General features: G+C 39.8%; 13 protein-coding genes and 1 long non-coding RNA gene across 23 annotated transcripts in view; 7 read left to right on the forward strand and 7 right to left on the reverse strand.

Moving 5' to 3' along the window:
* Nucleotides 1-3,736: 3,736 nt before the first annotated feature.
* Nucleotides 3,737-14,351, reverse strand: rtkn2 (rhotekin 2). The gene is made up of 12 exons (XM_032552694.1): nucleotides 14,163-14,351; nucleotides 12,060-12,259; nucleotides 11,808-11,854; nucleotides 11,606-11,659; nucleotides 11,393-11,510; nucleotides 10,916-11,116; nucleotides 10,355-10,449; nucleotides 9,279-9,385; nucleotides 9,049-9,180; nucleotides 8,428-8,596; nucleotides 7,732-7,839; nucleotides 3,737-7,407 (listed from the first exon to the last, which is right to left on the reverse strand). Exons 1-12 carry the CDS (start codon nucleotides 14,295-14,297, stop codon nucleotides 6,674-6,676), a joined length of 2,100 nt encoding a protein of 699 aa, XP_032408585.1. The 5' UTR covers nucleotides 14,298-14,351; the 3' UTR covers nucleotides 3,737-6,673.
* A 2,203-nt stretch (nucleotides 14,352-16,554) lies between these two features.
* Nucleotides 16,555-60,089, forward strand: cep170aa (centrosomal protein 170Aa). 8 transcript variants are annotated; one of them, XM_032553744.1, is made up of 23 exons: nucleotides 16,555-16,684; nucleotides 29,539-29,601; nucleotides 30,195-30,334; nucleotides 32,035-32,124; nucleotides 33,107-33,185; nucleotides 33,558-33,616; nucleotides 33,698-33,908; nucleotides 35,473-35,604; nucleotides 38,970-39,149; nucleotides 39,431-39,745; nucleotides 44,519-44,875; nucleotides 45,326-45,615; nucleotides 47,784-47,870; nucleotides 49,124-49,238; nucleotides 49,324-50,877; nucleotides 52,144-52,194; nucleotides 54,251-54,527; nucleotides 54,609-54,840; nucleotides 55,940-56,107; nucleotides 56,205-56,293; nucleotides 56,697-56,790; nucleotides 56,890-56,941; nucleotides 57,547-60,089. In XM_032553744.1, the coding sequence occupies exons 3-23, from the start codon at nucleotides 30,230-30,232 to the stop codon at nucleotides 57,846-57,848; spliced, it is 4,839 nt and encodes a 1,612-aa protein (XP_032409635.1). In that variant the 5' UTR covers nucleotides 16,555-16,684; nucleotides 29,539-29,601; nucleotides 30,195-30,229; the 3' UTR covers nucleotides 57,849-60,089. The 8 variants fall into 8 exon arrangements, with proteins under 8 accessions (XP_032409635.1, XP_032409639.1, XP_032409637.1 ...); XM_032553748.1 differs by having other exon boundaries at nucleotides 54,609-54,789; XM_032553746.1 differs by having other exon boundaries at nucleotides 54,630-54,840.
* A 2,166-nt stretch (nucleotides 60,090-62,255) lies between these two features.
* On the reverse strand, nucleotides 62,256-63,909 carry hint1 (histidine triad nucleotide binding protein 1). Its single transcript, XM_032553756.1, has 3 exons — nucleotides 63,765-63,909; nucleotides 62,953-63,057; nucleotides 62,256-62,546 (listed from the first exon to the last, which is right to left on the reverse strand). The coding sequence occupies exons 1-3, from the start codon at nucleotides 63,873-63,875 to the stop codon at nucleotides 62,382-62,384; spliced, it is 381 nt and encodes a 126-aa protein (XP_032409647.1). The 5' UTR covers nucleotides 63,876-63,909; the 3' UTR covers nucleotides 62,256-62,381.
* A 36-nt stretch (nucleotides 63,910-63,945) lies between these two features.
* Nucleotides 63,946-66,297, forward strand: lyrm7 (LYR motif containing 7). The gene is made up of 5 exons (XM_032553757.1): nucleotides 63,946-64,047; nucleotides 64,243-64,315; nucleotides 64,430-64,500; nucleotides 65,717-65,798; nucleotides 65,900-66,297. The coding sequence occupies exons 1-5, from the start codon at nucleotides 64,030-64,032 to the stop codon at nucleotides 65,968-65,970; spliced, it is 315 nt and encodes a 104-aa protein (XP_032409648.1). The 5' UTR covers nucleotides 63,946-64,029; the 3' UTR covers nucleotides 65,971-66,297.
* Nucleotides 66,298-67,317: 1,020 nt separating this feature from the next.
* On the forward strand, nucleotides 67,318-72,570 carry dync2li1 (dynein, cytoplasmic 2, light intermediate chain 1). The gene is made up of 13 exons (XM_032553755.1): nucleotides 67,318-67,435; nucleotides 67,544-67,667; nucleotides 67,771-67,805; nucleotides 68,374-68,443; nucleotides 69,000-69,088; nucleotides 69,174-69,363; nucleotides 69,477-69,545; nucleotides 69,724-69,801; nucleotides 69,904-69,983; nucleotides 70,319-70,389; nucleotides 70,680-70,777; nucleotides 70,859-70,951; nucleotides 72,448-72,570. The coding sequence occupies exons 1-13, from the start codon at nucleotides 67,422-67,424 to the stop codon at nucleotides 72,508-72,510; spliced, it is 1,074 nt and encodes a 357-aa protein (XP_032409646.1). The 5' UTR covers nucleotides 67,318-67,421; the 3' UTR covers nucleotides 72,511-72,570.
* abcg5 (ATP-binding cassette, sub-family G (WHITE), member 5) lies at nucleotides 72,420-84,464 on the reverse strand. The gene is made up of 14 exons (XM_032553754.1): nucleotides 84,182-84,464; nucleotides 83,808-83,929; nucleotides 82,988-83,124; nucleotides 81,276-81,374; nucleotides 80,848-80,980; nucleotides 78,999-79,138; nucleotides 78,197-78,326; nucleotides 77,880-78,093; nucleotides 77,248-77,453; nucleotides 75,321-75,459; nucleotides 75,156-75,229; nucleotides 73,984-74,095; nucleotides 73,753-73,865; nucleotides 72,420-73,414 (listed from the first exon to the last, which is right to left on the reverse strand). Exons 1-14 carry the CDS (start codon nucleotides 84,349-84,351, stop codon nucleotides 73,230-73,232), a joined length of 1,974 nt encoding a protein of 657 aa, XP_032409645.1. The 5' UTR covers nucleotides 84,352-84,464; the 3' UTR covers nucleotides 72,420-73,229.
* A 256-nt stretch (nucleotides 84,465-84,720) lies between these two features.
* abcg8 (ATP-binding cassette, sub-family G (WHITE), member 8) lies at nucleotides 84,721-95,383 on the forward strand. Its single transcript, XM_032553753.1, has 13 exons — nucleotides 84,721-84,824; nucleotides 85,555-85,656; nucleotides 85,755-85,902; nucleotides 87,039-87,277; nucleotides 87,381-87,513; nucleotides 88,430-88,699; nucleotides 88,837-88,990; nucleotides 89,818-89,916; nucleotides 89,994-90,193; nucleotides 91,436-91,512; nucleotides 91,760-92,027; nucleotides 92,145-92,272; nucleotides 93,107-95,383. Exons 1-13 carry the CDS (start codon nucleotides 84,780-84,782, stop codon nucleotides 93,242-93,244), a joined length of 2,001 nt encoding a protein of 666 aa, XP_032409644.1. The 5' UTR covers nucleotides 84,721-84,779; the 3' UTR covers nucleotides 93,245-95,383.
* On the reverse strand, nucleotides 95,229-162,278 carry lrpprc (leucine-rich pentatricopeptide repeat containing). Its single transcript, XM_032553752.1, has 38 exons — nucleotides 162,063-162,278; nucleotides 160,559-160,761; nucleotides 160,294-160,416; nucleotides 160,003-160,124; nucleotides 159,664-159,722; nucleotides 159,327-159,413; nucleotides 159,107-159,233; nucleotides 158,809-158,953; nucleotides 157,704-157,855; nucleotides 157,474-157,579; nucleotides 157,279-157,386; nucleotides 149,737-149,855; nucleotides 149,553-149,643; nucleotides 148,051-148,120; nucleotides 145,358-145,385; nucleotides 144,607-144,664; nucleotides 143,759-143,865; nucleotides 143,359-143,436; nucleotides 142,931-142,990; nucleotides 142,097-142,210; nucleotides 141,885-142,015; nucleotides 141,492-141,577; nucleotides 134,924-135,131; nucleotides 126,201-126,325; nucleotides 123,016-123,122; nucleotides 116,763-116,831; nucleotides 116,586-116,676; nucleotides 115,933-116,075; nucleotides 114,192-114,318; nucleotides 113,369-113,495; nucleotides 107,411-107,499; nucleotides 107,121-107,325; nucleotides 103,720-103,847; nucleotides 103,508-103,623; nucleotides 98,435-98,509; nucleotides 97,572-97,656; nucleotides 96,656-96,798; nucleotides 95,229-95,486 (listed from the first exon to the last, which is right to left on the reverse strand). The coding sequence occupies exons 1-38, from the start codon at nucleotides 162,239-162,241 to the stop codon at nucleotides 95,430-95,432; spliced, it is 4,248 nt and encodes a 1,415-aa protein (XP_032409643.1). The 5' UTR covers nucleotides 162,242-162,278; the 3' UTR covers nucleotides 95,229-95,429.
* A 260-nt stretch (nucleotides 162,279-162,538) lies between these two features.
* Nucleotides 162,539-165,677, reverse strand: znhit2 (zinc finger, HIT-type containing 2). The gene is made up of 2 exons (XM_032554107.1): nucleotides 165,622-165,677; nucleotides 162,539-165,464 (listed from the first exon to the last, which is right to left on the reverse strand). The coding sequence occupies exon 2, from the start codon at nucleotides 165,402-165,404 to the stop codon at nucleotides 163,761-163,763; it is 1,644 nt and encodes a 547-aa protein (XP_032409998.1). The 5' UTR covers nucleotides 165,405-165,464; nucleotides 165,622-165,677; the 3' UTR covers nucleotides 162,539-163,760.
* A 24,497-nt stretch (nucleotides 165,678-190,174) lies between these two features.
* ppm1ba (protein phosphatase, Mg2+/Mn2+ dependent, 1Ba) lies at nucleotides 190,175-207,400 on the forward strand. Of its 2 annotated transcripts, XM_032552345.1 has the most exons (7): nucleotides 190,175-190,566; nucleotides 197,304-198,224; nucleotides 199,833-199,950; nucleotides 200,898-201,012; nucleotides 202,308-202,365; nucleotides 203,884-203,900; nucleotides 204,548-207,400. In XM_032552345.1, coding segments are annotated over exons 2-7 (1,197 nt in total). In that variant the 5' UTR covers nucleotides 190,175-190,566; nucleotides 197,304-197,336; the 3' UTR covers nucleotides 204,549-207,400. The 2 variants fall into 2 exon arrangements, with proteins under 2 accessions (XP_032408236.1, XP_032408235.1); XM_032552344.1 differs by lacking the exon at nucleotides 203,884-203,900.
* Nucleotides 199,430-215,074, reverse strand: LOC116712545 (uncharacterized). Its single transcript, XR_004337560.1, has 3 exons — nucleotides 214,662-215,074; nucleotides 203,584-203,593; nucleotides 199,430-199,440 (listed from the first exon to the last, which is right to left on the reverse strand). It is a non-coding gene; the product is annotated as an uncharacterized LOC116712545 (long non-coding RNA).
* Nucleotides 208,058-216,208, forward strand: slc3a1 (solute carrier family 3 member 1). Its single transcript, XM_032552343.1, has 10 exons — nucleotides 208,058-209,121; nucleotides 210,174-210,353; nucleotides 210,482-210,627; nucleotides 210,716-210,841; nucleotides 210,987-211,106; nucleotides 213,007-213,131; nucleotides 213,825-214,026; nucleotides 215,069-215,251; nucleotides 215,434-215,559; nucleotides 215,658-216,208. The coding sequence occupies exons 1-10, from the start codon at nucleotides 208,701-208,703 to the stop codon at nucleotides 216,087-216,089; spliced, it is 2,061 nt and encodes a 686-aa protein (XP_032408234.1). The 5' UTR covers nucleotides 208,058-208,700; the 3' UTR covers nucleotides 216,090-216,208.
* Nucleotides 216,189-225,004, reverse strand: prepl (prolyl endopeptidase like). 2 transcript variants are annotated; one of them, XM_032552341.1, is made up of 15 exons: nucleotides 224,640-225,003; nucleotides 223,606-223,734; nucleotides 223,251-223,317; nucleotides 222,992-223,163; nucleotides 222,817-222,905; nucleotides 222,329-222,458; nucleotides 222,025-222,241; nucleotides 220,970-221,161; nucleotides 220,623-220,835; nucleotides 220,330-220,505; nucleotides 219,390-219,606; nucleotides 218,683-218,832; nucleotides 218,313-218,439; nucleotides 217,229-217,317; nucleotides 216,189-216,393 (listed from the first exon to the last, which is right to left on the reverse strand). In XM_032552341.1, the coding sequence occupies exons 1-15, from the start codon at nucleotides 224,790-224,792 to the stop codon at nucleotides 216,316-216,318; spliced, it is 2,199 nt and encodes a 732-aa protein (XP_032408232.1). In that variant the 5' UTR covers nucleotides 224,793-225,003; the 3' UTR covers nucleotides 216,189-216,315. The 2 variants fall into 2 exon arrangements, 1 of the variants encoding a protein (XP_032408232.1); XR_004337558.1 differs by lacking the exon at nucleotides 218,313-218,439 and having other exon boundaries at nucleotides 224,640-225,004.
* Nucleotides 225,005-225,061: 57 nt separating this feature from the next.
* Nucleotides 225,062-288,358, forward strand: part of camkmt (calmodulin-lysine N-methyltransferase) — a 109,591-nt gene continuing 46,294 nt past the window's right edge. Inside the window, exons 1-3 of the mRNA XM_032552346.1 lie at nucleotides 225,062-225,425; nucleotides 226,760-226,938; nucleotides 227,319-227,383. Coding sequence (XP_032408237.1) covers nucleotides 225,267-225,425; nucleotides 226,760-226,938; nucleotides 227,319-227,383 — 403 coding nt within the window. The 5' untranslated portion in view covers nucleotides 225,062-225,266. The remainder of the gene's footprint in view (nucleotides 225,426-226,759; nucleotides 226,939-227,318; nucleotides 227,384-288,358) is intronic.

A 288,358-nucleotide genomic window follows, 5' to 3' on the forward strand; every position in this document is an offset into this window, starting at 1 on the left:
CTTTCAGTGACCCACGAGTCAGGTTTGTTGCTCTGGAACGTGAGAAGTTGAGGGAAGTAGAGAAAAGCCATTTGTTTACTGTGTCTGAGGGCTAAACGTAGTTGCCTAAAAACACTAAAAGTAACATGACAATGAAATACAAACTCTTAACCTCAGTATGTATGTTTTTGCAAACAGGCATGGGTCGGTATGAGATCCTTAGAGGACGGTTAGTTTGAGAACAGTACCACAGTTTCACAGTATTCACATACAAATAAAGCAAACATCTGTACCATTATCTAACTTATTTCATTTAAAACAGAAAAGCATTGTACTTTTCCAACTGCTGCAAAGAATTTTAAGTTCATTGTTACAGTTATAATCAAGCTAGGGCAACACACATTAGCGCCTTCAAACTTGTTCTGGTCATGTCCATCCAACAACATCCCGCGACGACAGTGTCTGATTGGTGGCTGACACTACTGGATTAAATACCCAGAGATCCCTTTAAAACCGTTTCTATTCAGAAGCGACAAAGCTCATTCAAGCCTAGAGTCCGGTGAGCTGTTCTCCCTCTGCACACTTTAGCACATCGTGCCCCATGAGTGTTAAAAAGCATTATTTGACTAGCATTAGATACCTGAAATATTCATTTATCATTTTGATTTTAATACCAAATTAATGAAAATACATAAGAAACACAAAGTTTTTAAGAGCTTACAGTGCATAATACTGATTAATTAGTCAGGCTAACTGCTCCGGTAGAGTTTGCAATCAGTGTCTTAACAGAAATGCAGCTTGTAGCTTGGCAGCTGGGGTTTTGCAAGTGTTAAGTCTTTTTCATAATGGTGAAATATTGTCAAACACCAAAATTTGTCTTACTTTTAACTGAGGGTAAAGTGTAGCAGCCTTCTGTCAACCAGCTAACTGGTAGTGCACAGCATTAGGTGGGGGAGGGACAGAACTGTGTTGATTTACAGGCCTGGAAACAAATTAAGAGACGGCCTAATTTGGCTATATTTTCAGTCACAGCTGTCATATGCCTTGACATATTCTCTACAGCAGGGGTGCCCAAAGTCGGTCCTGGAGGGCCGGCATCCTGCTCGTTTTAGTTCTCTCCCTGCTGGTACCAACAACCTTTTCAGCATGTCAGTGTTCTTCTTAGGCCTTCTAATGAGCCATCATTTGATCCAGGTGCGTTAAATCAGGGAGAGAACTAAAACATGCAGGATGCCGGCCCTCGAGGAGCGACTTTGGGCACCCCTGCTCTACAGTCTTTCATATTACTGTATGTTATTAACTGTGATACATGTAGAAATGCTGTTTTCAGAGCTCTCTCAATTTTTTTCCAGGCCACAAAAGTTAGAGAAAACTGGTCACTCTAGCATCTCATTGAAAAGATTCTCAACTTTAGAAGCAGGAAGACAAAAACGGTTTGCTATTTTGAAGACACAACTTTTTAAAACCAGTAACCAGCCCATGCCTAATTGCTACCAAAATAAAACAGCTGAATCATGTGTTATTTATCTCCAGGCAGCCAGTGTTGTTGTGTCTGTTTACATGTCTCCACGCTGAACTCTGTTCCTTATTTGCGCCGCAGTAAATCCAGCTGGAGTGGACTGATTGGGATAAATGTTAACACCCGCTGTGGCGCTGCTTAACACGAACAGTTTCATCACGACCACATTCAGAGGTGCTGTGTGTAACAGATGTACTGTAGAGTCGCTCTTTTACAAAATTCAGGTTCGTCTGTGTTGCTTCTAAGCGCATCTTCCTATGACGCGTTCGCATCTGTTTGCAAATCATGGATGTTTCGTCTTCGGCCCGTGTGACTTTCACCTTCTGCGATGAAAGTAGTTTGACCTCGGAACATTTTTGTGACTGGTAGACTGTTGTGGCTTGTTTTGCGTCTGCAGGAACAGCGTAATGAAGCAGCCGTCTGCTGTGGAATGCTCACCACAAGGAAGAAGGAAAAAATCTGCATTTCATATTTTCGTTCCTGACTTGAAACGGTTCATTGTCTTGACAAACAGACTCTTTTAATATATGATTTTATAGGAATGTTGTCACTTAGGATATTACTGCTTTGCAAATATCTGTGCCTTTCACAGTCTTGGATTAGAGTTAGCACTACGCTTATTAAGGTATATCTCCTGTAGCAGGGTAGGAATGTCAATTTTACTGTCACTCTCGTGTCCAAATGCAGTATCCAGACATTATCAAACAACTTGGCACACTTCGAGACAACAGACTTAAAAGGTAGGATTTCAAAGTGTAACTGTAGATCAATTTTAGTTCTGTCGCTTTGTTCTTTTAACAACAGCCAGTTTCGGAAAACAGCTGACGAAGACACAGGTTCGCTGTCTGTCATCTGCAGGGCATGTTCTCTAGCCGCGGTGAAAACGGTACCAAACTCCATAAAGAATTCCTACCGTGCTCCGTAGCCCCGAGGTGCAAAGACAACACCTGCGCTGGCTTTTTACAACCACTATAATTGCAATGCAGGAAAGCTGAAATACACAGAGAACATTTCTTTTGCTGTTTAAAGCGAGGAATTTTTTTTTTTTTTTTTTTAAAGCTGTAAACATCTACAATTTTGCTGAACACTTACAGACATTCATTACTGATTCTAGTACTGTAGATTGCTGTGTGTAGGTAAGCTGGCTCCTGTACAGAACATTGACACGGAGGGAACTACTCACGGCAAACTCTCTCTTTTTTTTGTCTTAATATCTGTGTAAATAGCACTGTAGATAGCACTGCGTGGTTGTCCTCATATAAACTGTTGTAATCTGTAAATAGTAAAAAAAGAAAAACAGAAAAGAAAAAAACAGTATAAAAGTTGGTTACACAAACTAGATGTGTTCTTTTTTTTTACTGTTTTATGTTAGGCTCAAACAACACTACAAATTAAGATTTAGGATATGCTTCTTGTTTTTTTTTTATTATTTGTTGTCCTTTCATTTTTTTTTATGTTGTGCATCCTGAAACTGTTTTTTGATACCATAGCCATCTGTTTACCAATCATCCAGCTGGCAGCAAAACGAAAAATAAAGACATTTTGTATGATATGACCTCCTGTATATTTAATTAAAATATTTTACTATCAGTACACGTTTCATCAGTTTCTTACACACACTCACGCCCACACACACATTTTGACAAGTAACAACCACAAATCTTTATCCATTTGGGAAATCTTAGGCTGGATCGAAACATTATGGTGTCCAAATCTTTTATCAGCCAACCGTTTTGCTTCCACTCAACAATTATGCAGTATTTTGTGTTGGTCCATCACACACACAAACCCAATAAAATAACAGAGTAAATGGTTATAAAGCAATAGAATGTGTAAAAGTACAAGCGTATAAATTCTTTTACAAAGCACTATAAAATGCAAGGCTCGTATCAACTGGTATGCAACACCAGTGTGTTAACATTATCCTATTTCTTTTTCCCCCTTAGTAAATGCAGTGTGAATGGCGTTTTATTATTGTGACAGCATTATTTGTCTGAGATTCCACCAGCTTTAATCTTCACAACAGGCCATTTCTGGGCTCACGGCCAGAAAAGCCTCTTCAGCATTTGCTGCATTGAGCAAATGCGCCAGTGCATGTAGCATTTCTATGGCGTGTGTACTGGGGTGCAATAAAAGCTGTGCTTTGACTTTTATTGCCACCCTCTGGTAAACTTTTAACATGAAAAAATATTCTGTAATACTTCCAGAGCTCAGTTTAAAAAAAAAAAGGCAGGCTCATTGGAGTGGAATGTAGGTCGTTTTATTGCAGATCAGCAGTAATTTTTTAAAAAAAAACAAACAAAGTTATAGCTTCCAAGACAACAGCGAGAAGCAATTGCACTTTCTGAGAAACGATATCTATGATCTAAATATAATTTTGTATCGCATGGAAACTATAAACTGCTAATGTAAGATTGATGTGTCTGTATACCTACTGATACAAAAAGAAGTATAAAAATGACATTTGTAAAGACACATTTCAGTCAAACAAGAATAAACTAATATTCACTTTTGTTATTGCAGTCATTATAGTTAAAAACTACTTTTTCAATTAGCTGTACTCCTTTACTACAACTATTTTTGATACAAGTAGCATTCCAGCACTCGCGCTGCCCGTGCAGCAAATTTTGTAAAAATAATGCAGAAATCTATCAGTCTGTCTTTTGTTCCAAAAAGTTTTGATTCTGAAGTAAAGACAAATCAAATAAAATGTTTTTCAAGAATGCACAGTACAGAAACCACCAGGTGATTCACAGTAAACATAAGATACATCTGGCAAATTGCTAAATAATGAACCGCATTCCCTTTTGCCTCCTAAAGCTTTAACCTTTCTGTATTATTTAAATGAATTTGCAGGATAACAGGAGAAAAAAATATAGCTTCTATAGCTTTCCCCCCCGTTCTGCCTCATGTTCTCAGGTAGTTTCAGCCATGTTTTGCACTCCGCATGTAATTACGACGTCCATTCTTCAACACAATGCCATTAAGTGGCTGGAATATTTAGGGGCTTGTAGTACTGGGCATTTTCAAAACAAGTGCACAAGGACATTCATTATTCAGGCCACTCAAAAGGCCCATTCATTCAATTATGTTCAGAGCATTTATTGGCTGCTATGTTAAATTATGTTAGACGTAGCCACTAAAAAACAAGGTTACTCTATTAAAGACCTCGAGGGGGGGGATAGAGAAGTCACATTACTAGCTTACAATTTGCCTTTCCTTAAAGTGAGCTGCAGTGGTCATAAAGTTGTCACAGTAAGTGGAGGACGTCAATAGCTCCAAAGGCACCGGCTTGTCCCCAGTCACCCAGATGGATCAACTTAAATTAAGTGCATTTGTGAAACTTTTCATGTTCTAGAGCTGAGGGAAAGCTTTCTATTTTAGTTCAACCGAAGCATGCCGTCTCACATGTGGGGTTAGCCACAAGAAAGAACAAAGTAAAGCAGTAGATCCATCAGTGCAGCACCTAAATGGCGGTGAGATTTAGGTGGTAATGTTATGACTCAGGACCCATACGGTGTGTTGTATTAGTAGATTGATCATTTGATGGTGTTTATATTAATGTTAGAATTCAGGAGTTTATTAGAAGCAATAATCAGTTATGTTTGACAATTTTTGTAAAGCTTTAACCCCACTGACAAATATCAGGCAGTTCTAGTTTCACTGTAAGAACTATAATATAGTTCCTACAGTGTAACTATACAATAGTCTTATATACTGCTGTATGTAATAACGCAACAGGAGTCACTGTCAATTATAATTTTACAGTTTCTTTTAGAACAAAACAGTTATGAGGTGAATTTTTTTTTAACCTTTTCCATGTTAGTGTTTAGAATAAATAGCCTTATTAAATGCAAGCAGCAATCTCTGCATATTCCTTACATAACGGTATTCTTTTCTTATTGCTGAGCATTTTAAAAGACCAACATCTTGCAAATTAGGCAAAGTTGACAGTTTAAAGTAAAACAAAAAGTGACTTGCGCGACCATCCGACTTTCTAGGAGCACAAATAAACCGCAGACTTGTCACTGAAAATGTAGCTTCATTTTAAATAGCTTCCGACATCTAATCTAGTTCTTCTGACCTCATTTTTAAACACTCCACATGAAACAAAAGTTGCCAAATTTTAGTCTTCTTCTCTGGTAAAAACTTCCTCACAAAAGGGTTTTGATGCTAGCGCCACCTAGTAATGTTCCAACAGTATTCACGCACTGATCGGAAAAAGTTTCAATTCCTGACAGCCACTTCCTGGTTAAACTAAAAAAATCCACCCATAAAAACAAAAAAAAATGCGTCTTTCCCCTTTATGCATCTTAATCTGTAGATTTGAATTCTTCAACAAATTTCAGATGTATACCTAACATTAATGACTACTTTTTTTTTTTTTTTACTCCATCAAACATTTTTATAAAAGTTTATCTGTTAATTCTAGTGAATACGGTATATAGTTTCAACGGTACACATTTAGTTCACCGTTAGTTTATAAAAGATAATCACATCATACGAAATAGTCTTAACTGAGATGCAACAAAAATGTCTGATTTTAATAATGCTACTTGAATCAGATAAAGTGGTTTTATCACAGTTATTTGTGCAAGTGATGAGCTTCAGACACACAATTTAAACAAATACATTTCTACCTGCCAGTTCACAAGCATGAGTCTTCACCTCCTCAGCTTTTCATTTGAACCAACCTTGGTGAAAGTTGATTTTGAAAACAATGTTGAGGTGAACAAGTTTGAATTTGTTGTAGATTTTCTCCAGTCCATCTAAACTCATTTTCACTATTACGTGGTGAAAAGCTGGGCCTTGGTTAGCAGGTAGCAATTTGTGGATCTCTGATAAGAAAACTTATTATATATCCACTCAGAACAGAAATGCGATAATGACAACAGATATTGTGTGGTTTCTTATCAACATGTCAGGATATTTAGTCAAATATTACTGGAGGTGCAGCTATATAATTTAACTCTGCATGTATAATTTTGGCCCTGTGTGAATTAGAGAAAACGTACAGTAAATTCAAAGTTTTGCACCCAATTCTTCCTCGAAAATCATTTCCGTTTTATTAATTTTAAGTCAAAGAACCGCTCGATACGACATTCATGCTGGTGATGAGGGTGTGTAAAACGTCTGGCTGGAAGTGAAAAGATTTTGGGAAAAACAGGGTTGAGATCACAAAGCTTTGAGATTCATCTTCTCTCTGAGCGACTTCCTCAGTTTGCTGCGTGGTGCAGGAATGGGCCCGGAACCGGGACCAGGACCGGGACCACTGTAGGCTCTGACAAACACATCATCAGCTGCATCCTCAGGCATCTGGACACTGTGGTTCTGGATGTCAAACTGCTGGAGCGGTTTGACATCCAGAGGCTGAGGCGGACCCTGCGGCTGCACGTCGAGGACGGCCAGTGGGGCGTTCTTCCGGCTTGGAGCCGCCGCGCCCCCGGCGTTGTTCCGCTGGAGCTGCTGGATGATGGCGGAGAACTTGACATCCAGCGAAGGCCGGCCTGTTTTGGACCTGACGGCTGGGCGGGAAGCGCACGCGCCGGTGTTCTCCTTCTCCTGGTTCGAAGGAAGAGGACGATGAAGCAGAGAGGGGGGCAGAGGGGGTCTGTCCAGACGGGTGGGGTTAGCGAAGGGCTTCACGTCAGAAGGAGGGGGCGGAGCGCGGCGCTTTTTGTTGCCCAGGGGCGTGGAGCCGGTGCTGGGGCTTGAACAGGGGGTGGAGGTTCTGCTCTGGGACAGAAGACTCTTCTCCACCACCACCGAGTGGGACCCATCGAACAGAGAGGACCAGTTAGGGGCCTCCCTCTCCTCCTCTTGCCCAATCAGAAAGCGGCCATCTGTCTCTTCGATTTTACTGTGGATTATGTCTGTGATGCTCTCAAACTTGTTGGGTGAATTTATACCTGCAGGAAATATTAAGTTAACTAACAACAAAGGAAATTTATAGATGAAACAACACTTTTTTTCTCTCTCTCTCTCTCTCCGTGTCTGATGTGCAAACAATATAACTGTCAAAGGATGTAGAAGCACACATTCCACTTTTCTCATTTGCATGTAAAAGGATTTCATTTGCATGCACCATCTTTGGAATGAAAACACATTTTGTGGAGTAATGGCACGTATTATCTTAAATGAAATACTTTTTTTTCTCCCCCCCTAAAAGCTGCAGCCAAATATCAGCTTCCCACCACCTCACTTCAGCGTCTAATTCAAATTATTGTACTCACTGAGGTCGTTGTAAACAGAGTCGGCCTGCTTGGCGAGGAAAAGCGATGGTTTCCGTGGTGATGCGACCTCAATTTTCATTAGGCGGTCGCAGCAGTGGAGCCACTGGCCTGGCCATAAATAAGGGCAGACATGACGGTTTCTATTCATTCAAGTGTCTGCAGTTTGTTCTTGTCCAGACGATCTAATCATGTTACCAACTTCATTCAGGGTTTCACCAACACAATATTTAACTATTTAACACTTTTTAAGACCAGCAACAGTGACATTTAAGACAGAAATGTGCAAAAGATAGCCGCATATTTTACGTAGTAGTAGTGCCGAGCTTTTTAACACAGAATGAACTGCATGGTTTGGTAGCAGAAGTGAGCCAGATAAGACGATAAGAACGTTGTACAGCCAACTGGCTTTACCCACTATAGGTGCAAAAATGCTAGCAGCTAGGTAGCAGTAGCCACAACTGCCTCGAGTCACAGAACACAATGCTTATTAGCATTTACCTGACAGAAAAGTCCCACGAGAAAAATAAAACTATACCAGATTACATAGTCCCGTCACGACAAAATTAAAGACCTGTCATTGGCGTACTAAAAGCCAACTTCCAATTCTGATGAATTTAAGACTTTTTAAGGCTGCGCAGACACCCTGTTATTTAAATACAAGCCCGTAAGTTTTTCCGCTCACATGAGCACACTCACTCTGGTCGTAGAGGTGTTGGTTCAGGCAGTCGATCCATTCCTCCAGCTCCTCCCTGGTGTCTGCTGTGAACACGACACTCTGAGATCCCTCGGGCGAAGGGTTGATGATGGACAAACTCTTGGATTTGCGGTCGCCTGACTGTTTGTCCAGCACACAAATGCGGGTCTCCTGCAGATACGACACATAACTTACAACAGGCTGAACCCCCCTCCCCCCATTTGACCATATGGTGATCAGAAAGAGGTATGAATACAGTACATAAAGAACTTCAAACTCAATACGTTTTCAAAATATGTTGAAGGTGTTTGCTGCATAATTATTCCACCCTAAAAAGGAGCAGTGCAAACGCATCAACGTCCCCCAGATATAATCTGACATTAATGGCTTTGATAAGTGAAGTATATGTAAGCATTTTACTCTGGTGGTAAAAGACAAAGCTGGGATTGCACACCAAGATTAATTCAGGGAAAAAACTGCAAACATGCTAATAGGATCTGAGTAATTAATGTAGGCATTTTACTTGGTTGAGAAATGTTAAGGGAAAAGCTGGAGAGAAGAAAAAAAATTGATTCTTTATCTTCTCTCCTTATATATATCTGTTTTATATTCCGCTCTCTCACATTATTGATTGGCACATTAAGAGTGGGCTGCACTTTAGCATCGATTTCTTCAGGGGTGAAGTAACAGGACAAAAAGCCGGCGCTCAGCAGACAGTAGAGATTGCAGCAGCGGTTCACCCCCTGCACACTTTGCTGGAAATCAACAGAGCAACAAAAACAGAATGATTGCACAATCCAGGCCAGAACTCAACTCCTACTACGTGACGTAACAGTGAAAGTCGTCAACGCACCTTCTGACTCAGATAGCCGCTCATGGCGCTCTGCGTCATGCAGGCCGGCTGCGCCACTAAGCGGCAGCACAGGTTGCCGTACAGAGGAAGCCAGGATGACCACTCGGCTGTGAGGATGAGGGAAAAAAAAAGAAACACAAGAAAATATTAAAGTTCAGAACTGTTGGTCAAAACTTACAGAATAGAAATAACGACACAGATTAGATCTCATTATAATTACTACAATATCATATGATCTGTTCCTGTAATGCCGTCTCATTTAATAACAGGAATTCAAACACTTTTTCAGATTTTATGAAGTTACAAACAGAAATTTTACTATACATCATTAAAAGGTCTCAGTTAGCTTCTGGTGTATGTGACTTCTTCATGATGCACTTTGCTCGATAGTATTCTCTAACAAACCTCTGAGGAATTTGCAGAACATCTCAATTCATAATGACATTACTGTATACTACGCTCAGAAAATTGTATTAATCAGGTGACTTTTGGAGGCAACTGTTTGCACTGGATTTATCTAACATTAAAAGTGTACAAGGATCCAAAGACATATGGTTCTAAATAAGTTTACTTTTTTTACACATCTGAAAAGTGTGGCGTGCGTGCACCATTTTCATTTCGACTGCACAAGACAGCATTGGGTCGGTCAGTTTAATAAATTTCCAATATACCTCAATGTCTGCGGCTGTAAAATGACCAAATTTTCAAGTGTTTTAATACTTTTTCAGGCCTTGGCATGTTTGGTTGTGGAGCCATCACTCTTGAGTGTATCTGCAATACTCATGTGCCTTGAAATTCCCCCTTGGGGGTAAATAAAGTTAGCTGAACTTAACTGACTTGAATTGAAGCAAAATAAAGAAAAATCCTAAGCACTAACTTAACAACTCAAAAGGAAAGAAAAGAAAAAACCTCAACTACATGTTCTTACTTGTACATTAAGTTTTCAGTTCTGCTAGTGTTACTAAAATGATGAATGAATAATCTATCATTATCGTGACATTTATTCAATTTATGAGCTGGAGACAGTAAACTCTTCATAGGCCATAAATAACAAAGTGTGTATCTTTGCTTCTTACCGCCTTGGTAGACAATGAGGGAGTGAGACTGAAAGCTGCTATCAGCATCAGGCAGACCGAGTGTTGTGCAGGCCAGCAGGCTGTATTTGGCTCCCCTGGTTGAGGACAGGCACAAATATAGAGCACTCTTCAAACGTGCTGACCGTTTCTTTTAAAAGAAAAACACTTTATCCTACCAGTCAAGTTCTATAAACAAATTTTAGTAAACTTTTCACCCTCAGATCAACACAAGATTAATGTAGGAACATTCCAGGACAAACATTTGATCCCATTTATTGCCATAAAACAGTCTATGGATATCTGAAGGTTAAATATAGACTACCACACCTATTTATTTAAGCCTTATTTGGATATTTGGAGTGATCTGTTGAAAAATCCCATACAAGGCATTCAGATTTGTACAGAGATGCAGAGTCAAAACAGCCAAAATATATATATATATATATATATATATATATATATATATATATATATATATATATATATATATATATATATATATATATAAAAGAGAAACCCCAAGAGACGGTGCAGGATTTGTTAGATAATACAAACACATACAAAGGTATTGGGTTGTCCAGCAGGAAGGTGTCAGGATCTGGAGTGTCCAGCAGGGAGCAGAGCTTCTTTCCAGAGCTCCTTCCAAAGGAGTTACGCAGCTTCTTTGCAAGTTTCTTTGGTGTGTTTGGTAAAGTGAGCTCTTCCTCCATGGAACAGCTCCACAGCTCCACCTTCAGTTCAAACTGGGGAACTACATCTTTGCTACAAAGAAAGAATCTCAGTCAAATTAAAATATATAAAGTATGTAGATGCACACAACAAACACTGGAAAATGATTAAAAATAGTGTGGTTAGTAATGCCGTCAAATGATATGTCAGTGAATATTAAAAAAAAAAAATTGTATCTGGAAAGAAAAAAAAAATATTGTGTAATATTTTGAAATTCAGTTTCCACAAACATCGTTTAAAACAAAAACAAATAAGTGTTTGTTTTCGGAGTGTATGAATGGGAAAATGAAATATGCAAAACATATTTACAAGACAGTGAGTCCCTCAAAGCAGATGTCAGTGACAGATCTGTCTGCCACGACCATTTCAGTGTCAAACACCTCAGAGCCAATCTGCATCAGGCAGAACACCGCCACCCGACGGGAGCCTACCGAACACAGAGGAGGTGCAGCATGTGTTAGTACAGAAAGTATCTAAGAACAGACAAAATGAAAAGATATTAAACGCAGTGGGTGAACATACTTCCTCTATTACTAAAATGGTCTGAATCCCTCCAAATCAAAGGAAAACGCAGGCCTACATAAAAGAAAAAGGGAAAAAAGTGGAAGTTTACTCTGAAGAGCTCTCAGCTAACATGAAAATGTAAAACAAACGGTAAAAATTGAATATCCGGCTGGACAAATATTCTTTTACGCCACAAATGTTTACAAAAAAATAGTCTTACCAGTAACTGCAACCGTCCCAGGACATGGTGAACGACCCTCTGCGAGTCTGTGAAGCAGAGGCAGCACGTAAATCAACACCTTCTTTTTAGATGTGAAAACGTCACATCTATTTTTGGCGTTAATCATCTTCCTCCAGAATTTGCTTCCTCAAAGTTAAGATCTGTATTTCCTAATAATCTGCATTGGGAGCGTACAACTTATGTTCTTACACATCTCTTACGTGATGGCGTAGCTTTCGCCAAACTCTTTACCTTCTTTCTGCTCCCACCCTGTCCCGCTCCCCTTCTTCCCGCTGCAGCTGGGCGAGGTAGGCCTTGATCCTGGCGTTGCAGGTCAGCAGGTTCTTGGAAGCGTTGAGGACTTGCTCCCTTTTACTGCAAGCCAGCAGCAGCTTGTACGCCCCCTCGCGCATTCTCGTCTCAAACTGAACCTTCTCTTCTATGTTTGTACTCTTGATGGACAGAATGAATTACATTTAAGAAATGCACAATGAGGATGTAACACACGTGGACACGGTGGCTAACGATGAATTAAAGTTGACGACGAATGACCCAGGCTTTGTTAAAGACTTTAACAACCCACATACACTAAAGGTCATATGACATGTTAATCTTTTTGTAGGAAAAAAAGAGCTCTCGAAGTTTGACAAGAAATGACATCAACAGAATAATACAAGCTTTCTTTATGGCTTTGCTTGTCTCTCAGCCACAATTATTAGACTGTTAAAACAATAAAAATCTTATAATGTTAGACTTTTTTGAGAAATCTGAAGAAATCATCTTTTTTTTAGCCAATTTTAAATAAAGCTACCCATTTTTCCCCCCCAATCCTTTTATTTAGGGATGCACGATATTTCGGCATCAATATCAGAATCGGTTAACGTTAATCACTTTTTGACTGATATTGACAACTGATGTTTATTTACATCTTTGAAGCAATTCCCCTGAAAGAAGCAATAATATTTGCAAAAACATAGATGTAAGAGAATGTAAATTAAGACAACATGAAATCTGGACCTACAAAAGACTTCATCTAATAAAAAATGGATTTGATATTGGTTATCTGGCATCAAGCAACTCTTCAGTGCTTCCAAAGATAAAAAATAAAAAGTAGCACTCAAAGCAAACATCTCTCAATTAAGAGCAACTCAATCTACAACTGGCGCATGCAGGAAGAATTAGGTGGTTTCTAAAGATGAGCATATAAACCACACATGGGATTAGTAGAGATAGTGATGAAATATTAGGTCTACCAACAATGGAGTACTGGTGATCTCTGAGAAAAACTCTAGAGGACTCTTGTTAAAATTGAAAACTTATATTTTGTTTTAGTTTGATGACAGGGTGCTTATTGATTATGATTAAGATATAAACACTCAGCTATTGTTTACAAGAACCCAGAAATCATCATTCTCCATGTAGGAACCAGTTTTAAAGTCCCTACACTGGCTCCCTGTAGCTCAAAGAATAGACTTTAAAATACTGTTGTTAGTTTATAAATCACTGAACGGCTTAGCACCACAATACATCAAAGATCTGCTGTTGTTGTATCAACCTTCCAGACCTCTCAGGTCTTCCGGTTCTGGTTCTGCTCTGCATCCCCAGAACCAGAACCAAACGAGGAGAAGCAGCTTTCAGCATCTATGCACCACAAATTTGGAACAAACTTCCAGAAAACTGTAAAACAGCTGAAACACTGACTTCTTTTAAATCTCAACTAAAAACCAACCTGTTTAGAATTGTATTTGAAATGTAATCAATTACAAATTTATTGATGGAACTTGACTTAATGCTGTGTTTTGATTATTGATTCTATGTTGCATTGTGTTTCTGTGTTTGTAATGATGTAAAGCACTTTGAAATGCCTTTGCTGCTGAAATGTGCTATACAAATAAAATTTGATTGATTGATTTGATTGATAGGAAGTGAAATTTGCACCTGTAGCTTCTTGGAAATCTGTCGTATGCGCAACAAATTAACGTCCTCTATTATCTGCAGGGTGTCTTTCAGAAGACTTGGGCGTCGTTTCATGCATTTAGGCTAAAATCAGACCAGTTCGAACTGTATTACAGAGAAATGAAGGCAAAATAGACATAACGCAGAGCACTTGTGGAAGCCAATGCTTCCTTCAAGAACAAAGTTCGAGAAATAAAGAACAATATTGTTTAAAGTTAAACATTTTTTATGAAAAGGGGAATGTTATTAGAATAGTGCAATAGAAACCCGCATATGTCGGCTCCATTGTGCTAGCATTATTGGACTTTGCACCCCTCCGGGCATCGAGTCACTTGTTAATATAATTCACACCCTGACGACATACATAAGACAGCCGTGTCTCTGTCTCTTCAAACTTACCTCTTTTTGTAGGAAGAAAAAGCTTTCACGCATTTTCTTTCGCTTAATCTCCATGGCCATGGCAGAACCAGCAGATAACACCGATTTGGAGCTGCCGTGTCGTCTGGACGTTTGAAAATCCCGCTTGTCCTCCATGTTTTCTGTCTATTCGCTACTCAAAACACGAAACTACGCATTCCTGCTCAGATTCCTAACGCCCCTTTCCAACGGACCTGGGTTGGCTCGATTTATCCTACCTAATCTACCGGACTAAACATAACAAAAAGTCGGGGTGTGAAATTGTAAAAGGTTAATCTCTGAGATTAATCTAAAGAATTTAAAATACTTAGTAAAATAAATTACAGATAATAATTTGAACACTGTTTCAGGTTTAAAATAAAACTCAAATTAAAAACATGTCAATTTTTTCCTACGGCTCGTCCCCATGTAGAAACTTAACACGCTTACGTTGACAAAGAAGAAACGTCATTACGTCAGAGCATCTGACAAAAACAACAGGATTTTGAATTTTTTTAAAACGATATTATCATTTCGGAAATTCCACGTTCATAAAATGAAATGGCAAAGTAAGAAACGAAACTCCACGCCCTAGTTTTCTTTGTAACTGTATTAAGAGAGTGACGGAAATTCAAACTTAAAAGAAAGAAAAAGACAACATTGTGGAATTGTAGAAATATTTTTATGTTACTGTAGGTTTTGTTATCTACTGGTTTGCTTTGATTTCATTTTATTTCCATGTTTTTAAAAGAGAGAAAAAATGGAAAAACAAAAACGTTTGTATTTCTGTTCAGGCACCCAGTTCTGCATCCAATTATTATTATTATTATTATTATTATTATTATTATTATTATTATTATTATTATGTTTTTATATTGCCATTGATTTTAGGTACGTTTTACTGAAATGTGAAAAAGACATCAAACTAAATTTACATTTCTGCCTGTTCTTTCAGACGAAAACTAATAAACCGTAATATTTCAAATTGTATTTTAAAATTTACGTGTTAATTTCTTTTTTTTTTTTTACTGAATTTACATTATATGCGTGGTTCATCTGTGTAATGTTTGAAAAAAAAAAAGAAACCCAACAAAATACATTTTAAAATTTGTTTAAAAGTTGCCATAGTTTATTTGTGTATTAACACAAATCAATAATAAACTCCCATTTTCTTACGGATACGATGATATTTTTTGTCATGCAGCCTGCTCTTGTAGCAATCCTTTTATTTGCAGCAGGGTTCCTCTGCGTACCTATTAAATTGAACAGATTGTGTGGCATGATCAAGAATACAGGACAGATACTGCCAGCTGTGCAGCCAAGGTGGTGCTGCAGTAACAAAAGACCGCTGAAAGTGAGCAGAGCGGCCAGGAAACCCGCCCACCCGGTTCTGGCGGACATTGCTTCTGGTTGAGTTGGAAGCATCCACGGTGTAGACGCAGGCGCTGCTGCTGCTGCTGAGGATGAACTGGATAAAAGCTGAGCATTGACAAATGCACAACAGGAAATGGCGACAGTGGATTTCAAAATAAAAGAAGGATTAGTCTTGATAAATTGAGGGACGCTCTCATATTGTAATCCTCCGTGTCAGCCTGTACAAACAGCGATGTCAGCTGCATTACCATCTGTCCGGCAAATTCTGCACGACTCCTTAGTCATAATCCTTGTTTTACTAAATTCTTAACACTAGGAGCTCAATTTTATATTCCTAAAATATAATATATACATTATATTTATAGTAGTTTAGGTTGAATCACTTTATTGATACTGTACATTTACATTCTGCCTTATCAAAGCCAAAAATGTATTTGAAGTGCAAAACAATGTAAAAACTTAGGGTTAAAAGAGATTTCAGATAAGATACATGTACACCAATGTCATTGGAATGATGAAATGACAAATTACATGTTAAAAATCCTTAATCAACTTTTCTGATGCTTGTTTGCATGTTTATTCGATGAAGATGGAGTCCCCTCCCATCATCTTTTTATGGACAGTGTCAGGAGCATAGTGCTGGATAAATCAGACTGAAGTTGATATCTTGCTTACAAGTTCCAATTCAGCGTTTAATTTAAGGATTACTCTTTCTTCAAGAATCTGGACTGCGTCTAGCTATCCCTGCCTCAAAATATAAAATACTTACACAAATTAAACCCAAAGTAGATTATTATACACGAAACATATTCTTTAAAATTCAGTTGAGCTAAATTTTTAAGTTTTTTTTCTATTTGTGAAAAGAATAAAATTGTATTTCCTCATTTTTGGGTGCAATGGCAAAACCAGATTTAAAAAAACAGGTAAAAGAAAGAGGGCCATTGTGCACAGGAATAATTCTCTGTTTTATTTCCTTTTATTTTGAAAGTAAGGACCGGAAACAGTATTTAGTTTTTCCTGCATTTTGATGCGCCCGCCGTTATTTTCAGGGGAGTAGCTTATTGCTGAGCAACGGAGGAAGAGAAGGCCAGCGCGCTCAGGGCTGGGCTCTATACACACCTTCAACAGCGACTCGCAGCTAAAAGAAAAGGGTAAGTGAAGCGTTGACTTGACTTTTACTGAGAAAACAGCACAATAAGCAGCTTTAAAATGGCTTTTAGCGTTAAAGTTTACCGTCACTCACGTGTAGTTTACGACCGAGAGAAAAAAAAAGGGAGAAAGAGTCGATTTTCAGCTTTTCTTCTGCACATCTCCGGTTTTCAGAGGATTCTCGGTGTCAATTGAAAATTCCCGGAGTTGACACGCTGTAAACTTACTTACTTTAAAGCTTTATGGAAATGGGTGCTCGAATATAATTAGGAAGCTTGAGAAATATCTTTTAAACATGCTGCTGGTCTGACTCCCTGTCGGCTAACTGGCTGGATGGCTCCCTGATCCACCTTTGTTAAGAGACCCAGTCTCCCCCTTCTTAAAAAAAAAACACATTTATTTTCGGTCGTTTCTTTTATTCTGATGAATATTATAATCTTCAACCACTGTTTTCCCGAGTTGCATCCTTCAGAAGGCGCTGGGAGGGTCGCCGAGACAAGATGCACATCAATGAAGGTCGTTCACATTGAATCGCTTTGTTTATGTTTTTGGAACCAAATAGCTGTTTTCGAGTCTGTATGCTTTCAATGTGCATTACGAGGGGAAATCTTATTAGTTCGTTCAATATGAACGAACTAAATCGCAGAATGTGTCCCGATGTCGGACCCCCTCCTCCTCCTCTAATGTAGTGGCTTTGTTTTCGTGGGGCAGATGTTAATGGCCTACATACATCCCTCTCTTTGTGTTCAGTTAGTTGTTTTTTTGTGTGTGTGTGGTTTTTTTTTTTTTTTGCAGCCATCATCACATCTCCAAAAATAAATAAAAACAAACTACTCTGGTAATTAATTATAATAATTGGTTATTCAACTGTAATGCTGTCCTTTTTGCTTCTTAGTTAGTTTCTTTCACATTGTTGTGAATTTAATGCAAATAATAAAACGTGTGTAAAAAAAACAAAATCAGTTAAATGCCAGCCATTAAAGTTAGCTGTTTGCATATTGTGTTCGGAGCTGTATTCATATCAGAGAGTTTGAATACTCCTCACCGCTCTGCTTCAAGAGTTCAGTTGTTTTGGTTGTGAGCCATTGGAGGTGCGGATGAAGTAGAGGCCGCTATCAGATTCTCCAGCAGGATAAAAATACCACTGTTTCAGGATATCAAACTAGAATTCAAACAAAAATCTGTAACATGATCTAAAAGCTATTGCTTAAAAAAAAGAAAGCCAATCCTTTTCATAGAGCTGCTAAACTACTACAACATATTAATTGAGTGACACATTTTAGGTAGACATGCGAAATGCAGTGATATTGGTGAATGTCATGATGACAATGTGATTCACAGTAATTAAATAAGAAATGTAATTCCTCTTAGACTTTGTAGCAAAGATAGGACCTGGATAGTGTGTAGTCTACCCAGCTAGTGGAAAAAAAAATTGTGTTCATTATTTCCATTTCCACAACAAAGTTTTTATTTTTTTGGAAAAAGTTAAGTCTTGGCATTTTCAAACTTTGTGGATATTTATTTAATCTCTTTACATTTTAAAATCTTACAAGTTGCATTAGACAGCAAATGTCACCAAATATCTCAGACATAGGTAGTCTGAAGAATGGTACTTAAATTTACATTTTTTGCTGTCCCAGTTGTTTTTTTTGTGATTTAGCACTTATTTATTATTATGTTTTAATTTAGGTGAAATATGAACTAACATAAAAAAGATAAAAATGTCTAGAACTTCCTGTTTTGCTTTGTTTTAGAACCAACATCAAATTTACCTGATATGCACAGTGGAAACAGTAGAAACTAACATTCACAGTGTTTGTCTTGGTGTTGGGTACAACCAATCAGCAGCAAGGAAATTAATTCCTCTCCTGGATTGGTTGCTTTGCAAACGCCAGCCAATAGTGTGTCAAATATGACCATTACAGAGCTACCCTATGTATATCATCCTCACATGAGGCATTTTTATTTGAATATTTTACACATGCTAAAAAGATTGCACAAATAGACTGGTTTCTCCACAAGTAAGTTTATAGTTGTAGGGAACTTGCTCAAATTTATAAGTTAAATATAGTTTTTAAAGCCATTAAATGTTGTTATTTTGTGGTAGTTCATGCATGTGTTTAAAAAAAACTCTTAAAAAGGTGTAAAAGGTTTAAAAATAATTTACTGAAACTTGTAGGAACCCTGATCCAGTGAGATCTCTCGTCACTTGAACTATAAGCATGGTACGACAGAAAATTTTAATTGTTTTGAAACTACAACTTTTCAAAACCTTCCTGGTGCATATGCTACCATGCAGGCTGCTTCAGCTGCTCTCTCCTTTCAATATTCTCTTTTGCTCTGCCTTTTCCCTCCTCCTGAAAACCCTCTGTGTAAATGTGGCTGCTGGCCGGCCGGTTTGCTCCACAGGCCTCTGCATTTCAAAGGAAAACTGTGTCAGTGTCACAGGACTGTAGTTGCGGTCTCATAGAGGAAGCAGCTAGACCTCAGCCTATGTGGCCATTACCCGGTTACTGAATCCCAGCTAACATACAGAACAAATGTCAATTATTTTCCCTCTGTAAAGCTTCATGTCTCTCGCTTATTTTCCCTGAAAACTGGAAATCTCATGATGACGATGACGATGTGCGGCATAAGATTGTTGAACAAATGTGTCTTTTTACTTGTCCTAACTTGCTTAGATCTGTTGACCACAGAGCTGAGTTTTCATGTACAGTATAGTGCATCTCTTCTCCGGAGTGTAGTTAGAACGTCTTTGGGGACTGTCGTCCGGCCTGCCCATGGCTATTGTGTATAGTAGGAAGTTTAGGAAGTGAATTCATTTTGCTTCAGTGGCAAGGGAAGCATTACTTGTGACTGAAAACAACTTAGCTTGGAACTTAATATGTGACTCTGTTCCATTTGTTTCAAGGCGTTTTTTAAACACGTTCTAGCAGAGTCCTTGGCTAAAAATATCAGTAAATCTCATTTCTGTAATCTGCCAGAGTGGAAACATTAATAAGGTTATGGGAGTCAGGTAGCCTGTTGGTGCTGCTGGATGTGTGCAGACACACTCAAGAGAATAAAGACTGGTCAGTAGACAAGCCTTAAGTTATAAAGTAGTAACGAGTAAATAAGAAAACAAGAAGAGAGTTTATAGTTCTTCATATACATGATGACCAGATTCTCCCTTGTTATTGAACGTCTGGGGTGTGTCAGAGTTTTCTTTTTCGAGATTTAATTATTTAGAAATGGAGAGGGGGAAAAAAAGAATAAAAGCGAACTACTCTTCACATCTGTTTCAGGGTGTAACAGTCTCTACTCCCCTCTGAGTTCCCTTTATTATCTGCTGTGCTTTCCACAGCAGATATCGATCTTCATTTCTGCAGATTCTATTCCCATCTTCCTCTCTGCCAACCCCTGATTGTCTTGTTATGCTAACATTTCTGTTTTATTTTTTATTTTTTCTTCTCCTTCCTCCTAAGTGGCAGTGTGGATTTCAGTATGAGAGAGTTGACTATTTTTATCCGGTGCCAAGGCTATTGCTCTGGGTGGTAAAAATGTAGGAGCCATAATCAACTTTTGGCTGAGGCAGTCAAAGACTAATGTTTCTGTAAAAACGCCACGGGTCAGTCATTATCAACTCAGCAGGAGCACTGCAGAGCCACAAGAGCACCCAGCACAGCAAATCATCTAATGTAGCGTCACAATCCTATTCATAGTATGTTTAAATTTGATTTTATATACAATACAAATGTAATGCAAACCAACAGTTTATTAACAATGAGTTAAGAAAGAGCCTTCTGAATGCACATCAAAGTTAATTTTTTTTACCACACACATTGGAAACGCTCATAAGGATGTGTGTAAAAATGTTATTTAATCCACCACTTGTTGTAGCCATATTTGCTGACATTCTCCAACAGTTTCCACCCTCTGCACTATGTGGTGTCAAGATAAAAATCCACCTATATCTGTTACTGTTCCACTTGGTTTCAAAATTGTAATTATTTCTCTTATTGTAGATTAACTTGTAGTTATTTCCTCTCTTATGATGATCAACGCACATCTGCTTCACTTGAATTACACAAAAAGCGGAACCAGGTTCCCTGTTTGTGTGCGCAAACTTCACAAATACAGCAGAGTCTGATGTTCAATTTTTAATCTTGAAGCATTTCATGTCATATTTATAAAGTATAGGATACAGGATATAGGATAATAGTTAAATATGACACTTTAATCATTTACAAAAATGAAAGTTAAAAAACTGCTAGAGTTAAATGTTTTGGGGGGATCATGTGTTCAGGCTCTCTAACAGCAAATTCTTGGACAAGTTCGGTGAGTAGCAATCTTACCGAAGCCATTTTCTGACCTAGAAAGATTGAAACATCTACCTCTGCTTGACTTTAATGACTTGTTCTCTTGTCTTGCCCATGTTGAAGAGTGGTTTAGAGAAATTGGCATTTGTGTCATGTCCTATTTACATATATTTTAATCTAACAAAGACATCATGGATAACTAATTAACCAATACTGTAAGCTGCTGAAAAAACAAAATATGAAGAAAAACAATGTTTTGATTACCTATAATGTTAGCAGTGTTACTAATTGTGGCACTGGTATTAAAAAAAGAAACTGGATTTGTCTACATTTTTTGTGTCAAAATGGGCAGCCACAACAAAGAGATTGTTCAGGGGTTAAAAATAACTATTGCTTATCACTTTAGTAATTTGAAGGTGTTGTTTTATCCCAAATATTCTTTACGCTTTGTGTGGTTTTAGGAAAGAAATCGTGTCCTTCAGTATGTTTTTCTGAGAATCATTAAGCACACACCCTTCAGAGAAAGAATCACATGAAGAGAAAAAGACTTTGCTGCAGGACATGTGCCTCATTATTCTCATGGAATATTAATAACATAGTTTTTATGAGCGCTTCATCATCACGAGCGCCTGTTTATACGGGTGGCTGTTCCACTAAAAATGTTTAGAAGAAAATTACTTTTTGTTTTTACTTTCATTTTGCCTGAATGTGTATTACATTTTGGATCATATTCCTGTACGATCCTCAGGATCCATGAACTGTAAACTGGCGTATGTTGGTCTGCAGGGCAGTTTGAACACATGGATCTCAGAGCATGTGGCGGGTTTATGTCTTAAGGCAGTGGGAGAGTCAGAAGGGGGTTGCTGGATTGTGTTTGGTATAACAATGGAGCAGGCAGGACTGATGCTGGCTAAATGGAGGTGTTTGCTGATTTGTTTTCACTTGCCAACTGTTCATGTGATACTGCTTTTCTGCACCATATGCTCTGTTTTGCTGCATTAGACTTTTTTTTCTTTTTTTTACTAACATGCTGGATTTAATAGCCACGCTAACACACATAAAGCTATATATACCCTTGTGTAGCCAAGGGTTAAGAGACTCCTGGTTTTATCCTGACAGCATAATGATTTATTAGCTCTCTCCGTAGTAGTTCAGTCCAGTCGCAGGAGATAAATGTTGGTGCATAGTTGTGGTGTGGCTGCAGAAATAAGGATGAATTCTGAATTAAAGGTTCTGTAGAATCAATAATTATCTTCATACTCTTGGTTTTGTTTTGAAGTGTTATGTTTTAGTGGTGACATTTGACCTCCATCCAGATTTAGAAAATCATATCACTTGCAACATGAGCGACTTCAACCGAGTAGGAAGGTGGTCTCTTCCTCATCTGACAGCCTCTTATTATTTGTTGTTATATTTTCACACCAGTGACGTGCGGTGAGGTTCATAGCTGGTGAGGCACTGACTTAATCATAATCAGATTTACAAATATAGACCCCCTGCATGTTATTGTTTACATAAGGAAATTTCACGCATGCGGACAACGATAGAGGGCAAAAAGACTATTCTTCTACATGTGATGCATAGCCGCGCTGCCGCTGTAGAATAATTCAGTTAACTCAATCAAACTTGGACATGTAGATATTATGAATTTCGTGCTGTGCTCCTCATCAAAGGGATAAACCGTTAAAGTACAACTAAAAACCACCTCTTTCTCGCTCTCTTTATCAGCGCAGCAACTGTATGGATAGTTCGCTATTACTGTCTCTTACTCTGCAGTTGTGGAGTCATAATGTCTGGGATCATGAGGTGATAAATAACACCTATTGCCTTCTTTGTTATCACTTTAAGAAAGACCTTCGTAACTTGCAGATTCAGAGTTTCTTAACACTTTTCTTACATATGTTAAAGGGGGAGTATTATGTAAAATCGACTCTTTTGAGCTTTACATTATGATATGTTATTCCCTCATCAAAAATACACCTGGAGTTTTGCTTTGATTCTTTCATGCATGTTTGAGAAATCCTTTAATCTCCCATAGCTTCCGCCTCACAAAGCACCTCTCCTTCCCGACTCCCAACTCATTTCCTTCAGACTAGCCCGCAGCAATTAGCAAACACCTGGTGTAACTGCACATCTGCTGAGCTCATTATATGAGCTACTTCTCAGTGCAGCGCTGGTAAAGACATTGTTAAAGAGTTAATAGAGGAGCGATGTTGTGAGAACTTCCTGAAAGTGGAGTATCAGAAAGAGCATGAAAGAATCACTTTATTGTCATGTATATTATAGGTCTGTATTTCCTGTTGCCTCTGTGAAATTGTTTTTTTAACCCGCAACATAAAAAACTTAATAGGTGAATAAAATATTACTTCATAAGACATTGATGCATCAATACTGGGAACGACCAGCACACTGAATTGAAAAAATGTAGCCTGGTAAGTACCTGGTTCAGATCACTGAAAAGCTCTGGCCAGTATTTCTTTGTCTCATTCAAAGAGGAACAATAGGTGCTGTACACTTTCATGTCTGTAAATCTGTAGAAGAGCCGTGGGGGACTGGAGAAGCCTTTGTCTGTCTGTCTCCCTGCCCAGAGTTCACTGTCTTACTGTAAATCTGTTCTCTTGATTGTACTTTGAAACCCTAAGGGTGTGTAGATGTTCTTGTAAGGTCACAGGATTGGTCCCTTGCCTATTACTTATCGATTTCATTCTGAAAATGCTTGTCTGACTGGCCTAACATCAGTGACGCTGAGGGAAAAGGGCAGACTGAGGGGGAGCTGTTTCACTTTTCAGTAGTGAAGCACCAATCATTTGGCAGATTTCACACAAAAAAGAATCAGTGGCAGCACACAAAAAAGAATCAGTTTTTCCCAGTTCACGAACTGCATCATAACCAGAAACTTTCACTATTATTAGCTCATAAACTCATCAACAAACATATTTTGCACTTTTTGCTTTTGAGCTTAGTAGATATCAGATCAAATTAAGGACATACTCTTTAAAGTATCAACATAAATAAGCTAATAAGGATTGTCTACTGTCACTGAATTGAAATTAAATTGAATTGAATAGTAATAACTTTATGTGGTCACCTCAATCAAAGCACCTGCAACACACCAACAAAATGGACACAAAGTATGTCTTATAGTCCTTTAGGACAAGATGTGAATTGGCAGGTCTGATCTCAATGAAAGACAGAAGTTGGTATCGGTCAGCAAAATGACTTCCACACATTCTTGAAAAGTCTGGAAAACTATTGAATTTGATTTAATCATTTTATATTCTGGATAAATATAGAAATGACATTTAGGATATGGAAACATTTTCCATTTTTCCATATCCATCCCCTCATTTCATTATTTAAAGCTTAGATTGCTTAGCCTTAGACGTCCAAATCGTTTGTTTCTTTAGTAAATGAAGCCAATTCAGATGGGCAATTTGTAAAAAAATGTTCTCTTTTTTAATCAAAAATTTAAATGCATTGTCTTTTTAAGCGGGAAATATTAAGTACAAAGTATTTTCTTGTTGTTCTGTCAACAAATATCAAATATATAGAGATGTACATTTCAAGAAGCCAAGTTTATTTTACCATTAAATGTTCCCAGTGTCCAGAAGCTTTGTGTTGACCACAACATTTTCTACTTCAGTAGGTACAGTAACTACTGCAGTAGTAAAAACAGAAATAATTTCCTTTTGGCATGTATAGTAAGTTCCATTTGAAGAGCCCATTAGACACAAAAATATTAGACACAAAAATATAATTAATTTAAACAAAAGTATTTTCAGTTTGATTCCCACAAAGGTCTATTTTTTGAGTTTGGTAGATATCACCAAGCTCAAATATGTTGTCACAAATATGTTGTCACATATCACAACTCAATGAGTTGTGATATGTGTACTGTAACAGATTACAGTAATTATCCCCGCGAATACGTATTTTAAATTTTGAATTTATCAAGTGGGCTTATTGTCATTACAGTGAGATGTTTCCATGCAGACAGCCAGCCCCACCCTGACTGAGGCTAAGCATGGCTCTCATCATAAGACCAAGTTGAAATGAGTGTGACGAGAGAATGAGCCATGATCCGTCCACTGTCTTTCTCTCTCTCTGCGCTCTGCTAATCATCTGTGTGTCCGTTCGTCCTGGTCTGTGATGTGACTCTCGTTTGAGTCTTGCTGCGGCAACTGGACGGTTAATAGGAAACAGCAGATGAGTGCCTGTGACCGTTACCCAGCTGTTGCATCATGGTGGGATCCCAACGCCCGCCAGATGCTACGTGGAAAGCAGTGTTGCAGTTGATGACTGTAAATATGGACATCACTTCCTGTTTCCCAGTTAGTGGTTGTGATTGGCTGCTTTAGAATGGAGGGAAGAGATTCAAAAAGTAAAAAAAAACAACAAAAGAACAGATGGGTGTTTATATAACTTGACACTAAACAACGGAAATACAGCTGGAAGTGTGATCAGTCAGGGTTGATAAAGGATTATTCCCCTCTGCTTGATAACCCCTCCTTCTCTTCTCACCCTCTTACTTAATAAGTGGTCAAGATTCTTATGCCCTCTTATATTTTAAATTATATTTCTACTCGACATCCAATTTAGTTATGAAAACACAATCTTTCTGTAGTTGTTGCCTTTTTTAAAATAAATGTTTAGCTGTATTTAAGAACAGTTTCTGGTCACAGGCAGTGGATCAAAAGATGAGTGTCCTCAACTAGAAGTGTTTTACATTCTTCCTGTCTCTCTGCTGCTATCTCTTCAGCACAAAGAATTCAGTCATCTTGGAATAATCCTGCTCTTTCATTCCTCATCAGTGAGTGTTTGAGTGTGTGGGGAGATAGTATTAGTGCAGTTCTGGGGGCTGGTAAATTCCTCCCAATAACATGAAGTCACTGTTTCTGTTTATTATCGCCAGCAAGAATCCTGCTGAAGCAGCGTGATGAGTTGCATGTTTTTCGCTTCTTTTTTTCTGTATATAGAGCCCTTCACATCTATTGATGCTCATGATAAAGATGCTTAGCAGCATAATCTCACACAGAAAAATATGCTTTTTTTTCATTTAAATATGTCAGTCTAGTACAAAGTTAAGAAATAGTTTCTTTCATAATCATATTTGACAACCCTAATAATTCAACTGAAACTTTTTACATTTATGTTTCATTTATATTTTTTGGATTGGTGAAACATAATAATTTATAATAATTAGGCCTCATCTACATTCCAATCAGTCTGGGAGGAATGCTAAGAAAAAGCAAGTTTGTAAAAAGCTACTCTGACTTTAACTGGGACCAGACGCTTTGGTGAGGTTTGATGCTGATTTCAGTTTTTCAGGTACGTTTAGTGTAAAGCAAAAAAAAGACTGTGGAAGATGTGATGCTGATATGGGCTTTTCCTCAACCAAATGTGCTTGGAACGTTGTTGATTCTTGAATTTATGTCATCACAAATCTTGACATCTTAGTAAATTGTAAATAAAGTTTGGTGGCCCCCAACCAACAACCAATGGTAGCACAATAAGAAATCAAAGCGTAGGGCCATAGCCACACAAAGGTGGGGTTAATAAAACAATTAGGAGGAATTAAAAACCCAATTTAGCGTTGTGGTTTTGTACATAGTTCAGTGCAATATTGCCACAGTAATAAAGATGAATTTATTTTAAGGCATTTTAAACATCTTTTTTGTGGCGAGTATTGCATTTTTTATTTTCAGTTGTCTTAATATACTGATTTGGGGTCAACGTTTAGTTTTGCATCACAATTTAAGCAATTGTAGAATGAAAGCAAAGCAACATTAATATGTTATTCACAGAGGCCCAATGGCATTTTTGTCATTTTAAAACATTTCTTCTGTATAAATTAAAATATTGCCCAGGGAAAAACTAATAACTAATAATTTTCCATTTTATTTTGTATTCATGTTTTAGGGATTAGCTGTTTTAAAATGAGCTACACTTTAAGAACAGAAAGAGGCATTTTTAAAGTAGATTTCCCCATAGCTGTGTTCCCTTCATCACACCAACCTCTGCCTTTCTCCAAGTGTGCCACATCTTTCATGTGTGATAGTCAGAGGTTGTTTGAATGGCACCAGAAGGCTGGCATGCACCATATTGCAGCTCCTCCGCCGCAGACTGTTAACTTTGCATTCTCCATGTGAGTATGCTGCAGTTATTTAGTCAGTAGGCTCTCTGATGGTTTGCTTACATTTGGGAGGGAAACCACACATAGCTGTGGTGTAATGCCAGTGCTGTTGAGCCTGATGTGTTGTTCCGGCAAAGCTTCTTCTATTTCTGATATAGAAGAATAGAATTGTTTTGCTCCAAAGCAACTGCAGTGTTTCTGTTTGTTTGTGAACATTATTCATTTAATCTGTTAATAAACAGATAATACGCACTGTAACCATGATTTATTGGGCTCGTATTAGAGTGGTACTCCTTTCTTTCTACACCTTGACTCTTTATATTATGCTACAAGAAATTACATAAAAGGATGCACTGATCCACTTTTTTTTGCTTGTGATACCGATACAGATATCTGAGGTATAGTATCGGCCGATATCGATCCGATACAGAAAAATATAGTGCTGAATTGACCTAAAATGTATCTTTTTTTAAAACACAGATATAAATGTACTGAGTTCCAAATATAATTCTGTGTTTGTACAGCACTCTTAAATTGACCAATAGCTTCACAAACTTGGTCAAACACTAAAAACAACCCAACTTTGTTCAGTCAGTGCAATTAGGGGTATAACAGCCAATGCAAAATAAATAATAAAGAAACTAAAACTATCGGTTGACTACCTTGGTCTAACATGTAAAAATAAACAGTAGCAAACCTTCTTTAAAATGGTTCAGAAAGTGCAATTAGCAATTCTAAATATAATGTAAAATAAATCATAAAGTATGATGTCCCTTAGATCCCAAACCATAGAATTAAATTGAATAGATATACCCTTATGGATCAGGAACATTGTCACTGATACGCAGTAATTATTATTTTTTTTCAGTATCTTGACTGATGCAGACATTAATAATTGCTTGGTGCATCTCTATTCACAGACAACTGAATGAGTGAAAGTGTGCAAATAAACATAGTAACCTTCTTTCAGCCATCTGGCTTTGATTGTAGAGCATTATTTCATTGTATCTTTTAAATCTCCGTTTACTTTAATGCCAACAATTGGTTCCTATTTACTATGGGATTTTTCTGGATAACGGTATCTGCCGATGTTCCATTTATCGGCTCTCACCGGTGATCGGTAATAGTGAAAGTGATTTCTTTTTTTTCTGTTCAATAAGTGTTTAAAAGCCAACATCCCCCAGTATGTATTGTCGATTTATGAATCAAAGAACAGTGCACATTTTTATGCAGACTTTTTAAGTTTAAGAACACTCAGGTAAGGGTTAGGGACATAAGCTTTGATTCATGAATGAGAAGAACCTTGTCATTTCTTAATTTTCTTCATACTTCCATCTGAGATGGTGTAGCATTTTTTTCCCTTTATAGGTTAGAGTCTTTAGAAAAAAATCAAAGCGTTATTAGTGTATGTCTAGATATTAACCCTAAGTATTGTCAGGATATTTAGATGTTGTTTTCCATTTTTGTCAGGTGGTATTAAATGCCCGATAGAGTTCCTGTTGAGTAAATTTGCAGGACAACAGGTAACTGGGCTAAAAAGCTGATCCATTTTACATTTGAGACAGCTGTTGATTCAGTTGTAATTTTTTTTTAACCTTGTCATGCAAGGAAGTGAAGTGTGTAGCTGATTAAAATTTTCCTCAGGGGATTACTGAGCTAGTATACTAAGTACTTAAGAGGTCAAGAGATCAAGAGCTTAGCTCAATAATCTTTAATTCTTCCTCTGATGGGCTTTTTCTTGGCACTTTATACTCATAACAGAGTTCCTGTTATTTTAGCGTCACTAGAAAGGATGATAAAGAGCTCTGAAATGATCATTTTAAAATTCATTTTTGTCTAAACCGCTTAAAAGTTCAACATAAAGGCTAAATGCAGAAAGTTTCATAACACATTCTCCATTTTGCTCAGACAGTACTACTTCTGCTGTCCTCTGACAGCATGGAAACTGCAGTTATGACAGGATGCCAGTACTGGTATATTTTACACCCAATTGCTCAGTGAGACAGCAACAGTTACTCTAAGCCACACTTGAAGTTAGTTTGTAAACAGTTCATGTCACTTTGGCAGGAGTTAGTTCTGTTTAATTTAGTCGTTTCAGGCCTGGACAGTTAGAAAGTAACCAAGGCTGGCTCTGACCTCCTTTCCAGCCCGTCTGGAGAGGAGGGAAAATAAACTCGCTGATGGGTAGGCCTGCTAGCATTCCTACATCACTTCCTCCTCAAACATCTGGCAGTCATCAGAGCAGGCAGAGAAAAAGAAAGGATCTACCCAGACCTCCCACTTAACCTACTTCCAGCAACCAGCTGAGAAAATGAAGCCGGAGACAAAGACAACAAAAATAAAATAATAAAAAATCTAGTGTAATGCATGTTCCTTCCTATGGGAATAGATGTCTGACAATTTTGTTTTTGCTTATCTTTTTCAGGATGGCCTAGCTTTGCTGCACGGCCAGTGGTCTCTCAGCTGTGGTCTATCACCTGGACCAGAGGTTTGCACTAAAATGCATGGAAATTTATCCGTCATATAAATCTCTCAAAATGTTCACATTTTGTTGCAGTGTATCTTGAATCTTTAAATTTTTTCTTTCTAGAAGCATTGTTTTTTAACTTTATCTATCTGCAACATAGTCATAAAATTTGAACGTAATCTTTCTGATGTTTCTTACAGCCTACATCTTTACATAGGAAAATATTGCTGTAACATTTAAGTTTACTAAATGATTTTGACTTCTTCTTCTTCTAAGCAGTACATAATATGAATTTCGATTAAGCATGGCCTGTATCATCTGCTAAAAGTCTGTTATACAGTTTGTGCGGTTGTACCAAACTCCTTTTAATAAGATACCAGGGAAAATGTTCACAGTACTTTCTTCACACTGCTTGTCAGCTGGCTAAAATAAGGCTTCCACACTATCTTTTTTAACTGCTTTATAAATAATTGTTGCTTTTTGTTTTAAATCAGGAATTTGAGTATTTTATACTATTTTGTTTAAACACTTTGTGTAAATACTGTGAAATGATGGCATTTTTCCTCAATGCCATCTTATTATTAACCCATGGATTCTGTTCGCCTTCGTCTCAGGAGGTGTGTACTAGAGGCAGCAGCAGGGCGCAGAGATGAGCGTGACCTCCTGGTTCCTGGTAAGCAGCGGGGGAACTCGTCATCGACTCCCCCGGGAAATGATCTTCGTGGGCAGGGATGACTGCGAGCTTATGCTGCAGGTGAGAACGCTTCATAAAGATTTTGTTGGTCTCAAACAGAAAGGAGACGCTTCTTTTTTACCACTTGAGTTTATTAGTGACTTTACACAGTCCTTTCTGTATCTGAATGTTGGACTTTGCGTGTGCATGTGTGTGTGCATGCGGGGGTGTGCAGGCGTGTGTGTGTTATGTGTCGTTGCAGCTGCATACATCCACAGAGACCTCGTGTACACTCATGTGTACCTCTGGTCACTGCACTAATAATAGAAAGTGGGGCAGATACCTCTTGAGTTAGATCTTATCTGACTGAGTCATGTAGAGTGTTTACAACTACTGGGACAATATTATTTGAGCGCAGTTCTTACTGGTCCCACTGTCTATATAAAACGTCTGATCATTGAAACATTCAGGATGCTTTATTATTAAACATTTTTATACACTCTACATGTTTAAAGATAATCACTGATTTAGTTTTTATTTTGTTAAAGTTTTCACTACTGGCTTTATAGTTTCTAGGAGGATTTCAATTTGAAGACTTCCAGCAAATAAAGATCATGAATCTTTTTTATGTTTCATCTCGCTGAAAGTTTTCTCCCCCACTCCGTTATTTTTTGTGTTTTTGTTCTTTTTTTAAATAAATCCCGCCTTGGCGAGGATTTGGTATTAGATTTTTTGACAAAACATTTTCATAGCCTTTTGTGTTTGTGTTTTTTTTTAAGCAGCCTGCAGTTGATACCCATGTGACCGTTTCAGTAAGCCAAGGCTTTATCTCATGGCTAAACATAAAAAGGCTCCTGTGTCATGCACCAAATAAAACACAAACACACACTCACAGTCTAATGCAATATGTCAAATCAAATATAAAAATGTATTGCTTACTCAATGGATCACATGTATTTTTTTAATACGCCCAACAGTGTTTAAACCCGTTAAGTTGATTTATTCATGTAATAAAAAGTAAAGGACTTTAATAAATACAGAGAAAGTTTCTCTTCGAAGAGAAAAATTAAATACACCAAATACACAAAAAACTATTTCCTGTCATACCATCTGGAGCATGCAGAGGTCACAATGTCACGACACTAAACCGAGGTTGGGTGTTACCACCTATTTCTCCACCTCAGAAAATCTGGCTTTTAAGGAACAAACAGAACACACAGTTAAACCAAATCACCCCACAAAACAAAGAGAGAAATGGGAACTGAAGATGAGAAACGGTTCCCAGAATTGGCTTTGACCTACCTTCAAATAAAATGCTGACAAAACTCAAAGCAGATTTGAAAGTAACTGATCTTTCATCGTCCAGTCATTGGATTCCTTTTTGTGTTTTTCATTTCAGTGACATTTGGTTCATGAAACATATTTAGACATTTCTACCTGAGGCTTATAAATACAGAAGGGGAGCCGCTGTGTTTGTTTTAAAAACAGTTTACCCTCTAAACAGCTGATAGGCGTGCTTCTGTTAGCTGCAGAAAAATCAATATTTCACCTCCTGTTTTATTCTCTTGCTATTTTCCTTTGACTTATTGTGAATATCTGTGATGTGAGTGTAAAAATGTCCCATCGGCATCATATTTTTACTTAATGATACAACAGCTAAGATACATTTTGAAATATCTAAATCAGATTTTTCTTTCAATGATTAGGATTAGCTAGATAGGGGTCTTCTTCTAGGGTCCCACCTGGATTAATTCCTCGTTTGTTTACTTTTTTGTTTAAAGTCTCGTAGCGTAGACAAGCAGCACGCAGTCATCAACTATGAGCCGGGGAGTGACGAACACAAAGTGAAAGACCTGGGAAGTCTGAACGGGGTGAGTAACGACATGATGAAGTGCAAAAAAATGGAAAATTAATGAAAACAATCAAAGAAGAAAACGCAAAAAAAGAGAGAACGAGCTCCGACCTCATCTGGAAAGATCTGAAGTTTGATTTAAGTGGAAAATTTAAATTTATTTTATGTCACACTTTTACTTTATACACATCTTTAAGTTTATTGGGTAGCTTAATTTGACTTCTTAATGGTTTCTTTCTCCTCTGACAGTAAAGTTAAGTAAAAGTTGGTCACAGCTGCCCTGTTAGACCCATTCATTGGCATTAGTCATAAATTGTGATTAGAGCTCAGTCAGAGCCCACCAGATGAGACACATCTGCACCGTGTCCCTCACATCCTCTCAGCCTCTCAGACAGGAAGTCAGAGTCACTTCCTCCTGTGCTGTTAGCCATCCAGCTCCTTTGGCTTGAGTCAGAGGAAGTTCTCCCTGCTGAGTCAGTGGGAGTGCTGAGGTTTGCCACACATGGGTTAACCAGTAAAACGTTTGGCCAATTGCTCTCTTTCTCAAACCATTTCACTGCGAAATTCTTAAGATGTAATTTTATTACACTAGAGAAAAGAAAGGAATGTTTTGGTACAAAAAAAAGTTGAAGTATGTGAGAGTTTTATTTGCTGGTCAGTGGTATTTGATCTGCCTGCACAGCATGACGAGGGTGAACGAGTTCTGGAGAAGGAGAGATTGGAGCGAAACCTTAAAACAAAAAGAGAAACATGGCTGATTGTGCAAAGATCTTGAGTCCTCATGACTATAGTTTTTGCTATTAACACAAGAATCATTGATAAATCACAATAAAATTTGTGCTTTTAATTGCGTATTAATTTTAACATATTTCCCATCCTTCTTTTAATATTTAATAAAAGAACTTAACTGACCAAATCATTCTCAAAGAAACACATAGTTTTAAGATTTTTAGTTTAGTTCTTCTGTTTAGTTTCAGGTTTTTTGTCTGCTTTCTCTCCAGACCTTTGTAAACGATGTCCGCATTCAGGAGCAGATGTACATCACGCTGAAATTGGAGGACAAGCTGAGGTTTGGATATGATATCCTTTCATTATTTCACTTTCTACTCTGCGAAGCCTCACATATCCAGTGGACTCATTCTCATCCTCATTCTGATTATTTGTCCCAGAGCTAAGCTCATTCTTACACTAATGCTACAGCTATTGGTTATGTCTGATCAACTGAATTTCTGAAGTATAGCTATGATCATCTAAGCTAACAAAAATGAGCTCTAGAAATATATCGCCATGATTAATATATCTGTACTACGTATTAGTTTTACTCTTTGACGAAATTACTGAAATAAATGAAGTTTGGAATATTGTGATTTACCGTGATCCACATTCAATTTTGCATTTGTATTTCATTGCTATGTTAATGTTATCAGTATTTCCTTAACCTTTTTGTTTCACATACCAACCTGTTCACGGTGGTGAGAGGAGAGCTCACTGTGCCTGAGGAAGCATTAAAGGTGAAAACACCTAACATGTCCCTTTCACATTTTTATGTTATGTTTATACATCACATTTATTAAAACATAATCTCCTTTCAGCATGAAAAGTTCACCAGTGGCCTTCAGCTCAGCAAGAAGCCATCCAGCAGTGAAACCACGGCCAACATGACCAAGAGCCATTCTCCTTCTAAGGCCCCAACGAAAACGCCAAAGTCACCAAGCGGCAGCACTCCAAAGTCTGTGGAGAGCAGAGCAGCAGATGGGATCACTTCCTCCAGAGAACAGTCGACCAAGCCGCTGGACTCTCAAGGTAACTTGTGAATTATTTGTGTTTTCTCTAAATAGGGTAAGTGACAGAAATGGTGATGGAAAATGAGATTCAGTTGAATTGTAACTCAAAAACATTGGCTTCACTTTGACTTTAATGTGCTACAAAGATTGTTTTTAGTACTTTTGGGGTGTCCGAGCATTAAAAAGTCTTAAATAGTCTTTTTAAGGATGGAAAAAAAACAATTGAATACATTTTTATTATTATTTTGGCTTTATATAAATGTATCCCAGGTCTTTTTTTTTCTCACGGGACTTTTCTGTCTAGCAAAAGTTTGAGCCATGCACAGAGATGTTTATCTCATTCTGTGCCTTAAGGCAGTTGAGGCTACTGGTAACTAGCTGCTAATATGCCCTTGCTTGCTAGCTAACTAGCTGTTCTACATCTATCCTGGGTCATTGCAAATTTTCCCGTTGCCTAGAAAACATTTATTTTCGCTCACTTCTGTTGCCAACCATTATGAGGCATTCTATACAAACAAAACTTTTAAGCTTGTCACGACTGGGATGTTTGCGATACTTGATTGTAATACAGCAGGATTCCCCCAACCATCCCTTATATTTACAGAGGATGGACCTGATAGCCACTATAACATGCAGTTACATTGTTAAACCTTAATATTATGTTTACTTTGCCATAGCTTTTATTTGACCAGAACAGATTAAGAAAAAAAAAACTTGTTTACAACGGTGGCCCTCCAAAATTCAGAGCCCTGTAAAAAAAATAAGAGAAGTTTTAATTTGAGGGTCCATCACTGGTCGGGCATGGAGATAGCAGGGATTCGGGTTAATAACCAGTTGTTTAAACAAGGCCACATGGAGCTTATATGTTTATTTGAACAGATTAATCAGCTAGAGGGAATTTAACAAGCAAAACCATCTGTCATCTCAGCTTTTCTGAAGGAAATATAAGAAGCACAATATTTCTACAAGCATTTGCGTCTAAACAAGCAGTATTACACCCATCTGCTAGTGTTACTCTGTCTGCCACTGAAATGTGTAATTTTACTGTTACTGGAAGCCAAACATACATTACTCCTCATGATATACATTCTTTAGCTTTCACACAAAATGATATGTGATTTGGCAACCTGCCTCTGTAATTATGTTTACGACTGTGACTGAAGTCACACCAGCTGAATATAACGGGGTCCTTTAAAGGACCGGAGGCTAAAGGAAGAAAATTAGAAGCAGTGAAGCAAGCTGTGACGTCGTGCACTGACAGTATGTCAGGATCTTTACAAAAACTCTGTGATTTTCTTTGCATTCTTAAATCTGCTTTGAAAAGAGATTTGTTTAGGTTGTTTGATCCCTGTCAGTTTCCATCTTGAAAAAAAAATGTTATTAATGCAGTAACAATACATTTACACTACTTATGCATAACAGAGAAAGAGAGAGGAATAGTGTTTGAAATACAAAATACAAAAATGAGGAAATAAACTTACACGAGAACATTAGTTGGGCTCATTTTTATTCCACAATGGGTTAGAGAAACTTTAAAAAATCAACTGTGCAGTTTTGTTGAAATGTGTGTATGTTCGTCTCAGGGGACAGTACAGCTCTGCCTCGTGGGACTCCACTGTATGGTCAGCCCTCATGGTGGGGGGATGGAGATGCAGACGATGAAAACTCCTTCAAACAAGAAACCAAGTCCAAAAAACACGACGGCTCCATTTCAGGTGGGAGTTTTTAACATTTTCAGATGCTCTCATGTCCACAAGCAGGATTTTAAATATGTCTGCCAAGATGTCAAGATTCAAGTCATTTGGGAAGACTCCCAAACTCAACACTTTTAACATCACATTAAATCAGGTGTTAAATCAATGACCTCATCGGCCAATAAAGTTTCTCGTTTCCTGTTAACATCACTCTAAAGGCTGAAAAGAAAACACTTAAGGTATTGCAACTACCTTAGTTCTCATGGAAGCAGACCAGGATTTTTTTTTTAAATTATTTGTGAGACCTCTGTCCCTATATTGTTTTGAATATCATGGAAAAGTATGAAATTTGGTTTTGTAAATTTGGTCTGAATAAGTAAGAAAAAAGAAATATATTAAAAAATATATTTGGAGATTTCCAAGTTTTTCCTTATTCTGATATGTGAAAGATAGAAGATTTGAATTTCTAAGCAACTTGTTTCTTTTATTGATTTTTTTATATGCGTTTACATTCTTTATCTTTAAATTTTAACCTCCCTAGGTTGATTGGAGCTGTTATTTGACAGTATGTTCACTGTTAGTGGGAATCAACCCCGCAGCCTGATTACTTAGTCAGGATTGTAACTGATGGCTGGGATGTTATTACATTTTTTCTCATTTATTTATTTATTTTTTACCAGATAATCTCTCAGATTATTTCGAAAGGGAAATAATCTGGTGAATAATCGGCCAGATGAATCACTGTGTCGGTGGATTTGCACCAACAGAACACTATTTTATAGATAACAGATACAACATGCACTGCAATGTGCTATATGTTTTTCTTCGGTCGTAAAACAATTGCTTCACCAAAGTCAGGTCAGCTAGTTTTGCTTTTGCTGTTCAGGCAGCGATGGGCAACGAGGGTTTGCTTGTATTAATAATCATTTACATCCACGTGAATACAAAGCCTCTTTTCAGAGTCTGCATGGATGTCTGTTTACTTAACAATATGAGTGTATGTGTGTGTGTGAGAGAGAGAGGGGGGGTCCCCTTAACAGGATTAGTGGCCACACCAGCTCGGTGAATCAAAATCAGTCTGTGCCAGGCTGGGTTAGCGGACCAGTGTGGAATCATAACACAAACACGAGAGCAGACTGAAGCATCCTCCAATCTCTCTGCACATCTGCAGAGCTAGTCTGGCATCATCTTGGCTGCCGTGTAAGGGAAGACTTTGTTCTCCAGCTCCTAAGAGTCTGTTTGTCCTGATTTGTTGTTTTTTTCAAAGTTTTGTCTGTCCATAGGCAGATTAGTTTGCATTTGGACACAAAAATTATTTGAAACCTTGAAGTCTTTCCAAATATCCAGCGTTATGGGTCTGGCTACGTCAGCCTTGGGAGTGGGTGAGTGGAAATTATTTTCCCTTCTAGCAGCATTAAATGTTAGACGAATAACTGTGGTGTAGAAGATGAAATGTTGGAGCACCTCTGTGAAGCAGCGTGTGTCCGGAAAGCTCTGGTGTATTTGGCTTGAGCCTCTGCATTAAAAAGAGATTTTATCTGATATGGGTGTTTCAAAAATAACATGAACGTTCCACAGTCCCTGTAAAATGTAGTGAAGGGGAAGTGAGAGGTTAAGGACAGGAAATGATTCTGTTTCAGTGTGTGTTTTGTTGCTAACATGTGTACGTCAGTTTTATTTTAGTGTTTTTCTCTTTCAGAGTTTAAAAAAAAAGGCTCTGTTGTCACCACTCCCTAACTCCCCCTCCATGTGTATTGTCACTAAACCCGATTGGGTTACACCATCGCAACGACTCTATTTCTTTCTCCTAACTCAAACACACAAACCTATTCTTAACAGACTGCTCTTTACCCTGCAGAAATCATTAGCTAACCCTCCGGTAAGCATTGATCTCAAAACCATATAGCTGCTGAAATACTTTCAGTTTGTAACAACCTCCTGTGGTGTGAAGACACAACTTTTTACTTTGCTGTCGCCTTCCTGCTTTCGGCTATTGGGAGGATTTTTAAGGTATTTAATTTAATCTGCTCTATCTGTTCAGTATTTTGTGAAATAGAAAAATTTAGTCACTGTTGGTTAATGTACTGTACTTTACCCCAACATCATATTTATTAATCAAATGAATGTTCATGTAGTTTAGACGATCAGCTATTTTTACTTTTAGTATGTGGTTAAAGACAATACAGAAACATTGTGTAAAATTAATTTATATCAGGTAACATGATTATATGAAACTAATTTTATATCTGAGTGGTCTGTTTGGGCCAGCAAGCCTAGCTCTGTGTTGTAGCAGCCTCAGTAAAAAGCTGATCCACCTTCTTAGAAAACACTGTTTCCTTATAGAAGATTCCTAACTTCAGTTAAAAACACCTTACTGATACTGAAAATCTGTTTGAATATCTGACTTTTTTCCCCCCACTGTTAACAGTAATTTAAGCACTGTTAGTGCTTGCATATGAAAAAGATCAGATGTTTGTGTTTCTGACCCACTGATCACTGGTTGGGGCCACTCAAATGGTATTGGTCCAATTCTGGGCACTAACCTAGTTCTCGATGCAATTCTGTAATAAATTTTGTAACATGTTTTCAGGTTCACAAAAAAAGTACGGTAGCACAATTTATATCATTAATAATTTTAATTGTTTAATAAATGGACATAAAAAGCAACCAGTGGCAGTTCTAAAAAGGTGCTTGAGTCCCTCTTGTTTTGGTGTCTGCCATGTTGTGGATCTTTCCAGTATTGCCTAACGGTTTATGCTGACTACCAGTAATTATGTCAGAGATATTTTCTTTATTTTTTAGCTAAGCTGATCTGAACTAACAAAAGTGGAAGACGCATTTCCTAATTTAATTCATAATTTAATTTAAGCATCTATAATTTACAATGAATTGCACAGATAAATGATTTACAAATGATTCAATTTAGCACAAAGTTTCTGTCTTTTTGTCTGTATTTGTCAGCTGCCATATGTTCCTGCGTTTTCCTCCAAAACTGAAGCAGATGGCTCCTTTAATTCCTGAAAGTGTCGTTAATCATAATCAGTCCCATCAGAGGCTCTGTTGGTTAATAGGAACTGATGAGAATATAAATGCTCCACTTATTAAAGAGTCTCGCCATCACTTTATGCTTTGAGTGACAGCGAGCGAAAATGAGACAGATGTCCATCCTCCTCCATCCTTCTTTTCCACCCAGAAACAAGCCTCAATTTAATTGGTCCATATGCGGTTTGACTTGACCTTCTCCTTGTATTACCTTAATTTTATACTACTTTATGTAATAAAACATAGTAGCCATCTTTGACGCTACAGTATTTATATGTTATTTGAAAAAAAAATACAACAGTCACAATGCAGTAAGAAAACATTTATTTGTTTTCTAACCACAGAAAGCAAGGAGGCGCGTCGGGGAGAGAAATCTAAGGAGGACGGCCTTCATGCGTCCCCTGCTCTCGATTCCAGTTACTTTGAGGTCCCCACAAAGGAAGGTCACATGGCAAATAATGGCATCCATGAAATTCCCACCAAGGACACAGAGGATGCTCCCAGTCAAAGCCACACCACTGCAGGTGAAAAGAGATCTAGAGGATTGGGTTTATTCATATTTATTCTCACTTAACTTAACAGTTCTAATGTTTTTGCTCCATAAAATCTGCAATATTAATAAAGATTAGTTTGTAACACATTTTATTTTATTGCAGTATTTCCCTGTAACCAAGATGGCATTAGGGAAAGTGTCTTTATGCCACAATTATTCTGCACATCGACAGTTTAAAAGTGCTCGAGTCAGCAGCCTTTACTTTTACTGTCGACGGGACACAAAGTTGAAAGTGCACTGTCTGCTCCACAGCTCAAGGGCACGCCTCCTTCACCATAGAGTTTGACAACACATCTCCAGGGAAAGTCACCATTAAAGACCACGTGTCAAAGTTCACGTCGGACCACCACAGATCCCGCACCAAGAAGAGCACGGCGGGAAGCGGCGGCTCTGGAAGCAAGGACCTCACCACGCTGCAGGCCGCCATGATGGCATCTGAGAGCAAAGTGGCGGATTGGCTGGCTCACAACGACCCCACGTTAGTGCACACCGAGTCCACCGAGGACGACAGCAAGAGCACCAAGAGCATTAAGAGTGACGTCCCGGTCCACCTAAAGAGGCTCAAAGGTACAGGTCCGACTCTTTTTACACGTCTCTGCATTCTGTTTGCACCAAGAAAATGACTCTAACATTGCTGCTTTGTTATCTAACAGGTTTCTATCAGTGATTAGCCAGAAAAGTTATACCATGACCTAAAATAAACATTAATTTTAAGTTTGTAAATTGTTTTGTCTCTGCAAATCAATAAGAAACAACCTCATCCCAACATTTGAAATTTGCCTTTTTGCCATTTCTAAAATTTTTACCCAAAAGTGTTTATAGGGTCTTGCAGTGAGATTGTACGAAGTGTCTTTCTACATAGTTAGCGGAGTTTGAAGCATCATTGGTATTTATATTTTAGGTAAGATTGGAAAATTTTGTTCAAACTGTTTAGATGATTTAGTTTTGTAAACTGTGTGCAGGAGCCATTATTTGGATTAGTTCTACCTGGGACTTTGTTTGACCAAATGCTGCTAGTGTGACGTTTTGAGTCACAGTCCTTTTTCATTTGACAGTGCTGCTGGCCCAATTCTGTTGATTGAAGAACAGTCCACAATAAACTGATTTGATTGTGCCCAGTTTTTAGAGGAAAACCTCTCTCTTTTTTACAGGACGAAGTACAGACTAGCCATCTTATTAAAATCATGAACTCCCTTTCACTCCACTATAAAAAAAATGTTAATCGTTTGGCTTTATACTAATTCCACATGTTTAATATTTTCTGAAGCCCTCCCATTGTGCAGTGGTTAAGTTTTCCCCAATTTCAAGCATTAGTTTTATTACCACTTTATTATGCAGGACTCTCTTTATCGTCTTTTAGCCAGATTTCAACTCATCTGTCAGATCTCCATTTTTAAATACCATTAAGCCTCCTTCAGATAATACTAAAACATGTTTCAAGAACATCCGCTTCAACAAGCTGATAATATAGTTTATTATCTGATGTTATTTAGGGCATTTTAAGGCTTTCTATTTATATTGCTTTCCTAAAAGCTCCACGCCGGTGTTGCTATTTCATTAAACCTAAATCAACAAAGTGTTGAAGCGTCACATAAATAGATACGGACCCAAAGAAATGGTGCATGGTTTGAGTAGAGGACGCAGGGGACTGGAAACTCTGGAAACTCTCCAGCTGAAGGTCCAATTGGAAGGTTTGCTTGTGGTGCAGAGCATGTGATTTATTTCCTTCATCTCCCTGAATCACAGAATCTCCATAACATCCAGCCAACTTTGCTTTTTCTTCCATCATTGTTCCCAATGCTGTACAAGTTTGTGGTTATTATAGTGTACTGCAGAACTATGTTTCATTGCTAGAGTGTCAGCTTCACGCAGATCCAGGTTTATCAATAACAGAACGATGTTAAATGGAAATAAGATTTCCATTTTGCCTATATGAATTTTAATTAAAATAATACCATGGTTATTTTCGGATAGTCTGATATACATTATTATCATCTTATGATCAAAACGAACTGATTTTATCTCCTTAGTCTCCTTTTGTCTCTCCCAGTCATCACCGATATTTATGTTGCTTTCTTTTTTTGCTCAGATGATAAAAGCGCTCCAAATAGCAAAGTCAGAGTTTTACCCATTATGACTGCATGTATATAGAATGTATTAAAAGTCATTATATTTCTTACAGTTTGTAGCTAATTTAAACCAGAGCTGCACTTACTGGTGTAAAACATGTAATTCTGAAGCTTTTAGCTTTGTGTTTCTACCCATAAAATTAAGAATTATGTTCAAGTTGTCCAAAGTTTAAGTTCTTCCATGGAGTGTTATTGAAGGTTGGGTTGTCTATGGCCTCCTTTTAGCCTATTAGATGCATTAGATTAGGGGCGGGGCCTGTGTGAGCTGATGGAAACGGAAATCTGCGAAGCGGTGGGGAACAATGGTGAAGCCAATTTATTAGATGGAGTTAGGATCACTAATGGGCGTGTCACTGGGCTGACAGATCGGCTCACCTGATGGATGCCGTTGTTTTTAGCTGATTAACTGAACGACTTTCTCACTCCTAGACACGGATGAGTTATGGGAAGCTGAGGATAAGATTCAAGTAGGGCAGAGAAGGGGTTGAAAAGAAAGACAGGAGTGAGGGAGAGATGAGGGAGATAACAGAGAGAGATTGATGAAGGAAGGTTTTCTCCAGGTGAGTGGAGGAGATGGGTGGAAAGGAAGCTGACAAAAGCAATGGAAGCAGGATTAGCTGCAAAGGTGAGTGTTCAGAAGGAGAGAAAGAAAGGAAGGGTAGTTGCCTGGGTTGCAGTAGAAGCAGAAAAGGAGGCGATGAGGTAGGAGAGAGAGAGGCAGAGAGAGAGAGATGCCTTTGGTTGAAAGTTGTTATAGTAACAGTGATGCGAACTGCAGGCGCTGTGAGCATCTGTCTGAGTGTGAAGCGGCTTCAGTAGGTCGTGTGAGGAACGCTTTTCACCGTCTTCCAAAGGTGTGAGAGTCATGTGGCGCTAGGCTCCGTGTGCATGTTTGAAACATGCTGAGCAGCGATCTGCAGAGAAGCAGTGCAGCATGCGTTAGTGCGGGCATGCGAGATCTGCTCAGGGTGTGTCGTAGCGGTGCCTGGTAGAATGAGCGGCAGAGTTTCACCAAGGGAACCGTAAGGAGGCGTCTGAGCTATAGCTTTTAATTTCTTACTCGATTGGTAAGTTTAATTTTTCATCTTGGTGTTAAAAAGATCTTTATTCTATTGTGTTCATTATTGCAGCATATTTAAATTAATTAATGCTTTTTTTCATGAGGTTAAAAATGTGGTTTCTAATTAGCAGTGGGTTTTTATGGTTTTAATTTAGGAGTATTTGAGGTAAAAATAATATTTTGTCTTCATAGCCAAAGCAAAAGCTCATAATCCTGCTGCAGATGGTGCTTTAAATGCTTGGGCCCACTACAATACATTGTATGTTTGGGGTTGCATGCTTGCTTGTCTGTCTGTGTTTGTAAAGGAAGTTCTTCCTTGTTTAGCATGTTCTGTATGTGTGTGTGTGGGGGGGCGGCGTGTGTGTGTGGGCAGAGGCAGTGGCCAGCTCCACTGTGAGTCATGGTGGGGCGGCCGGGACGGTGCACTGGACTTTCACAGACTCCTCTGTTCTCCTCCGGTTCTGCTAAGGGCTTCTTTGTCCACAGCACTCTGAATGAAAGACCTTCCTCTCTGTGTATGCTGATCTGCCTACTGTAACACTTTGTGGTTTTCCTTTCTCATTTTTTCTGTACCTTCATCTTCTTTTTTTAATTATTAAGTTTCTACTAAATCATGATCGAAAAGTGATCAAATGAAATACACTGGAAGAGCAAAAAGCTCGATAGATGACAAATCTGATGAAGACGAATGTCTTTTAAACGACTAAAAGTGGACATTGTAGTATTATAATTATTAGTGCCGACTAGAACTTTTGCAGCATAAAATGAGGGGCACAAATTTTAACACAGCAGTTTGTTCAAAAAAATCCAATCCAAGGTTGGAGGCATCAACTAACTCACTCATTCTTTGGTTACCTAGCAACATCCTGCTGAGTGACTTGCACAGCAGCAGTTTTAGGTTTCAGCATTGTGTCTCATAATTGCTTAAAAATAAAAAATAACGGCGTGGAGTGAGGATAAAACAGGAAAGGTCATGTCACCAATTTGACAGTATTTCAGATATTACAACAAACTATTTATGATTATTGATATTGACTGGTATGAAACCGTTGTATTGTGATACATTTTTCAGCCATATCATCCAGCCATTCATCTGGTCAAATATATTAGCGATATGTAAACATATCACGAATATAAAAATATAAAATCCTAGATAATTTTTAATCCAATCAGCCTTTTGCATTTGAGATATTCCACCCTGACATGACGACTGCAGTTTGATAAACAGCATAGCTCTGCTAAAAAAATAAGTGTGACCGATGAACAGATTAGCAATTGCACTCAGTGTGGAGCTATGCATTCAATTACTCAATAAAAAAACTGAAAAAACTCAGATATAAACTCTGTATGACTGAGTGGTTTCATTGTAAGATTTGATGGATATACCCTGAATACATTGAACATTAAACTGTGATAATCTAAGTAGCTACATGCTTAGCCTCCTTCTGGGCCTGTTTGTTGTGTTTTTTTCCCACTTAATTCAGTTACTCTTTCCCATCCGCTCCCATTTCCTTCTAACACATCCCCCAACTGCCCAGCTACTCCTCTACTATTCCTCTTCCCCTTTCGCCTCCCCTCTTACTTCATCCACAACCCTCCACCCCCACTCCTCCATGAGTCCCTTCTCCCCTCCCCCGCTTTTATCTGACTGCCACTGAATTGGTCAGGGCCGGTAGGCGAGTTGTGTGGGTGGCATGTCTGGGTTAGTGTGGCACACCGTCTTGAACCGCACGACACAGAGAGGACTCGCTGAAACAACTGGGACAGAGCAACATGTGAGACTGCAGTGATGTGGTAGGTGAATCAGACATTGTGCTGTTAGGATCCATCTTGACGGTTCAGTGATTTGCCTCAGGCCACAGGGAGAGTTTATTGTTGTCGTTGGCTGTGACGGTTCGCAAACATGTGTTTCTTGTTGTTCAGGTGCAGGCTTTATTTTCTGTTTTTTCCATGATACCTGCAATGAAGTCGGGTTGTATTATATTTCAAAGAATATGTTGTTTCTGTTGCTATAACACTGTTGTTGATATGCCACTGTTTAGGTTTGAAAATCGCCTCCTGTGTTTTAAACTTTGGGGAGCTCAGGTCTGATATTTGTTATTGTTCAAAGACGATCACGGAATTAATTGTCTGGCCTTTTTTGTGTCTCAGTAGGGAGCAAACATGAAGATGGCACCCAAAGTGACTCTGAGAACGGACTCGGCCTGCGTTTCGCCAACCGTAGACACGCCCTCGAGGAGCGCCTGAAGACAGCACACAACCACGTGGCTGGGGGATCCGCAGGGTCGGCCGCAACCGTCAGCGGGACCAGAGCCACCGGCAGCCGAACGGCTTTCATGATCGAATTCTACGACGAGGAAAACCCTCGCAAGCGTCGCTCTTACTCGTTTTCCCAGACTGCTCCACTGCTGGGGGGCGGAGTAGGCGGAGAAGGACTGTGTCCACAGCCTCCATCGCACCCTAAGGTGTTCAGTATTTCAACGTCCGCTGCCTCAGCTGCAGATTCAGGTACGATTCTGGTGTCGTTATATGCTTCTCACTGCACAGATACAATTAAGTGCTCTTACAATGCCCTGCAAAAGTTCTCATATTTCATACACTTTTTTATGTGAGAGATCAACACAAAATATGTTGCGTTCTTTGGTCTTCATAATGGTATTTGTTCACTAATATTCTCTAACAAACCTGTGAGGACTTCACAGAGCTATATGTTTACAATGAGGTGGACTCTATTAAGTAACTACTGCTGAAGGCAATTAGTTGGAGACACTCTATTTCAGGGGGTGTATGCAAATGCATGCCACACTTTTCAGATTTTTAATCATAAAAAGGATGAAAAAGAGTGAATCGCTTTACTTCATTTCATAATTTACACTACTTTGTGTTGTTCTGCCACAAAAAATAAGCTTACCTTAAAGATAGTTCTGCTTAACCAAGTTTTTCTTTTCTTACCTTCAGGTAAAGCTCCAGCTCCAATACCAGCCACAGTAACTGTGGGCGCTCCAACGGCTGCCCGTGTGCTGCTCAAGCAGAGATCAGAGGACCAAAGTATCGGTCGGAGCTCGGCTAGTACTGGACTGGCGACTGGGAGCCCCACGACTCCCAGCGAGGACACTTCGGTCCTCGGCAAGGGAGCTGGAACTGCTGGGGGAGAGGTGGACGAGGACCACAGTGACAAGGGGACTTACACTATTGAACTGGAGAATAAAAATCCAGAAGAAGAAGAGGCCAGGCGCATGATAGACAAGGTGGGAACAGCCTGACGTGTTAGCAGCAGTGAACTTTTTCACAGTATTTGTATAAATCACCCGTAATAATAGTGATTATACAGCATCTTTTGGGGATCCATTTAAACTATATTCTTTTGCATCAGAGGTTTCACAGTTTAAGAATTTGAGTTGAAATTATCAGGAACAGATTAAAATGCTTCAAAGATGGCATTAACTGTTTAAAGATCCGTTCGCTGATGTTAAATACACTTTTTGAATTGCATCCTATAACTAAAGGGCTGAGCAGCTTTTACCACTCCAAATATTTTCTGTTTGTCAACCTCTAAAAAACCATAACCTTTTGTTTAGAGGTGTTCTTAGTTTGGGGTCTTTGCAAAACTGTGACAATAAAGGAGCTACTAAAATGAAAAAATGAAAAGGGCATCTTTAAACGTTACTCTGCAGCAACTATAAAAAGCAGAACTAAAACAAGTCCGAACAGGCTACAACAGCGTTAATAGTTGTTTTTTTTCTTGCTTGGTCTGCAGTCTTTTGCATAGTGAGTCCCTTGAGACAAACTGGAGTTGCCACTAAAACAGCACCGTCATCTCTCTGTGGCCTTGCTTGACCACCTCTCATCCTCTCTGGCACATCAACTCACCTAATGTGTCTGGAATAAGCAGGAGGGATTTGCTCAATGAGGCACTGTCCTGTTTTATTAAGCAACATTTAATTTCCTACTGTTGTCCCATTCTTAAATGCAACAAAGAACATAAACAGTGTTGCAAGAAAAACTGTAAAAATCACAGAAGTCGATATCCGGTCTCATGTTTTTGTGACACTTTGACCTGCAAAGAGAGACTTTAAGGACTTCCAAATATAATACAAGTAAACATGAAAACAGCTTTCAGAATATTTATTTCTAGCCTTCCTTCTTTAAGTGTTCATTTATTTATTCCAAAAACAGAGAAGACATCAGAGCTTTACTAGTTAATAACTAGGGATGCACTGATATGAAAATCTGAGCCAATATTGATATCTGATACAAATATTGCCAATAATCGATATTGCACCCTCCTGACACCACCACTGTTTCTCTGCTTCAGTTAACTCCCCATAATCCTGTGCTGCACCACTATCACTGTCAATGGCCAACAAATGGCAAAAAATTAAAATAAATATTGTTTGCCAATATCAGCACAGTTTTATTTTTCGGAATAATACCAATATGTAAAAAAAAAAGACTAATATTAGTTGATACCAATGTTAGTGTCAAGATATTGTGCATCCCTATTAATAATACAAGATGAATGTTTTTACCATTAAAATTTGAAGGTATTTTAAGCAGTTAGCATAGCTAGCTTCTTTTTTTTTTTTCTCCAAAGAGTTTTTGCGGCGCTAGTGGCTCGTATTTTTTCGACAGTATGCAGACAGGAAGGAGGGTGAGGAGACATGCGGCAAAGGTCGTCGGGACCGGGAGTCAAACCCGCGACGTCCGCGTCGAGGACTAAGGCCTCCAAACGTGGGGTGTGCTAACCCCCTGTGCCACCACAGCACGCCCCAAGCATAGCTAGCTTTAATCACCTATCCTTTTCCTCAATTGTAGCCTTCTTCATTTAAGAACAACATCTATATACCAAAGAGTTTTGTTTCTACTCCAACCTGCTGGAACTTAGAAATGATTTAATCACTAAATTTCTCTGTGAATCTCTAACAGACTATTTTCTGAACCATTTAACCCAAAGTAAATAATATCACATTTCCTTTTAAGCGTTTAATGCAAGAATTATCTTTGGACAAGCAGTCAAATAATTACTACACGATATTCTGAGTCAGTTCAAATCTGCGTGCGTTACATTCTAAACAGGAAGTGTTGTTATGCTAATTCCTGTAATTAGCTGACATACTAATTGGCACAGCGCTCACAGCTGTCCACTCTCCCTCTCATTTGTAAACTGCTGATGTTGTTTTTGTTTGTTTCATTTAAATATTTAGTGAACGGCATTTTGAACAAACAACTCATGATGTTTGTTGGATTCACTGTATCAGAAAGAGGATGTAGTCAGAGTATTGACATTCTCTAAATGACTGTACTATGTGTAAATTACACATAAGTCATACGAAGTTATATAAAAGGTTTGTATAAATTATGATATTCTGCCAGATTGTGTTGATTCATATGATTTCTTTTTAAAAAATATTTGTAGGTGTTCGGGGTGCAGGAGAATACAAGCAGCTTGGTTTTGTCTGACCTAAAAGGAAAAGGAAAGGACTCAGGACACACTGGGAAAGAGGTACAGATCTGCTTTGGACTTCCTAAAAGAAATTAATTTTGGTATTTCTCTGGCCCCCTAGTTATGTTGCAACAGAGCAAAATAAAGTGTAGTGGCGGAGTTTTTATTGTGCAAGTCCGTTACTCCTGTGAGATGACTACTTTACTCCACTGGGCTGTCAGATGGGAGGAGGGTTCATCCTCAGTGAGTGACCTAGATCACGCTGGGATGAGGAAAGACGTTCAGCCCTACAGGCCGTTTCATAAGACGGAGGGGGCAGCGCCTATCTGCACTGACATCCTAAATGTCTGTCTGATCGGTCTTTTATGGCACTTAGATTTCTTTCTTTTCAAGTGATACACGTCTTAATCAGTATTACTGGAAACTTGATTTGACATTTTATTTGGATTTTTTTGTTTTACTGCATAGCAAATAAAGTTCCAGTTATAGATTTATGTCCATCCACCATGGACATCAATGTCGTAGCAGTCAGTTTTGCACAAGGTTGAATGTATTGCAGATTTTCTTTGTTTCTGTCGTGCACATTTGATCTAATCCTCGCAGGTCCCAAATTATAATTTAAGGGACAAATAAGCATACACTGCTAACTAATGTTTGGTTAGCCAGTTGCAAAGAAACCAATACCGTTTTTGTAGCATCGTAATTCTGGTTTTGACCGCTTATGCATAGTTCATTTTAATTGGTTAATTTCATTTAAAAACTAACTCTCAATCTTACAATCATGTTCAATAAATTGGAATAACGTAAACCTGTTAAAAACTAATTTTAACTTGTGCTTGGGATCATTATCCTGTCAACTGTGTTTAAATTTGAGCCATCTGCCGCACACTGAAAACGAAAATAATGTTCAAATGCCCACATGGAGAAACCAAACTTATCAACTTTGCTTAAATGCTTAGTCTTTTGGAACAAATCAGTCAATTTAAATGAGCTTTGCTGTTTATGATATAGGACTAAAACCTTTGCACTTAATTTTTGTTTTGAAAATGTGTTAAAGTTGTATATTAATCATTAGTCCATCCTAGGAAAAGAACTGTTTAATTAGGTTATGTAATGTATCATTAAAAGCCCATAATTATGTCCGTAATGGGTGTTTGTAACCTTCTACCCACCATTCTAATAGAAAAACCAAAATTACATAACTGGATTTTTTTAAGTACATGGCTTGTTTTAGACCTCCATCGTTTGAATGAAGAACTCTTTATTTCAGTTCAGTTTCTTTTTGTTTATCTCTGTTCGTTGTGTTGCCTTAGGCTCTTGGTGACTCAAGCTGGGTCTCTCATTGGGCCAGTTTAGCTGCTAATCAAGCAAGGACTGACCCAGAAGGTTCTGGAGCAGAAGCAGCAACATTCCTGCACAAAGAGAGAGGTAAACTCACCCAAATCAACAAACTGCTTAGATTTAATCAGTATTTCATCCTTTGATTAATTTGGTTTTTGTCCTTTTTGCTCAGGATCTGATGCCTTTGAGTCTGCTGCTCCTCCCCTTGGCAAAGGTGAACCCTCTTCCAGCCTGACCGACCGTAAACGCAGGACCCTCCCCCAGCTCCCAGTGGACGACCCCCGTGCTAAACCCACTCCCAAAGCACTGAGGTCTGAGATAGGGGAGAAACAGGACACTGAGCCCCAGGAAAAAGAGAACAAGGGAGACGGAGAGTCCCCAACCCCCATGGAGGACGGCGAAATGACCAACAAGAGGAAACAAAGCTCGGCCACCTCCTCTCCGTCTAAGGGTCCGGTTCGGGGCACTGAAAGAAGGAAGAGGTCAGAGGAGAGCAACGGAGGAGAAGCAGGAGAAGGAGGGGAGAAATCCGGGAAGGCCCTTGTTCGCCAGGGTAGCTTTACCATCGAGAAGCCCAGTTCAAGCGTCCCTCCAGAGCTTATCCCTCGTATCAACAGAGGCAACAATGAGCGGGAGCGCAGCGACTCCGTGGGCAGCATGGACACCGCTACTCTGCTTAAAGACACGGAGGCTGTCATGGCATTCCTAGAAGCTAAGCTCAGAGACGAGAACAAACTAGACCAGAAAAGTATTAAAACTCCTCCTAGTTCCACCATTGGCCTCCCAGCTCGGACTGACTCCATATCCCCAGAATCAGACTTGGACACAGCCAGCACGGCTAGCCATGCTGCAGCAGAGGCAGGGGGAAAGGCCGCTGCAGGCGGCATGCAAAAGCGGAAGTCTCTCAGCAGCATGCACCGGGAAAAGAGCAATATGAGTACAGTGTCCAAGACGACTTCCGGAAACGGCAGCGCTCGCGAACGCCTGGAGAGGAAGGCTAAAGGTAGAACAGCCGAAGTGACGGGTCGGACTCGCTCCGCTCAACCCGCCGCTTCCTCCAGAGCACGCCAGCCTTCCCTGGATCTCACCGACGATGACCAGACCTCCTCTTTCCCCATCTCTGACATTCTGTCTTCAGACCAGGAAACCTACTCTGGGCCTTTGGGGAACTCGGTTCATAGACGAGGCTCAGAAGACGTCCTCCATTCCAAACTCGACGGCAGATCTTCCAAGACGTCCATGAGCGGTGCCTCCAAAACCAGCCGAAATCTGCAGGCAGCAACGGCCTCCTCACTCAACAAGCAGGCCTCTCTGCCTCAACCACGACCCACTAGAGCCTCCCTCCTCCGCCGGGCCCGACTGGGGGACACGTCTGACACAGATCTAGCCGATGCAGACCGGGTTTCCGTGGCGTCCGAGGTGTCCACGACAAGCTCCACCTCTAAGCCGCCGTCCGGCCGGAAGGGACTGTCGCGGCTGGACATGCTGGCTCAGCCACGGAGGAATCGCGTGGGCTCCGTCTCGGCACGCAGCGACTCGGAGTGCACGGTGAGCCGGCCCTCCACAGCTTCACCACGCCTGTCCGCAGAGACCGCGCTGCGTCTCGGCTTGCGCTCGACAACACCCACAGAGAATCGGCTGTCGCCAAGGATGAGAGCCAACAGTGTGTCGAAACTCAACGAGCCCAAGGCCAAAACCACTACATCTGGATACTGCTCGCCCACAGGTGAGCAAAAAACCCCCCTCCAAAACTACAAAAAACAGCTCAGTGTCTGACATCTGAGGATTTTCAGTAAAAGAAGAGAAAATTAAATCAGTTTATTGATTAAAAATATGCTGTATCATGGTTGATTTTGAGATGCTCGTGGATGATTTCTAGTCTCTGGTTTGTAAAACGTTGACTGGCAGATATCGATTGAAGCTGATTCAGATTTCTGTTGAAGGATTATAAAATGAGAAGATATAAGGACAGTATTATAAATATATTCTAGTATATTTCTTCCTCCTGTGAGTGGTTGTTTCCATAGAAATCTGAGGGAACGTGGTATAGCATGTATAAAAAAGCACATGTTGTGAAACTAGGTTTTATTAATGTTTAGGGCTGAAACGATAAATCGGAGTAAATGTGATGACTTGATTATTAAAATAGTCGTCAAGTAATTTAGTAGTAGACACATTTTTAACTGCACTGAAATAAGGCCATTGGCTGAAAGAACAAAATACTCAGAGCAGTAATTAAGTCAAAACTGTACAAAAATATATATTTTGCATTTATGATGAACACACCTTTATCTGTAAATATGTTCTACCAAGAACCCTCTAGTGGCATAGTTTTAGCTTCACTTAGTTCAGATTTTGTAAATATATATATTTTTATCTCCAACTAAGCACCTTTCATCGTCTTTGGAATCTAATTTGTGGTTTTCATCACTATCGTAGCAAAATCAGCTCTTTTGCATGTATTAGCTGGATAATGCTCAACTTAACTGAAATATCAAAAAGGCTGCTAACGTTTCCGACTCCATCATGTTTCATAGACAAAGATCGAAAGCTCAAAAGTATCAAACTTTACTTTATACTTCATACTTCCTATTATCTTCTGAGAGTCTTGCTCTCTCATGTTCTGAATAAACCACAGATCCAAGGCAAAGTGTTAAAAATAGCTTAAATTTTAAAAGTCTATGGATCTATGCTTCTGTTGACTTCATTTTTAACTCCTGAAAGTAGCTAACTGAGTCTTCTTCACTCAGTTAAGTTAGTCACTTAGTCGACAATGAGGCGTGTTGACAGTGCGCCCCGTTTTCTCAAATTGTGTGTTCACCACCACATTTTACTATAAAATAATTCACATGTTTGAGTTTCTGACCAGGCGATGACCGTTGAGGGCTATAAACCAACAGGTTCTGGTCACCAGCTGAGACTTCGGTGCATTTTCTGTGTAAATATTTCTCAGTAAACACCTGTGTTGTCATGATCTTGTGCATTGGTCCAGAAAGCTCTCAGCCTGAACCTCCAGATGGTGATGCAGAGGAAGAGCTGATGGGTACGGCACCAGAACCATGAAGTCTAATTGGACTGCTGTGTGTAGTGCATGTGTGTATTTTAACACCACCAGACCTGGGTCAAAACAATGCTCAGATGCAAAGGATCCTTCAAGGATGTCAAACAGTTTTTATTTAATACATATGTTTGAATATTGTTTGGAATAAAAGTAATACATTTAAAAAAAAAAAAAAAAGCTATTTAAAGAATAGTCTTTACTGTTAGTTCATTGCTTTAATGCCTTTCAAAAATCTCTCTTATGATGACCTAGCTCTACCAAGCCTTTGATAGTTAACTTCATGTCCTCCTTAAATCCATTTAGTAATGCTGTGTTGATAAGCCAACTGCTTTGCTCACACTGTAACACTTTGCCCCATGTTATCCTGAAGAGACGGACTGAGCAAGGTATAATCTCATTGTGTCAGAGCTGGACTAACAGAACTGCTGTTTGAAAATTTCAAAACAACTTAACATGCAGCTTTATTGCTTCTTCGTTTTGTTGGACGCCTTGAAATGCTTCAAAATATTTTTTGCTGCTTTTTTTTTGTGTGATTTTTTACCATTGCTAAATACGCTGTCAAACACCCAAAACACTTGATGTTGTTTTGGGTCAATTAATTTCCTGAAGAGTGGAGTTCAACCGTGTGATATAAACTGCAGTCAGAAGTTTACATCCACTCCTGATAGTGTTGAATTTCACAAGAATTTTTTGTTTTTAATGGTTTATTTTAACTATTATTTTTCAAGGGGGAAATGATTACACAAAAAATTTTTAATACTTTTGAAAACAATGACTTGGTGCACATGTTTAATTTAATTGTTATCCACACATGGTTAAAATGATACGTACTGGCTGTATTCTACACTTTCTCCACTAATATTTGGTTTAACACCCCTTATCAAGTTGCACTATATTACAGTTCCACAACATTTTGTTGTGGAACTGTGCAACATCAGCAAAGTTTTGCCTTAATTGTGGCTTCAACATTTAACTATTTGTCACGTTGTGAGGTTGGAATACAGAAATCGACAGTGGTGAAAATTAGCAGAGACTTTAATAACCAAAAGGAATAAAACACAACAAGAACTTGGAGGTAAAACATGTGAAGACAGATGATGGAAACTGGGGGAGTGAAACAGAAAATCCAGAGAGGAACAATGAAAAAAACAAGGAGCTTATCTACAGAGGCATGGGTTGGAAAATAACAGGAACCAGGGGAGCTAATCAGAGGGGATGTGGAACAGCTGTGGCAAAATGAGAGCAGGGAGACTAATAAACAGAAAATACAAAGAAGAGCTGAATTAAGACACAATAGGATCTACAAATCGAGAGCAGAAAAAGAAGAAGTGAAGAGAACAAACCAAATCTCTCTGAAGAAAGAACCCAAGAAATGAGTAAGAACCGAAGGAATAAACTCTATAGAAAACACTAACATCCACAGCGACCAACAAATAGAAATGAACTGAATTCGGAAACCTGTTAACAACAGTAAATAAATGATCAAAACACAAATATCCGTAGATCATGTCACCAGTCTGCTTTTTAGAAATAATACAGGGGACCTTGTAAACTGGGGTCGGGGCTTTCCAAAACCTTAATGTTGGCCTTCTTTATTATTGCAAAAAAACTGTTTTGATGTGTGTTTGGGGTCATTACTTTTCAGAAGCACCTAGTTGTGACAAAGTTTGAACCATCTGACCAAAACGGCCACCCTTAGATGAAAGAAAATCGCTTAAGATAATCAGAAACAGTCCATCAAGACTCTGGTCTGCCAGTAATTGAACAAAGAGGATGCTGAGCGAACTGAGGAGCCAGAAGTTGAGCTATTAACAGAATAATAGGAGTTTGTGTTTATATTTGATCTTTAACGTGTAATTTTGATTCGGTGTGGACTGGATCCACAAGAAATCCAAACTCCTGCACCAAATTCTTGTTTTTAAAATAGTAAATAATAGGAAAGCGTTCGTAAACTTCTGAACAACATTCATTTGTATCTTGCTGACAAACGAGTCAACAACCATTGTGACTTTAGTAACGGCTTTTTCTGCCGTTGCAGTGTCCAGCAGCAGCAGGTGGCGGCGCCTGCCGCCGGAGTACGGCTCCACCTCGGAGGAAGAGTTCGGCTCCAGCCGGAACTCGGCAAAGCATGGCGCTCGCCCCCACGTCCGGCCCCACCACCTCGTCCCGCACCGCGGCTCGAGACTCAGCTCCGCCACCAGCTCGGGACCGGCGGGCGTGGCAGCGATCCCCGGCGGAGTGGGCATCAAACACCGCATGAAGGAGCAGGAGGAGTACATCAGGGACTGGACAGCTCACAGCGAAGAGATTGCCAGGTACCGATCATCACTGATCTTCTGATTCATTTGCACTTTAAAGCACCTCCTGAGTCCTAAAGAACCCTGTCTGATTAACAGGTTGTTCCCCTGTGTGCGCAGGATCAGCCAGGACTTGGCCAAGGACTTGGCTATCTTGGCACGTGAGATCCACGACGTGGCCGGTGAGATAGACTCGGTCAGCTCGTCCGGCACAGCGCCAAGCACCACCGTCAGCACCGCCGCCACCACCCCGGGGTCGGCCATCGACACCCGGGAAGAGGTAGGCCCTGCACGCCCCGCGCAGCCGGACATACAGGAGAGCATGAAAAAGGTGCCTGGTCTTCTTCTTCTTCTATTGCCTTAATGTTTGTGCTTTCATTGCAACTTTTCCATTAATTCTTGTGTTTAGTAGGGAGGGAAAAATGAGTGCCTCTCTGCTGCTTCATAGCTTTCAGGTCTTCTCATGCGCTTCTATTTGCTGAACTTTCATTCCTTAGCTCCAGGGTCCATACGGGTGCTTAAAATCCCCCAAATCAATTTTATTAGAGTCAATTTTCAACATTTGGAAAGTGCCTGATCTGTACTTGATATTCAAACTGCACAATTTTGTTATAAATTTCAACCTAACATTTGATTAAAAGCCTACATTTGGAAAACCGCTGAAGCCAGATATTTTCGTATACCTAATAAAAAGGCAGATACATTTTCCCCCAACGTCTGAAGTTGAATCAAACTAAATTTTACTTATTAGGTAAGTTAGAATTGCCAAAATTATTTCTTTTTGCTAAATTCCAGTAAACTTTGCAAGAACAATTTTTGTAACTTTCTCTGTATATGTCATTTATCTTAACATGATTTGTTATTTGTTGTTGATTAATGTTTATTACTCCTATTGGCTCTGTGACTTATTGATCTGTGTAATTGAAATAAGGGTTGACTTACCTTTTGTACATTAAACAAAGTGATTGACATTGGGGTATTTTATTTAGTTAAATTAGTGTTTTGTTTTCGGACCGGTCAGGGGTTGTGTGAAGCAAACATTACAAAATCCTATTATATTTTAGTTTAGCTAGATATTATCACAAGAAATAATTAATAACAGCAACACAATATATAGCAGTGAATTAAAACTATCTTTTTTAAGTTCATTTTTATTATTTCTTTCTCCAGTGTGGCGCTGAAAGGGTTTACCTTGAAAATATTTCAAAGTGCTTGAATTTTACTGTGGGAAGAACTGTACAAACCATGTAATTTGTTACTACTAATTTCATTCTCATGAAAGGCATAACTTTCCTTGATAAAGTGGATAAGCCCACGTTTCACACATCCTAACATCTTTATGCAACTCATTGAAATACAACAGTTGAGCTGAAGGTTTGATTACATTCGCTCCCTTTGTCTCCTCTGCATTTCTCTCTGTTCTGGCCCAGCTGGTGGATCGAGTGTTTGACGAGAGCCTCAAATTTAGAAAGATCCCTCCAGTTATTTCATCCAACAAGCCGCCAGAGATCAACGGAAAGCCCGTTGAGCACCAACCCCGAGCTCCTGACGGCCGGGAGCCTCGGGCCTTGAGGAGGCGCACCTGGAACCGAGAGGAGGTGAGGAGCTGCCTGACGAATCTAAAACACAATGAACAGCATCTTGAGGCTTTCGCTATTAAAAACATGATCTAATTGTGATGTTGTGGGTTTTTAGGCGGTGCTGGACAGCCTCCTGATCCACTCTGTGTCTCAGCTCTCCACCAAGATCAGACACTCTGTTGACAGAACAGCAGGGAAAATCAGGTACTTGTTGCGTGCATTTCCTTGCTTGAATATTTCTGTTCACGGATTTCCCCGAGCTTGAGATATTTTACAAAGTTTTCAGTTAAGGGGTAGGTTTGGTAGAGCACAGTAGCAAAAGATGATTGTATAAACTATAGACTCATGAGGGTTGCATGCATAATAAATCATGTAAAAACTGATTCATTTTTTTTAGCTACTTCTCAGTTGAGCACTTCTTAGTGTTGTTTACTCAATAAACTCCTGTCAAAATACATTCAGGTTTACATTGAGTATGAATTTACTTTCAAGCCACTGTTTATAAGCAGCAAGATCTTAGCACTTGACTTAATTAATATAGTGCTATCTTGTTTTTCTGTCAAGAAATACACACTGTAAATACAGTTTTTTAATTTCTTTGTGCCAGGATCTTGTTCAAGGATAAGGACAGAAACTGGGATGAAATTGAGAGTAAACTGAAATCAGAGAGTGAAGCTCCACTTCTTAAAACCTCCAACAAGGTACAGAAAGCGATCCATCTGTGCAAGAATGTTTAATAAGAACATGAGTAAAATATAAATGGAAGCTATAATTTTGTCTTTTTTTTGTTTGTTTTTTAGGAAATCTCTTCGATTTTGCTCGAACTGAAGAGAGTTGAGAAACAGCTCCAAGGTGAAGCAGAACAGATGCTGCTGGACAAAATAAAAAAAACATATATATATATATATATATATATATATATATATAGATAGATATATAGTTTTTGCATATTTTTGTTAAAATTATGTTGTGACTATAAGGGATACTTTTGCTGCAGAAATGCACCAATCAGAGCGAGGAGGTCTTAGTGTTGTCAGTCATGCTTGTGCGTGTGCTGCTCAGTGTACTAATGGAGAAGAAGCAACTTATCATCTTGTCATCGGTGGCCATGCTGACTAGCCTCAGGATTTATGACGGGCTTTGTTGTGGTGAACCAGCTGTAGCGTAGCAGAGAGCAAGAGGGAGGGTGTGAGCAGCCCATAAACATGGGTGATTGACAGCGCTAAGACCCTCCTCCTGGCTCTGATTGTTGTTTCTCACTAAGTGGTGTATTTTTGCAGTTAGTACTGGATGAAGGCTTTTTTTTTCACAGATTATCAGTCTCATTTTGTACTGTCAGGATATTTTTTAACAATTATGCAAAAAGTCATATTTTTATAAAAGTTAAATACAGCAGTTTTAACTCATCTGTTTAACATGGAAATCAGTCATTTCACAAAGTGCTTCCTATGTCTCAGTGATTAACGTGATGGTGGACCCAGACGGGACTTTGGACGCCTTGGCCAGCCTCAGCCTGTCCAGCCCCACCAAGGTCCCAACCGCCAAAGCCACGCCCCCCTCCGCCGCCAGCCCAGCCAAAGAGTCGCTGCCCGAAATCCTTCCTGGGCCTGACGGTTCGGCCGCCTCCACCAGGGTTCAGTCTTCAGCCGCCAGCACAGAAGGCCGAGAAAACCTCGTGGGCTTGGGCCTGGCGGGCGTCGTTGGGCTGCCCTTCAGTCGCAGGCGGCCGAGCGGAGAAGAGGCCATCGCACAGAAATGAACGGCAGCTCTCCTCAATGAGAAATGAATAAACATGAGCATGGATTAGCGTGTAGGTGGCTGGCAGACGTACAGCCTTCTTTTTACCCAACAGTGATCAGAAATGAAGTGAGATTCTCAACCGCTCCGAAAACCGACTAGCAGAAACTTGACCCAAGGATGTTTCAGATAGCCTGACGGTAACATCCCAGCCACCAGCTGCTGACGCCCAACAACCACCCTGACCAACCTGACATCCACATGGACCGAGGCCTGTTTCACTCCTCTTGCCTTTTTTATGCATCGGGACCCTTCCTGCGCTGAGGACATGCCTTAAAACATAACTCGCCCCCCGTAGCAGCGTCGCACCTCATCCCCTCAAACACTAGTCGACACATTTTTGTGAGCTCATAGAAGACAAACTGAATGTGTTGTAAAGTAACACTTTAACATGTTTTAGTTACAGTCACACAAAGGATATTTCAGCTCAATTATGAGAAACATGGTTTAAACCTAGAAGTATTGAGATTATGCCAGAAATCAAGCAGAATTTTATTCATGTAAAAAGATGATATAAAATAATTACCACTTAATAAGCCTAATAAGTAGAACCAGTTTCTACTTATTAGGCTTCCATTCGTCTTGAGTTTTCCTCTTTACATAAATTTTTCTGTCCCAATCGCTTGAAACACACTTTCTCCCTACAGCATGTTCAAAACACAACTACAAGTCAGATCTGACTTATTTGGATTGGTGGTTTTAGCAGCAGTGTAGCAGCTCCAGTCATTACCTGTTTACTGATGTATCTATTTTCAAATTGTTGTGCCATTTTTAAAGCAATCTCTCCTGGGGAAGCAACAAATTACAATTCATCCTAATGTTGCTGGTTGTGAAGAGCTATTCTCTCCCAGTAAACAGGAAACTGTGTCCTCACCTGCAGAGTACTCAACATTTATTATCGGCCAATAAAAGTAAAAGCCTTAAAATAAATTCATCTTTGATTGCAGCAGCACAATCTCACACTGAAAAATCCTGAAAAATCTAACAATTTCAATTATTAGATTTAATGGTTAGATTTATAAATGAGAACATTTATTCAGCAGCAGCCACAAGAAAACATTAGTGAATAATTTTCTCTTTTTTTTGGGATAATGACCAGTGCTACACTGATTGGTTAATATAACAAGGCCTCTAGGAAAGCAGAGTCAGAACTTTTTGCCACATCAGGTCGATCAAAATCATTTTAATTTCTTTAAAAACTTTTTTAAAAATGTCCGTGCTCAAAAATACTTAAGTGTGCCATGTTTTAATGAAACAAACAAAAGTAATCTGATTTTTGCAATAAGATTATCTTTGACTCATTGTTTTACTGGAATATAAAAAGAAAGGTCTCATGTGATTGTCTTATTAAAAAAACCTTTTCAAGTTCATTGTTTTCTATTTTGCTGGTGTCAAACAAATTTGGTCTAAATTCAGCAACAAGGAGACGCAGTTTACCACAGATAAGAGTGTGAGATTGTGTCACTACAGGGGGAGATAAATTTATTATTTTTAGGCTTTCTACATGTTTTTTAGGGGTGCCAATCTATTTTTGTTCCAATTGGCAGTTTTTTATTTGGTCCTGTCACCTGTGGAAGGATTTCTACTTTACTGAGTCAGTGTTTGAACTAATCACTTTATATTTAAATAGCCTTGTTTAGTTTTGTTTATAATGAGATAATAGTCTTCCTTGCCACTCTACTACAAACATTATCTCCATGGGGAAAAGCTGCTGGAATTTGTTTTTAATAAGGTGCCGTTGAAATAAGACATAATCACTAAAATGCCTTTATTTTGTTTATTTAAAAAAGCAGACATTATCTTGAAATGTGACTCCACATTTCAATCACTGAGGATTTTTTTGTTCTGCATCATCTATGAGGGGAAACTCCAACATACCTGGACTGTTTCAGACTTCTCAACCACTTGGCTGCTTTTGGAGTTAATTTTGGAGACTGAGCATTTTTTCTGACCCTCTCTTCAGCTTATAGTCTGTGTAGACTAGGTTAAAATTTAAAGCAGTGTATTAGTACTTAGACACCTTTAACAATAGTGATTTTTAGGTACCAGAGTACATGTTTGTTTCCCTCCCTCCATACTGTACTGTGCACAGATGCTAAATGCCTCAAAGTGTCCATTTTTAAATGACACAAGGGCATTGCTTAATAAGAAAAAGGTGCGGTTGTCTAAAAAAAAAAGAAGTGATTTTATTTTGCACATCACATCAACAAAGTGACAGATTGCATCTAACTCAGGATATCAGTCTGCCTGATATCAGAAGTGAATGAATTGCTTGTCTGAACCTATTTTGTTGCCCCTTTTCCCTCTCCTGATGTCCAGAAAGTAAAAACCTTAGGGGACTGTGAACGCTAGGTACATTTAGGTATATTTTGTAAATGCTACACGTGTCATTTGATCAGTGTCCTTTGTATTTCTTTTTTCTTATTTTGTAAAGAAAATCATTTTATTTATTTTTGTTTTAATATTATGTGGATGTTTTATGCATTTTATATTTGTTCAACTATCTACATTCTTACTGTTAATAAAAAAAAAAGAGCTATTCACTTGTCGCGTCTTTGCCGCCTCTTATTGGGTACAAACGTGTCCTGATTATCAATGTCACAACACCGAAAAAGCACAAAATCCCAAAGACTAGAAACTAGTTAAAATTAACTTTTTTAATTTTGTCTTAAATACAAAATTAACTTACAAGTAACTTTTAAGTAAAAATATAGAAGCTTGATTTAAGTCAATCATTTCTTAGTATTGTTGAAAAAGTAGTCAATAAGTGAAATAAACTGACATTTTCACATATTATAATAATAATATAATAATTCCTTTGACTTGTGTTTGACATGCTGTGTCAGCTGGGAGATTTTTACATTAAGTAAGTTGCATTACAAATCATGTTCGGTCAATTCAATTTAAGTACACAAGCGTGTATGTACACATATTTTTACTTTGTTATTGTCGATTATTTTTGCATTAATAATAAAACTATTCAAAAGTTTGTGGAGTGCCTTTGTAAATGTGGAAAAGTGAAGGGGTCTGAGTACTTTGCTGTGGGCCTGCATATTCACTTGTTTTTGTACTGAACACTGCTCTATGCTTAAGGCAATTAATCATGTGTCAAATCAAAATGCAAATGGGTCTGCCGGTCCTTTGTGTGGCCTGAATTCTGTTATACATTCGCATCTTTTCACAGGAGACAAACCCACAACAGGAAGGGTCCTCCCTGCTCAGCTCAATAAAGGCGATCTCAGTATGAAAACTTGGAAAACACAAGGCAACACGATAAAGACTCTGCTTCCACACCGAATGCAATTTATACAGTGCATCGAAAAGGTTTTTAAGCTCTCTCGCATTTGGTCACGGCCGCTAACTTCTGCGCATTTTACGGAGATTCTGAGATGTGCCAGCACTAAATAGTGAGTAATTGTGAAGTGGAAGTAAAATAAGAGTTTTGAAAGCATTACTTAGATAAAAATTTACCTGCGACATGCCTTTGTAGTCGGCCCTGGAGTCAACAATTTAAGAACCTCTATTGCCACACTTTCAGTCTTTTGGGATAAGTCCTTGCCAGCTTTGCTTATCTGAAGACGAACATTTTTACCCATTTTTTGGAGGGGGTATGGGGGCAAACAGCGTAAGCTCAGTCAAACTGAATGGAGCATTTCTGCAAATATTTATTTTCAAAGATTCTTAGTTGAGTTTGACTGGGTAATTCTATAACAGATATAAGCTTTGATCTAAACCTCTGGCTAAATGTTTAGGATTACTTTCTTGCTGAAAGGTAAAACCTCTGCCCCAAATCTCAAGCCTCTATAGGACTCTTCCAGGATTGGCCTAGGAAAATTAAGACACTCCGTCCATTTTGTCAACTCTGACCACCTTCCTTATCTGTGCTGAAATAAAGTGTGCCTACAAAATGATGCTCCCAACACCATGTTTCCCTATAGGTACGGTTTATTCAGGATGATGTCTAGTGTCAGTTTTCCTCCACACGTGGCAATTTGCATTTAGGTCACTTGTTGTGAGTCCTGGCCCTCATGGATCGCTCCCGCCATGTTTTAAGATGTCTTTACTGCAGGACACTGCATTCAAAGGACTTCATGACCTTCTCGGTGTACCATGAAGAGCTACAGAAGCCTGATAATCACACATTCATTGAACTTAGGTGTGTGGCAACGGGGAAGCATCAAAAACATGACGAGAAATGGTGGCTGAGGACCAACATTGAAAACCATCGATTTAGGTTGAGGATTCCAGTCTCCTTCGACCAGAGAACTGAAGAAATATAACTTTCCAATTTTTTCCTGCACATCTAGGTTTGCAAAGTTATGACCCGAAATGCAAACGTTTAAAAACCATGACCCCCAACAGACAAGAGTTTCAAGCAACCCTTATGTGTTTTATTAACACCACAGAAATCTCACATTTGTTTCACGATTTCATTTAACAGGACCAATGTCAGACAAGGGACGTTGGTACGACATGGCGAGGAGGAGGAGGAAGGTTAGCCTGGGGGCCATCCCATACAGCGTCCACCCAACACATGGACGTGGATGTGGTAGACAGACTGGCCTCCATCAGGCCCGTCGTTGATGATGATCCGGTAGCCCTTTGACAGGCCTGCATTTTGAGCGACCTTCTTTGAAACGATCAGCAAGTGGCCCAACAACTGCAAGAGCAAAAGACTTGATTAAAAACAGATTCAACACATAGGTTGCCGAGTTAATATTCATTCCCAAGACAGTTTAAATACATCAAATACATAAGAATTAATATATTTATATTAATGTATATACATGTATTATTGTTATTAGACAAATAAATTGGTATAAATTACTACCAAAAACTATTAAATTACTGAAACATTTACATATTTTTTTAATCTACATTATATGCATTTTCATTTACATTGTAAACAATCACAGAGTAAAATATTTAACGACTTATTTACTAAATGATACCACTTTTGGTTCAAAATATTTGTAACGTTTGCAAATGCCTCCCTCTGGTGGTCAATGATATAAATTACTCTAAATTGAATTTTAATCTATGGAGGCGTCCAGAATCGTACGTACTGCAGCGTCGACTTCCTCGGCTTGCGACAGCTGAACAATTGGTTTCTTAGGGACCACCAGGATGTGAGTCGGAGCTTGTGGAGAAATGTCATTGAAGGCAACACACTAAAATTAAAAGAGAGAAGGAACAGAAGGAAAACAAAGAAAAAAATCAAGAAAGTGTAGAAAGCTCTGGACGACTTTATTTTTAGAAAATTTGATGTTGACTGCAAATATGGCTACAGAACATTATAATATTGGGATGTCATGCTATAATGACATCTTTACGCATGTCAGATCAAAACGTTCGTATGGATGTCATAATAACTCGCTGGTTCAGATCTACCTGAACCACTTCAGATATAGCTTGACTAGTTTTTATTCAGATCTGCAGTTATTTTAGGACGATACACGCCCTAGCACACAATGGTACACAGCATAATTTCTGCATTATGGTGTGCTACATGTTTCATAACAAATTATCGTATTATAGGTCTGCAGGCTGCGTGCAGATCTCAAATGCTGGATTGAAAGTACAGCCAACTGGACCCTCATCAATTTGCAGCAAATACAGAACGAAAGTAAAAATCAGAGACGCACAATTCTCTGTTCTCGCGCTGAATTAAACTGATCACTGGCCCTCCGCTTTGTCTCTAAAATATTACACTTTAGCACACTTTCGGGACTTGCAAATCCAACCACCACACTTTGTCTCCGCCTGCTTTCTGCAAAGCTAGCTCAGACTCAACCAAAAAGTGCTGCAGTGAAAGTGAACCGCAGCGGGCTTGAGCTGCAATAAAAATCCGTCATAAGTGAACATTTCAGCTGCATACCTGATCGTCTTCATAAAGCAGGTCGACAGGAATTTCTTTGCGGATGATTTTTCCAAATATTGTGTCTCCACCCGGCTGGGCAACCTGCGCTTTCGCCGTTTCTTCGGCCATGTTGGTGCAACTAAAAGGGGGCGTGGAGCAAATTGCTACTTTCCGCTAGCGAAGAACAGGCTGAACACTTGATTGGCTACAACACTACGTCATCCCAAAACCTTCGCTGATTGGTCAACGTCGTACATACCGGAAGTAGGTAGAAAAATTCAACATGGGGACTCGTTTGAAGGTGAGTAGTGAGCAATGTTTATATTTAAGAAAATACTTTCAGCGAAATAGTATTTTTTTTAAGTCTATTAGACTAAATCACACTAAAGTTTTTTTTTTTTTTAGGAAATATTAAGTCGCCTAAAAGCGTAGGTTACAACTGAATTCACAGCTGCTAAATGTGTGTTAAGTTAACGGTTTAATGTGTGTAAATCAGGTCCTAAGCGTGTTTAAAAAGCTGCACAGAACAAGAATGGATGTATTCAGAGAGGATGAAAGAGCTTTGACAGGTGAGGTCACACAGCAGGATAGCATATCTCTCTGCTGAAGAAAAAAAGCAAGTATATTGCTATTGGACTTTTAATATTGGATGTTTTCGTTCGTTGTTTGTTTTCTTTTTAAAGCTGCAAAGTTAAAGATCAACGAGGAGTTCAAGAAAAACAAAAATGAAACGTCAGAGGAAAACATCGAAAAGGTCTATTAAATTTTTTTAATATATATTATCTTATGACTTTGACTGACAAACGGAAAAGTAAAAGTGCTGCGAAGATAGTTTTACGTTTAAGTTAAACTATTTTCTCTGTAATATTATACAATTATTACTGTTCTAATAATGTTATTCCTTACTTTTATTTGTCATATTGATAAAACAAAAATATAGAATAAAGACTACTGGTGCTGAAAAAGCAATACATTTTGCCCTGAAATTGTAACAAACTCAATGACAAATATCAGTCTGGGAAGGGTTGCAAAGTAATTTCAAAGGATTTTTGGACTCCAGCGAACCAATGTAAGAGCCGTGATCCACAAGTGAAGAAAACATGGAACAGTTTTCCCAGTCGTGGCTGGCCTATCCAAAATAACTCCAATAGCTCATCTATAACTCATCCAAGAGGTCACAAAAATACGACATGTAAAACTTTACAAGCCTCCCTTAAAATAAGAAAGAGAGTTTCAAGGTCAGAACCACATCTCAAAAAGAAGAACACAAAGGTCCGTGTCCGTTTTCCAAATAAACATCTTGATCATTTAAGACTTTTGGAAAAATATTCTATGGACTGACGAGACAAAAGTGAATCTTTCTGGGAGATTTACACCCGTTGCCTCTTGTACACAATTGACTCAGCATTTCAGGAAGAGAAATTAAATGTATGAGGTCTTTTTGCTGGTTCAGGGATTGGGCGACTTGCCGTAGTTGTTAGAACCATAAATTCAGTTCATGGCACCAAGTTCAAACACATGGGTTACACCGGACAATATTCCAAAACACTTCCAACCCACCCTGACTGGCTCAACAAATAACAAAACTGAAGTTTTGGAGTGGCCTTGTCAAAGTTTGGCTCACACAGGATGCTCATGCTTGAAACTCCCCTGTGTGGTTGAATTAAATTCCTCCACATTGATGTAAAAGGCTTATTTTCAGTCAGATAAACATTATTTTACTACAAGGTGGCACAGTCACAGTTAGGTTTAGGGTGTACTGTAATTTCTTTCACATATGGCCAGATTCGTTGGTGTAAGTAGCCTTTTCTTTTAATGAATAAAGTCCTTGTTTGAAAATTTCACCTTGCATTTACTTCGGTTACTGTTTATATTACATTTTGTTTGAACTGACACATTTAAGCATGTAGAGTTCCTTAGTCCGTCATGCATCTATATCTGTTTTTTTTTGTTGTTTTTGCAAATAACAGATGATTAAAATGGGCTCTGATGTGGAAGCTGTTCTTCGTGAGACGGTGCTGCAAGTGGAACACGTTGCAGAAAACAAGCTCTGTATGATTCTCCTCCTTGCACCTTATGCTTGCTGTACAACTTGTGTCTGAATTGTTGAAATGATCCCCTGTTGATTCACTACACCTCTTTTCCTTCCACAGTGCTTCGACCTAGAGAGGGTGTACTGTTGGAAAATGTGCCCTATTGTGATGAACCCAGAAAAAAATCATGACCATCCTTCCTTATTAATTTTGAGCATCAGTCAAGAGACATTCATTCATCACTCCCAGCTGCCGTTTAATGGATATCACTAAACAATGCTTAAAGTTGTGATGATCTCCTCAGCCATTACATTATGGCTATAAAAGGGTGCTGTAAACTTGATGCCATTATTTTATGTACAGTAGTTGTTATAAAATGTGTTCTGCTTTTAGTTGCTTGTAATAAAGGCAAGTTGATCCAAAATTATATTGCTGATACTGGAAGCCTTCAGTTGATGCTTGGACCATGATTGCCTTTTTATTTTTCTAAATAATAAAAAAAAAAAAATCAAATTTGATTGGTTTGTTATTGATAAAGTTTTGAAGGCTTAAAAAAATATAAAATTTCTACTGTAAAATCATAGTTGGAAGATGTTTTAGATATCGAAAGGTGATTAGAGATGCAGCATTATGCAAAGAATAAGGTTTTGGAACAAGTGCCGACATATAGAACAAAACTACTGAATACAGATTAAAATATTAAACAGAGACAGTTTAATTCAGAAGACTAAAACTTGTGTTTTTAGTAAAAGCTATCTGCACTTGACAAAACAATGTTTGTGGAGGTCTTATCTCCAAAAACTAAATTCAGCACAGTTTAAAGCATACAAATGCTTTGTATTGGTTTTGCATTGTTAAGAAACTAATGGATCTGGGTCTCAGGCATAACAATGGCAGCAATATAGCACAAACAATTGATATATTGTGTATTTATTGTGGTTATTAAAACATACTTGGCTTATTATGGCAACAATTAAGAGAGACATAAAGGAACGTACGACAATTATGATTTCATATGTTTACAATTTTCCCTCCTACTTTTTGTTGATTACTTTTGTGTTACAAGTACTCTTGCACATATAGTACAACTTAAAGTCAACATGAAACAGATAACCTTGATTTTCTGTTCAATCGTTTCCTTTTGTGTTTATAAACTTCCTTAATCTCATATAATCTTTAATTGACCTAAACATCCTTACCACTATCTAATATTGGTAATTCAATTGTTTTAAAATATAATATATTGTAAATAAGACAAAGCATTCTGACATATCCACCATATTGCACTGTTGTGCCATTGTAAATGTAGAACACTGTAATCTACCATCTCCAATATTCCACTGATTAGAGCACATTATGAAAGATATTTACATGGAAGGGATCCATTTCATATTGCTGTTTGTTTAAACGAAACACACAAATCACCACGAATTGAATTTTTAGCTAAAACTAGCTTCATATTCTGCAGTGTGTGGATGTTATTAGAATGCTGAAGCCCGCATTTCATGCTCCAGAACGGTAGGTGGCGGTATGCACCTATAGATGGCATCCAAGTCCGCCATTAACGCCCAGAAAAAGGCCGACGTCGACGTTGCTGTAGCAACGCTTGTCGTTTGAGTCCTTTCGCTAACTCTTTGGTTCAATGGCAAAAATGAGGTGATAAACCCCCCAAATAAGGAATTTATTCCTGCCACGAAGCTCTCTTAGAAAGAAGAGACTATTTCTCCGAAACGTCCTGAATTTGTTCGCTCTCATTTTTGTCAGTTCAGACACGCTTTGGGAGCTGGCAGCGGCGGAGGTCCAGAGGCAGGAGAGCGGAGCTGGAGAGGGGGACGGAGGAGAGACGGTCTGTGAAAGGAGTGTGTTTCTGATAGGGAGCAAAACTGGGGTTGGTACAGCCTCGTTACATTGTTTTCATATGTTGAAAGACAAGCTCCAAACCTTAAAACAATCATAGGTTATAACTTATGAAGTCAATTCGTCTTTTTCAGGGTAAAACGTCAATCCTCCTCAGATGTCTGGAGAGGTGAGTAGTTATAGTGTCAACTACCAACTCATAATTCATCATCTGTGAAATGCAGACTTTTTATGGTAGCTACTACCATAAAATGGGCCAGTTAACTTAGGAGAGCCTAACAAAAATACAATTACGGAAGAAATATTCACAACGCAAACAATACGCTGACCTCAGGGAAGTTGTACATTTCATCACGACAAAGTCGAACCCATGACGAGTCATTTACACAACTTGTTCGTGGAAAAGTCTTTATCTTTTTTTTAAATACGTATACATTTATAAATAATATCCGGAGCATCTCTTGCTGCAACTGCAGCTTCTTTGCAAAGTGTCTGAAGCTTAGTCAGGTTGGATTGATGGCACCATTGCCTCCACCGGAGCTACCATAAGATTCCCGGATGCTTCCCTAATCCATCACTTTCCTCCTGATCTTCCTGCTTTTTCCTTGCTCTTTGTGATGCTGTTTGTTCACTAACGTTCTGCAACAAACCTCTGAGTTTTTATTTATTCTGAACAAGTTAGATTGCACACAGCTGAATTCTGCTTACCCTTAAATTCCTTTCTTTTTCTCCGCAAGAGATGAGCCACCAAAGCCAACTCTAGCACTGGAGTATACGTTTGGCAGGCGGGCCAAGGGACACAACACAGTAAGGCGACCCCACATGATCTTTGATGATCTCAGACCTCACCATGAGATTTCTAATAGGCTAAAGAAGCACAAATGTTTTTAAGATTGACAGCTTAAAAAGTATTCCTTATATTATTTAAGTTATGTTACATTTAAAGCAATTCAAACGTATTTATTGGATCTCCTAGTAGTCCAGCACAGTAAGCACTGATCAGGGGTTCGCGGCAGCAGGTGATTGGAGCATGAACAAGGAAGCTGATGTAAAACTGAGTTAGAATCTAACTTCTTTTAAAACTTTTTAAAGGTGAATTTGGAACTATTTCTTTTATTTTTCATTTAAAATGTATTTATGATACAAACTAAATGGAATTGTAGTGAGAAGGCAAAAAAAATATTTCCTCTTGAGCTTTTATGTATCAACCTGTTTTTTTCTCACTCAATGGTGGTGGTTTAGCATTAGCATGGTGTTCTTTCAGTTGTAGTCAGTTCACTTGTAATGCAGAAGTCATGTAAGTCTTTATAAATAGCCAGTTACTTTCCTGCTGTAAAACCGGACCTCCTCTTTCCTCTTTCAGCCCAAAGATATAGCCCACCTGTGGGAACTGGGAGGGGGAACCTCTCTCTCAGACCTCATCCAGATCCCCATCACTCCAGACAGTATAAGGTTGGTCACTTATTGCCTTATTATTGTATTTAAAGCTTCTTGGTAGTAAAGAGGCAGCTGTTCGTGAATGCGTGGTTTTTCTCAGGTCTCTTTCTTTTGTGCTCGTTCTGGACCTGTCCAAACCCAACGCTCTGTGGGGAACCATGGAGAAACTTCTGAATGCAGCTCAAGCTCATGTGGGAAAAGTCTTTTCTGAGGCACAGAAGTCCAAACCTGGAGGCAAACGGCAGAAGGCTGCTCACCCAGCAGCTCGGGTCTTACCAAAAGATTATCCAGTACGTGCAGAGATCATTGTGGTTTTCCATTTTTGTTTACTTGATGTTTGTATATTTAATGCTGGCTTTATTTTCATATGTATTTCTGAAGGTTTAACGTCATCTTTCAACAGGACAGAGAGCTGATCAGTCCTTTTCCCATCCCACTGCTCATCATCGGCAGCAAATATGACCTCTTTCAGGTAAAGCACACAATTTAACTGCTCTACATTGTCTGGACAGTACGTCTATTGTTTACTGCTTTCAGTTAAAATGAGGTGTGTGCATACAATGAAAATGTCATCTCTTGATAAATTACAAGCAGTCTGGTCTACTTGGTGTGACAGATTTAAAGTGAAAGTTTTTTTATTTATGTTGCAGGACTTTGACTCTGACGAGAAGAAAGTTATTAGAAAAACCCTCCGTTTTCTTGCCCACTATTACGCAGCCTCTCTGATTGTAAGTGAACCCCAGCAGGCTATCTGTCCATATGCGGTTTGATTTCCATCTGCTGTTGAGCTGCTTTCATTTCTGTTTTTCTCTGTCTGTTCTTTATATTAGTTCACTAGCATTAAATCAGAGAGCCTCATGTCCAAAACCAAGAGCTTCTTCTCACATCTGGCGTTTGGTCTGGACAGAGGGTGAGGACCAAATGACCAATTAATGCAAAGAGATTTCATTATTTAAGAGGAATTTTTGTATGAAATTGTAGGATATGAAGAACTTAGATGTGACTCTTTTAAGTAACTTTCTAGTCAGAAACTCAGAAGTTCTGAAATGATCAGCATCTACTGCAGCAGTTCATATCCTTTTATGAAAGCTCTCATTTAGTTTTTGTTCAAACTTTTTTTTTGTTGTTGTATATATTAGATTGGTAACTATCTGTCGTCTGTTATATAAATAAAAGCAGAGAACAATCATAACAGCAGCATGTCTTGAGTTCATTTGTTTGTCTTTTTTTTTTATTTACAATCAGGAAAACTGTGTCCTGTGACTCAGGTAAACCTCTCATCATCCCAGCTGGCTCTGACTCTTTCAGCCAAATAGGTGAGCAACAGCACCACCTACTGTCCAAATGACGCAACACATATAAAATAAACCAGGCCTGCTGTGTGCCACAAAAACAAACACTGCATGATGAAACATCCGCGGGTAAACTTTTTCAGATTTGCCACATAAGAACCACAAACTGAGCTGAGCGACTAAATTAAATAATATTTCAATAATATTCTAATTTATTGGTACGCACCTGTACTTTTTTAAAGGAACTGTATAGTTTGTTTGGATGTAGGGGATTGTGAGATATTGCGTTTAAAATAATGTGTCCTGATATTTAGGGTCGCCTCCTTCAACTGACATCGACATAACGTCTCTACATGCCAAAAACCCAAAAGATCTGTGGAAGAAAGTGTACGAGCGAGTCTTTCCCAGTGAGGTAGCAGCACACTTCTCTGTTTCAGCTCACATACAAGAACATAAATGTTTTCAGTACATGGGAACAATCTTGTTTTCCCAGAGCCACAGTGAGCAGAGAGAGCTGAAAGATCCAGCCAAAGACCCACAGTACAGTGAGCCTCAAATTGATGCAATGAGAGCACAAAAAGATCAGGTAACACAATTTTAACACTTACACACTCGGTTCTTTAGAGTTAAATAGTTGTTACAGTTGTCTGATTTTAGACAGACAACTGTAGATAGTGGGCAATGTTTGGTCTCTGTGTCCCTGAACTTTGTAATCCATATCAAGGAAAGCAGGTATTAGCAGACAATAAGTAACAAAATAATTTATATAAAAAATTAGAAGACAGGTATGACTTGATGTTAGTTATAAAGACTATATTGAGAGAAGAAGTTTTTAATAAACTTAACTTTTCTGCTTTTTTGTTTTTCTTTTCCTCCTCATTTTACAATGAGGTTAAGACTTTTAAGCATGATTTCTTCATTTCATGGCACATTCTACTTTATATAAAATATGAGAGGTTAATGCTGAGCTGGAGAATTTATCTTTACTAAAATATCCAGGTTTTGAACATGAATTATTACATGATTACCAATGGAAGAAAGATTACCATCAAGGACAACTGGAAGTAAAGCAAAAGATTCAAGTTCAAACATTTTTATGAAGCATAAATTATAGAGAAAAGCAGCAGTACAAAAATTACCAGCAAAAAAATACCACAACTACTAAGACGCAATCCTGTATTTTAAGAAAGTAGTTTGTTAAAGAAAAACATACACACACATTTTAAATTATACAGTGGGGCCTATTTACTCAATGACTTCACATAATTTTACTCGCTTTGTAGTCTAAAAATGATCTGGAACTGTTTTAATATTTATTTGTTTGTGATAGTACCAACGAACATATATATGTTAGATTATTGATATTGTACTGATATTCCAGAGGTTCTCTCTTTCTCTTGTAGCTGTTTTTTCCCACTAAGTTAACATAAATAAACTCGGATTTATCCTCTTTTCTACACGTCACACCATCTGCCAGTGCTCTAAAGTAACCTTGTGCCCTGCAGTAGCCTGGCCTTTCGATGATTAACATAACTGTAATAATATTCTATAGTTGTAAAAGCTGATACCATCTATCTTCTTGTCAACATGCCATGGTTCCACTGTGGCACTTGAACTCCAGTAACCTGCGTGAATCACACTCTGCTATCTCTTACCTGATAACAGCTCATTATTTTCTGGAACTGAAGCATTCAGGATGTGGCTGATCTGAGCTGCCAGAGCAAAAAAATACACAAAACTTATTTCGCAAGAGCATTAAAACAGAGGGACGGTGTTGCTTTGTCAATGAACTGCACTATGGGAGCATTTTATCCTCATCAAAAGATTTAAAATATAAAAAAAGAATTGATGAAAATAGAGGTAAAACTAAGTCAGATTAATAACATCAGTTTGATATTTTTTTTTATCTTTGCGTTGTTTGCATTTAATTAAGTGAATCACATGTTGCTGGATTGAACAATATGTGTTTATTTTTCATTATAGTCAGAAAATGAGAGAAAAATGCATATTTTTAAATTGACCTCACACCAGGAAACAAAACAATTATGTCTGTATTTTTTTTTGTCTGAATCTGTTTTTCAGGAGTTGGAGCAGTATAAGAGAAATGCAGCGAAGTCATGGAAAGAACTGCAGCTGGAGACATAAGAGATAAATTTGTTACAACACTTTATTGTGTACATATAATAAACATTTTGCTGTATTTAACTTTTTTTACAGGCTCTTTTCTTTCTTTGCAATGTATGCATTATTGGTTAAGAACTGTTCAGTCTACTGCTATTAAAATGAGGTTTTCTAAAAACAAGTTACAACAACTTTCTATTATTTAAAACATTCTTTACAGTAAGTGAAAAAAAAAAGCTATCAATCGTATTTTTCTGACAGCATTAGGTATTTATTATAACTTAAAAATTACAGTGATATTCAACCAGTGCTGTATTTTCTGTCTCCAATGTTTGAAACATTGTTGGGGTTATTAGTGGGCTTGTTTCAAAACTCATTATTGGCAATACAGTCAATTTCAAGAAATATATAGAAAAAATAATAAGTCTAGCTTAAAAAAAAATTAAAGTGCTGGCAGAAATACTAAGATAATGTGCAAGTTTTATGTGAAGACTAACAAGAACATTTAAAATGAGCAAATGCTGGATTCACATGTCTGTAGTTTTATGTTTTTCTAACTACCTTAAAATAAGATAATTTAAACTTATTAGCCATCCTAGTCATGATCTATTGGACAGTTCTTGTACTTTTTAGGACACATTTTTACACAGTTACAGTAAACTATGACAAAATACAAAAACCGAACCACAGAAGAACTGACCGGCATGCCAGAATTAAGGCACGTTAATGGAAAGGTTTTCTTTTTAGTGGCGGATGAGTTTATCCCTGATCCTGAAACTGATAATTCCCATCACAACCAAAGCAGGGAGGAAGGAGTAGAGGAGAACAAAGTCTAGTGTGTACCGCGACAAAGCACCGGGGTAGCCCATGTCAATGATCTGATCCCCTGAAGTGATCACACATTCTCCTGGTAAGGATTTGGTTCCGTCTGGAATAACACAAAACAGAAACGATCAAACTCAGATAGTTTTTTTTTTTTTTTTAACCCAAACAAGCAGACAAGAACCTTGACGTTACCCCGCGCACAACTTAAGAGTCCTTGAACATTGAACTCATTCTTTATCAGTCGCAACATCAAATATCAAAGTTGCAAAGGATCAGCAAAAAAAACAAACAACAATAAGAAAAGCATATACATGTAAAATGTTTGTATGCTTTCAGTTAGGAAAGGGAAGCACATTATCTGTCTACGAAACATTAGGAAACACCAGTAATGTGTTTTAAATCAAATCTGTCAATAAAAAGACCCCACAAAAAAAAACTTACTGCAGCTGAACTCCAGATCGAGGAACTCTGTGACGATGAGAAGTTCGCAGCCGTATTTCTGGAAAGTGAGGTAACTGAGCCACTGAAATACCACCGGCATCTGCTCTGTGCTTCTGTAGATGTGAAGAGTCAACCGCATTTAAAACGTACAAGTCAAATATCTGTTTTTTTTTAAAAAAAGGATTTGACTTCAGATGTATTAAAACGAGGTTCCGGTGTGGTTCGTCTAACCTGAGGAAACCAGATCCCACCAGGATTCCTGCAATGTTAAGTAAAGCCATCCCAGTATTGACCATGTTAGGGTCCTGGACCACTCCTAGCAGAACCACTGTCAACAACTCCCCTGAGGAAAAGGTTGGGGATTTCAATACATACAGGAAAACAAGTCACTTAAAATGGTAAAACATGAGAACATTGTCTTTTTAAACTACAATTTTAAACATCTATGCACTGTTAACAAAACACCAACATTACTAATACACTCTGTCAAGACATAACGTTTTCCTCTCTCATCTGAACCAAGCTGTGTTTCAGTTCCTTATTTCTAATAATTCATATAATTTTTTACAGCTACTATAAACCCAAAATCTTGTTTCTGTGAATATTAGAATAAAATCAGCAAGTAAATGAATACATAAATGTGTTGCTTTAGCATGTACAATCATGTATAAGACTGCTGACTTGACAGTTGTCCAGCAGAAAGTCATTGACATCTTCCATAAGCGGGATAAGTCAAATAAGTAATTGCTGAAGAAACCAGGTGTTCACAGACTGCTGAATTTAGGCACATTGATGGAAAATGTAGTGGAAGGAAAACATGCACAAACAAAACATGGCAAAATACTGTAAGTGCCAAGTTTATGCAAACTTCTGCATTAAACAAAAGCAAAAAATATATTTTTAAACTATCTCCCTTTTTATTTTTTACTTTTAATTATTAATAATTATTTTAGCAAATATTAATAATTTTTAGGTCCTACATTTTTTTCTCTAATTTAATGTCAGAAAGTAAGAAAAAAACAGGCCACATGTCTTTACAAATACCTAGTTTCAACTGTAAACTATTAATTTCACACATTTACTTATGTTATATACATAATAACCTTCATTTTACATACGTCTTAAGTGTATAATTATTATCTTGGGATAATAATTATTTGCACAAAGGTGTAACTCCCAAAAAAAAGTCCCACTCTCCCCACATTGAATTTCACATTTTGAGTAGAATTAACAAAATGCATGAACTGTTCAGCGACATCAAAATTGATTGACTGGCCTCCGTATTTCTGTCTTCCGAGACAGACAGTGCACAGACAGAAGACAGTGGGTCTAAAAACATGTTCTAGAGCAAATATCTACGCAAGACAAAACGTCTAATTATAAGCATCATCTTATCAGCTCACCTGTTATATGGGGAACAAGAACTACAGCAGTAAAACACAAAAAGCGCCACGTCTCCGGGTGCATCCCCACCGTCCTGAGAAGGGGAAAAACAGACAGAATTAAGAGTTGCTGTTTTGCACAACACTCATCGAGCGCTTGATGAGGATTCATTTGCAGCTACCCACCAGTAAATAAAGGAGCTGAAGATGACGACACTCAGGACGCTGAAGGGCAAGATGTGGACGATGTAGGCCAAGAACATTTGCCATTTACTGTACAGGCCGTCCTGACTCTCCTGATCACTGATGGCTCGCAGCGCAGGGACTGTTGGGGAGAAAAAAACAAAGTGACAACTTCATGAGTTCAGAGTTCGGATACTGACCCTCCAAAAAGTCTCAGAAACAAAAATGACATTTGAGTAGAGTTGTCAAGTTAACAAGATTCCTAAAGAAAAAAAAAAGAACATTTATAACCTTTCATTGCCCACTTTTATTGTTGGTCATTTGCTCCATTATTAATAACTAATTATCTGAAACTGCTAAATCCCCTAAATAAATCGAACCGATGAGCCGATTCTGAATTCTTTTCCGAGAACTCAGTGCACCTAACGCAGTAAAGTCATTACTTTACAACATGCAGTTCAGTGTAATATCTTTTCAGCAAATTTCAAGGTCAGTCTGATAAAGCAGGCACTACCTCTGGCTGCGACCCCTGCTCAATTCATTGTTTTATCATACCTCTTATCCTCTTTATCTGATATCTACAGCCCTAAAGCTTATGTTTTAGACTCAGCCGATAAGCAGCAGATACTTAGCTAAAAGAACAGGATCAATTAAATTGAGCTTTTTAGATAACTCTGTATATAATCTAGAAGTGATGTGAAATGTAAGATTAATTGTAGACAAACAAGAAATTGTTAAACTAGAATGTTGTGTACCTTTTATTGAGGAAGTCTTGAACATGTTAACCCCAAAAAGACTCGCATACATGAGTTAAAACATAATCTAGACTAGGCCATACTGACATTGTAGGTTTGTAGGTTAAAGTTCACTGTGCTTCACTGAACCGGTGGTGGAGAAAAGGTTCATTACCCTTTAAGCATGAATAGCTAAACACAATCAGTCAAACAACTGAGATAAATCACCGAGAAAGGGTCCACCTTTTCAGTCTGTCATGCCATCTGGTTCACTCCTGACTTTGAACCGCAGCTGGGAATGACCTCTGAGATTACCCTGTGGCATGAAAACGCAGCGGACACTTCTACCACTGGAAACTGCATGCGTCTAAATTATCTGTCCAGAACGTCCCACGGATGCTCGATCTGTCTGTACTCTGGGGGAAATTTGAGGGATAAATCAGCACTTTGACGTTTTTGACATGTTCTCTGCAGTGTTTTCGAACAATCTGTGCGGTAATAGAAACTGCACTGCTGTGAATGCTGCTGTCAGCACGAAGCGGCAAAGTAATATCGTCAAGCAAGCCACTGCACAACACTTTGTACATCTACCTTCCACCTGGTCTCAGCAACAGATTTAGCTCTACAGCCATTTCGTTTGCAAGTATTGTAACTTGATGTACACATGAGATGATGGCAAGTTGCTGTCTTCTGGTAAAGCTTTCATTGGTCAGCATCGAGTCTGATTTAATCCTCGTTTGGTTTGGGCAACACATTAAAGCTAAATTGGGCACTGTGCCCAACAGCTAGATCAAACAATGACCTGTTTACTTTTTCTATAAAGTGAAAACATGTTGCATCATGTTCGACACAGGTAATAATTTAATTAGGTCCCTGCAGCAAAACTTCAATATATTTTTATGGCGTTTCATATGATAGTCCAACACAAAGTAGTACCCAATTGTGAAATTGGAGGAGAATAACATCATACCCATAATAGCACAGTAGAACTAAATTACTTATCTTTTCATTTTATCATTATGTGCCACTTTATGTTGGTCTGTCAAAGAAAATCCCATTAAAGTCCATTAAAGCTTGTTACACCATGACATAAACTCAAAAATAAGCTTTGTAAAGCTGAATAACAAGTAAAATTGCGGGCTTGCTGACAATACTTAATAAACCATGAGTGTTAGAACAGGTGTTGGTGGACTCACAGAGAGAAACAGCATTGAGCATGCCAGTATAAGGCGAAGCAGCCACACACTGATAGATCATTCCTATTCGGTCCTGCACTGCACCCTTGGTCGCATCCATGTCTAGATGGATGACGAAGAAGGCCACAAAGAAACCGTAGATCAGGTTCTGGGACAGACGCATGATCACACCAATCCTGTCTCTGGAGAGGTTTCGGACTGTTCGCCTAAACGTAAAAAAAAAACCCAAAACACACACATCAAACACAGCCGTTAAGACACAAAACTCGTTGTTGCTATAAAGCAGTGGCTCCCAAAGTGTGGTGCGCGCCGCCTGGGGGGAGTGCAGCGCCATTGCAGGGGGGGCGCGGGAAGCGGTATGGATGAATGAAAAAAAAAAAACAGTTAAAAGTGTTTCACTGTAAAGATGGTTTGTAGTTTTGTTGCAACCTGAAGTGTGAAATAAACTTCAGTGGAGTTTGAAAACAAAATATGTGTATCGGTTTATGTCTGGTTGAACGATGTGTGTGCCCAGTTTATGTATTTTTTTTCTTTTTGGGGGGGATTTTATTGTAATCCATAGGGGAGGCCCAGAAGAAAATCTTTGGGAACCACTGCTATAAAGAGTCCAAGCTGCAGTAAAGACTACAGACCTAACCAGAACTCCAAGCTTGGCAGCGCAGTTGGGTGACTCTTTGTTTTTAAAGGGGATGGCAGGTTTGTCTGAGATCTGCAGGCTCTGCTCCATTTTGTCCAGCATGTTCTGGAAGATGGCAGACCTCTGATAGGACGACGTAATCTCGTGCATCCGACTGAAAGTGGCGGCCTCCCTCTCGCTGCTGCGCGTGTCCACAGAGGTGAAGTCGACTGTTTGACATCACATGGGTTTTTAACGTCTGCTGCTGTACATGTATGGTGTTCTGTTACTGTGCTACATTTGTACTGAAATGTTGCTCTGTGTTATTGATACCATAGATATCAAAAGGGTTGCAGTACTCTGGGCACTCATATCCACACTGGCTGAAGAAATCCACCATTTCCTCCGGCTGACCACAAAACACCAGCTCTCCCCGACTCATTATGGCGATCCTGCTGAACACCTGACAGGTCAACACACATGAGAACAGATTACCTCACAGTTAACATTTATGCAAAAGTATTTCAATCCCTAGATTTTTATCTAATTCTTTTTTTTTACTTCTTGACTTGCGATAGGTCAACACAAACGTTTTTGTCTAAACCTCATGGGAGCAAACATTTCAATGCCCGCTGTCTTCATCAGAGTCAGAAAATAGTGCATCATTTTTAAAAGAGAGACAATGGATTTCTGATTTTCAATATTTTTTGGAAAGAAAAATTGGATAATTGTGGCATGGATTGCTCCTCTAGAGGCAATAGAACCATTTTCCAGATCTAGAAGCTGATATTTTCTGCTCATTTTCTTTTCAAAATAGCTCCATTTCAGAAGTTTCTTTGTCTTCTGAAGGTCACTTATAGTTTATCTTTGGACTTTTTGCTGCTTTCCACCATCCAGAACAGATTCAAACCAGTCCTCTTTGGTTTATTTTAATTTTTTTTACAATGCAATAGATTCCTGTTTTATAACAACCAACAAATCACCCTTGTTTAATTTAACAGAGTTTCTACTTAATTTTGGGGGGATACTCGTCAAATACATTCCTAACAACTTCATCACCACAAAGTTACTTTCATGAACCCATCTGACCCAAGACTTCCAGTAACTCCACTTTGCTTTTCATCCTAAAACTCACCCAGAAGAGCTCCGAGCGTGGCTGATGGATGGTTACTATGACGATGCGGTTCCTCCTAGCCAGCTCTGCCAGCAGCACCACGATCTGATTGGCCGTCATGCTGTCCAGGCCGGTGGTTGGCTCATCCAGCAAGATCACCCCTGCAGGAACACCATCCCAGTGACCTCATCACTGTCACACACTGAAACTCTGGGCACAAGTTAAAGATTGGACAGCGACTCCTCCTCACCCAGGCAGAAAACTTTCAACAGCACTTGCACTTAAAGTGGCACTTGCAGGCCTCTCTGTAGGTCCAACTTAACTTGGGGAGATAAGTGAGTTCACTCTTCTTCTTTTTTTTAGTTAATTACTCTAATTAGAACAATTAAAAGATTGCCTCTTTGCATTATGAAAGCAGGGTGGAATTAGTAGATGCTTTAATTGTGAGATTAATTCATTTCCTGGTTGATTGGAGAGGCAGCGAATGGGAACTTCTCATTACTCTGACTGTGACTCTCTGGGAATGTGTGTGTTCATGGCCAGTTAATCCTGAATGAGGACTAAGACCCTCAGTCCTCCCTGGAGCACTACGGACCTGATAAAGCGCACCTAGGAGGAGCACACACACACACACACACACACGCCAACACACACCCACACACACTCAGAGGTGGGTCTGTGCTCATTCCCCTCATGGTGTGATAACCCGGTCCTTTAATACTCTTCTCAGTCTCCCCATCCCTTTTTCTGTCCTTTCCTTATCTCAGCACCATTTAGATTCTTTTGTTTTATTCAAGGGGGATTTTGAAACTCTTGGGGTGAGACGCGGGTCATTTATTGAACCCCTGTCATTTCACATGAAGGTTCTGCGTTCTGTCTTGTTTGCATTTTGTAGTTTTTGCATTTAGTGTGACTGGAAATTATAAAAGAAATGCCTTAATTAGAACGTTTTGGTGAAATTTTCCAATCTTGTCCTGCTTGCTCGGTTTTCTCTTGTAATTTCCAGATGAATTGTGTCTGTATAGTTCATTTCTAGACACTTTGTAAAAAGATATTTTTATTTTTACTGACTAAGCTTTTCTTTTTTTTAGTTCAGTTAGAATTATTATTTACTTAATGCAAGAATAATGAAAGAAGGAATCTTTAAAGAAGTTATTCTAAAGTCAGACGTTTTTTATAAACTAAGATTATTATACTTTTAAACAATTTGGAAAATCCCAGGTAATTATGTCATGACTATATAAGCTTCCAATAGGTTAATTTACAAAACCTAAGTTAACTAAAGGCCATAACCACAGTCTATGTATTTTAAGATAGTGACTCAATGCTGGTTTGTCATTGTTGGATGCAAGCTTATGTTCTTGCTACAAAAGAGTGTTTTTTCTTTTATAACTCTTAGGACTGTTTTTAAATTTTAATAAGTTAATGTGTTATCAATAATAATGTCCAGATAAACATATCGGCTCTATATTTAGCACAGATAACTGAACTAAAATCTTTATTATCAAAATGTGGCGGAGAATATATTACTGAAACAAACTGGTTAGCCTTGTTATTATTGAATCATTGTTGAACATTACATTTAAAAACAAATGTGTTTCATTAAACTTTAAATAAATTGTATGGCTTATTTTTAAAACCTCCCAAAATTCATTTTTATATATTCCCCCCCCCCCCCCCCCCCCCCCCAGGCCTAGGCATTTTTTTAATGAATCATTTTAATGGATCTGAGATTCACAATTTGAAGAATAATGTCTGTCTGCTGTTTATTTCATAATGACGATTAAATTGGCTGCAGACCTCAGAAGACTTTTTCATGGATAAAATGTCTGTAGCTCATCTCAGCTGTTTCCAGTCAGGAGAAACTTACTTGGATCCTGGAGTAACTGGCTGGCGATGGAGACCCTCCGTCTCTCACCACCAGAGATCCCAGGGAAAATTCGCCCTCCAATAACACTGTGCGCCACGTGACTGAGACTCAACTCAGCCATCACTGCCGACACCTACATGTAGGCCACAGGTCAAGGTCGGTGAGCAGTAATTACCACCAAGGCAGGCTGATTATCAATGTAAGATATCATTTCGTTTATTAAAGGGAAATACGCTTTGCTTTTCGCTGGATCAAAATAAAAGAAATACCAGAATATTAGAGTTGATCTCTAACAGACGCCTACAATCTTGTTTCAAAGATCATTAGCAACACTTCTTTGTTTTGCTCGCCTCACAAATTGTGTGAACATGTTGCTCGAAGCAGAGAAACCCGTAACAGTGGACAGAACGCAGAAAATCCCCTCCAACCTTTTTCTTGATGGCCTCCACTGAGTGTTTCTGCAGGGCCAGCTGGGCAGTGTAAGTCAGGGTCTCCTCCACTGTCAAATAACTCAGCAAGTTATCACTCTGAAAAACAGACAAAAAAAAAAAACCCAACAAAAAAAAACAATTCAATGCTAATTTTAACTTCTGATAACTTTCAGTGGAAAACATCTAGAGAATACAAAATAAATCAATGTGCATCAACTACATGTCAAATTTGATATCCATTTTCACATAGTGAACTCGGATGAACACTTCATGGCTTTTCATGATTTGATTTTGATCTGATTTGTTTATTTCAAACAGTTTTTTTTTAAAAAAAACAAGAAAACAAGCAATCAGTAGCGCAGAGAAAACATGTGCATACATAACCAAGAACAAAATAATTTGTTTACCACCACTTTTCTGTTTGAGAAGGAGTAGGAAGAAGTGAACACTTATTTAGTCCTACCCCTCATCTCAATTTAATGAAATATATTACCGTCTTAATAATTATCAAAAATTTGTAGTTAAAACCATGTTATAATATTCATGTCCCTGTTCAGGTCCCAAAGAAGGACATTTTTATGGAACAGAATAAACATTTCCAAGAAACATTCAATAGATCTGTTCATAATCTTGCACATATATTTTTTTTAAACTTATATTTAAATATTCAAGTTTTCCTATGCAAATAGCCTTGTTATACACACACACACACGCCCACACACCCCCCCCACACACACACACCCCCACCCCCACACACACACACACACACTTCAAGCAGCTGGACCTGCTTCAATTAACACATGGCACGCCACCCGGTCCCAGTCCTCCTTATTGTCTCCTCCGAATGACTTTAATATCAGGAGCTCATATCACCTCCTCATCTGCGGCTTAGCGGAGGAAGTTAATGACGAAGCTTAGAGAGCAGAAAGCTTTGCTATCAGCGAAGGGAGAGAGACGATTTTGAAATGAAGCAAAGCCCGTTTTTAAAACTACTGTTTTTAATTCAAGCTTTGGACACACATGAGCACCTCTCATTGAGAGATTAGGTGTATGAGGAGGCTATCAAGGGTCTTAAGTTAATTTCATAAAGAGGGCAGGGCGGCCTGTTTGGAGATTTTGCCAAAGTGTGAGTGTCTTTGTGTTCGTGATCTAAAGTAGTGGGGCAGTAGAGAATCCTCCTCGGTAAAGTTGAGTAAAAAGTCCTCGAATAAACTCAAGTAACATATGCTCATACTGAACCTTTTATTTGATTACATTTCTGAAAATACTTACGGAAACTCACTAATGCTACAAATATTGGTTCTGCTGGTGATTCTTATTGTACCTTTTAAAGTTATTCAGAGTGTCTGTCAACCATTTTATTGGTAATTCAACATTTCCTATTTCTAATAAGTCTGTGACAGAGAAGTCAATATACACACACCTCTGTTCAAGATCAGAAAGATACGATAACATGCCCTTCAATTAAAGCAGATGTGAGCCAAATACAAAATCAGTTAATGGCAAAAAAAAGGGTTATATTATTGTTATTTTAGTGTAATCCAGACAGATTCGACATGTTGCAGTTTATTCTAGTGAACTAACAAAAGAAAGAAAATGTTTATATTTGAGGTTTCCTCTTCCCCAGGCCTGTTTTGAAAAAATATGCAGGTCCCAGTTTAAATTCAGTAATCCGAAATGGCATGATGTGATTTTTTTTTTTTTTTTACCTGCAAGACATAGGAGAAACAGTCCTGATATTCTTCCCTCTTCAGTTTTCTGCCGTTGATGAAGACCTCACCCAGCAGGGTGCCGGAGCTACCGATCCGGCCAGCAATAGCGTCCAACAGTGTTGTTTTCCCCGAGCCTTCACGATGCAGAATTAAAACACAATCATGGTCAATCACCACATACTGACTCATTTGATGCATGATTCGAGCTTATTGGCACAACCAGAGCTGGAGGAATGAACTGCACCCTGTTCAGTCCCATATTTCTGTTCCTGGTGTCCAGAAAGAAAAGGGAACAAGACTGGGAGAGATTTTTATTTTCCTATGTGTTTTAGCGAAGAGATTCCAACTTCCAGTTATACTCATGTCGTAGGAGTTTCATAAATCTCAAGCTAATTTACTGATTAGTTTGACATTTTCTCATTTTAACACATCTCTGTTTGGGTCCAACTACTTTTGGTAGTTTAGCTTCCTTGGAAAACAGGGAAAACGCATGAAGGCCTCACAACGAGCTGCATGTAAAAGAAGAAGAACAAGAAGAAGAAGAAGAAACAAAGTATCAGTTTGGGGTGTAACTGAAAGACAAATGTAGCTTTTTTCCTTCCTCCAAGTGGTCATGTTGTCTTTTCATGTTATTAAAAATTGAGATGAAACAGAGCAGCACTTCTCTTACATATTAGCGGAATATAAAAATAACACAATTGCAAGATTACGTTGGAAATTGACTTTGAGTTTGTCTCATTTTCGCCAGGTCTGATGGGGTAGTACGGGGAAACCCGGCTATGACTGAACTCTTTACTCTTTCGACCTGCGTACGAACCTGAATTACCCAGAATGCCCATGATCTGCCCGCTGTCTACGTGGAAAGAGACATCATTGAGGATCTGACGGGTCCATCTCTTCCTGCAGGAGGGCAAGTCCCACCATTGTCCAACACGCTCACTAAAACAAACACACAGAGAGACATGCATGAGCCATATTCCAACTGCAATTTTATTTATTCACCCCACACCTGCCAATAAAGCGCTGAAATAATTCTTGCTTTAAAGTCAAACACTACAATTTGTCTGTTGTTTATAAAAATTTGGGAGAATTATTGGTGTGATTTTAATTTGAAAGAACCTGCACATATTCTGTTTTCTTTGTTGTTGTTTTTTTAGTCCAAACGCAAAACAGTTTGCATGCGGCGTTTACCTGACAGTGTAGGAAATGTTTCTGACACCGAGACAACAGGACGGCTCCGACCTCCCCTCTCCGCCTTCCCTCCACACGTCTCTCTTCGCCTCGGACACGAACTTGAACGACCCCGCAGCTTTCGTCTCCTCCCGTGGCTCCGCCGCCTCCAGGGAATAAAATCTGTTCATGTCTCTGATCCGTCTCCAGCTCCAAGATGACAACCGGACATCGATCTGTTAATAGTCCTGACTGCGTTTCTGTGCAGCTGTGTCAGTGGTGTCCCTCGGAACCATAAAAAAAAAAACAAGGTTAATATCTGTTATCTCTGAGAACTTTGATCTGGAGTTGTGCAAAGACAAAGAAAGGGGGAGGAAAAAAAAAAAACTCAGACAGGTTAAGTCCATTCACAGACTCCTAAGTCACTCGACAGACCTCACATTATGAGGCTGCTTTCACGACAGCAATAAGTTGCGGGACACGGCGGCCGAACCACTGACACGACATGAACTTGGATGGCTTGAAAAAGAAGGCACTTTCAGAGGAGATCTTCAGCCGGACTGGAGTCTAACAGGAAAACAAACAAACAAACAAACAAAAAAGCTAAGCTTGCTTCATCATGGACACAGAAACCAGCATCAGACACATAAACAGCTTTTCACAGGTCAGTCAGGACAGAAAAATCCAATCTCTATTCCTAAAATTCAATTTAATCCCAAATTTGATGTTGATTTACTTCCCAATCTTATTCGGTTTGGTTTCCTTCTAACTATTGATCAAAAGCGTTTTTGGGTTTTTTTTTTAAAAAAAGAGCACCTTCAGGGTTATTTCGTGTGAGTTATTAACACTATAATCAACAATCTACTTGAATCCTCTGGGTTGAAGCTCTGGTTGAGTGCAATGAGCTTCGGTCGCATATTGTTCAGAACTTTGCAGTAGTCTATTTACTATTAAACACTTGATAAAAACGGCCAAAATATTGGTAAGTTGACTTCTGGCCCACAGCAGGTCTTTAGCAACTATTTACACAAAGATACAAACAGATGCATGCGAAAAGTACACAGAAAATGTGTACTCAAGCTGAAACACACAACAGACCGAGTCTAGACGACTGTCAGATTTTAATGAAACAACAGCAGCCTGTCTTTGCATGCATAAGTTGAGAAACATTGAGAAGGTGAAATAGGAATCTATTTAGACGATTGAAATTTAGCAGAAATGAACAAGGGAAAATGAAATTTAAAGAGTTGCATCTGCTTCTTTACACACTAGCGACAGATTTAAAAACTGTCTTTTAGTAGTTACACGAGTAATGGATCATTAAAAAATGTATCTACATATATATCTATATCTGTACATCTGATGGTTAATGCGAGTTGCCTGCTTTGTGACAGCACACAGACACAGAGTTGTTCTCGTCTGACGAGGACAGCAGTCTCTACTTCACCTACAGCGGAGAGTGCAATGAGCTGGAAGTCACCAACTTGCACTATGAGGTTCACTTCTTAAACGGTTTTCACCTTTTTATTGACGCATGTCGTCTAGGCTCTTGAACATGTCTAAATCTTTGTTTTTGTTTTTTTTTTTTGTCCAGGTGGACACATCGGCTCAGATTCCCTGGTATGAGAAATTGTCCGAGTTCAAATTGCCGTGGGAGGTGAAAGGGAACAAGCAGATGGCCATCAACAACCTGAGCCTGCGAGTCCGCAGCGGTCAGATGCTGGCGGTCATCGGCAGCTCAGGTGAGACGGCAACACGCTGGGATTTGAAATCACCTTTCTACCAGAGCTGCAAGCTTGAGGCACTATGGAGTGTAACAGTGGCTTCTAACAGATTATTAATGATCTTGTTTGAACTAAATTTTCTGCACCTGGCGTTATCCTGTACTGCATTTCTAAAGTTACTGAATAAACAAAAAAAACATTTAAAAAAAAAAAAAGCCGTCAGTCCATGTAATCTTTAATGTGATTTATTGCTATTTTCCTGTGGGTAGGCTTGCTAAAAATAAATATAATTTGTTTAACTTATATTAGTCAATCACTTTACAAAAACATATTTTTTTTTGTACTTAACAGTGCCATGCATAAGTATTCACATCTCAGGTTTTGCACCCGCCAGTGTGTTTTATTGAGATTTTATGATAGACCAGCACAAAGTACTTCATAATTATGAAATGGAGTATAAATTAGACATGGTTTTGTTTTTTTTCCCGATTGGAGTTAAATATGGGTCAATCCTGGAAGAAAAACGGTAGAAATGGAAGGAATGGTGCAGAGTTTCCGTTGCCCAGTTAGAGTTCAGATATAAATCCATTTGAGAATCTTAAATCTGATGTTCACAAACACTTTCTGTGCAATCTGACTGAGCCTGAACAGGGAAAATGTCAAGTTTTAGACTTTAATTGAAAAAAAACAACAAAAAAACAGAAAAGAAAATATTGTATCTAGTATGTTGTTCAGTTTCTAGATGTGCTTATCAAGTAGGGACGAACCCAAAAATAATTGACAGGATTAATTGTAGCAAAGGTGGTTCTAAAAAGTATTGAATCACGGTAGCTGAGTGCAAATCCATGCCATACTTTTCAGATTTTTAACAGTAAAAAAGTAGAAAGCCACCGCTCCTTTTTCTTTCACTTTACAGTTATGAGCTGCTGTCTGTTGGCCTGTCACATAAAATCCAAATAAAACACAGTAAAGTTTCTTGTGAGATGAAAAAGAAAAAAAAATCAATATTTTGATTGAAAATATTGATTTTTTTCAATCAAAAGTCGAAGATACTTCGGCAACAACTTTTTATCTAGCTTAACCCCAGTTGAAGCTTTTGAGCAGCATATTTCCTGTCTGTGCTCTAACTGTGCCGTATTTTACACACTCCCAAGGCTGTGGGAAGACCTCCCTGCTGGACATCATAACTTGTCGGGACGAGGGCGGCAGAATGACCTCCGGTCACGTCCTGATCAACGGGAAGCCCAACACGCCGCAGCTGGTGAAGAAGAGCATCGCTCACGTTCGCCAGGACGACCGGCTCCTCCCTCACCTCACCGTGCGGGAGACCCTCTGCTTCGTGGCCAAGCTGAGACTCCCCTCCCACTTCTCTCAGGCCCAGAGGGACCAGAGGGTGAGCCGGGCCGCTTCGCATCGTCACGTGAGGTCACTAACAGAGAAGGCGGCCATGTTTAATGAGGAAACTGTGACTCCTGCTGCTGCTGCTGCTGCTGCAGGTGGATGATGTCATTGCAGAGCTGCGGCTGCGGCAGTGTGCGCACACCAGGGTGGGGAACGACTACGTGAGGGGGGTTTCTGGAGGAGAGAGAAGAAGAGTCAGTATAGCTGTTCAGCTTCTCTGGAACCCTGGTGAGAGGAATCAAACCTTTAACATCTTATTAAACCCTCTGATTTTCTGTTTAACATTTATTTAAAGCACAAAAAGGTCTCTTTTTTAAAATTATTATTAAATTTTGCTGAAGTAGACATTGTTTCAGCTCACATTTATTTTTCTGCATGTTTACAGAGGCACTTTACCTCTGTGACTTTACCAAGAAACTTTTACTTTTATGGGTATACTGTACTATGGAAACACTTTCCAAGGATTCAAACTGATGTTAATAGACCAGCGTATATCTTTTTTTCTAAAATCAATTTTTAGTTTCAAGAGCTACATTCAATATTTCAGATATAAGTTACTGCAGTAGTAAGAGTTTTTTTCACAGTCTATGCATATTAAATCTGTTATGATAAATTCAGCCTTTTGCAAACTGGTGAAAGTGCTGCCATGTTTTGACTTCATATGTTTTTACTCTGTTTCACTTTTTAAACTGTTTTTTGCCTTATTAGATCAGCATGTTGAACGTGCTTCAGTGTGAAGGAAGGCTTGAAAAAGTCAGTTTATTAAAAGTAAATGAAGTAAATGTCAATTTATGATGCAGGAGGTGGGGAGTGTAGACTTAAAGGTTCCTGAGGGTTCCCTTAAGGGTCAAGGTTCAGGTTAGGGGCGAGGCTAAGACCTTGTCATAATCAAATAAATGTACATTTGTTATCTACACTAACGGTCACTGCAGAGTGATGCGATCTTAGAAGTTTTCTATGGAAGCTTAAAAAAAGGAAACATCCATTCATGAAAAATATATATATATATTAGCGCCCCCAAAGCTTTTAGCCCTGAGCTTCTGCCTCGTTAAGACCCTTCCTGAAACCCAGGAAAAAAGGGACACAAATCAACAGAGTGGCGTCACTTTTCACAGACGCTGATCACATTTCTTTTTTTGTTCAGGTATTTTAATCCTGGATGAGCCCACCTCGGGTCTGGACAGCTTCACAGCCCACAACCTGGTCATAACCCTGTCCCGCCTCGCCAAGGGGAACCGTCTGATCCTGCTGTCGGTCCACCAGCCTCGGTCAGACATCTTCCAGCTCTTTGACCTCGTCGTCCTGCTTTCTTCTGGCTCGGCTGTTTACTTCGGTGCGGCCCGCGACATGGTTCCTTACTTCACCGCTCTTGGGCACCCCTGCCCCTGGTACTGCAATCCCTCCGACTTCTATGGTTAGTCTTTAGCGTCAAAACTTCACTTATTGGCCTTTTTTAGCGTAACTTGTAATCAGAAATGTAGTGGAAATATTTCCAAAGAATGGCTTTTGAAGCATTATATTTGTTACTAAAAAGGGTCTGTTTTTGTCCAGTTGATCTGATCAGCATCGACCGGCGCAGTCCTGAGCGCGAGGCCGAGTGTTTGGAGCGGTCCAGGCTTTTGTCTGAGCAGTTCAAGGAAAAGGTCCAAGACAGCAACGACCACATGTGGAAACCAGCTGAAACCAGTGCAAAGTACATAGAGAGGTAGGCACGCTCTTATATGGGAAACGTAGGGCCGAAGGAAAACTTGTAGCTTAACAGAACAAAGTCTGGGTCATTCTGCATTTATTATTTTTTTATTTGTCCTCCCCTGTGTTTCGGGTCAGAACCAGCTTTGTGGTTGGAAACTTTAACAGTTCTCTTTGGCAGGGCCGGTCCTAGCTTGATTGGTGCCCTGGGCCTACACGCGCCACCATGACATCATGTAGATAACCATGGAGACACTCCAAATTTACTTCAATATTTCATTTCCAAAAATGTGAGAGAAACAAGAATAATACTTTAGACACACATAGCAAGGCATAAACACACCGTATGCAGTACAATGCAGTTAAAAGTACACAATACAAATACAAACAATAAATACGGTAGAAAATAAATACAAGTCAAATAAATTGCGTTGTTAGTCAAACCTTTACATCATTATTTGTACTACAGTTGAATTTTGACATTTTGATCAAGACAAATTTCACTGCTCAACTGTCAAATAACATCTAATGTGTTTTTAAAGGAGACAGTTTATGCTGCTGTACTTCAACACAAATTAATTTGCACAACCGTTATAAAAAGTTCCGTGCTTTGTAAAAAAATTACTTTTCATACCTTTCAATAAGGTACAGCTTTAACTGCAAAATTGTGTATTAGTGTGGCAGCTGATGGCGCCCTACAGGAGAAGCCGCCCTGGGCGTCTGCCCACTTCGCCCCTATCAGAAACCGCTGGTGATCCCCGGACGTGTTTTCAGGCTTTAAAGGATTGTCGTGGATGTCTTTACAATGTCTTTATAACCCTCCTGCCTTGATGTCCTCTGCAGCGCTCAGCAGCCGAGCAGAAACAGAGAAGAAGTCGTTAATATTTCCAGAGATCGTAACGAGCTGCCCGGTGAGCTGCAGCAGTTCACCACCCTCATCAGGTGAGGCGACGCATCCCAGAATCCCCAGGAGGGGGGGGAAGGGGAACGGCGAGACACTAACCATCGCTCTCCCTCAGGCGCCACATGTACAACGACTTCAGAGACCTGGTGTCCCTGTTGGTCCGAGGCTTCGAGGCCCTGCTCATGTCCCTGCTGGTCGGATGTTTGTACTACGGGGCCGGGGAGGAGCGGCTGAACATCCAGGACACCGTGGCCCTCATCTACATGATCGGGGCCCTCACGCCGTTCGCTGTGGTGCTGGACGTCATAGCTAAATGTAAGCATGTGGATCCCTCACGTAAAACGTAAAGTCACATTTTACTTCTCAAATGATGCGCTAAAAGCAACGGGAAGCTGGGTGGTCTTGGTTTAAACGGTTTCATTTTAGTGTTTTAAAGCACAAAATGCTATGAGAAAAACTTTCACTTTAATAAAGAAAGAGAGAATGTTTATTGCTTTTGCTTTCAGTAGCATTCCTTAATTTTTCTTCGCAATCTACCCAGAAATCTGACTAAAAAAATCTTTGCGTTAAATATTGTTGAAAACAACTTTGTGATTTTAAATTAGCATTTTTTTTTTCCAGCAATGACAAATGAAAACTTAATATGATGAGCTAATTATTAAATTCTGGGGTCAATGTTTAATTTATGTAAATTTTCTGATGTAATAAAATAGATGCATGTGATGCAATTAATCAATAATGCGATTATTATTTCACAGAACTGAAAACTTTTATTCAATGTTTAGAAAATTTATTTGTTTAGACAAACAATGCAGAGGCATCTTTCCAATATAAGCAACATGTTTTCTATTAAAAATATTTTTCTTAAAGCTCAGAAATCAAGTAAAACAATAATATTGATTTTTGAATTGCTTAAAGTAACCATTACCACGTTTTGACAAGAATTTTAAAAGATAAAATTAGTACATTTTTCAAAAGACTCGTCAGTTATTAAAACTTATCCAAGATCGCCTTTATTTCTCAAACTATTACTTTACAATTTTTGCAATGACAGGAATAGAAAAGCTAGGAGGGCAGTTTAAAACTTATTAAGTTTTGGAAAGACTTGGTGGAAATCGTCTCCCTTTGTAGCTCCTGGTGTAATTTAACCATGGTAAAAAAAAAATAAAAAAAAATCTGCTTCCACTTTTGTTCACATCTAATCACTCACGCAGTGACACTGCAGGGCAACCAGACCCGCCATCTCATCTCACTAATCGGCCAGAACAAGAAAGAAAACTGAAGAATAGTAAACAAAAATAAAACATAAACAAAACACACAACTTATAATAAATAAATAAAAAACCAACACATTTGCTTATGTCTTCAGCAGGAGACATAAGCAACATACCAATTATAGCAGTTAAATGGTTAATAGACAAGCTGCATGTATGCATTTCTTACATAATCTTCTCTCCACTTAGTGGTGTTTATTTGAACACAGCCTGTGTGGGATAAATTCATATCTAAAAAACTTGAACTCTGACCTGTAGCCTGACTGAGTGACGTTCCCTGCAGGTCACACGGAGCGGGCCATGCTGTACCACGAGCTGGAGGACGGCATGTACTCCGTGACCTCGTACTTCTTTGCCAAGGTAAATCTCACGCAGTCGTGAAGAGATGCCCTCTCTCTCCTGTAGGGGTCACTGTTGCTCCATGATCGCTTCATGCCGTTTCAGTGCTGGAATGTGAAATGAGAGCTACTGTATGTGAGCCAGGATCCATTTATATATATATATATATATATATATATATATATATATATATATATATATATATATTATCCCCTACCTTTCAGAGTGTTGTATGTATTTACTGAACAGACCATCTGGTGTCCTCCAGGTGCTGGGGGAACTGCCAGAGCACTGTGTGTTCACCCTGGTCTACGGTTTGCCCATCTACTGGTTAGCGGGTCTTAACCAGGCTCCGGACCGCTTCCTGCTCTTCTTTCTGCTGGTGTGGCTGATGGTCTATGGCAGCCGAGCCATGGCTCTGTTTGTGGCCGCCGCGTTGCCCACCCTGCAGACGTCCGCCTTCATGGGCAACGCCTTGTTCACCGTCTTCTACCTGACTGGAGGCTTTGTCATCAGCCTGGAGAACATGTGGCTGGGTGAGGAGGAGGCGACAGAATCGTCGTCGTCGGCACGTCGGGATGTTGACGTGATGAAATGCTTCCATTTCATCATCGCCAAAATATGTGATGACGACGTTTGTTTCTTCTCGCCAGTGGCCTCGTGGCTCTCGTACGCCTCGTTCATGCGTTGGGGCTTCGATGGGATGCTGCAGGTGCAGTTCAGGGGCAATAAGTACCCGGTCACCATAAAGAACTTCACCTTCAACATTGACGGCATACATGTGAGTAGGAACGCCGCCGCATTCAAACTGTGCGCTTAAGATGACGACGCAAAGAAGGGCTCTTCTGACAGTCAAGAAAATTATGGACAACCCCCACTATGCTTTTTGTGAGACTGTCTTGGGAAAACAATGTCTTCAGTCAGAGGCTTTTTCATGTTCACTGTAATACAGACCGCTACAGGAGATATTTCCTGCCAACAACCATCGCTGTCTACAATAAATCTTTGAGAAATTTGAATTAATATGAGTTACAACAACCTTTTATTTCCCTTTGGGATCAATAAAGTATTTTTGAATTTGAATGTACAGCTTTGGAGCAAAACTGCTGACTCAGACTCACAAGGCTGGCCAATACAACTTAAAGTTTTAACACGGTATTTTGTGGAAATATTGAAATAGCAATAAAAGTGACAATAAGAACTATTTATTACTTCTATTTATTACTTTTCTTTTAGGTAGCTGTATGGCAGTGATGGCACGACGCAGCATTCGACGCCCCACAAATACTGCTCTTTAAAAACACTCCTATTGTAAAACGCTTCTTTAGGACACCAGTCGCATAAAGGAGTGATCTGAGTCACTAAACTGCTCACAGTAACTGCATTTAATCATATTTACAAATTAATTAATATTTATTTATACTTTTATTGAGCAGAGGAGAAAACTCATAAAATAAAAAAATTCAGGTTTATCACAATAAATCAAAATTTGTCATGGTAATGATAAATGATAAACAATACGATAAGTGCCCACCGCTACATTTACGATTAAAGCCTCTTAATTAGCAGATGACGAGCTTTGAAAGGTTAGAATAAGTGTGTGTTTGTCCTGCAGGTGGTGGAGGCCATGAAACTGAACCAGTACCCCCTGTTCTCCTGCTACCTGGTGCTGGTGGCCGTGTGCTTCGGCTTCATGGTGCTCTATTACATCTGCCTGAAATTCATCAAGCAGAAGTCCAGCCAGGACTGGTGAAAACAAAGACCTCACATGTCCGCACACTTTTATTTTATTTCATTTACTCCACATAGGATTTTTTTCTTTCTTTTTTTTTTTTTTGTGAAAGTAGACGGACGTTCGACTGGTTCGACAGAACATTCAGGGTTATGGTGTTATTTTTCATGTGTGGGTGCTAAAGTTGAGAGGAAAAAGTTCTGCTTTGAAATTTTCAGAACAGTGATTGAAATCTTGAATGTAATTCTGCACAGTTATTTGAGTAGCTTGTTTTTGCTTCTTGCTGCGAGTTAAATGAGTTGTTTCTGTACCACTGTGTGCTGCTGGATGGCAGCAGAGTACCGCAACAATATCCAGATTTATTTTTTGCTTTTCCTTCCCTCTTGGAGCGCTACCTTGGCAGATGTCCCATCTGTAGCTTTTACTTGTTCCATTTTCTAAAACAGCTTTATTTGTTGTTGTTTTTTTTGTTTATGGGAGATTTTTAAGCTTACTGTAACAATGTGTGTCGGTATGTAGAGCAGTAAAAACTAGTCTAGTGCAGATTTTCTCAGTCACCCTAAAAACTTGTATGTTTTGTGTAGCTGTTATGTAAGATGTACACTTTTGCACTGGTGCAAAGGCTAAAAAGTTGAATGTTAAACCAACAACTGCAGTTTGAGTCCAAATTAAGAATTAAATCAAATTGCTCAATTGAAGTGTGTGTACATTTGTGTGGGGAAACATCTGCATCATCGATCCTCTTAAAAGATGTCCTGGCTGACATTAGATAACATTTTTTTTATTTTTTTATTTACTCTTAATGACCTCAAGCAGCCCCAGATCTTCTTTGGAAACAGCAGGTCGTGTTATCTAACGCTTGCCCTTTGATAGAGCCAACAACTTATATGACACGAAACTAAAACATGTGAGGGCGGAGCAAAGAATACTGAGCAGAGAAGAGGGGTCAGAGTGTAAGGAGGCTTAAGTTAGTCCGGCAAAGAGAGGTGAAGAAAGATCATCGATAGCAGGACACGTTTTCCAAAATTTTAGAAACTCTGAGAATAATAAAAACAACAATATACAAGATAATTTGTTTATGAATTTGTAAGGAATTTCCTGATGCAGACAATCCTGTGATCTCTTGCAGCAGACAGCGTCCCAAAACGGCGCTAACTTTTTGTTAGTTTGAGCTAAAACGGATCGGCCACTTCAAAAATGTTCAGTTAAATAATGAATTTAGAATCGACAGGGACTTTGTGTTTCTGATGTCAGACAAAAGCTGAGGTGTTACTGGGTGATGTGTCAAAATCAGCCGTTTCTGACACCTAGTAACACATCAGACGAAGATGGAACATGTCAGCTGTGTTTATAGAAAACAACAAAAAAATGTGTCTAATAATAAAAGAACGTAAAAGACTCTAAGCTCTTGAGTACGGAAAAAGTACCAACATCCATCATTAATTAATTTTTGGTCTAATCTGACCAAACTATATTCTCACAGTATTTTCAAATTCTTGTTTAACAGTTTAGGAAACTTAAAATGGTGTTTCCTTCAACAGTGGAGTCTTGTGGTGAGTGAGAACACGGTCGGCATGAGTCCAGATCTTCATGAAGATTTCCACAAGTTCTTCTCTCTTGGATAAATAATTTTCTTCACTCTCACAACACGTTTCATATTTTTCTCCAGTTATTCCATTTAATTTTTTTAAATATAATTTATGGAGGGAAATAGTTTCATTTCTTTGTCACAGACGCATGCTGAGAATTTCATGCTAGCTGCAACTATAGAAATATATTTACTCAGAAAATGCTCAAAGTTTATTTTACCAAGTGTATATTCTTAGATACAAATCTTTATATTTACGTCAGATCATATTTTAAAAAGGTTTTGCAAGTTTTGTGACCTCAACTTCAGTTTGTGAGTTAAATAAACAAAAATGTGTAAAAATCTTCAGTGTTTTCCACTGAGCTGGACGAAAAACAACAAACATGATAAAATAAAAAAACCCATTCCAGAACAGACTCAATTCACCCCTCGTCATTTATTAGCATAAATACTTCTGTACATTCAACATTTTCATGAACCTTATAGTCATTACAGCGGGCAGAGGCTAAAACAGTTACAACGCATTTTTCCACAGTTTTGTTTCAACAACTTATAAAAAAGAAAAAAAAGAACTAAACGGTGGGATTGGTACGGCGGTACGGGGAGACGGTCATGACTCTACTCCTTGACGGTGGCTTTCTTTCTCAACTTCTCTGCGTAAAACCTAAAGGTCTCCTGGAAAAGGTAAAAGAGAAATAAAGTCAGACAAATGAATAATCAAAAAATAAATAAATACATTGTGTGTTTTTGTTTCAATTATTTGCATCTTTGATAAAGGAGGCGGTGCGGCCCTCCTGGGTCGGTCTGAACAGCCTCCAGCCTCCAACCAGGTTGTCTCGTTTCATCTTTAAATCCCCATTAATACACAAATCAGGGATTTGTAGCTTGCTCCCCAAACGCACACTTCCGTTCTTTTGCCTCTTGGATAATTAATCAGTGTTTCGATAAAAACAGAGTGTTGTGTTTTCATACAGCAGTCGGGGGAACGAAGGTGAGAGTTTTTCTGCAGATTATGGCTGCTCCTAACAAAGGCGCGTTCGCCCGCTAATGCGGTAATTAATGCCGATAAACGGCTGCGCTGGACGTAAACAGAGAGAGTGATCTTGGCAGAATTTCAGAAACTTACTTTTCTAGCAATCATTGTTTGCTTTTGGTCAGGTTTTTCCACAACAGAAAACAAGTCACTCAAACCTTGATATGGAGAAGTTACAGAGAAGGGTTGTTGTTTTTTTTTTTTTTTTTTTACCTTTTTTTACCTATTTGTAGAAACTTCTAAAGAGTATAAATATTCACCTTTCCCTCTCCTTGCCACTCTCCCCATCTCCTCTGCTTATACAGCCTGGCCTCTCTTAGCTACGCTGACACTCTGAATTATGCAGCAGCTCCTCCACCTTCATCTCTTTCTCCTTCTATCTTGGTCCTGCAGGTGAGTGATGGGGAGGTAAGAGTCGGCGGCTCTTGGGTCCACATATCAAATGCTGCTGATACGTCTATTTCTGTGGCAGGGTGACCGCCGGCTGCAGGTCTGCTTCTTCACATTACAGCTGCAAGGCGTGCGTCAGGACAACGAGGGGACAAGGACGGGCCCCGCTTGAAGCTATTCGAGGCGTGTTTCCGAAAATGTTCACACGAATCAGCGGTTTAACAGAAATAAAAGGGAGCTGCAAAGCTCCCTTTTCTATCCCTCTATTTTATCCCCATAACTCCACATCTGCAGATTATTTCCCCCCCACAAAGGAAATCAGAGGCAATTCATGCAAACAGTTTGATCTTTTTCTTTTGTTTGAACCAAACATGTCCCATGTTTTGCTGTTCTGGTTTGGATCAGCTCTTCGTTCACTCACAGGGGGCTCAGGGAAGGGTGCGGTCTCTCCCGCCTCGCGGTAAAGCACAGCTAGCCGTTTAAGAAACAGGTTGTCGGCGACGACGCCCTCTCTCTGCATCTGTTCGTACAGAGCCTTGCCCGACGGCAGGTCCTTATCCAGAGCTGCCAAATGAAAGAGAGAGAGAGAGGCGGGCGGAGGAACAGATAGATGAGTAGGAAGTTGGCTAAGAGAAGTAAAACATGACAAAATCTGCTTTGAAGTGAATATTTGGAGAAGGAAATAGATGTAAGCAAATGGAAACTTTTAGTTTTTGTTTCACCCAGAGATGACAACCCTTAACATTAAAGGCATTTGAATGGCCTAGTCAAAGTTCAGGCCTCAATTAAGAATAAGTGGCAAGACATAACTTTTGCAAGAAAGCAAAACTATTAGTTTAAACATAAACTGGAACGGATTCCGCAGCAGACGAGCAACGAATAGTGGCTCTATGAAATATCGACTCAGGGAGATGAACAGAAATTAATGCCACTACTTTTCCATTTTTTGTTGGTCAAAATTAAAATTAAAACCATATTTCCTTTATTTGTAATGTGGCAAAATGTGAAAAGACTCAGGCGACAGAACTACCGCTGGACGCCTCACATGAATTTGCTGCACATCACCGATTCCTCCAAGATGTGGAAGATGCTATCGGGAACTTTCCTCCAAAATGAGGAATATTTTGTCATAACACACATGACCAAATTCATCTAAAAGTATACATATTACATATATATACATTTGTAAAGTATTGGAAATAACAGAGGAAAAGAAAATATGTGGAATAAGAGGCTAGCACATGTTTTAAGTAGCATGCTAATCTAGCCAGAGGGCTAACTGATTAGCTGCGTTTTAACCTGTGAACTTGTGCCTGACCCACATCACCTGGTCTTACCGTGACACTTCATCAGGTACGAGTACACAATCTCCTTCTCTGCAACATCCGGAACCAGGCTCAGCAGGTTCTTGATCTTTCTGACCTGCAAATGTAAAATTGCATTTAGAAATGAGCCAAGACTCGTTCATGCCACTGTTTCTGCTTCCAACAGTAAAAAAGAAAAAAGAATATTTATATCAACCAAAATTTGCTTTTCCAAGTTAAATTACTGTGTTTTCATTCTATATCTCAAATTTCACTTTTATAAACACTTGTACCCTGGAAGAGCTGGATGTGAAAATCCTACTTTAAATAGCAATTATAAGATTTATGCCTAAGATTTTGCTCAGAATGACAGATGTGAGTCTGAGATGTTCAAAGTCTCTTTGAACCATCTGATCAGTTTAGTATCTCTTAAGTATCCTTGGAAAAAAGAAAAGGATTTTAGGAGAATTTCTTTGCTTTTTAAGGCTGAAAATACTTTGAAAAGTATGAACACTCAAAATCACGTGTTATGGAATATTATGGAAACTGGGATTTGGGAATGACGGGGATTTACTGAACAAAATGCAGGGTTCCTTCACAATTATTACTTTTCCAGATTCAGTTTTTTGTGCAGTTTTTTTACGACATGGTTGACACCTGAACAGTGTTATATAGTATCCATATTTTCACTCATATGGGTAATATGTGAGTGATACTCACTCATACTGCATTATTATCCACATGAAGCCTAGTTTTTATTTATTTTTAGCTTCGATATCCATGTTGTTTTATAAAGAAAATCCCCAAATGAGCAGTTTTAATGCATTGCTTGGTAGAAGTAAAACAAAAATACGCGAAAGCTAACATCCATGAGGAACGCCATCATCAGACTGTACCTGTCCTGGACTCTGGGCCGACTGGGCCACGAAGGACAGCAACATCTCCTTCTGTTCGGCCAGAACGTTGAAGCGCTGCGAGGAGAAAAGACAGGAAATGAGACGAGAGTTTGATCCGTTTCCACTCACGGAGGTCAAGACGACTCTCCAGTCTGTGATCTTCACTTTGATTCAGAGCGTAAACTCTGATGCACTCCTGCATATTCATACCAGCACTGATGGTAACGCTCAGGTTAAAGGATAACGACGGCTCTGGTAACTCCTCGTTTCTTTGTGAATGTACATGTTCTCATCAGAAAGCGTCATTATCACCACTTAGTTCGATTTAAAGCCATTTCAAACTAATTGGAAATGTGGGATCATGACGGGCTGTTCATCCCAGGATTGTCTCCTGCTCAGCTTTAAAACTTGAAAGTAAAAAGCTAATGAGAGAAAGCGATTTAGCGTACTTCATCGTAGCAATCTTGACCTCTTTAAGCTTCAGTGGGAATTTGTTTAGGGGGGGAAAAAAACTACTTCAACGTATTTAGGCAACTATTATAAAAGTAATGATCAAAAGCTGTAAGAGAGGCAAATAAAAACAACGAAAGTGTAAAACACAAGTAAGACTATTCTGAGAGATTTCAGATCAGGCGTGAGACTTTAACACATTAATTTCACTTCATTTATTGCATTGAAAATTGTAGTGTTTAAAAATCTATTTAAGTAATCAGAGTTTTTTTTCTTCTTCTGTGTTTACATACAGAAGTCCCAAGTTGGAAATCTTGTAGTGTGTTTCTCCCATACGGCAACAAAGTCTGTTACCAAACATGTATAATACTTAACGGTGATCTATTATGTTTCCTTGAACAGGTCAATGGACTACGCAAAACATGTTCATTACATTTTTTGCACTAAATCATTCTTAGCTAATGAGATTTCGGGCTGCTCAGTTCTGCCATTTTTAAGCTCCTTTCTGAATGGGATGTTTTAGGGTCTCCTGTCATTTTAAATCCAAATAAGCTGCTGCTGGCCATGCCCCCCCCCCTGCCTCCCTCCAACTCAACGTTTACACTCGCACATGAAAATGGCTGTAAACAGATGCGGAATTATACAGCCATACATAATTGAAAAGCAGAAGTGGAACCTCCTCCACAACCAACAAGATTGCAGTACAGTGAACCCCAATAACGTTACGATATTTAAATATACGTAATGCAGCTTGGCAAATTTTGGCAAATATTTTTGCCCGGAAAAAAGAAGAGCGACAACAACTACCGATAACTATGTTCTTCTCTCAAAAAATCACACCTGCACCACAGGCTTCAGAAGAAAAAGGCACTAGAGAGAGGAGTCAGGCCGCAGCGTCACAGTCAGAGGAGCAGTGAAATACGCGAGTCACAATTTGTCCCACTGTACTTCGTATTGATGATTAAAATGATTATTTTACTGTAGTTATTTGTAAGAATGCGTTATATTTGTTTAAAAAAATGCTTGGGCCTGAAAACAGATTTTGTTCTTTGGATTCAATGTAGAGTATTTAATTATGTTGTATAATAATTGTAAATCAATCAATCAATCAAATTTTATTTGTATAGCACATTTCAGCAGCAAGGCATTTCAAAGTGCTTTACATCATTACAAACACAGAATCCGTAAAAAAAACCTACTTCACGGATTTCGCCTATCATGGGTTCTTTCGGAACGCCACCCCCGCGAAAAACGAGGGTTCACTGTAAATGGTTTCTGGATTGTAAGTCAACAACAAAACTCTTGTCTTTTCCAGCAGCCATTGTGCATACAGTGGTAAAACCAGCAGACCAAACGTGCTGGAGCTCCACTAGGGTTGCTAGGTAACGGCATGTGAGTTCTGAAACTGCTCATTTTCCAGACACCAAACAACATGTACTTATATTTCTTCTTTAAAGCGCTTGTGTCGTTTTTAGAATCAGTAGAGAACCAAATGGAAGTATTAAAATGCACATCCATAACAGGTCCCCTTTAGCGTCGCACAGCTCACATATTACATACTTATAACAGTCTGAAGCTAAAAACATGCCTCATAAGGTAGGACAACGGAGAGTTGGATGTTTGAGTCCTTCAGTCTTTAATGTGTTAGGAGGAGATGCATTAACATCGCCAGCTGAGCGTAGGAGAGGTCTGATTACAAGCCAGTCGTAAACTAACGCGTTTCACTCCTCCGATTCGTACAGAATTAAAAGCGAGTGGCCTGCAAGGCTTTTAGCAGCACAGCACACACCAACACACACACACACCCAGCAACAGTCTTCAGGAGTCACTAAAGTGGCAGAACAGCTTTGGTACAATCAGGCAATTAGACCAAGACTGCATCTGAACACATTGCTTCTGCCTCTCCCTCCCCTCCAGTCATTTTTTCTCTCCCTTGTCACGTCTCTCTCTCTTACTTTCTCTCTCAGCAGCGACTCTTTAACAGAACGGACCCCGCTCCGCTCACATGCTGCCTAAAAGCCCGGTGTATCCTGGGAATCCTCCCTTCCTCCTGCTAAACGACCCATTCCAGCACATGCAGGCGCGCGAGCCGCCGCAGACGGGTTCGTTAAGCGCCGCGTCGCCGCCTAATGACCGACTCCATCCCCCACCGACCTCACCTCCTTCTCTCCTGATAGCCTCGGCGTCATTACGGGCCGCTCGCCTACTTAAAAGCTTTTCGGAGTTTTGCTCCTGCTTCACTTGAGATGGGATGGAGGAATTGAGCGGCTACCCTCCAGTGACCCGGGAGGAGCGGCTTGGAGAATAAGGGAAGGCGGAGAGTGGGGAGGGGGCAGGAAGGCAAAATGCGGCGCACAGGCTTATTTCGGGTCTCGACGGCAAAGTTTAAACTCAAACTTTAACTGCAGACACGAGCCGGAGGATGTGTTCTACATCAGTCTTTACAGGGCGGTTTGTCCCGGAAACACGAAGTTCATGTTTTAATCAGTAACTTAAATGCAAACTGAAATGTTAACATCCACAGATGGTCCGTCACTTAATATTTACAACAAAAACTTATCAAAAGCTACTGCTGACTCACGGGTAGCTCACATTGGAGTGTTGGCGCCACACTAAAAAGAGCCAGGTGTAGATTTTCCTCATTTTACCCAGAAAATAACTAATTTAACTGGAAATACTGACATATAGAGATGAAAATATATGCGTTAAATATGTAATATTTCCGGCCCATAGTTTAAGCTATTAGTAGTTGGTATAAATGTTCTAAGTCAAGAGTGAACAACCTCAGGTAGGGCTACTTAGCTTTAAGGAAGGTGCCAGGAAAATACCAGGATGTTTTTACAGGTATTAAAAATATTAGAGCACTAAGATGATCAAAGGGGAAAAGAAAACTTTAAGTTGTTAAAAAATAAAAATAAAAAAGCTAGACTTTCTTTCCAGAACAAGCTTAAGCTACCTCTATTTAGACTACAATAATTAGCTTAGTGGATATTTATGTTGTGGATTCTCACTGAGTTTTCTCTGTAAGTTTATTAAACGCACCACAAAAACCCGAGCCAGACCGTACCCGACCATCAAGTAAATCGTTTTGGTCTGACCCGGCCAAACTTTGGGTTGGGTTCAGCCCATAAACCTGAACCCAACCCAAAGGTCGCTCATCTTTACACTCCAAACTTCCATTTTTTCCACATTGAAAATGATCCTTTTAATCATAATAAATAGAACAAAATCATCAACATATACAGGTGATTTTCATGGTGGCACTTGTCACTGCTTTTCTCAATTGTCGACTGTATGTTGTTCTACTTTTGTGCTTTTATAATTTAAAGCACTTTGAACTACATTTTTGCTGAAATGTGCGATACAAATAAACTTGATTGATTTTAAAGTCACACAACCTTAGCTGGTATTAATTCATTAACATGTTAGTCAAACATCCCTGTTTAAAGATTGAAGAGGATCATTTCTCAGTGAGGCGTGAGGAACAGACATGTCTGATTTCTGTGTTTTCCTCTTTAATTTTCTTTATATTGTGAAAATGAGACGTTATTGACCCAATTTTCCAAACGCTGACCAGTCTGACACTAGATTAACTGTTTAACTCCATATTACAATAAAATGCTGGAAGAAAATGCTGTTAATTTACTCTGTAGGACAGCAGTAAACAATATTTGTTGGGTTTGTTGTTTATTTCTGGGGTAGACCAGAGGAAATAAACACTAGTCTCCATGACAACTGTTCCTTTCCCTCCAACCTTTCATCCATATAGGTGCTGTATATTCATATATCTTCATGTCCCCGACTACAGCGAGAAGTCACTGAGCTGTTAATGTGGTGACAGCTGTGGTAAATAAGTAAAATGGACCAATTTAAGACCACTGGTGTCAGTGGGGGGAAAGTGGGCAAAGGTTTTCCTCACAGAAATGTGAATCAGGACAAATAACAACTCGGTGATCTTTTCATCTATTTGATGTCATAATTTAAACGTATCCATAAACAGGGCGGTCAAATGGAGGACAGGGCTTGCAGATTCTAAAAAATAAAAAATAAAAAAAACGCTATCTGATTCAAACAGGAAACAAACAGTATCTACGCTGACCATCTGAAACCGGGAATTAAAGTGGAATAACGTGACACCGGATGATTTTTCCTCGCCTTTGAGGAGGTTTTTGGGTAAATATTTCACATTAATTCACAAGCAGCCTATGGTTTATCCTCTTTAAAAATGTCTTCCTTTTTTCCAAAGCGGCCTATCTCCACTTTACACAAAGACAAAATGGAGATTAATAAATGAATGCATGATAAGAAACACAATCTGAGCAGAAAGCATATGTTTCGCTCATATTATGTTTAAACTGTGTACAGGACCTTCAGTAAAGGGCAGCAGAGGAGCAGTTCTGATTTCTATGAAAGCTAAATAATATCCTGTTATTATCTCAGTTGCAGCTCTATCTGAGTATGTCACACACACATCCACTGACACTGTAGATTAGCTACAACCTCTGACAAGTGAGAAAAATAAATATGAAAATTCAAATTCAGACGTCATTCGGGGGGGGGGAATCTAAATTATGCTGAAACGCGCTCAAACGTCTTGGCTCTGTTTTACACAGCGAAACTCACAGCCAGAAGGAATTTGGCATCTTCCACTTTGTCCATATCCAGCAGCAGCAGGAAGAGATCTGAAACTGGTCTGTAGCAGGCGAAGTGGTTGGCCAGCCGCTCTGCCATCGCGCTCACTGCAGCAGCACAAAAACACGCAGAACGTGGTTTTATTTCAACGTAGATCTGTTTGGAAAGGAACTGCTCACGCTTCTGTTACTGCAGCTCCTTACGTTTGTCCAGAGCTTTATCGTTCCCAGACTCCAGCACCTTCCTGAAGACGAAGGACATGCTGGGGTTGGAGCTGTCTGGACTCATGTAGATTCCTTCGAGCAACTCGATGGCCGACTCCACATCACCTCTGCAGAGAAATAAGGAGGTAACTTCACTCACTGTTTTACTAAAACTCTCAATTTACATCAACAGGCTGTTTGGGTTGGATAAAGATGACAGTTCTAGCCTGCTTTAATCTTTAGTTCCTCAGTCTAAGATATGTGTTGAAACAAAAACCATAAATCTGTTGAGTTTAAGAGCTTTGCCTCCGTTAAATTTAATTAATTGATCAGCATAAAGTGAAATATCAAAAAAATAAAAATCTGAAAATTACGATTGAAATCAAGTGCTGTTCACTCAATCAGCACCAACAGTTTATTTGCAGGTGAAATACTGAGAAAACTCATTTTTCCTGTTTAATTAATGCATCAGAGATTAAAAACTCAAGATTTTCAGCCTTTAAATGCATCAATAAACAACTTTGACATTTGATGAACCTGGTCGCGTTCAGATAAACAGATAAAGGTCATGACCATACGCTTTCATGCATAAATTGGGTTAATCTCGTAATCCCTTCAATTTAGACGAGATTTAGGCTGAATCCCATTCCCTACATTTAGACTTACCCCAATCCCCTGGGACTCAATTTAGGTAGCGTTTAAAGTGCTCAAAGAAATGGGACGCTCCTTCAAAGCAGCTGACAGATGTGAGGTGGTTTCACTCCCGATACAATACCAATACCGCAGCTTTGAGCGTTGGCCGATACCGATGTTGACCCAATACGATATCAGCATAAATCAGATATACTTTTATTACTTATTCTACCATTGCTAAAACGATAGACTTCACTGAGCAACCCAGTCTTTCACAAGCGTTTGTAGAAGCATTCTGATTGGCCAGCTGCTGGATTTTACACACCTGAAGTCATTGAGGTGATTGGCACACATGAATCAAATGGTCCAGATGGGTAAGTGAATACATTTAGATGAAAAGAGTTAATTTTCATAAACATCTGACATAAAAATAGATCAAACATAATATCACCACATTTTTCCTGTTTAAGATAATATATGTTTTGTATAGAAACTGTATGCATTTTTCTTTTTTGCTCTTGGTAACTGAAATAGCTGTCACTGCTATGGAGAAATATCTTAAAACTTTTATTATGGACATATTTTGGTCATTTGTTGTCTATGTTTAATTTGATCTATTATTCAATTTGTTTATATTTTTAAATGAACATGTCACATTTTCATAGTTTTGAATGAAATGTTTGTGGTCTATCCTTCTCTCAAAAGTCAATTCGCTATAAAATAAACAACTAAGCATAAACTATTTCACACCAACCAGTTTGTGTCTCAACTTTTAGAAAGAACATCAGTGGACTAGTTAAGAGATGCTAAATGTTTTTCTATAAACAAAATGTTTAACATGACTGGATATTTTTTTAAATAAAACAACAAAGACAATAAAGGTGCTCCATATTGCTTATTTTGGACTTAAAACATGAACGTAAACTTCCTGCTGTGCCCATTTTGCCTTCCCTTTGGGACTAATTCCTCAGACATTCCTGTGATTTTTATTGCTTAGTTTTTTTTATGCTGAGGTTGCCACAACCAAAACACAACAAATCTAATCCAACTCAATCTGGCAACCTGAGCTCAAACACTTTACGCTGCCCGCGCTCTGCCTGCCCCTCGCCAGCTGTGATGAATATTTAACCAACGGTGTGTGTGTGTGTAGAAACATGGAAACATATCTGCGCTGATTGTTGCGACTGGGACCGTCTGAATAATTCAGCGAGGGGCCCCCTCTAAATGTGGCACCAGGCTTCCCGGACCGGCCTGGTTCTCCGCTGCGGCTCTTAACCAGTCAGCTCCACTCAGATGCGGCGGCGGAGCGCGTGTCACTGGCGCTCAGAGCCGCCGCTCGCAGGGGTCAGGGTTCAAGCTGACAGGCCGGCACTGCGATGTCCAACCGGGCGTAACATCACTGCGCCTTTTTGCACTTCCTGTTATCCCTCCGAGTTGGCACCGGCGGCCGGGAGGGGGGAGCGCGCGCGCTAATGCGACATGTGGCACGATAAAACTTTGATGTGCAGCGCGTTTTATTATTTTGTTCTCTTTTGTTTGAGACGCAGCAGAGGAGGACGGGCCCATGAATAAAGCCATTATGCTTGTGTTTCCTTTTTGTCCTCGACGCCTCGCTCTCCCTGCAAGCTTTTACTGTAAGAGTGTGTCATCCTCAATCCTCTCACACTGCCGCTGCGCTATTAAATTATTATGTTTGTTTAAACAAAGGAAGGACTGAGTTGAAATTGTATTCGCTCAGTTGGTCTCACAGTCATTCAGAGTTTACGTTCACTCATTGTTCCATTAATTTGGGGTGGAGATTGTCCAAAGAGGAATTGAAAATGCAAACTAACAAGTACTGGGCGCTTAAGATTGAATGAAATGCAGATCTTCTCCAATTCAAGAAGGGCCAAAATTATATATACTGGCTCAGACATGAACATGCAACTGTGCTGATCAGTGGTTAAATGTCTGTTAGCTTTTTGTAGCCATCAACAAGCTTCCTGAGTAAATCTAGCAGGATATTTGATTAATCTTCTAGGCGGAAAAGGCAGAGTTTATGTTATGTTTTGTTGTAGATCTGACTTCTAAAATTTTATTTACACAACATAAACAAAAAGATCTTTTCACATTTTACAAACTACAATCCACTCAAGAAGATAAACAAACATGACTTTTAAGCATATTTCACACATTTTCAAATCTAGAAGCTTAAAATGGGCCTACATTATGAAACCTAAACTATATTGATGAGTTGTTGGGGATCATGTCCAATTATGTCCACGTTTTAAATATCTGACTTGATGGACTGAAAAGAATCTGGCGAAGACAGCAGAGAACAATCCAGAAGGATCATCATAACCTGAAGCGTCCCGAAGGCACTAATGTCAGAGTCTACAGTGAAATGTGTTCAACAAAAATACGGAGGACTGTGAGAGAGTACCGGCCAAGAAAGGAGAGAGACGCTCTCACAGAAACTCACAGCTGTTCACAGGCCTGGAGAAAAGTTTTATAGTCTAACAAAGAAGATTGAGCCCCAAAGTCTTACTAGAAGACAAATCATACAAGTTGTACCACCAAGAAAAAAAGGATTGTCCAACAATTAAAAGTTCAAAATTACTGCCATTCACACTAATGATGTTGGAAATCCATCCTCATGCTTGGTACATTTCTGGACTAAATGTGACTCACTACGCTGGAGTTAGTCCTACGGGACAAACCGCCACCAAAGACGTTGGTTAAAATGTAAACAAAATTGGGCGAAACAAGAAATGACTCCAAAGCCTTACTTTGCGATGTGCGCCAGAGCTGTGTTATTGACGAACACCATGCTGGACAGGTTGACGTTCGTGCCGAGGGTCTTGACTACAGATTCCACTTCCTGAATTCCTGCCATGTCGCCTTGGTTACCGAGGGCCTGAACCAGTCTGGTGATGGCCAGGTGTGAGGGCAGGTGATCCAGCTGAAGCATGGACTTCAGCTTCTCCAGAGCCTCTGCAAACAACCACAGAAAGGTAGAGGAAACATGATATGCGTGTGTGCGAAACACTTCTGCACCTAGCATAAAGACCTTCCTTACCTCTGGGCTGGCCTCTTTTGCTGTATGAGATGATGAGCAAGTTGTTGGCAATCTCACTCAGCTTGAAGCCCGGCAGATGAGACTGAGCCCTGAAGACAAAACACAGATTTGTTTCTTAAATTAATGTGTTTGATGGATTTTTCCACACTTAGACATGTCCGTTAGAAATAAGTACAGGGCTCCTGCACATTTATTCACATAAAAACATCTTCTCTGGCTAAGCTTTCCAGCATCCACTTTCCTTTATGTTAATTTAAAAAAACAAAACATAAATGATTAAAGTTCACAGTGACTGGGAAGCAGATGTTTCTACAGTGGACAAGGTTTAAATTTGAAAATTACAAGGAAACATGGAAAGAAGGATATAAGAAAGGATAGAAGGAAGGAAGGAGAACTAAGGGAACAAAAAAAGGCAAAATGTGGAAGGAAGGGAGAAAGGATACAAGGAAGAATGAGGAACAAAGGAAGTAAAGAATGGAGGACACTTTAAATTAAGCTAAGAAAAAGGAAGGAAGGGAAGAAAAAGCAAGGAAGGACAACAAAGAGAAGATGGCGAAGAGTAAAGAAAGAACAACCGGTGAAAGTGGATCTTAATGTAAGAAAGAACCTCTTCCCCTTTAATTAAGTATGATGGAGGATCTGTGACGCTGCGGGCCTGTCTCTCTCCCACAAGCTTTAGGAATCTTGTTAGAATGAAAATCTTCATGAACGCTTCAGAGTACTAAAACATGTTTAAATAAAATCTATGCCAGCAACCTCAAAAGAGTTGCTTTAAGTGCTATTCTATTAGCAACCGGAGATGTTTTTCTCTTTGCTGAATAAATGCGCTCACAGGTCAGATTGCTCAAATTGTTTCAGTGTGAGGTTATATTACTACAACAAAAGGTAAGCTATTATCTTCAGCATGGCAGCCAATAAGTGTGATAAATGCTGTGGGACAGGAATAACGGTTATTGATTGCGACTGGATTGGGTGTTTGTTGGCTCAGCAGGTAATCCCTGTGTAGAAATCTTTCATGTTCGGATTACCTGCAGACAATTCCTGCATCAATATCTCACATCGCTACACAGTTTTTGTTTTTCTTCAGGTGTTTCATTTGGCAAATCGAATCAAAAACACAAAGCCGTGTAGCAATTTTTCTTTCCGTGTTTCAGCGTGGAGAAAATCCGCCACTTCGCCATCAGATCATCTTTACAAGTGATGTAAATTAAAACAAAGGCAAGTCCGCAACGCGTTTCTGCGCATGTAGCGTGCCGGAAGCCGCCAGAGTGGCCACGGGTTTTCATTTCTGAATCATTTAATCCCGCGAAGGGCGAGTTGTACCTATGAAAATGAAAAGGACTCATCTTTTTTTTTTTTCCTTGATATTAGATCATGTACATTTTGATCCATGTTTGACTGACTCTACAAGGAAGTCCATTATTTTCAGCTCTAAAACCTGATAGTGCAGTGTTTCATTAGGGTCAAATCTTTGTCAAATTCTGCGATGGGTGAACTATATACGTGTCGTCTTAGGCTTTAGATTGTGCGTCATTGTGAGGCATCAGAAAAAAAACGGGACAGAGGGGATAAACACACGATCTTAAGACAACAGGGACAAATCTGATTGGTGGAAAGTCTGAACCTCTCATACGGCGCCTGCTGTGACCCCAATCTAACACACACATCAAAGACTTGAATGATGTCATCATAAATAGGAAGATCCTTAAGAACTGGTTTATACAGATCTTCACGAAAGTATTCATAACTTAAAAAAAAAAAAAAAAATTCCACATGAAAGCCTCAACCCTTAATGCACAAAGCATTATAAAGCAGAGAATAGTTGGTAAGAGAAAAGAAAATGTATGGTTTTCAAGTTTTTCATGCATTTTCACTCAGGCACCTCTGATACCCCTTACTAAAATTTAATGCAACCTATTGCTTTCAGAAGGCACCAACATTTGTGAAAAAGGTCGGCCTGTGTGCAATTTTAATCTCAGCCACAATGAGATGATTCAGATTAAAGCATATTCCTGTGTTTAGAATGGCTCAGTCAAAGTCCAGACCTAAAAATGATGTTCAGGTGCACTTCAGAGCAATTTCCTAAACCACAGTGAGCAAAGTACAGACTCCAGATTACATTAAACATAAAAATGCTTTATTTATCGCAGAGGGGATAAGTGTCTGTAACAGTCAGTCTTACAATGAATCTGAAAAGGCCTCTGACTGAAGACTGTTGTGGTATGACAGTCTCATGACTGTCTTGGCCTGGTAACCGATCGATTTCCGGCAATACCTTGTTGCCACGGTTATGCTTCATAACAGTAGGAGCAAAAATCTGCACAGCATTCAAAGCCAGAGGGAATAATTGTCCAAAAATGCAACCACTAGAACAATGATGAGCAAACGTCTAGAAAAAGAAATCAAAAAACAAAACAGAGCTATTCAAACATGCTGCCACCATGAGAGAGATTAGATTAGATTTTTTTTAAATTATCTTATTTTAAAAGTTTCACCACAATATTACGCCCCACAGGAGTGTCAAACGGCACACATCCACATCAACAATGTCTTTAAAGGGCCAGTTGTGGCAGAAAGCATTGATAAAACAATACATCAACAATATTCATAAATAGCTGCCTCTGTATTAGTTAGTCTGAATTAGTTTCTTTTGAATTCAAATAATATTAAATATGTTTTCATATTAGTGTAATCTGGTATTATACAGACAAAACTGCTGATTTGATTGATAAAATATTTACAGACAGCTGTAATCTTTAAGGTTTTCATTTTTAGAGTCTAGAGGGTAACATGAAAACTTCTGGCGGGCCGGATTTGGCCAGTGGGCCTCGAGTTTGACCCACATTTAATAAAATGAATTATAGCTATCTTCCTCTCCGTCCGTTTCTAAGGAGAGGCACCTCTTCCTTTCTTTCGTTTTTTGTTTTTTTTTTGTCAGCCACTAAAACCTCAATCAAACTTGCCTCCTGCTTCTTTTTTTAAATTTATTTATCATTATAGCCCCACAACCAGATTAATCCTCGCGCTCAAATGAGCATCAGGCTGGCAATCCTTATCGCCACGGCGACACCAGGCCAAGCGGCATCCGGCAGCTGCTGCGGCGGGGTCAAGCCGAAGATTGGAGCGGTAACAGGGTCGCTGACTGATTGCCGGGGGGGGGACGAGCCGAGCGGACCGGAGAGGGGGCAGAATTATTCTTATCGAGCGGGAGAAGGAAAAAAAATCTCTTGAGGGTGTTCGTGTCTCACCTTCCTCCAACACACACACACACACACCCACCTTCACTCTCACCTTCTCCTGCCTTTTAGCCAATGAATTCCTTTCTTGCTTCTTCCTCTATCTCTCAATCCCTTAATCTCACCATAAGGATCCAACTGCTCAATTCTACACAGATTACCCTAAAACACACACACACACACACAATCTGAATTAAAGCCTGTAGCGTCTTCATTATCCTCACACATGATTAAATCTAGCCATCATTCACTCCACCTTTCCCATTTAGCCTCTGTTTTTATTTATATACACATTTCCATCTTTCCCTCGACTCTCCTCTCAGCTCATTTCACTTCTCATTAAGAGCGCAGATAAACTCTGCTTTTATCCAGGCGGGGATGCCATAAACCAATTCAAGCAGAGGCTGGAGATGGGTTATCACTCATGTTTCCTCGTGCTCGTAGAAACGCGGCTCGAAAATTGATATGATTATATTTGTAATAAAAGAGACCGAATCACGTAGAGAGCTGAGAAAACAGAGTGGGGAAGAGGCTGATAGTGTAATGGATGTTTTTACATGTTTTTTTTTCTTCTCTTTTCCTCTTTCTGTACCAATTTAGTCACCGCGGCTCCCCTCTCGGTGTGTGTCATTACGTGATTATCTCCTTTGCTTCTGTGTTTTCTTCTGCGGAAAGAAAGCGCTGAAAGGGGAGACCAGGAGATAAAGGAAATGCAGGGAGATTACCCCCAAAAAACGTCCAAACAGGAGATCTGCTCTGCTTTAAGCTCGGATCTTTTTGTCCGTTTGTCTTCAGCCGTGGAGCCCTGATATGACCCCGCCTCTCCGCACAGTAACAGCGCAACACATGATACATCTCTAATTGGAAGAAGATTTGACGTTCCAGGATGGAGCTTCTCAGAAAACCCTCCCCAGAAAATAATCTGGACATCCAAGTGTTTCTGTATCCTCCGGCTTAGAGCGAACTATTGTCCGTTTCCAGCAGTATTGAGTGCGTTAACAGACAATCCGCGTATAATCCTCGTGTCTGCTGAGGAGCAGCGGTTTGAACATCATGTGTCCTCAGCGGCCACCGGCGGAGGATGAGCAAGAAAGGAGCAGAGAATTAAATACGGTGCATGTTCGGTTTGGTGTTATTCTGTTTTCAGAGGCACAACACAGAGATGAGCCATCTGTCCTTAAAGAGAGGGGAATATTTACTCAAATAGTCGAGCAAAACATTTTAAACCTCAACAACTTTCTGGTAATATTATTTTTCTGATCACAGATTTTCCGAAGGCCTTTCAAACTTTGGTTGCTTCAGCTTGGTTTCGGCAGTTTTTCAGCAAGTCAAATGTAAGATTTTTTAAGACTTTTAATGAAATTTAAGACAGAAAAATTTATAAATATAGGGTATGATTATGAGTTGTTGCTCTTATGCAACTAAGCATGGCAAAAATAGTGAAATTTCTGGGGTCTCTTTGTGGCTCTTAGCAGCCGCTGTGTCATATGCCTCTCCACAGCCTTCACCTCCATGGTGCCAAGCTTAAAAGTTGGGGTTTTTTGTTGCACAGAATGCACCTAACCTTGTGTGGGTTGGCAACATTAGTGAGCCAGTGGTGAAAATGAACGTCGTCCCACCAACTGCCAATTCAGGGTGGGCATTTATCGTATTGTTTATCATTTATTGCGATAAATTTCTTGTCACTATAAGAATTTCGATTTATCGTCAACAAATTCCAATTTATGATGTCTAAAACCCAAAACATTGCCCGTATTTTTGGGATTGTTTTACTATTTTCTCCACTGTTTGTTCAGTGACTGTTACTTTTTTTTATTACCATCATTATAATAGTACAGCAAAGTATTGTGATAAGTCCAGGGTTCGACACATGGGAGACAACGCTGCTCCCTCTCCAGTCATTTCCTGTCGAAGTTGCACGATGAGGCAACAATCGCTTGCCCTCCTCCAGCCAAGTTCATGTGAAAATTTGCGCTCATAATACGACAAAAGAAAATTAAACTTTTGCCGCTGTGGTGTCCTGGGTTGGGTACTGTTTGCCTGACACTCTGTTTTGTTTCTCCCCGTCTGTCGAGCCCATCACTAATGACAAGTAGAAAAACTAGCTGGCTAGCAAGAGTAAATTAGCAGCTAGTTACCAGTAGCCTCATATCAAGTAATAAAGATGTCTATCTGACTCAAACTTTTGCCTAATAAAAAGTCCTGAGAGAATGAATAAACAACATATAGGAGAATGTATGAAATCAAATAGCCCTGTCATGACAAAATATAAGACCTGTTATTACCATATTTAAGGCCAACGTACATTTTGTTTAATGAAGACATTTTAAGGCCTCAATTTTAGAAACATGTATTTAAGACTTTCTAAGAGTGTGCAGACACCCTGTTAGGTGTCGAGGACTAAAACCTCAGTGCATATTCTCTACCAACTGAGCCACACAATGCCCAACACCTCATTGCTCAGAGCGTCACTTAAGGAATCAAGAGAAGTTAGAAGACTCATTGTGATGATGATGGACAAGAAAGAAAAGAGGGAAAGTTTGGAAATTATTTAACAACAAAATACCAGCTGAAGTTTTGCTAATTCTGTGCAGCCCTCGTCATGTACCGCAGAACATCACCAGTAGTTCTTTGGTCCGAAAATTAATTCCTCACCATCTGCGTTTGTGTTTCTTTGACTACACCTGAAATGAGTTACAGGATCAGTGGCTGGGACACCTACAGTTGCTTGACCACCATGGCGTCCTCGATGTGCCCCTGCGCCAGCAGAGCTCGGATCACGTGGTCGTATGAAAGACCGCCGAGGACCACGCCCCTTTCATCCACCTCCTTCACAACACCCAATGCTTCTGCAATAGAAAATAAAATAAAAAAAACATTCAATAAAGGGAGAATTTCAAAATATTCTTTAAGAACCACCCACCCCCCAAAAACTAAGGTGTATGAAAACCTTACAAAAATCTTAAAGAGTATTTTTGTTTAGTTTCCAGTCCAAATATCTCAGTACACTTGAAGTAAGACAAAAATATCTTAAAAATAACTTTCCAGCAAGACATAAGAGCTTGTTTTAAGTCAATAATTACTTAACATTGATGAAAAAGTACTTGTTCCACCGACAGGATATTATGGAATTACTGACTTAAAACAAGCTCCCATTTCTTGCTAAGAATTTACTTGTAAGTTAGTTTTGTCTTACTACAAGTGTACTAAGATATCCACAATAGAAACTAGATTATAAATACTGCAGAAGATTTTGTGTTTTTGCAGTTTAAATGCCTTAAATGTAGTTGTTTAGTTCTTTCTTAATAGAAATCTGTAAATTTGTCCACTAATCAAGAACCATGTCAGAAATGTATGTCTCTGACATGTTGCTACAAAATATGACTTGTGCACAAGAAGAAACTTTGAGAAGGAGCCAAGTGGAAGTTTTGGGGAAAAGTTATTACCTAGTAATTAAATATCTGGTGCGTTTTACCAATTTTAAATGTGACATCTCGTGTTTTCTATGTCATGCAACTACATCACTCCAACCTCCTGCTGCTTACCTTTGGCTTTGCCCTTCTTACAGAGCGTCAGCAGACGGTTCTGGTAACGATCACTCCTTTCAGCTTCCAGAGGGGGCGGCTGTGACTCGACCTGCTGTGTGGGGGAGGCGGCTTGTTCGTACCACGTCTGCAAATGAAACACACGGGATCAAAGAGCTAAAATAGAGAGTGAAGTTTCCGTCAAAACACAGCTACGGCCGTCCTGAGAACACCGCCAAACGGCCGTGTGCGTGTGTACATAGCAGCGCGGCAGCGCCGGCCGGGGTCCCCTGATGCTCGCTCACCCGTGCCGCTGCGAGGGGAGGGGGTTAAGCTGTATTGGCTGGGGGCAAATTAGGTCTGGCACCCCAAGGGCAAAAGAAGAGCGTGTGCGTTAGAGAGTTTGTGTGTCGGAGCGGGAAGTGTGAACCGAAGAGGCCCGGGGGTCGCAAAGTTCATCGCTTCAGGCAACAGCAATCACTTCCTGTCTCATCACACTTTACTGCTGCTGGAGTATGCAAAGCGAAGATAGGGGGGAAAAAAAACCCCCACAAATCTGAGGAGGAATAAAGCAGCAGCAGCAAATTTTAAAGCAACAGTCCAGCTTCTTTTAACTCCAAATTAAAATTCAGTTTCTCTCTTAATTTCAGTCCAGCTGAGCATCGAGCCGCAGCCATATGGCGGCATTTAGCTGCGGGCTAAATTAGTCGGGCATTACAGATTTACAGACAGATCAATCTGTAATTCCTCTCACCAGCCAGCTCGTCTGATTGACTACACATCAGATCAGAGCTTCAATCCTGTTTGCTCTGCATGTAATGAACAGAAGCTCAAAGTGGAGCAAAGTGGGAGGCGGTTTGGAGAACAGCTGATAAGAGTTGGAGGATTATTTATTTTTTGGCAGCTTCAACAATTAGAGGCCAGGGTCAACTTCCTCTCTGGATAATCTATTCAGTTAGCTTTATTAAAAAATAAAAGACAAACTTGTAGTATCATCAGTTTGAAAATATTAGGATATATTGAAGACATTTAGATTTTCCATCTTAATGCAGCTACTTTTAACATTTTTGCTTATTCAGGGTTTCACCAACTCAAATGTAAAACTTTTTAATACCATTATGAATGAACAATTATCTATATCTCCACAACTTTGTTCAGCCAAATGGCGATAAATTTAGACTTACCAATGATAGAATCAAAAAGCTAGCTGGCTAGCTAGCTAGCTAGCAGGGATATATTAGGACCGCCTCAAGTTTGAGTGGGACTGAAACATTTACCTGACAGAAAAATCCCACGAGAAAAAAAACAACCCCAATATAAAATACGAGATTAAATAGTTCTGTCAAGACAATGTGATTTACATAAAGGCCAACTTCTTAAAGTGAATTTAAGGCATTTTAAGTCTGTTATTTTGATTAATTTAAATTTAATTGTTTGCCACTGCAGCAAATATTTCCTTCAGGGAAACAAATTTCAACATTAATACAAGAGTGATAAATAATTGAGAGCTCTCTTTTTTTAATAAGTAGATTTTAATTTTAATGGTTTGTATCTTAAACACCAAGGAGTTCTTGGGTGAAACAGTTATTTTGGGGAGTGATGGAGATCAGATAGACAGATGGTACAGAACGGATGCAGGACTCATAGCAGATTTCTAAAGTGGTCAGAATATAAATACGGATATGTAAAGACCATATATTGGATGGATTATCTAACTGTGTCTAACAAGACATTTTAGAACCATTTGAGCCTGGAGTTTTACCTCAGGCACCTCGAAGGGCACCTCCTGGTGGTTACTCTTCAGGATGTCCGCCAGCAAACGCAGGGTACTCTCCCTGGGAATCACGTTCTCTTCCTGCATCTTGGTCCATGTGGCTTCTGCCTTCTGCCAGTCGTTGGTTTCCTCTGAAAACAACCAGAACCCAATCAGTGAAAGGTTTATTTATCGGTTAAGTGCGTGACACGGCGACCTGTGAGGCCGAGCGGTCGGCCCGCGTCCCGTTCTTTCCCCGGAGGCCAATTTGTGACATAGCGCTTCATGCTGGGAGAAGGCAATCAGGGCTCTAATCTGATCAACTGACTCACCCTCAACTACGCTGTAATTTATCAAACACGCTAAATACGACGCGCGTGTGTGTGGAGAGGAGTGGGGGCAACGGGACAAGGACAATCAGCTTTAGCACTCCAATCGCAATTGTTATCAGCTCGGCTCGGGCCTGCGGCAATCACGCCGCGCCTCGACTGATCCCACTCAGTCGCCCGCTGAGGAGAGAGCCTGGCACGCCGGAGAGCACGGCAGATACGGGAGGTCAAAGGAGCAGGGCACACAGAGGAGCGGTAGGGGCAAACCCATCAAAACACAAACGGAGACGGACAGAAAGGCACAAACGGGCCAAATGAAGGACGAAGACTCACTGCAGAGCTTCAGGATGTAACTGTACATCTCATCTCTGTCGCACTCAAACAGCTTGGATGTCATTTCCACCATCTGCTCCAAGGCCCCCATCTACAAGAAACACATGAACCCAATCAGCACAAAAGACTTTCCCCATACTTTATGTAATGTTGTGTATGCATTCATGTGTGTGTTACCTGATTAGAAGCGATGCATTTCTCTCCGAACCACTGCAGGCGTCCAGGCTTCGCCCTCAAACCAGGGGTCTAACAAAACAAACAAGACAAAACTCAATATGCATGTGTCGGTTGGATGTTGCACATTGTGTTGAAAAACATCAGCAGTTAAGCTTTTTATAAATTACTTTTTACCAATTAGGTTGAAGCTAAAATGTGCAAATCTCTCTACATAAGCAGGAAATTTCTAAATTCTTAAAAAAAACGACATGAGAAACACAAAAAAAAAACAAACAAAGAAGAGTAATCATGATTCAGACAGAATCAAAACAAAGATTGAAAAAGCTTAGGGATGCTTTAGGAGTATTTTCAGGGTAAAATGAATAGTTTAATATTTTCACTTGTTTTGAAAATGTGTTTACAAAAATAGCTTTTTGCTGTGCCTGGATTATGAGCCGACAGGCCTCTGGACAGCTTCCACTTGTAACATGAAGGACCAAGACACGCAGATTAAAATGAAGCCAAAACAATATGATTTATGGCAATATTGTGCCCTCGTACATGCAGCTTGTTGATGTTTTGGAAAACGTATTTTATGTGGTTATTTTTTTTGGTTTTATTGGGTCGCACTTAGCATTTGGTTCAGGTATTTTACTCAAAATTGTGTTTTGGTTTTTTTTATTATTTATATTTCTTCTTAATTTTTTTATTATTTATATTTCTTCTTAATTTTATCTCTTTAAAACCCGTCATCAATAAGGATACAGTTCCAGGATACATAAATAAAAAAAACAGACTTAGGAACGGCAGGAAACGCATAACAAATAAATATTTATTTGAACTAGGGCTGGGCGATTGATTGATTTTATCGATTAATTGAATTTGTAGTTTTTGAAGATTTCATTTCTGGAAAATCAGGATTTTCTTTTTTAAAACCAATGCACTCATCGTGTTTCCATATTTCAGTGTGACATCAGAATGCCCAAGGCTGCCATCTTGAGTTTTCTCATTAAAACGACTTTTATTCTATTAATTTTAAGACATTCTTGTTGTCTTTATTCTGCTAATTATATGACAATATATTCTCATTATTAAAAATTCTTGCAGACTGGCCCTAATAGTCCGCCGTCCAACTAACAGAGAGGGATTGAAACAAAAAAACACTTTTGGGAAATTTTTTCTGCCATTTGCAATTTCGATTTTTTTATTGGAAAAATTTATTAAAATTGGATTTGATGTGAAAAAAAAATAATCTGAGATCTTATTTTTAAGCCGTATTGCCCTAATTTTAATCTTTTGTTTCAAGAAGGACTGACAGCACAAAGTACAGCTTCAATAACTTTTAAAAGCAAGAATTAAATTCCATTGTTGCTTCTCTCTGATCTGCTGAGGGTTTAGAGTCATGGATACCAGGTTTAGAAGCAACCCAAAACTAACACACAATTTCAATAATAGCATTATGCAGTTTTAAGTGAATTCCTAGTACCAGATAGAACATTTTAAGTGATGCCACAGAATAAAACAGACAAAAGCTGAAGTTAAACATGCATGTGGGGGCGGGGGGAACAAAAAAACAAAAGGGGATTAAAATGCTGTCCCTGGCATCTGTCGTCCTCCATTTTCCAGAGATTTGTTTTTACTTTTCAAACACCAATGATACGCAGATAAGCAGAGCATTTTTGCTGTCAATAAGGTCTGACATAGATTGATCTGCAGGCTCATGTAGCAGCGATTTAGCCTGATATGTCCAGAGCCTACATGATTATTATCTTGGAATAAGAGCGATCAGAATTTCATCTGTACCCTGCGGGGCTTTGATACAATCTGAATAAGACTGGGATTGAGAAATTTCACTCTCCCTCTCTCTTCTTGGTAATCTGGGAGCAGAGAACACAGAACGATCTGGCTGGGACGTTAATCTGACAGCGGATCAACGACCCTCAATCCCCGCTGGCCTCTTTGATGGGCACCCGTCACGCTTTAAGAGGGAGGGAAACGTAAAGGAAAGATGAGCTTCATCTCTTTCTACGAGCAGCCCTCTCTGTCGTCATCCCTTCCAGATTTCTACCTCGTCTTCCAAATCTCTTGTCCTCCCGTTCCCCTCCATCCCTCTAGCCGTCCCAGTCAAAGGCATTATGTTCTTACCCAAGCAGCCAAAGGGACAAATTAAAATGTGTAGCACTCACTCATTCTCTCTCTCTTTCAGTCTGTCTAATCTTCTTAGAGACTAAGGCTCAGCGCAAGCGCTCCATCTTTTTTGTCTGAGATTCATTTTACTTGGAAGAGTCTTGAGGGCTCAAAGCAGCCGGAGAACACACACACACGCAAACACAGAAATGTTTGGGATTCTGAATCAGTCAGGCCCTAATCTGGGCCCGGAAACCTCAGAAGTAAGAAACCGCGGTGTCGACATATGCAGATGCCGATCAAAAGAATCCAAAGCGGGAGAAGAAAACAACGCCCTATCAAAGGAAGGGGAAAAAAAGAGAAAAAAATGTCAAGCAATTCAGATTCCCAGGACGACCAAATGTGACGCAGTTTTCTGCATTTTTAATAGTTTTCTTTGACTCTCATGGTATTGGAACTTCTCTCCAAAATAAAACAAAAAAAAAAAGTCAAAAGATGACCTCGTCTTACCTCCACTTAACAAACCCTCGCCATCTCAGTTCCTAATGTCCCCATTGCACTAATCACCACTTATCCCACACACACAATCCAAGCCCTCTCCCTAACATAAAAACACATAATAGCTCACCACTCTTTAGCAATACTACCTAACCTTGACCATCACACACATGCACACACTTCCTGCAGCAATAATAGGACCTGGCCACCTGACAGTCCCCTCCCTACCCAACCGTGACCATTTAGCACAAAATTGGCCACCTTTCTCTATCATTACACTTAATTAGCTGTGATTAATCAGCTGCCAATTATACCAAACAGAGCCTAAAGAGAGACACCACACTGGACGGCCACTTGACGCTCTCAAAGGGATAAAAAAAAAAAGTATTTGTGCGTCTGAGTGTGTAAGTGTTAATATTTGAGCGGTGAGAGATATGATTCTGTTGTCACCTGAGTGTCGCCTTCATCGCAATGTAAGCATAACGGATGAAAGTGAACTTTTAATTAAGAGACTTTGTTCTGCAATCAAAGCAGCACTAGTTGAAACGGCGACTGTGAAATTCTCCTTCCTTTCCCTCCTTTTTACGCTCAATAAAACAAAACCACTTTAATGAAAACTATAGCAGAATGAGTTGATATGACTCACTGTGTTTTTAACCACAACAGATAAGTTAATGTATTCATCACTGGCAAAATTAAGTGAAAACCAATACATAATTAGGCAAACCTTAGTGGGGTTTTTTACATTAGGAATGCACTGAGAAATCATCTTATGATCAAAATAAGATGATTTTCAGCTCAAGTAGAAACTCAGAAATCAGATTTTTTGATCTTTAAACCTTTGTCAGTTACAAAGCATGCAAGATTTGGAAATGTTTTCAGTCTTTAGGAAATCTAAGCATGGTAGTAAAGCTAAGTACTAGCATGCTAGTACTAGTACTAGTACTAATACTAGTACCCCAATTCAATTATTTAGGATTATAGGTTTATGATATGAACTCAGCCTTCAGTTTTATGGACTGCGGTCACTCATCCAATTGTCGACCAGAAAAGATTGATTGTTGGTTTTTTAAATATGTCTTGTTTACAATGTTGGGATGAATCGGGAAACGGACAGCCGAATCGGAGCTTTGTCTGCAGTAATAGAGGTGCTGCTGTTGTGAAAAATAAAAAAGCTCTCAACTTAGAGGCCCATCTACATTCTGACCCATTGTCATGAAATACTGTATGGATCATGAATGAGATTACCCTCTTGGACCCGTTACCCTGGCATTACCCAGGCGATTGGGCGTGGCATCACTCCCACTCTTAACTTGAACATCTTTTGACTGGGAGCAGTGCTGATTTGTATTTTTTAAAGGTTTCTTTGGCTTTGGTGGCCTTTATTTGAAAGTGCTATCACAGGAAAGTAAGTTAATGAGAGAGAGAAGACATGTGGCAAGGGTCACCAGGCCGGGAATCAAACCTGTGACGCCCGCATTAGTCCTCGACTAATGCATCGATGGAGCAGGGGTGATGCTTAAAAAACCCAATGCCACAACAGCACCCCCAGTGCCTTTCTATCCATCCTCTGATTTGGATTTCTTAGAAAGAAATGAGAAATGCCAGCTACAGGTTAAAGCATCAAAAAAAAGGAAAAAAAAGATGCGAAATCTCCCACATATTTCTATAATTAATTAAATATCATTTTGTTCAACTGTATAGATGCTTGTGTAGACTAACCTGCTTTCGCTTTCACTCTCCAAGCTGCTCAGCTTCCTGTTTGGGGAGCTACTGAGCAGAAAACTTAATACATTTTTCCACCATTGCCGAGGCAAGTGACCATGTTCAAATTAAAGTTACCCTCAATGCTTAGTAAAGCAAAAAAAAAAAAGAAACTCACCACTTCTTGTCTCTGTAAAAACATGGCACACACTATAAAGAAGCTACTAGGCCTCTAATTGTTAAAGTACTGTGTTAGAAAGCAAAAACTAAAGTAGTAGTATTTTATGACAATTCTACAGTCAATCAATTTTCTACATTTTTCCTGTCAGTTTTGGAACTCTGTTTTTCCTTTTCCTTTAGGCATTTATCCAGATTTAGAAAGTGATCAAATCAAATTTAATACTTTTTCAAATTTTCCCACTCCAACATATTGTCTACAGAAGTTATTGATGGCAAACAGAAAAGTGTCACCAATTCATGTCCCCACTATTACTGTAAAATGGCTAAAAATATACAATGTTTTATGGTTTTAACATATAAGCAGAACACTTTGCACCAAACTTTTTTCTAAATAAACACCCTTGAAATTGATGAATATTTTAAATGAGAAAATTGCTAGTCAATTATGCTAATTATGCTTTTTCATATCTATCCATGAGTAAACATCAACTAAAATGTTTTTCCACTAAACATGCAGTTCAGAGGGTTTAATCTCAGCAGCATTTCAACAGGATTCGAATCACAGCCTTCCGGTCCTCGACTAGGTCACCTAGCCATCAACAATCTCCCACATCATTGGCATGTAGTTGATATTAGACGCAGGATAGCAGTCACATAATCCAGCATGAGGGGAATGAGAGCTGCGGCAACAACATGTTGATAACATCTAAGAGGGTTTGAATCCTCAAGAGGCACAAATCCGTCTTTTAGAGCGCACCACGACAAGAGATCAAGAGGTCAGATATGCCTTCCTCCGCTTTGTTCTCATCCTGATCACAACGTTAATGGCCTTGTCTTCTTTTTTCCCCTCTAATGTCAGGCTCATCCCTCTTTTCATCTGTTCATCAATCTCTGTGTGTGGCTGCTCTCCGTTCCATGACCTCTGGTTTTATCCATGTGAAAAATCACTTCTTATCTGCTCGCTGTGCCTCTCGCTTTTTCCTCACACTAATCTAGGGGGCTTATAGCAGGACTTGAGAGGACAAAGATATAAATATTCATGTCATAATTCAGGTCAGATGACTCAATTCCAAAACAAAAGGATGCCAACTCCATTTTGGCCATAACTGTTCTGAAGATGGTAAAATTAGTGTTTTTTAACTTATATAGATCATCAATGGCAGATTTGGGGCCATGATATATGACTTTCAAACTTTTACAATCTTCAGTGCAACGTGTCTAGCTTTATATGTGTTTAAACCCTAGTATAAACACATATAAAGCTAGGATATGTATTTATACTAGGGTTTAGATTCATGGCCTGAACCTGACCCGAAACGAAACTCGAGCCGGTTTTGGCTGGAATTATTTCCTTGATGGTCGGGTCGGGCTTCTGTGGCATGTTTAATGAGCCTGCAATACGTCCACAGAGAAAGCCAAATAAGAATGCACGATATAAAGTTGCGTTAATCTACTTACTGTAGTGTAAATAGAGGAGCAAACAGTTTAACATGTTGAGGAAATAAAGGAAGTGAGTAGGGTGCAGTAACAAGCAACAAAATGGAGCTGGAAGACGTTAAAAACTAAAAACGGGAGAAGTTACACTGCTTTCTAAAATAACACATTGGATTTACTTTGGACTCGTGGATTGGGTTTGGACACGAGGCTTATTGGCCGATGTAAACTCTAGTTTCCACCCTGGAACTAAAAGCTTTTTTGAAGTTCATTTCAAACCCAGCAGTCTGGCTCTGATCATCACCATCAGTCTGTAGAGATGTGTGCTCACCTCAATGATCTTACGAGCTTCCCGGTAGCGGCCGGTCTGAAGGAAGGCGAAGAACAGATCATAAAGCATCATCATCTCTCCTCGCTCCTGGCTGACAAAGTCCGTCACTAACGAAAAATTGAAAAGAGAGAGAGGAGGACAAGGAGGGGGAACATTAAAGAACTGCTGTGAATTAAAAAAAAGCCTCCAAAGGGTCTTCAAACGGACCAAAAAACCACCTGAGTGAAGTTGTCCCCAAACACCTTCTTCAAATTACATGAAATTTCTGTCAATTTTTGTTTGTGTCACTGTCATTTTAACGATATTAATGTTGCCAGAGGTCAACCAGCCAGTCCACATTTGCAAAATCAAACAAAATATGCTATCAACTGTGCCATGTTTCTCCTGGTTTGTACAGCAAAAGTTAAATTGTGCTGTTATAATTTTTAAGATTTAGAAGGAAAAATAAAAACTTTACAAAGGTCACCAGGATAAATCTTGAAAATCAAAAATATTTGTAGCATACTACAGTTGATAGACACCAAATGTAACTGCTTTGGTAAATGCTGGAGGCTGGTTGACCTTTAATGACCTCTGAAAAGTAAAATGATAGCATAACAAACAATCATTTTTGCTGAAAGACATAGCACAAACGTTTGTTTAATTTGATGAAGGTGGGTGACATCTCAGGTCAAAAAAGTTTCAACAACTTCTTCAGATTCCAATCTTCTGGCACAAAAGAACTGCTTGTAGTTTTTTTCTGGATCAAGCGCAAACATTCCCAAACGTAAACCTAAGCTCCCCTCTTGTGAACTTGCTAAGGTCTTGTGCTCAATGCTACAGGCTATCTCTGTTTAGCAGCTTCAAGACAGGCACCCTCACACACACACACACACGCCTACACAAGCACACGCCCCCGCACACGCACGTTTTTAGTTATCCAAATGGAGCTGCACATTCAGCAGGTAATCACTGCTCATTTTTCCCTCTGTCCATAAGGCAGAATAATGTGGTGCTTTGGGAGCTAAATCATGCAGAAGTGTAAATCAAACACTGACAAGTTTGCACACAAGTTTCTGACTGCATTTAATTTCCAAGTGATTTTCTATTTAAAATTGAAGAAATGTTTTACATCCTTCACTCACACTCTACCTAAAGCCTGAAATTCAACCAAAAATGTTGTTAAAGGTCATAGTAGGCCATTCTGCTTGACCTCTGTGTGTAAATAAAATCTGTTTTATTTACTATAAAACCACAGAATGGGGGAAAGGCACTCAGTTTGGACTCTGTGTTTAGTGTCGTAGAGTTTGGAGTGGGAATGAATTTAGCATTGAAGAGTCAAGAGTTTAGCAGCGAGTTGTAATTCTGTTCTAGGTGTTGTAAAAGTTACTTTGTTTTTAAGGGTGAGATGACCGCATTCATCACAAAAGTAAAAACGTGAAGAGGTGCTCCACCGCGCGGCCTCAACCTTTACACACTCAGAGCCACTTGGACCCCAACGGCACGTTGGACTTGACATTTTTCACCTCGCCGCCGTGGAGGTATAAAGAGGCTGCTCTACATATGATTGGTTGAGTAGCTTCATCTTTGACTCTGGGCTAAATCTTTCTGACCTTCGGGGCCACTTATGCTCTGTTGGATTCCCTAGCACCTGTTAACACATGTTCAATGCTACAGCTGAAAGAGCACTTTGGGCGCAAACACAACAGCAATATAACAGGTTAGATCTAGGAAACTAAAGGAAGTGGCACACACTCCAACTCCATATGGGTTTTTTATTTACTCAGGTCATGTGTCAGGTTTTGTTGAATAATATAGTTTAAAGTATTAAGGGAGAGGAAGTGTCCCTCATTCATGAATATCCTGCCTCTTTTTTAGTTAAACTCATTCAGTAGAAACTTAACCTTAGCTTAAGAAATGGGTTGTGTTGCAGCTTTTCTCGTTTTTCTCATGTTTAATGTTTAAACATGAGGAAGGGCTACACTTATTTCCTGTGCACTCCTCATAGCGGATCATGTGCTCAGCATACTTGGTGGGGAAGAGGATCTTGGATATATGAAGGAGAAAAGAAGAGGGAAGCTCAAGCACAAATACTAAAAAAAGAAAAAGATTGGGATGAGAAGAGAGACGAGAAAGCATGGATAAATCAGGGCTGTGCAACCACTATAAACCAAAGAACCGTTTTTGTTCCAAGACCAGCTACATAAAACTCATTTAAAACCAGAAATGGTGCATAATCTTTTGTGAAAAGACAACTTAAAATTTTTTTTATGAATATCTACTATAGGAAATTTGAGGTCTTTTCTTTTAAACACCATTTTATTTCTGTTTTTAGGTTTTAAAACAAAGAAAAACATAAAACATTTACAAAATTAGGATTGATACATTTTCTTCTATGCGATGTTGATGTTTGTGAAAAACTATTAAAACAAATAAAAAGCAATACTACTAATACTTGTGTCTTTCTGTTGTGGAAATTTAATGCAGGATTTATATTATGCAAACCCCTCATTCCCATCTAAAAGCTGCTAAGATAATTTTTTTATACCTAAATTTTAAGATTTGTTGGATCCGCACTTTTTAGTCAAATATCAAGAGCCATCGTGGAAGGTCCAAAGAGCCACTTTGGGCTCCGGAGCCGCAGGTTGCGGACCCGTTTTCTAGACACATGATGTGATTATTCAGCAGCACTGAGAGACTGAAACAGAGATTGTACCCAAGGATGAACCAGACGTATGGAGGTCCACAGTTCTTCTTCGGTCATATTAGCTGATTTTTTTTTAGATTTTTCCTTATAATAGCATTATGTTTGAGATGTTCCATTAAAATCCATCAACAACTGTGCATCCATTAAATGTAAATTTAGTTTACAAAACTATATTCTCAGCTCACAAAATAGTCTAAAGGCAAAGGAGTGTTAAGGTATATAAACCTTTGAATTTGAAGAAAATTCAAAGGTTTAAAATCGAAATAATCCTAAATGACCTAAAACAGAAACATTTGTCTGATTTAATGTCAAACTGTATAAATATCTCATAATAATTGTAATTACTGACTTAAAGTCAAACAAAATGGAGAAATTTAAAGTAAAAAAAAAAAGAAAAGTCAAACAAACTAGTTTGGTTTCATTGATGTTTTTGTGCCATTTCCAAAACGGATGAGCCGTCTTCTACTGTATAGCTAAAGATCAGAAGTCGGCGTTTTACCTTTTTGCAATAAATCTGTATCTCCTTTCTCCACCAGAGCAACGATGATGTCATGAATACGCGGCAGCTGGTTGTAGAGTTTGTAACACTCCAGCAACGCATCGAGAGCTCCGGACGCATCTTTGCTGCAGGCATGAAGACAAACACACAGAGAGAGAGAAAAAGAAAAATGTGAGAATGAGTTCATCCAATCATTCATGTACAGAGCGGTGTCAGTGGAGAATAAAGAGCGTATCATGGGGCGTTAACCCCGTGCCCTCCCATTCAAGCACAATGACCCGCCTCAACAATACAGGCTCTTTGAATTCATGACAGCACAACTGCGGGGCGATGAGGCCTTTTGGCCTCAATACATCATTCCCACACAACCACGCGTGCTCTCACACACACCTGTTCTGGTGGGGCTAATGACTCTACGGACAGGCTTTTAGAGGTGAAGCAATACAGCAGATAAAAGGACTCCGCTGATCTTTACCCTCTCCGCACGGCCTCCAACTTTCCCTTCTTTGTCCAACCCAAAACCTCCTCAACCTTCCCTCATCCCTTATTTCCCTTTTCCCTCCCAACCTTCACACTTCCTTTCTGACTTCTCTTTCTCGCCATCGTCTTTCTGATTTCACGCTGTCAGCTCTCAGCACCGACTCTGACCTGAACCCCCCCCACACCCCCTCACTCGAGCAATTTAGCTCAAATATGGCAACAACATTAGAGACCCCCACTCTGCCTTTCACAGCTCGCGCCCTTCTTCTCATGACATCCTCTCTCGTAGCCGGTCTTCCTCGCAGCAAACAAAGGCGGCTCGCCGAGGGGAGGACTCGCTCCTGATGGAGGGATAACGAGAGAAGAAGAGAGGAAGTGCGCGAGAGACCACTTCAATCCCCTCTATTGTGACAGCGCTGCCATCAATCTGCTGATTGGGTAATTACCATGTCAATCACGCAGAGGTCAAAGCAGATAGGGCACTCGTAGAGAGAGAGGGAGGCAGAGGGGAGGACTGACTGAGCAGAAACACAAGAGTGAGTGTTGGGCTGAGAGCAAACAGGTGTAATTTCTGAAGTGTTTTCTTCTCTAATCAATCAGAGAAGCGGAGATGCAAAAACACGCCCTGAAACGAGCAACAACACCGGAGGGGGGCAAAAAAGAAACATTTGACCTTGGAACTGGCTTCTGTGCGGCGGGAGTGGATGGAGGTGGTGAGGCGGGCGGGGGCGATGATTGGGATGGGAAGGCAAAGAGGAGCGCTAATTGAAATGAAGAGGCACAACATTATTCAGCTGCGCCAGTCAAGGGGTTGTTTAACCGCACAACAGTCTGATTGAACGGCGCAGAAGAGGGACAAAGAGATTTTGGGAAAAGGAGAGGAGGAGCGGGCGAGAGGGAGCAAAACCGGCGAGGGGGACGAGAGTCAAAGATCTTAAGGTTTGTTCTGTGAGGATCTAATGGGGTCGTTTCATACCTGCACACTCGACTGTACACCAATACGAAAGATGTGTTAAATATCTAAAAAAAAATAAATCTTTTATTTCCCTTAGCCATATGTACCCATGTAAATACTTAATAACGAAGCATTTCTGTAGAGCTTTAGTGTTTCTCCTAATAATCGATATGAACCGACTGATTCAGATTTCTTTAACCACTGGGTATTTTAACTACTTCTCATTATACAATAGAAGTATGCAGTGGTAGAAATAAAATCTCCAATGCTCAGTTTTAGGGAACTGAAATTATGTTCGTGTTGGTGACGCCATGTCTTCATAAGTATCATTTGAGGACAAAAAACAAGTCTTTTTCTATCCTATTATAAGCGTAACCATGTAAAGTTTTGATAAAAATCAACCAGAACTTTAATTGAAACTCTGTGCTTCGGTCAGACGTGAATAAGATTGAGTGTTTCAGCAATAAATACTCTTTGTAGGTTTTGCATGAAGCAAAAGAGGAATGTATGTTAAAGTACTGATGCTCACTGTTGGGTACGGTGGAGGATCTGTTTCTCTTCCATCAGTCACAGGAACCCCGTTAGTCCTAATTCAAACTTCCCAGTTCCCTTTACTGATCACTTAATTGTGACGCGATTAGAAGTTAATGTCATGTCTTGTTCCAATGCCATTTGTTTTACAGCCCAGAAAATAATTGGAGCAGGACCAAAGAAAAGAATGGCACACTACAGGTCTTCAGGTGTTTATCTTGGAAGTATTGGGATAATTTGCATACTTCATCTCTCAGACACTCTAAGGACACCAAACCTGATGTACCGATGGGAAAAATCACTCTTTTCTTTTTCAGTTCTTCTTCTCTTTTGAGTAAACTGCATGCAAACCTGAACATCATTGCCTCTATAAATCAGTATCTCAGTGAAATAGTGCAGTTCAACTGAACTAAACATACTGTAGCACAAAGAAAAATGTCTGCTCTTCAAGAAGGCCAAAGAAACTCAAGTTCACCGACATGCACAGGAAGATTAAGAACTTCAGAGAACATGGTAGCATTGACTCTTTGAAATGGCACGCAATCTAATAAATAAATCTGGTGGCCTCAGCCGGTAAAATGAATCACAAGTGGGTTTTTCAACAAGGTAATCCAGAATATATGCTGAAATGAAAACAGAAATCAAATTCATTGTGTAAGCAGGAATGGTCAATTTTATCTACAAGCTTACATAATATTACAGAAGATAAGTCCTTTTCTGCTGGCAAAACCAGTTTGTATAATTGTAATACTGGCAATTTTATTAAGACATTTATGTATGTGAATTTCTTTTCTCAAACCAAGTAAATGTTCATAAATTAAAGGTAATCTGAAATAAGATGAATTTAAGGATTTTTACACAAGAGTGCTAATAGGCATGTCCAATCAATCCATCCCATCTTTTATACATTAAACACTTTCTCATAATCCCCTCTTCCTAATGAGGGATTTAAAAAAAAAAAATCTTTTGGCAAAAAAAAAAAAAAAAAAAAAGGGGGCCTGGTGTTGCAATTACACCCCATCTCTCCGCCCGCTGATCCACCCCCTAAAAAGAGCTAAAGATGTCGAAAGATGGATAATTTCCTTCTAGGTACAATTTAACTGTCACTTTGCGTTGCCATTTACTGTGGCACAGAGCCCTGTTAATGTCCCCAACTTTGCATGTCAGACACTTTCCAGCCAATTAAGCCCTGAAAAAAATAACGAGCGCTTTGCTCAGTGGAAACCTGAAGGATGAGACAAGGAGGCTCATTTTGACTTATTTTACCTCCCTCCCCTTCCCTCTTTTTCTTTGCCTCCGTCCCGTTCCTTTGTTTAGGGGAGATGGGCAGGCCTGTTATCAAGCCACTGTCCTCCAGAACGAGGTGTCTGTGTCTCGAGACGCAAATGAGAGTGCGATCATGACACGACTAGCCTGCAGTTAAATGTGGGCTAGAATGGCACTTACTTATTACTGACATTATTCCCATCCTTAACAGGTGATTTTGTGTAAAAAGGGTGAAAGCCGTGGTCACACAAAGGCAGGTGAACATTTTTCAAAGTTGATGTGGCAACATGGTATTTAGCGGTCCAGTCAATTCCACATCCAGCCGACAAACAAGAACATTAGGTGTCAGCCTAAAATGAAAGTTATTTCATTTTAACCAACCGTAACCTGTTATTTCAGAGCATTTCTGATCTCTGCCTTTATACAGGGAGGGAGCCAGTTTCCAGAAATCCCCAATCATGAGATGGATTTACACTTAAATCTAAACAAATGACTAGCTCTATTGTAAGTGACACAGATACCAGTGTATAGGCAATCATGTTTAGGTTTGCACTTTGACACGAAAGTACAGCAAGTATAAAATAAAGAGTAGAAAGACAAAAATTCTTCTTTTTCTCAGTTTGTTCAGAAGGATTATTAAAAAACATCTCTCTCCACTTTGAAGTAAACTAAATTTCAACAATGCCTCTCACTCACAACAAACACCTGTGCTTGGATGCAAGGTGTTGAAAAGTATCTGTAGCAAGAAGCAAAACAAAAAGGCAAAAATGATAAGGTAAAGAAAATACACAAATGGCTTGCCATATCCACGCTACTGGATTTGACATTTGGATTTTCCATTTTCTATCACTCCTTGTCCACTGAACATTGCTGATTTTACACATGCAAGCAGGTCATGAACCACTTGTTTTTATTACTACTAACCATTTTTGCATTTACTTGGTGACTAAATTAACTTCATTCTGTCATGGCAGAAAAAACAAATAAAATCTTGTGAATAAAAGTTGACATTACCCGTTATTCTCTGTCTGGTTCATGCAAATAATGTCTTTACAGGGATAGTGTAATGTGAGAGCAATGTCTTTAAAAAAATCTTTTAAAAAAGAATAATACCTTAGACTTAGTAAACCAATTGTGCGGTGAAACTTGATAACTTCATTCAAATATATTTTTTTAATCATTGTGAAACCAATGAAATTGCACTGTAAACATTTTTTGCTTAATTTAAATTTGCTCAGTTTTTTGTGATTGTCTTTTTTTTTTCTTACTAATAAAGAAAATGATGCCTTTTCACTCCTAAGGAACAAAATTTTCTGACATTTTTCCTACGTGTGTTGGTAAGAGGAGCTGACTTTATAACTTTACGCAAAAACAGAAAGCAAATATTCTGCACTTCATAACCAGTTTAAATAATAAATATTGTAAACTATATATTTCATGTGACAAGATAAATTATTGAAGAGTAAAATATGTCTTTCAACGTGTTCTGCATTGTTCATCCATCCATTCTTTATCAGAGTCTGCGTTATTTGTATAAAAAGAAAAAAAAATAAATCACTTGCCTCCATTTAGCCACTCTGTTTCCATTTGTTCTTTTAGGCCTAAGCTTTGGAAGTAAATTAGGCTTTTTCTGTGAGACGCTCATCTCTTTTCAGCTCTGCGCCCGCCTCCTCGTGCTCCATCATCCCACTACTGCCTTATCATATGCGTCCTGCCAGCTCTTCACTTTGTTGCACTCATTAGCATTTACTGTCGCTAATCACTTCCTCAAGGATGGCAATCGGAGCTAGCTGCCAACTAGCGCGGTGGCAGGTTAGCACACACAATACTGCGCGGACGGGCGTGAAGGCTAACGGGGCGGCGCGTGTGATGGGCTGTCAAGGGCTAATCTGGCGGAGAAGTGTTCATTAAGTCATTAGCGCTGACGCAGCGATGAGATGGGTGCAGGCGGGAATGATGCCTGCTTTGTCCTCTTTTATCACTTCTCTCCATCCCCTCCTCCCACCACCAGTGTCTGTTTGTCCGCTGACTGACGGAATGAAGAGGTGGAGACGAGAACATGAAGATAAAAAGGGAAGAGAGCAAGAAGACGGATTCAACCAGGCTGTAAAAGTCAAGTGTTGTGCTACTTGAACCTGCCCTGCAGACTGACTGAACCACTGATTGTTTTTCTTACAATCCTGAAGATTTCAGACTTAAAACTGAGCTTTAGAAAGAGGAAAAATATAGCAATTTGAAAGTATTATCTCTGAAATTCAAATTATTAGTGACGTGGACTTAGATGCAACAGAGTTGAAGGTGATAAAGTGTATGAAACTGGCTAGTTGTAACATTTTCACAAATTATAGTGCAGTCCTGTAAAAAATAACTAAAAGCATCCTGCTGAAAGAAGTTAATTAAATAAATATTATAAAAATATGTTGGAATTATAACTAAAAGGTGTTTGAAGATCTACGTCAGGCAACTATGACTCCTGTAGAGACTTTCATGGTACGATGACCTTGATAGTACAATGACTGATAGTTATTGACAAGATGTTATAGGAAATAATTGAAACCTATTTTCAAGCCATTTCTCTCTCAACATACACAGTCACATGGTAAAGGTAGCGTAATTGTGTTCTCTTGCATGTAACATTACAAAGCAGCAAGATTTTAATCACCTAAACATACAATCTTCAAGCAGAGTTAGATGATTTTGGAAGGTTTAATGTGTTAGAATGAATTTCTTTACACTAGCTCTGGAGTTTCCCTTCTTTGCGGCATTTGTATATTAGTAACTTTATACCTAATTTCCACAACTTGAAAGACAACTAAAGCGAATGTATTTCTACAAAAAAAGAAGAAAATTAAAATCCAGAGAGGGAAGTAATAAATGAAAATACGGTACAATTACAGTTTCAGACATAATGAAATGTAATTTAAGATCTAGCTGTACTCAAAGAGTCAAATGAATATGAATTTAGGACCTAAAGATTGTAAAACCATGTATAAACCTAGGATGTTTTAGTTATTTTGATACATAGAATAAAACGCCTCCTACAAATAGTGGGGTTTTTTTTAGAATATTGTTCCTTGTAGCCATTCTGTGCTCTATAGAGTCACAAGTCTACCTAAGCTGATATTAGCAGAAAATATTTCCAATGCATACAATTAGTTTGTCATGTATGCTATGAGGAAGAGTATGAGAATATTCCTGCAGTGTGCAGCAACAAGTGAGTGGAGGTGGAGCTCAGTATTGTTAAGAAAAATTGTTGGTTGCTAACACTTTTTGGAATCTGATTAATATAACTGTAAAATAAAATAACTAAACCAATCTTTACCAACCCAACTAACAGGATTTGATTCTATAAACCTGTGCAAGCCAAATGCCAAAAGTGTAAAAATACAGGCTTGTTAAGATACATACATGGTTACTATTCCAGTTTTTCCCTTTTCTTCTCAAAGCTAATAAAGGAAAGCTTTCTATGTGTGAATTTGCCTCATGAATGAGACCCTCCCAGTAACCAACACCCCGCTGATTATGACCGGATACGAGCAGCTATCTTTTTTTTCTTGTGTTCATTAGTGTGTTTACTGCATTATCAGCTGGAGGAAGTACAACTGGCACTTGATTTGGGAGCACCGGCTGGCGGTAAGCTGCTGTGTGTTCATGCTTGTGTTTTGGCTGGCGTTGATGACCCAGGAGTAAATTAGCCTGCTAATCTCACGGAGGCAGTGATTATCGTTGTGAACCTGGAAGCTCTGTTTGTGCTGGAGAACGAAGTCAAAGCAACACAAACAGCAGCGGGGGAGCTACCTTCTGCACGTGTGCGTGTGTGTGTGTGTGCGTGTGTGTGGGTGTGTGTGTATAAGCATCATTTTTCCAAAGGTCTACCTCATGTGTAGCAATGCACATGATGATAAACTGTATGAAAGGATGTGGACAGTGTGTGTGATGTCTATAGTAAATCCACCAATTAAGTGGCCTGTGCATAATTAGCATGCTAATAAGCTGATCTAGGTAAAAGCTGCTCACACAAAAACGTTCAAAATACACAAGCTGAATAGAGTTGAAAGGTGAGGGACTCCGAACTGAATGTTTGCTAATATTTACATTAGGAGAAAAAGCTTTGGTGGAACCAGAGGCATAGTTATTGGCATCAAGGATTTTAATTTTTAAAACTTTTAAAAATGTTTAGTGTAGATGCACCAAGCGTGATTTTCCTATAGTTTTCAGGTTTCCTTTCATGTCTGTCCTGCAGCTTACAGACAGATTCTGATTTTTATTTTCTAAGGGTTATAGCAAAATTGTAAAGGAAGTAAACTTGTATAGCGCTTTTCCCAATCACTTTGACCACGCAAAGAGCTTTACACTAGAGTCACAGTCACCAATTTATACGCGATACCAGATCGGTTGGGAACTGGTTAAGTGCCTTGCCCAGGGGCACATCAGCATATGACAGGAGGAAGTTGGAATTGAACCTGCAACCTTCAGAGTCAGGCTAATTTATATCAGGTAAATTTTGGAAGATTGGTGTATCTGAAGCTTAAAGTGATAAGATTTCTCTTCAGTCGGAGGTTTCTTCCACAGGCAGCTAAATGAGTTCCTTCCTGCCTACAGCCATCAACACCAATAAAAACTCTCTGAAAATACTTTGATAATTTAATTTAATTTTCCTGTGGAATCAATGAAGTATTTCTTTACTGAATTATCACAGTAAAACAGCTTTAAAGCTACAACTGGCAGGCCACGAGTGGCATGACTATTCAGTAGCGGGTTGCAGGCTAGCAAATTAGGCAGCTAACATCAACCTGCTGTACTCATGTTACAGTAGAGTATAGAAAAAAATATATATTTTGTGCAAAAATCACCTTAAACCTAATACTACATTTAGTTTATTACAAATTTTTTGCTTGAGCACATGAATTAAAATAATTGTTATAAAAAAACTGTTTTATTGCATTTCTATTTATACCATATTTGTTGTGAACTACGAGAAACCATTTTTCTTTGTTTTAAAGAAATTGATTGTTTTAAATTTCTGGTGTAAATTCTGTGAACATTATCACACCATGAAAATCACACACAGGCCCATACCTACCACAAACACTTCAATATCAAAGGATATTTCAGGAGATCAAGTGTGGTGTAGAGGTTGCAGCTGGCACATCCTCACATAAACAAAAGCCTGGCTTCAAAACACAAACACACACCAACATAAATGAGCAATTTCCACATCCTCTCCCTTTCTGAATCGCTGACCCGGACTACAACCTCGGCTATGATCACAGGGAGGGATGAGTGACTCATTGAGATACACATATATGCGCACACACCTGGCAAGAGGCTTTGGCAGATGAGGAAACGGATCTGAAAACAAACATGAGCTTGTTGGCTGTTTGGCGGACTCACCCGAGCCGCAAAACCACAACAAGCATCTAGTATTTCTGAACTTAATCTGGCAAACCTAGGGTTTGCTTTTGGAGGATTGTGACGACGTTTGCGTTACCTCTCCAAGTAAAACGTGACCACGGGCGAGCAGAGATTGGCGGTGGGCTTGGCCAATCCCAGGGTGAAGATGGTGTCCTGCAGCCGGCGGACCGCGGGGATCCCACCTTTGGCCGCCACGGTGTTCAGCATGTGGAAGACGGAGGTGATGTGGGTGTCGTTCAGCATCACATCCTTCTCCTTCATCTCCTTCAGGATGTCCACTGCCTCTGGAGGAGGAGAAAGGAGGATTGCTTGTTCAGCATAAAAAAAGAGCAGTGACCTGAGAGTGATTTACAGGTAAAGGATTGACGGGACAAACACAAAGAAAGGAAGACGAGGAGAGGGCGAAATGAGGAGAGGCGGCAAGAGGTGGGCAGAGATTGGTTCGGAGAAGAGCAGGGTGTGTGGATGCGATAAAAGGCCGCTTTAGCTAATTCCATGTGGGGAAAACAAACCCTTATTAAAACAGCATTTTGCGCCCAGCGGGGATGCAAATCCTACCCCGTATAATGCCAACTCTCTGCTAATTGCTACTTGCAGTTTTCTAAACGAGACTACAATTACTGGACCCCTACAATGGAGGCCAGCTTTTTGCCATGGCCATGTGGAAAGCACTTGGGGGGCTAAATTATAGGTATGTGGCGACAAGGGCCCGCCGCAGCCCCAGTAGGACCTTGGTGAGCGGGGCTGAGGGGTGGATCGGTTCGGTCAAGTCTCGCTGGTAATGGAGGGCTTTTTACTGGGCCAGGCGCCCATCTGGCCAGCACAAGGGGCTAAATGGTGTAGAGGGAGTGAGTGTGTATGTGCGTTAACAGGGTAAAGTAATTAAGATGCGTTTACTGTCTATTTAGACAGCTGCTAATGGGCTGTCAGTGATACAGCCGCTCTCCACCACAGATACTAATCTATACAGCGAGACCAATAACGAGGAGGAGATGGATAGACAGAGACGTGCTGAATATATTTGAATAATCTGCTTTAAGCCTCAAATTGCAGGGTTCTGTTGGTAGTGCACTTAAAATATACTGAACTGAGGTCCTTGATGCCGTTATTGAGGCAAAGACAGAAAGAAAGCTCAAAATAGAAACCAATGGACAATAGTGCTACCAAAGATCTCTTCTCCAACACCAATGTTATTGCAACTAAATCTCCAAAACAAGACTATCCTAAAAATGTCCACAGTCAAAACACTCTCTGCATTTGGTGAGCACTTTGGCATCCTAATTTTTGGTTTGTCTCTCCATCGTCCAACTCCTTGTGCCAGTTGTTACGGCAGATGAGACCCAAGGCTGCCACGGATTTAAAGGGGCAGGGGAAAACACGGGAACTGAGGTTGGAGCAGGAGTGACTGAACTGAAAGAGTCGTTGAAAAACAGGAAACGCAATACGAGTGTGGATGAAACTATCAGAGGTTCAAGGCTACTTAAAGCTGGAATGCCATCAGTCAAAACTACTAAACCATGATGCCCTCTACTTTTCCACAGTAAAGGTTTGTAAAAGAATGTAAGGTAAAAGATTTCCCACAATTTTTCATCCGTCAGTGTTTCCAAAAAACCAATGCAGATTTAACTTGTCCAGCATGCATCAGGTCCATGTCTTTTTATTGCAACTTGCACAGTCTGACCTGGAGTAGCTCATCTGGCAAAGAGGTGTGTGAAGAATCATGGGGTCCCGAGTTTAGGACCGGCTTGCCTTCTTTTATTGTACTCAGGTCTGTATTTAGATTTCTAATACACAACAAACACATTGGAAATACTTTACCTTTAAAATACCAATTTTTCCCAAATACACACCATTTATAATGATTAGAAGAGTTCAGTTTGACGGACGATCAAGTGACCTCCCTATGAACAAACACCTTACAAGATCTGATTGTTAAAAATCTTTATTAGACCAGCCTACGATAAGGCCCCTAAGTCAAATATAGCTTGTAGTCTGTTGCACACTGGCTGTATTACTTTTAATCCTGGTTATGTAAGATAAAGATTGTTCACAAGACTCAACTCCCAGACCTCAAGTAAGAATAAATGCTCAATTTGCATTTCTGCAGTCCAAGTCCCATAATCGGTTTCCCATCTTTTTTTACTCTCTTTTTTGTTCTTTTTTTTTTTGTCAGATAATGGCTCATTGTTATTTACATATGTTTACATATTGTGTTGTGCATGCATTTCTACATCTCCAGCATGCCACTACAAAGGTTTAACTGGGCCACTGTACCATTCACATTCTAGCCATTCTGTTGCAAAGCAGATGTGATCTAAGGTCTAAGGTCAATGAATAATCATCTCAAAACTGCCTATTGCTGCACAAGATAGAGTCAAGGAAATGTGTAAAAACCAGCCGGGATAGAGCATGTACTAATTTATCTGCAAGTGATATTTTACAGTCGACTATATTTTCAAAAATCTATTTTATATCAACACGTGTACCTGTTTAAAGTAAAGTAAGAACAGATTCATTCTCAGGTGTGAGGATTTTCCTAGACAACATACTATATAAACGAAGCCAGTTAAAGAGAAGGGTGTCTTATGACTGAGCCAAATCAAAAAGAATGACATAAACCTAAACATCTGAAGTGGAAATTGCAGGGTTAAATGGAAGCACAGAGCAAACATTTCACAGAAAATGACACACCTTGTTAGTTATAATTACTATCTAAAAGACCATAGGAACATGCTGATCTCGGATGTTGTCATCTACATAAGCAATATCTACATCATAGGCTCACCTGCTATCACTTCTGCACTGTTCATCATCTCAGATGATGCATATTCTTTCTGTCTGACCGTTTCTCCCCCCTGAGCTTCTCCCCCTCCATCCACCTGCAGCTCTCTCCATCACGACATGACAGACCCGTTAATCACCGAGACCAATGGCTTGGAGCTGATCTGCCCAAATGGAGCAACACTACCCAAACTTCCCTCCGTCCACCATCAAAACCTCCCCCATGCCGTTCTCCCTCCATCTCCCCTTTCATCCGTACGCCGAGCTAGTATGTATATCCATCAGCTCAACCGAGCATCTCGACCAGCACACCGAGCCAGGCCCCGCGCGCGCACACACATACACGCGCACGCACGCGGGCATCAAGAGATGGGAGGCAGACAGCCCAGGTAAACAAACATCACACAGCCCAATGGTTCATGTAATCCTGCCTGACTTGACTGCTGCTGATGTCTCTTTAGAGAAACACACACACACACACACACACACACGCCCACACACACTGCACTGAAGAGGAGCTTGGAACTACCAGAAAACAGAACAAGTTGCGTTTACTAAAGTGGGAGGCTGGACGGATTGAGGAAGAGGGCAAGGTCAGGTCAAAGAGATGCTTGGTGATAGAGGAGAGGTGTATTTATTAAAGAAAGGAGAGGAAGAAAGCTGTGTTTAGCCTCTTGAGGCCCATGTAGTTCAGCGGGTCCAAGGTTTGATTTTATTATAACTGCTAGATATGTACAGGTAGATGTATACAAAAGGTTTCAAAGGAATATTTAACACAAAAATTACTAATGGTTACACTGAAATAACTTAAACTTGACTGTTCAAATTGATACAGTACCATACATTCACAGATAATGGATATTCAAGAAAGACATTAAGTCAGGTGTGCACTTATAAACATCCTTTACTTTGATGCCCCTAAATAAAACCCTGTGCAGTTACTAAACAGAGTCTATCAGTGCGTAATGATTCTTACCAGACTTTTACTCTTTGCGCCGAAATGATAATTTCTTGCTCTCTGTTCCATTTCCCCAAATAATTGGGTAAAATGGCTTTTGTTTGATCTGTCTACATGTTGCAAAAAGACTGGAAATCAAATTAACTGAGCTTATTTCACTGAGCACTTTTAAGTCAAGACAGAGCACTACAGATGACTTCCTTAAATTGTGACTTTTTTAACAATTTGCATGGCATTTTAATCCTGTAATTACTTGCATTTCCTGTATAACCTCTGCTTCCTCTTGGCAAGGACTCCCTTGAAAAACAGTTTTTAATGCCAATGACACTTCCCTAGTTTAATAAATGTTAAAATAAATAAATAAAAAGTTCACTTCAACTGAACCAAGAGCTAGGTGTTTAGGCAGACCAGAGTTTGCTTTTTTGGTCTGTATCAGAGTTTGATCTCACATTCACACTTCTCAAAATGAACCAGACTTTCAAGGCAAATGAATTAAGAGTTCACTTAAAGCAAACAAAACAGGGCTGGTGTGAATGCACCATTAATGGCATTCAGGTAATCATTCTTTTGAGTCAAAAGATTCACAATATTTTTGGCACAATCTTCAACCAGCAAAATACTGTTTCTAACAAATAGAACTGGGACCAGATGAACAAATGCGAGAGTAAAAGCTCCAAGATATAACAGTAATTGCTCAGAAAAAGAAGAAAATTAATTGGCTTGAAGATTAGAAAAAGCTCCAAGAAAACATTAAAAGGAGAATAAAGCTAAAGAACAAAGTAGCAAAGAAAGTTGGCAGTCAAGATGAGGGGCTTCAAAGAAAAACAACAAAACCATTAAAGCAAGACAGAAATAATGCGAGATGCCAACAGACATGATCTTTAGCTAGGCCTGGTGTTCGCTGGGAGCCGGGCAGATCAGCGTCTGGGTGGGGACAGGCTAACATCAAGGTTAGCCATGTGTGCTAATGTGGCTGACAAGCCTAGCCTCCATATGCACACACTCTAACTAATGGCAAATGCATTGAGAGCTGCCTATACACACCCCGACACACTCACAGGCGGACGGACACACCGACCGACGTGCCACCAAATGTCTTCTGCTTGAATTCACATGCAAATTTCTGTCACTCTGTGTGTATGTATGTGTGTCTGTGTGAAATGTTCAAGCACTTTGGCGGACATGATCTGCCATTAGCATCAAGGCAGATTTCAATAATTCTGGAAAAATACACGCAGTCCTGTAATTTTCCCCCTCTCTCATTTCCCGCTGACGTGTGTGTGTGTCAGTGTGTGTGTGTGTGCGGGGGGGGCAAGAGAATGGCACGCTTTGAGAAAGACGGAGATGGTGGGGGTCAAATGGAGACGCAGAAACGGAGAGAGAGTGATAAGGGGAGGAGAGGAAAGGCGAGAACAGACGAGGGAACATTTCGCCTGTCACCCAATGCAAAATGCAGAGAAGCACAAACTGATGGTAATTGGGTCTTCAGTGGGCTGAAGGAAACCCACCGTAGAATTCAGAAAATGGCCGGCTAATATGGTAACCGAGAGAGATTGTGACAGATTTGGTGGCACACACACACACACACTCACACACAGAAGCTTGAAAAAAAATCACATACTTTCCAAGCAGAGCACAATTTGGTTGTACAAGAAAAAAAAAAAAGAGAAAATGAAATGACAATGAGCCAGACTAGTTTGTTAATACACAGAATGACTTATGGAAGGAACTGATTTCTTCCAGCTAAAATGCTAATGAGTCAGTTGAAGGTGGTAATATTAGAACTTTTGTCTTTGCCACACAAAAAATTAATTTAGTAATAAATGACTGAAGCAGACAGCGAAGTGACTCATTTCCACACAGTGTGAAAATGAGCTATTGTGTCATTTTACAATGCACAGAAAAGGGAAAGATCGGTTCACTGAACGAGTTTGCGTTATGTGTGTGGCTGGGTCCATGTGGCTCCGGTGTAAAAACATTGAAGCGGTCAGCTAATCCAGAAAATTGCTAATTAATCTCACGCCATTTACTTGTCATTTCAGATGCAGCGAGAAATTAACTGGTGACTGGAATCAAACGATTTTCAGGTGATCGACACTTATTGGTAAAATCTGCTCCAGATCAGCAAACCCACCTAAGAGCTACCAGGACTCACACACTGAAATCTTCAATGTGAACACTGTTAGTGGGTAAAGGAGATTAAAATATAGCTATTTTCAGAATTAGTTATGGTGAAATGTGTCATGTTCCCTGTCAGTCATACACACTGGGTCCCCCGAGTGTTATGGTAGCTCTAAAGACAATCTTAAGGGATATTCTTGTTGTGTGTTGGGTGTTAAGAGTGAACTGGTCTGCTTGGAAGGACATCAAGACCGGTCAGACCTCAAATCGAGGATATTCAACATGTTGGACTGCTTTGGTCCGATATAGCAGCGTGTGGTGTTCACCGAGGACAAACGGGAACGCAGCCTACCAAGTGTGACTGTGACATGTAGACAAATCAGAAAGCGAGATGACGGAAACACAGAGAAAACAAAAACAAACAAGTTAAATAATCTGCCAATGGAACTACTATTTTTTCATCAATATTAAGGAATTATTTACTTAATACTAGTCTCTTCATCTTGCTAAAAAGTTACTTCTAAGTCAGTTTTATCTAATTTCAAGTGTACTAAGATATTTCCACTAGAAACTGGACCAAAAACACTTGGTAAGAGTTTGTGTTTTTGCAGTGCAGTTAAAAAGGTCAATTACTCCATAACGTGTAGATAAATATACAATGTCTCTACTGTACTGCTTTGTATTTTCTCTTATGGCATAAGGATGCTTTATTCATCTTAAGTTCTCCTTTCAGGAATTGCATTTTGAAGGAAAAACACATCAGATATTGATTCTGACAACTTACCCTCAACTTTGTCATTCAAAGAGAGCGTCTTGATCAGTGCCATGTACTTAATGGGATCCAATGTGACTAATGAGTCCTTTCGACTTCTAAAAGCAGAGAGAGAGAGAGAGAGAGAGAGAGACAAACATGATTAATGTGTTCTCCTAACAGTAATGCAGCTCATCTGCTGCATGCTGTCAGGGTTCAGTCAGACTGGAGGGCAGGTGATGAAAGAGGAGGCGGAGGAGGAAACAAGGGGAGAGTTTCCTGTGTTTCAGCTCGCCAACAGAGCGGCTGGACCCTGCATTAATGTCTCCCCTAATACCACTCAAGTTAAACTTTAATGGCCCACCACCGGCCGCAGCGGAGTGTGTGTGTGTGTCGGTGTGTGCGCGTGTCTCCTGCTGCACTCACAACTCCCTCTTCAGGTTGAGCGCCTCCTCCGCGTTGTTATGACGGCAGCACAGGCCGATGAGGGTGGCGTACGCCCCGACGGACATGTCGTCTTCGTGCTGCTGCTTCAGCTCAAGGGCGCGCTGCAGGTTCTGAGGAGACAACGGGACACTCAGAAATACCGAGCGTGGAGTCAAAAACGAATGAAATGGGAAGGGTTAAGGGAAGCGTACCTCTTCAGCGCTCAGAGCATGGATGGTCTGTTTAAGAATGGAGCTCAGTGGTTTGTTCTCCGCTTTGAGTTCAGCCAGTTTGCGTTCAAGAGCCAAAACTTTGTTCTCCTCTCCCTGAAGAAGACAAAATGTCCATCACACACACAAAACCGACATGCAGCCTCGCAATTACGTGACCTTGTAGTAATATGGTTGCTGTCAGAAGTTTAAAATGAATTTTAAAAAAATTATGAAGAAAAATTTAAACACAAATTAAACATTTTAATAATAATTAAATAAATACAAAATATTTGAACAATAATAATAAAAAAAAAATCAAAGAAATTTAAATCATGAGAATGAATGCTATACCAATTTGGAACTTTTTATGATTTATTTGAACGCTTTTCTCCAGTCGGTCAATTACACAACAGCTGAAGTGAATAAATACAAGAATTGGGCAAACATATTTAAAGTTAGAGTGGATTTTCTCTGACCTTCATGCACTCAAAACTATGGCTGCAGTCTGAAATCTATTTACACTGGAGCTTTTAAATTCTCCTATGTAATAATTACGGATTACAGATCATAGATTCGCTTTAAATAAAACAGATTTGCTTGACAGTAATCATGGGAAAGTCTCAGTAACTTGGCGAAAATAAAATATTTCCAAACACCAAAAGCAGCATTTGGAATAGATGAAGCAGGCTAACATTAGGCTCTTTCACTGGACACACCAGACAAGTTCACTCCTCCACTCTTAATATTCAGATTATTCTCAAATAATCCAACATATGTAAAGCATTAAAGAGGAAAATTATGCTCCTCTGTCATCCTTTAAACATTTTTACTTACGGTGGCCCAAGAGGCTGACCCAGAGTCTCTTTCCTTTGAACAAACCAAAGCATGCACATCCTGCAAAACACAGTAAGCATCAAATGTTTAGGTTTCTACAACCGTGATGGAACAACTTCACAAAGTCAACTTTAGAAACTGAAGTGATGTGGCTGCTACATGTTCAGGTTGGCTACTTCATTATAGTACATATCAATTTTCAAGGATTAGCTGATGGTTTTTGGTTTGTACATCGAGGATAATAAAATCAAATCTGAATTATGTAAAAAAAAAAGAAAATCATTTTGCACCTCTTCTACTAGTTTCTCCAAGTTTCTTTTACATAAAGGGGAAAAGATGAGACATGGCAAAGAATAAAATCTTTACACAGAAAATAAGCACAAATATTTATTTGTGACCAGAAATAGAACGGACGTCCTAATCTGTACCTTAATTAGCTCGGGGCAGTGGTAAGCCTCCAGGAGGTTTTTGATCCCTCGATAGATGTTGAGAGAAATTGTAACATTCTGCAAAAAAGAAATAGAAAGAAATTCAAATGTCAAGATCACAAAAACAGCAAGATGTGCATGAAAAGCAAAGAGTTTCAACATCTAGATACAATTTTTCTTCATTTAGGGGAAAATTGAAACATTAAGTCAAACCTAAGGGGAAACTACAAATTTGTATCTTGCTGTAAAAGCTTGGTTGGTGCATCTCTAATCTAAATGTCTAAATATCTTGACCCTATGAGGTTAATCGGGTTGCCTGTAGCAGTATTTGCCTGTCAGAGACTTAACCACAGGTAATTTGGGATTCATAAACATCTGAACAAATATTTTTAGTTTGTACCTGAGCATGCAGCTGATTGAAGTAACTCCTCAGTTTGTCTTCCTGCGCATGGACCTGCCCCCCTGACATGCTGTCTATCAGATTGTAGAGGAAGTACGACGTGGTCTCTGCATACACACATACACAAACACACACTGAGCGCAGTCGTCTTGGGAAATAAATTTCATTTGCCACTGTGTCAGTCACGGTGTCCATTTGTGCATTCATACTATTTTTCTGTAACCTCTGCAGAGTGTGAGGTTGTGTCATTTCTGCTGACAGAAGCTGCTTTGGGTCTGCAGTTTGAGTGAACGTACGGCGGCTCGCTGTGACAGCTTCCTCCTACTGCCACGCTTATGCACACACGCAGATGTAGTCTAACTGGAAGTGACACGGATAACAGTCTCCATCGCTCCCACCAGCGCACACACGCCAGCTTCTGCACTGGAGACTCCCCCGACTCACACCCCCATACACACACAGTCTCTGTGCTGCATCAGCAGTAAGGCTCTATTTCCCCAGGTAGCAAGTCCTTCACCGACATGCTGACGAACACACACACACACACACCCCATAACGTATAGAGGCTCCACGATGAGAAGCTGGTCAAACATGAGCTCATCGCCATGGAGACTGGACATAAACACGGATTTCATTACCAATGATATGCAGAAGGCAGTTTGTGCAACTGATACGACGCAGATAAAGCCCACAATGGAGCCTCCTGTTGTGTTTAAAACCTATACAAAACTAACAAAAATTATATGATGAAAGAATCATATGAGAATTATATGATAAAAGAATTACAAAACTCAGAACATATATGAGCTACAAGCGAGAGTGAAGTCTGCATGGATTTGTTTTCTTACCAGACGGGTTGGAGTTTCCAGCGGAGAAGCGCTCATCTTTATACAGCAGCTCAGTAATCTGGGAAAAGAGTAGAAAGTATGCATATACCTTGACGTATTTTCACATTTTGTCACTATACAACCACAAACTTCAATGGATTTCATATATAAATTGGTTTTAAAAACTCAATTTTATCACATATTGCATTTTCTTTCAACATCCTTAAAAAAAGTTGAATAAAATGTAAATCTATACATTCTTACCCTCATACAGGACTCAACCAATTACTGTTTAACTATGTTTTTAACTATTTTTTAACTTAGGTTTCATGCCACAGCATGATGCAGCTACCACCATGTTTCACTGCATGTTGGCTGTGCAATGTGTTTTTATACTGAAATTATACACAGGTTTACTATTTACAAAGTACCAAATGTTTAGAGTCAAATGGATTTTACACATAGTCAAGGGAGCTGTAAAGTCAATCTTACACATACTTTAGCAAAAAGAAATAAAAATAAAAATTTTCACTGCTTATTCAGTGAATCGCCTCTCTCGTGTTGTAATGTGTATTGAGATTTCATTACATTTGCTTTTGCAAATAAGTTGAATCTCAAATTTAAAGAAGGTATTTAAAAAAACAACTACTTTTATAAAGCAAGCATTATTCATAAATTATTGACAAAGCATCAAAAATACATTACAAACACAACCACCTTTTCAGTTTGTTTTTTTTTGGTATAGTCAAACGTTGACATGCATAAGTCGTACCTTGACCATGGAGTCCACATCAGAGAACCTGCAGGGGGCAGTAGAGGACAATAAATGAACACCAGCTGCAGCTTAAACTCAGGGAGTATATATGCAATTTGGTCATTGAGGTCAAAAACACAAGAAGAACTTCATCTACTGGAATGAGAGATGTACTAATGACAATATAAAGACATTTAAATATCATCTGCTCTTTATATGAGATTCATGTAAAAACATTTAAAGTTGAGGAAAATCTATAATTTTACAATTACGACTCGAAGGTGAAAGATAAAGGTAATTTTATTTATATAGCACATTTTCAGCAACAAGGCAATACAAAGTGCTTGCTTTGTAATAACATCCTCCAACTTTCTGTCTTTTTTTTTTAAAAAACACAACACTTCTCAGGAGCGATGGGATTATTTCACCACTGCTAGTGAACTGACAGCACATCACAGAATACGTGAAGAAGGAGCGACACGGTTTCCAGTTCGACACCCTCCGTCCCGCAGTACAACAGACGGCGTACAAAAGTCTGGCACACCACAAAAGACACAAAGTCACACATGAGCACCCGCGCGTGCACACACACTACGGGCTAAATGTTGACTATGTGCAACATCTCCAGCGTTGTCAGCGAGATGTTGGAAAAGGAGGAGCGAGAGGGAGATGAGAGGAGAAAAAAAGAGGTCTTTAATGATTAAATTATCCCCTGACCTTGTCTTTGACAGGGCAGGTCCCGCACAGCGATGACACAGCGCTCGCAAACACACACACACACACGCCGACACCAAGTGACAAGCCCAATTATGACCCTGTCAGGCAACCTAACCATCACAGGAGGGTGTGTGTGTGTGTGTGTGTGTCTGTGTATGTGAGAGCAAAGCGAATAGAGATGGGAGGAAAAGGACTGATTTAGAAAGAAAATAACAAATACTAATAATTAGTGATGACTTAGAATATCTTTTCAGAGTCGAGTGCTGAACAGACATCCCAGAGATCACACATCAAGAGCTACTGAGATGATTAATAATCCGCTGCACAAAGACAGAAAAAAAAAAAACACGGAACCGAACTTCATGGCTTAAATGCAAAAACGCTGTGTGTGTGGAGGGAAACATAACGGTGAACTCTCCGTACCCAGAACAAAATGAAAAAGGTAGTGGCAGCATCATGATGCAGGGAAGTTGGCGGAAAGTGGGATGGAGTCCAGAGCCAAGTGCTTTTCAGAAATTCTACCAAAACCGGAAACATTTTGTTGATCCAATTTTGAGCTAATAATTGGTGGAGAATAAGAACCTTTCTAGTCAATCCATTCAGGCTCTCTCAACCACTAATATTTATTGGGTGATTATGGGGGCAAAAATAAATTACAACCCAGTTGCTTCATTGCCAGAGCAGCAAATGTATTCAGTGATTTCTATAAAAACCATAAACGAGATGGTTTTATAAATGAGATCTCCATGAGTTTTTCACTTTCTTGTTAAGGTTACAAACAAACAAAACTTTCTTGTTGAAATAGATAAAAGTTCTGAATTCATTTTGTTTCTATTAGCTGGATAGATTACTCACTGTAATCTACTCAGTGATTACAGTGGCTTTATGTTTGCAAAAAACTAAAGCAGGAAGCCATTACCACTGTTAATTAATCGTATGCCAAAATAAAATGAAATTGATCATTTCCATTCTGATCATTAACCTTTTTTGAGGGGTAATTTTATTTACAAAGGCTTATAATCTATTTTATTTATGGTTTTGATTGTGTGTGTGTGTTTTTTTTACATATTATTTATTGTTTTTTATGTTGGATATTTAAAATATTTTCCAGTTAAAGTGTGAAGTGATCTTCAAAAAAAACAAAGTTTCTCTGTCTTTGAGGCATTACTATGCCATTATCAAGATATTACTTGAAAATGGCTTCTAAACAACAACATTATAATTTATCATAATAATTTATGGGACAAATTATCATCCAGCAAGGTTTGTTATCATCACAGGCCCGGACACTATTGAGTTTTTATTTATCAGAATGAAAATTGAAGACAAAACCCTTTTGCTAGGCACTGCACATAAAGAACTTGGACAGGCTGAACCAAGAGCATAAAGTTAAGCCTAAGTAATCGAATTTTTGCTCAGTGAAAGAAAATAACTTCAGTCCCCGCAGGGAAGTCAGCACTTTACTCCTCGGTTCACTTCCAGCGTCGCTCGGGGGCCCGAGTGTTTTTGTGCAGCCGTGTAGTGCTAAACTGTAAATATTCATAAACACCCCTTCAACGAATGCCTGCGAGTCAGACGCTGGTCCTAAGGCTCAGCCCTGGTGTGTCGGAGAGAGTGAGGAAAAAACGCAACCAGCGCAGAAGTCGGAGGGGGCAATAGTGGTGGGCATCTGCTCATTTGCATATCTCCCACGGTGCTTTGGGGCGAACGCATGAGGGGCGAGGGCCTCCATATGTATGAGGCACCCGCGTAAGTCTGCGTGATGCAGCGTTTCTCCCTGCAGCTGCCCGGGCGCACAAACGTCGGTGGATGGTGCGATGGGCCACACATGTCACGTTCACACACACACACACACACTCGCAGCATATGCTGCAGTGACCTCCATAGCAAAACCCCAGGCTGGGGCTCCAAGGGGCCAAATATGTAAAAAATGCAGAATGTAAAGTGATGCAGAAAATGGGAAGACAAACAGAGGAAGGGGCTAATTGACTCACTTTCTGAAGCCAGAGATGAGGCTACCGCGGAAAAAACCGAGGTCCAGAGGTGGGAAAGAGGGATCCGATACTGAGGTGGAGAAAGGAAACGAAGAAATGTTAAAGAAAAACAGCAGATCTGAGAAGACAGAGAGTCTGACTGTCAATTTATGTCATCAGGCAACAGTCTGATCATTTAAAATCTACCATCAAGCCTAATTTAAGGAAATTAGGTGGTGTTTTTGGCCAGTCTGTGTCAATGAAACATTTCATTTGAGACATATTTCCAAAACAAAGGAAGCTGGATTCAAAACAGGAGCTTGAGGTTCTGAATTACTGGAAAGAGGTTAAAAAAAGTAAAGCAACGCGTTTTTTCAAAACCCATTGCTCTTGATTTTAAAATAAAGTATCCGGGATAAAATTTCTACAACTTAAAGGAATTGGTAAATATCTGTGGAATGTTCTTTTGGCATCAAAAACGAAAATAATAATGGGAGGAATGAACCGACTGCTAAGGAATGAAATGAGGTTGTCATGGGTTTTTACAGAATGGTAGAAAATTACATTTTCTGTGACATTTTTGTTACAGTACTGTGAGAAGCATGCCAGAAAATGAGTGCCTAACAATTTTCTGATTATTTTTCACTGGAAAATCATGCACATTTTAAAAGGGAAACAAATTTATTTATTTATTTGCTCTGTCAATTTCCATTTTTTTCCATTTATTTAGAACAGAACGTATTCTAGCGATTGTCTCTTTGTTTCCACAGAAAAATACTTTTAATTATTATTCGTACTTTTCTCATTTGACAAAGAAGCTCTTACTCACTTTACTCAAAACTTTTAACTAGAATGAATCAGTCCTGAATGGATCTGCACAGGTTGACAGTTCAATTTTAAATCTTAACTATAACTTTCAGTTCCTTCATAAATGAATTGTGAATAATTATTCACAATTCTTATAATTACCCTGTCCCTCTCTCTTTATGTTGTTGTGGAGATTCATTTAAAAAGTAGTTGAACACATTCAATTTATAAATTATTTTTTTCTCAAGATTTTTATACATGTTTTTTATTATCTCTTTAATTTGCTTTTGTCTTTTCATTTGTATTTTTAGTTTCTCTATGCTTATAAGTCACTTTTTTCTGTAAAAGGTGCTATAAAACACAATTTACCATAATGAGGCAGGTCGCAGGGATTAAACTGAGACACATACGTTGCAGTGAGGCTAAAAGATGAAAGACAGAAAACAGGAGCAGCTATCCATAATTTAGGAGCCCTTCATATCTCGCTCCTCTGCTGAACGGACCTCTCCTCGCTCTTGCTCTTTACAAATTCACACAGACTAATCCCTTAAAAGGCCTGATGAGCACAGAGGTGTTGGAGGGCAAATGTGAATGTGTGTGTGCCAATCAGCCTGTAGGCAAAGCTGCAACTTCTATGATGACGAATGCTCAAGATGGTGCAGAGATTCTTCAGACTTTATTAAAAACTCCATTAGAGTCAATGTGTGTCGACTTACTTAAGGTATAAACTTTAGCCAGGTTGCTAGCAGCCAGTGTCCGAATCTCTGCGCACACAAAGGCCTCGGAGTCCACAGAGACGCCCGAATCCTGAACAGACAACAGCGTTTTTTGTTTTATTTTGTGTGTCACTAAAAACCTTTCGTCGAGCATCGGAGATCGTATCGAGACTTTATCGATCACCTGGAGGGTTTTAAGTGCGGCCTCCAAGCTGGGGAACACGGGGAGGATGTAGGTGGTTAATGTCTCCAGGTCGGGGGAGACACCGAGTCTGATCATGCCTTTCACCACCTCCACCACACCTACAACCAACAAAAACACAGAAAAATTTACATTTTATAATCTTCAAGAAGAATTGAATCATGAAAAATTCGAAGACAGAAAACATCACAGACTCCCAAAATCTGTTTAATGTTAAAAGTTTTAACATAACTCTGCTTGAAAGTTATCTTAAAACTTTTGTTTCAACATATAGAGTAATCCTGACACAGAGCGTCTGTGCTTTTTTTTGAGTCAGGCTCTGGTTCTGCTGGAGGTTTCTTCCTGTTAAAGGAGAGTGTTTCCTCTCCACTGTCGCTACATGCATGCTCAGTATGACGGATTGTTACAACGAAAACACAAAACTCGATGCAAACGCCTGGGTCATGTAGTGGGAGCTAAACAACACCTGCCCATCACCCTGTGTACTTTAGCACTACACCCAAATAGGGCGAGTGTTTTTTTGTTTAAGTTTGCCTTAAAATCTGAGGTGGGTAAATATATAATTTGCCGTAACAAAAAGTGCTTTCAATCATAATAATGACAAACTATATCTACGGATGTGGTTGGGATTTTTACTCTTTCCTCTAGCATAGTTTCTTATTATTATATATTTATTTATTTAATATACGTAAATTAAAAAAACAAAACATGACTGCATGTAAATATAGTGTGCAAATTAATTGTAGCTGGTGTTCTGGAGTAGGTATTTGCTATAGATTTTTAATTTTAATAGCAGTGTTTGTGTTGCAGCGGTCTGATTTTATATTGTGGCAGATGCACTGTCACAAACAACAATAAACTTTTAAATACTTTTTGTCATCACTCATCTTCGCAAGAATGTTGTGATGACATTTTAAACCTATATCAACAATCCCTAATCAAATTACCAAATAGTTTTTAAATAATACACCAAGGATAATCAATATGATACAGTATATTATTTAATCAGCCATACCAATGAATAATTTTTACTTTTCCGTTTAAAAAAAATTAAGCTGCATTATTTTGTAGGTTTTAATCTGAAATCTTTAATCTTCTCTGTACAAAACTGGTGTTTTCACTCGAGATTGTCATACAGTAAGAATTTACTGGCCCGCTTCTGCTTTAAAAAAAAAATTAAAAATTAAAAAACTTAACTTCATGCATGTTCACCTAAAGCGACTCTTGCATGTCTTACAGTCAAATACTGCACACACACTTTTCTCCACTCACTCTCACGTTCCAGCCTGCAGCTGTGGACATACTCCACACCCTTGACCGTTATAATGCTAATGGCTCTGTTGCCCTCCAAAACCAGGCTGCTTGGTAAACATATGTGGGCATAGACACACACTTGGCCTCAAATGGACTCTTGCACCCTGCTCTCCAGCAGAACCCTGAGGTCCTGCCCCAGGAAAGTTGGCCAAAGCCACCGCATGCATATGGAAAAGCTGCTCAACACTCTGCGTCGTGTCTCGGAGCGTGCCCCGTAAAAGGCAGAGGCCTAAGAGAGCCAGGACAAGTGACCTAGTGTTATGCAACGTTATCAATATTACTAATACCTCTTCATGTGCAGAAAACTATCCTTAAGTGCTTCCTTTAGTTCACACAAGCTTATGTTGTATATATAGAGATAGAGAGATGCTTGTGTTTGTGTGTTCACCTGTCAGGCTCTTTGCATCAATAAAAGATGAGTTCTGGGCTTTTATATGCCATTAAAACCTGCGGCTGGCCTGCATTATCCCAGGTAGAGGTACCTGAGCCTCTTCATCCATTCAGACTTCTCTTCCCTTCATATCGCTCATTCATCCACTTCTCCCAGTATCCATCTAGCCATCTTTCAAAAAAAAGTAAACAAACAATTTTCCCCTTTCTTCTCAATGGAGTATCCCCATCCACTCTGCCATCCATCGCTTCATTCTTACCCCTCTCATCGCTTCCATCCGTCCTTTTTTGTGAACGGAGAGAGGGAGCACCTGCCATCTTCCTGAATAATCCATAATCAATTTCACGCTGAGCCAAACAGACAGAAAAACAAGTGAATGGAGAGCAGGAGATTTAAATGCGGAAGCCGGACGTTCCTCATGTGCTTCTCATCTTCCAGACATGAGCTTCCATGATCATCAGCACTTTTTCATTCACGCAATGAGAGCTTGTGGAGTTGTTTCTTTTTTTTGCTCATCAAAGAAGCTTTTAACCTTTTGAACCCAAGTGTTTCTTTGCTCGGCTTTGAATCCCAGCATCTAAAGATTTAGAGGACATCTCTAATATTCTTCAAGATGAGTCATGTTACTTTTTATTTGGTAAAAATAAAAAGTAACATTTTTTATTTTCTTCCCCCCTTTCTTTGGGGAAGAAATGGGACCCACGATCAATTTCCAAACTATCCACAGCAATAAATGTGTACAATATCTGGATTATGGAAAAAATCTGTAGTCAAACTTTAGTTGTAGGAACTGCACCTTCATTTTACGGAAAGTTAACTACCCAATAAACTCCTTCCCAGGTGTATACAGAAGTAATTTGAAATTAAAGAAACTATGAATTAAGAAAGAAAGATTTGTTTTAAAAAAACTAAAAGTTAGGACAAATATTAAACTGTGGTTCAGTTACAGGGATTCCCGTGTGGAATAATTCTTGTGAAGAGTGAAAACTGTTTTTCACTGTTAAATGAAAAAAAGTTTAAAAATAATTTGATAAACAAGTGCAGTAAGGTTTGATTATGATTGTTTTTTTCCTTCAGTTTGTCTAGAGACTTCTTGGAGATGTGTTTCAGAAAAACATGCAGAAAGGACCCTGCTGATTGTTGGTGACAAAATAACTAAATAATCATTTCTGCTATTTTCTGAATCAGTGAGGTGTTTAAATATGACGGAAAAGCAGCTTTGTGCTGGAAAGGATGTGGTCTATGCAGGCTGCGACGGAGCGAGAGAAAGCATAACTTCAAAAGAAAGGTTCAATGTATTTCAGAAGAAAAATAAAAGCCATTTACTCATCTTTGTGAACTTTTAACCTCTGTCCAAGAAGGAACATGAGGGATCTGTTGTCACCATTACATCAAATGCTCTCTCCTTTATTTAAAAAACCACTATTGTTTCCTCTGCTATCTGAGAAATTTACAAACCGATTTTGGCACGAAGAAGAGCTGTGAAGACCAGAGACATCTCCAGAAAGACGTGACGTTCTATCCGGGCAAGAAGTATCAAAGTAGTGAGTTAAGCATGGCAGTGGTCACAAGATATCACCATCAGCCTCGTGTCTCCAGGTTAACTGTCAGAGATGGGGAAGTGAGGACACACGAGAGGGAGGAGAAGAAGAGCGGAGTGAACCGGTGGCTGTCATCTCGTCCCGTCCTTGGACATGAGTACCTGTCACTTCCCCTTTCCTTTCTCCTCCAACACCATCTGTCCGGCCCATTTCTCTTCGCCTATGATTTACTCAAGGTAGACTTTGTTGCTAGAAGGCAAAAGCAGTTTGTGGAAAATAAAAAGAAAGAAAAAAAAAAAAAACAAAAGAGGAGAATTGACTTCCACAATAGGTGATTTGCGATGAAAAGTGTGAAGAATGTTCAGGAAGAGCTCAGGTAAAGCAACTTGATGCTATTTTGTTACAAGGTTTTCACCAGGAAGGAAAACAGACAAAACGAGGACTTTACCCAAAACATGCAAGGTGAGAGAGAGACCTTCTCTCCCTCTCTTTCACTGGCCCTGCTGTGTCACAACTTATAAGACAACATTGTGTCACAAGGACTGACAAGCAGTGACTAGCTGGCGGCAGGTGGCGAGAACGGCCGAGCATATGCTTTCGCTAAACCCACCAAATCCACACCTCTTCAACATGTGAGGGGATTTTTTTCTCCCTCTTCCTCCCCCGCAAGATCCCCTCCCATTCCTCAGCTCAGGCCTCTCTGCCCGCTAGTGACACCTGTGGACAAAAAGTGACACGACGCTTAATATTTCATGGGCCATGCACAGTGGGGCGCGTAATCCAAAGTGAATTCCCTCAGAGCGCTCGCATTTACATGAAATCAAGTCACTCTGCATCAGTCACATCACCTGCACTGCCCTCCGAAAGTCATATCCACCCCCTCACACACACACACACACACACGCACGCACGCGCCTCATGCAACCAATGAATGTGCGGGAGAAGAAGAAGGGGGAGAGATGCTGCATGATTCATGAGGATTAAGGCAAACACTGTCGGAAACAAGCAAGTGTGAGCGAGGGAGAAGTTTCTCCACTTTCCTTTCTTTCTTCCTTCCTCCTTTCCGAATGGCGATACGTAAATGGATGCTGTCCGACTGTGCGGTCGGAGCTTAAGACTGTCGAGTTGCACGCGTTCGCACAGAGATGTCTCACCAGTCGGACTGGGAATAAGTCTCGACCACACGGAAGATTCAATTTGCCGCGGCGCAACACCGGCCTCGCCGGTTTTCGCCTGCCCTGCCAGCTCCAATGCCATCAACTGGCCGGCGAAATAGAGAGGAAAGAAAGTAAGAAAGAAAAAAAATCCATCACTTATTAATTGCTTCAAAAAAGACCAAAGAGAGCTCTGCAAACACGTAGCACTTAAAAACCAAACTGCTGCCGAGCGCAGTCGACAAAACGCGCCAGCTAATGAGTTGTGAGTCCTGACAAGTCTCGAGATGCCCGCTATCTGTGAACGAGATGATTTCTCATACCGGCCCAATTTCAGAAACGGCGCAATGTGGAGGACTTCTTAACGTAGGTGGTTCTGAGAAACATAAATTGTTGCATATTTTAATAAATTATTTTCATTTTGGTTTGGACTGTCAATTAGAGTCAATGAAACCTCACTCATGTCTGTTCATGTTAACATTAAAAAGCAAAAACAATTCTTTATTGTTTTTAGCAGATTTATGTTCAATAAACAGGAATAAAATGTCTAATATGTAGCAGAAATGTATTTTTAGCACACAGAGTTTGGAAACTAAAAAGGGTAAAAGAGCAACCTGTAATGTGCCCCTCTCTGTCAGTCAGACAGAACTGTAGACAAGTAGAAAATTATAGTTTCATTTTAAATAGCTTTTTACATTGGCTACTCACCCTCCTCCTTTGTTCAGTAACAACTACTACATTGAAGAGTGTTGTTTTCCCTATGTAGCAGCCACTTCTGCTCGCGTATCAAAATAAATCGTTTTCTGACAGAAAAATGATTTATTACCTGCCAGAAAATGACAGGACCAGTGAAGTTGACAATCTGGATCCCGGCCACATACATGAAAAAAAGTGCAGCAGAGCTAATCTTTGGTTTCTGCTTATAGGATTATTCTTTGACTTCACTTCAACTAGAAAGTAGCTTTAACATCTAATCGGAGGAAATCAAGAGAGACAAGCGTCAACCTCAGGCAACTAATCAAAATAATTTGTTTATATCAATAGTCCAGAAACCGAGCAAAGAACTCACAGTATCCTGTGTGCAATCACAGTAAGGGACAGATAAAGCCAAAAGAACTGAAGAAACCCACAGAAGCAAAACACCTAGCAAGACAGCTTAGGCTATCTTACCATGGCAAAGGTCAGCAGGTCATCCTTCAGAAGGACAACAACTCTAAAGATGCAACCAGAGCTAAAATGCTATGGTTTAGATTAAAGGAAGGACTCATTTCAATACTATTCAAGTACTGAAATGCCCCAGTCCAAGTAGAAGCCTAAATGCATTAAAGGATATTTTTAGTTTAAAACTAAGTCTATCATGGAAAATATTTTCTCAACTGGAGCTCCGTTAAATGCAAAATAAAAAAAAATGTTGTGGTTTGTTGCTGTTATTCTTATACTTCTGCAAATGTGTTTCCAAAAAAAATGTTAAGGAAAATATAGATGCAAGAAGAAAACTAAAACTGTTTAGCAAGGCCACGCAACCAGAAGCTTGCAACTAAAGAGTGACTGGACGTCAGGGAGAGTTGCAGAAACATGAAATTCATGTCTGAAAGCGCTTTCTGGGAGTCAAACTGGATGGAAATGGAAAGTTAGGATGTTTTCAAGAACTTCTCTAGAGAGGCCACAGTGTGTGTTAGCACGGAAGTGTTGTGCACGTGTTTGTTTTAACTCCTGCTCTCGCCCTCTCACGCAGGGATCAGACCTCTTCGCCCCTCGACTTGCCCAGCCTGGTGAAATCTGTCCCAGCTGGTTCGCTCTCAAAGGTCATTAATATTTGAGTAAAAACTCCCCTTTAAAAGCTCTTTCTGGTACAGAAGATGTTATAATCCCCTCTACGCCCTCAGAAAAAAAAAGGAGCTTTTTCATTTTATTCAGATGCAGAAGTTTTTAGTTTCTCTTCATCACATCAACAAACAATTTACACATGAAGCTAAACGTATCTGGATTTGGATGAGATTTGGATTATTTCTCACAGTACAATTGTGAGAAATAATAGCGGCCATTTAGAAAGACACAACTGTTCCCCTATATTGGAACAACTGACACAAACACCAAGGATCTCTCCTTTTTACAGGAGAAGGGATTTCTAAAAAGGTTACAGCCAAAAAGTTAGCACAAAAAAAAAACTGAGGGATAACATCCCTTTCTTGTGCTTTTTTTTATCTGAATAGCAGCAGTGTTTTGTCATTTAATGTTTATTTTGAAATATCACAAACATAAACAGCTAAATTTGAAAATAATTTCCTCAGTTTTGGAAAAAAGTTGGAGGTTTGGTGGGTTTTGGCTTTTCCAAAGTAGAGTTAAAGTGCTAAACGGAAGCTGGGAACATATTTGCCAAAGACGTTCTTATCTAACAAACATTTTCCTCTTCGTTACAGCTTACAAAGTAACAGTAAACTTTTACTTTGTAATGGGCAATGTTCACATTTGATGTAATTACACTTTGCTTAGTCTGGTTGATTTGCTCCAAACCAATAGATGGAAACAAATAATTAGCTTTTTCTTTCTTATTTTTTTTTTTTTTTTGCAAAATTTTTAAAAGTTTGCTAAAAATTTGCATGACAATTGGATAAAAACAAAGCTAATGTGCCATCATGGTGACAAGATCAAAACAGCCAAAAGTCAGAAAAAAAACTAAATACGCCTTGCCTTCCTGGTACACACTGATGCATCATCTATTTAAAGTAATAATCAGACAGAATGAAAAGGAAATCGGTTCTTTCATGTCTGAGTTACTGTTGACTTTATTTTTAAACACCTCCCGATACTAATAATAGCCAACTTTGAGTCTTCTTTCCTAAGTAAAACCTTCGACACTAAAGAGTGTTCTTGCTAGCATGACCTAATAGCACTCAGGTGTGGTGTAATCACTGAAAAGATTGAGTTTTTGACCAGCTGGTTACTAGTAAGGACGAATCAGGTGGAAAATGAGCCAATTCCAGTCATAGAGAAATGTTCTGCTACAAATTATCCTGTTATAACAGTGTCTTAAGCTCTCACTGTAGAACAATAGAACAACTCTTTTTTAATAATGGACTGATGAGACGTTCTGAACTGTCTGTGTTTGCATGTGTGTTTGTACCAGCGACGTTGTTCTCCTTCAAAGGCTGAGTAAGAAGAGGCCAGAAGTAATGAGGCCTAACAGGCAAGTTCTGCTCCTTCACTGTCTTCATCAGCTCCAAAGACATCCCTGCAAAAGAGGAAAGCAGACAAAATTATTTGGTTTTCGATAAAATACAAATTGGAGGACATGAGTAGATTTAGTCGACTGATTTACCAAGTTTTTTGGCCTCTAGGGCGCACGAGAGAGTGAAGGTGAACGACGAGGTGTGAAGGTTCAACTCCTGCAGCTCTTTGCAGTAGCGGACAACCTTCTCCAGCGCCTGAAACGTTAATCAAACGTAGTAGGTACATTACAATTATGCTCGTTATTTACAGTGGGTGGTAAACTGTAATCCGACAGGTTTTTTTTTGACAGGATTAGGGGAAGTTTGAGTTCTGCTGTACCGTATCCATGTTCACGCAGTGTCTGAGGAAGAAGTTTCCGAGGATGGATGAGTCATTGGTTTCCGACTGGAGAGCAGGGAATGTCTTCAGGAGGCTAAACGCTGTATCTTCATGTCCCTGGGTGATGAGGCTCAGACACAAGTTCATGGCATCTGGAAGGACATGAAGGAGGACATTTAGCCACAAAATTATTTTGCTTGGCTGACGGCCATGTTTACTGACAAAAACAGAGTTCCTATACAATTTAGGAGCAAATATTTGATTAGTTTTCAGTCCATCTTAAATGCCAAACAGCAAAGTTCACTATGAATGAATGAATGACACTTCCACATTGTACAGGCTTTAAATATGAAACATAGAAAATCCCCCCCCCCAAAAAAAAATAACAGGAAGGAGAGAGAAAACAGAACAACATAATTTAGGGAAGGAACAAACAAAAAGTAAAGAAGGACAAAACAAAAAAGGAAGAAAATAAAGAGAGAAGATAGCCAGGGTTTACCCCCAGTGTATTATATATAAGCCTGGCGGGCCACCAGACTTTACTTATGCCCCCACCAGGCTAAGCATTGCTTATTTTTTTACGATTTTTTTTTCTGTTTGCATTTTTTAAGACTTTATAGTTGGTGTTCAAGTATTATTCTTCCAATCTTTTAATAACACATAATTATCAAGGGATATTTTAAAATTTCCTGTCAAGTTTAAACATTTTTTAACTCTAAAAGACGACGGGCCACTGGATGAATGACTGCCCTACCGCCCAACCATCGGGCTTAGCAAGTTTTCTGGGGGAACCATGAAAGCTAAGAAAGAATAGAGGGAGGAAAGCAATACGAAAGGACAACTTCTAGATGACGAGACGGTGAATAAAGACTTGAAGTACAAATATTTTTTTCAGACTCCATTTTCTTAAGACCTGAAAAAGACTTGAAAATGTGTGTGAACTCAAAACAACAAAGACAAATTTAGATATCTACTAAATCTGAGATTTCATTAACTGAAGGTGAACAGCCAGTCTCTCCATGATCAGAACACATCAGCAGTATTTTTGTCTGATATTAGTGTTTGTTGCTGTCAGAAAACATGACATATATTTCTTTCCGTCTACCTGGTACGTAGCCCCTCTCATGCCTTAGACGCTCGATCATTTCTGGTATGTGTTGCTGTTGTCCGGCTTTGGCCAGAGTTAAAATGACCTGCATGATGTCTCGATCCATCAGGCTGCAGTCTGCGCTCTCTGCCGCCTCCAGAGTCTGAAAAGGTTGGAGAGTAAAATGAGGGATGGGGAAAGAGAAACATGGAGGTGTGAACGTTGGAGAAAAGGTCAACCAGGGCAGATGGAAGATACAGGATCGCTTTAAAATGGAAGCCATGCTTATCAAACATTTATTACAATAAGCACAAACCTTCTTCATACTCTCCAGATCTCCCTTTTCACCATACGCGTTCAACAGCGTCACGTATGTGTCAGGACTCGGCTCAACTCCTGCTCCCCGCATCACAGACAGGATGTTGGCAGCGCTCTCGATATCGCTGCACAGTAATAAAAAAAACGGGTTTTAAAAGAACAAAGTTGCTTCAAAACAATCTGTTCTTTATGAACAGATCAAAAACTGTGAAACTCACCCGGCTCGAGAATGTCCTGTTATCAGAGAGCTGAAAACAGCTTCTGTGATGGGCAAATCTTTGCTCTTCATGAAACCCAAGATGGTGCTATCAATGAATGCAAGTAAACAAAATGGCTTCAGTTCTTTCAAAATAAAAGATTAGTAACAAACTGATTGGATTCAGGTGCTAAAAACACAGTAAGGGAATTGACAAAACATTCTGCTGAGGTCAGGAATAACCAGCCTCAGAGTCCCATGAAAAGTTTTAATTAACTATTTAATTGTTTCTGGAAATATTTTTTCTTTTGTACATCAAATGATCTGAAAGATTTTCTAAAACTACAATACTTGCTCACCTGGCTCCCTCGATATCGCCATTCTGGCAGTAAGCTGCTATCAGTCTCTGGTAGGTGACCTGTTCGTGGCAACAGAACAAAATTCTGAGTTTTATATCATCACTGCACAAGAAAATACTGAAACAGCAGCATGCTATCAAAGAATCAAAATGTAAAATAAAATTAAGTAAAATTACAACAAGGGAAAAAACACAAGTTCAATAATGTTTTACAACAATACAGAGCAAAGACAAAAATATTTTAATTGTAAAGTTCTTCTTAGGAATCAAGCCAATAAAATGTGTTTTTCTATATTAAAAGAAACAACAACATACTGGATTTACTCAACGCTGCACTTACTCTGTTTGGCTGAACGTTCGCTGCCTCCATTTTAGCCAGGAAGTCAGTGGGGGAGAACTTGAATTCATTCTGCAGATAAACCTTCAGCAAGGCGTTGTAGTGACTAACGTCATACTGTGCACCTGGAGAAAATGTTCAGATTCAGCACAATGTCAAAAAAAATAATACTTCTATACAAATAGTTTGAATAACTTAAGTAATCCTAAGTCCAATAAATGTTCATATGCTGGAGGTAAATTTGTCCTCAGGTTTGCAGTGAATTCTCCAGCCACCCGAGGTTAAGTTTCTTACCCAGCTCCTGCAGCTTATTCCACACTCGGTGTACCAACTCGTTTCGCTCCTCCATCGGCACCTCAGGCAGCAAGGAGCCGCAGCTGCGCAGCAGCAGCAAGGCGTGATTACTGCTGGGATAGCCTGAATGCAGAGCGGGAAACAAAGTGCAGTTGGATGTAAACAAAAATCAGAAGGGGAAAAAAATGTCCCAACACTTGTAGTTTAGCTTGTTGTGTGACACTGGTAATGGATAGTCCATACTTTCTGAGATCTGTCCGCCTACCTGTCCTGCAAATATCATGGAAGATGCGCATCAGCAAGGTCTTGGTGATGCGTCCCGTCCTCCTCACTGAGCTGTCCAGCTTGGTCAGCGCCCAATCGAACTGCTGCGCCTGCTTGGACCGCACCGCCAGCCCGACCTCGTCCTTCTGCTCTGTGGCCACGGCATAGCTGCGCACACACACGGCTGTGTGAGGCCACACACACCTGAGGAGGATATGAGGTGAAGGGAAACAAAGAAAGCATTCAAGTATATTTTTTTTTCCCCGTCACAAAACTAAAAGATCAGCTCAAGTTTCACTAGAGCTGCTAACATCTATTAAAACCATTGGCTGCTTTTGTATAGTTGAAGCAGCAGGTTGGTCCTCTCTCTGCTAAATTTGTGTTCTTTTTCTCCTGCCAAAATTTAGGGAAACTTCAGGAAATAAATTCCATATTATTTCCAAGGTCACCACCACAAAATCCAGTATGTTATGGAGATTCTATGTGATATATCGATGCAAAATATATTTCTTCTGTAATATTTTGCAGAAGAAAATTTCATACATTAATTTGTATGAAGTCCATACTATTTGCACCTACCATTCATTTCAGGGAACGTGTCTCTATCATCTTAACAATATATCTCATGCTCTGTCGGATCGAGTCTGGATGGCGAGCATATGTGAAGATCAATTTAATTCAATTTAGGTTGGTACTTTGACTGGGCCATCCATATGAATATGCTTTGATACAAACAGCACAAGTCTTGCTGCAAGGTGAACCTCCTTCCAGGTCTCCTGTGCGCTGCAGCTTATTTTTCCTTGCGATTGTCCTGCATTTATCTCCATCAATGTCCGCCACAGCTTCACTTGCCCCTCAATAGAAAGCCGTTCCCACAGCATGATACTGCCACCACCACTGTGGGGACGGTGTGTTCAGGTGTGCAGTGATAATTCTCCACCAAGCACAGCGGCTTGCAGTTTGTGATTTTGTAAATGAGCTGTGACCTTGAAGGATGACAGTCATGCTAAAGTAGTCTGTAGTCAAATGTTATAAATTATTCTAATGCTAACTACCTACAGATTATTACTTAATTTAATATGATAAATTAAGAAAACAGATATAGTTAAATAGTAATTTACAAAAGACTGGCTGCTGCAGCATCACACCGTAGATGAGTTAGCCTCATGCTAAAAGCTAACATGCTACAGAAAAAGCGGTTAGTCTTTGATAATATTAAGAAACACGACGGCTCTTATACCAAGCTAAAGAGGGAATGTATATGTGCTGTCTCAGTGTTACGAAATGTCTAATGTTGCATAAAAATGGAGGCATGTTTACTGTGAAGTCCAACAAAAGCTAATTGCGCATGTTAAACTGCTTCCATTACAACGACACATGTTTTAAGGTTTAACATGTAAAGGTTTTGGCTATTTTGTTCCTGGCATTTTACTGTGTCTTTGTCATTGAACCCCAATGACATCCCTGCTTCACGCGTGGGTCCCAGCTAAGCTGCAGTACCATACCTGCTCACGCTGTCAGAAACACGACCGAGCTGTCTGGAGCAGACGCCGGTACTTCTGCCGACTAGAACCCCGCTGTACAAGCGACTGAGCGGCGCCCCGCTGCTCCTGCTCCCGGGGATCTGGAGCAAACCTGAAGGAGAAAACTTAAGTAACCGGGCTGATCTCAAGAGCGCAGCCATGTTTTCTGTCGCAACGTGAAGGAACTTCCTCACCACGTGAGAATAGTCTTAGAGAAGAATCTCGCGAGAGTACCAACCAGGCTGTCTCGTTCTCTTTTCCTTGGCAAGCCATATATGCATATATGGCTATCACAAATAGCAACCTATATGATAACAAAATAAAGTAAGTTTGCAGTATCATACAAAAATGGTAAAAAATAATAAAAAAAGCTTATAAAATATAATCTGAATAACATAATGTTTTTATGGTCCATAAAAACAATGCTACCTTCACAAATTGTCCTTTTCTCAGAATAGTTAAGGTTGTTCAGTAAAAATAAGATTTTAATGGTATAAAGCAGAAGGAAGACACCTTTCACACCCACAAGTATAAAAATAACATTTTATCAAACCCAGGTGTTAGCATTATAAGGCACATCCCCTTCTTATAGGTGAGGATCTGGTAGTAGGATCTGCTAGTTGTAATATAGGCATTTTTAAAAAACATTTTCAACAAATTGAAAACACAGATTACATTCAATATATTATAGCAGTTTGAAGAAAATGTAATATGGCTCATAAAGGCACAAAAAAAAAAACAAAGCAAAGAAAATTTGGAGGTTGAAAGAAATTCAACTGTGCAAGACAGCAGTCTTTTACACATAAAGATGTGAACATTACTTCACATAGTTTATTCGTATGTGAACAATTCTGGAAGTTTTACAAGACACATTTTATTTTCCACTATAAAACATGGAAACAATGGTTTCAAATTAGAGAAACTTCAGGACAATTGCCCTGTAAAACACTACCTGTGTGTAGATGAAAAACTTTCCAAAAAGACTAACATTTGGAAAACATTAAAAATGTTGCTTTAGTCCCCATTAATATATTTTATTCACATAACAGCATTATGTTATTGTCAGTGTATTATTCTGCATAAAAACTGACTGACTCCCATCATCTTTTACTTGTTTTTGATTTTTTGGAAACATTTTTCACCCTCAGCATCTCGATTAATTCCAAAGTGAGATTGTGAGACGATTGCTCCGGTACATGTCCAGGCATGATTTTTCCTCGCTAAATTAATCCAGATGTGCAGTATACATTGCATTTTTCTATTCTGCACAGAGTAACATAGGAAGAATAAAATGTATACAAGTTTATTAATCAGCTGTATTATCTGCTCAGACAGTCAGCTCCAGTTTTCAAAACAAGCTAATAGTAAACAATGATTAGTAGGGCTGCTTTACTTCCTCCCCATAACTATCTTTGTTTTTACCACTGGAAATATTTATGAAAAGACTAATTACATTTTTCTTGTAATATAGGGAAAAGCAATATGTGGGGGAGGGGGCGGAGATTATCAATAGAACTGGAAACATAAGAAAAAGTCACTTCCTGAAACTGTCTTAATCAACAAAAACAACACATTAAACAAAATTTATTGGTGTAAAATGAACAAACAGACCAGATTAGAATTTTCACGTTTTATGTAACTATAACTTCTTTGGACAAACACATACATATACATATATTTTTAGCTCAGCTCCTCAATGAGATTAATTCTTTTCCTCTTTTCTTTCTTCAAATTCTCCTCAACTACAGTCTTTGCCTTCTCCATGCCACTTCTCACGCTCTCTCTTTTACCGTGTTCACTCCACAGCTCGACAGCAAGTCTGCGAACCTGCTGGACATTGTCCTTCACCCAGGCTTGAAAGAATTCACACTTCTTATTTGCCTGGAAGTACTTCTGCCTCCTCGTCCCTTCCTCTCCCTCCTTGGATAGCTTCCCCCTGGCTTTAGAGAGCGTCTTACGCAGCTGGCTCAAGGCTGCCAGGGAGTAACCTGAGGCGTCTCGTCTGTCTCTGCCTGTCATGATGTGAGCCACGGCCTCCGCTGCTCTGGCCGGAGCCAGAGGATCCTCCCTGTCGAGGTAGCCGCCACGCAGGACGAGAGCCTCTCCGCAGTCCAAGGCCTCCTGGATAGAGTTGAACACCTTCCCTGAGCTCAGAGCCTCAGACAGAGAGAGAGTCATGTCACAGACCTCCAACATCAGTGAATCTGTGTCACCGTTAAACAGCGACAGGGAAAAGGCAAAGCCGTAAAGGGCATTTACTATGCTGTAGCAAACCAGAGGAGATGGATTTGCACATAAGGAGCTCAGCTTTGGGATATTTGCAGAGATTGAGGGAACTTTTACGCTAACTGAGCTTCCTTTACTTTTTCCTCCTTGAATCTTTTTCTCGTCATCTTCTTGCGATATCTTGACTTGGTCATTGTGGCCCTTCTCCAGCTTGTTCACGTCTTCCTGTAGCACCTGGATGAGAGGCCTGCCGTTCTCATCGTGCTCCTCCCACCAGGGCTTCCACAGAGGGACCACCCCGCTGAGGTCTCCCCGCTTCAAAAGACCCACAAATCTCTCCTGCTCCTCCTTGCTGAGAAGGTCCCACAGCTCCTCCTCTGAGAGCTCGTCGATGTCCAGCCCCGACAGTCGCTCAGCCAAGTCCAGCTCCCCCTCCGTACCGTCAGCAGTCGCCTCTGCTCCTCCGATCTCCTCGAGTTTTCCCATAATGGCCTCCATCTCTGGTGCGTTCTCCCCTCCAGACTGCTGAAGCTCTGCCAACCTGGACAGGAGCTCCATAACCTGCACCTTCTCCACCGCCTCTTCCTCCTCCTCTCCCACCATGTCTGCTTCTTTTAGTAAACTCTCCATCCCTCCACGCGTCGTGTCTGCTTTCTGCCTCAGTCCCAGCAGAATCTCCTGCATCTTTCTCTTACCCTCTGCTTCTGTTTTCCCCATGTCCTTCAGCTCCTGCAGGACAGACTCCTTGTAAAACTCCTCGGAGCAGGCGGAGTGGTCCGGGCTCCGGTAGCAGGACAAGCCGCAGTACTGGAGATTACAACGTGGACAGGTGTAGTTAGAGGGTTTCCGTTCACACAGCATGCACACTGCCCTGCTTATCCTGGCGTTAGACTCGTCCTCTGAAATCTTTTCGTTTTGGTTCTTGGCTGGAGAAAGAAACTCTCCTTTCCCAGCTGCTCTGGACGGAAGCACGATCCCATCCCTGGCTACAGCCTCTGTCTCGGGCTCCAGGTCGGTCCACACCTCCTCCTTTGGAGAGATGTCCGTCAGGAGGCTCCTCACTGACGGAGGAAGGCTCCGTCTAATTACTGGATTCATAAGGAGGAGAACTGAGCCGAAGCAAGGCGATAAGAGCGCCGCGTCCCAAAGCGGATAAACCTAGCAACATAAAAACAACACAGACGTGTAAGTGACGTTTCATGTATTGACCGGAGTTACGGAGGAAGTTCGGTTCTAAGGACTGAATGTCTGAGGAACAATTCCGGTATTATGTCTAAATATAAAACTAAATACAGCAGGAAAAATGTTGACTTACTTTTCTTCTGCGTCTGCACAAAACCCAACGTTTCACGTTTGCGGTCCCAAATAAATCGTCACGTCGCTGTTTGATGACGTATGAGCTTCTCTACAGGTTCTCAACCTCAGGCGTGACACCTTAGTGGCGGTCGCGACCTAATCTCTCAGGGTCCCCAGAGATTTGAAAAGAATAAAAAGTCAAAGCTCAAAAAGAGGGAAAAATATTCCCTACCCAGGCATTTTATGACTTCAGTGACCATATTCTATGACTATTAAACATTTAGATGGTGCCGTTTAAAGTCAGGACTGAAATAACAATGGTCACAAATTCTGATGACTGTTATTTATTTTAAAAACGTACTTGCTGTATCTGATTTTTAATTTACTAATTGCTAGAAGTTACATTGGATTAAAGAAGAAATGGAAAAAAACTTTTGTTCCAGGAGTGCAGTATGCATTATCTTCTAACGATAAGCAAGTATGAGCAGTGGATGCATTTCTGGATTTTGCTTCCACTTTACAAATATGCTCTACTTTGAGTTGGTCTATCACATAAAAATCAAATTTAAAAAATCTAATTTAATGTTTTTTAGTGTTTGTGACATAAAGGTCTCAAAGGTGTGAATCCAAAACAGTATGCATGTAGATAGATCATTCATAAAATGATGTGTATTCTGTGTGACTAAACAAATATTTGATAAGACATAAGATATAGGCTCGCAGACTTCAGGATAAATCTTACACAAATACAAAACAGGTTCTCTGTTTCATTTTTGATAATTTTTTATTTAAGTGTTGACAAAACACTGCTTTACCCCTTGGAATTTGAAAGTCCTTTTTTACAAGAGGATTATTCACAGCTTATATTTAAATATATTACTAATAATAAAACATTCCTTTTAAGATGGTCTTACTGTACTGAAAAGGAGTGGAAAAGATCAAAAACACAACTATGAGTCCATAGAGATCAAAACTACTAAAAGATTAGGAGACAGTGTGGATCCTTGGAAGCAAATTAAAATTCCTGCATAGCAAAAAAGAGAAAACGTTGTGCAAGTTTGTGTATTCCTGTGTCCCAAAAGCGTCCATGTCTCCTGTAGGGCTGTTTGCTATGAGGTGATTGTCTCCTGTAGGGGGTCAAGCATGGTAAAGGTCAGGCAGGTGGGGAGTTGTCAGATGGCCGTCCACCCCTCGCTGGGCCGAGGGCCTCTCGTGCCGACCGTAGGAGCCCGTGGGGGAGAGAGGAAGGAGAGCGGGTGTCTGAAGACGACGTGTGCCATGCTGTCTTGGCCCCGCCCCTGGCAGTCAGACCAGCAGTCCAGGGTGGGCAGCTGCCGACTCTGATCTACCTTGTCTTTCCCTGGCATGCCCTCTGACATAGCTGGACTCCAACACCAGATACACGAGCTTTCTCACTGACTGCTACTCACATGATACATAATGAAATCTTGCAAATATTAGCCGGGCATGCTATAATGTTTTCCCCTCTCTGCATGAGAGCATACTCAACACATTTTGTTATGTGAGTTAAGTAAATTAGCTCCTACAAATTACATACTGTAGAAGACACACTGGAACTATCCAGGTTTTTTGCACTTTAATACATAATACAATGTTAATGGTGGCTGGATCACAATTAGAAAACTATTGGCTTTTCGGAACCAGTACTAAACCTATTAATGTGTAAAACCTGAACAGTACCATGTATGATATTTATATTCTTTTCCTAAGGTGACCGTGTTACAAATAGCCACTTCAGTGTATTTTATTGGGATTATAAATGACAAACTAAACCAGTTAGTGCAGAGCTGAACAAGATGGCTATTAATGTTAATTCAATATTTGGAAGTGTGACCAACACGGACCAAACAGCTTCGTTCACTTCCACCACTGCTGTTGCTAAAAGCTACAAGCAGACTACAATTCTTTTTTCACATGGAACAAGTCTGTTTGGTTTATCAAATTCAAATCATTTGAAAACTACTTTTTGTGTTCACTTTTTGGCTGGTACTTAAAATGGGTTGAAACATTTGGGTGTGACAAAAGCAAAAATGAGAATTCTGTCAGAGTGAATACTTTTTAATACTACCATCCAAAGCAGAAAAGAAATTACATATAACATAAGGATTGTAAACCAATTTTAAAGGATGCAACTGGAGCAGCACTGTACACAGCAACATAAGAACTGAAACAACAACAGATAAAAGAAAACTCTGCTGAAAAGAAAATCTTATTTTCCTAAAAGTTGACACTATACACTAAATGAGCCAAATCCCAAGGTCTAAATTTCAAAGCAGTACTCACAAAGATCAATGCATCAGTGCATATACACACACACACACACACACACACGCATACACACGTCCCCCCTCCCTCCCCCACACACACCCACACACACACCCCCCCCCACACACACACACCAACGCAGTCATGTCCTGCTGTCTGCCACCAGCTGATAGGTGACAGGGAACAGCCTTTGCCTTTTGGGCATGTCCAGCCCTGGCATGTCTGCAGCTGGAGATGTCTGCAATATAACAGCAGGGTGTGTGTGTGCGTGCATGGGCGGGTGTAGGGGTGTGTGTGTGTGTGTGTGTGTGTGTGTGTGCAGTAAGACGAAGCAGACCTGTGATATGTTGATGTTCACAGTGTTGTCATCCATCAGCTCAAAAAGATCTGGCATTTTGAGACCCTGTAAAGCAGAATTTCTATTTGTCTTTGTGTGCTGCTGGACTGTCCTGCCTCTATAATGTCCACTCTGCATGGAAGAAATTACAACCAAGTTTTTTTCTGCAACAATAAATTAAGTAGACAAAAAAATGTTTTTACATTTTTGTTTTAGAAAGGACTCCACATATTCTGTAGAAACAAACAAAATAAATAAATGGAGAGGGTAGAAAAGTTAATCTGTTTCCTTCTTTGGAAACATACAAGAAATTACAAAAGCATTCACACTCTTTCAAATATTTTACATTTTCACAAAATTCAACATATTTTATTAATATTTTATGAGATAAATCAACATAAAGTAGACCATGACTGCAAATTTCTTTAAATGGGACATTGAAGCTGGTTAGAGTTGATAGGAAAATGGACGGATGGAGGTATAAGGCTTGAGCCTCCGGCCTAATATAAAGCTTTTGACAATGGTCTAGTCAAAGAATTGAGAATCTGTGGAAAGACTTAAATGATTTTCACAGACACTTTCCGTCCTGTCTGAATTTCCTGGAAGAGTATGAAAGGTCTTCCAGCTGCATCCCATCATCACCAGTTTAGATACTGGAAGATTTTCGACATAATGACACCACTATGACGTTTTAGTCTGTAAAAATGTGGTTCAGCATGTCAATTTCTACTTTACAATTATTCATTACTTTGTGTTGTTCTATCTCACAAAATCCCAAACAAATACTGTGAAATTACTGTGAAATCGGTTGTTGGAGCATGACAAAATGTGAGATAAGTAAATTACTGTTAACTCCTCTAAGGACATGAATCAATGTATACTGTTTGTTATTTTTCTTCTAAAATTTTGAAAGAGTTAAAGAAATTGGAAATAGGAAAATTAAAAAAAAAAGTCAGTCATACAATAAATATGACTGAGTGCATGTGAGTCAACCGCCTCACACAGCAACAGCAGTTATTCTTCCTTCCATCCTTTCATCCTCTTTTCATCCTTCCTCATTTTCCTTTCTCATCTTTTTTTTTTATTTTTACTTTTTTATGAATGAAGTCCAGAACGTTAGCTCAGCCACGCAGGTATAAAAGCATCAATGTACTGCTTCAAATATTTATCTCTGGTATCCTTCATTGTTACCCACTCACAGGAAAGGCATCACTCCTCCTCCTGTTGTCTCTCTCTCCTTCAGCTGACCCACCTTTTCCAGATCACTCGGTCCACACAAGCTCCCAACCTTTCCCGCTGCAGCCGATGGAGCCGCCACTCTCTGAGTGTGTGGTTGTGCTGAGTGCAGTGCGCCGTGTGATGTGCTAAAACACAGGTAGACGGATGTGTATCCTCTCAGTGGCTTAAAGTGGCTGTTGACAGTCGTGACAGAAACAAGCAGGAAGACAGGAAAAAGGAGCCTCACACCACTCTACAAGTCAACCTTTTCTCTGTTTCTTTTGTCCAGCAAAGGAAATAAGGGGTCCTGCAAAGCACACTGAACTGCCACACCGGCAATTCAGTGTATTATCTGTCTTGTGCTTTACACCAGCAATTTGTATACTGTCGTTTTCAAGCTTCAGAGTTTATGTTATTGTGCTCAGACTCGAAAGTCAGTCAAGTTACCTCTTGATGGATTTTTTTCCCCTAAAAACTGTTTGTATCTTTCTGAATGTCAGTTATTGACAATTTTCTTTCTTTCCTTTTTTTTTTTTTAAAAAAGATCTGTTTTCTCTTGTTCAATCAATCCAAATTGTAAAGGATTGTGAAAAAGTGCTAGTTGTAAGTGAAATAATCTGACAGTGGAACAAGAACTCATCAAATATTAAGGAATTATGTACTTAAATCAAGCTCCTATTTCTTTCTCAAAAGTATTAACAATAATTTTGTCTTATTGAATTTGTATCAAGATATTTGATACAACCGCCTCATATGGCGGTTGTATCATGTGAATCTAGACCAAATATACTTGTTAAGACTTTGTGTTTTTGCAGTGTTCAGATCTTCCTTCTACTTTCATCTTAGAATTGTGAACTATTTTGTGGTGCTGAATGAAATACTTTGAAGGTTTTTTTTATGTTTTACACTCTGCATTTTATCATAATTTGTTTTTGTGAAACATAATGAATAATAATAATAATAATAATAACAATTATTATTATTATTATTATAATTAAAAAAATAAATCCTGATGAGATGCAAGCCAAACTGTTTTGCAGGGAAAAAAAGAAAGAAAACTGAGTCAATAAAATTGAAGTCAAACAAAAATAAAATATTCCTACAAACATAAATGCAAGTGAAGGTTTTTGGCTGTGTTGAGCTGGCTGCATTAATGTCTCACTTTCAGAACTTCTTCTTCTCTGTGTCTTCATGTCTTCAGGAGAAAAGCCCTCGGTGAGATTTTCATGCTTTTTTCTGCTCTCTCCCCCGTCTCCATCACACCATTCCCACAGGAGCAAACCTGAACCTGAATGTATCCAGGTGTATCACCAGCCCCCATCGGTCTAACCTCCAGCTCCACGTTTGTCCGTCCCCAGGAGAGAGAGCAGAGGATCAAAGAAAGGGGAAAGAGTAGGGGAAAGGGGAAAGAGCGAAGGAAAGAAGTGCATCTGGGTCCCACAGGATTGTTCTCTGTCTGTCTGAATCAGGAAGTGAGAATGTGACGACAGGACCAAGCAGGCATCCTTTCAGTGTGTGTGTGTGTGGGGTGTGTGTGTGTGTGTGTGTGTGGACCTTGTTGAGCTGAGGTGTCATATTTGTGAAGACCACAGCTTCACGCTAGTGGCAACCAGGGATGACACTCTAAATCACTGAAATGCCAGAAACGACTGTGCTGTGATATGTCGTGTTTTGTGTGATTTTTGAGCCTTTTGGGACACTTGATAGAGATTGATACCACTTTTAGAGTCTGGAAGTGAAAATGTTATCTGGGATGTCCCCTTAGACCGAAAACAGAGAGAAACATAGAGGGTGATGCCTCATCCAGATTCTGGTTGGCTGCTCACAGTCTGTGGTACTGTGCAACATTTTAAAAAAATCCCTGATTTATTTATATTTGTCTTATAAGGAGCCTTTCTTATTGTATGAATCCTTAGTAAATAGCTCCTTAGGCTTTGTGAAGTTTGTCTTTTGCATCTTTGTGTTGCCCTCCAATGGACTTACGACTTATCCAGGTGTACTTAACTTCTCTACAGTTCAAGATGACTTTTTAAAACCAAAGAGGCCTCAATGATTGGAAGTATAAATAAATCAGATATTTTGCTAGTGTTGGGTTGGACCCAGTTTGCATTCAGAGCAACCATAAAATTAAAAAGATGTCCAAAACAATGATGTGTTTTGGTCTGAATTAACATGATACAGTGCAACACCATAATTAAAAAAAAAAATAAATTCTTTTGTTTGATTTACTTGTGCTTCACTGAAATTCGTACATCTGCACAAAATGAAACAAAGTGCCTTTGAAGTTTAGTCTGTTTTCTCAATAAGTGCACACATGTATAAAAATAAGATTTATCTGTGCAAATAAATAACACAGAGAGAAATCTCGCTGTCTCATCCCATATCCAGCCACGTAAAAGTGGACAAACTCATTGTCAGCCTTCCCCTCCTTCAGTCAAAACAACACACAGCCGCTGTCTCTTTTTGTTCATCAGCTTCTACATAAGCTCCATCTTCGACTCTCTTCTTCACGGGGTGTGAGTCATGAAGAACCGTCCAGCAGACGAACAAGACAACTGCTCCTTGTGATCAGACGGCACACACTCGCTCTTGCACGCTGACACTGAAATAGTCACATCATTATATCCGTATTAGCAGGGAAAAAAAAACAACAACCCTTCACGCTCCAACACCTACAAGCCTTTTGGTGCATGCCCTCTGCACTGTCCCAAATGTGTTCCAGTTCCTTTCCTGGACGCTGCTGTACTGTTGTGTCTGGATGAATGAATGAAAATATTTTATCGAGACACATATGCTTGTCACCTATTTCATTTTTTAAAATTTTAATCTGTTTTGACAGTTCAAAAACTTCATCATATTTTCATTCCACTTCGCAACCATGCCATATACTGTTTGGGTCTATCCCAGGAAAAATGCTACAAGGCCCTGGGAATACATTATTGAACTCTGATTGTTCAAAAGTTCAAATACGGAGACAAACACATAAAGACGGCGTACACTCCTGTCGAACATGCATGTTCACCTCAGGCAAGTGAAGGCGACACAACGGAGGAAGTACTGAGAGGGGACAGGAGAGCACTTGGCATTTTGGGCACACACATAATCACACACACTTACTGTGTTAGGGTTAGCTGGAAAAGGTTGTGTGTTAGTGTGTTTGACAGTCCTACGATGGTTGCTGCGACGTTGACATTAGTGGACCAGGACACATCACCTCTGCTTTGGGAAAAGGCCGACGGTGAGTCTCCCCCCGAGCACAGCAAGCGGTTCTCTGTGTGCAGTTTTACTACAGATTTATTGTCTTTGATAAAAGAAAAAAAAACATAACAGTATTATTGAAACCCTTTTTACGACTATCTTTCCAGTTATTGAACAATTAGAGGTTACAATTTTCAAATGTTCCTCTATTTACTTTAAGTGTGGATTGTTAAGGAAATATGATTATTTTGGTGCTTAATACAGTTAATCTTAAAAGATATATGGAACACTCTTATTTTGAACAGGTTTGTGTTGAGCATTTAAAACTAAACCAGAGGGGTAAGCATTCAGAGACACAGGAACCAAATGCAGATTAAGGGAGATCTCTCAATGGGACCCCCACTGTGAGGCCAGGCCACAGGCGAAGCCATAAAATTTGCATTTTCCTTGGGAGACAGAGACTTTAGATTTCTCAGGTATCTGTGAGGTCTTATCTCAGGTCGTTCTGTACTCAGAATGACCGTGGGAGCCACAGGGGGTCAGGGCCGGCTATCCGCTCTTTTGTTTCGGTAGAAGGCAGATGGCCCTTTGATCTTGGCCGTAGATTGAGGGGAGTTCCAAGTTTCTCTGGGAGCTTCCAGTTGGTCAACAAGAGGAACGCCTTGGCTGCATAAAATTAAATAGGGAAACACCTATTTGGTATAAAAATTACGTACACGGAGCACGCAGAGAGAGAGAGCGCGGCCGCTATTTTTGCCTTTTTTTGTCTTTGTGTTTTGTGTTCGTTTGTCTTTCCCTTGTGTGTTTTTATTCTTATGAGAAAATGCATATCTCTGTTCCTCTGCAGCTTTGTTGTCAATTGCTTTGTATGAGATTAAACTCTGTGATCTGTGACGTCAACACGCTTTGTTGTTGTTTCGTTTTACCAGCACGCGGTCGCTGCATGTCGCCCACGGAGAGCGTCACTCGCCAAGGATCCCGGGCAAAATTAAAAGAGGAGGAAAAGAGCCAAACGTTTTGTCCAAAGCTAGCATTAAAATTACCTCTTTTTTTTACAGGATCTTTAAAAAAAAAGCTTAAATAAGAAAAGTCAGGGAATATTTAATGAGTGACGCACATGTTTGATTTCTGTTAAAGGTGCAATTTATTTTAATCAATCGGCCTACTTCCAAATAAGAATTATCTTTGCTTAACTGCTAGATGAAGTTTTAGTTTATAATTAAAACAAAAACGACTTTAAAATGTACTAACAAAATCAGTTCAATTCTAACCAATCATTAAGATAAATTTACACATCCGCTTCATAATTACAGTTCAAAAAAGAAAACAAAAACGTGTTTTTGATTAAGGCATAAAACATCAGTGAAATGGTAATAAACATCTCAATAGTATTCAAGCAAAGTTGAATATTATGTATTTGCCTTGGAACCTCAGTTGAGATGTTCTGTTCATTGGCTACAACTAGCTCAGGCTTAAGAAGTTTAGCTTACTAGCATGTTTAGCTGCTGCATTACCACTATTGCTAACTCAGCTAAGATAAAATAAAAAAATGGTACTAAGATAGTTATGAACATTTTTAATCTATTCTATCACGGTGGGATGTAAACCTCTTTCCTGACAACCTCAGCTAAGATGTATGGTGTGCTATTTAGTAATGACGGCCTCAAAAGCTAATAACACATTCTTGCTAGCAAATTTAACATTGGCGGTATTGCTAATGTAGTTGAAGTTGGGTTTAAATTAAATTAGATTAGATTTAAATTCTTGTTCCAACACAGAATATGTCTCAATCACAAGTCTACTGACATTTCTAAGCATTTTCAGTCACAATAGCATGTGAACATCATAGCTTAGCTGATTTTGCTGGACGTCACAAGAAGGTGAATGAATAATGGTTGGCTGAACAAACATCTTGGCTTAACAAATGTGTGGGCACCAAAACAAACAACCAATGTGGGTTGAATTTAAAAATTTTGAATATGCTAGCCACAAGCTAATACAGCTGATTTAAAATGTAAATACTTCTAACAACTGATCAATGCTCTGCTGGGAAGTTTTACTTCTGCCGTATTTTTATCATGTCGACTCAGGAAAAGTAGGTGAGTGAATGTAGACAGTGAGATGCCAACAACAAGGCGTCTGAATGAATAATGCAACTCGGATGTCAAGGAAATGTCTGTTGGAGGACGCTTGGATGCTCTCGGCCATGCCATGTAATCGTTGCAGCAGAGGAAACACAATGATACGCAGCAAAATAATGAGGAAAATTCTTAGCGGTCGCCTTCTTTTTGTATGTAATTGTCTGTATTTCCCGGCTGTGCACGCCTCAGATGCGTTTGTATCCGCACATATGCATGATGTCTCTTATGTGGTGTGGAATGTCAGGCACGTCTCATCACATTAAGGAGCAGGGAGGAGAGAGCTGCCCAGCTTTGCCGCTCCAGCAAAAGCAATCCTGCAACACTTCAGCCGCAGCAACACCCTACTAGACCATTCACCATTGTCGCAAAAAGGGCCTGAGCCACACCTATGGGCAAAAAATAAAAAATGACCTGAGGGCCAGAAGTGGCTGCTGAAGAATCTTCGCTTGTCCTTTAAATAAGAACAATAAGGTGGACATACAAAAAAAATCACTGCTTCTTTTTTCTATCAATGCTGAGGAAATTACAAAACAAAGTCGAAATGTAGTTATTCAGCAACTAGCAAGAAGGTCCTTGGTTTGAATTCCAGCTTGGGGACTTTCTGCATGGAGAGTGGATGTTTTCTTTGTGCATTGGTTCTCTCTGGATCCTCAGGTTTCCACCCAGAGTCCAAAAGCATGACTTTTAGGTTAATTGGCCTCTCTACATTGTCTACAGGTGTGTGTGTGTATGTGTGTGTGGTTATTTGTAGAGTTTTGTCTGTGTTGGCGTGAGAGGGACGTCCAGAATGTACCCTGCCTCTCGCTAAATAACCGGTGGAGTCAAGCAAAGTGAGGAAATCTTAGCTTTTGGGTTGTCTGCACCTCTTTTTTTTGAAAAATATTTTATTGAATTTTTTTTGTCTCAGTATTGATGCATCCATAGTACCGTCCATCCGCCTGCTCACCCTTCGGTGTCTTGTCTATCTCTGTATCTGTCTCATGTCCAGCCTCAAGAACCTCTGACCCAAGCCGCCCCATGGCTCATCCAGCATCTCCATTTTTGGGCATGTTGGCTGCAGGTGAATGTTGCAGGTCTGTCACAGGGCAGCAAACATGTCATCTGTCATCGGTAAGGGGTGTAGTGGGGGGAAGGGTTGTATGTTGAGAGGGGATGAAAGTGGATGTCACACTGTCTCAGTATCATATGTTGGATGCTGGTCAGATGCACAAGACTGAGAGACATTAAACCTGCTAAAACAGAAAGACAGCAACCTCAGATATTTATACTGTCAGAAAATTAGCAACTCAGTTACTAAGTTGTCATTGAGTTTTGACAAATCAGCGACATTCTTTACCTCCACACCAGGTACTGCAGACAGCACCAAGAGTAAAGGAGGAAGGTTTGCAAGATTGTTAGAGCCATGGGTACAATGGATCATCTGTGCACTTCAAACACTAGTTTACTCTGAGCTGTCGCAGTGACATTTATAAAGGTTTGATTTCCCTCTCTGCCATTTGGTTTGACTCCATTGTCATTATTACCTTTGGGAGATTTAGTTTACGCAGGAGTGTCTCAGAATAATGTCAAAAAGTGTGTTTTCTTCAGTAATTCTGCTCAAAAAGGAAACTGAAATAGATTCAAATCAGTTTTCGATTACATCGTTTCTAGTTTTGGACTATCTTAACATAATCAAGGCGACAGTTGTAGCCTGGATATCTCTGTGTGTGATGGATCTTGAAGCTCCGATTTGCAGACCTTTCTCTACTACACTTTTTCTGTCCACTCAACTCTCCATTAATATGTATGAATACATCACTCTGTGAACAATAATTATCTTTATGAATGATCTTTTGTGTCAGTGACTGTCTGCTGGCCATCTGTCAAGTCAGCCGATTGTGTAGACCATAGAATTGCCTGGAATAATTATTTTTTTATTGATCTCATGTAATATTCAGATTTCCCAAGCAAATGAAGTTTACATTATCATTAATTAAAAGCCACAATTATCACGTCTAACAGAAAAAAAACTGTATCACCCTGTGTCTGACGTTGATATAGTATATTGGTTTTGTCAGGATCTGTGTTTTCTGTGTTCATTTAGAGTTTTTTGTGTCCTTGAGTCTCTTCGTTGTCCTGTCCTCCCCTTGATTGTTCCCAGGTGTGTCTCGTTCTGTGATTACCCTCCCGTGTATTTAACTCCACCTGTGTTCCTTGTTCCTCGTCGGGTCCTTGTCAATGTTACGTCAACGTCAATGTCCAGTCTAGTCGTCCTCAGTGTTTCCTTGTGCCTGCTGTTCATTGTTGGACTTATTTATCATTAAAAACATCATATTCATCATACCTGGGTCCGCTGCATCTGCCTCACCACTCCACCGCACCACACCCCATGACAGAAGGACCCGACCAGACTGAACGGTGAGGCTGCTAAAAGAAATGGACCCAGCTGGAGCGAGGTTCCCTCCAAAAAGGCAGAGCGGAGGGCGGCGGAGATCTGGCAGGGAGGAGAGGGAGCTAGCTGAAGCCCTCGCCGACCTGCAGCGGGAGCTATTCCGGGGGACAAGACTGGTGTTGGCACCCCCCGGATACGGCCCCCGTCGATACCTCCGTCCGGGAAGCCAGCGACCTGAGCCGCCGGTGGAGCCGGCCCCTCGTCGCTTTCCGGAGCCGCCACCTCCACGGTCAGCCCGGAGACAGCGACGTGAGCCGCCGGCAGACCCGGCCCCTCGTCGCTTTCCGGAGCCGCCACCTCCACGGTCAGCCCGGAGACAGCGACGTGAGCCGCCGGTGGACCCGGCCCCTCGTCGCCTTCCGGAGCTGTCACCCCCGCGGCCGGTTCCAAGGCTTCGCTGCGGCTCGCCCCCGCGGCCGGTTCCAAGGCTTCGCTGCGGCTCGCCTCCGCGGCCGGTTCCAAGGCTTCGCTGCGGCTCGCCTCCGCGGCCGGTTCCAAGGCTTCGCTGCGGCTCGCCCCCGCGGCCGGTTCCAAGGCTTCGCTGCGGCTCGCCTCCGCGGCCGGTTCCAAGGCTTCGCTGCGGCTCGCCTACGCGGCCGGTTCCAAGGCTTCGCTGCGGCTCGCCTACGCGGCCGGTTCCAAGGCTTCGCTGCGGCTCGCCCCCGCGGCCGGTTCCAAGGCTTCGCTGCGGCTCGCCCCCGCGGCCGGTTCCAAGGCTTCGTTGCGGCTCGCCCCCGCGGCCGGTTCCAAGGCTTCGCTGCGGCTCGCCCCCGCGGCCGGTTCCAAGGCTTCGCTGCGGCTCGCCTCCGCGGCCGGTTCCAAGGCTTCGCTCCGGCGCACCCGAGGCCGAGTCAGCCGGCGTTCCAGCCGGCGCACCCGAGGCCGAGTCAGCCGGCGTTCCAGCCGGCGTTCCTTCCGAGACTCCCAGTGTTCCTTCCGAGACCCAGACCCCCAGCGCTCCGACTCAGACTCCCTGTGTTCCTCCAGAGACTCCCAGTGTTCCTCCTGAGACCCTGACCTTCTGCGTTCCTCCTGAGACCCTGACCTTCTGCGTTCCTCCTGAGACCCTGACCTCCAGCGTTCCTCCTGAGACCCTGACCTCCAGCGTTCCTCCTGAGACCCTGACTCCCAGTGTTCCTTCCGAGACCCTGACTCCCAGTGTTCCTTCCGAGACTCCCAGCGTTCCTTCCGAGACTCCCTGCGTTCCGACTCAGACTCCCTGCGTTCCTCCTGAGACTCCCTGCGTTCCGACCCTGACCTTCTGCGTTCCTCCTGAGACCGAGACCCCCAGTGTTCCTCCTGAGACCGAGACCCCCAGCGTTCCTCCTGAGACCCTGACCCTCTGCGTTCCTTCCGAGACCCCGACTCCCGAGACCCTCTACGTTCCCTCCGAGACACCGACTCCCGAGACCCTCTACGTTCCTTCCGAGACCCCGACGACCAAGACCCCCTGCGTTCCTCATAAGACTCCCAGTGTTCCGACTCAGACTCCCGGCGTTCCCACTGAGACCCCCTGTGCTCCACCAGAGACCCTGCCTCGGGGGGCTCGTCGTCGCCGTCTGTGGGCGGCCCCCGGGACTCATCGCCACCTCCAGCGCCGCGGACGGCCGCCGGACCGCCTCCGTGGTTCCCGCCTCCAGCGCCGCGGACGGCCGCCGGACCGCCTCCGTGGTTCCCGCCGCCGCGGACGACCGCCGGACCACCTCCGTGGTTCCTGCCTCCTTTGCCTCCGCCCACCCTGTGGGTAGTTTTTTGTTTGTTTTTGGACTCTTGGCCCTTCTTGTGTTTCCGCCCACGATGGTGGGTTGTTTTTTGTTTTTCTGGACTCTGGCCCCCCGTCCAGCGCCCCTCCGTCCACCCTTGTTGTGTTTTTGTTTTTTCTGGACTCTGGCCCCCCATCCGGCGCCCCTCCGCCCACCCTTGTTGTGTTTTTTTTTTTTTTGGGGCGTCTGGTAGCCGCCCTTGAGGGGGGGGTACTGTCAGGATCTGTGTTTTCTGTGTTCATTTAGAGTTTTTTGTGTCCTTGAGTCTCTTCGTTGTCCTGTCCTCCCCTTGATTGTTCCCAGGTGTGTCTCGTTCTGTGATTACCCTCCCGTGTATTTAACTCCACCTGTGTTCCTTGTTCCTCGTCGGGTCCTTGTCAATGTTACGTCAACGTCAATGTCCAGTCTAGTCGTCCTCAGTGTTTCCTTGTGCCTGCTGTTCATTGTTGGACTTATTTATCATTAAAAACATCATATTCATCATACCTGGGTCCGCTGCATCTGCCTCACCACTCCACCGCACCACACCCCATGACAGGTTTCCCTTTTCAAATTTATGACTAAAATACATTGACTTTTGAATTATATTCAGATTTATTGATGCATATAGAGATACCTTAGGGCAATTTAGCGAGACCGCTGCAAAATGAAACCAAAAATTGTTTCAACTAAAGTCAAACAAATTAAAACTGTTGTGACTCTAAGATTACGTTAACTTGGTCGTCATACACACGTTGTACATGAAATTTCCTTCTAGAGACATTGGTCTCAGATGTGATATGTGTGGACAAGGAGAGAGACTTGAGAAAAAATAAATTAAGTCCTTGTTCTTGTTTGACAATGACATACCAAACTTTAAATCTATCCAAAAATATGCTCCCTTGCATTGTGTTTGCATGTTGAACTGTAGATCCACTCTTTGAGCTGCTTCAAAGGATGGATTATGTATGCTGCAGTGAGAGAATGAACCGTCTTTGTTTAGTCTCAGAATTTCTCCTGAGAATCGAAGAGATCCGTCTTTTTCTTTTGGTCCCCGTCCTGTCCAGGTGAATAACACGCTCGCACACCAGTGCGCACATCATTGACTTCCCCTTTACACGCATCATGCCCTTCTGTTGTACACTTCTATTGATCCTGCACACTTTTTTCTCTTCTTTCTTCACCTAAAAAAATATAAAATGCAGGCACAGCTCTTTGGTGGCATTTTCTTCTGACGTCCAGCGAGACAGAGGGGTGGGACAGGTCTCCGTTGGCCATAGCGCAGCTGTCGTTACAAGTTAGTGCAGGCGAGAAGTGGCTGAGGAGGACGTGGAGACGAATGAATAAGTAAGAGGCTGCAGACTGGACTCATGTTAAATGTAGAAAGGCTAACGGGTCGCCCCACTGTTGAGCTGATTTGGTGTGTGCGTGGGCATGTGCGTGTGTGTGCGAATGCACATGTGAAACCGCAGAGGACCTGCTGCAAGTCCCGCAGAGCTTCCAGTTAGCACACACCACCAGAGCAGGACACAGACACATACAAAACACACACAGGACTCTGGAGAGAGGCCTCGAACCTGCCTGTCAGCTGCTGTTAGATCACACTGCATTTGGCTGACACCACAAAACACACACGCACGGACGCACACACGCACCGCACGCACCACCCCCCACACACTAAAATGGATCAAAGGTTTCTAATTTGGATTCCAGAATCTAACTTGCATCATTAAGTTAGAATTATGCTTAAATAAGTCATAATATAGATTTTATGTGTCAAACTCAAGGCCTGGGGGTCAAATCCGGCCTATCATAATATGCGGCCCTCCACACTCTAGAAAGACACGTGAATAGAACTTTCAATATAAAAGTTGTGTTCTTAAATATCTATATGCTGTCAAATAACATCATAAAAAGACGGATCCAAAGAATGCTGAGGCAACTATTTATTCATATTTATTAATAAACCCAGATTGTTAATGGGTTGGTTTTATACATACAGAACCGGTCCTTAAGGACATTTGTGGTCTTTATATGGCCCAAAATAAAAATGAGTTTGTCTATTGACAGATTTAGCATGGAAGCCATCTAAACATCCAGTGTTTTCCTTTACTGTAATTGTTTTATATGTTCTATGGCTTCGTGGGCACAAATAACACAAACCTAACAAACCTGTGAGCCTTTAAATACTAGGAGTCTTGATTACTGGATAAGAAACACATGGCTGATTGGAACTGGTTGCAGGTGCGAAGAAAGAGAAGCAAGCAATCAGGCCGGCTGAGGGAACAAGACTAATAAACATGAAGGAAGTTCTTTTGTATTTCAGAGAAATACTAAAGAAAAGTCTGCATTAACAGCAGAGTGAACCAATATGAGATATAGGTTGAGCATAAAAATAATGAAATAAACAACCCAGACACCCTAGGATAATGACAGTCACTGACCAACATAAAAAAAGACTTAAAGGGATGTGATTATTTTAGTAAGACACTGTTTAGACTGAGCTTCATCTCAGTGAGCTCGCCTAATTTCTGCATCCTACGATCCACATTCTTCTCCCCTTTGCGGTTTCTATCTCAACATCACCTTTCCATAAAGCTGAAACAAACCCACCTTGACCTGTTCCCTAAGGTGCGACTGACGCAGCCCAACGAGAGGAAGTGCACACGGAGGGAAGACTAACATGACGAGGACGAAGGATGAAGTACAGAAGTACAGTGGATGCACACACAGGAGGAAAGTGGTGGCCTTTCCTGTGCCTGCTCAGGGAGAAGATAGGCCTTGCTTTGTTAAATGATTTCTTCCAGCTGAACTCTTCTCCCAATATCAGTCAGAAAAAGATCGCAGAGAGAAAACAAAGATTGCATGTACACCCAGAGTGGAATGGGTCACCTTGGCATTCGACTAGCAGCGTAAATCGATTCATTTATTGCCAACCCAGTAACCATTCAGGTTGACCTTGTCACTATAGGTGCTGTGACGAGCCAGAGTTACAGTCACAACCCCTCTCTGAGTATTCTTCAGATTTTTCTGAATTTATCTCTATATTTTACAACTTTATAGAAAAATAAATCTTCCATTTATCTCTGTGTTTCAATTCTTTCCTGAGAAGAATGTTCCATTTAGTGCAAATGAGTTTTCCATTTAGCAGATTCTTGGGCCAAGCTTAGTGATTGCCTTAGTTTTTCATGATTTCTGTGTTCGTTAGCCACTGGACCCATTCATTAAGTCACCAGAAAGACTTGATTATGAATCTGTGGGGTGAGGGAGAGGCTATGTTAGTTAGTCTCTCTAGCTAACATAGTTAGAGAGCAAGGAGACTTAAATTTTTTGTTTAAAGCTGAAGGATTGACTTTACTCATCTCTTTTTATCTGTACCTCAGCTTTGTGACAGGTCACATGGCTGAAGTGGGTCTCTGCTGCTCTTGCTGGTGTTCCTGAACGCAGCAACCTGTGTGTGTCCTGACAAATGCCACTTTTTAAGTGGTGTGTGAGCCGTTTTCCACCCAATGTGATGATTTTCTCAGTGGAGACAAACGGTAAATTACTATCTTCTCTCATTGGTTCCCTTCAATTTTTTCCCTCACAGCTGCAGTGGTTTCAGTGAATCCACCTTCTCACATCCACATCAACTTATGCCTAAATGGCTGGTACATGTTAAGGATGTTGGTGCTGCAACATCGCTGTCAGAGACAGAGTATGTAACCCTGACTTGGAGCTGCTTTGTGTCATTCTGCGACCATACAACCTCCCAAGAGTTTACTAACATCTTTGTGTGCATAGTTTATGTATCTTATGTATCAGCAACTCAAATCTTGGACTGTGTCCAACATCATCTTCAGAATAAACTGGATGCCCCAATGTTCATCCTTGGAGACTTTAACCAATGCAGTTTAAACAAGTTTCTGCCTGGTTTTGTCCAGTACGTGAAGTGCAGTACAAGGAACTCCAACATCTAAAATAAATGTTAGGGCAATATTAAAGATGCATATTCTGCTGATCATAATGTAGTTCATCTACTCCCTCCGTTTTAAATCAAATAAGCCTGAACTCCTCCAGGTGAAGGTGTGGTCCCAGGAAAAAAATTGAAGAGGTGAGGGGTTGCTTTCTTAGTACAAACTGGGAAGTATTTTTCTTTTATGCAAATCTGAAGTGTATCACTGAGGCAGTCACTGCCTACATTTCTTTCTGTGTGGACTCTGTTATACCCCATAAGACAGTGAAGAGGTATCAAAATAAACGATATATAACAAAGGAAATAAGGGAACTTGAACTGTCTGATTCAAACACCAAGGGACTGTGGGACTCTGTCCGAGCCATGACCAATATGGCTTCCAATTGGAAGGCCCTGGCTGAACTAAATGAGACCGCTAAAGCAAACGATTTAAACAGTTTTTATTTACGGTTTGAAACTGATGATTCCAAGGAGTGTTGGCAAATATTAGAAAATGTAAATTGTGGGTCTGAGAGCAGAATTGTAATTGATTTACAGTCAGTAATTAGGGTTTTTAAAGGTTTAAACACACAAAAAGCAACTTGCCCGGACAATATGTCTGCTTCAAGAACTTTGCGGAGGAACTTTCTCCGATTTGGCTTAAACTTTTTCAGATCTCTATGGACACTCATTTGGTGCCAGGTATCTGGAAGAAATCAATTGTCATTCCGGTTCCAAAAATTGCATGTCCTCAAACTGATAACAATTATTGTTCAGTATCGCTCACTTCTATTGTAATTAAATTATTTGAGAAACTCATGTTGGAGCTACTATAAGTGGAAGTCGTCTAAGACTTTCACTTCTGGATCCCTTTGCTTCGCTTACGCTAGGAGACGCAGTACCATTGATGCTATTTTGACACTGACGCACCTCGCACTAAAGTATCTGGAGAACTCTACAGCATATGCCAGACTTCTTTTTGTCGATTTCAGTTCAGCGTTAAATTCCATTCATATAAACATTCTTCTCAGGAAATTAGTACAGTTGAAGGTCAATCCTTTTCTAATTAAGTGGTATTACTCTTTTTTTTTAATCAAAAAGATCTCAGCTAGTAAAATACAATTCTCTCTGATTCTAAGTTAAGTAGCACAGGGGCCCCCCCAAGGTTGCGTTAGTTTGCCTTACCTTTTTATCTTGTACACAAATGAAAGCGTTATCTCTCAACCCAATCAGTATATAATACAGTTTTCAGACGATAGAGTTATTCTGAGTCTTTTAACAGACAATCCTGACAGACATAAAGCTGCCTTAGATAAGTTTGCTTCTGATGGCTGCCCCATCAAACAGGTTACATTTTTTAAATATTAGGTGTGTACATAGATGGCAATTTGACAAGTGTATGTGCAAAAGTTCACCAACGTCTCTATTTTCATAGACCACTTCTATTGTGTGGCGTCTCCAAAATGATTATGTTGATCTTTTATAGGGCAACTGTCAAGTCTATTCTTAGATATGGCATTACTGGATGGTTTGGAAATCTTATTGTTAAATTAAAAACCCAAATTCAAAGTCTGGTGAAGATGGCAAGTATGATCAATAACACTCCAGGTCTATCTTCTCCACAACACCTGTTTGAGCAGGCTACCATCAGGCAAGCTCAGAACAGCTTGTCTGACAGGTCACATGTGCTCACATCGGAATATGTTCTCATGAATTCAGGGTGAAGGTACAGGGTTCCTTTGTGTAAATATAACCGTCTGAAACATTCGTTTGTACCACTCACTATTAGCCTCATAATTGGCCGACTAGTGGGGCCTGGACAAACTAATGGGAGGTCCAGACGGTCACCAAGATTAACATTAAATCACAGGTGTCAAACTCCAGTCCTCAAGGGCTGGTGTGCTGCAGTTTTTAGATGTGCCATAGGTACAAAACACTGGAATGAAATGGCTTCATTACCTCCTCATTGTGTAGATCAGTTCTCCAGAGCCTTGCTAATGACATAATTATTCTATTCAGGTGTGGTGCAGCAGAGGCACAACTAAAAGTTGCAGAACACTGGCCCTTGAGGACTGGAGTTTGAGACCCCTGATGTAGAGGATATGTTGTATGTGAATGGAAATGGTTATTGGGGTGTACTGCCAGTCTGATATTTTAGGGGTTTTTCTTTTGTACTTTTTGGTTTTGTGTATTTATTCATGGCTATTGTCCTTTTTGGATGTGCCGTTCTTATTGTATTTACAGTTTTTGCCCCTGCTTCTGAGACAAATTTCTCCTACGGGAGACCAATAAATGATCTTATCTTATGTGACTGCTGGCTGGTTGCCAGAGCAGATAGCCCAACTAATTAATATAATTAATTTAACAAATGAATGGCCTACATCTATATTTGAGATTGAAAATGAAATAAATGATTTACATAGCATCATGTCAATATAATCAATATGCTATTATATTCCAGCAATATCAGCTACTAAATGTTATTAAACCAAGAGAATCTCATATTTGGTTGTTATGTGGAAAACAAATAGGAAGCTTCCCATACCTGTCACCCTGTGTCTGCAGGAATTATAAGAACCTGAACCTTTAACATGACAATCCAATAGATATTAACCAAAAACTAAATTCAGAAATTCATCAGATTTTCCAAGCATAAACGTACTTCATGTGTTGTACACATTTGGTAGTAGTACTTCCCTCTACCTCTAGATGGAGGTGTGATACTGCCACAACATCCAGCTAATTTCTGACCCATTACAGAACGTTGCCCGACAGAGCTGGGGCAAACTGTAAGACTGAGGAGGAGTAAATTATATAAATTGTGCATCCATGAAAGTTTCCTAGTTGATTCATCCAAAACAGCAAAAGAAAACTGGTTAAATTCTGGACAGGAAGCATAAATATTAATTAGGGAGTGAATTTGTAGCTTGTTATTCCTCCTATTATCAATATCGACTTTAATCTCACTTTCTAGGGTTATCCCTCCTCTAGCCCTATTTATAGTACCAAATATGGTACTATATTTGTTTAGTGGTTAAATATTTGACAGATAACATCTGCAACATCTGTTTTCAGTGATTACACATACAGTTAGGACCCAAACTATTCAAGATTTCAAGGGTATGAATATATTAACCTTTTGGAGTGGACGAGCCAGAGTCCTGTCTTGAATCTGACAGAAAATCTGTTTAGAAAGTGAAAGATTAGGGTGATGGGAAGGTGGCGTTCCATACTCAAGAACTTTAAAGTAGCAAGAACATGCTATTTTAAATCTAAATTCGCAGGGATTGATTAATATTAAACAGCACATATGTGACAAAACATGCCTGTATGTTTCATGTTAACAGTTATCAAAATAAAAATATCCTGCTTAATGTATACTACTCATTTAGATTTCCAATAAAGTATTACCACTATACTAACGTCAAATATGTTGGATGATGTATAGTTGTTCCCAAATAGTTGGCTTAAAACATAGTAAGCTTCAAACAGACCTGAAGTGAAATAATGACTAGCCTGACTGTAAGCATACATCAGTATGCCAAAATTGTTTGTAATTAGTATGTCTAACTGGGGAAATTGAACTTAAACACAATATTTTAAACAGTGATCTCAGACAAACAAAAAGCATTGGCACGCATTAAAATGAACATTCAAATGCTTGATGAGGTGTCAAAATATTTTCAATAGAAAATTGTTTGACCATCGCTATATTTCTATTTGGATCAATGCTTATTAATAGCCACAGTAAGCATATCAGAAGATGTTAAGCTAAGTTTAGGAGTAAGTTTTGTGATGCAAGGGATGAAATGACATTCAGGTTTACGGTGGAGTTCAACCAAACAGCAAATTTGTCGAGTTATGAATGCTTTTTGTTAAGCAACTTTAGGCATTCAGGTCAGACCACTCTGTCAACAAATAAACCAACAGAGACCTTTTCATTACTATGCTCAATCAATCTGTTTAGTTGAACTGGTTCCATAAAGGCATTCCTCATTGTCAGATGACATATGGCTGAAGCACACACCCCTCTGACACTAATGTACAGGCCACTCGCACACATGTTCCTGTTCCACAGTAAAAAATTAGTGGGTGTGCCGCAGCATATGTCTGCTGCTGGACCCTACAGTCTGAGCATTTGTCTCTCGCACTCAGTGTACATGTGTGTGCGTGTGCAAGAAATTAGTGGAATGGCATATGCTTGGAAAATACTGTAGATGTGTCAGCAAACGCTGGGCATGCACTGACATATGTCGACACATAGCCTTCTGTGTTTACACATACTGTTTTCTCTGAGCAAGCCTGCGTTTGTATGAATTTGCCCATGGAGAGTGCCCAGTAATCCATACTGGGCAGCTGCGCTCATTTGTATTCAGCCCCAAGGCACTTTCTTGGGCCGTCTCGCTGATTAGGGATCAGAGACGGAGAGAAGAAGTGAAACAGTGGACACCGAGGAAGACAAAGAGAGACAAAGATAGAGATGGGGGTGAGGCAAAACACAAGAGGTCCTCCTTCATTTTGTAAACAGTTTGTTAATGTCTTTAATCCCATTAGGCAGGGGCCCTTCACATAGCATGCAGTAATACAGGGTTGCAGTGTGCTATCCCTTTTTCTCCCTCTCTTACACACACACACACCCCCACAAACATACACTCTGCTACACCCAGGAAATGAAATTGATTTGCCCTCATAAACATTTGATAAAGCTCTAATGCAGCACCGCGAAAGGCTAAGAAGGCACGAGGAGTGGACCCGTGCAAAATGACATGTAAATCAAATGAGCGTCGTATATTTCCCGGCATAATTTGCCAACAATTATTGTTTTGACCCGGCTCCTCAGTCGACAAAAGAAACCTGCTCCCTCTGAGGAGCAGGAAATCAGCTTTTCAAGTGCTCTTGTGTTTGAAGAGCGGAGAGCAAGGCGAGGCGTGTTTGCTAGAGCTCCGCGGAGGAAATCAGGCGTAGGGTGATTTCATTCAAGAAGCGAAATCACAGCAAAGGCCAGGGCCACTTGTTCGCCTTCATGTGCAATGCGCTTAAAAAGAGCCGCACTTGATTCAGTGTTTCCTGAGATGGAGAAAGAAACGTTGATAAAAGCTGTTTGAATTCGGGGCTTGAAAACAGCTTGTTCATGTTTCACTTTATGTGCGGCAAAATAGAAGCGCCCGTGGCAGTAACAGTAAAAGGTATTCACAGTGGGTACATAAACGTGCATGGGAATACAATAGCATCAGCATGCAAGAGAGGAAACATTGAAGCAGGTGCACTTCTCTTCTGCAATACAATTATAAGCTTATTTTGAGGGACAATTGATAATAAAAACTTCAACCTAAATATGTCACTGATGTTATTGGACGTTTGTTTGACTTTCTGCCACTTTAGAATTACATTCTTCTACTCACTCATGTCTTATAAATGAATGTTTTATGTTTGTATGTTTGCCAGTGATTATCCTGCATTTTTAGTTCTCATGTGTTTCTTTGCCAAGTTTACACAATGCATGTGTCATTTCTAGACATTTTCCACCACTGTCTAAATTCGAGCTTATTTAATCAGGCTCACCTGTTCCAGATCCAGTAATCACTCCTTCCATTGGATATGTTGTCAGTTCTCATCCTCCGCTATAAGGTCCCCCTGCCATAGTTCTTGTTGCTGCCTTGTATTTATTTAGCTTTTTACTTTGTATACGTTAGATCCTTTGCTCCCTATGTTTCTTGATGGTTTTTTTTTCCAACTCAAACTACATCTACAGCTACAGTCCAGACCAAAAGTTTGGACACACCTTCTCATTGAATTCAATGAGAAGGTGTGTCCAAACTTTTGGTCTGTATTGAGTACAGACCAAAAGTTTGGACACACAGTTGTGTCCAAACTTTTAGTCTGTACTGTACTTTTCACAAGATTCTGCCTGTCTCCTGCCTGTGTGATTTTCTGCATGGAGATAACATCTTCTCCCCATGCATACCAGTGCGTTCTTTCCAGGTAAAAAGCCCAAAGACATGCATTTGGGAGGGAGATGGTTGCTTTTTTGATGCTTCCATAAACAGAATATGAGTTTTGTAAATCTAGAATGGTAAGTGGCCTATAGAAAAATCCAGATAAATTTGATCACAATAAGATTTTGAACTAAAGATGGTTGTGGGGAGCTAATTTTCCTTAAGAAGACTATAGAATATCCCTTTGTCAGGAGATTTAAAACAGTACTTCAAAGTGTACAGCGGTGCAGTGGGTAGAGCTGTTGCCTTGCAGCAAGAAGGCCCTTGGTTCGATTCCCGGCCCGGGGTCTTTCTGCACGGAGTTTGCATGTTCTCCCTGTGCATGCTTGGGTTCTCTCCAGGTACTCCGGCTTCCTCCCACAGTCAGTGAGTGTGTGTGTGCATGGTTGTTTGTCCTGTCTGTCTCTGTGTTGCCCTGCGACAGACTGGCGGCCTGTCCAAGGTGACCCCACCTCTCGCCCGGAACTTTAGCTGGAGATAGGCACCAGCACCCCTGCTGACTCCACTAGGGGACAAGGGTGTTAGAAAATGGATGGATTGATGTCTTAACTAATTTTGGGGGCCAAAGGGCCATGATGGGTGGGACAGTGAGCCAAATGTCCATATTAAAAGCTGCAACTGATGGCATGTGATGTATTTAGCTTAGGATCAATGAATCATTTAAGAAAATTCAGTGTTACAAATTATATCTGTGAATGTAACCTTGTAGATTTTGTATGTTGTACTTTAAGCAGGCGTGGGGGGGATAAATTATCACATTTTTTTCCTTGTCTTTCCACCACTTTTCATTTCATTTTTCTTGGATTTTATAAGCCTTGCGTTTGTCTGAGTCATTGATTTGTTGGTTTTTCAGTTTCCTTCAACAGAAGACAAATAGGATCATTTATGCAGTCTCATCCCTGAATAAGCAGTGAAGCAGAGATTTCACTGCTATGAAAACTGCTCCAAGACACTTAAAAGTGGGATTAGTGCAAGGGTGAAGCCATTCATTGCAGTATTTGATTGATTATCCCTGCGCTTTTGTTGGTAAGCCATGTCAAGAAACCTGCTAGCAAAAAAAAGATATATATTGGCTGGCATCCTAAACCTGCGTGCTTGTACCAGTAACCGTGGAAAAGTAAAAATCACGCACACTTACCTACTGAACCCGCCTAACACAAACATCCACATTAGTACAATTCACACCATGCCGCTCATAAATTCTGATTGACAGAGATTTTGGCCAATGACGTCTTGACTTTTAACAACCATTGCCCAATCACAACAGAGACTAGTATGACTCTCCCGCCCCTAAAGTGGGAGCTGAAAAGGAACGTCATTTGCCTCGTCCATTTAGCTTTAGCCTCAAATTAGCTTGACTTTTAAAATCTTAAATGTATTCTCTCAAGTAGAGCCGTCCTTTCTCTTAGCCAGCAACCTCGGACAGCGTTAACAATTCGCCCTCTTTGTGTTTACGATAGGAAACATGTATCTAAAGGCCTTATTCCGATGCAGGGACATGCTAAAGGGAGAATTCTTCGTGTGAAATGCTGGCTAGCCTACGAGCAGGGGCCAAAAACCGAAAGTGGCTAACAGCACCGAGCAATTTCCCACCACTCATCACCAGCAAACCTGTGGGCTTTCTCACATCTGCCGTAGGCACCCGAAGGTGGACAGACTGAAACGGTGCCTTTCCTACAACGTAAGTAACGCCTCGTCCTGACGCCTAACAATGTTATGGCACTTGGCTAATCACCAGCTAACATGCAACATAAGACAACACTTTTGACAGCTGTGAAGTTCGCTAGCTGGTTATCCTTTATTGCAAGTGGCCTAAGATTTAGTGAAGCAGAGACTTTAAAAACAAGGCTGTGTAGAATTATTAAAGATGTGGATTTATGTGTCTTTTTTTAAAAAAGTACTTGCTCAGTTCCCTGTTTTGGTTTGGTTTGAGGCTCAAAAGGTGTTTTCAAAACATTCATCAGCAGAAATTATGAGCTGCTGGAGTTCTTATTGCATATGGGGGGTAACTATTGGTAAATATTTTTGGTGGAGTTAATAATTGTTATATTCCTCCCCATAAAAAGGTAGATAATGTGTTTAATTTTAATACGTATATTAATATCTAAAATTAGGCTTGGTGTTTGCAACAAGTGTCCTTCATTGAGCTAGTTACTAATATATACTCCTGTTGGTTTTGTTTTGACCTATATTTCAACATTAAAGTATAAAAGGCTGTAATTTTTACCACAGGAGTGTATATTATCATTCCATTGTTTAATTAAGTATTAATATGCCCATTCCTATAATTGAATGGGACTTTTCTAGTACATGCATTTTATTTATTAGCATGTTGTATTGTTTATTGTTGACAGTCAGCTGACACCACCCAATGGAGGTGTGCGGCTGCTGTGTTACTTGAACAGTGGTTTTATAATGATAACTTTTTAAAATCTCCCCATACCGCCGTACAGATAACAAGCCTGTGCCTCTTCCAGGGATATTTATCCATCTATGCTTGGCTACGCCTGTCATCTGAATTACGTCACATGCGGCTCTACATTCGAGGTTGACTGGAAACCTCGAAATAGCTCGAGGGTTTTCCTATCAAGAGGGAGAGATGGATTACATTATATACATGTTCTAATAACGCTGCTTACAATTTGCGTTTGGGTATTGTACAAGCACTTTTCATCTATTAGTCCGTTTTATCCCACAGGAATTTAGTTAACTCCTAAAACCATTTAATCATGTGGTGTGACCTCTTTTCCCTCAGTCTGATCAGATCTTAACTTTTGATGCCTGGAAGATAAATTTGGAGCTGGGAAGCTTGTAGATCGAGAAAGAGCAGGTACATACAAGCACAGATGCCCTCTTTACTGCCAAGAAACCACTCACAGTCTACTATATCAAGACACATTTACTTCGCTGCTCTTCAGCCACGGTCCGATAGACTCCTGTCTGGTCCAGTAACACTCCATAACCCCAGACGCCGTTGTAATGATGTGCCGCTTTTGTTCCTGGAAATTGACAACTTTTAGAAAGACTTAAGTGATGATCATCCAAGGGTTTTCATCTCGGACCTTTTTTTTAAAATAAAAAAACAAAACAAAACAAAACACAATTGTAATCACTGCAGTTGTAGTGATATTGCCATAGGAGTGTGGCAATATCTGGACTAGTTGGTCCTGCTAAACCAACTAGTCCAGAAACATTTTAGTTTTTCACTGTATGAGAAGCTGCTGTATATAATGGATTCCTAATCAGCAGAAAGATAAGCTCTTGGCTTAAATGCAATATGTGTGTGTCTAGAAATGGATTATATCAGAATTGGCTGTATTGACTTTGTTTCAGCTTCATTAAGAAGTCGGCTAAGTAAACACTGGGCTGATTACATATTAATAACACCATAACTGTAATATTGATTCACACACATGACATATTTTTCAGTGGCAATGTTCTGAAAAGTTTTACCATTCAGTCACTAACAGAATAATAAGTCACCCAAGAATATTTTACACTTTTTGTAAAAACAGACATTTTTATTATTATAGTAAACATGACTGCCTTTTTCCACTGTGATCCTTAGTTTCTCCAAGCGTTTTATTTAGTGAAGCTGAATACACAGATCACAATCAGTGTTGAGATGGAGGTTGAAGTGCTGAATTTGGAGAAATAAAATGCATGAGGGCTGCATGGTAGCACATTTCTTGGCACTGTTTACTGGCAGCAAGAAACTCATTGATTCAGTTGTTGCACATTCTCCCCATGGGTGCTTACTGGGAACTCCAATTTCTTTAGATTATTAGCTTTCTCTAACAATCCAACAATTGTTAGATGGGATAAGTGAGCATTTCTAAATTGCTCCTAGGTATTAGTATGTGTCTTAATGCTGCCCTTCGATGGACTAGCAACCTGTCCAGAGGCCATTAGAGATAGGCACCAGCTCCCCTACTATTCTAAGTGGATGATAATTACATATCTTTTACTGTTGCAGGACTTGGATATTTAAATTTCCAATATCTTTACCAGTCAGTTTAACATATTTCATTGGCTGTAAGAAAGACTACAGCTTTCTTTAGATCATTGGATAAAATACAGCAGAGTGGCATACAAGGTTTTATAAAGATATGTAGCCCTTTAAATAATGTGCTATATATAAAAAAAAACAAAAAACCTTTACCTCTTTATGAACATTTGCACATCTACAAAATCTTTGGTTATGCCATTAGATTACCAAAATCTATTAATACTGAAGCACTTAAGAAGTCACAGTGAGGTACTGTAGATTGTCATGTTTGATTATATGTGTATACCACTAAACATGTAGACTAAGTGCTAAGAAGGAGATTCTTTTCTATCTGTATAAAAGAGGCTCTAGGAAAAAGGCTGGATTGATTCTGACTGAGACTTTTGGAAGTATTTAATAAATTTAGTATATAAAGTATAGTAATAAAGTATTAAATAAATATTATTAATGTAGCACCTTTTAGCAATAAGTCACAAAGACAGAGTTTAAAAATAGAAACATGACTGAAAAGGCAGAAATCATAATTATATACAAATAAAGTAATATTTAAAATTATCTTAAGGAACGACACGCTTAAATTAAAATGCCTTCAGTTCCTTTCTAAATAAGTTGTGACTCTCAAGACAACATGGGAACTAAGGAAGCTTCCTCCACAGCTGCGGTGCAACAATCTGGAAAGTGAGTGATTTTTATATTTGATCCTGGGGGCTATAAATATGTTCCTGGATTCATTTCTATTTAGATATCATGAATTACTGCTTTCATATCTATATATTGCACAGTGCTGATATTTAGATTTTTATTTCCACTTATAATAAACATTAAGGGACATCCGTGTAACAAAACTACGCACTGCGTGGCCCAGATGACACTGCATAGGGATTAGAACTGATGAATAAAACCAGATTAGAAAAATAACTTTTTAACTTTGTAGCTCTAAAGGAAGGTTGCAAAATGTGGAAACTTAGCGTTCATAATTCTATTCCCTATCAGTAGTTTGTTGATAAACAGTTAAAACAGAAGTTAATAGAGATCTTTTGCTACCGATGCTCTCAGACAGATGTCTGTGTTTGACAGGATAATCTGGCCCTGTGTGGAGCCCATCAGCAGCTGAAGGGTAAATTGAGTTAACTTGTTAAAGCTGTCTGAGAACAGAGGTTGTGGTGCTGCCGAGCCAGTCCGTTGGCCACCTTTCAAACAGAACGAAAGAAAATAATTTTGTGGCATAATTCAATTAAAAAAGGGTAAGTTTTATTATCTTTACGAGCCTTGAATACATCTGCACCCCATAAAGGAGCGTGAAAGACATGCAACACTCTCCTCCAGCATTGCGGTGCTGTTCTTCTGTCTCATGACTAACATCCACCGCTGTGCTGTTTTCACTTCCCAGAGTTTTACTGTGGATTGTATGATATTTTGTATTAGAATAGCAAAGTCTCCTGTTTGAGAAATAGTGGTTGTTATGCTTCAACATGTTGCCATTAAACTTGATCTCAAGTATTTCTTTTAGCAGGTGACTTTTCTTCTATAATAAAGTAAAATCGATCAGAAAACCCTGCAGATAAACGGTTTTGTACTTTGCCTTTTTATGGTTTATAGTTTTATTTTTTAAAACCTTTTATTGCCCTACAGAGTTTCCGTATCAAACTTTTCTCACGATGAACAGTAGATGCTATCCTGCAAAAGATTGTCACGAGTTGGGAAGTTTTTGTTTTTTTTGAAGGACAATTTTATATACAGAGACTTCATAATTAATTTTATTAGTTTTCTTTCTGTTATTTTTGTTTATTAATTTTGGATATTTGAAATATCTTCCAGTTCCATTGTTAAATGCTTGTTATAATTTAAAGTTTATAGAATGTATTCTTGCATTATTGTGCCATTACCTTTACATTACTTCACAATGGTCTTAAACCAACAATATTATCGTCCTGTAAAATTTGTTATCCTGACAGGCCTAATTCCATTTGTTACCAACATAACCCAACACATTGGTTATTACAGTTATACTAGTATTGTCCATATTGTTTATGTACACAGAACCCAAGGCAAAGATATTGAATAAACACCAACTAAATGTAGTAATAGTTTAAAAGGCTTATTGGTCAGAATGTTGCACCTTTTTTCCATTCTCCTCTTTTCAGAGTAACAACATGCTGTATTATCTAGTTAGACTGCCTGCTTGGGTAGAACCAATAGATGATTGTCTAACAGGCAAACTGCACACAACTACCGTTTTCCAAACAGAGTTAATAATGAATTTTAAAAAACTAATAGCTTGCACTCCTTTTCACACTACCACTGTTATTTTTCACAACTAGAAATATTTCAAGACTGCTAAATCTGGGAGAAAACAATCTGTGAATAGCAATAGGTGGGGGACGGTTCAAGCCTTGTTGCACTCTACTCCATAGAGCCAGAAAAAGCTCGGGTCACTCTGGCTTCTCCCCTGGCAACTCATAAAAAGGACTTCAATCCTTCTGGAAATGACAGAAACCTTCAGGGTTTTTGGAAAGGCTAACGTTTCTAAACCTTGGAACTGGTCACTGGCCACAGGGATTGTAAACCCCAAAACATCTGACGAACCTTCCGGTTGCTCTTAAAGACACGGGCGTGTAAATTTAGTTCAACTTTGTTGTGTGGGAAGTGTTTGCTGTGCTGTGGTTGAAGTTAAGAGGATGACTGTACAGAGCAGTTTAAATGGCTTACTATGTGGATCCAGGTCAGCCAGTGGATCTTGTTGTCCTTATAAGAGAACTATTGCATCTCTGTTGCACAACACTGCTGTAGATTAAGCAGGAGTGTTGTGCATCCGTTGATTCCACAGCATGCTGATAAAACTGCGACCTTTTTTTATTTGAGCTGTAATAATAACGTAATACACTTTTCCTCCTAATGGAGATGAGTTGGATGTTACCCATCTTCAATAAAACATGACCTTCAGCCTTTTAGCTCCATCTATACAATTGACATTAGTAGAGTAGATCATCAAATAGGCCTACAGTGTATTTATAAGTTGCATTTATTGATGTCGTGCATGTTAAAAAGACAATTTCAATGGCCAGGGTGCAGTTAAGTACTGTGACAATCAATACAGTTATAGACTCTCCTCTCACATTATCTAAATGATCAGTATAGGCTCAATGCAGAATTAGTATCTGCCATGAAACATTTAGCTAATGCAGGTGCAGTTATTGCTGGAGACAACATCCTCTTGGACAGTTTAATGCCTTCGGTTGCCAGTTTCCACTGGCCAAAGAAGCTTTTAAGCTCACTCCTCTGTCTTTTTAAGTATAAACTAAAGTGCGTTGTGCTATTTTTGGCTTTGTTGCACAAGGGTGCAGAGTTTTAGGCCATCATCTGGGATCATAGATGCAGATTATATAATTACTAATTCTGTTCCATTGGGGGGGGAAAAAAAGGAAATTTAGAACTTTTTAATATAGTTAAGTATAAACAAACTGAAATATGTTTACTTCTGTGACAAATGTTTGCTTTTGGGGATTGTACTGGTTTCATTCTGAGGGAAACTATTCTAAATTAGCAAAGTCCAGACAGATGTCTGATGCCTTTGGTTGTCTGATTCCTATAATAATAATAACTGTGTAGACTTTTTGATGGAGACTTTTTCTGGGGATTTCTTTGCCATTTGAGGACAACAAATGAGGGGAAGCTTGCATTTACTGCTGGGCATTTTTGATATCTAATTTAGCTTGTTCCAAAATGTCTTTGGAGTTGAATTTGGGTGACTAAACTAAACTGAGCTTGATATTGCTGTAATGTGTTCAGTCTTCCTGCTATCTACTGAAAGTCTCTCTTTCCCTTTTTTAATTATCCTGACTGAATGTTGTGTAAAATAAATCTTCCTTTAAAATAACTTCATGCCAGTCTTTCTTCCTGAATTCATATTTTAATGCCTGATTGATACTGAAAATGCCCAGTTTGAGTTGTCTTCATTCAGTAATAGCATCTGCTCTACAGAGTTTGGTATCTGGTATAAATGTTCACTAACCAGAGAAAAGTAGGATTTCTGATATTATCCAGCAGAAAAGTGTTTGATTCTGTTGACCAGATAATTTCCAGTTGCATCTGTAAATACTTTCAGCATTATATTATTTTTAATTAAAGATAAATATGTGCGACCAAGATTTTTTGTAAGATATTGGGCCATGGTCAAGATTTGATTAAATATAAAAAATCTGATCTGAAGAGAACTTTTAAAATGTATACAAAATAATTGATATTTTCAACTAAACTTCTTTGTTCTCTTTGTTGTTTTACGTCTTTTTACTCATGATTGCATCCTTGTCATAAAGGATACAATAACTAATGTCCAAATATTTGTCAAAATGGCCAGTTATTAGCATTCCATTTCATGTTCCTTGCTTCTCTTTGTGTCTCCGCCACAGGAAGCAGGGGCTCCGTTTGTCTAAGGCCGAGGCATGGGAGCGTTTCTGGACAAACCCAAAACGGAGAAGCACAACTCTCATGGCGAGGGGAACGGACTGCGCTACGGGTTGAGCTCCATGCAGGGCTGGCGGGTGGAGATGGAGGACGCTCACACGGCTGTGCTGGGACTTCAGGCTCCCGGCATGACCGATTGGTCTTTCTTCGCCGTGTATGACGGCCACGCTGGATCCAGGGTCGCCACCTACTGCTCGAAGCACCTTCTCGAACACATAATCACTGCGAGCGTAGGCACTGGCGGCAAACAAGGCTCGCAAGTCGGACCAGACGGTTGCAGCTCTGACTCTCAAGCTCTTCCTCCTCCCGCTGTGGGGGCCGTGAAAGCCGGCATCCGCACGGGCTTCCTGAGGATCGACGAGCACATGCGCAGCTTCTCCGACCTCCGGAACGGCATGGACCGCAGTGGCTCAACGGCGGTGGGGATTCTCCTGTCGCCAGAGCACTTTTTCTTTATTAACTGCGGGGATTCCCGAGCCGTTCTGTACCGCAACTCGCAGGTGTGCTTCTCTACGCTCGACCACAAGCCTTGCAACCCCCGCGAGAGGGAGCGCATCCAGAACGCGGGAGGCTCGGTGATGATCCAGAGAGTTAACGGGTCCTTGGCGGTCTCGAGAGCCTTGGGGGACTATGATTACAAGTGTGTGGATGGCAAGGGCCCCACGGAGCAGCTGGTTAGCCCTGAACCGGAAGTGTACGTGATGGTTCGGGCGCCGGAACAAGATCAGTTCATTATTCTGGCTTGTGATGGCATCTGGGATGTCATGTCCAATGAGGAATTGTGTGAATTTGTGAAATCTAGACTAGAGGTGTGTGATGACCTGGAGAGAGTCTGTAACGAAGTGGTGGATACCTGCCTGCACAAGGTACGTGGACATTTGTTTTTCAGCACGGGCTTGATGGGGTGCGAGTCTTTAAACTATTGAGCATCAATAGAAATGCACAAAAGAGATGCGAGTCTAGTGGTTATAGGTGGCCACATTGTTTACGAATGTGGTTTTAATTATGATACAAGCTGATACATGACACTAGGCTCACAAGAAGATGAGCTTTAGAGAATGTTTTTGGATGCAAACTAGAAACCTAAAAGGAAATGTGTGTACATACAGTAAAGGTTTGGCAATGAGACCCTGTTAAAGATTATGTGTAGCATAAAGACCCAGTTTGACTGGTCCACATATTTTCATATTTGTGCCCAATTATAAGGTTGTCTTTGTGCAAATCTCTCATTTTGTATATTCACTAAAACAGTAAAGGTTTCATTAATCTCGTGTTGTGACCTTCAGTCCACACTATTTAAGAAAACTGTTAAATACAAATGTAGTTATTTATTTTCCTCTTGCAGGAAAAAGCAGCCACACAATTTACAGGATTTTTGTAGCTGAATGTTGTCAGTCATTTCAGAGAGCTGGCAGTAGGAGTTGGGTACTACTTCCTCTTATTTCAAAATAAGAGTCTCAGACATGAATGAAAGCTTTCAAGCTTTAACCCTCTTTCCTCACATCTGAGACTGTGAATAATAGCTCACATTTACTTTGCAAGAAGCCGTTCCATCCCGACAGCAACTTGATAACACTTCACAAGACTCTTAGCTTTGACAAGAAATATATCATGGAGGCGTCATAGGATCTTAAATCCTTACTTACAAATCCTTTATATCTCGTCTGTCATTCTGTCTTGTTCATCAGGTTCCCAGAATCCTGCCAGATGATGTTTAAAAGCAGCAGATATTTCTTCACTTTTAAAGTAACTCAGTGTTTCAACTCAAGAATGACTTCCTCTCTTACTTTAAAATTGGTTTCGGATATAAATACAACATTCCATCAAGATCCTAGCATACACATTTAATATTTACTGATGTATTTGTTGTATGCAATTTGTACTTGTATTAGTCTCCTGGACAACAAATGATTATTTTAGATTTATTAAGGTTTCGGTGAGATAATTTCCATTAATGTTCTAATTCTTGAGAACGAATCTGACGCCACCACTTTCTGAGTGAAAAGGTGGCGTATCTTGTCCTCCTCATTCGGCTTTTAATCATTCTTTTCATTTTTGCGGATGCCCTTTTTTCACCCATTCCTACCTGCTTGCTCACACTTCTTCACCTCTTCTCTCTTGCTCTGGACCATTGACTCAAAGTACTTAAAGTCCCTTTAACTTCTTGTACTATTTCCTTCTGCGGTGAATGTTTCTCTGTAAAAGCGATTTGGTACTATGATAAGAAAGTTCTCTAAGGGGGAAAACGAAGTCCAGGTCTGAACACTGCTAAAGGACTAGAACAGATGCGTGAGCAGAAAAGCAAAACTAAAATAAAAGCTTCTTCAAACTAAAAGCAGCTCTGACTCTCAAGTTAACAATTCACGATTTTGGTAATACCTGAAGGGCTGTGTGCTCTGTGTTATCGGGCTTTTTCTTAATGTGCTCAATATTAATTCAGTGTTTTGTTTCCCCTCCTCCTGTCATCCATCTAGGGAAGTCGAGATAACATGAGTATTGTTTTAGTCTGTTTGCCCAATGCTCCCAAAGTATCCGAGGAAGCTGTGAGGAGAGAAGCTGAGGTCAACAAATATCTGGAGGCTCGAGTGGAAGGTAAAAGCTGAGAGCTAATTTCTTCTAGTTGTTTATCTAAGGTGAAAACATCATGGGAACCTAGAATGATGAAAGCTTTAACTTTATTCACCATTTGCTATAAAATGGTTTATTTGCAGACCACAGCTTTCAGGAGTAATGGAACATTTTGTTTTCTTCTAAAGGTGATCTCATTTTAAACATTTGTTTTTATATTAATCGTATTATTATGGATGTTCCAACTGAATTATTTCTTGTTCATATTCAAAGAATGATACTTTATAGCTTGTTTTTTCATTTCAGGAACCATTTCCCTTCTCTTCTTCTCCATTTCCCCTCCTTTTCTTGCCGTGTTATTTGGATGAATTCCCTGATCTGTCTCTGTTCTGTAGGCTGTTTTCTACCCTCCCACCTCCCTCCTTATTTTCCTTCCTGATTCATGAGACATTTTGCTTAAAGTGTAGCCGTTTCCTGTAAGATTTTATTCCTAGCTGATAATTCCTATAAAACCAGACCTTATCAGCTTGTTTCCTGTCTCACTCTGCCTCACAGAATTAATTATAAAGATGTTTAGTTTAATGCCTGGAGATGCACTTGAAAATACGGTAGCTTGTACGTAACTTGCCACGAATGGTGACTTTTACCTGATAGAAGAAACTTTTGGTCCAGGTGAGTTTGAGCATACATGTTTGACTCAGGCTGTTGTCTAATTTGTGGAGAACAAGGAAGAGAGAGAGTAGAAGGGGAGAGGACAGACTGAAAGGAATGCTCTGGCTGAACATCGACCTGGCTTCATGCCACTCAGCTGCGAGCCTCTCGTTCAGACACTTAAAAAAAAATAAAATTCACTTGTACGGTTTCCATCCTCATGTCCTCCAATAACTCCCTTCTCCTCACTCTTTTTCTTTCTACTGACGATCTTGGCAGTAATAAGCGTTGTGTAACAGCAGTTCTGCTGTCCTGTTTAGAAATGCTGTCTCGGCCCAGAGAAGACGCTTTTCCGGATTTGGTGAACGTGATGAGGAACCTGGCCTCCGACAGCGGGATGCCCCCTCTACCACCAGGGGGCGGACTCGCTAGCAAGTAAATGCTGCCACCTTTTATGACGTGTTCCTCTTGTCTACATGATGCCGTTTGTTCACTGATGTTCTCTAACAAACCACTGAGGTCTCCAGAAAGCAGCTGGATTTATGCTGATGTTAAATTATACACAGCTGGATTCTTTTTACCAAGTGATTGGATACAATTGGGTCTCGGCAATAAATCATTTTTATCAATTAATCATATTTTCTGTTTTTGAAGATGTAATTTTTTAGAAAGTCTGTTGTTTCTTTTTGTTTGGTTTTCCACCAATGCATCCATAGCACAGTGTAATGCTAACCCACCTAAAAACTACCGTCGTGTTTTACAGCTTGTATTTACTTCGACGTTGAATTCAGATAAACTCTAGGAAGTAATGATTGAAATAAAAGCCATGTTTTAAGATGTATTCTCATTTGTGTTTCATTTTATCTAAACCTGAGAGGAAAAAATCATTTAAAAGTAGAAATGGAATTTGGTATAACATGCGTACCAAACGTTTCTGATTGTCTTTTCCTTTTATGTGAATATTTAAAAATCAGGTATCATTTTCCATATAGTTCACAATTGTGCACTACTTTATGTATGATATAAGAGAGAGAAACACAAACTTAAAAAACAATGAGTTTGTGACTGTAATGCAAACTAATAATAAAAATGTTCAACGACTATTAATATTTTTGGAAGGCACTGTACATAATATATACGTACATATATATATATATATATATATATATATATACAGAGTTTCCCCACAGAAAACCTACTTAGCTAGTGGTAGGGACACTATGCCAGTCCACTAGCGGCCCACTATGTTTAAAAATGTTAAAAGTTACAAAGATTCGTAAGTGCACAAGTCAGCATCATAACTTGGAAATAATAGCATATGAGCAGGGACAGCCCTCATGCCCAGTTCAGTTTCTTCAACTATAAACCTAGCTTAATTTATCTTTGCTGTCACCGTTACTTGCACAAAAAAAAAAAGTTAAAATAAAACACTTCACCTGGTGTTGGGCAAAGTAAAGCCTGGTATCCCGCTAAGCTTATAATACACCTGGGGGAAACCCTGATATAGCTGTATGTGTTTCACTGGGATTTTATTAATGTTGCTCTTAATGCTCCCAAAATTAGTTATAATAATATTTGCCTATTATGATACCAACATGTATCCTCTTTAACTGTTGCCTGTATTTTCTGTCCATCTTTCCTTTGTGTGTACTTGCCCTCCATGTTAACTTTGAATTCCCTGAACTGTTAAACTCTCAACATATTCAACCTTGTTTGTGTTCTTCCTGCAGACGCAGTGTTATCGAAGCAGTATACAACCGTCTGAATCCTTACAAGGAGGAAGATGGCGTAAGTGTCTATAAATAACCTTTGGCCTCTGACCTGTATTTAAAAACACTTACCAACACTGTCCTGACATTTTGAGGCTATGTAATGCAGTTTTGATAACATCTCTATTAATTTCTCTGGACTGGGAAGCTGTCCTTCTGTTGGCATCAACAGTCTCATCGGTTTACAGAAAGCTGCTGCTCATGATGTGTATTCTGGGTTTTACTTTAAACCTTATGAGATCCCTGATGTCTCTTTCTTCACATGCTGCTGTAAATGACCAAGACAAATTCAAAGCATTACTTGGTTTGCTTTATACGTTTGACCTTTTTTTTTTTTACTTTTTCCATTTTAAACATCTGTCACAGTGAACTTAAGTCTGTAGTCCACGAAATAAAGTTTTAGTTTACTTGTTTCACAAAAATCCAACTTAATTAATAGAATTCTTTGAACTCTTATTTTCTGTGTTTTACTGTCTCTACCGTCCCACATATACGGAGCAAAGCGTTTCAAAATGTTAAAAGCTGTGGGACTTTTTTTTTTTTTTAACTAGCTAAGCTAAATGAAGGTCTCAACACAGCACAACAAGGAAGTTGTCTGAAAATGTAGTTTTGTGATTATAATGTTGCAGAATTTCATTCTTTAAATCATAACTTCAAACATATACATTTGTCCACTCTTGATATTTCTTCCACTATGGCGAAAAAATATTTATAACCTAAGAAGGAAAAATCTAAGAAAAACTGTTAGTTCAAATGATTGAATTTAAATTTGTAATTGTAGCTCCTCCAACACATCCCAGCTACATTTCTGGATAAACAGTTAGCAGGCTAAGCTAGCATCTTGTCATGGTTGTGATAAATGCTGCTGTGAGTGTTTGAACTCCAAGTGATATGTGTTTAGTGGATTCTTCTATGTGTGTCTATCTGATTATAATTAACATCAAAAAGGGATTGTGTGTGTGTGTGTGTGTGTGTGTGTGCGTGTGGCAGTAGCTTTCACTAGGGCTGATGTTTACCCAACCATTGACTTGAGGAGGAAAATTACCTTCTTTGACAGCTTTGTATCTTTTTACGCTTAAAAGTTTTACCTTTTTCACATACTAAAAACAAAACAGAGGCATTCCATACAGGTTTGTTACTGATGCACACTTATATGCACTCTAAAGTGAAGATGAACTTTATTAAAACAGTAAAATTGGTTCCACTCTACTGTTGTGCATACATACGTTTTAGTTACACACACAAAACTGTCCATCCTCTGAGCTTTGTCATGTTTCGTCAAGTTGCAACCACAGACTTTGTTGGGCTTCAGTTTTTTTTTTGTGACAGACACACTTTACAAATATGCACCACTTTGTGTTGATCCACTGCAAAAAAATCCACGTATAATGCAACAAATTTTGCGGGTCTACTTCGGCAAAATGTGGGAAAAGTCCAAGAGGTGTTAATTTGGTTTTAGCAAGAAAACGCGTACAAAGACGCTAGCAAGGGAAGCAACAACATGTCTAACTGTGTGTTCACCCTCTGATTAATGCAGCCCTCCTGTTTCATTTGGTAAGTGATCACATATATAAGTGTTAAACCCCAACCCACCCCTGCCCTCCTTCCAAAACCTCATGCATACACACGCACACACACCCCCTTCTTACAGGCATGTATAGTGGTGACCCACAGAGCATACTCCCCTCTGTCACGCCTCCATCAGTCTCTACGTCCCCCTTCTGGTCTACTTTCCAGCATGTAGAGCTCCATTTAGACTTTAAGGAGTGTGTGTGTGCGTGTATGTGTGTGTAGATAAGCGATGAGGTGTTTCTGGTCCTGTCTGTTCCTATCTCTCGCATCACAGGCACACAAACACGCATGCATTGCTGTCTCACTTGATGTCTCAGCAGCCGCACGCAAGCAAATAACGATCTGTCTCTGTACCACGCCCCCCGCAAGAACAGAAAGCTACAGAATTATGTCGGCAAATTTATTTATTTTTGTATTAAATGTTCTACAAACCTGAGGCTAGAAGTGTTGGTGTTGTAACTTTATTTTTGTCTGCGCCGATGGTATAAAAACCTTCCCTCGAAAACCCAGGTCGGGAACCGAAACCTGTTAACGTGACGTTAAATTAACAGAGTATTTTCTTTCGCTCTCATCTCTCCCTCTTTTCTGTTTGTTTCCCCGCTCTACCTTTCCTGGCTGTCCTCTTGCAGAGCGGAGCAGATTTGGAGTGCCACTGGTAGCTGTCCAGTACAACCGCCTGATACAAAACACTCCACAGGACCACTATTCCACATGAGATTGCATCCTAACTCATCTTTTAATTTTTCACCTGAGAGAATAATCATTATAATCCTCACCCAACGTGGAGGACTACAAAATGGATTAGGATTGCCTTTTTTTTGTAAACTAGCAAACTGCACTACAGACGTACACGTACAATACAAAATCCAGTAGAAAGTCAAGAAAGCACAGTTCGTTTTTTTTGTTTGGTTTCATTTCTGTTGGTTGTTTTTGTTGTGGATTGACAGATATACGGGAGCAGCTCTGCTCTGACGGCTCTGGGACTTTATGGTGCCTTGCAGAGACCTGAGAGAAGAAGAGGGGACCTCACACCTCCACCGGCTGGCCGCCATTACAGAAAACCAGCCCCTCACACGTCTGTATGAGACCGAGGACGCTTCAGTGGTTGTTGTGGCATTGTTTGTTTTCAAAGTGTTTTTCGACCACACAAACTCCGCAACCGCCCCATAAGCTACTACGCCGTCCGGGGAAGTTGTCTGCGCTTTCTCCAATGTTACGGTCATGAAACTCCACCAACAACATCCAAAGACTTCTGGGTAAAAATCCTCCAAACGGATCCCGACAGCGGATCACCTGAGGCTCCACACTATAACACGAGAGTGTGTCTTTGTGTGTGTTCCCGTTTTGGTTTGAGCTGTGGCTCCTGAGACGGGCGGGTATGCTTCTCCACACATGAACTCCAGTGTGACTCTTCTTGCACGTCTCTACTCACCGTCTCTACTCACTGTCTCTACTCTTGCCTGCTAATGGATGCAACAGTTTATAATTTCCCTCCTTCTGCTACTTCTCTTTGCTTCCTGTCTTCTCCGGTAAAAACAGTCTGCAGTGCATTGGTAAACCTCGCCAGAATCATACGCTTTAGAGCCTGCTCTTCTTTAAAGGAATAGAGATAGATATTATAAAATTCATATATATATCTATATATATATAGATATATATAAATATATATACATAAACATTTTCTTTGTTGCTTTGGTTGCATTTCTTATCCTGGTATTCATTGTGGCCTAATATGTTTTTGATCATTTCTGCGTGTGTGTGTTTAAGCTTCGATATATCAATGAAAGAACAGAAACATTAAGATTAGGCGTGCACAGGTGTTGCTCCAACACAAAAGCCTTCCAATTAAAGGGTTTAGAGATGAAGACATTCCAGTTTCACCTTCCTCCTCTTTGCCTTTTTATCCACAACACATGGGCAAATACACACACACACACATGCGATCCTGCTCATGCTACAGCTTGCCTTTCTATCCATCTCTTAAATAACTTCTCTGGAGGGTAAAAAAAAAGCCTTTTTGTTTTACCTGAAAACATTGTCATTTTTTTTTTTTACTTACATTTTTCTGTGATGATTTTTTGTCTTTTGAGGGGATTAAATGAGTTGTGATTCTGTTGCTTATGGATCAATGAAACCTAAAGAGGAACATGAAACATAACGGGAGAAGGCGAGTTTTTCTTTTTGGGTGATTGAAGTAAAGGAGCCTATGTGGACTTGGAGTCATATATTTCTTTTTTTTTTTTTCTTCATTAAAGCTATCTTTGGATGTACGTGTTCCAGAAACAAAATCGAAGTAAAGCATCTTGGCTTTAGTTTTTCTTTGAACAAATCTGTGCATAAACAAATACATTGTGCTAATTTCTCTGAACGGATGCAAAAGCGAAGAAGTACATTTCTCAATTTAAAAGCAAATGGTTCTTTTTGCAGCGGCAGTATTCGGACGGGACTGGGCTGGTTAATGCAACTGTGGTACTCTTTACTCTCGGTGCCATATGACAAATAGGTACTTGAATGTTTTAGTTCTTTTGCAGTTGTTTGCAATGATTACTTTGGACCAGGAGGAATGGGGTGGGGGGGCTTGATTTATTGTGGGACACGACAGATGGGAGGGGATAACGTGGGCACGGTCACTGTGGGGGAGGAAATGTGTGAAAAGTTAAAGCGGAAGAATCTTTAGGGAATTTAAGGTGATGGTTTTGATCAAACCAAATTATGTTGGATTTACGTCAGTTATTTCATTGCCTGTGTAGACTCCAGTTGATATTCATAAACTACGCCTAGTTTTTAACATTGTGTAAACTTCTTTCCACACTGAACAGTATAAAGCTTTCTACATCAGACACTGGGCTCTGAGGAATTAAAAAACTGAATGGAGGGAGAGACGCTGTTTTTTCCTGAATGTAATTCCTCATTACTCACGTTTTCTTTTCGACTGCAGCTTCACATTCTCTTTGCTTCCTTTTTTTTTATATATTTAAACTGTTTATTCATTCTAGTTGTTGAAAGTAAGAGAACTGTCATGGGAGCCGGCGGCATTTCTGGATATTAAGTGACGTCTGGATATTTTTCACGGATTTGTTGCTACTGTTTGTGTAGAGAGTTAAGCCACGGTTTTAGGAAATCTTGGTTCATCAGGTGAACGGGAGTCAAGAATGTGGAGATGTAAACACAGGAGTAAACTATTACGAGGCTTTTAGGAGAGTAATGACTGCTTATGTCTTTGTTCAGCCCACTGTATCCATTTATAATTAACATTTGTGTAGTCGCAATGGTAACTTCCAGATTATCCAGACCTTTTCTTTTATTTATTCCAAGTGTTTTAGTTCACATTATGGCTTTTACTTTAAGGCTGATTTGAAGAAACTTTGACCTTTGAGATGATTAAAGAAGGGCCAGTTTGAGGTTTTTTTTTCTCCCCTGTACTGATTTATGCTGTTAAGTTTACAAACATAACCACCAATAAAAGATGGATTTATGTGAAACCTGCTGTTTGTGATGTGACGTGTTGTTAGCAGGAGCTTCCTGTGGTTAGTTATTGCATTTTGTACTCAAGCAGCAATTTACCTGAAGAGGTGTGCATCGGTTTACGTTAGTAACAGATTTTTTTCAATTGTGCACCGATTGCACTTTTTGACCCTGAGGTTTGGTGCATTGCACATGCTTGCTAGAATAATATACTGATGACATTGTTATTGTTGGATTGAAAACAACTGCTCAGCAAGACCCTACAATTTCATGCTGGAAACTGAAGTTGATCTGGAGATCTTGGGTATTTCACAACATTACTAGTAAGTCATCAGTGTAACACCTGAAGCCAATGGAAATGAACTGGAAAAGACTTGAGAATAAACATCCAGATTTCTTTAGAAATGAAACGACTTTCATGATCACAGCTCCGTGTAAAAATCAGTTACAGTGTATACTGATGAAACCAGATGTTTACACTGTTTTAAAAGTTATATAACAAATCATACTTTAGGTCATTTTGGATTACCAAATGTTTTTCTATCTTCTGCATTACTATTTAAACTGTATGAATTGGGACACATTAGTAGGGTGTCGACAGGGACATCTTTTTATTATTATTACTATTATTTAAACTATCAATTATACAAAAACATAATTTGGGAATGAGGCACATTTGACTGTATATTTTTCCTCCGACACTTGGTATTAAGAAATTATTTTGCTTGCTCTTCTCAAAATGGAGCCGATTCATCAAGATTCTTCTAAAGTAATAAAGTAAACAGTGGTTGCAAGAGTTGGGCCAGTGGGGGCAAAACATGAAACTCATAAAATTCCACCAAGTCTCACAGGAAAGCTGGTTCTGGCTGATTAGCTGTTGTTTCTTTGCCTTCTAGAGTTGAGAATAATTTCATAATCATTAAAAAAAAAATTGATGAAAGCTGGCAACAGGTGGAAGGCATTTCTGTCCGCTTTGTTTTGAAGAACATTTTTATCTGGCTGTAAAACATGAGCATCACGAACATTTCAGTGTAATATCTTTTTTAAATTGCTGACGATGCTCAACATACAAAGCTGACTGTCCTTCATGCAGCACACCCAGCCCACTCTGCACCAAGATAAGAAAAGCTAATCTGTAACCAGTCCTATGAGCTCTCCGGTTTCCACCGTGTTCCCCCACATTCCACAGGTGGCACTGAGGCAGTCTGAGCTCCATCTGCCACTCCTACCTTCCTAACTTCTCACAGCGTCCTCTCACTTAGTTTCAAAGTTATTTTATGTAAAAAAAAAAATTCTTGAATTAACAGAAATATCTAGATGAGTTTTAAAAAGAGCAGCGGTCAAATGGAGCTGGAGGAAACCATCAGAAACCCGGGTTATAAGGACGCAGTCGACGGCGGGTCGGAGGCGGACGCCTCCAGCTCGGGCACCGGGGAGCGGCGCGACGCCACCGCGGTGAAGCTGGACGCGGCTGCGGACGAGTACACGCAGGTCAAACCGTACGCCGGGATGCCCAAGGAGGTGCTGCTGCTGCACTCCTCCAGGGCTCGGTACCGGGTGCCCAGAGAGATCCTGTTCTGGCTGATAGTGTGCTGCACGCTGGCGCTGGTGGCGGTCACCATCACCATCATCGCGTTGTCCCCGCCGTGCCTGCGCTGGTGGCACATCACCCCGGTCTACCAGGTCTACCCCCGGTCCTTCAAGGACTCTGACGGGGATGGAGTCGGGGACCTCAAAGGTCGGGTGTGGTTGTTTTTTTTTTAGTAATTTTATTATTATTATTTGTATTATTATTATTGTTATTATTATTACTGATAAAAGAAAAGACATGATTCACAATCTTTTTAAAATATAAAAAATAGTACTGCTTGACTCGGATACACCCAAATATAATCTCACCACAAGAAAGTCGCATCATTTGCAAATGGATCGCTGTGCAAATCAATCAGAAGGATAAAAAGATAATAATAATAAAAAAAGCTTTATTTGGAGTTCTCAAGCTATCAGTATGGTGAGACATGACGGTGGCAGAATCATGCTGTGGGAATGGCTTTCTTCGACATGATGCAGCGAGTTAAGGTGATTCTGGAGTTTAGAGGAACTACAGCTCACCTCGAAGCACTTTGCAAAAAACAAAGAAACGTTTAATTCAATCACGCATACTTTTCAAATAATCCCAGTACTGTAAGTTCAGTTAACTATTTAAAGTAGTTTAAAAAGTATTTATGGAGTTGCAGCGAGCACGTAGCAACAGCAGAAAATCGCCGGCGTTGTGTTATTGGCTTTACAGAAATCCCTCATACCAAGCATGTCTTTAGCGACAGAGAAGAAAAACTCCCCTTTAACAGGAAGAAACCTCCAGCAGAACCAGAGCCTGGCTCAGTATGACCAGGCTCATACTGAATACACAAGAACTAGAGCGTAACACAACTATTCTGAACTTTCAGAAGGCCTTAACTTTTCAGAAATACAAGATTGTTTTGTGTTTATAAAGTTCTTGCTCAACGATCATAATTGGATTGCTTTCAGACCGAAACATTGTTTTTATCTGTTTATAACTATAATGAGAATGCTGTGTAAGAGAGCAGTAAAATGCTGCGCTGTTACGCAATCATTTTAGGCAACCATTTACTTTAATCGACAATAATTCAGTATGCTGTATCTGTCAAGGCCAGGTAAGAAACTATTGACTCTTTGCAATTACATGAAACTACAGTAAGAGGAATTCAATGATGTGTGCAGCTTGTAATCTGAGTACTTCTGTAACTGCCTGCGTGTCGGCCCATGCAGGAATTAAGGAGAAGCTGGACCACTTCCTGGACCTGAACATCAAGGCGGTGTGGATCAGCCCTTTCTACCGCTCTCCAATGAAAGACTTCGGCTACGATGTGGAGGACTTCAGGGATGTCGACCCGCTCTTCGGAAACATGCAGGACTTTGAAGAACTTTTGGTTGAAATGCACAACAAGGGTGTGTTTTTGTTGTTCTTTTTTTTGTGTGTGTTTTTTTTTCAGAGACGTGGAAATGGGGTTCCCTGGTTTAGTGTCAGATTGATGATGACTGATTAAAGTGTCTTCCCTCCCACCTCTCCTCCTCAGGTTTGAAGCTGATTATGGACTTCATTCCCAATCACACCAGTGACCGCCACCGCTGGTTCAACCTGAGTCGGACCAGAGATCCTCAATACAAGGATTACTACGTCTGGACGGACTGCGATCCAACTTTCCCTAAGCCTAACAACTGGGTTTGTGTTTGTGCTGCTGTTTCACACGGCGCCGGGATACATTTTCAAATTTTTCCACTGCTGATCACGACCTTCACTTGTCACGCAGGTGAGTATCTTTGGAAACTCCTCGTGGACTTACGATGAGGTCAGAGGGCAGTGTTACCTCCACCAGTTCCTCAAGGAGCAGCCAGACCTGAACCTGAGGAACCCCGATGTCGTTCAAGAGATCATCGTAAGATACTGATTCTTAAGAAAACTTTATTATGTAGTCATTTTGTTGCATCACGACTTAACAAACCGTATGGTAGTCCAATGAAGGTAAAAAGAAAAAGTGTAAAATTCATAATAAAATGTGCATTTTCATTCTTTCCCTGCAGGATCTCATCAGCTTCTGGCTGGAGAAGGGCGTGGACGGCTTCCGGATGGACGCGGTCAAACACATGCTGGAAGCAGCACATCTGAGAGACGAGCCACAGGTGGATCCAGACAAGCCGCCGGTGAGCGTTCCCTCTGTTAATCAAATACTCGTGTTCAAAAGTTCTCGGGCGCTTCGTACCTGACCACATGTGACCACGTTACAAGCACAAACCCCATCGGGATTTTATGTTGTCAGACCGACACAAAACATACGGATGTGACAATGCGTTGTAGACTCAACCTTTGCTGAGTCTACAAGGTTGTCCGGCAAGCCACCTTTTGTGACCTGATGGCCAAAAAGTGGTTGGTTTTATCAGTCCAGAGCCATTTCTTCCATATGTTTGCTGTACTGACATGAACTTTAAACTGGACTTTTAATGGCTTTGTGTTTTAATAGTAGGTTCTTTTGTTTTGTTTCATCGCTTATATGCTAAAATTATGGAGTACACAACTTATAGTTGAGCTCAGCAGCCTCTCCAGAGTTCCCATAGGTGGATGAGCATGTCTTGGTGTATAAAATACAAATGAAAATATACAGAAGTTTGTGGTTTGAATGTGACAAAATGTGGAAAAAATTTTTAAGCACAACATACAAAGCCCGCATCAAATGAACTGATTCTGTCAAGAGTAGTAGACCAAATGCTGTCCACCTTTTCACAAGCGGACGACAGCACAAAGCATAAAAACGGTTTCATTCTTTTCCCGCGAGGATATTCTCACAAATCCTCCGCTTTTATTCCCCCCCCCCCCCCTCTGCTCGTCGTGTTAAATTTTAATTGCCGCTGTAACTCCCACCGCTCAAAGTTCAGCTCAGTTAACAATCCCCGCTTTAACCTTCCGTTATAAAATCCCGATTTTTATTTCATTGACTCATAAAGTGGCGTGTCAGAATCCAGATTAGGATAATGAGATGCATGAAAGCAGCGGCGTGGGCAGAAACACCTCGGCTCGACCGGAACAGCTGAGTGGGACGTTTCTCGCCGCACTCCGTGTGCCATTTATTATTTTATCGCTGGCTTAAATGTCGGGTTCATCCTGCGCTTTTCTTAAGAAAACACTGTAATTGCAATTCAAAGACTTAATGACACACTCTGACATAAGTAAAGAAAACCTTGTGGAGGCAGTTTTTTTTCCCCTACCCTCCTTCCCAACAGAACAGATTAGCAGAAAAGAAGCATATTTTAGAGGATTAGCAAGTCACTGGGATTTACTGACCACTGTGGACTAATGCTGTAATGCTGGGACTGACTCAGACTTTGATTTTAGATCACACTTAAGAGTTTTACATCTTTAGACTATCAAACAAAAGTAATTTATGGCCTGTTGTAAAATTGGAAACACGGCTATAAACTTATCTGCAGCTTTTTATAACTGCTCCATCATTTCTGCTTTAAGCGTTTATGGCTGGTAATAACTGTAAAAATACCACCGTGTTTGTGAGTTAGTGGTTGGCATAATGGCTCGTTTGTTCGGTGACGACGCGAGCCGAGTGGTTTGGAGTTACCCACGCGACCAGACGCACGAGCTGTTAGTCACTGGCCTTTAAACGGAAACTGAGGAGCGAAGCAGGTTGATTCAGTTAAACATGTAGCGCTGGGCCTTGGTACCGCCTGAAATAGAAGTAAGACACATCAGCCATTAACAAGAAGTGAACTTCTTTCTTGCAGTTGTTCTAAATAATGAAAAAAAAAAAAAGGTTCACCTGTAAAAGCTAGAGGAAAACTTTCCTTCAGTTCTGCTTGACTTGCCAAGTCAAAGTGGGAGTCTTGTATTTGTTTTCTACTTGCATTCCATCAGCCCAACCTGAAACCAGCCGGAGAAAGCAGTCCGATTTAGAGACAAGCCCTCCCTAATTTCCAGTAGTCAAACAAAAATACCTGGAAAATCCAACCAGGCCCTGACCTGGAAAACGATTGAATCCTTTCTGCAAATGCTCTACCGTCTCGTTTAAAAATTTCCTTTAATGTTTTTGCATTTCAGGAATTAGTAACTACAGAGTGGGACTTGTATCACGACTACACCACCAGCCAGGTGGGCTTGCACGACATGCTGAGAGAGTTCAGAGCAGTGATGGACGATTACAGCCGAGAACCTGGCAGATACAGGTGGGAATCCGTGCAGACTACCGCGCTGTACATAAACCTCCAATTAAATTGTTTTATTAAAAAGCCGTGCCTTGAAGTAGAAGCACATTGTCATAGATTCCCTCATAATTAAGGTTAGTTTATTTCAATAATTTCATTCCAAAAGGGAAACTCATCTTACATTCATTACAAACGGAGGCCGTAGCATAATAATTTGGAATAAATTATTTGTAGTGGTTTTATGTAAGATTCTTTTTCTAGGAAAAAGAATGTTTTGTTTTTTTTTATCAGCTGCAAACCATGAACATCACAATAAACTGAAAACACACACTCTTTGTGTAATGAATCACTATAGGATTTCACTTTTTAAATTACTGAAATAAATTAACTTTCTGATTGTATCTTGAAGTTCTACGACGTTCTATAAACACAGTATTCCCTGGAGGCTGGATCTTATCAGAAGAACACAGTAGGCCGATAAACTAGATTGTAAGATAATTTCTGATTTCTTTATGGCTACCTCTAAAGTATAAAAGATTCCCAACATAAAAACAATGTGCTATGGGTGGAGTATGTGCATATTTTCAGCAGGTTTAAGACCGAAGGCATATTTACTTAATGATTTCAATGTTTGTATCAGAACAGTTTAGTAAGAAATGGCAGCTTAGTTTGTGTACAATCTCACACATAAGCTGGGTTTTTATTCTTCTGCAGGTTCATGGTGACAGAATCCTATGACTATGAAGAGGTGGATAAGACCATGATGTACTACGGAACGCCGCTAGTAAAAGAAAGCGACTTCCCCTTCAACTTTTACCTGCTGGACCTGCCTCAAAACACCAGCGGCTGGTGGGCTAAACATCTGGTTGACCTCTGGATGTCCAACATGCCCAGCGGAAAATGGCCCAACTGGGTGGTAAATATTTACTTAGTTCTTCTGGAATAATAATAATAATAAAAAACGAATGATGCCCTTTCCAGTATGTTGTAATTTATTCAACATTGTACAAACAGATATAAAAAAAAAGTGAAGATAAGATCCAGATTCTCTTCTGATAAGAAAGAGCCACATGTTTATGATAACAAACATAAACATGTGGCGTTTTCAGCATTTATGATCTTAAACAGCAAAATCATTTTCAATACTGCAGTTGGTTTGAATAAGGGTTATCTATTTTCTCACCCAGGTATTCAAATGAGTCTTCTTAATATTTGTACATGCTGAGTGAACTGAGTACAGATATATAGCATTCTTAAAGTCATGTCATGTTTATTTGTATCAAATAACGCAACAAAGCAGTTCAAAGTGCTTCATACCATAAAAACATTATAGAGTAACCAATTATGAAACGAGCAGTAAGCATCACATTTGGTCATATATGTTGATCAATGTTCCATTTAATACTAATCAAAGGCTGATATAAACAGGTGGGTTTTAGTCATGATTTAGAGGAACTCAGTGTTTCTGCAGTTTTGCAAGTTTTCTGGAAGTTTGCTTCAAATTTGTGGTGCATGGAAACTGAAAGTGCCTTACACTAAGGCTGAATTCACACATTCACATATTCATAGATTGATACATCATTAGAAAACTTGGGGTAAAATGCCTTGCTGTGGGGCACGTTAACATATGCTATGGGAGGAAGCTGGAACTGAGCCCACAATGTTTCAAGCGCAGGATGACTACTCTGCCCATCGAGGAACAGCTGTCCGCCATGAGTGCTACAAGGCCACGCTAGGAATTGGTATCAGCAGGTCAAATCTAAATAAATCTGCATAAATTTCAGTTTGGGGCATCTATAAATTTTTTTTTTTTGGTACACAATTTTTAAGTTTCTCTCTTGAGACTTTTTAACTTGAGATATTTTTTTTCCTAACAAAAACCTATCAGGTAAAGTCTTCTGCGATCCACTTAGCTCAATCTCATTCACCTCTCCACCTCTTACCTCCACTGTAACCAGGTCGGAAACCATGACAGGCCTAGAATCGGCTCCAGTGCTGGTCGGATTTATGTTCGTGCCATCAACCTGATGCTACTGACCCTCCCCGGCACACCAACGACTTACTACGGCGAAGAGATTGGCATGGAGAACATTAATATCACACAAAGCCAAGTACAAGACCCTGCTGGGAAATACAACGTGGTCAGTAGAGTCCGTACCCTGAGCAAACACTAAACAAATGTATACAAAGATATGACTTTAATTCATGGCATTACAAAAAAAAAAAGGAACGGTTCAAGTAAAGGAGGCTTTATTGATGGCTAGCTGTAGTTATTGTGTATAAGGCCAACTGGAGTATAATCATTTGTATTCTTTGACCTCAGAGTCTCAGTCGTGACCCTCAGCGATCTCCGATGCAGTGGAATAGTGAGAAGAATGCGGGTTTCAACACCCAAACCAACAACACCTGGTTACCTGTACATCCCAGTTACGAAACCGTCAATGTGGAGGTATGAGACATCTAAAGCAACACTGAGAAAACTCCTGATAAAAGATAGTTCTCATATCCGTCTCACTGTTTTATCTTTTGTCCATTCTTTCCCCTCAGGTCCAGAATAAAGATGAAGGCTCTGTTCTCTCTCAGTATCGTTTCTTGAATGGCCTGCGGCAGTCGGAGCTCCCTTTTCTGCGCGGTTGGTTCTGCTACGTCCTCTCCGACACCAACGTTTTCTCTTACCTCAGAGAGCTCGATGGGCACAAAGAAGCGTACCTCATGGTGATTAACTTCGGCAGAGGACCCAGCACAACGGATCTCTCTGCTGTTAAGGAGCTGCCCGACGAGCTCCGAGTGCTGATGAGCACCAACACAGCCAACAACCAGAAAGTATTCCAGAAATCCCGCATCCAGACAGAGGCGGGAGAGGGTTTGGTCATTCGGTACTCCACCTACACTCGGTTTCATCCCAACCATCCTGCACAGTGCTACGTCTCTGAGAAGGCCTGCTACTTGGAGACTGTTGGCATTCTTTACAAATGCTAAAGCAATTTAGCATTAACAAAAACTGTACAGTCTCGTCAATCGATTTACAGAGGTTGTCCTGAGGTGTCTTGATTCAAAAGGAATAATGGAACACAATAAAGCAAACGCTTGTCGATGAATTCGCTGGACGTGATTTCTTTCTTTTTCCACATGCAAAGTGGAAGACTTGGTTGTCACGGTGATGCAAATACAGCTCTGCTTTTCCTACTGCCTCTTCACAGCTGAGCTATCTCTTCCTCTTGCGTCGAGGTTGTGGAGTGTCCAGGTTCAGCTCCGTGTATAGAAACGCAAGCTTAAAAGCCTCCTGCGTCAGGAAGAAAACACACTTTTTTTGTGAATTTAATGGAAAGTAAAAGTTAGCCAAATTATGACCAATATGCAATATTAACTATGCCTGCTGAACTCCAACACATTGGTGTGGTAGATTAAATTAAATAACCTACTACTAATTTGTAGCTTCTAATAACACATTTCAGTCGTTCTTTTCCAGGGTCTAAAGAGCAAAGGACTTCAATGGTCTTTAAAGTTGTTTTTTTTTTATGTGGATTTTCTCAAAGAAGCAATAATTTCCTCAATCTGGCTTTGGCAGCATTGTTAGAGCTCGTTTAAAATTGGTTGGTTTCCTGCCACAAACCCATGATGCTGTGATGCTATCATAAAGTGGAACCTTCTGCTCCAGAACAGACTCCTTCGAGTACGACTGAAATTCCCAGCTGCCGTCATGGACAAGCTGGGTGTCTTCAGGAGAACGGTTTTATGGCAAAGGTCGAGCTATTGTGCTACAAAGACAACAACGTTCGGAGGAGGCAGGGCTTTCAAACCCAACATCACCGCATTAACTCGTCTCATCAAGGTGCTGGTGAATTGCTCAAACTGGATGAAATAACCCAGAACACACATCAGAACTGATTTTGGACTGGACAGTGGAGGTTTACATTAGGTTTGTGGACAGGCTTCAATCTTAACCCAACTGAAAATGTATTAATAATTAATAACTGGTGAGTGTCAGGAAACCAACCACAAGTTGAAAGAAGATTGGCCAAACATCCAGCCAGAACTATCACAGGAGTTTGTTTCTAGATATCAGGAAGTACGGTTTCTGTACTTAACCTCCCTGTTCCTCTCGCTTTCTGACTCACCTCTTCCAGCATTTGAACAAAGTCTTCAGGTCCAAGATGGTTTGCTCCTGGTTGGACGTTCAGAACTATGCTTGGTGCTGATTCACAATCTGAAGGAAAGAATACAAAAGCAAGATAAAAGAAAACGGTCTATTTTTAGAAATCGCCTTCATCTCACTGCGAACCCAGTATCTCTACGTCTAACTGCCCCACTCCATGTTATCCACCTTCCTCCTTTCTGTGGTACGGACTGATTCACAAGTACGGTCTTGACCTTGACAGCTCCCCCGTCTGTGGAGTCTAATCTCTTGCTCTGATACGCTATCTCTTTACCATGCTAATGGGCCTTCCCGCCCGCCTCGATGCGCCTGTGCCATCAGCACTTTATCAAAGACTCAGGAGAACAGAGAGACAGATTAGGGAGACATCTCCCCACAAACGCAGGCACCGAAGCTGCCCGGTGTGTGCGTGAACAACGGGGGTGCGAAATGGTGGAGGAGAGAGATAATATGTGCATTTGAAGCTGGAGGAGACCAGGCAGAGATAGAGAGAGAGCGAGAGAGTGGTGTAAATAAGGAGTACCAGCAACGTCTTGAAGGAAGATTATAAGTGAGAGGGAGAAAGAGCCTGTCTGGGGGGAAAAAAAGAGAGCAATTAGCTGACACATGCACGGGTTTTACCACAAGGTGACCAATGCTGCACGGTGGAAAGACATCCCCCAGACACCCGTACATCTATTACTGCTGCCTCCGCTGACCTTCACACTGACACTACTATTGGGGGATGACCCAGAGCTATAAAACCTCTGTTGAAGAGGAAATGACTCCTAGAAGAATATGGAAAATCTCCATGGGATTTAAATTGCACCGGCGACCTCGTCCAGCGAAAAGACGCATTAAAAGATCAACTGGAGAGGTTCTCTGAAACAAACTCACAACCTCACAGGTGTGCTTCAAGGGAGAAGATTCACAGCAAGAAAAGCACTCTAATAAAAATACGAATAAAGTATACCATCAAACAAAACAAATGGCTGTCACTTTACATGTCAGCGGCTGTAGCGCTCCAATTATAGAAAATTATTAAAATGGAGTCCGTCTGAAAGTACCTGCATTTTGCTTCCTGTTTAAGTGTGTATGAATGGCTTTCTTTATATATTTGGTGTATTTGAGGACACCTTCCAGAGGAATCCTAGGATCACAGCTGTAGGCTGTCAGCAGCATAGATGGGTAGCACTGTTTCACACACAAAGAATGGAAAAAAACATAAATTAAGAATATCTAAGAGTTGAAAGAAAAGGGATTTTCAAATCATAAATTTAAGGTTTGAAATTATCTATAAAATGGCAGATGAATATACATTTAATCACAAATGTATGAAGTGAATTCTACATGTTTTTTTCTTGTTACATTGCGCCAAAATGAACACAGAAGTTAGTTTAAGAGAGTGAAACTGCAGAGGAAGCAGCTTCTTCATACCTGAGGAGTGATGTTGTGAAGGGGACAGTATGAAGCGATGATGTGTCTGTGATGCAGGTTTCCCACTGCGTCCCCCCACTCATCTCTGTCCTCCACAGTCAGAGGCAGATCAGCTTTCTCCATAGTTCCCAACACATCGAGGAAAGGAGCCTGCACAGAGAAATTGGGATGCCTTCAGATCTGCAAGGTTTCTATAAATGTTGCATTTTGTAAATGTCAAGACACAAATTTACTAATTGTTTTCTTGTAGTTGTTTTTAAGTTCATTTGTATTTCGTTTAAGTACAAAAAGTACAAAACAGTTACATTTGTTCCACTAATCACAAAACAGAAAGATATAAAGGTTTTATTTCAGCAGGATGATACAGGATTACCTTACTGATTTTAGATCAGTTTAGTCTATTTATATCAGCTCTATTATAGAATCTGTAACATTTTGTAAATTTTAACCTGAACTCTGATCATAAATACAAATTCTATATGTTTCTAAATACCCCAAAGGTGAAAGATCTTCTGTAGATCGATGTAAAAAGATTTTCGTTTTTCTGAATTTCTGCACTGTTTAGATACATAATAATAATAATAATAATATTTTATATTAATAATAATATGTAAAATATTTCAACCCTAAATATGGATGAAACCTAGCCCTCACTTGAGACAACCTCTGAGATGAAAACACAGACCCAGACGCATTTAACATTTTACCTGCAGTGTTACAGCACGCATCATGTTTGGCTTCCAGTTGCACAGCGCCGCAACTGGTACGGCTCCGGCACTGCAGGCTGTGAGGGCAGTGAGTGAAGCAGAGGAGACTCCCGAAGAGAAAAGCTTCTGGAGACAGGCCTGGAGGTCCTCCGCTCCCCTCCGCTTCCCTTCCACCCTGGCTTGTCTGTGCCAAGAGAGGCCGCGCTCCCCCCCGCCTCTGCGCGCAGAAAAGAGACGATCCCCAGCAAATTCTTTTTGGATACACAAAGTATCTTCCACTGCAGTGTTAAGTGTTCTCCATAAAATCAAACTTTATTAGTGTTTGAGAGAATGACTTGGATTATTATGCCATTATGAATAAATTACTTGAAACTGTTCTCAATATTAGCATTTATTAAAAAAAAAAAAATTACTGGTCAATTTATTGTCCAGCAACATTTGTTATTGTGACAAGTTTAAACATTTAAAAGTTTATTGTTTTTAATGGTAATAATTTTAGTACATTTCCTTCCAGCAACATCATCAGCTTGACTCTGTGGAGTCCATAACACGTGTAGAAGATGATGGTACTTTTTAAGAGTTGTTGAACATTCCAAGTATGTAAAATATACTGTATTTGTAGTCTACCTCAGTTTTCTCAAGGATATTTATGTTCAGATTTAGGTTTTGATAGATGAATATGACAGATCGGGTATTCTTTTCTGACTGTTTCACAGCGGCTATCTTACACTGCATAAACTCAGATCCCCGACAGCTCTGCACACTAGGAAAGTGGAACCCTGCCAGAGTTTAGAAGAAAAAAATGGAAACCTGTTGCTCAATCTAACAGGAATCTAAGCTAAAAGGTACTTTCTACAACATTTAGTAAGCCTGTTGCAAATAATCTAGAAAAATCAAATAAGTTTTTTTTTTTTAAATCACAAGAAGGATGATGTCTTACCTAATGTGACAGTAGGCCAGTGCCCAGCCTTGCTCCAACAGAAAACGTCTCACTGGGCAGAACTCCATACTGAGGTCTCTACCATAAGCTCCATATACATGTACAAGCAAAGGCGCCTGACTCAGATCCTCCACAGGTACGGCATGGAAGAGCGTCACTGGCACTAAAGTGCCATCCTGATGACAGAACCGAACAGCAGTGGATGTTTTTGCTGGTCAAGGTGCGACAAGAGCATAAACATCTCTCTGCTTGCAACAGTTTACTCTGTGAGTTTGTTTTAAAGACGGTCTTACTTGGCTGCAGGCCTTCAAGCGTGTGGTGACGTACTTGTGGTGACTCTCAGAGTTGGTCTGAGTTCCTGGGTCTGACAACAAAAGTCCTTTCTCAGGATCCAGCGAGAATGGGACGGGTGGGTGGACGGGAGACGATAAGAGGAACTCTAACACGTCTTGCCGGTCTGCCAAGCCCGGTTTCTTGGTTTCAATAGCGCAAGCCCAGGACGGGAGCTTAGGAATGAAAGAAGAAATATAACATTACTGGAGTAAAAAACAAACAAACAAAAAAAAACATGAAAGAATATAAGAATAGGTAGAAAATTTAGAAGACGTTTCTTCCAAGTTATCCCGTCTCTCACACTGACCTCTATAATGTATGTCTCTTTGGGATTGCGCAGTGACATCACACTTAAAGCGAGTTCATTGGTTGGCGTCTTTAGAACCAACAAGCAGTAGTCTCCAACTACGTCCATGTCTTTGATAGTAGTGTCAGGGTTAGGGACAAATAAAGGCGCCCATGAAGCCATTGACGGCTCAGATGTGGGAGATTGCATCACCTAGTAAACAGAAAGAAGACGCACATTATGTGAAACAAGAATAACAGATATGTACATGTTTGTTGCTTGAAATAACCTAGTACTTTATGAGAAATCAAAGGTAGCTGCTGATAACATACAGTATCTCGAAGGTGTTCATACCAGATTTTAACCACCATAAGTGTATTTTGTTAGGATTTTGGGTGCAAACACAAAGTAGAACAAAATAGAGAAATTGGAGGAAAATGACACATGGCTTTCAAAAGCTTTTACAAATAAATATCTGAAAAATGTGGAGTTAATTTGTACACAAAGCACTTTCCTCTGAAATGGGCTGTTTTTTAAACAGTTTTTAGATATTTATATAGAAAGGTTTTTATTTGTGTCCAAAGGGCAATTAATTTTACAGCATGTCACAATGAAAACCATAGAAACAACAACACACCAACATTAATATTTAGCTAGAAGGCAAGACACTAAATTCCCCTGCTTCAACCAATAGAGGTTAAAAGCACAAAACATTTGGAATACCTTAAATCAATTCATCATTTAACATATGTAACTATTAGACCTTAAGGTAGGACAGATAATGGAAATTTTAGCTACGCAAAATTTTCAAAAATGGCATGTGCTGACTCTTTGGCACCTAAACCAGAACTACAGACCCAATTTACATATTGATCTAAGAGGATCTAAAAGCCCAAAATGAGGAATCAGCTGTAATAATTAGGCATTAGAGTTAATTCAACAAAGGCACTGAATATGTGGTATGAACCAACTGCATATAATTTTTTTTTTAAAAAGTCTTACATAAATTTATATTACTGTAAATATTCTGTTTTTTCTCTTGGATTCATTTTGATAAGTTGTTGTTGAAACTGTACCTGATACTCCTGTCCTGGCCCAGTATTAGCCAGTATAATAAGCGATCCTTTCCAGTGCTCCACATGGTAGAGGAGGTCCAGCTGACGAGGCTGAATCACAAAAGGCTCTAGATGGGACTTTGTCACATCAATCAGCATCACCTCTGAACGTGTTCTACTGTTGCAGTTAATGGCGAGGATCTGTCGGTCTCTGGACAGGGCAACCTCCACAAACACACTGCGGAGAGGACGGTACGGTTTAGGTCACTCGGTTAATTATTTGACAGAAGGAAGACGGTTTACCTGACACAACGCTAACACGCACTCAGGCTGAGTTTCCTCGTACACGGACGTTACTTTGCAGCTGCCTTCGGAGGCGAGGTCCAGGCGAAACACGCAGCTGGAACTCAGGCCTTCCAGAGTTGTGTAAAACAGGACATCATCCGTCACCCACTCTTCATAGATGTACATAAACATAAAAGTCAAGATCGATACAAACTGCATCTCTACATCTATTCATTTTAGGTTTTCGGTGCTTAAAATGATCTGATTCGTAACTTGTTCTGTCATTTAAATCTAATGTTAAGTTTACAAAGCCACATATTACAGATTCCACCAGTTTCTAATACATAAATAAAAGGATAAAGGCAAAATGGTAAAATAGGAAAGATGAATTAAAAACAGAAAACACATCCAATTCTTAGCTATAAAAGGGATGCATTTATTTTTACAACTGCACGTTAGGTATACTTTGTTTTAACTCTGTAATCTTTGGCACGGCTGAATTATTCTAAAACATTTTTGAATATTTACCAAAGCTGAAGACGCTCTGTAGCTCGAGAAGGATGTGGTGGGGGGACAAAATGGAAATAATTCTCTCTCCAAGTCTCACAACAACACACCTTCATTATCACAGTAAAAAATATAAAATAATTAAAGTCTGGCAGTCAGCATTTTGGAATAAGTTACACCTCTATGTTTAATTTACTTGAGCTCTTCTGTGTGACAACATTTTAGTGTGGCGGCGAGATGCTTTTCATGTGGAGACAGACGAATTCTCTGAATTGTCCACTGAAACCCCTCATCACTCTCAGCTCTCGTCCTCCTTTCCGCCCTCGATACATGTTCCAGATTTAACACCTGCTCAGGCTCTGGAGTACCTAAAAATATGGAGGACAAGGAAGAATAAATGTCTGTGTAAATGTAATTTCTATGCCCATGAAAATATATGTTCATTCACTGCTTACGATCTCTTTTGTTTATTCTGTAGATGCCGTCAGCTTTAATGAAGTATACATGGTGACATCCGCACACCTGGAACGGGACAAACCACAGGAAGTTGAAAGAGTAAAATTGAGTTTTATTCATTTATAAAGTTATTGACATCCAGATTAGGCAACTGGAGAAAGGCGGAGTGCCCAAAGAGAAACTCCATGCAGAGACAGTTGCCTTGAACTGCTTGAAGGCGACAGTGCCATGAACTGTGTTACTGGGCAGCTCAGGACTGATTGTATTCATATTATACTTTATTTTAATCACCCGCACACTAAGTTCACAATGTAAACCACAACAACATGATTACAACCCTGAACCTTGTCTTACCACAGAGTAATCAGGTATACTGTGGAACCGGTGGTATGTTGCCTTCAGTCTCCTTACAAAATACTTCTTCAATTGCTGGTACTTGTCAGATCCAGAGCTCAGATGATCGGATGACAAGCCAGAAGCTTCCTGAAGTAAAAAAATTCAAACCAAACAAAAACACTTATCAATGTTGGAGCGATATTACAATATTAATAACCTAAAGGCATTTCTTGACCTAATTACATCTTCTTTTCATCACAAAAGATATAGAGACACACTTGAAAATCACTAAAGAAAATTATTATTTTTTTCATTTATTTTAATGTTGCTGAATAAAAATAAAATGCACAACCAATAAGGACATGTTTATTTCAACAACGTGAAGGTGATCATCTATTAAAAATGCATTAGGTTGGAGTTGAGCAGCATGAAATCATGTTTTAATTCTTAAATACTTTAAAGTAGTCCTAAATCCTTGTGCTTTTTCTGATTTACATCACTATAACAACAACAAACTTCAATACAATTTCTTGGGATTTTATGGGACAGACACAGAAAAGCATAATTATTAAGCAGTCCACTGCATTCTAATCTTTTATGGTTTACTGTGGAGATGGCTGAAGCGGTGTTAGTTTTCTATCACACAAAGCATTATGAATGTAGGCCAAAAAGTGAACCGTTTCTGGCTCCTGTTCCTGGTGAAGAAAAGCCAGACCCAAAGCATGATGCAGCCACCACCAGATTTTTGTTTTATGGAAATGGTGAGTTCAGGGTCATGTGTAGTGCTGGTTTTGCACGACAGTTTTGACCAATATGTGGGTTTTTGGCGAACTGCAAACAAGACAGCTTTCTTCTCGCTACTCTTCCATAAAGGACAGGATTGTAGCGTACACAGCTAAACGTTGTCACGTTATAAATGTATTTAACAACTCGGTAAAGAGGTATCACTTTGAATAATGAATGACTTCAAACAACCGAATGAAAGAGCACTCGGTAACTTTACACCAAGCGAACAGTGAACACGAACTTTAAAAGTCCCTGAACGTTCTTACCGAAGTGCACCAACGCTGGACGGATAAGGACAACCATGCTTTCCGTTTAGAAACCCCCGGGTCCCAGAAACGAACCCGAGAAACACCGAGTAGCGCAGCAGAGGAGCACAGCAGTGAACGTAAAACTGTCATATCCAACACTGAACTATTCATCAGCCATTGCAGCGTTTACGTTCAGCTAATTCGCTCGCTATTCCGACAGAGAGCTGCATTTGCTATTCCAAGGATGAGAAGAAAGGATATACGCACTTAAAGCGTTAACATTTACAATCTTGTTGTGAATTAACATTTGTTATAAGTTAGCGACAGAACAGCTCGAAACTAGCACGGTGACGCAGACAGAAAAAAAACAGACTAAAACAATCGAGCTTGCTCACGCGCTGCAAGCAGTTTCAATTGAAAATCGAGTGCGATGTTTTCTGCTATTGATTCGTCTGCCTGAAATGACAAATGTGTACGGAAGCAGCATGTTCCAGGTGGTATGAGTCAAGACGTGTGAGCTTTTGTAGATTTTGTAGTTTTAAAATAAGCCATACTTTTCTAAATACCGTCCGACAGCTTTAACGTTGATAACTGTGACAGCTCTATAGCCCGGAACTTGTTTACATATATATCCGAGTGGTTAAGATGGAGAAAGGCTCCACAGGCTCTACAGAAAAGACCCAGTCGGCTTTTCCTTGTAAGGATAAGAGTGACGAGGACTCTCGCGGCCCAAATTCCTACAACTCCAGGGAAGCAACCTGTGGTGCTACTGCAGGTCGAGCGAGATGGACTCTGCTGAGACAGGTACAAGAACAAAATTGAATTTAAATAGAAACAAAAGCACATTTTCAACTGCACATACTGTGCTTTTACAATACCTACAGAAAGCATGGGTTTGGATACGTTTGTGCTGAAGTGAATTGGTTGTCTATAGATGAGTATCGAAAAATAAAAGCTCATAAATTAGATTAACGACCTTCCTCTACTCCGCTTTTATGTGCTCTTACAACTGACGTTTTATATATGTTGTCACAACATGCTGTAGTGTATTAAATTTGGGTTTTGCATAATTTCGAGTAGAAGAAAAATTATGCAAAAATTTAAAAAAAATCAAACATTGTGGCATGCCTTTTCAATTAATTCCTCTATGTCAAGGATTTATTGAACCACCACGAATATGTCTTTTGGTCAAACATACCTATCCACCTATAAAATTACATCTTTAGGCATGATTTTTCATGTGTTGTCCATTAGTGCTAAGTTCACTGAGCCCATGCTCTGAATTTCTGCAACAGATTCTGAGTGGAATTCAGATGTGGACTTTGACTGGGCCTCTCCTAACACATCAGTACGCTTTAATTTAACCATTCTGTTGCAGAGCTGGTCAGTCACCTAAACTAAATGAATCAAACTTTGGTTCCCCATTCAAAATATTTAAAGAAGTTGATTTGGCCTCATTTATCGGCAACTTATGACACTCAAATTTAAACCACTTATATGTGAGATCTGCCCAAAGGTACATTATAAATGTTATTATGGACAAAGTAATGCTTATTGTTTAAAATGCTGAATTTATAAGACAAAAATTACCTACAACTCTGATTTTATTCAAGCAGATGGAAAACATTCATGAACCCTGTCTGTTGTAACCTAAAAATGAGTCTAAACTGACTCATTTTTACTGAGTTATTTGTTATCAGTGATAATGTTATTTGTCAGTGATAATGTTATTTGTCAGTGATAATGTCAATTGACAAAGTTGACATTATCACAAAGTTGATAATGTCAACTTTGTGAATATCAACTTAATAGCTTTTTACAGCTAATAAGTTTCACTGAAGTGCAGCAGAGCAACAACAATAAAATCAGTGATAGTAGTTTAAAACACACACAGGACATCAGTAAAACAATTAGGTTCAATGTAAATAATGTAGAAAAAGGAAATAGTTAAGATGTTAAGCTATATTTGATGCAAAAGCCAAAGAGTGGATGCATGGAATATTAGAAGATCATTTAGACATGGCAGGTCCTATAAATAGGTTGAGGCAAGAATAATTAAGAAGCCATAGTAAAGAAAAACAAAGAAAAATATGTTTTCATGTGCAAACTGAAGTTGATCAGCTGTATTTCTCTTACAGGTGTTGTGTCAGAAGCAGACAGACAGTCCTGAGGTCAAACAGGTGTCTGTTCGTAGGTTTGCCTCCTTTGACCTTTTCAGAAGGAAAAAACGCTCAGCACAAGAACACTGTGATACCTCAGATGACCAGTGGGTGGAGTACAGAAGTGTCTACTATCCTGAATACGGTGCCTTCCTCAGGTGAACACACCATTTTAAGATTTCACAAAAAACATCAACGTTACCATAATCAGTAACAAACACTTCCCTGGTGTGTTGGTCTTATGTTTAAGACTAAGAGCACTGCTTTGCTGTTTCTACAATTTAGAATATGTTATTAGGTGTAGCCAACCAAACTTTATATGATAGTACTAAGGTGAGTTATGTACTTGTTTCAAAAGTAACCCAAAGTTGTTTGGTTTATCATAAAATATCCCAAATATTATCTGAAATACATGAGACAAAAAATTAAAAACAAGATATTTGTAAGGGAATTGTTTTTTCACAGAGATGTACTTGTATGAAAAAAATATAGAGTACTGTGCAGACTATTTCATGTTTATCTATGTTTGGATTTCTAGGGATAACCTGGGACCTCTCAAAGTTAATGAAGTGCTCAATAGTTTTGACAACACTGGCAATGTCTGTAAGTAGATTTTTTTTGCAACTCTATTAAGCCACTGTATTTGTTCTCTATGCACAAAATGCACAAAAAAATCCCACTTTGCGCATTTGTGCAGAGCAGAAATGCACAAAAATATGTTACCCTCTATGCTTTTTGCTTTTATTACTATTAACTCATGCCTGCTGATAATTCCGACTGACTCATGTGCTGGTCATAGTATCAGTAATTATTTATTCTAAATGTGTTATTGTCAACTTGTTTAAAAGAAAGTACACCCAATTCCACATGCTTTAGATGAAAAACAAAACTTAAGACTAAATAGGGAAAAACATGTGATACTCTTACCAAACCTCAAAAACTTTAAATACAACATCAAACTCTTACCTCAAAGGAAGTGCTGCCTCTTCTATTTTTTCTGGCTCTAGTGGCCTTTATTTGATAGATATTTGGTATTTTAAAGTCACTGGAACCCGGCAGGGTGAGCTGAAGAGAAAACATCATAAGGACCTTGAATTAAGGATAATCTAGAGAGATTATGCAAACAGGAATGGACAAAAATCCTTCATTCACTGTGTTCAAACCAGCAAATTGTCTTAGGAAGATAATAAAATCTGTTTGATTTCAGAGAATAATTTTTTTAACATGGATTTTTTTTTACACCACTAACTTAATCTTCTTAAATTATAGGTGAGATCTTTCTTAACTTGTAATCTGTTTTAAGATGTACTTATTTTAAAACTCTTTACAAAGCTTTCCAATGGTTTCAGTGCATTTGTTCGTATCAGATTGCCATTGAATTTTTTTGTCATCACTCTACTAATCAATCTTTTTATTATTTGATCTATTTTTATTGTATTTTCTTAGCATCTCAGTTGCTAAACTATACATCCACTGTGTTTTATAATCTTGTTCCATTAAAAGCCGTGGTTGGTATAGCCTTTAAAGATGGTATTATGAAGCTTTCTGTTGGTGTTAGTCTCTGGGAAATGCAAAAGTGTGAAACTAAAAAATGTGTGAACATGTGGGTTGTATCTATCTTATTGAACAATTACTTATTTTCTGTAGTGTTTAGTTTAGCGTTACCAGGGATGTAGCCTGTTCTAGCTGTCAGAACTCTTGGGTAATTGACACATTTTTTTTCTCAAAAAATCTTGGTATTTAAGAGCAAAAAGCAAAAGGTTATTGTTTTTTTTTTTTTTTTGTGTGCCACCTTAGTGCCCTTTATCCCATTCATCGTCCTTTATATTGCTTTCTGCTGTTAATATATGCAAAGTAATACTTACTAAAAACGACTTTCTCAGTTTCAAACAAAACATCTTGATGACTGCACCCCCTCCCATTCACATTCCTGTTTCTCAATTTACAATCCCTCCCCATCGCTACCCTCATTTTTCCCTCCATCCCTCTCAGCTGGAGTCATGCTTGGCCAGATGGGTAACAGAGTTCCTGACTTGGCCAATGGATTAGCACAGCCGGAGATGAGAGCATAGAGGAAGGGAGAGGAGAATAGGGGGAGAAGGTGGGTGGGCATGCCATAGGTGGAACTTGTGTCTGTGTGTGTTTGGGTGTGTGGGCGTGTGTAAGAAGTGTGAAGCCTTTAGCAGAGGGACCTTGCTCCTCAAACAATGGGGCAGCCATCTCCCTCCTGTTCTCCATCTCATGTTTGGGACTAGTAATGCGTGAGATCAATTAGGGTTGGTTGAGAGGAGGCTCTGAAAGGCCCAGAGGTGACCCTGTCGGAGCTCTGGGGTATATTTTGGGGGGTGGGGGTTGGAGAGAAGCCCTTCAAAATTTAAAAGCGCACACACTGACTTACATTTGTCCTATCATGGATATACAAGAAGGCACACCACCTGCAATAATCTGCTACTTCCATGCTAATAAGCCCACCTTCACGTCACCCGACCTTATACTCTCTACACCTTTCCTGCTGTCTTGATAATCCCTCTACCCCTGAGGTGTGGACAAGCCCAAATCCTTGGGGTCCTTGTCCTCCTGAATAGCAGGCTAAAAAGCCTGGCCGGATTAACCCACCGTATCCAAAATGTGTGGATTCAGCTTAAAAGTGCTACCCCCCTCTCAGCGTGACAACCTTCGCCCCCACAACCTCTTTCCAGCTATTGTGTTTGTTATACAAGTGTACACGTACGTGAACAATATGTTGTTTCTTGAAAGTAAGGATAAGCCGGAGTCAATGGTTTCAACACCAGACCAGAGGAGGAGTGGGCGAGGCAGCTCAATTAGGATTTTAGGAAATGGGGAATTGATCTCGAGGTCGGCATCATACTCCTGAGCAAATCCAAATGACAAGCTTGTGTGAGCATCAGAAGTTGTAATAAAAAAGAAAACAACAACTTTGTTTTGCTTTGACAAAGGTAATGCGCTTTCTGAAAATAGTTTGAGTAAATTAAACCTTGTAGTAAATATTGTCTGTAATTGTTTTTTCTAACAAACTAAGTCATAATTTAGTACTTACTAAATCTTAGACTATTTGTAGGAGTAACATAGGTGTGTGTCACAGCCAGGTCATCTGTGTTTACGTACATATAGAACCCCCACCCTCTGTTCAACTTACACACAGTTGTTCGGCTGCAGTTACATTTGTAGCTCATTATGTCTTGCTAATAAATGACTAAACCTCTGTCAGACTAGACATCAGCACTTTCAACTATTTGAACTCTGAACTCCTGACCCTCTCGGTCTCTTTAACTGATGGTGGAGTCTTGTAATCGCTAGCCTGCTTTGTACAAGCGCCATTTGGGTTTTTTCGGGAGATGCTTGTTCCCTGCCAAGGGTCAGGATTTAAGGATACAATACAGGGCCCCTTGAGGGTGGAGTGACTAAGAATGCATGGCAGAATGTGTGCATGTGTGATTGAGAGGGCTTAGAGCTTGTTGACGTTCCTAGGGGTTTTTGATTAGGGGGTTTTATAGGCCGTAAGGTTATTTGTAAGGTTTGTGTTTCACTTTAAGGTAGCATTTGTTCCCATTAGGGATGTGGCGATATAAAAGTTTTGTGTCCTGATTAATGTGTACAGAGTCATCACGGTAATCATACAGTAGCAGTGGTACCATCATCATATACAGAATGCTCTTTTATGACCCATACATACAGACTCGGCACTGTTAGATAGAGATATTTAAAAGTAAAAAAAAAGAAGACGTTCCTTGCTAGCTGGTTACACAATCACAACATTGAGTCACAAAAATGAGTTTAATTGATTATTCTAAATTCCTCTTTCAAAAATAGATGAATGTTTTAAAAGAAGGGATGCATTAGGACTTTGTCTGCAATTTGTCCCCTGTGCATGTGTGGGTTCTCACCAGGTGTACACCAGGTTCTCCCCCCCATAACCCAGCTAGCAAGCGAAAGTTCAGATGAACATTGCCTCAGAGTCAAATGTTCAGTGTCCAAGAATGGATGTTGACCAAACGTTGATCAAACATTTACTTGTTGTGAAAAACAAAATAGGTTTTTCAGTGATTATATTTAATCATTTATTTTGTCTTTTAAACCCTTATGGCTGTTATTATTTTTCATCAAATCTTTATATAGTATTTCTGACATTCTCTGTACGTTCTCTCAACATCTGTTGGACGCTGTAGGTAGTACTTTCCATTTTAACGTTGACCTCACACTTCCAGGTTGCGCACAACAATAGGGACAACTACTGGACATACATATTTAATTGGAAATACAGACGTGTATTTCCAATTAAATGTATTTCATTTCTGTATTTCATGAGATACAGAAATGTCATTAAATTGCTCTATGTAATTTCTAACATACAGAAATGTTAGAAATTTTAAAATGCTAATACTGTTAAAATGTTAGCTTTGCAAACCAGTGACCACTTCATACATGGTTCCCAATGATGAATCCGTAAGAAGACATACATTTTTCTTTCTTGTTGGATGAAGGATTGCATATAAATCAGTACTTTTGATTGAAGTTCAGGGTAATATAAGGTTGGCGGCTGCCTCGATTAGAAACATCTGCTGGAAGTGAACGCACCCAAATGTCCTGTGAAGTGATGAAAGCCTGGCTGTGTGTGTGTATGTGTGTGTGCAATCAGGAGCCCAGCATCCTAATGAAGCCTAATAGAGCCTTCTTCACTACAGCTGTCATCGTGCGAATGGCTACCAGCCTTTCAGCCTCTCAGTCATCCCTATTATCTCCCACCGACTTCACCTATCACTCCCGCTGGTAAATACTATAAGCTCTGACTGCTTGAGTGTTGTGAGGCAGCGTGGTGGGGAGCTGATCATTTTCTGTGTGTATCTCATGTTTGTGGAGGTATGGGGACTGTTTCTGTCAGGTGGATGTATTTATAAAGAAGTGGAAACAGTAACATCAATATTAAATCAATTCCCTGTATTCATTTTTGTTATAATTCTAGGCAGGGACGTGCATGTGTAGTTTTCTTTTTTTCAAAGCTGTTTATGACTGTTTACTATATGCGATAGTTGTCTTTTTACTGAATATGTGTGTGTGTGTTTATATGCACATTTAAAGTCTCTGTGTGTGTGGATGTGTGTGTGTGTGTGTGTGTGTCTGTTGTAATAGGTGCCCCCCATGGCCTTCCCTTGTGCCAGGCCTTTAGCGCAGCCCTGTTTGCATAATTATGCTAATTCATTTTGCCATAGTGCTAATTAGACCTTGTTAGACAATAGCGCTAGACTGGAAGCTGGCAGGCACGCACACACATATGCAGCCACAAGCTCACTCTGACTGTTGTGTCAATGACAAGATTTGCGGTCCCCCTCTGCGCTGTTTATAACATGCTTTCTATAGAAATCACTCTCCATTGGTGCCTTCTGGACTGAGCTCAGGTGTCTCTTACCATTTTGATTTAAACTAGTGGAGAGAAATCAATGTGACAATATCACACATGCTTTTTGAAACTACTCCCAATTGTCTATTCAAGAACCTGTGGTTCTCTCTTTTTTCCCCCCCATCAGAGCTGATTATTTAATGTTTCTTTCTCACCAAGTCAGTATATTTTTCAAAGCTCTGCTTGTTTTGTCACACCACAATGAAATATAACTATAATTTTCATCTCAGTCTGCCTTACTTTACTAACAATACAAATGTGAGTCATTCAGAAAACTTAACACTATTCCTCCTCAGTACCAAAAGACTTAATTTTTCAATATTTGGCTCGTCAAGCAATCTAGCATTCAGTAAGGAACTGAGTGAGAATATTACAGAAGGGATCTAACAATACATTTAGCTCAGGAAATGATAAAATATATTAGATACACAAGATGAAGCTAACAGTGTTCATAAGAAAAACACAACTGTAACAAGTATTTCTCTAATAAAAGATCAAGTTAAAGGATTTTTAATCGGTGTAAATTGATTTAGTCTGAGTCTGACTTCTCTCGGGGAAGCGGTTTTGATGCAGCACCACATGTAGGTTGGTCGTATTGCCAAAAATAGTAGTAGAATTGCCCTTTTACTGTTTCCTCAAAGAGAATAAAGTGTCACATATCATAAAGAAATATGTAATTAAGGTTCACGTAGTCTACATGTTTTAGATTTTTACCACTGGATTTATGAAAGGCAGTCCAGTATTCTTAAAACAGCAGTCATAGTTATTTAATTAGTGCCAATCAAAAGCTAGACATTAGGCTCTGGCTTTTGTGGAGTGTGTACATGCCAATATAACTATTTTGTTTCACCAATAAAATAAACTAAAGATGTGGTAATAAATCTTCTGTTCAGTTTATAAAAATGTAGTTCAAGTTTAACAGGTATTTAAAATGTTGAACTGCAGATGATCCAAAGCAGTCTGAGCAGGTTACAACAAAACAAAACACTGAAATATCGCAGTCTAGCTAACTGCGATATGTGATAATATTTTCTTACAGAGTTCATGAAATGTTGTGTGTTATGTATTTTATCATCATCATCATAAACACTAACAAGCCTCTTTATAAAGCGCTTTATCACCTGTCACGGCTGGAACAACGTGCTGAACATCAGAGATCGATAGGATAAGAAAAAACATAAAATAAGTTGACAAAGCTAAACACACATCCGTCCATCCAGCCGTCCATCTGTCAATTAATTAATTCATTAATCATCTGCAACAGGCGAGAGGCGGGTTAATCCCTGGACAGGTCGCTGGCTGATTGCAGGGCAGCTAACCATACAATGTTGTAATTGAGGGGATATGTAGTGGTTTTAAACTGTTAGACTGTTTAAAACCTTAAAAACAAGCGGAAGGACTTTGAAGCAAACTTTAAAATGAAAAAAATATTTGTTAGTCTTTTTTTAACCAGATATCCAAAATCCAAAATTCATCCAAAATTTCAGCAAAATTTTAGTTTATTCATTACAATTTTAATGTATGGAATAAATAATGTAATAAATAAACCAGTAATCATATTTCCCACTAAAAGGCAACAAAAGGTTTATCTATTGGAAGTTCTCAAATATTCAAAATATACTAAGAAACATTTAAAAAAGGTTTCCCCTTGTAATATAGGGAGACAGTCATTGTCTTCTCTTACTGTTCAGCTTTCTTGGTGTGTTTAAAATTTTGTTAAACTACAGATCTACAGATGGATGTAAAGTGATCAGTAAATGTTCAATTTCAACATGTTGTGGGTAATTTGACATGGGAAACATTTTCTTGTCTTGTTAAATAATAAAAAAAAAACAATAAGAAATTGTCTGCACAACATCTTGGGTAAACCAAGTAGCTTTAACAAAGCAGAGATAAATGCCATTCTTAATATTTGCCTTTGTATGTTCTGTTGTACAGTTTGGTAGAAATGACAGATTAAAAATTCTCCAACTAATATTCAAGAACATTTTTAGCCATTGCCACAGTAATTGTTTCTAGGTCTATAATTTTGCCACTAAACATAAAAGACTGTCAAGCAGTAAGTGGATGTGGCTTTTTAACTGTAACGTGTGGATGTGTGTGTGTGTGTGTGTGTCACTTTGTGGCGTTGTAGTGGGGGTTGACAATATTGCAGGCAAGACTTGAATGGCTCCAGGGCACATTGAAGTAGTCGCTGGTTGACTTAATTGAAAGTAATTGATTTTTGCTTCTCTAGCTTTGTCTTCTCTATCCATGAGAAAGTAAGACTTGCCTCAAGTACTGCTGGCTGTTAGAAGCTTCTTGACACCCGAGAAGTAAACAGTTGCCACACTCAGCCTGCATCAGAGCACAACTTGATGATAATCTGCAGACGCAGACCTAGATGTAAACGCACGCGCGGCCACATGTACGCTGATGTTCCCTGCGGTTAACTGTTATTATGACTCTGGGCACAAAAGGGTTGGAAGGTGGGCTGCTGGGTGTAGCTTTTGCTTAAGGAGTCCTTTTCCTTTAATAGTGGCCAGTTGATTATCTAAATTTGAGCCAGACTAAGGGTTGTGTGTGTGTGTGTGTGTTCAGGCGGGTGCGCTGTTGTGCACTATTACCGGTAAGCGGTGAGGATTAAGTTCAGGAAATGAGTGGAGCGTTAAAGGGTGCTTCCCTTCCCAGTGCTTTTGCATTGTCACCGCAGCTAATACTCAGCTAATTACAAGGGCATACTTTAGCAGCAAGCTCAGCTATAACTCTTATCTCAATGCACTACATTCTTCCCTTTTCTTAGGTTACCCCCTTCACCTCAGATTTTTTTCTGGGAGAAGTGAAAGAAAAAGAGAGAGTAATAACAGGTCACCCCCTACTCTAAAAGCACCACCTCCCTCTGGACGGATATAATTATTGGATTTTTCTCCATTTAAGACGCCCAATTCTTATATACCCCTCCTAGCAATGTCTCAGATGGTGCCTAATCTCAGCTAGGCGGGACAGTCCAGCCATGCAACACAAGCACAAAGAAACAGTGTTTATGCAGCCTACACCACTGAACTTTGGAACAATCTAGAAAGTAGCCTGTGAATGTCATTCTGTTTGTTCTGTTAGGGTTGAATTATGAAACTAATTTATTTACACATCAATTGATACATTAAGACTTGAAAAATCTTAATTATGTCCAGAGTTTTCCCTTCTGGGTCTGTACTTACATTTAATGAGGTCCTAAATTTGTAGGTCTTATAATTTTTTGCTTCTCCTTTTGGTTCCATGATTTCATGTTTCTGCATTTTTTACTTTTAAGCAAACAAATTCAAAATGTTTACAAGGAGTCATCTTGAGCTCCTCACCCTATCTCTCTAAGATGCCTGGATTACATTCAAAATCTATGTGAAGGCGCATCGAGGGCCCGTTGCGTTGTGTTTGAAGCTTTTGACGCGTCCGACAAATGGACTGGCAACAGAAAAAAAAATGACTGGAGCGATTTTGATGTGTCTGACGCGTTTTCTCAGAAAAACCTAATATTAGATGTTCTTATATTTTGTTAGGACTCAGATATAATCATTTCAAAACTAAACAACGTATTTTCTCTCCTGTTAATATTGGCAGTTACAGTGTTTAGTCTTGATTGCTGATTTTTAACCTGCTCCTAGTGTAAAATCTTTCAGCCTCTCTGAGTAATCTCCTGCAGTCATAACGATTACCACTTTCAGTTTTACTGCTCTATAATGCAAGAGATTAGTGTACAGTTGCTCTGTGCTGCATATATGCTCAAAATCCTGCTTCATAAATCGTATTGATTCATACACTCAGGACACTGCAGAACTTCCTCAGACTAGATGAGTCTTCACTTATTATTAGATGTCTTTATATTTCGTTGGACCAATTTGCATAATAGGAATGTGAAGTTAGATTTCTGCTTGTGTATATAATAAATCTATACACAAACTTGAATATGTGGAGTGTGCTGCCATTAGAGGGTGATTAGCGTATGGTGGCTAATTTGGCTCTCCTCCCACTCGTACCCATCAAGTGCACCTCAAGCCACAAGTGTGCTTGTTTCTGCATGTGCAAATCTATTTGTGAAGGTCCCTAATGATGTTTAAACACAAATAGATGATTAATGTGATTAGTGTGTTGGTTGGAAGAAGCAGCACTATGTTAAATGGTTACATGGCCACATGGGAACAGGGTTTGGTTTCTTTCCAAACACATAACTCCTACTTTATCTTCGCATCACTGCATTTTCTGGAGATAAAAATTCTCACTTCAAAAACTAAACAAACAACTACAAAAAAAACAACAACAAACAAAAAAAACACAACTTTTTGAAATATTTATTTTTTAAGTTAATTTTATTTAACACTTATTTTTTTCAGGAATCTAAAAGAAAGAGTCTTTGGACATTCACACAGCTGCTTAGATACCCGTCTGATTTGGCAACTTCCGTTTTTGTGTCCATATCTTCAATAAGAAAAGATTTTTTTGATGGCAAGAGCAAGACATGCATTTAGATTTTTCTCACATTTAGTCAATAGCAAATTTCAGTGTTACTTTTTTAGATTGTGTTACAATGAAAGCATATTTGTGTACTGGAATGGCCTAGTCAAAGTTCAACTCTAACTCAAATCTATAATTTGTGGCAAGGCTTGAAAGCTTCTGCACACAAACATTCTTCATTTAGTCTGAGCTTAAGCGATTTTGCCAAGAAGAATGGCTAATATTTCAGTCTCTTGATTTTCCATCTTTGTGTGAGACATAGTAAAAAAGACCTGTGATTTACACCACATATTTCTTATTTTTGCTATAAAAAAATCTAAACTATATATCATTTTTGTTCCCAGTTATGCACTCCTTTGTGTTGATCAATCACATTAAGGGCCCAACAATATATTCACGCTTGTACTTTTTGCCGGGCTCTGTACAGTAAAAATTTAACACATATTTATACATTGTAGTAACGATGTGCAGGCAATGGAAAATCTCAGAAAAACATTGAAGTGCTTGTGAATCATTAGTTCTTTAGCAGATTTTTGTCAAAACGCCTTCTAGTGAAGTGGAGCAGCTGCTTGTTAGCCTTCAGCCTGTCAACACGTCTTTTCCAGAAAGACTAATGTGTTTGCTATTTAGCTAAAGCGCCATTAACTTGCTTAGTGACTCGCTGTACGGCTTTAATGCACAAACTGTTGAACACTACTTCTTCACTCTGTCAGTTTCTCGCTGACTGGGGGCTCTAAATAGCCCCACAGGGGCCTTTAACTGTCAGCAGGCTGTGCTAATGTTAGGTGTCGGCTGTAATTGGTGTGCTGCATGCTAATGTTAGCAAGTGCAGGCCTCAGAGGGGAAAGTTAACTAATTTTCAAGTGCCCCCCTCAGAAACTGGCCTAACTGCTAACTGCTGTAGCGTCTCTCTGGGGCTCCAAGCTGAAGAGACTGAAGTTGTTTGAGCAAGCTGCCTTATAACACTAGACTATTTATTATTATGGGAAAGAAGCATGAATGCACCCAAAACCTGAAACATTCAACCTGGGTGTTTATATATCTCATCTCTAAAAAGTGCATACTGAAGTAAACTGATGATCTGTTTTCAGTTTCCATCTTAATTCAGATTTTCAAAGCAACTCTTCTGACTTTTGGTTCTTTTTTGCTTTGCACACACAGCCATTGGCACACACATTTTTTTCTTACTGTGTCTCTATCTGTCCACAGCAGGCCATGGCGCCACATGCCTTTGTGCCTGTCCACTGAAGCTGAAATAGACTCTCTTTCTCTGTTGCTCACATGTATAATGAACACAGAGAGGAATATAAGAGTCATTCGACTTTTTGTGAAAAATTTTATTGTTAGGGAATATAAGGAATAATAAGCGACAACACCTTCTATTACCACTGAAGAGTTTAAAAGATAACTGGTAAAGAAGGCTGCCAACGTTTTGCTAATAACTTTAATTTTTATATGTTATAATGCCATAGCGGTCATACAAATAAGTCATTGCCTTTTTGTCAGATAATTATTGTACTGTAAAAAGTGATAAATCAGTGTAATGACCTGTTCTGCTCTCATTTACTGTTGTAAATTACATGCTGTGCTTTGGAAAGTTTGACTAAATCTTTAAGTATTTCACAAACTTCAGTGTAAAATGTTTTATTTGGATTGCATGTGATAGATTCTAACAAAGTGGTGCGTAATTGTCAAGGGTAATTGTGGAGAACTTGCACAAAACTTGAGAACAAGTTCCAAGTTCACCTTTCAGCTGGACAACAACACTATAGTTTATAGGCAGGTTGTCCAAAGTGCAGTGCATGGATCTTTTGTTGTCCTCATCAGAAATTCAACAGAGGCATACATTTGGTTAGGCAGCTGATGTAGATAGTTCGAAAAACAATGTTGGGGTGCAATTTTCACTTATGTGAAGTTTCGCCCCCCAAAAAGAAGCCATTATAAGATCTACTTCATTGAAACATGTATTAATCTTTTCTCAGCCATATGTTTTGCTCTTAATTTAAGTTGATTGTATAAAGAACTACTATGGCAGAGTATCAGGGCCATGCTAAGAAAGTAAAATAAATACAATTTGAGAATAAAGTAGAAGTGTGATGTGAATAAAGTCAGAACATTTTGACTTTAATCTGGTAACATGAGTAGGCAAGGATAATCAACCCAACAAATTTGTGTGTCTCAGACATGCAGTCATTTACAGATCCCCTTTTCACATTAATTACACCAATTTTCTTGTTTCATGTAAATATTTGAGCAAGTAAGAATGAAAGCTAATTAGTTTTTGCTATTTCGATTAAAAACATTTTCAACTTGACATTATTTGGCCCCCATGTATATATAGCTTAAAAACATCAATGTTCACAGACACTTTCCATCCAATCTGAATGAGCCTGACCGTGCTGAGTTTCATTTATAGAATTTAAAAAACGATTTGAACCATATGCTTTCATTTCACCGTTTTAAAACACTTTACATAAATTCCAGGTAAATAAAGTCAAGTTTGTAGTTGTGATATAAAAAAAACGTGAACAAGTTCAATGTTTATGTGATAATTTAATCAGTTGTGATAAGTTGATTCCTTCTGAATCAGCAAAGCAATGCTGGAACAAGTTTCAGAAAATGCAAAAAAAATGCATCTCTTAGGCTGCAATCGTAAACACACCTGACCATCGGTGTAATTGTGTAAAAGATGTGCTTAGTCCAGCACAGCGGAGTATCAGCTCACAGGTTTTAATTTACTTGTACAGCTGGTAACATCCTCCCTCGTTGCTCTCTGCTAGCCGTGCTGTTCTTCTTCCCTCCCTCTCGGCTTACCTCTTGCTCTCTCCACCCACCAGTGATTGCACAATCTTTCATCACAATCACAACAGCCCAGATCCTGTACCAGTGTGTGACCGCCAGCAATCAACACACGAACACACGTGTCCTCGAGGAGGAATACAGTTGAAGCTTTTATGCCGCTTTCCCAAGTGGCTGTTTTTCGAGCGCAGCCACAATGGAGGCCCTAATGTGGATTTGTTTAAAGAGCTGGTTAATTGGAGTAGGATGCTCTAATTGCACCTCTTTCGTGGTGTGTGTTTGCGCTTGTTTAGATGTGTGCATGTCACCTGGCCTTTGTTTGGACTCTGTGTGGGAAAACATTTGCTCAGCTATAGCTGCACTAGACAAACACTATAAGCTACATAACAAACACATAAGAGGTATGAAGTGCCTAATCTGGGAGCGGGAGCGGATGAATAAATAGTACACTTTGTAATGAGTACAAATTACTGTATGTGCTCAATCTCCAACTTCTGTTTGTAGCGATGCTTCTGTATGTTCTGTCTCCTTCTGCCGGCGCTGTCCCCCAGCTGGGGGTGCTCTAAGTCTTTCTATAACACTGCTGGCGCTACGTGTCTTTGTGTGCGTGGTCCCATCAATTTCTAAGCATCCGAGTTATCATAGCCGTGTCCTGCTCTTCCTTTTCAAAGTGGGACACTGAACCCAGAGAAATGCTATGGATATTGTACCAGCACTTGTCAGAATAGAGATGACAATATATCCGTTTTTTTTTAAGGGGCAGAGGTCAGCTTTAGAGATCCGATCCAAACAAGATGGCTCAGAACAACATAAAAGTCTAATTAACACGCGTGGAAGTGTCCTGGTTCCTGCATATTATCTGCATTTGAGATATATTTAATTCATTTTCAATATAGTTGATTATGTAGCCAGTCCAGAAGCTTAATGTTGACATTCATCATCTATCCCAGTGGTGTTCAAGCTTCAGCCATATAGCTGTTAATTTAAGAATAACTTGAACATTTCTGCGTCCTCCATTTTCATTATTATATCCATTTTGCAGCAGCGCCAATAACATTCGGCATGATGCTACCAGCACTATGCTTGGTAGTAGGTACAATGTTCCTAAGTTTCAATACTTTAATGTGACTCATGCAGGCATACTTTGTCATCATGACTAAATTAGGGTCTAGCCTGACCATCATTTCTTTTTTTTCGAGAAGGCATTTGACTCTGACTCGGCTGGCTCTGAGGTATCCGCCTTGTAGCTGAAGATTTTTTCTTGTCTGATGCCAACTCGGTTCTTCTCAAGACATTTCCACTTTTCCACTTAACGAAAGGCATGAAGTGGCTGCAAACTCATCCATACTTTAAGTGTTAATGTTTAAAAGCCATGTTTGTACTAGAAAATCAGTAATGATAAATAAATGGGACCATTTCTGACTAGAAAAGTTTTCAAATATTCAGAAAAAATAATGACCAATCCTGATTCTCATTACAAAAAGTACGTAAAGTTTGCTAAATGACAGCTGATCAAATGTCAGTATGGGTTATCTATAAGTTTTTCCAATGTATAGTTTGGCAGTGATGCATTAAATTAAAACTTGTTTAAATTTTTTAAAACTCGTTTGTAGGTGTAAAGTTTTCCATAAAAGAAAAGACAAATATAAAATGTGTATGTAAACATCTGACTGAAGCTATAAAACGAAACTATCCAAAGACTTCTCCTAAAATAGTGGTTTAATTAAAATTTAGTCATAATGGGACCTGAATGTTAGAACAAAAATTTGTTTGAAAGTAAATACATTTTAGTAGTTGTCAATTTCTGTAACATAAAGTTCAATTAGCATACAGGGTGAAATAATAGTCAGCTTTTAAGTAACTGTTTTTTTCTTTTCTGACTTATCCCATGTTTTTAAAATCAGTTTTTGTTTCTTGACCACTTTTTTTTAAAACTTTGAGTCATTCTGTTTTTGTTATATTTTACCATTTGTGACTCTGTGTGTCTGTGCGGGATCCTCTATGTGAGGGAAAAGCCATGGCGTGTCCTAAGTGGGCCATAGGCCTAAAGATGATCAATAATTGCCATTCAAAGCCCATTCTCATCCTGCCAACACACTTCCATACTGTGTACAGCAGAGCGCTTAGCTGATCAATTGAAAATAAGTGTCATTTACTTTTGACTTTACTTTTTTTTTTTTTGCTAAATTACACGAGCAGACCCAGAACTTCCTCAATCTCTCTTTATGCTTTTATTTTCCTTCTGTTCCATTTATTTTTTCATCATTTGGCAATATGAGACAGGAAAGCAACCTTTGTTTTGTTGCAAACATACGCATTTGCCCTGTCGTTGCATCCGTTCCGTGTGTGCGTTACAAGTTGCCCATGTGTTTGTAGGGTCAGGCTAAATGGATGTATTATTAGAAACCATTCTGCATTTGGTCAGTGATGTTTTCAGGCACAACAATCAGATCACTTAAGAGACTACTTGGTCAATGGCCCAAAGGTTCCTGTCTCTCCCTGTATGTCTCTCTTGCTCTCTTTTTTTTCCTGGTATTCTTCAGCGCCCCTCTCCAGCGCACAGAAAAACCCCAGCAGCCATGGCCATCAACCCTTATCTTCTCCCTTTACTACCCTTGTCCTTTACCTCCATGGGGGAAAAAGGACAAGGTCATGAAGATAAACATAAAAAAAAGTGAAAGTGGATGCGAGGAAGACACACACACTCACACACATAGCTAAAACGATCATTTCATTTGGACTGTAGCCTCTGGGTAAGTGTGATGAGAGGCTTGCTAGCCTAGCAAATAATGGCCATTTATATTTAAAGCCTTTTTTATACTTACTGCTAGCTACTATTCTAGAGTTTAGCTGAATGATGTTTTAACCCATGTAATCCTGCAAAAATGGACCATTAAACCTTTGAGCCTGAGACTGTTGATACTGAAGAACATTTTCCACAATCACAAATAAGCAAGGAAACAAAGCAAATTCTGTCACTGGATCCCTTATTAAGTACATTTGCGTAATTGCCTGTTAACAAAAGTAGTGAATTATTCAATCAGTAGTTTAAATAACTACCTACTCACTACAACTAAGATATGAACCTCAAATTCAGGTGAGAAGAACAATAAACTGCTTAGATTCAGTAATGGATGAGGTGTAATATTATCCATTATTTGCCAATAATATACTTGGTCACCTATATGGCCTCTTACTGTCCTGAAGTTCCCAATGCTCAGCGAAAATGCTGAGGACATTGTGATTATTTGAAAGGTAAGAGAAAAGTAAGGAATGTGGCTTTAGTGCAATCAAAATGTTCTTTGTCGTCTTTAAGAAAAATATTTAAAAATTATGTTTTCAATGTATCGAGCAGCCCCACTCAGAAGCCCCTTTCTCAGCGTCAGTGTCGATGTTCTCATTGATTGGGAGGATTGGGAGTGGGAGGGTTGTTTTTTTATGGTTTTGATTCATAAAAGAGGAATTTTTTGCCTGTTTTTGTGGTCTTCATTGAATCTTTGGATGATGCTTTAAAGGGTTGGCCTTTGGGGTTCTGCTGAGATTCTGGTATACTGCAGTGCAATGTGGGCAATGGCTGAGTTCCCTCAAGAGGTGTGATGGGAGGAAAAACAGCCCTCCTGATCTAAATGTGAGCAGTGGTTTGTTATTTAATTTCTGTGAATTACAAACACCTTGCCATGCAGTTTTGGACAGTTGGGTCAAAAGAGAGTCAAAGGCATCGACTGATCACCACCTGCTAGTGAGTTGGATCCAGGCAGGCTGCCAGAATGATCTAGCAAACTCAAATGAGTCATGAGGGTAAATAAGAAAAATCTAGCAAGAGACCCTTCAACTAACACCTTTGAGAGAGTTTCTCACAGTTTTCGATGGTGGTTGTAGACATGGTATCTGAATGGGCCTTGTTCAAAACCTTTGTCACAGATTCAGGAGCTATGCTCTGAAGATCATCTGTACCTGTAGCATTGGCAACCAACGCACCTTTTAGTTGTGAAGATAAAGAAGCTTATAAAAGAGATAGTCCTTCCTTCAGGAATATGTAGCCATTTTGGCCTAGGAATACCTTGTGATCGCCAGACTAAGCTGTGCATTGCACAACAGAAAGATGTCTCAGAATCTGCATGTATGACACAAATTTCTCCACAGGTTAGATATTAGACAAACGTTGAGTTAAAACTGAGTTGAAGCATAACAACTCTAAGCACAAAGGAGTCAGCTCAAAGTGTTGACTTGACGTCCAAAGATTCACGCTTTCTCTGATTCAAGCAGCTATGGGGTGTACCAGAATAAATAAGTCTGTACTTGCACCCTGGCAGATGCAAAGGAAACTCTGCAAACAATTTCTCTTTCATCAGTGTTGACATGCTGCTAATCACTGTATGTTTATTATATCCAAATCAGCTGTGCTGTTCTTTTATGGACAATAAGGTTTGTGCAAGAAAATGTGTTATCAGTGTTGTCTTTGTCTGAAGCTGGACAACAAAACACACTGTTGTTAATTACTTTAAGCGTACATCAAACACCATGTCAGTGTAAAAGCATTGCTTAATCACATCTCTCTGAAGTTTAGCTGTTGTATGTTGTTTTATTTATTTAGCGTCTAGATGTTTTAATTTGTGTCCTTTGCATCATTTTTCCTCATTGTCGGTTTTCTATCGTTCTCCATCGTATTTATCATAGCACACAATTGCTTGACAATTGAAAGAACTCGTCATGGCTACAAGTGCTCCTCTTTTGTTCTTTGTTAAAGCACTCAAGTGGTAATCATTGGTGAATTTTTAAAATGCTCTATAGGTATTGAAAGAAACTCTTATAGAGCACTTTGGAGAATGCATGTCTGTACTAAGGTCAGACAGTTAGATATACACCTTTGTGTGACAAGAATGCGGGCCAATTCATAAGGAGTCAAGCAAATAAAAACACGTCTTCACCAGAGCTAGGACTTTCTTTATTTATTATAAGTATGTGTCAAATTAAACCTCAAGAATCCAGTCATTTTGATGAATTTGGGTGTCATACAAGCACAGCAAAGAATATTTTTGGGATGGAGAAAAACAGAGAGGACATGGAAGAGGGGAATGTCTAATAGAGATATATCGTTACACTGTTATATGTGTAATTTATTGTGCTGCCATTGAACAACAGCAGCATGCGTTTGGCAGTAGGCCATGGGCGCACATACACACACGCACACACGCTGTGCCTCCAGTGGGGACGTAATAGATGGTGTGAGTGTATTAGTCGCTACAGTCCAAGTGTTAAGTGCTGGCCTGGTGTGTGTGAGATCGATGACAGCCGGGCGACCCCTCATTCTGGCACACACACATATAGACACGCAGAGAGAGCTGTGACACATAGCCTGAGGTCAGGGTTCATACGCAAACATATCAGTCTCTAAAACACACATAGACATCTCTTTCCCTCTCGCTCTCCGTGCGTATATATATAGCTGGATCAAAACGTTTTGTGTCTATTACACAAGCACGCGCGCACACGCACAGCCATCCATATACCCATCTTGTCCTGAGACTGCAGGGAGGGGCCTGCTGTCAAGCACCGGTGGTCCATCGATACTCGGGCAGAGCACTAATGCCTGCTGTCTGCTGATGGACGCTGGCCTGCCTCCAGGGACCATTAGACTCAATGGGACAGAGACAAACACACACATATACACACATTACACCAATGAAACACATAAACACAACTAGTACTCTGATGCGCCATTGAATCTTAGTATTTGCAGGGTCAAACCTCACAAATACATACAATGAAAGCATTAATGCACATTTGTATTATTTCATCTGTTTAATTTTGATCCACATCAAGAAGTAGTTGAGCTAAAGCAAGTTCATATAGTTAAATAGGACTGAAGAAACTTATTTATAATTGCTTCATATTGAATTTGAAAGGGGGGGATCACAAAATAAATCATTTCACCCAAGAAAATAGCTTGAAAAATACCTGGAAAATACATTTCCCTTATCTTTAGCAAGTGTAATCCACAAGCAGTGACAGACAGGACTCAGATTAGGCTCCTTCAGAGTCTTGGAGAGGAGTTATGGTGTCGTTTTATATTTGATGCACATATTTGCTAGAATGCAAGAGTTGTGACTGTTTTAAGCATGTATGGCATTCACATAAAATCACCATGCTGTGCAGGATCAGGTGCTGTGTCATGATCATTTTCCTTGACTATTAGTTGAACTGCAATTCAGACAAAATTAGTCGTACTATTATCTACCGGTAACTCCTTGGTCGTTCACTACGTTTTCTTTTATCATTTTTGCAGCTCCTGTTACTCTGTCCAGTTGATCGCTCACAGATACATGTTACACTAAGAGTGTCCAGCTCAGCAGCTTGTTGGATGGATTCGCTGAACAACAAATGAGCTGAAGTGGGGGAAAGAGAAGAAGAGATGTTATCTTACAATGAACCAAATATATACATTTAGCTGGACAATGATTGGACAACTGCAACTCTGTTACTTTCTCTTAAGGACAAGACTGAAATGTTTTGTGTATGACCTCACTCATTCGTGTGCGCAGACTCCAAGGACACTGTCTGTGGATAATTGCGATTTCATAGCCAAGCGTACCGATTGCCTGCATTTCTCGTGACAATTTCCTTCATTTTCCACATTCCTAATAGACACAAACAAGTTTGATGAGCTAGTTGGGCGCCTAGCCCCATTTCTTTGCCACCAGGTTATTATGCTTGATTATATTTGCATGGAATTGTTTTGATTTGGCAGATTCAGATTCAGATTCACCCAAATTACAATGCAGTGGTCAGATTCGGTTCATAATGCAATGCCTATTGTTAAAGTTATCTTTAGACACAATAGAATCTTTGTTTTCATGCCTCAACTAAATAAAAGCCTGTCTAAGCTTAGAAGACTTAGTATGTTAAGAGAGAAAAAGAGGAAACAGAAAAAATAATGTCGATACTGACTAGTAAGTAAGAGGTTTCAAAGTTGACAGTTGTACACCAGAGAAAGAAGTTGGATTTATTGGTCAAAGGTTAGATTCTTAGACTAGAAGCCAAATTTTCATTTTATGCTGACTGATAAAACAAAGTGTAGACAATGCACAGGAGCAGCCCTGCCGAGTGAATGGGAGCGGCTGGGCGGAGTGAGCAGATGAAAACAACATGAAAGATGACGAGCAAGAAAACAGTGAAAGGACACCTTGAGAGAGGAGGCAAAGAGAGAGAGAGAGAGATGGGTCCTGACAGGGGCGGAGGACTGTCTGTAGATCTGCCTGCATTCAATCCGGGCGCCTGCGGGCATCATCACCATCCTGACGCACACAAATGCACACACAGATGCACACGCAGATGCACAGCGATAACCCATCACTACTGGCCAAGTGTTGTTTAATCCAACCTGACTTACACTCGACAGAAAAAGCAAATTCACTTCCACTCAGAGTCTGAAAAAAACAGAGCTCTCTTCACATAAATGGCAGCGCTCTGAATTACCCTGTTTGTGTGTGTGCGTGTGTGTGTGTGTGTGTTGAAGGAATGCGTGTGTGTGGGCGTGCATGTGTGTGTGTGTGCTTGTTGGCGTGTACATGTACATGTGCTCACAGCTCGAGTTTTTTATTTTTGTGATGATTTTTTCAGTGTGTCTGTGGTGGGTGTTTACATGTATTGGTGTTGACAAGCTCTTCAGCAGTACCCCCTTCATTGTTTGACAGGCAGATAGCTGGGCTGCTCTGCTCCCTATTGTTAGGGGGCTGTCATTAAACCCTGCTCACACAGCCAGTTACACTGCCTGCGTGTGTCCGTGGACTGTCTGCAAAAGACGAAGTTTTGCTTCTTCGTTTTGGACAACTTCAAAGCGATTCCCAACCTGTAAACCGTTAGGAGAATCGTTTGCCGTTTCTGTAACATAGCACACGGTAAAAACACGGACGGGTGTGGTTGTTGGCATTGTTTATCTTTGCCACAATGAGAGGAGTAGTGGAAGATCAGCGTGACAAGCCATTGTTTCACGGGGCTGCAGTACTCCCCTCTCCTCTCCATTGTTATGTGACTTTTCATTAAGCCCTTGTTGGGCCGTCAAATTGAGCACAAGTGCTTGTTAGCCACTGCGCCGCCGTCATTTTGTGGAGAAGAGTAGGTGAACTGAACTCAACCACATGCACATAGACACATGCAGAGGTACAAGAGGGCAGAGGCAACGAGTGGGTGCTGCACATGTGAAAAATCATTTTTGCTCGCTGTCTGTGCTGCTCGATGCTTTATTAACGTTCTCATGTGATGCCGTTGACCAAAATCAGAATCCATGCTGAGGAATTCAGGAGTTTGAATTGAAAGCACTAAGCGCTATTAATAGATAATTTAGGTTAGTCTTCTTGTGAATTCAATGCACAACTTAATTCATAACCGCTCAAATTGATTTTCATTCGTCGCCTTCTATTCTGCTGTAGATTCGTTGGAGGTCTGTGGCCCGTTTACCTGATGACCTGTCTAGCTGTGTTTAGACAGATTGCAACAGATGAGCAGGCAAACAGCCAGCCGCTCCACTATCCCTCTCTAATCCACTTCCCACGTCTGAGGGAACCAGGACAAACCTGTGACATCACTTCCTGCTCAGGACAATCATTCAGGAACAAACTTGGGAGCCTCCAGAAGCGCTGCCTTTGCCATAACAAGTCTGACTGCACCCTGAAGGACACACACACACACACGCAAGCGGACACTATTGTTAGCCCCTAACTGTGAATACGCTCTGTTTATTGACATAATTTTCAGGCATTGTATGTATCTGTCTGGGTGGTTGCTCTCACTTCCCCTATGCTTTTCTGTCTGGTTCTTATTTTGTCAGCTTTGTTGCTGTGAACTCCTCTTTGGGCTGGATGCTTCTTGAGTTGAGTTTTTTTTTTTTTTTGTGGCTCTAGCAGCTGCAGCAGATGTAGTCAACCAAATCTTCAACAAGGTCTGATTTGGAACAGCAGTCAGGCAGCACTTTAATGTCTGAAGGAGTCCAAGATGTCCAATGTGTTTACCATGAAGCTGTTGAGTCACAAATCTGAGTCTGTTTCTTTTCAGGTCTATGTTGCATAAACAGCTACAGTGCCAAGCAAAAGTACACATACTCTGTGAACCATTCCATATCTTATCACATTACCATAACAAACATTGTATATGTATTATTGCGATGTTATGTGACAGACCAGAAACCAGTGCTTGTTTGTGAAATTATGCAAATTATTTGTAATTATTTGTTTAAAAAGTTTCATGAATCTCTTTATGTATGCTCAAAATGGTTTATTTTAGTAGTTTAACACCAAATACACCTTGTTACTCCATAATATTCACAGTGGAAACCTTGCTGGCACTACAGTAGTCTTCCTTATCTGCCCTTGGTGGGTATAGCCAATCAAAATTTGTGAAAAGGGGAATCCTTGAATACTGGACTATAATTAGGTGGGGATCCATTGTAATCTGAACAGTGCACCGTGCAGACGCATTCAGCCCCGTGGGTCAATACTTTGTGGAACAACTTTTCACTGCAATTACTGCAGTTATTCTACATGAAGAGCCTCTATTGGACAGCAACTTCCCAGTGGTTTTCCATTGGATTTAGGTGTGGACTTTGATTGGTTTATTTTAACATATGAATCTGCTTTGATGTAAATCACTCCACTTCAGCTCAGGCTGTATGTTTTTAGCTGGAAGGTGAACTTCTAACCCATCTCAAGTCTTTCACAGTCTTTTTAATGTTTCCTTCTTCTATAAGCCTGTATTTGTTGCATTTGGCACCATCTATCTTCCCATCACTTTTCACCAGCTTACACATCCATGCTGAAAATCCTTCTTCTAAACTTTCTCCTTGACATTTTCAAAGCTTACAAGTTATTTGTTTTAGAACTTAATCTCGTTTTAAACATCTCCACAGTCATGTCCCTGATGTGTCTGCTGTGTTCCCTGCTCTCGATGATGTTCTTTGTTTAGAAATCTCTTGGGGCTTCACAGAATATCAGTATTTGAGATTAAATTACACTCACAGGTGCACCCCTGTGAGTACTCACTAATAAGGAAACCAGCTAAGGCAGTTGGTTTTCTAGTATTTATTTTGAGGGAAATCAGATTAAAGCAAACTAAATACACTTAAGTTTGACTTTAAAACATGACAAAACGTGATAAACATTGAAGGGATAAGGATTCTTTTACAATGGTCTTTGGGCAAACTGGAAAATAAAAAGAAGTTGCTATGAACACGTAAATACAACAGAGTTTGTTTCCTTTTGCTTACTTTGCTGGACCACTTTTACCTAAGTCTAAGAAATGTTTTGGGACTTCATAGACGTCGCTGAGGGCTGGTTTGGGTCTTCTCTCACCTGCAGTACCACCTTCAGCCTGAGGGTGGGAGCAGTGGCTGCACTTTTTGCAGCCTCAAGCACATCTCGGAACAACTGTAACCTTTCCTTCCTGGGAACTGGACAAAATATGTGACTGTGAAACATGTGCAAGCTGTAGGAATCTTCTGTAAGGAGTTGTGAGTGTTTCATTTTTGTTTTTTTACCTGTCTGCTGCTATTTAGGGGTTTCAAGGAACACTTGTAATTTGTTTCTTTGTTCTGTTCTTATTTCATTTATTGTGTGTCATTGGAATCAGTTCTGCACGAATGGCTACCAGTTGATTGCACATTGTCACTCACTACATATTGGCTTTGATGCTTGCTCTTATGTGTGCTTTTAATTGATTGACCCGTTGTTATGAATCTGCTTTTGGTAGTCATCAGTCGATACTAGCAGCCCCTTAGTATTCCTGGATGAGGCGAAGAAAGGGATTGAAGGGAAGAAAGGGAAAGAGGGTAAGATATCGATCAGGTGCAGGATGCATCAAAATCCAACTTTACTTGACCTTCCAAACTGCTGGCATCATCACCGCAGCACACCAGTAATGTCCCTTGCTTTCTTCCTGCCTTCCTCACGCCACCGTCCTTTTGTTTCAGCTCCGTTTGGAGTGTGTGTGTGTGTGTGTGTGGGCGTGCGCATGTGTATGCTTGAGCTGCAGATAAAGCCTAAATTGAGCTGTTTTGATTGTTCGCGGAGAGCGCCCGCAGCACAAGGCCCCTCGGCTGAGAAGCGCGCACACACTCGCGTTCAGTCACTCTTTGCTTGTCTTTTTATTAAGTGGCGCTGGCAACAGCATTCTGACTTGTAATTACAAGTCAGAATAACTTTCTGTCTCAGGAATTAGGCAGGCTATTTGTTAACACCCATCTCAGGGCTCTGTTTATCTTTGTTTATTTGCAACCTCTAATCAGGGTGTACACATCTTGTTTATTTCAGCTTAGGGCTTCACGATGGGGAAGGTGTTTACTGGAAGGTTACCTGACAAAAACACATTTTAGACACTTGAAATGTTACTTCAGTGTAAGCTGAAATCAAGGCCGCTCCTTACTAAAGGCATCAAATGTTCAGTAGACAGGAATTTTCTAATTCATAATATGATTTGATAGAAAAGAATAGTTGAAATAGCAACTGAATATTATGTTTCTGCAAATAAACAGAGTTGCATCACATTCAAGCGACATTCCTAAACTTTATTGTGATGCCACAGATACCTTTTCTGAGGTGGCCCTGAAAGCGTCCCCCTTTGTCTATTTTTTCTAAATGACTAACAGGTGGAAACTCTGAGAAACACACGTTTCCTGTTCAGTTTTCACGTTATTAATGGTTTAGCTACAAAATGTGCGGGGCACAGCACATGCAAATTTTTATGTGAAAATAATCATCAATGTGAAAGACTGCCACACTCAAGTTGACAAATCATTTGTGTTAAAACATTTTAACACTCTGGGTATAAATAGAAGCATTAGGTCAACAGACCTATGGTGGGTTCTTGATACTAGATAAATGAGTGATATCGCTACAGACATGTTGGTGCAGCATGAGATTCAACTCACAATATGAGAATAGACATAATGCTGAGTTCACAAGATTGAGATGTTTGAAATGGGAAAAATATTCTTCTTGTTTTAATGAAACAGAATTTTACTGTGACAAAAGTGTGTTTTAAAGAACCTAAGTCTACAATATTGTAGGGCAGGTTAATCAATCAATTCATCAATCAGTCAATCTAATTTTAGGGTTTTGTAATGTAAATAAAGCATAATTCTAACATTTTGTGTTTTTGTTAATGGAATAAAAGTTTCATGAATTTCAAACTGTGCTGTGTCTGTATTTGACCAGTCTATTTTTTCAGGTTTAATGATCAAACTCCATCAACTCAACAGGGCCACAATTCAACATTTATATCCAGTCTTCCCTCAAAATGGATGCCTCAAGTAGCAGTACTACAGAATGTCGAACTCAAAGCGCTTACCTACATGTCTTAGGGTCATAAATCATAGCTTACAATTAGTTCACCAAACAGTCAGATGCTGACCACAGCTGGATGCTCTATCATCAGATAGATTTCACTTGTGAAGATATATTGTGTCAGTTGTATCTATTCTGCACATAGAAAACAGATTTTAATCTTCCTCAATAAAACATATATAGTATAAATAGTTGTGTTAACTTAGATACATAGAAATAAGCAGCATTATAGATTAGCACACAGTTTATATAATGTTAGAGTTTAAGTGCCCGTTGCATGAATATTTCTTTCTTTTGCTGTTCTTTGTAGAACAGCAGAAATACAATAAGCTGATGTTAGCTGGTCAGTTAATCAGACTATTTGGTCAAGGAGCCAGCTGATGTGTGACTGCTGTATAAACATGCTGCTCGTAGCTTTCCAACTTTAGTTTTTGACACGTAGTGCTATCTTAAAGCTGCAGTATGTCACTTTTATAAAACTATGTTACATATTTTTTAAACTTTTAGTGTGTGATGACGGTATAATATGAGACATCTGCGAAAACATCAAGCTCCTCTGCCTCCTCCCAGTGATCCTACTGTCATCTGCAGAAGTGCACAGCTCAATCAAAAACAACCAATCAGAGTCAAGAAGGGTGTTGTCGATCATGATTGTGTAAGTGATGCAGCTACTTACACAAGGAGAAACAACTGTTTGTCAGCGATGGCCATGCTTACTAACCTGGATGGATGTAAAGACTTATTGAGTTTGTTGGGAGCAGTAGTGGTGATAGAGGAAGGATCTGTGGTAACGCTTCTTTGTGCGAGTATTCACAGTTTAATATTTATGGGTGGTCCCAAACCATAGATGGTTAGGAAACACCAAGAACCATGTCTACTTCCAGTTAAATTGGAGTAGAATACAGAAAACTACTTTCAAGTGGGTACACAAAAGTCTTGCAGGTACAAACTGATAGATCACCATGAAACATTCCACAGAGGGTTCTCTCTAGAGGGTATTAATTTACACATGATGAAACATCCTGCAGTAGTCGGCAGTATTATGCAAAATTAATATGAGTTTGAAACAAAAACTGCCCAGGTTGAAACGACCAATCCCCTCCTCCCTGACTGACAGTGATTTTTGACGTAGATAATCTGTATCTCTATGTATAAACAGTCTAATTTGTCTTAATAGTCAAAAAGGCAAAGGTGTAGCAGCCACTTTTCAACCAGCTTAGCTGCAGTGTGCAGCAACAGTAGGGGACAGGCAGTGATGCATAACTTTAAGCTCAGGTCATTTTGGAACTCTCTCTGTCTTCTTATTAAAATAAATTGAAACGGTAACATTTTAAAAACCTTGGTATATTAGTAATTGATCCATACTCCGATGCCCAGTTGGGATTCCGGTTATGTTTACTACCTGGTCTGAAAAGAATGCATGGACGGTCCTGAAACATCATTATCCAAATGCCACTTAAAATCTCAACATGCAACCAGAAGATTTGATGGAATTGCTTTAGGAGAGTAGTGTTTGTGCATGCATGCACGTTGGCATCCAGAGACAAAAATGAACTGGACGTTTTTCCTCTGACTACATGCACACAAACAGACAAATGCACACGCACACACTCAAAGTCACTCCAGGGATGATGTCTGGCTAGGTGGATAAAGTAGTGTTATTGTAATTCGATAGATGGCTTTCCCTAAGATAATCTGCCTTAAACAGATGATCATTTTGGGAGTAGATTTGATTGATGTGGGACAGGCAGAAAAAGAACAAGGGAGCGGGAGACAGACAGTGAGTGTATTTTAAGTCCCGCGTGTTTGTGTGTCAGCGAGAACGATGGAAATGGGAAATTGAAAGGGGCCCGTACGGTTGCGAACATCGTTTTGTGCCAGCTGGACCCGAAGCGATGCTCAAACTGGGACTTCTCGCCTTCTCCGCGTCTCTCGTCGTCATTGTTCATTTGACTTTCCGTTTCCCTGCCCCTTATTTTTGCTTCATTCATTTCACAGCGCTTTGCGGCCGCCTGAGCTTTTTTTGTACACATTTGACTCACATGGTTTCAAAAGATTCGCTTCTATTCATTCTTGAAGCTGAGGCCCTGGCACACTTGCGCGATCTGTGCAACGTTCTGAAACGTTTTGGTTTGAATCAAGGTTGCGCGTGGCTCTGCGCAGACAAAAACGTATTCGGTTTAATTAAGCCAACAGCAATCAGCTTTAGTGTATCTGGTCAAGGTTGATAGATAATGGGGATTCACGTGGCAAAATGTTTGAATGCCGCAAACTCTTAGTGAAACTAAATCACTAAAAAGACAAAACAAAAAAAACCTCTCAGTTGAGTGCCGTCTTTCATTGGAATTAGTTATGTTTGGAAGGTTTTATATAATAACCTTTTGTCATGTGAGTATCGACATTTATTTCTATTCTGATTTATTTTCTGGTGTACCAATTTACCCTTGTTTTTGCCACTTTCCTGTTGAGCTTGGTTTTCCCTTCACCGAAACAGAAAATTTATTGAACGAAAAAAATAGTCTGCACTGTTTTTGCTCACTTACATCTGCAGTGTATTTTGTGTAGTCCCAGTCTTTCTTTCTGCTCCCCTTTCACTCTTGTCGTCTCGTTCCCTTCTCCCAACATAATCCTCGGCTCAAGCCCCTGGGTTGCCGTAGAAACATCAATAACATTCCTGCTTGACAACATCTTAGTGCATTAAAGTGGTCGTTGGGAGACTCAGCCCAGCCGAAGCACGCGCACACCCACACTGTAAGCCATATCCTGAAGATTCAGGATATGGCTTAAAAGATGAAAAGTGGCAATAAAATTTGGCAATATGCAGTCACCGGCCACTTTATTAGATACACCTTGGCCTGAACTTCTTTAAATTCTTCATGGCGTAGATTCAACAAGGTCTCTAAAGCACCCCTCAGAGATTTTGTTCATATTGACTCACAGTTGCAGTAATTTTGTTCTTGCACATTTATCTATAAATGTCTTCTCCATGACCCAAAAGTGCCTATTTGGATGGAAGCCTTTTGTCATGTGACTATCGACATTTATTTCTATTCTGATTTATTTTCTGGTGTACCAATTTACCCTTTTTTTTGCCACTTTCCTGTTGAGCTTGGTTTTCCCTTCACTGAAACAGAAAATTTATTGAACGATGGTACATGACATTTTCATGAACAAGAAACATTTTCAGCATCAAGCATACTGGACCAATACAAGTCCTGCTCACTTGATATTTTCTGTGTTTTAGCTCATTGTTTGTTAACCTGAGAGATGGTTGTGCATGCAAATCCCAAGAACATCAACAGTGTTTGAGCTAATGTAATTTCCTGACTATACGTCGCCCTGTAGCATAAGTCAAAAATACTTTGTGAGGAGGAAAAAAAAACATAGAAATGTCACACTGGTCTAGAAATCACATTTATTTAGAAACTGTTAAATGTGAGGAGTCCTTGTCCTTGTTAATAAAAATGTTGTGTTCAGTTGCTTTTCAACAAACTTACAGAAGCTGTTGACCTCGGCTTGGAAGTCTGGTGGCAGTTTCTGGCATGCTTATGTCCGTTCTCTAAATCATGGTGGTCAGGAACGACTGAGATGAAGTAATGATATTTCTAGCTTATTGTGATTTTTTTTTTTTTTTTTAGTAATGATTGCATCAATTCAGTAGCAGTGTGTGGTCCACATGAAGTGTGTCAGCCTTGGCGCTGCTTCTGTGAAGTCTTTTGAGATGTACCAAAAACCTGTGGGAGTTGGGCTTATCTGTTGGTCATATTGTGCTTGTCAAACGTGTAATGAGATGTTGCAGAAGCTTTATTTTTCCATGGCATCGTGTTTTCCTATGCCACTGAGAATCAAGAGAGATTTGCAATAGTGTGACTAGGGTATAGCAGTAGAGTGCATTTAATCATTTTACTTTAGTAAACTGAAGAATAGCCAGGAATGACCATTCGCTTTTAAAGCATTTAACACATCATGTCAGACTTACTGTACTTGTGTTACGGGTGAGAGTAGCTACTACTTCCTGACTTTTGAACTTTTGTTCTGCTACTTTGTAGCAAAACAATACCTGCTTTGTTACTTGCTAGGTGCATTATTATTATTATTTACATTTTTAATACTTAAAGCACCATAAAACTTTAACCTTTTACCTGTTTAGATGTTCATGCGATTGACTGAATCTGCTGGAGTCCATTCTTGACTTTAACCACCACTGTCCAGGAGACAATCACTGCTAGGTTGACTGACACATCACTCATTCAGATTCAGCTTAAGTACAAATCGCACAGTGGTACCGGACACTGAGGTGAGCAGTCTGGACTGGGAAAGAAAGGCTTCTGAATGCACACAGGAGAAGAGCTGGGAGGGTGTGTGAGTGTGGTGATAACTGTGATCTCTTGTGGTAGCAGAAGCTACGGATTGGACAGACCTTTCATCACGCCGCTCAAATTATTCTGATTGGCTGCTGATTTCCTGATGGCTCCCCTCTGTGTTTGCTGTGTGTTTTGGTGTTTGATTGAGCGCCTGTGTGGGTCGCATCCTTGCATATGGGATTGTTGGACGTGTGATTTCTTGATGGAAGCCCTGTTTCATCACACCACCTGTCTCTGCGATGACAGCGCTGGGTCTAATCACTTGATGTGATTTGTGTTGGTAAAACGGGGGGGCTTTTCCACCGTGAGGACCTCCCACCTCCCACCCCCCACCCCGTGCGTATGCGTGTGTGTCAGTAGTTGCGGGGGTTCGATGCTGGCACCCTGAGGGGCTTCCGAATCAACACTGTCAAGATCCTGCTGCCCCATTATACGGAGGCAAACCTTTTTGTCCGACACACAAGCAAACATGTACACACACACGCACGCACACCCCCACGCACTCAGCTCTGAGGACCAGTTATGTGAAGCAATCAGGACATAACACACACATTCCTATTATTCGTCTGCTTTGCATTGGTGGATTTCGCTCTGTTTTCTGTTTCATGCACACCTTGTGAGTGCTCCAGTCAGACAGCCATGTAATGGGCTAAAGAGGGACATGAAGCAGATGGTTTTCCAGTTAGCTGCATCACTAATGTTAACAGGACATGTCACACAAGGAAAGGGAAAAAAAGAGGGCGTGGAAGATAAAGAGTTGCTAGTGGAAGTGGTTTTTAATCTTCATAGACATGTTCTAGTCTTTTTTACATTCATAGTATTTAAACTTTTTTTCACTTGTCATCTTATAACCACAAATGTTCATGTATTTTATTTGGGATTCAATTCGGCAGACAAACACAAATCAATGAATAATTGTAAAGTGGAAGATTTAAAAAAAAACAACTGAAAAGTGTGTTTAGCCTCTTTTACACCATCAACCGTTAAAAAAAATCCACTTTTGCTGAAAACACAATGTTTCTTCAACTAGTCCTTTTTCTTCCAATTGAAACTGTTCATCTTTTGCTGTTGATCACGGTTAATTTTTCAAAATGACAGATCCAAAAACTGGAAAACGAACCTGTAGTTGAAAGGCTGTTGCAGTGCTTCCTCAGCCTTTCTGTTACCGGTACCCAGAAATCACCCAGGAGACTCGAGCTTTCCAATCTGTGCCAGGCTGTGAAACATTAGCACCATACAAAATTTAGCAGGACTAAGTCAGGCTTTTAGCATCAGCCGGGTGTAGTCTCTATATGTTTAGAGGCAAGCCTGCAGCAAGAGCAACCTGATTAACTAACCAGGGAGTTCTTTCACCACCTAGCATGATGTTTTTATGTGTGTGCAGTCCTAAACTATCTGGGTAGCAACATAAAATAAAGTCCCTTCAGTGACTACAAGTCAATGGAAACAGAATAATGAGTGTGACAAATGGGTTTTGTTTGTATCTTTATAAAAGGAAAGAAAATCGTGTCATTTTCTTATCCTTTATATTGGAAGCTGATGTTTTAGCACTACATAGAAAATACACAAAGATCTCTTGATATAAGTAAAACACATTTATGTTATGCATGCAATAAATTGGGTAAAATAAATTGGGTAAAATACATTGGGTAAAATAAGTTAGAATAAAAAGATAGAGTGGTGTGGAATAAAGACATCAAGTATCTATTTTTAATCAAGTAAAGTGAAAGGTCGAACCCTAATGCTGTTGATCCTCATGCATATTCCTTCGGGGTCACAACCTTTGCACTTTCATTCTAGCTGCTCTCACCTTAATTTCCTTAAGTACTTTTTCCTCACTTATTCCTAAATCTTTTAAAACATCCCCGGCTTCCTTTTCCATTCATGTTTGGCATTTTAAAGAGATGGATGAGAAAAGACGAGGCTTGAAGTTGATCATTGGTGCATAGTTGTCTCAATTTGTCAATGACTGCACGCTGTGCCATGTATATAAATAATGCTGGGACTTATATTAAGGATGTGCTATATTATTTTTATTTTTAACATATTAAAAAGATGACAGAGAGACTTTATATGTATACAAAACAACAAGTCAACCCAATTTCAGTAAGTCTTTGTAAAAATTTAACTGCAGTCCACTCTATTGTAACTCAGTAACTCAGTGAATTAAACATGCTTTAGGAACTATTATCAAATCAGTAACTCCAGAGTCCAACGCTAAAATTAAGCTGCTTCACCCATAGACACTAAGCTAATTAACAAGAAATACGACCTTTTTTTTTTTTTTTTTTCTCGGACTGTTTACACTGTGGATCCTGTCTATCTGCTGGCTTTAACTTAATTTCCTGCTTGTCCATTTCCTTTCCACTCTGCTTGCTACTCAAGTTTGACCCTCCTCTCTTGTCTCCCTCCCTCTCCTCTTCAGTTCACCAATGTTTTATTACCTACTGACACTTTTTTATCTGCCTGGGCAGCCGAGTCTCTCTTATGTACACATAGCATATTCCTTTATCGTCCGCTCATTTCATCCATCCGCCCGCGCACACGCACACGCACACACACACTCACACACACACTCTCTCGCTCGGACATATTCTTGTCCTGGCATTTTGAAATTCGCTGCCTCTGTAAACTGTGATACCTGCCCACGCCACCTGACCTCCAGTTAATCCACCATCTGACTCTCTTCGCTGCCTCTGCTGTTGCTCATCCCTCTCTGGCAAACAGCCACTCTTGAATAATTGCAGTGAAGAAGAAATTTTCAATGCATACGTGATGGGTTCCCTCTCTGTGCCTGCCTCTGAAAGTTTATCCTTTCTCCTTAATCCCACCTTGTTTAACTGAAGAGCCCGGTTTTAGACACTCACAGGCTGCACATGATTTGGATGGCTGCAGAAGGAAATGCATAGGAAAGGAAACTTATCTCTCTCTGGCACTATAGCGCTCGGTGCTCACTCTCAAATATCAGCTGTTTACCTCTCCCTCTTACTGACCCCGTTGTATGAACAACACTGTGTAAACAATGATTTGCAAAAGGATTCATCTTCTTTATTTTGTTCTGCGTTAAAAACCTCAGACGTCATTATAATTTATTGGAATTTAAGATGGTAGAGCAGCAAAACGTAGAGCATAATTGTAAAAATCAATTAGGATTAATGCCGGACACAGCTTGAGCTACTGTATGTTTCCAGATGTTGTCAGTCGGGGTGGGTTTTATGGACTTGAGGTTTTATTTTGTGGCGCTATTGTGATAACAATAAAAGTGAAGATACAAACAATTAATTGCTTCTTTTTTAGGTATCTGTATGGCTTTGACTGCATGACACAGCAATCATATCCTCACAAGCACAAATACTGTTGTTGAAAAACATATCCATTTGTAATTCGCTTCTTTAGGACACCAATCACATAAAGCAGAGTGATTTGTAAAACCAAACTGCACACAGTAATTGCATTTTGTCATATTTTCAAATGTATCAATATTAATTGATGGTCTTTGAACAAACAGTAGAAAACAATTTTAAATTAGCAATCCCAACAATAGGGACTGTTCTTTTTTTTAAAACATTATTGGGAATTTATTGTGACAACAATAAATCAGAATTATCATGCTAACATCATGGTGTGGAAACTACTGGAACAGTGTCCATTACCTTTATTGAAAGTAACTAAAGCAGTATGTCGGCTAAACAAAGTGCAGGCTAGCTAACCTAGAATGGCTAATTAGCTAGCTCTGCAGAACGGCAGATAGCAATATCACTATGCACAATAATTACACTTATTTAAATGCTTCTTCTACATCCATGCGCCTTAGTTTTCCACTACTGGTAAAAAAAATAAATTAATTAATGACCAATTTTTTTAACTCTCACAATCCTGTGCTGCATCACCATCACTGTCAAACGACCAAACAAATACTATATGACTAACTCCTTCCTGAAACACAAATGGCTACAAGCTGAAAAATAAACATTGACTGTTTGTACTAGCTAATACTTTTCCAAGCCACTGCTCATCTGCATACATTTCCGGATCAATAACTGGAAATATACCTTAAGGAGAAGCGGTTTCCAGTATAATAACACACTTTAGTTGTTGACCAACTGCAGTTCACTGTTTGTGTCAGTGAGTGGGCAGGCAAATGCCAGATCATACACTGTGTCGAGTGTTTTAGCACGGCCGTGATGCGTGCAGTTTTGTGTTGTCACATGGGAGGAATGGTTCTCACATTTATACAAACATGAAGATGTTTGCACACACACATAATGCAGAAAACACACACACACGCACGCACACACAATGCAACAATGCATCAAACAGAGAGGGATTTGGAGAAGGTACTGTTGTGCTCCCGGGCCAAATAGCACAGAAACACCTTGATACTGGTTTGTTAAGGTGTGTGAAGGCGTGTGTGTGCGTGTGCGTGCAGCTAGCTCAAATCTCCACGGTACATCGGTTTTATGAGGACAAAGCTGACACACACACGCTCGTACACATACCGGTTAAGCAGCCACCTCTCGTCCCCGTGTGTTAATCCCCACCTCCCTCCAGATGTGCAATCATAATTTAAAGGTGTTGTCTGTATAATTTCTGTGGATTATGTGATTAGGAAGCTATTGTGGCAGATTAATTTGTGATTGAGGTTAACTCGTGATGAAATGGCTTTTGTCAGCCTCTGCCCTCGGCAGCCTATTGTACTGCTGCGTCCTTGTACATTATGCGTCTGTGGAGGATGGAGGCATGTGGAGGGCCTAAACCCTCCATAATCTTTTAGCCGCCATATTTATTTATAAGAATATGTCATGATTTATTTCATTAATGTGTTTGGTGTTAGCCTGTCTGAAACCTCACCTCACTTAAACCCCTTCATACCATCTTTCCTCTTCCAGTTAGTTTTGTGGGGGCTGAAAACATTCATTTGAGTTGCATTGAATTTTTTTCCTCACATTTTGTCGAGCCAGCAGTCGATCTCAGTGGATCATCTTTCTTCAAATAAACAAATAACAGTGTGCAAGGCTGATTTCATTTCTCCTTGTTTGAGCGGTCATTTGTTCAAACATGAGGCTTGAGGGGTGTACAGTAAATTTACTTGTCTATATTAACCTGCAAGAGCCCTGAGGAACCCATGAAGAAGAACTGGAGGTCAGACAGAGGGCCAATGAAACCAACAAAGAACCCAACATAAGAAAAGATCAAGATTCAAACCAAAAATGTGACAAAGAAACAACACAGAAAACAGAAAAGACAAGTTTTTCAAAAGAGAGCCATGACTATTGTCTTCCACTAGAAACTGAAAATCAGTACATATGAAAGAAAAAATTTAAGACAAGGAATCTTGAAAGTAAAGAAAACATTAAACCAAAATCCTAAAGATCATAGCATCATGTGTTTAGCTTTAATACAATGCTGACTATTTTTTGTTAAATGTGTGCCAGATATAATGGGCTCTTTCATAAATATGAGGTTTGTATTTAGTTACATCCCTTAAGAAAAACTTAAATTCATCTTAGCAGTATGCACTCATGAAATACTTTAGAGATTTGGGGGAATAATTTAGAATTTATTGCTTCCTGTATGTGATGAAGAGAGATGATATGAATTTATTTTATGACTTTCCTCATATACTTTTAAAGTATTGATAAAGTTATCATTTACAAATAAAGATTCACCAGTCAGTCAGCCAAGGATCAGAATCAACAATCTTTCCCCATTTATCAAATGGATCAACACAAAGTATATTTTTCACTCCATAAAATATGCACTTAAATCCACTTTTTTGAGTTTGATGAAGACTATATTTAGGTATATGGAATCAATAACCTGCTTTGCGTTTGTTTCTCATTGTCTGGTAAGTTAAGAAAAAAATAGCAATCTGTCTTTTGTTACGAAGGTAAACGACAGAACAAAGCTTAATCAGACACAGATAGAAAAAAACTATTCAAATTTCAAAGATTTTACAGTTGTTAGTTTTTCATTTTCCTCTGAACTGAGGTCGACTCTGTCTTGCTATGCAAATCCTGGGAAAAAAAGGAGCTGGCTATGGTCTTTGTATAGTCCGTTGATAGGCAAAACGCAAACTTGTCTTTTGCAGTCAAGTACACAAAGCTTCTCATTTGCTTCCGTCAGACAGGAAATTGAATGTCCTTTTTGTTCTCTCTATACTTCCCTCTCCCTCTCTCTCATCCGCTCTTCACCTAAACGCAGCTTGCCGAAGCTTTATCACCTTTTGATCAGCAGCAGTAGGAGAGATAAAGAGAGAGGCCTTCTAATCCTCAGCGTCATATTTATTTATAATCATATGCCATTAATGTACTTCACCTCACTTGAACCCTCTCTTCGCCGCTTTTCTCAATCCTTTACCTCTTCTCCTCATCCTTTTTTATTTATTTATTTATTCTTTTTTTTTTGTACCACCTACATTAACTCTACGGAGAGAAACCGGGTGACTCGTTCACAGCTGAGAGCAAGCGCTGCTGTTGGAGCTAGATGGAGATCTGAGGAGAGGCACCGCCGTGGCACAGCCTGGAGCCGGCTGTCACAAATAGAACATTTAATAGTGTCTCTCTTTCTCTCAGCCTCTCTGGAGCTGGTCCGCTGTCGGCTCGGGTCATTCCAGATAGGACTCTATCTTAGTATGATCTTACTGACAGCACCCACTTTAGACTAATCACTCCATTTAGACTGGAGTGGCCCCGAGGTGGGAGGGAGAGAGATGGGAAGAGAAATAAAAAGAGATGAGATGACAGAGATGAACAGTTAGTACCCCGCAGGAGGAGAGGGAAATGAGGAAAGACGCACGTTACGGCAACCGACGCCGACAGAGACGGCAGGCCGTGCAAACCCAAGGAAAGACAAAGAACGAGTTTATTTTTAGGGACTGTTTATGCCGTAGTAAACTTGTCAACTAAAACTGGAAGTTATTTTGCAGAACTTGAAGTATTTGAGTGAACACTTCAAGATATGAGTCTGCTTCTAGTTTTTGTATTTCACCATCAGCTTCTGTCTATATGTTTTCCATGTATGAATTACTTGGATTGTTGCCAACATCCGGTTTAATTTTATTGATGCCCCATTAGAATAAGCCTGACCATTGCCTTCCTCGATTCTCATCTCCCTGTTGTCCTCTGTCTGAGATTTCTCCCATAGAGTTTGATTTCTCTAATTGGATTTTAGCCAGGACAATCAGCGAACAGAAGGAGAAGTTGTAAGGGATTGATTGGTAAGCGAAATCAATCCCTTACAACTCCTCCTTTAAAATTGTAGTCTGCCTATAACTTTAGCAATGGCAGAGGAGGAAGTGAACAAAGCCGTTCGGTCCGTGTTGGCCACAGTTAAAAATAATTACCAATTAAAGTCGGATGAAGAGAAATGTACAAGAAATTTTTTTGCTGTAAGATGTCATGAACCTACTCACCACGGGGTTATTTACGATGCACACAATTTCTGGCAATCTTCATCAAAATCGCACATTTCATTAGTCATTAGCGATGGGTTAAATTCAGATTCAATTGGTTAAAACATCAGCAGAGTCGACGCCTCAAGGAAGTAATTGTTTCTCAATAGCTTTGTTTCTTAAAGCGCAGAACAAGAGGCTGGTTTTCATCAGGCTACATTAGAATTATTTGAGCTGAAAAAAAAGAAAAAAAAAAGTTGAATACTTATTTTGCACACAGTAAATGTTTTAGATCATCAAACAAATTTGAATATCAGTCAAACAACAGTTTCAGTTCAGTTTTTTTTGTGTTGAGTTGTTAAAGGGAATAAGCTTTTTAAGCCAACCTGGTCCAATGTGGAAAAAGTAATTGCCCTCTACCTAATAAGTTGTCAACCATTTCATTTTGCCATTTTAAGCATTTGTTGTTGATAATAGGCAACCAGTCCTATTATCAACAGCAGGACTGGTTGCTTATAACTTTCTTTGCAGAATTATTTTAATTCAGCCACATTTAGGATTTTTTGAGACGAAACAAAAATCTATTGAGATGCCACACCATCTCAATTGTGTTTAGGTTCAGACTTTGATGAGGCCACAAGTGAAGACTGGCTGGTTTGTTTCAGACCATTTTCCTGAAGTATAAACCATAAGTGCTTGGGCTCAAAGCCATGAAGTAATGGGCGGACATTCTTCTTCAGGATCTTATGCTAGAGAGCAGAATTCAAATCCAGGTTGAATTCAGGGGGAATGCTTTTTTTTTCTGTTCCTGACTTTTGCTCTATTCAAAAAGTAAAAATATCACTAAGTCCTGAGGTTTTTTAAAAATATTTTTTTAAATCAGTCTTTTAAAATGCCGAGATTGTGTGTCATTTGCTTTTACTCAAAATGGAAAGCAGAAATGCAGAAAAGGTTTTTATTTTTCTTGTCTATGAGAAACCAAAAACTATTCTCAAGTGTATAGCTCTAACATGACATGAGCTATACACTTGAATACTTCTGAATACTTCGCCATGATGGAGTTACGTGTTCATCCAGCCTCGGTTTGTTTGTACAGGTCTTTTTTTTTGTATGACAGTCAATAATATTCAATAGCTCCCTGTCTGTCGAATGTGGCTCCCTGCTTCCCTTTCTGTGGCCAGATAACCTCCACCTGTCACTCCTCATCGTCTGCCTCTCCTCTCCCATTCCTTCAACTCTTTTCCCATCCATTCATCCTTCACCGTTCTTATTCATCCAGAGTGATGGAGTTGGTCCGACTTACCGCCGGCTTTCAGTGGAGGTGAACGCACACACTCGTATGAGCCCGTACACACCGACTTGGCGCCTGCCACTCATTTACCTGACTGAATGCCTCCATTCTCTGGCTCCAAATTGACCATTGGCTGGACAGATGGACGGATGACCCACAGTGTTCCCACTCTCTCCGCTTCCCTTTCTCCCACATAAACACCTTCAGTCACAGAAGCACACAATGACAGTGTGACCACAGGGCTATAAGAACACAAATATGTCTGTAGAATGTTTTATTTTCTCTGTAATTTACCTAAAAATAAAGTAACTTATTTGTATAAGTCATCATTTTTATTGCCATTTATTGAGTAACTATAAATGGCGATAAATGGCCGACTGCAGCACTTATCTCCTTACTGAAAATTTAATTGGTCCAACTGTGAAGACCACCTTTATCATTGTATAATGAATCCTTGTGCATAGGCTCCCAGCGTCTAGGCTTCAAGGACGTTGAAGCATGCATGTTCTTGGTGGGTACCATCATCACACAAAGAAATGATCTACAATCTTCACACCCCTAATTAAGAGCAAACAAATAGCTGCGCTCAGGCTTTCTGCTCAAACAGATCAGTATGCATTGTTTATAATATTTATACAACTGCACTGAACCCATTGAAAGCCTCAGGGTTATTCCACCAAAAATTGATTTCAGAACTCTTCCTGAGTTAAAATATTGTTGTTTCTAAATGACCATGAACTTGTTTTCTTTGCTTTGTTTGAGGTCTGAATGCACTGCTTCATTTTTGTTATTTTGACCACTGTTCATTTTCTGCAAATAAATACAAAATTTCTGCTCGGAATTTTGGAGACATGTTGTTAGTAGTTCATAGAATAAAAGAACAATGTTCATTTTACTCAAGCATATACCTATGACGAGTAAAATCAGAGAAACTGATCGTTTTAAGTGGTCTCCTAATTTTTTCCAGAGCCCTAAAAAAATTCAGACTCTGATATTTGATTTAAACACTATTTTATGGACATGATTGCTTTGGAATGTAGCAGCCAAAATGTGGTCAGAGTTGAACATTGTGGAACATGGTCAGAGTTCTGCATGGAGTTAAAATTCTTGTGGAACGCTGATGGCGATGTTATGTACAGGTACGGAAACCTCCTTTGTGTTTAGGGAATTTCTGCAAAGAAAACATCCTGGTGCAGATGTAAAATGACTTTAATTTTGTTGTTAGTTCACAAGAAATCACTAGGAAAAAAATGTATCTACAACTAAAAGCACAAGTTGGTGTGCAGGACGCCCACAGGCTGCATAAATGTGCAAATATAAGCCCGTTTTGGGAATTAGAGTACCTTGTTGCACATTGGTACGCCTTCAGAGGATGGAATCTCCTGGAAAACCATCCAAAAAAAAAAATCTGTCATTTTCTGTTCATTTATGACAGATCGGGCCTCAATGCGGCATGTGCTGGATGATTCTCTGTATCAAGTATAACTGTGCCTCTTGTCAGGAGTCTGCAAGGTAGATCTCTTCCATCTGAGTTTAATCCCACAGAAGGAGAGAGGAAAGAGAGTGCGAGAGAGAGAGATCCCAAACCTGAATATTACTGCACCTCAAATCTCCTCTCAGTCACAGCCACTACTCACATCTCACAACTTCACACAGAGGGCTTTGCATGACAAGATAAGTGGAAAAGGTAAAGGGAGACAAACATGATCTGTCGCAGTACGCTGAATGGCAAATGCACACATGCATGCATAGTACATATTTGGATAAAATCATACCCATGCAAAGGGACAACACACACATATACAGCATGAGCACACGCAGGTACCTGTACCCACACTTGGCTTCAGACACACACTGGTAGTGGAGCTCATCTGTGTGCTATCTGCTCTCTTCTCTCTGCAGTAGGCAGATAAGTGCTATATCCTACCAGCGAGGAGGAAACACTGTAGTGGATAGGTCTCGTACTTCCTCGCTCAGTGTGTCGGTGTTCCTTGCAAAACCTTGTTTTAAGCAGCCGGAGGTCCATCTTCAACTTCACAACTGAAAGTAGGCGCGGTATTTCTCTGAATGATAAGTAGTTTTATTTGTACATTAAGCTTTGATCAGAACTTTACATCACATCTTGCCTTTTATTATTTGTGCAATCAAGTAAATAAACAACCCCAGCATGGTATCAGCCAATAACGAGAATGATCTTGGCATTAGCCTTGTGGCTGGTTTTTAATGGTTCCACTTCACCTCTCTTTAACTCCTGTCTACATCAGTGGCATAGTTCTTGGACCCCATTTTTTTTTCTTTCCAAGATTTTCTTTGTACGCTCACTTGACTTGATGTGACATTTTGTGGTTCAGAACTGCTCTCAAGACCTACGTACAGGCTGCAGTGAAATCTGCGTGGTAATAAAAACAAACGGTGATGCTTTATCTTCTAGAAACAGGTGTTTTTTCTTTACTATCTGACTTCTTTTTCTTTGCTCAATCGTAGTTTTATTTTTTTCATTTGTCTTACACGACACTTTCCCTTGTGTTATATTCCTTTGCTTGCTACCTCCCAGGATAAAACCCTTTCAGGTGCGACTGCCACCAGCTCAGCTCCTGCAACAACACCAAGGCTTCACTCCATCACCATCCGCCCTCATTAGTCACTGGGTGTCGGAGGTGGCTGGCTAGAGCTGAGGAACAGGTGAGAAAGGTGAGGAAAGAAGGAATAGTTGACTCAAAAAAATCATTCAAGCATCCAGAATTCAGACGACTCAGAACCAGTGGATGGGTTTCGATCGGTTCCGATACTTAAAGAATGCTCAGCCTAACTGTTGGATGGTTTCTGTGTTTTCTTATTGGATGATAAATACTAATCCAGTTCTGTCAGGGTATTGGGTTTTTCCCATTTTACCTTGAGAACACCTCCTCTTTTAACACTTCTAACACCCTAACACGGCTGACTCACACATACTTTGCACTTTTTACCTGTCCTCCTTGAACCGCCCTTCAAATATATATATATTTTTTATCCATTTTTTATCCACTTCATGATTACACCATGTGGTTTTCCCATAGCAAAGCCTAAATCTTCAGATTTATTGAGATTTGGAAGAAACCCTTGGATATTTGTTTGCATTTAGTGATATTTCCCTTCTCTATTAAATACCACTGACAATTTTTAAATTGAACACGTACGCTAATCTCAATCAAAGCATCTTTAGCAGAGTGTTGCAGTCACCAGCAGAAACATTTTTTGAGGTAGGCATCAAGGAAAAACAAACCTCGCAGGAAATTGTCAAACATGGAGGCTTTCCACAATTTGTCCTGTTAAAACCACAAACTTCAATATACTTTATGGAGATTTTACAGGACAGACAGACAGACAGCCCAAAGGACGGCAAGAATTGCGAAGTTGAAGGAAAACGATACATAGTTTTCAAAGTTATTTGCAGGTAAACGTACGGTGCCAAGAGCATGATTGATATCAAACACAGCCAGATCTCCTTATCCTTTACAACAAGCAGAGGTGGCCCACTCAGCACAAATTGTTCATTACCCTCACATCCATAAACGCAATAGAAAACGTCTTTAGGGTGCAACTGAGACAAAATAATTTTTTACCTTGTGTTTATGTGCCACCTCATTCCTAATGGTAATCTGGGAAAATTAACATATAACCCATACAATTATTCGCCATCGGTTTAAGTTCAGATGCATTTAATCGTTAATAATGTGTTAGAATTGAAAAGCTTATAATTTCAAATATCAATTTCTGATAAAAATAGGTGTTTGAAATGTGAATATCATTTACAAAGCTTCTAATTAACTGGATTTTTTATTATTATTATTGTTTTTTGGTATAAATACATCTGTTCTGTGACTGGATAAAGAGGGAAACCAGTTTATGGTTTTCAAACTTCAACTGGTTTATTTCATAGCAGACTTTTAAGAGATGGGCTTCAATTTCAAAACTTTATCTACATTAGGAGTAGCTGAAGTCTTTATCAGTCGATTTTATGAAAGAGGTCTATTTTTCTTTTTCATTCTGCACATCCAAAATTCCCCAGTCCAAGTACATATGACAGGAGTCATTTCTGCAGAAAAAATAATAATGGTATCATTAAAGCTGGTCAAATAAAAACTGCCTACATACTTATAGGTTGTTTCTAAAAAGCAGAATAATTAGAATGAGCATTTTTAAAAGCATTTCTGTCATTGGATAATGGACATTTTTTCGTCTCTAATTACATAGTTATCCAATTGTTAATAACACAAAGATTAAGGGAATAATAATTCCTAATATTAAAGTTGGCTTATATCTGCATGCTTAATTAAACAGTCCTCGTTAAAGTGGTTTGCAACTTACGGTCAAACCAAAACAAACCACACTCACACTCTTGACCTCTCCCACTAACAAGCTCATAATCCAGACAGCTTGCATGTTGACATTTGTGTATCAGAAACCCTAAGTGGCTTTGCACAAGTAATGCCCTTAGCAGATCAGACGGCTCTCCTATACGTCTGCCACTGTGAGCTGCCTGTAGGCCTCTGATACGAGCTGCTTGACCTCGGACACAGAGGAAGCAGTCGCAACATTAACTTGGCTTTTTTTGGAGCGTACGGTTTGGCACCGCAACACTGAAAACTCTCAGTTTCTTACTGTTTTATGACCCCAGGAGTGTCCCAGTGATTCTAATGTATCAATGTTGTATTTATTTTTACTTGTGTATCACATCAAAAATGAAAAAAAAAACAAAACAAACTAATTAGCACAAGTTGATTTACCTCCAGAAAACACAAAAATACCCTTTTCTAAAGATGTAATTAATACATAAGTGTATTTTCTTGAATAGGTCCTTATACATAACCTCATATTAACTTGTTTCAACGTAATTATAATTTTTTGTTTGCTGAAAGGCTGAAAGCCGCATGGTTGCAGCAGTTGATCTGGTGTTTTACCTGTGAGTGTGTCAACACTCACCTGTAACTGTGTGCGATGCCTCTAGGGTTCAGGCGGTGGTCAGTGGGTTCAACGGTTGAAAAGTTCATGAAACTTTTCCTCCAACTCGGCCTCTTCATGACCCAGATTAGCCTTAGCCGACCAGGTCAGGTATATCCTTATAACAGGTTTTTCAAACTTAAACTCCAATAGCGTCACTCTCAACCGAAAACATTAAGAGTAGCGACTATAAATGCGTAAGTCGTCGTGGCAAATTCTCTGGTTTACCAACCCTGCCTCTGTCTTCTCTCTCCACAGAGATTTTTGTTTGTTGCTGTGAACGACTCAGACGAGAGAATATGTTGAAAGGCCAATCACATCAGATGAAACCGAAATCTAACTTTTTGTACATGTACAACAGCGTAGATGGGTAAACTATATGGGACTTTACCTTAAACAAATCATCTTTGCAGTAGCACATGCTGGTGGCAGCATCAGGCTGTGGGAATCCTTTGCTTCAGGATCCCCACAGCATGACGGAGCTAAATACAAAACAGTGCTGGATGAAAACTTGTCGATAGGCAGCAAAATAGTTGAGACTGATGTGGAGGCTTTCCTTTCAGCAGACAGAATTACACACTAAAAGGAATGTCTTTATGGAATGGCTCAGATTAAAGCAGCATTAATTTTAAATCTATTTGATTTGAAATCATTTAAATCAAATAGATTTAAATAATTTTTGGCAAGATTTGAGGTTCACTGATTCCTTTTTTCATGTCTGACTGAGATTGAGCTGTTTTGCACAGAAGAGCCCATAATAAGTTGCCAGTGTATCTGTAATGCAAAGTGAGATAACACTTTATTTGAAGGGTGTGCATAACACTGACGTATCATGTTCATGACAATCTTATAACACTTGTTGTGAACATAAAAAAAGTCTTCATGAATGTTTATGACTGTTGTCATTAAGTCTCATTTGGTAAATAACAAAATTTTTAATGCAAATGTCATTAAAAACTTGCACTTTTAATATAAGTTTTAGTACAACTTTGCATTAAAAATGTCATTATTTACTGAATGACACTTTGTGACCTACATTCATAAAGACTCCTTCATGTTCATGGCAGGTGTTATGTCACCCCTTCAAATAAAGGGTTACTGAAAAGTGATTCTGGTGACAGTGAGGAGAAATCCTTCACATCTCAATTGACTTGATAAATTTTATTCTGCCTTTATAACCTGAAGGAAACAAACTAGAAACAGCATAAAATTATATTGTAATTTGTTTTAGTTTCCTATAGAAAAGCACAAGGGGACTGAGATCTTTTTTTGAAATGGTACATCAATCTAACATATCTGTTTTCGGTTTGAATCTCCAGCTTTAGCACGTAGCATATCAGACGTCTTAAACAAATGCTGAGACAATGTAGGGATCTATTTCCATCCATTAGTAGGAGTGCTAATCCTTGGCACACCTGCATGTGTTTAGTGAGCTGTGGAGCTGTTGGTTCATCAGGAGGTCAGAGCCTGGAAACGGTTGAAAAGTTCAGGCAACATTTTCTTTCTCTTTCTTGAACCCTGTCTAACCCAGATTAAACCTGGGTCGGGAAGGTCATGGTCGGCCACTCTTCACTCTTTGGATAAAGATAGTCTCCAAGTAGGAGAACATATTAAGAATATATACATTTGAATTTGGATTTTTTTTTCACATTTCTGCAATTTTAGTCTATCGGAAAACAACACTGCCTTTTAGGAGTCCTGGCATACAGTCGGAATAGCAAAAATGATGTGTACATCCTCACCACCTCAAGGTGCTGTTCTTATTCAGCATGTTTTGCTATTATTAAAAGGTGTAATAAGTTGCAAAAAAAGGATAATGTTAATTAAGCAGAGTTGTGTCAAACAATAATTTCCTACAGTCTGCTTTACTGCAGAGGTGGAAGCTGCAGTAGGTAATTTTTATTACAAATTTGTCAAAACTGTCACCACGTCATGACAGTAGTCATGATTACCTGTCTCATTTTTTCCAAAGAGACAGGTAATCTTTGGAAAAAATGTAACTCCTCTACCTCCTCCCTGTGGTATTTGTAGCTGCAGAAACACATAGTCAGAAACAACCAATCAGAGTCAGGAGGAGGGTCTTAATGCTGTCAATCATCCTCATGCACACAGTACTTTTACCCTTCCCCTTGCTTTCTGTACGCTACAGCTGGTTCACCACAACAGAGCCCGTTGTGCATGTGCAAGCTAGTTAGTATAGCCCCCAATGGTGGTGGATAAACACTTTTCCAGTAACTTTGCTTCTCCATCATTAGCACATTGGGCAGTGTGTTCACTAGCGTGATTGACAGCGTTAAGACCCTCCTCTGGGCTCTGATTGATTGTTTCTGGCAAAGCATAGTGACAATTCCTACAGAAAAAGTCCAAGTAAATCAAAGAATTAAAAAGTACACAAATCAAAAGCAAGGAACTGCAGCCATATTTGGTTTGAGTAAACACCGAATTTCAAAATAAAAGTCTCATAGTGTGACTTTTACATCAAAAACTCAGAATAATAGTACTTCACCAGATGAGGTCACCCTGATACCACCTAGATAGCACTTCTAGAGGTCAGACGTTACACTGATAAAACATCACAGATTTCCTACATTAAAATGTCAAACATAGACTATATATACAGTATATATATTACTTATGATTAAATCTGAGATTTATTATAGATTATAAGTTTTAGTGGCTTTTAGAATTCATTAAAAGCTGACAGACTCTAGCACAAAAAAAACGTTAACCTTTCACTGAATAGATTTGAAACTGAATAGGAATGACATTTGAACGGTAATATGTTATTTTCTCACGCTAAATACTCAGGCCACTGAAACAGGAAGCAGACGGAAAAACAGAGCGAAAGGGAGAGAGAAAAACAAATCTAATTTCTGCAAACAAAATGATGCATGCAGGTTAATAAATACAAACAGAGTCAGCTATCCAGCCTGGCAATCAGCTAGTCAATAAGTCAGAAAAGGGAGGCAATTGGAGATTTGCTCCCGTTATCTGCCATCAGCCGGGGCCGGGAGAACACTGTTGGCCTCAATCACAAAGCAGAGGAGGATTGTCTTTGGGGCTGTTTATAATGCTGGTGTGTTCATGTGTTTTGATGAGCTGCGCTTTTTTTTCTTTTTTTTTTGTTGCTCTTTTTGCCTGGTCACAGAAACCAGGTCACAAAAAGAAGAAGAAAAGTATTTCTTATGAAATAATTTTAGTTAGAATCGTTCTCCTTTAATTGTACACACTATTGCTCTCTGTTTATTTTATTTAAAACCCAGTCTGTTCTACACTCAGACACAGATGCAAGAATATCCTTGGAGGACGACGGTTGAGCATCTGTCAGCTAAAAATGATGAGGGCCGATGAAAGTTGACGCATTAATGGAATAGAAAATAAGGGAGACGAGAGGAGCGCTTTTTGACAGCGGGGGTGAGGGGTCAGATGTAATCAGCACCTCTGTAATTCTTCTCAGCAAGTCAATTCTCTGTTTGTTTGTTTTTAATATTCTCTCTCCTCCCCTTCTCGGTGCGTGTCTGTTGGAGTTGGGAGGGAAGAGGGTTCAGGGATAAGGAGATGAGAAGCCGACTATCAGATGGCATATGATTGTGTGGTTAGCCTCCATACAGGCCCTGTTTTTGTTTTTTTTGTCTGATTATTTTTAGGCTCAACTCCATGGAATAAGGTCAATTTTTTAATCTTTGTGAATGAATATGGGGAGAAGAGGGGTCAAAGTGACACCTTTAGCAAAAAAAAAAAAAAAAGTAAACACTTATTTTCTGTTTCTTCCCTGCCCCATCTAACCTCCCCTCTCCTGCCAGTCACTTTGGCTGCCATAGTGGAGAGGAGAATCGCATTAACATGGAAATAACACATTAGGTATGCTTCAGTTTGTATGTTTGCCATATGGCGCGTGCCACGTCTCAAACGGCGCGGTCTGGTGTTTGCAAATTTTTGGTCAACTGTCTTCGGCGCGTGTGTGCGGGTCGGGCCGACCCAGACGAGTTGAGCAGCTGTGATTTAAAACAGAACTGAATCCAAACGTTGCCATATGACCCTCATGCTCACAGGCGTCCCGCTGAACCCCAACCAGCTTGTTCCCTCATTAAGCACAGCTGGCTTGTGAGGGAACGAGAGTCTGGTGCGGCGCGTCTGCTTGTCGAGCGGTCAGAAAGCGTTGTCGAGGACAGCGCCACACGGTCGGTAATTGGAAATGTCCCTCGGAACGCGTCCTTTCCCCTCCCGACCGAGGAGCTATAAACATGTAAATGAGAGCGCGGCTCACCTCGTATTACCCACTTCCTCTCTCCCATTCCATCACTCATCACTACAGCCGCGCCGCAATCAACGCGTGTGGGATAAACGCAACATATTGTCTGGCGGATCCTGCCGGGGGAAGACGCTGGCTGAATGTGAAGGCAGGGTGCGCTGCGTGGTGATTAAGGCGTCTGACGGCGGGGACAGTGGTTGTTTTTGAAAGAAGCAGAGGTGACAACTAGCTGTTGGAAGTCAAGCAAACAGGAAAGCAGCTGCAGATGCTGAATTTGAATGAAAAATTGTAATAATCCAATTGGCCTATTCTTAAAGTCAAAGTTAAAGCTAATCCAAAAGCCAAGCCGATAAGAAACCAAGAAACCTCTTAAGCTTTGTCAGGACCTCTGGGAGCGGTGAAGAACTTGCAACAAGAAAATGGAGGCCAAGTCAAAAGTCTGGGGGCGTTTTGGGAACAACTGACAATGATTAGGAAAAAGTTTAAATGTCAAGGTTGGGGATCAGTTTCTGTGAATCTTGGTTTTTTGTTCATAAGAAATAGGAAAACAGACCAACAGATAGTCGACTGTTTTGGGTTCATCTGCTGTAGGACAACAACAAAAAAACGATCAGATCCCAGGTACTAATAAGCTTCTTCTGTCCATAGATGAGATGCTTCATTATAAGTTGAGATGGATCTGACCAGTCAAAGATTATCAAACACATCCAGCTAAATTTGAGCTTCTATATACATCCACTTATAAGCAAAGACTGCGACTAGTTTTGTTTTTACTTTGTTGTTGTGATTGTGTTCCATTCTTGTATTTGTTAAAGCGATGAATAACTACACCTTGTAATTACACTAAAATCTGCCTTTAAACAACCACAACTTAAATTTGACCAAGACTTTACTGCAGCTCTGACATAAAAAAAAGCTTTGGTTTGTCCTGACTGAACGTTAGAGATAAACTTAATAGCTTGGACACATACAGAGTACTTTCCAGTTCCGCAACAAAAATATTTGGCGAGTCCACTTTCTATTTTCCATCTCTCGGTTACTTAGCAGTCTTTCATTTAGCCAAGCAGCAAAGTCAGGCATCGTCTCAGTCAATCTAGACTCAGTCATTTATCTTCTTGCTCCTGTATAATAGGCTGTATTAGACTAAGTGGTGTTGTCTTGTGCCGGCAGCGGCGTTACATTTGCACAGAAAAGCTTCCATCAGTATCCATACAACGGTAGCAATTGGAGCGTCTGGGGGGGCCACAGAAAAGGTAATTTGAGCAAAAGAAAATGATACCTTGAGAGAAAAGGCAGATCGAACAGCGAAAGGGAGAAAGTAAAAAGAAAGAGGAGAAAAATACATGGTGATTTACGCAAAAGTCCAAATGACAGGGAATTGGCTACAGACACCTGACTGTGTTATTATATCACCATCAACAACGGCCTGCTCCTCTGCCAGAGGGAAAGGAAAACAGAAATTGTAAAGAAAGAAAAAAAAAAAACAACTGAAAATCTCTGCAACACAAACAAAACACCCGAAACAAGTGTTATTTTTTTCCCCCCCGTCTTCTTTTGCTTCTGGCGGCTAGTGTGAGGCTATCAATTCATCCTCCCTGCAGCTTCTTTTTTTTTTTTTAATGGCACCGTTGCTCGACTCTAGTTGTTGGTGTATTGTTTGTCGGCGTCCAGGCGGGGCCCGGCGGAGGAGTTGGTATCAAGACGAAGAAGGGACAATTTGATGGATGTTTGTTGATATCTAGACCACTATGGCTCTGATTGCCTAACATTAAACCAGCAATAACAGGCCAATCATCCCACTTACACCTCCACACGCCAAGCAGCCGAATTGGATCAAACTGGCTTATTCCCTCTGTCACTTTCTTACTCATCCTCTCTCTGTCTGCGTCTCTCTCCGTCTCCCAGTCGATTTCTTGCTCTTTTCTCCTCTCTCCTGACATGCTTATTAGCTGATATTGATCCAGGCCGGTCAATTGTCAGCTCCTCTCATCCGCACAGTATTGACGGCATAATCAGTTAGAGAGAGGAATGAAGGTAGAGACAGTGGGAGGGGAGGGAGGCTGAGGATGATAGGCAGATGAAATTTTTCTGTCAGTGGGTAAATTATTGGCTGCTAGCTTGTTGACCCACAAAACTCCTGGACAAACACAAATGCACAAAATTACACACACAATGACTTCATTTTTGGGCGTATTCATATGTATTTCTGTAGATTTCACACTTCTACGGTCTGCAAAGTTGATCTCCAATGTCGGGATGTTTACACGTACAGTCGTATTTTTTATTTTTTTTTACCAGCTAAATCATTGCCACTTTTGATGAAAATGTGTGTATCTGGGAGCTTAATTAGAAAGTAAAAGCTCACCTGATAAGTGGAGTGTCACATCACATATGCCACTTGTGCTTGTGACTGAGCCACGGCCTGTTGGAGACTCCCATGGCTCCCGCTGCCTCACTGCCCAGCTTCAGGGCTCCGTCTCTGGGGGGAGTAGCAGCTGGCGTGGCCTCTCTGTCGCTGGAGGGCTGGGGTTCATCTCATATTCTCTCTCTCTCACACACACACATACACACACACAGTTGTGTACGTCTCGCTCCGTACATTAAGGTTTAATCAGGCACTTAGCCGGGCATCTGTTACGGCTCTGTCCGCGCGGCGTGTTAAGGACCTGTCGCCGCCGGTTACGAGCCCAACAGATCCAGTGACTGAAGAGACCGCTGTCCCACTTACTGGTTAAAGTCCCCAGCTCTGTCTGTTCGGTTTCAGAAATTTTGAACTCTCGAACTGGCCACTAAATGAGATTGAGTTTGACTGGTGCCTAGTCGAAATCGAAAGAATGAAGCAAGACACATCTGTTATGTCAGTTAGTGAGTTTGTGCAAGATGGTGCAAAGGAAGACGTGATTCGCACTAGAGATGCGATATATTCAATCGCAAGCATCATTGCAATATTTATTTGTGCAATATCGTGATCGCAAACAGCTGCTTCGATGTAAGTCAATCTCATAAGGTTTGCGTTCATGCTCTGTATGCAGTCATATATTTTGAAACCTTTCTCTGCTCTTGTCGGGCAAACCTGATATACAATCGAAACAATAAATTCAAATAAATTGTACAGTAATATGATAATTTACTAGACTTTCCCAGTTTCAGTGCACTTAGGATTATTTTTTTTTCTATTTCTTAAATGCATTTTTACTATTTTTTTTAAATTTCTGTCTCCTGATTGGAAGCGATTTTAGAATACCCCATGCTGGTGTCCTGGTTTTGAAAGCAACTGTTTAGGATTATTCACCACATTCAAACCTCAAAGCAGATGCGCTACAGCAGCAGAAAACCACATTGATATTGTTAGATGAAGGCATTGATATTGAGAATTCAGAATTGGGTGTCAACAGTTCACTTCACTCTGTGGTAAGATACCAGCTTATATTTTAAACTTAAGTAGCAGAGTAATTTTTAAGCACTATAAACACATCCGCTTAGTTTTCGGAGACGGCTCGAAGTTGGTGTTTGCAGGTCAACGAGACAGCTTATATGTTGCCGCACGAGGGACATAAGCCTGCATATGAATACTGTGAGTTATCAAGTGATCGATAGGCAGAGTTTCTTATCGTTTCCTTTTCCTCCATTGTCAAGCGGGCGGCCAGTCTCCGGCGGCCCTCGGTCCCGGACTTATCTTGACACCGGAGCAGCAATCACAGGCCGGGAGATTGAGCGCTGTTTATTTTTTGCGGCGGTGTGTTCGCCGCGACCCTGAGGCCAGGATGCAAACACAAGCGCATCCCCGCACACTCCTGGACACGTCCACAGCCCCCGCGCGCTCCGTCAACCACCCAGCCCTGTTTAAAATGAACGGATCGTATCTCGCCTTTCACTATTCACATCGCTTTCTTTCTCGCCACAACACGAAGCTTAATCTCAGTGTTGCTCTGTTTTTGCCTGATACAGGGCAACACCAATGCATTATTTATTCTCTATCTCATATTGTTTTTTTTTTTTTATTCAGGGCCTGTTTTGTTGGTCTTTTATATATAAACGTGTGCTTTTGTGGGATTCCTGTTTAGAAAATGTAGACCAGAGTTGTGAGTGTGTACAGTGTAGTGTGTGTTTACGTGCAAACTGAAGTTCACTTCCTACCTAAAAAGTAAACAGTCTCACCAGCAGAGCAGCGCCATCTGTAAGTACTGCTGGGGACTGAACACCAATGACAAGACACGCCTGCTCTGACTGACAGCTGACATTGTCCCTGCCCCTGCTGGGAACAAATTGGTCCTGCTGGATGATGATGGGGTGACTGGTGTGTTTCTTTGTCTGCGTGCGTGAAGGGGTGTGTGCGCGCGCGTGCTGTTCTTCCATCCTGCGCATCCCTTTGACAGTTGGCTATTGTCGGTAGGCCTCTGTCAAAGATGTCATTTATCAACACTACACTCAGTCAAACCTTGATCATCACTTTATGGGAGCGAGACGGAAGCAGCAAAGCACCAACAGAAAACTGTTTTCTATCACATTGTGTGAAGATTTGAAGTCTCAAGAGTGTTTGTTGTTTATGGTGGCATGGCAAGCCTCACATCTGTGGTTTTTCTGCATAGCAGCCTGTTCACATTAATGTTTTATAGTTTTGAAGCGGCGTGATTTTCCTCTTATTTACCACGTCGACATTCAACTCTGCTTGAAAGATCCGTCCCAGGACTCACTGACTTTTCTCCAAATGTTTTGATGTTTGAAGAAAAAAAAAGACTGACGGATATTGCAGCATGCTAATTAAAGCAGAGCTAACTGTGGTGCTATTGATCAAATCCTGTCACCTGATGAGCTGAATCAGAAAACCAAATGCAGATATCACTGGGCCAAATTTTTGTTAATGTGTTTGAGCGAAACACAGTTTTTATTTCATTAATCCAATGTGCAGGAAAGTGAACTTTCCCACTAGCTCTCAGATTCAACTTGCATCAGCATTTTGATCTCTGGTCAGAAATACAGAAAAGATAGAAAGATGGTGATGCCTTCAAGGCTTCATGAAGAGTACCAATACATTATACAGCTACAGCGAAGTCCTCCACAAACTTTGGCATATTTCACTCTGCTGAGATTTGTGCATAATCGAAATGGACATTCGCCAGATACTTTGGTAAATTTTTATGTCTGTGTACACATACTCTGTGAGAAACGTCGAAGTGTTTTGTAAGCAACACTGAGCTGAGAAATTTGCCACAATCAGTCGCAAGGATGTGAAGCAGCCAGACGGTGGAGAGGAAAGGGGCCAAGGGGCCCAACTATCTCATTGAACGTGCCAGTATCCATTTGGATTGTGGGAAATGAAGGAATTTGTCATGAGAAATGTACACAGTTGATACTTTTGACTATGATACTGTCTGCTGATGGTGTGCACAGAGTCTGCATGACTCACAGAGTATTGTGCATATGGGTTCATAGCCCATATTCAAAATATGGGCTATGAACCCATACTCTCTGAGTATGGACTATGAATAATAGCTCATATTGTTCATAGCCCATACACCCAAGTATGTGGGAGCCTTAAGCCATAGGTGCAAGACGTCCAGTCCTAAAAGAATTTGAATATGGAAATATTAGTTACTTAATCACTAATTAAATTTAGTTAATTCTGCATTGTAATAGAAAGTGATATTAAGGCAAGAATTCACCAAATTGATTAGGAAATATTCTTTAAGTTTGCGTTGTCTTCCAGACTGTAAACATAGATTCATGAATGATCAGTAATAGCTTTTTCCAAGTGCGGTCAGATACATGCAGCCGATTATGTACGATGTTTTGTCCCAAAAAGTACTTCATGATGGAAGAATGTTTTTTCCTCGCTCAATTACTTGGCTACTTTGAAAGTGCAGAGCTGAACATTTTGCTTCAAGTAAGCAATTTTGATGACTGGAGACAGAGTTCTGCCATGGTACAATAGTGGACCAAGGGGCCACATCCATTATGTTCCAGCACGCCTGTGTGAGGGCTCCTTTGTCCTTTTGCACAATGGACACACTCAAAAGGGTGCACAAGCAACTTTTGAGGGATATTCTACCTCATCTTCTGGAGATATTTTTTCTTCTTCTTTTTATGTCAGTGTTCTGAATACGGACTTCATTCCACTGATTGTGTGAGTGTTCATCATTGTGGGTTTTTTTTCCTTTCCATTTGACTTCTTGCTTGCAGAATCCTCAGTTTTAGGTCAAAGTTAGTGGCTCCCCATCGCAGTAAAGGCCCACCTCACTTGTACGTTTGAAAGGAGGCATTGCGGAAAAGAGGAAATGACCTATGCTTATCCACACTACATGCTAGCTGTGCTCAAACAATCAGCATAGCATTAGTAGAGCCGCTGAATAGAGCCATCATGGCTGCCTAACACTGGGGAGCCAGTGATCTGCCTATGGGCTTTATGGAAAGAGGAGGTCCTGCGGCGCTGGCAAGAGCCGGAGTGGAGGCCAGGAATGGGCGCTTGTAGAGAATCCTTTGACTTTCTCTGGCACAAACATCTCCCATTTTTCATATCTGCTCATCTCCTTTGTCGCTACATCTGTAATTTCTATGCATTCATGTGTTGTCTTATTTAGGTGTTTTCCTCTTTAAGGTTTAGCCCTGCTTTAATCTGCAGCAGGAAGAAGATAGGGAGACCTAGGGAAGGCTAAGCAGTCTTTCATTGTCCCCAGAGGTGGCGTCCATGGGTGCTCTTTGTCCAGAGCTTTCACTGTGATTAGACCATTTGAGTCGACAATTCACTTAAGACCTCCTTTCTTTCTCCTTCCTGCTCTGTTTTTCTCTCACAAGATGCTCTCCTCTTTCCACCCACTATCCCCTTACTCTCTCACACACTCTTTCAGGGTGTATTACCTGCTCATGTAATGCAGTTAAGCTCAGCTAGAAGCCTTTCCTCGCAATACCACTTAATTGCCCATATGGCAGGTGAGGTAAATGCACGAGGGCCGGCGCAGGGTGGTGACCACAGATGGAGGCGGGGGAGACAGAAGCTGAACAAGGAGAGGATGGGGGAGGTGAGCGAGCAAGAGTGAGGACGACAGACACTCTGCTGTTTCACTGTGTTGGTCACAATCTGACTTTGATTGAGTGATTAATTAAGTAACAATTTAATAGAGGGATAAATCTGTGATGGTTGGTGTTTTGTTTGAACTACAAATATTGTTCAAGTTTCTACAGTCTAGCTCTTGGTTTGAAATAAAGGTAAGTAATCTGGAGGTTGTCTTCAAAACACACCAATCTGCCTTTATCTAAGCCACTCTTTTACAGCTCTGGCTACATGTCCAGGATTTTAGTCCTGGGAGAAGATGAACCTACACCCCAATCTTGAGGGTAGGGTTAGGTTTTAACCCTAACATTTTACATGTGTTTGAAAAAGTTACCTTGATGACCTTCTTCCACATGTTTGCTGTGACTCATACGTGACTTGTGGTAAAGTGTAAACAGGACTTCTTACCAGGACTTCTTACAGGCTTTCTTCTTGCCAACTCTTCCATGATGACAAGACTTGTGAAATACATGCTACCTTGTCAACTGATTCTGAGCTGTAGAGCTCTGCAGATCCTGCAGAGTTACCTCGGGTGTCTTGGCTGCTTCCTTGAGTTCAGGTGGACGACCATGTCTTGTGAGGCTTGCATTAGTTCAGTATATTAATTTGTGAGATGTTCAAAGCTTAGTATATTGTTTTATAGCCCAACTTTGTTTCCTTGACTAGAACCCTGTGTTTGTTTTGCAACGTGACAAAACGTGGAAAAGTTCACGAGGTACGAGTAGGGCTATGCACGCCACGTTAGTTGGCAGAGGACAGGGGAAAATATAACACTACTAAGAAAAGAGGAAGGAGGGGAGGAGGATGGGAAGAAGAAGGAGTTGACATTGCTCCTGGGTAATGCTCCAAAATGGAGTGCTAAAATCATTTCAGCTCAGATAAAGCTCTGGCAGCGGCCGGGCGGCCTCGGGATATCTGCTCTGCTCATCTGCCTCTCCAGTGAAACGGCTGCACACGGCCAGCCTCAGGGCGGCCCGCAGTTTGCGCATAAACATGCTAAAGCTCATAAAGAAACAGATGCAAATAAACAGACTCTTAACTTGAATGCAACACAGGCACTGCTTTGCCACATGTGCAGACATCCACTGGCCTCTCAGAGTCAATTTGTTGCTCCTCAGTTTGTTTCGGTTTAACCAGAAGAAGCAAGGCTTAAGGGTAATTCTTCCACTTCTGAACCTTTAGAATTAGCACTCTGCCACCACTACTCCACCTTTGTACCGTTACTGCTCGCACGCTTTAAAATCATTCATAGAATTTGCTCAAAACTCACTAAATCATTTTCTTTTTTTAATCTTCTTGCCTAAACTTTCTTGCTCAGATATATTCATAACATCCCCAAAGTCAAGGCTCAAACGTTTACCCTTGTCGTCTCAAATTTGACTGAGAATATTTTCAGTCAGAGTTATTCATCTGGTTTGACTTTGCTTCTCATTCTTGCCAAATAGGAACAACTTTCAGATTTAGAAGAGAATCAATAGAAAAGTCAGATAATGTAAATAAAAGTGTTTAGTTTAGAGCCAATGACAAGGATAAGGTGTTGTACAAGGAGAAAGTTGTTCAATCCAAATGCAGAGGAGCAAAATTACCAGTGTTATATACAGTATATATATATATTTTTTAATCTTATCAGGAAAATGTGCTTGTAGTGTCTGGCAGAATCTTACACAATGCCATATCACCGACATGAACGCTGTATTTATCTTTAGTTCTTAATGATTTTCTTAAATTGTTCCACAAACAACTTTAGTGACTTAAAAATAAAAACACAAGTTTCCCATTGTAAAGTTATTGCCACTAACAGCCTGAGTACGTCATGAAAATCCCAGAATGAACGCAGTGTTCATCAACAGTCAAGGTAAACGTCGGACCGGCATTGTATTTCTGCAGGTAATGGATCACCTAATATTTACTGAAAGTTAACTGCGAGACAAAGAGTCCAACGAAACAGCAAACTGCAGTGATCGCTTGTTCAGTAAGGGAACTGAACAAATAAAACTCCCAGGTGCTTTGTCTTTTTTTACTACCTGTGTTATGTCTGTGCATTGCAAATGCAAAGGCAAATGAGCGAATGCAGAGCAGTGTGGATCCTTGCTCTTTGTTTTCCCGAACCAATGGGATGCAGAACAAAAACGCCTCTGGATCATGTCCTGCCCACAGACCCTGTGTGGAAATATTGCTGTTCGCTCTTAGCGGATCAAAGCAAACTCCTGTTATTGTAAGTGAACTGTGAGACATTCTGCCAGAGCAAATTGTACGTAAGCTCTCAATAAAGTCTAACAACCCACACGCGTACAGAGGTTAAAAACATCTGGTACCTGCTGAATTAAACCAGACTATGATTATAAATTCTGTTATTAATTGTTATTAAGCAATTTGAAATGGTATAATTATTTGTACAAAATACATGTTAGGTATTTCTTTTAGGCCAGACTTCAATGAAATCTCTGCAAATTGTAAACAGTTAAAATAAATCCACACCTGACAATCTGAAACTCACCATCTTTTCCAACCAAAACAAATCTGCCTCTCTCAAATTTTACTCTTCACTCTTCTCTTTGCTCCCTCTAATCTCTCCTTATTTCTTTCTGCCCTCTTTTTTTTCTTTCTGCTCCTCCTCACTGAGATGGAAAAATCTGATTCTCATGTTTAAAGCATCATTGCAGTCTCCGGGCAGATTTCTGAATCAACAAAATTCTCCTTTTCTCGCATGGCTCCCTCTTTCAATGTCATGTCTTCGCTGCGCTTACTTAACTTCCAGTCCAACTGTGCGAGCTCATGAAATCCCAAATTTAATATGCAAATAATCAAAATACAGTATATTCATCTATTTTTTTTTTTTTTTATTATTATTATTTTTTTACTAAAAATGACCCACATTGTGGTTTTATTGTACAGGTTTGAGAAATAATTTCTAAATCCTGCTCTGGTTAAAAAAATTGGTGCATCAAAGAGGCTAAACTCTGCTGTCTGAGATCTGGAGCTTAATGAAAACATTGAAAAAAATGTTATGAAGTGAGCAGTCACAGGTATTTCTGCTCAAATAGAGATGCACAGATAAACTAGTCAATCTTCAGCTTGACCAGCAAGTTAGAAATGTGTATAAGATCCTTTTCTGATCAGTGAGTGCACCATAGAGTATGTTTTCATCATCAATGTCCTGTAGCGCAGTGCTGCTCATTTCCATTTATTTGAAACCCTGAAATTTCTAAATAATATAAGCTAATCTTTTCTTTGATTTCAGACTTTTTTTTTTACCTTCTTTCTCCTTTCATAATCATTTGCATAGTTAAAGTAAAGTACGCTGTTTCTTTAAGGCGACACCCTATAATCTGACAAGCGTCCAACCCAATGGGCCAATCAGTGAGAGGAACTCTTCAAAGCTCGTTGGCGGCCTGTTTTCTCACGTGTTTAAGTGTACAATCTTTTCTCTTTGCTTTTGTCTCTTCCCATCTCTTCTCACACCTTGTTCTTCTTTCTCTCGTTTGAGTCTCCCTCCTCTCTGTAATTGTGTTTTTCTGCCACTTCTTCTCGGTGTCCGTGCTTCAGGAACCCCTAACTTCCACCTTTTATTTTCCTTTGCTCAGACAACTCGCTCTGCGCCGAGAACGGTTGCGCACCAGGTGTAATTTCATCAAGTGTGCACTCGTCTACTTTTATTTGTTGCCCCCAAGAAGTGCAGAGCGTGATGGGGATGGGTGTTGAAGGAAGCCGGTTGGCGAGTGATGGCGGCGGCCGAGCTCGGCCCGTCTGCTTCGGCTGCAGCTGGAATACAGGCCGAGCTTTACTCACACAATTGAATCAGAACAGAAACAGAAAGCACTCTACATCCAAAAGTTTATCCTCACTTTATCCCAAAATATTTTTTGTGCTTCTTTGGAAAACAGAATCAACATTATAGAACAAGATTTGCACATTTGACTTTTGTTTTTAACATAAAGTAGTATTTATGCTACGAGATACTCATGGCATGACGTTCAATTATTCCTAGAGATAAGATTATTTAACATTTTGATAATTGCTTTTATAATAATGCCTTCCATCACCTTAATTTATTGTTTCTTTGATTTTATCATATAGATTAAGCAAAAATATGAAACAATCATGTTTATTTCACATTGTTTAACTTTTGCTGCTCTGCTTTATAACAGAAGTCTTACAAACTGATGTTAGCTAGTTTTCTCGTCAGCAACAAGTGGTGGAGGGGCAGCACTGTTTCACTCGATGAGCGATAAACACGGCTCTCAAACTGTGGTACTGGCATCACCGTCGCTGCTGTTTTTAGTGGCCCTTTTAGGAAAAGAAGTTGCTGTTAGTTACTATGACATAGCAAAAAACCAAACTCAGCCCTGTTTCACTTTCAAGTTTGAAAACCACTTGGATTTGTTGCCCTCTGGTAGCACTGCAAGTTAGCCACAGTGTTGTTGTCCGAATTTGTACTAATAATGCACAAACAAATTCACTAAATGGGTTGTATGGCTCTGTTTGTGAAAAATTTTATGAGATACAAAATGTCAGAAGTGTAAACTCTTATTCTTTACTGCAGCTATGACTGCTGTTCAAATGCCAGGCATCCATTTTGTAGTTTGGAGTTTTGATTACACTACGTCAGTTTCTAGGGATCTAAATGTTACCATTTTTAACTTCAGACTTAAAAAAAAAAAATCAACTTTTGAGTGAAATTTGAGCTTGATTGATATTCGACCAATCAAGCAAAGCCAGTTTACAAGATAGAAGTTGTTAGAAAAAAAGTTAAAGAATTACTGCATCCAGTCAGGAAGAAATCTGATCATAAAGGACATAATGGTACGGAAGATATCTGCAGGGATGTTGAAACTCATTATATTTAAAACCTTTGGAATAGCTTGATTTCTGTAAATTAAGAAGAAAGAAAGGAGGAAAGAAAGTAAGAGAGAAATAAAGGTAAAAAAAAAATAAAAGTTTGATCAAATCTGAATTTGAGGGTGTACTTGTAAAATACTTTTGTTGAGAAAGTCTAAAATGGGAAACTGGAAATAAAGCTAGAAGGTTTGCAGACCAGTAATCTCTTAACCTTTTATATTCAAATAACTGTGACTACAACAATAAAGATGGTTGGATAAAAGAACTAGAAAGACTAACTCTTTTCAAATGATATCGCTTTAGTTTTTGCTTCTTGTAAAGCAAACACTTCATTCACAATAAAACAGAAAATAGTTTCTCTTGGTTTTATTAAGCAGATAAAACAAAAAACAAAGGAACTGTAATGACACAAAAGCATAATCCTCAAAGCAGCATATTATTATTGGAAGCAGGAAGCTGAGTAGCAGTCTAGTGGTCCTGATTTGACTGCTGCTAAGCCGTTACCTGATGGCAGCTCTTCAACAAGCAGGGCTGAATCTTTGCTAATGTTCAGAGCAGAGACTCTCTGAAACATGTCGGGTCGTAGAGACACTCCAATGACCTCAGTTCCCATCACTATCCTGCACAGGGCTGTCTTTTATCACAGCGATCCAGCGGAGTGCTGCGTATCCCCGTGGTGTACAGTGGATTGGAAGATGGAGAAAATGCAGGAAAGCATGCTTTGCACCGCATAATGTGCAACCTCAATATGAACAAATTTCCGTGTTTAAAGGATTGTAAACGCGCTCAGTCTTCGTGTTGCCGTGTCAATTGGTTGCTCTTGTTTAAAATACCCTGGGTTCTGCTCTTTAAGCTCACGTCGAAAGTAACAACAGCGAGATTAGATTTGGGAAGAGAGAGAGAGAGACATGCCGACAGGCAGGTGGAAAACAGATAAAATGTGAAGCAGACATGTATTTTATCTCGTCGCTTTTTGAGCTTTATGACAGAACCGGTCAGACGAAGAGACAGGCCGACGGAGAAACAAGCAGACAGTTACAGGGGCAGTTAGACAGGCAGTCAGCCCTGGCATTTGTAGCAGATAAGTAAGCTATCAGAGGAGGGGGATAAATAGCAGAGTAAAGATTGGTCCGAGCCCCCTCAGAGAGGTGTGGGGGGCCACAATGCAGGCGTGGTGGGCAGATAGCCCCCTGCTCTCATTATACTCTGCCTAATCCAAAACGATGTTTACTCAGAGAGAGAGAGAGAGAGAGAGGGAGAAAGAAGGGGCAACGCTTATCAAAGCCCCGCACAGTCCTGGGAGCGTGTGCGCGGGGGCCTGGCTGTGGGCGTGTGGGTGCGCCGAGGTGAGTGTGCGTTAAAATGAGCCTATTCCGATGGAAAAAAAGGATCAGGAATGTCTCCAAGGCGGGCGCTGTTGGCTAGAATGTCGATGCTTATCACACGCTGCCGGGCTCTTCTGGTGAAAGGCGAAAAGGCTATCTAAACTGCTTATTCACAGCCTGTGTATTTACCATTTCGGCAAGGCAGAGTCATCATTCTGTAATTGCTATTAATATTAACATGTTGCTGTTAGTAAATCAGGCTTTTGTGAGCCTTCACCTAATCTGGTTTGCCGGGAGCTAAAAGTCCTTTAAACCTAAAAAATAATTGAGACTTTCTGATTTTGAAATGCTAAAAAAAACACACATAAAAACTGGCTATTGTTTTTACTCCTCACCCTGTTGACTTTCAGCTTTTTTTTTTTTGCATCAGAACACTTGACTGCAGTTTGAGCCTACTTTAGACTACATGGTATTCTCAACAACAAAAAAATAGCTAAAGAAGTTTATTTTGGAGGTTTTGGGTTTTTGCATTGATTGTCTGATGCATATCTAAATACTTCAGTTTTCTCCTTAAAAACAGAAAAAGATCCTCAGCAGCAGATAAATACCTAGCCACAGGTACGGCTTGCCTGTCCAAAATACAAGTACATCTTAATACATAATCTTGTACAAAATTCAGTTTTTTTCTTTATTTAAATCAACTTAAAGAGTCATAATCATGTACTAGCTGTGTACATAAACTGCATAAAATGTCAGGTAACATTTAGTTGTTCTTACCACAATTATTTCTATTTGTTAATTGCCAGAATAATGAGAGGGAACATTTTTATTTCTTTCAGTTAGAAAGTTGAATAAGCCAAGATTAAAATGAATGGAGGAAGCTAAGATGAGGATTATGCTTTTGATGGGTTAATATCACAAAACTATACCTGTAAGGTGTGCTTGTTCAAATTTTGAAGCTAAATCCTTAGTTTTATTTTCTTCTTTTTAAAAAAAAAAAAACTCCCTATTGCAGCTTTATGGAAGCCCAGATTGTTTTAATTGTTGCTTTCTG

The sequence above is a fragment of the Xiphophorus hellerii genome, chromosome 22, assembly GCF_003331165.1.
Source record: "Xiphophorus hellerii strain 12219 chromosome 22, Xiphophorus_hellerii-4.1, whole genome shotgun sequence".
Lineage (NCBI taxonomy): Eukaryota > Metazoa > Chordata > Actinopteri > Cyprinodontiformes > Poeciliidae > Xiphophorus > Xiphophorus hellerii.

Excerpts from the sequence above, each read along its gene's own strand:
- ppm1ba (XM_032552344.1), top strand. The coding sequence starts at position 197,337 with ATGGGAGCGTTTCTGGACAAACCCAAAACGGAGAAGCACAACTCTCAT. Across the intron at positions 201,013-202,307 it reads GGGGGCGGACTCGCTAGCAA|ACGCAGTGTTATCGAAGCAG; the intron begins GTAAATGCTGCC and ends TTCTTCCTGCAG. Across the intron at positions 202,366-204,547 it reads CTTACAAGGAGGAAGATGGC|AGCGGAGCAGATTTGGAGTG; the intron begins GTAAGTGTCTAT and ends GTCCTCTTGCAG.
- abcg5 (XM_032553754.1), bottom strand. The coding sequence starts at position 84,351 with ATGAACAGATTTTATTCCCTGGAGGCGGCGGAGCCACGGGAGGAGACG. Across the intron at positions 83,930-84,181 it reads AACATTTCCTACACTGTCAG|TGAGCGTGTTGGACAATGGT; the intron begins GTAAACGCCGCA and ends TGTTTGTTTTAG. Across the intron at positions 74,096-75,155 it reads TCTTGTTCCCCATATAACAG|GGGAGTTGTTGACAGTGGTT; the intron begins GTGAGCTGATAA and ends CCTTTTCCTCAG.
- prepl (XM_032552341.1), bottom strand. The coding sequence starts at position 224,792 with ATGAATAGTTCAGTGTTGGATATGACAGTTTTACGTTCACTGCTGTGC. Across the intron at positions 219,607-220,329 it reads CTGGCCTACTGTCACATTAG|AGGCGGGGGGGAGCGCGGCC; the intron begins GTAAGACATCAT and ends TTCTGCGCGCAG. Across the intron at positions 218,833-219,389 it reads TGCGTGCTGTAACACTGCAG|GCTCCTTTCCTCGATGTGTT; the intron begins GTAAAATGTTAA and ends TTCTCTGTGCAG.
- znhit2 (XM_032554107.1), bottom strand. The coding sequence starts at position 165,404 with ATGAATCCAGTAATTAGACGGAGCCTTCCTCCGTCAGTGAGGAGCCTC.
- abcg8 (XM_032553753.1), top strand. The coding sequence starts at position 84,780 with ATGGACACAGAAACCAGCATCAGACACATAAACAGCTTTTCACAG. Across the intron at positions 89,917-89,993 it reads CAGTTCACCACCCTCATCAG|GCGCCACATGTACAACGACT; the intron begins GTGAGGCGACGC and ends GCTCTCCCTCAG. Across the intron at positions 92,273-93,106 it reads TCAACATTGACGGCATACAT|GTGGTGGAGGCCATGAAACT; the intron begins GTGAGTAGGAAC and ends TTTGTCCTGCAG.
- rtkn2 (XM_032552694.1), bottom strand. The coding sequence starts at position 14,297 with ATGGAGGACAAGCGGGATTTTCAAACGTCCAGACGACACGGCAGCTCC. Across the intron at positions 11,855-12,059 it reads AGGGTGGGAGCAGAAAGAAG|ACTCGCAGAGGGTCGTTCAC; the intron begins GTAAAGAGTTTG and ends TCTGCTTCACAG. Across the intron at positions 10,450-10,915 it reads CTGGACAACCCAATACCTTT|GGGAGCCAAATACAGCCTGC; the intron begins GTATGTGTTTGT and ends GTCCTCAACCAG.
- cep170aa (XM_032553744.1), top strand. The coding sequence starts at position 30,230 with ATGAGCGTGACCTCCTGGTTCCTGGTAAGCAGCGGGGGAACTCGTCAT. Across the intron at positions 33,909-35,472 it reads CAAGCCGCTGGACTCTCAAG|GGGACAGTACAGCTCTGCCT; the intron begins GTAACTTGTGAA and ends TGTTCGTCTCAG. Across the intron at positions 35,605-38,969 it reads ACACGACGGCTCCATTTCAG|AAAGCAAGGAGGCGCGTCGG; the intron begins GTGGGAGTTTTT and ends TTCTAACCACAG.
- lyrm7 (XM_032553757.1), top strand. Across the intron at positions 64,501-65,716 it reads CAGAGGAAAACATCGAAAAG|ATGATTAAAATGGGCTCTGA; the intron begins GTCTATTAAATT and ends TGCAAATAACAG. Across the intron at positions 65,799-65,899 it reads CGTTGCAGAAAACAAGCTCT|TGCTTCGACCTAGAGAGGGT; the intron begins GTATGATTCTCC and ends TTCCTTCCACAG.
- dync2li1 (XM_032553755.1), top strand. Across the intron at positions 67,806-68,373 it reads CTCCTCAGATGTCTGGAGAG|AGATGAGCCACCAAAGCCAA; the intron begins GTGAGTAGTTAT and ends TTTCTCCGCAAG. Across the intron at positions 69,546-69,723 it reads GCAAATATGACCTCTTTCAG|GACTTTGACTCTGACGAGAA; the intron begins GTAAAGCACACA and ends TTTATGTTGCAG.
- slc3a1 (XM_032552343.1), top strand. The coding sequence starts at position 208,701 with ATGAGTTTTAAAAAGAGCAGCGGTCAAATGGAGCTGGAGGAAACCATC. Across the intron at positions 210,628-210,715 it reads TCCCTAAGCCTAACAACTGG|GTGAGTATCTTTGGAAACTC; the intron begins GTTTGTGTTTGT and ends CTTGTCACGCAG. Across the intron at positions 215,252-215,433 it reads CTGCTGGGAAATACAACGTG|AGTCTCAGTCGTGACCCTCA; the intron begins GTCAGTAGAGTC and ends CTTTGACCTCAG.
- hint1 (XM_032553756.1), bottom strand. The coding sequence starts at position 63,875 with ATGGCCGAAGAAACGGCGAAAGCGCAGGTTGCCCAGCCGGGTGGAGAC. Across the intron at positions 63,058-63,764 it reads TGCTTTATGAAGACGATCAG|TGTGTTGCCTTCAATGACAT; the intron begins GTATGCAGCTGA and ends TTTTAATTTTAG. Across the intron at positions 62,547-62,952 it reads CCGAGGAAGTCGACGCTGCA|TTGTTGGGCCACTTGCTGAT; the intron begins GTACGTACGATT and ends TTGCTCTTGCAG.
- lrpprc (XM_032553752.1), bottom strand. The coding sequence starts at position 162,241 with ATGGCTGCGCTCTTGAGATCAGCCCGGTTACTTAAGTTTTCTCCTTCA. Across the intron at positions 143,866-144,606 it reads TGGAAACTCCAACCCGTCTG|AGACCACGTCGTACTTCCTC; the intron begins GTAAGAAAACAA and ends GTGTGTATGCAG. Across the intron at positions 142,211-142,930 it reads GGTCAGCCTCTTGGGCCACC|GGAGAGGAGAACAAAGTTTT; the intron begins GTAAGTAAAAAT and ends TGTCTTCTTCAG.